General features: G+C 35.6%; 1 protein-coding gene across 1 annotated transcript; it reads left to right on the forward strand.

The window, feature by feature from the left end:
* Positions 1-28885: 28885 nt before the first annotated feature.
* LOC150098323 (medium-chain specific acyl-CoA dehydrogenase, mitochondrial-like) lies at positions 28886-208226 on the forward strand. The gene is made up of 14 exons (XM_090405826.1): positions 28886-29028; positions 51703-51805; positions 65401-65498; positions 65587-65656; positions 73349-73449; positions 84041-84121; positions 95908-96038; positions 107729-107837; positions 123332-123403; positions 132378-132446; positions 162838-162933; positions 205382-205558; positions 207504-207575; positions 207866-208226. Exons 1-14 carry the CDS (start codon positions 29011-29013, stop codon positions 207938-207940), a joined length of 1272 nt encoding a protein of 423 aa, XP_090261952.1. The 5' UTR covers positions 28886-29010; the 3' UTR covers positions 207941-208226.
* The last annotated feature ends 602 nt before the right edge of the window (positions 208227-208828 follow it).

Genomic DNA, 208828 nt, shown 5'->3' on the forward strand with positions numbered 1-208828 from the left:
GCCCTTGATATCAAGAGGTGTCACGAATAATAATAATAATAATAATAATAATAATAATAATAATAATAATAATAATAATACACCGTGTATCACAGTATCCGCGTGTTTTATACCGTGTATTATAGTCCTTGCGAACAGGCCTAAAATAATGCCATTTTAAGCCTTATTTATACTCGCAGAAACATTTCCAGGATTCGAGACTTTCCGTGATGAAATCGCGAATGTTTCCGAAAGGCCAATACGATTGAACGGTCTGTGCAGTGATGCCAGATCTACGCAATTTTCGAAAGATTTGAAGACGTATTTAAATTTGTATGAATATTTACAAATTTTAATTAATTCCTAGTTTGTTTTTTTTTTGCTAACTTTTATGGGTTTTGTCAGTGTCTCGACACAAGAATTGCAAGTGGGGAGGTTTGGGATGCCACAAAAACTAATATTAAAAAATGGGGCGCACATGAAAGAAGGTTGAGCAACACTGCTATAAGAGCTTTTTTTTTTTTTTTAGTCAAGAGTTTTTTCATCCCACAACCGCCAGAAGAATACATGCTATTTACAAACATTATATACCGCCTCATAGCCTTGAGTGCTTTGGCAGATAATTACAAACAACCAAATAACTAACCAGCTTATTATTACAACTGTTCTAGCAGTTCGAAATTTCCTCAGTCATTTCTACCTACTGTAGTATGAACTGCAGATGTATTGATGGTTAAATCAGTTGATTTAATGGTGAAAAAAATTAGTTGAGGTAGTTCAGTATTAGTATCATCATTCTGTTCCTCCCCCTCCCCCTTCCAAAAATTCTCATTTTAATTTTTAAGATTTCCCAAAGCAATTGTTTTCTCTTGTTCTTGATTGGAAAAGATTCTTCGATTTTGTTCAGCAACATGAAAAATATTCATAAGAAATAAAACGAATTTATAGAACTAAATGTACCGAAGTTTTTTTTTTCTTTTTTCCTGTTGATGTGCTAAGTAATCACCATAGAACTGAACCCAGAGCTGCGTTTTTTGTCTTCCCGAAGTTTCCTGGCCAAACACTTCGATTTATTGAGTAACAACTTTCAAAAGAGTAACAATTTATTCGAATAGATGACTTGTGCCTTCAAATTTATGCACCTTCGAATAATCCCCTCACTGTTTTGGTCTGGGAAACAGGGCGAACAGTGAAAGGTCAACTACTGGAACAAACTCAAGCTCAACAAGTTTGTGATAGACAGAATTAGCTGAAGAATTATTAAAGGGAAAGAAATGGAAAGAACAAGAGAACTACCACGTGGTACTTCTCTATGGTATAAAAGTACCATGTGGATGAATTGCTGTTGCTGAAACAAAGATGACAAAAACAGGTGAAGATTCGTCATCATCATTATCAAATTCCTGATATGTACCCTCCGGGGAGGGGAGTATACAGAAGACGATGCTCGTGCAATATGAAAAGTTTACATCATTATTAATTTCCTATAAACAATTTTTTAAGGAATTAATCTGTTATCTGTCAGGACTCCAATATTGTCCGATGTTATATTTCGGTTCTGTAAGATTCTTCTAAATAACAAATACATAATGTTACATTCAGGTGATACTGATTAGGGAAAAGAGTAACTCTAGTATGCAATCTTATTGAATTGGAAATGATTTCAAGTTGAGTGACGTGGGCTATCTTTTGCAAAATGATAAATTGCAAAATGAGACGCATTTGTTCCTATCGTCCCAAAGACGATTCTACGGGAAGGAGAAGGGTTGAGAAAAAAATTAAGGGGTGAACAGATGGCGTCAATGGCAGAATCATATTAAAAATGAGGATATTAAGAAATATGACATTGTCAGCATTTAAAAATGTGAGCTAACCTAAGGTGGAATTGATTACTTAAACAGAGGGGAGAGGAAGGGTTAGGCAAAACAGATGTTTCATGGTTCAAGATCCAAGTAGACTGATACAATGAAAAGTGTCTTAGAAGACAGCAATATAAGATCTGAGGTTATTGGAGTCCTGAAGAATAATTTGGAAGAAAACTTATTAATAAGTTAATGATAATGTGGAGTTAACGATGGTACCATCATCATATCCTGTACACTCTTTAAGAAGGCATATCAGCAGTTATATAATGATGATGGATAATGGAAAGAAAATCTAGTATCTCATAATAATACATTTATCTGCCCGCCCTTTGTCTCGCTGTGTCAAAGTCTCAAGATAAGAACACAATCAACAGAAATGATTATTCTTGGAGGGACGTCATTGCTCTCTTTATCCTGTTCGATAAACTGCTTGTTTTAGATAACGAACTGAGGTCACTTAAGAACTTTGCGCTAGGATATTTTGAACTTATCACGGATTACCTTGGGTGATTTTTTTTTTTTTTTCAGCAACACCGCCTGCAGTTCTCTTCGGGTATAACAATTCTCAACTGAGCCGCTTTCAAGTAGTAGACAGCTGTAATGATTTTTCTACATCGATTATCTTAGTTATTTATTTTGGCCTTTCCAAGAACTGTATTTACACTTTTCCCGAGGAGGCGGGGCCCGAGGCGGTAGAGTGTTCAGGGGTCCCATCTCTCATTGTTTGGGCCCTTAAATTGACTTTAATTTTTCAGGGCCTCCAGTTAGAGCCTCGTGCGCCTATGCATAATTACGGCCCTGTCTTTATCATTAAAATTAGTCGTATCTAATTATATACATCCAGATCAAAGAAAACTGAATAATAATAATAATAATAATAATAATAATAATAATAATAATAATAATAATAATAATATTATTATTATTATTATTATTATTATTATTATTATTATTATTATTATTATTATTATTATTATTATTATTATTATTCTAATAGTGTAAAAACTTCTACATCCCAGATATGATAAACAAATTACCTATCGAATACAGAAACTGTACAAACTACAATTGCCTGAAAAGAGCTGTAAGGACATACTACGAACAAGAAACACGCACCCAAAATACCATACAAATTTAATGAAACACAATATATTCGTTCAGGCTTCCAGTTCAGCTACGTATCAATACATTCCAAGTTATTGTGTGTGTGTGGGGGGGGGGGGTGTCTGCGCGCGCGCAAATTTCTCAATCATAGATTTCGTTGCTTCCCAACACAGCAAAAAAAAACAATAAATAATAACCAACTGGTGTCTGTCATCCTCAGATAAGCTTACATATAAGCTTCGAGGATGAAAGCAAAGAAATTAGTTCTCATTCAAGATGTATCACATGTAAACCAATGTATGTAATATATGTATTATATGTAAACAAATGTATGTAATGTAAATATCATATGTAAACAAATATAAGTGATATATCATATGTAATCAAATGTATGTGTATGTAATAACTGTAACAAAATTATTCAATATAGAGTGATTATATCCATTGATATTGTATATATAGAGTGTAAAATTGCAAAGAAACATCTGTAATAATCATCATTATGAATATTATAATAATATACGTTGTAAACAGTTGAATCACTGAACTTGGTTCATTTGTTGTTGTATTCAGATGAGCAGCACTTGGAAGATTTGCGAACTCAGTTTGATCTTGGCGAATCGAGATCAAACTGAGTAGTTTTCAATCTGTCGAAGCAATCGCCCGTGATTAACTGCATGCATTTTCTACCTGGTTTACTTGTTTTGCGGAAAGAAAAACCTGAGTTTCAAGAGGAACTCTTCCATCCCCGTAATGAGAGAGGCTAATTCACTTTCAGATGATAAGCCCTTCTAACGGTTCTTGGAAAAGCAGGATTCTGAAGTTCTCTTCAGCATTCATTTTCTTTAACTGAAGCTGTAGGATTTCTTTTCGTTCCTCGGTGGAATCTCGAGAGTTTGTAATGGGGATGCTTTCCAATTGAAGCTGTGAGTGCGTTCTACAAAAATTCCAAAACCGCTTCAATGCTGATGCCAAGATTTCTTGCAAAAAGAGCGAGGAATCGTGGTCACCAACTATTAGGCAAAACTAAAATAACTTTGTACTAACATGTTTTTCTTGAAACAATTTTTTTTTTTCGTCATGAGGAACAGAACATGCATTGTTAAAAATCTGGACCCAATTTCATCATGTTTCTCTTTAGGTTATTATAAGGTCATCTGGAATATTCTGTGTGTGAATCTTATCTATTCCATCTGATTTTCTGTTTTTAAGAGTTTGTTCGACATCTTTTTCGGTTATCTCAAAAGTTACGTTATTCTCTTTATAAACATCGTCATCTTGGATTATATTATCTTTATTCTTTTCTGTATATAGATTTTGAAAATAATATTTCCATTTATCCAATCCAATATCTGTTATTTTTATATTTTCGTTTTATTCTTTCTTTTCGGTTGGTATTATTCTCCAGCATGTTTTCTCAGTTAATTATAACATAATCAATTACAGATTCATTTAATTTCATTAATTATTTCTTCATTAAATATTTGCATTATACCATTAATGCATTAATTTGCATTACATGAATCGCTAATTCATGCATTTAAATCTTCAATTATTATTACATTTTTATCTGTTTTTTTAGTACATTTTGAAGATCATAAAATTCTCTCGGTTCTTTGGTTTCCATTCTTCTGGATTTCATACACTAATAATACTTAATAATCTTTTCCCTTCTTTAGCTTCAAATAATCGCATTATTTTCTTCTGTTATGTCTTAATGTATCGTCATTTAACTCTTTTAGATGCTCTTTCATGTTTCTCTACTCCGTTAAACTTTAATATGTAATTACCAATTTGCTTTATTCCTTCGCCCTTCTGCACAAATGTTTGGATTTTCAGGTTCCTCAATTACTTCATCTTTGCTTGTTGGGGAACGGACATTCCAGGTGCCAGTTTTTAGTATTTCCTCTTCGGTTTCAATTTTATTTTTCTAATTCTAATCAGTTTCGATATAACCGTCAGTCTTTTTTTTTTTCCAGCAATTCGATTTAACGTTCTCTGGCGAGCTCGAACTCAATGAGAGAACGCCTCCTGTGTTGTTGGCCGGCTTTATTAATGTAGCCAGTACCGTTGACAGGGTGTAGCATAGAGGCTGCCTGCCTCACGGCGCGGCTTAATAAGGAAACTCGTTCAGCCATATTGCGGTAGGCGCAGTCGCTACGCTAACAATTCCTGGTAGCGTAGCACGTGCGGAATGAAGTTCTTCCAAGCTTAAACTGATTAAAAATTATTTGCGAATAGCAATGACCCAAGAAAGATTGGTTGGTCGAGCAACTATATCGATACAGGCGGACGTGGCTTATAATTTAAATTTAGTAGAGCTTCTAAACAGTTTCACTGTGCAATATCCCCGTAGAGCAAACATTTAATAATATTATGTAATCGTTTTGCATTAATGTTTCTCTTGTAATAAAAACAAAATTGCAATTGGAGGTTTTCTTATATTTTTGTCTTATAATCCATCAGGGATGATATTTACTTGTATCAGGGCGCGATCTAATCTGGCAACGATTAGATCGCGCCCTGATGTAAACAATTTGATACACCGATGTATCAAGGCTACATTCAGGGTAGGATAGTCCTTCTGAAAGTACACTTCTGTTTTATGCTTCGTCTACATTATCAGTTCATCTCCACAATACGCTGTGCTAGAGGTAGGATTAGTGGAAGACCATTAGCCATTAACATTACTGACAGGATGGGTGAAGTACTAGTGCTTTTCATGTTCCCCTTCATCTGTAATGAGAGTTGTTTGGGAATGGGAGATTTGTGAGCAATTAAGCTCGCCCTCTGAGGGCAGTTGTGTTAGCTATGATCAGTTGAGAGAAGAATAGCCTTCAATGTCTTTTGTGTTTGTAGTAATCAGTCTCATTGTAATTGACAGCTTGTACGATTAGCGGGTTTGAATGTGAACTTGACTTCACGAAGAATTTTTCTGCATGATTACGAAGAAAGGAGGAGATGTATGGAATGCCTGTTTCTCAGTGAATCTGTGAATTTCTGATGAACCACGGTGCATCCAGGATCATCCTAAGGCCTTTGTTTTGGATTCTCTGAAATTTCGAAATGTTTGATCATGAAGTGTGACTCCATGCTGGTGAGGCGTAGGTTATGACTGGGCGTATTACCATCCGGTAAAGAAGCAATTTATTATGTAGGTTCAATTTGCTCTTTCGGTTGATCAGTGGGTAGAGCTGTGCTAGTACTTTGGAAGATTTGGAGCCAATGAGATTGATGTGCTTGTTAAAAAGGAGTTTCTTATCCATTAATACCCCAAGATATTTGGTCTCTGATTGCCATGGGATCTTATGACCAGAGATCAGGATGTCTTACTTATTGCAGACCTTTCTTCTTGAAAACAGCATGGCTGAGCTTTTGAGGGGGATTCACTTGCATCCTCCAGTTGGTGAACCAGTTTGCTAGCTCATTGATACTTCCTTGGAGTCTGGAGATTGCTAGGCGAGGGCTGAGCGATCTAGCTAGAATAGCGGTGTCGTCGGCATAAAGAGCCGTAGTAGTTGTTCTTGAATTGAGAGGAATATCTGCTATGTAAGTTGTGAAAAGTATTGGAGCTAGAAGAGAACCCTGAGGTACTCCCGCCAGAATTTTGCGCCTTGAAGACACAATTCCGTTGAGTTTTACTTGTATGTACCTTTCATTAATATATGAATATATGAGTTTCACTAGTTTAATTGGGATATTGTTTTCAATTAATTTGAAGATAAGGCCTTGATGCCAGACCTTATTAAAGGCCTTGGCAACATCTAAAAATACAGCCGCAGTGTGAAGGCGCCAATTAAAACCATGAGTGATATGTTCTGTTAGTTGGTGAATTTGTTGTACTGTGTTGTGGGCTTTGCGAAACCCAAACTGCTCATTTGGAATTATTTTCTGTTTGTCCACTGCTGATTGTAGTCTTGATAGGATGACCTCTTCTATTACTTTGCCAAGACAGGAAATAAGACTGATGGGCCTGTAGCTTTGGGGAGGTTGTGGGTTATTACCAGGCTTTTTCAGAGGTATAATGTCCGCGATTTTCCAATCTGTGGGAAAGTACTGGAATCTTAAAATGGAATTGGTAATATTAACTAGATGAATTATGGCTTTCTGTGTGAGTAGCTTTATTATTCTATGTAATGCCGTCAGGGCAGGGAGCCTTTTTATTCTTCAGATGGGAAATAATATTTATTATTTCTGTTGGAGATGTGGGGGTGATGGTTTCTGAATCACCCTTAGGCTGTTTTAGTGCATTCTGAATCATTTTTGGCTGTTTTATTTCTAACTTTACGATGAACTTTGTAAATGAGATTGATATTTTAGTTTATGTAAGATGGGCTGCATTGATTTTCCAGATTGTCAATTAGGGCTTCTACTTTTTCTTCATCTGAGTGTGCAATTCCAAGATTGGTTTTCAAATGGGGAAGTGGTTGTCTTTTGGTACGAAGAGATTTTACAAACTTCCACATGGAGGTATCTTCTGGGTTGATTTCCCTGAGTTTGGATTCCCATTTGGAATTCCTGTGCATCTGGAGGGCCTTCGAACCTGTCTGTTCAGGTTGTTTAAGGTTGTTTTGTCCTGCGGGGCTCTGGAGTTGTGATATCACTTTCTGGCTTTATTTATGGCCCTAATCAGGTCCATAATCTCTGCTGGGATTCAATTGTGAGAGTGGAAGACGGTGGTTTGAGTGACTAATGCTATTGCTTTGCTTAGTTAAATTGCTTACAGCTACGTCTATTTCTTCTTTTTTACAAATTACAGGGGGGATGGACCGATGTGGACTAGGAGAACCTTAGAGAGCTTGCCTTATGGTAAGAAAGAATGATGGGGAGAGAGCTGATCTTGAAGTCCTAACCTGAGCAGCATGGGATTATGATCTGAGTTAAGCTCTTCTAATGTCTCTAGCTGGTATTGATATTTGATGTTTCTGAGAATAACTATGTCTAATACATCAGAACTTCCTGATGGGCTGTAGTGGGTGGGTGGGCTCAGTGGGTCCAGCTACTATTGATGAGTTGAGTAACGTGTAGTTAAATAAGGTATGGCCTTTGGAGTTGATTGATGAACTGAACTAGGCCATATGTTTGGAGTTCAGGTCTCCTGCTATAATTATGGAATCCGTGGTGCCGAGGATGGAGTCTAAGTCTGCTGTCAATAGTGGAATGCTGGGAGGATTGTACGCTGCATAGATTTTGAGTTTGCCTGCGTGATTAGTGTGCACCTCCACACCTGTCACCTCAAGGTTTAGAGTTTGGGAGTTGGTCAGCGAGTTGTGGCTCAAATAATTTTTAATAAAAATAGCTGTGCCACCTCTACTAGAGTTGTCTGTCTGTCCTACATAAAATATAACTTCTTAGTTTTGGGTTGTTTAATGGTCTGAGGTGGGATTCACTGATCAAGATTATGTCTGGATTGTGTCTTTTTGCGAACTCTTGGAGCTCGAGAATTTTATTTGTTAAGCCATTGGCATTCCATTCCATGCTGTTATCATGAGGGAATTCGGTTTAAACTTTTTAAACATTACATAGAGCTGTTAATGTGGATTGGGTTTCTAGATAGAATCTCTTTCTGGAAGATGATGAGGTGCATGCTTTGCTGAATTCTTGCAGCATTGTTGCAAGTGACGAGGTTAAAACTGATGTGAGATTAGAGCTTGTTCGCTCTTGCGATGAAGGAGTCTGGGTTCTTACCGCTTCTGCATATGATTTGGAGATGGATGAAGGTCGAGTGCCTTCCTGTGTTGCCGAATGTGAGGTATTATGATCTGGAGGGCGACCTGTTTCGTTGTTTGTGTCATTGCTTGAAGGAGCGTGGTTCGTTCTTGTTGATCCACGGTTTTTTGGATGGAAAAGGCATCCCTTGTAATTAGAGGGATGTGGTCCTCTACAATTGGCAAAGCAGGCAGGTGTGGATCTGGGCTTGGTGCAGGAGTTAGTTTAGTGACTCTCACCGCATTTTAGGCATCTGTAGGCAGCTCCACAGATGTTTTTGGGCATGCCTGAACCTCTGGCATCTGTGGCACTTCCCTGCCGATGCCTTCTTCCTTAGAGGTTCGGTTGTAATTTTAAGCTTACAAATGTCGGTAACTTCATAGATTATTTTTTGTGTATTAGAGATTTCGACCAACACCAGCGGCATTGGTGTTTTATCTGACTTTAACATCCTACTGACTTTGATTGGGATCAATCCATGATTGATGAGGTCAGCTGTGATCTCATCAGTTGTGATGCCCTCAGTCACTCCTCTTAGAACCACTTTTAAGTTTTTCTCGCTTCCTAGCGCAAAGGTGTGGAAGGGCAATTTAGAGTTGTTCAACATTTTCGTCATCATGCGATAATCTGTGACAGTGGTAGAATGAATATTTACACCCTCTTCAGTATTTCTTGCCCAGGAGAAATTGATATTTTGCTCCCCTAGGGATCTTGAGACTGAGGTCCATTTATCTTTATCTCGAAGGATAACTGGAGGGACCTTTTCTTTTTTATCTTGGGTGACCTGATTTTGGTGAGTTGTTACATAATCTTCCATTCCATCTTCCGATGGAATGGAAGATTATGTAACAACTTCCGATGTTCTGCGTCTTTTATTAGATTGTTCGTCCTGTGAACAATCGAACTGTCGGGGAGTCTTTGTAGGTAGAACAGGTGTATTGTCCTCTTCTGTTCAAATCATCATCTTTAGTGTCATTTACTTGAGTGAAGAGATTCAAGCAACCAGGATAATCCGTTTCAAATTTCTTTAGGATGAATTTGAGAATGTCAAGTGACATATCTTTGTTTAAGTGTTGAATGGCGTCCTTGATATCTTTTACATTATCCATCCTTGTGTACAGTGATGGAAGATTCCGATGTCTTATTCCTGACGATCTAGGAGGGTGGTCTATTGACAAATCCCTTAGACTCACGCAAGAGCCTACCAGCTAAGAAATGTGTAATCACAAAAATAGACAAAAGGAAGAAAGCTTACCTCTAAATATGTCATACGGAAGTTCCAACAATATCACACTAATCAAAAGAAAACGCGAGCAGCTAATTCGTTATCATCAATCTATGCCATCACTCAACAAATTTTTTACCTCAATTCACTCGAATTCCAATCGTAATCTTAAAAATACCAGTGGAAGAGCAGCCTTAATGTTAATACTTTTATAATTCTCACAGTCCACACTGGTATTTATTTGACTATCCTCGGATTAGCTTGATTGTCAATTTCTTATAAATTAATTTTGAGAGATCGCACAAAGGTTGTAATTCTGTAAAAATTTCTTCCGTAAAAATCATTCTTTCTTTCATACTATTATACAGCTAGATATAATCACTTTCTATATATCTGACAGTCATTGATCTCTGAGTTGTTTCGTCCTATATACGGCACACACTTTGTTTATTACCAATTATACATAAGTCTGCATTAGATCGTTTTGTCAGTTTTCTCACTTAGAATGATCCGATTTTACAATTAATAATTTCGAAAAAGAATGTATCAAAAGTGGTTATATATAACATTGGAAAATTGACAATTGATCAATTTTCAATACATAATATCACAAAATAGAATTCGATTTGTGCATCCAGTGAGTTAATATAACTATATATATTAAGTCACTGGACACACACCACACTATGGGATAATCGATAAAGAAAATATATGACACTTATTCCGTATGTCTTAGCCTCCACAACTTCGGTTTCGGCGAAATCCTTTGGTTAAATAATAAATAAATAAATAAGTCCAGAAATTCTGAGGGAGAGTTTACCGGTCCCATTCAGCTGTGGTTAGTTTTCCTTTCGGAAGTTCGGCATTTACATTTCTCAAACCTGCAAGAAGAACACATGCAGTTAACTGGTAATTACTTCGTCGTAAGTTACAACGCCCCATCCACTGATATTCTACTTTTTTGATAAAGAAGAAGAACATAAAAAAGAAGAAATCGGGTAATTTCTGGAAAACAATATAATAAGATGAACAACTTTGCCAAGAGAAATCTTTCAAAAAGTTCGGGAAGAGTTAGTGAATTTCATCCAGGAAATCTCCTTCAGTTTTAGAATATATTTCACCTGTTGAAAACGAAACACACACCCTACTACTGCACCAAAATCTGGTTACCAACCTTGAAGCAATTCGAATGACTGTTTGATCATGCATCGCATTAAATATTTCTAACATAATTATTGAACAATAATGTTTTTATAGAATTTACATCTTCGAAACATTGTAAACGTATAGCACAACCAATCCTCGACTTTCGACGATCCCGTCATAAGTCGGAAATCACGGTGTGTGTGTGTTAAATGGTCTTTTTCTTTTCCACACAACTGATAGAATCACTTTTCCCTTGATGACATTTCCACAAAGAAATAACCACCAAAAAAAAGTAACAAATGAAATCGAAAACAATATAAGATAACCAAATTACTGAGATAAAGCGCCAATAGGCTTCACTTCGGCGAGGAAAATTTATTCAAATTAAGTGGATATTGAATCCAACATTATTTCTTAGACGAATAGGAAAGTCAAAGATAGAAAATCTAAGAGTTTCATTCCGCATATAGAAAACTATAAAAGTTCGGCGAGTCCAAGCGTAGTGACCTTCGCTCATAATGTACAACAACATACATCTCCTAGGAGTTGTGTTTTACATTATGAGAAAATACTAAAGAGAGTGATCAGAGCTTACTCTACCTTTACTACGAGTTGCCCCAGCATGTACCAGGTGTTGGCTTACGCTTGGACTCGCCGAACTTTTATAGTTTTCTATATAATCGGCATGAAACTCTTAGATTTTCTATCTTTCAATTCCTTATTCAGCTAAGAAATAATGTTGGATTCAATATCCACTTAATTTGAACAAGATAACCAAGTTTGCCACAAGCAAGGAAAAATCGTCTGCTGCTGCTGCCCGACTTGACCTTGAGGTGCGGATGCCACAAATCGTGACATATCCACTCTATGCTTCCACAGAGTGGGTATGTCATGTATTTTCGTAGATAGGGGGTGTTTGGATGAAAATCTGTTCCGAGACATATTAGAAACCAAAAATTAAGGGAAAGTCTATATTTGGTTGGTCTTATTATTATTATTATTATACAAACACCTCCTGAAGTCAATACTCATCGAGCGAAGCATCAGTAAGATGCATTCTAAAAGAGAATAATGTTTATCATACCTCATTTTAAATTGGTTCAATATCATTTGGCAATAAATTCCACCCACCAACCACTCTCCATGTGAGCGATTGCCATGTGGCACTCTCTTACCCACCACTCCTTTTTACAACTTCCATGAATGACCTATTGTCTCTATCCCCTTCCCTCCTTCAACCCTTTGAAGAAAATCCCTTTATTTTATCCTTATACATATGAAATGAAAATGACCCTCTATAGAAAAAAAAAAAAAACATACCCCCCCCCTCTCCAAAGAACATGATACCGCAATGACCAAAGCAACATTCTTCTCCCCACAGACCACAAACATGCTGCACAGCTACAAGCCAAAATACAGTAAAGTTTCATTGTAGTATTATTTTTATTATTTGTAAGACGAGATGGAAGACTAATTATACACTAGTACTGTTGGATGGGTTAATATTTTTTATATTACTTTATATTACCCTCCACCAGAGACCAAATATGGATTTATTTCAAGCAAGCCTTACGCCTCCAATAATCTGGGAGTGGCCACACACTCAGACTGTTGGCTGGAGAGTGTGTAGCTAACCAGTCGGTCAGCCAAGAGGGCATTATTTTAATATCAAGATTTCCTCATTCAAATCAGTAAAAAAAATAATAAGAAAGAAAGAAAAATAAGATATATAGACACACAATTTTTATTTATAATTATATTTAAATATATTTCATTTAAATTATTTTTATTAATTTAATTTAAATTATTTTATTATTAAAACATTTAACTGATATTTATATTTATTACAATACGAAAACTGGTTCCACAACTGTGCTCAATAACAAGTTCGCATATTTTCGTGTTTCCTAGATACTCATTTGAAATTCATCGCACCGTGCATAATATGTCATTTATTGTTATTGGCAATGCCACCTTGTGGAAATATAAAAAAGCAATAAAAGATAAAATCAGACAACTTTTCAACGTTAGAAATAACGACAAATATCAGCGTCCAATTTTCTTTTATTGCTGTTTTAAGTAATGAACTGTGGGCTACTTTCAAAATAGCTATTTATATAAAGGAAAATAAGTCCGACTGGATATAAAATTTTATTTGCAACTTTCAATGCATGCAGGAAAGGGTCATAAATCAATGAGGCCATGAAAGAGTTGTGAGGTGTGCTCTTTCCTCGGAGTCGTGCTTCAAAATGCTGTGAAAGTAAAGTGATATAAAAGGTACACTGCAACGGTATATTATATCATCATCATCATCATCATAAACACCTTTCTTCTATAACCAATTCAATTCTACGAATAACAGAAGTTATTCGTAGAATTGAATTGGAATGTTCTAGATAAAAAAAATCAAGGAACAACTTGCAATTTTGATGATTCGCGGCAATTGTTTTTATGGCAATCTTCTAAGCAGAAGTCACGAATTAGGACGTTAATTAAAGACAGGATATTTTTATATTTTTGAAAATAATAAAATAGAATACAAACGTTAATTATAAGTTTTCCTCATGCTTTTATTAAGAACATCTTCATAAGTTTATTCTTGTGCTAATGTTGCAATAATTACACCTCAAGTATGTAGTCTATACTGCGCCTGTATTATTGCTCTCTGAATTATTATTGGCCATTTTGTGAATCTCATGAAGCCAGTAAACCTGGCAAAGAAGTCACTTTATTCTCAATATACATATTTAAAATAACACTTGCTAAGCTAGCGAATGGTCTGCATTCTGACAACATAGGAACGACAGTAGCCTTTCCTTACACGGGATAGTGCTAAAAGTCTTCGCACGATCCTGTTACACATTATTACACATAAATCACAGTCTTAGCTACTTAATCCTCCAACTACACGCGACGACGCTATCATAATAGAACAACGCTGTCAGCAACCATCAACAGTAATTTTCGTCTGTACATTTTCAGTGAGGCCTGTGTAGCTCAGTGGAAGTGGTTCTTGGTCGCTCGAAGTTTGACTTAAGTTCAAGTCTAGTTGCTGAATAGAGGAACTTTTTCTAATCCTTTCTTCGACCGGTTCCTGAGTTGATCGATCTCTGGAACGGGCAAGCGGGTTTTTTCATCCCGTAAACTCAAGAAAATCAACCTTAGTACCCACATTATTTCAGACAGTAACATATCTTGTTAGGGTTAGGTACCAAGAAATGGCGGCACTTGTTTGCCAGCCTCTTCATCGGTGGCTGCTATAATTAGTGATAGACATAAGTAAGCTATCTCTGGTTGGCTACCGGTGGAGATTGAACTGTCCACTCAGTCTCCGAAAGCTAGACAGGGTATAAAGGCCTCACCTACTCCCTATTAGGGAATAAGAGGCGTTAGCTGATTTATTTATTTATTTTTTATTTTTATTTGCATTTTGAGTGTTTTATCTGTGATTTGCTTGTAGTCGGGATGTAAAATACATGTTCCTGAAAAACAAAACAAAGAAAATAAAAAAAAGAAAGAACAGAAAAAAAAACAAAACAATACAACTTCCATATGAAATCGGCGAGTTCACCTTTAATTGAAACAACCATAAAAAGATTTCTCTCCTCACGACCAGAACAAAACTGGAGTCTTTTCCAATGTCTCATTTCTTCCAACTGTGTTATGGAGATACTAAATTCAACACAAAATGCTGAGTACAGATTTTGTTTTGTTTACACAATTATACATAAAAATGACGAGAAACCAAATTATGCTAGTAATGGAAGTGGTCAATATTGATCTCTCTCTCTCTCTCTCTCTCTCTCTCTCTCTCTCTCTCTCTCTCTCTCTCTCTCTCTCTCTCTCCTGAAACCCTTTTTTTATAGATTGAGCTTCCTATAAGTGAAAGACTGAAGAATGGCTATTCACTGTCTTCAAAAAGTTACTTAGAGTTATTGAGCTCTGCATACTGCGTCCTTTAGGATATACACTGCTTGGAAAGAAGTAAACGGACTCCTCCCATGGGCAGGGTGTATAGTGCCATGTAACTAGTCACGTGTTTGTAGCCAGTATAAATTGGAGCAATATAGTGATCCCAAGTCAGTGCAACTGTGTCCGAGTGAAATGGCTGCGAGAAGGGAACTAACGGACTTTGAAAGGAGCATGGTGATAGCATGCCATATGGCAGGCCTATCTGTTCTGAAAACTGGGTCATCACAGGTCAGCAATCAGTGATAACATACTGAGATGGAAGCGCAGGGAGTCAACTGCAACAGCCAACACCTTGAATGTGGAGTTCTGGGCATCGACTGGAACACGAATGTGCAAAAAATAAAAAAAAGGAATCATAACCGAGGCTTACAACATGGGTTTTCATGGTAGTACCACAGTATGCAAGTCCCAAATTACCTGACCCAACAGCGCCATCTTCAGTGATTCAAAGACGTGCACAGTGGGACGTGGAAAGCTGTGTTATGGAGAGATGAATCACACTTCATCCTCTGCCGAGTAGATGGACGGTTGTGGGTGTGGCGAATGCATGGTGAACGTCTTTTATCAGAGTGCATAACCTCAACTTTGAAATTTGGAGATAGCAGTGTGATGACACAGTCCTGTTTTTTCTGGTTTGGCCTCGGACCTCTCTTTCTGGTGCCACGAACATTGAACTCCGAGAGGAATCTGAACATTCTGCACAACACAATGCTTCCTACTTTGTTTCGGTTCTACGGTACTAGCCATTGTCTCTTTTAGCAAGACAATGCACTGTTTCATAAGGCACGAACGTCACCACGCTTGGCTGTCCTTCATAGAACCCTGATCTCAACCCCATTGAACAGCTATGGGATTAAGCGGTGAGCAGGGTGAGGTTAAAGGACATCCACCCCCACAACGGTACACTTGTGGAAAATATGCCCCGTGAAACTACTGCAGTAGGATCTGCTTTCACAGTGAAAAGAGACCCTACATCTTATTAAGGTGAGCGAGGTGGCTATTTGTTCCTCACACTATGGTGTCCGTTGATTTCTTTCCAACAGTGTATAAGGTGTTGAGCAATTTTTTTCACTCATCCTTTATAATCAGTTTTTGGCTTATCTGAAGATGTTTGAATGTAATAATAAAAATAAGATTAAAGATTTCTCCCCACCGGTTTAAAGTTTGGGAATTTTTTATTGTCAGACTAAGGATAATACAACCGACGTTATGCATATTCAGATTTGACGATTCCATAGTATGCTATTAGCAAAATACCTTATATAACGTTGAGCTGACGAAGTAGAGTCATAAAACAAGAAATTTTATCTTAGTACCTTACTAAAATAAATCGTTTAGGGCTAATAAATTACTTGATGAGTAGGAATAGGGATGGTACCAGTATTTTACGTCTGCTAACGTAAGATGTTCACAACTGGCATAGTAGAATGCGAGAGTTTTTTGGAAATGAATAATCCAGCTTTCTCTGAATGAGATCGACATACTTAGCCTCCACTCAAAAATTCCTTGTATTCTTTGTGTGTGGCCTCACGTGCGGAAGAAGGAATATTATTATGCTCTATTTCCTATCATATATTTATAATATTTCTTCTAAGATAATCTGTAATTCTGTTTTTGAGAGTTGATGGGATCAAAGGCCAAGAATTTTTACCCATTGATATCCATTCGAATTGTGTTTTGCAATTTGCATAAGACTATTGCAAAACATAATTCATCCGTCTTGTGCATTCTTCTTTATGCAAAATTATTCCAACAATAAGGATTCAAAATATGATTTCTTTTTTCAATGATTTTTAATCAGGCTATTCACAGAGACACCCAGGAGAAAAAAATGAATATATATATATATATATATATGAGAGGAACAAACTTTTGAACTTTAACGATACGCAAGCCGTTAATGTGCACATTACCTAGGTAAAATGCGGAAAACTCTTGATTCCGCACGTTAACGGAGCAAATCGGTTAATCTGCAGATTAGCTATGTAATGTGCACATTAACGGTTTTCGCACTTTAGCGATAACATATACATAAATGACATCCAAAACATAAATGACATCCATACAAAGTCAAATGTATCAATATGCAGATGATGAAGCACTACTAGGTCCACACAGATATTAGACTGTTCTCGCCAAATCACAACATGACATAAACAAAATAAGCACTCACTTTTATCACAATTCAATTAGAGTAAACACACTAAAACGCAAATGCTAATCATAAAGAGCCCAAGAATCATACATTGTACACTGTAAAAGATATATAGTCCGAAAACCATTGCATTACGCATGAAAGCTGCCATTTTTTAGAAATCATATGCAAAATACCTTGGTTTATACATAGACAATTTTATTTTATATGTTTAGGCCACCTTAAATGGCCTAAACATATAAAATACTTTCATAACAAACCACGCACTATCGCTGCAAAACTCTTTTGAGTAAACGACATAATATGATGCCAACGTAAAAAAAAAAACCTCATATATCAAGTAATTTGTGAAACAATATTAAGGAATGGTATAACAGCCTGTAAAATGTTCCATACCAGGATAAAAGATAGAAACATTCAAGTTGCTAAAACGGTTTTATAGAATAAAGGTAGGAGAAGTTTTTCAGTATATGGCAGATGGTGATAGAACAAGAGGTCATCATTGGAAGTTGAGAAAAATTTCAGTTAGCAAGCATGTGAGATCTAGATTTTTTTATACAAGGGTGGTGATTACATCGAATGGATTACCAGAGGAGGTTGTCAGTTCTTCTTTTGTGAATCCGTTTAATGAGAGGTACAATAGGCAGTGAATAATGGTTGGTTTCTCATAGTGAAATTTTAGTTACATTGTGTTAGGTATCATAGGCATACTGTGAAGGATGTTTTTGGGTGTCCCAATGAGACCCTGGACTCCATGGAGATACCTGTTAACAGTAATAATATTAATACATCCTCGTAAACACAGCAGACAGTCACCCCAAATTTAGGAAAATTTTACCGAAGAATCGTTTTAACGCTGCTTTTCAGACCCAATACACACACGACAATAACCGAAACCATAATGACAAAACACAAAATCCTGAGCATAAAGATTCTAAGGCACTACATTTCAACAAAAGCTAGCCGTAATGACAGATAAACGTATCGCATAAACGTGTCGCATGATACTCACAGAGAATGTGCATGCGTGCAGACAAGGGAACGGGATGGCTGGGAGATAAGGAAAACAGCTGGATTTGAAGAGGGTTCCTCTGGGATGAGTAAGGAGAAAAAGAAATGACTCCAGGATGGGTATGGAGAAGTCACACCTAATAAGTGATATCACAGAAACTTGTTATAGATCGAGGAATTAGCTGGTATGTTTATATACGAATGATAGAAGTATCAGAAACAAAGGAAATGAAATGGTTGCATTGATTGAGTTCATTGACCTCATTTAACCATGTCTTACATGGATGGATGAGGATGATATCCTGACAGGAAGAGAGGTGGAAGGGTTTAATCTTTTCCGTTAAGATTGAAAGCATAAAAAGGAAAGATGCTAGAAAAAGAGTTATGTCCATACAAAGTGGAGATGCAAGGGGGGAATATTGGTAGTGTTTTGAGGCAGTATAGTAGTGATAAATAGAATGAAATACTTACTGGGATGTTACTATAGATCTGTAATGCGACTCAGAAATGTATTAGCAAATTAGTCAAGGAAACAGAAAAAGGTTGATCATTATGGGCGAATTTAATTACGGCAATATAGATTAGGATGAAGAGATAACAACCAGATCTAAATAATATGAATTTCTCGAGTTTTTGAGAGAAAACTACCTCAGGCAGTATGTAAAGAGGACATGCAAGGTTTGGGATCTGCGATTTGGTCATCTCATCAGAGGATATTATTATAAATGTGGTTTCAAAATTGGTGAGCGTGACCATGAAGTGGTTACCTGGTGGTTCTCAGTCATGTGAGGACTTCCATGAGGAAAGAGTACATGCGGAACTACAATGGTTGTGATTATGAGAAGTTCAGAAGACAGCTTGCAGCTGCATCATGGAATGAGGAGTTAGGTGGAAAGGAGATCAGTGCTGTTTGGTGATATTCAAAAACTATCTAGTAGAAGAAATGTCTAAATATATTTCAAGATAACATAAGATGAGTGGCAAGAATAAGAAGTTCCATGAAGAGAACAAAAAACAGGCAGGGAACGTGAATTATGTTAGTAAGAGTAGCAAAAATGCAGAATGAGCAGCAGTTAGCTAAGGAAGCCAAAATAAGTCCTAGGGAGTTTTTTCAATATTTGGGGATAATTGTGAACAAGCAGTGAAAGTCTTGGGGACATATGCAAAAGTTGGTAAAATAGCTGAACGAATTACTTGGATGTTGAATAACACGCTAACAAGTAAAGATAAGGAAGTTATTATCCCTCTTTATAAGGCTATGGTTCGCCTATATCTTGACTACCGCGCACAGATTTGGTCACCTGGGTTTCTCGTGAACAAGGAAGTAGTCCAAAGGACTCAGAGACGAGTGACCAAGATGGTGACATGTCTGTGAAATACTCCCTACGATGATAGGATGAAGATTTGTGGGTTACAAAGTTCAGTTGACAAGCGGAAAAGAAAGGCCATGATAGAACTTTTAAGATGTTAAAGGATTTTATAAAATCCATGTAAGCGATTATTATTATTTATTATTATTTTTATTAGTAGTAGTATTGTCATAAATTTTCAATATATGGCAAATGGTCAGAGAACAAGGGGCCATCCGTGGAAGTTGTGTAAGAGTGTGGTAAGTAGGGGTATGTGGATCAAGTGAGTGAGTGGAATGGATTGCCAGAATTCGTTGTGAGTGAATCCATTCTCTGACGGTGAATGGATTCAAGAAGAAGTACGATAGTGTGTATGATGGTTGATTTGCGCCTCCCATGTTGTGTCTCCGAATTCCACGGAGATGCCGTAAATAATAATAATACAATATGTAGCTAGGAAAAAAAAACGATTAAGGTATGATGACACTGAGTGGAGAAAACGGTATAAGAACAACTGCTGCGGAGGATATACTTGAGAAAATTAATAAGCAGCTCATAAAGGTCATTCATCTTTGTAAATGTGATGATGGAGAGTTTGAGAGCAGTGGATGATGAGAGAACGACTGTGCAAGTAAGCATGAAGTATATGGAAAATTGAGCAAACATGATGTTAATAAGTCTGTGGAAATTGATATATCACCACGTATTTTTAAGTATGTGTTGTGGAGTTCACATCTGCTTTAACATGTTTGTTTAATATGAGTCTTGCATTGGATCAAGTTCCAAAGGAGGGAATTGCGAGATTTTACTACTTCATAAGAGTATGTCCGAACACAATCATCAAATTATAAGCCTATCGTGTGTCATGTGTTGTGGTTTAAAGTGGTAGAGAGGCTGGTATGAACAAGGATTCAGAATTGGATTGACGATATTGGAGTGGTACTAACTTTGATGAACAGCACACATTTGCTAAAGGTAGGTCATGGTTTAGTAATCTACTTATTACAATACAATGACATCTTCATTGGGCAAGGGAGATGGATACACATTAACATACTTAGATTTTCCAAAGGCTTTTGATAGACTGTTGCATAATAATTTGCTAGTCAAACTAGAGAGAGTGGTGTTGAATATTAGACTAGTGCATTGTACTAGAGATTGGCTGTTTGATAGGTATCAGCAAGTTGTGTATGTGGGAGCAGTATTCTGAAAAAAGAGAGTAACTAGTGGTGTGCCTCAGGGTATGCTTTAGCACAATTGCTGTTTAACCTGTATGTTAATGATATTGTGGAAAATTTGAATGGGGATATTCAGTTGTTTGCAGATGATGCAAAGTTTGGACGAACTAAGAGGAGTAGAGCAGATGTTGTGGTCTTAAAGAAGACTTGAACAGATTGAGTGAATGAGCAGGGGAGTGGGCATGCCAGTTCAATGTTGCAAAATGTAAGGTTTTTACATTTGGAAAACAAAGATGAGATGTAGAATTTACTCTTGGTGGGGAATATTGTTGGAAGTGGAGGAAATAATAGATCCTGGTGGATAAGATCTAAAATTAAGAGTACACATTGTCAAAATTGTAAGGACAACATAACGAATTCTGGCTATGATGCAGAGGACACTGACTAGTAGAAGGAGATTCTGGTTGCATTGTATAAGGCCTTGATAGCGCACGTATGGATCCCTGTGCACAAATTTTTCCACCTGGTTTTCAAAAGGATGAAGAGATGTTAAAAGGGTTTAGAAGCAGTTGACTAAGGCAGATTCTGATCTCTCTAACGTTGAATATGAAGAAAGATTGAGAAGACGCAATTTACAGTTTAGTGGATTGGAGGAAGAGGGGTGATATGATAGAGATGTACAAGTTGGTAGGGGTTGCTATAGGTTTAATGTTGAACAGGTGTTTCATAAAATGGTGGGTGATCGAGGAAGAAGAAGAGATTATCCCTGGAAGCTGTATAAGAAGTATGTGAGCAAGGGAGTGAGAAGAAAGTTTTTGTGTATTGAGTTATGAATAATTGGAATGATCTCTGTGTATGACAAAGGATCTCCTAGATGAGTCTTTTACTCCATGGGGTATTGGATAATAATAAGATAACATGACCTAATACAACGCTCTTCACTACCAGGTACAAAAACAATTTGCATGGAGTGGGAGATAATGATGAGCATCTTATACCCACACTAATCAACAAATTGCCGTATAATCTAAAACATCTAAACAGTCACAGAACATTAAAACACAAACTTTGGACATTGTGCCAGCACCCTTAGTACTACAAAAGTTGCCATAAGCATCACATTAAACACAGCAACCACAGAAACAAACAGACAACAATGACAACAACAACAACAAAAGGTAGTTAACCCCGCTGTCTTCAAAAAAGCTCTCTGGCTTCAAAGGAAGTGCGATTAATCTGTGTCATCATCATTTTACTTCATCACCCCTAAAACGTAGTCTGTACTCTCATTAACTGCACTATTACACAGTTTTAAAGCGTTACCCCTTGTTTTCCCTATTCTCCCCATGTATTGAAATTTTTTTATCCTTTTAGTAACTTATACTTTCTATCATATTACCTATCCTCTTCCTCTCAGCTATGCTCTTCAACCCACAGACCCTCAATCTATCCTCATAGGAAACATTCCACAGACCTGTCACCAGCATGCTACTCATCTCTGAATCCTCTCTACTACCTCTCGATTTTCAAGAAACGCAGGTGACCAAATCTAGTAGTCAACATGTGCCTGAAACGTAGCCTAACGAAGAGGGATAATAACCTCCCTATCTTTACTTGTCAACGTGTTCTTCAGCCTCCAAGTAATCCTCTGAGCTATTTTGCCAACTCTTGCAATATATCTCTGAATTTGAAATGTCTATCCACCCACTATCAGCCACAGATCCCTAGCCTGATAAATTTCCTGTAAACTAGTGATGTACCATCAATATGATACAAAGGGTGTAATCTTTTCATCCCGAAGTGCATACCTTGCATTTTAAAATATTGAATTGACAACCATTGTCTTTGCCCACAAAAAGCCAATTTATTTAAATCATCTTGCAATCAAAAAAAAAAAAATCAGCTAACGCCTTTTATTCCCTTATAGGGAGCAGGCGAGGCTTTATGCCCTATCTAGCTTTTGGAGACTGAGTGGGCATTTCAATCTCCACTGGTAGCCAATCAGATCAGAGATAGCTGGCCCATGTCTATCACTAATTATAGCAGCCACCGATGAAGAGGCTGGCAAACAAGTGCTGCCATCTCTTGGTGCCTAACCCTAACAGGATATGTTACTGTCTGAAATAATGTGGATACTACTATCGATTTTCTTGAGTTTATGGGACTAAAAACCAGAGTTTCTGGGAGAAAAAACCCGCTTGGCAGTGCCAGAGATCGACTAACTCGGGAACCGGTCGAAGATAAGCTTAGAAAAAGTTCCTCCAGTCGGCGACTAGACTTGAACCTAGGTCTATCTTCGAGCAGCCAAGCGGAAAGGACACAAGCACCACTTCCAATGAGCTACACCAGCATCTTGTAAGATATGCATATCATCATTAACAACTGTTGCTCTCCCTAGTTTTTCATAATCGGTAAACAACTGAATGTCTCCCTTCAAATGTTCTGCTATATCATTAATATACAAATTAAAGAGTAGTGAGTGGTCCCAGTACAGAGCCCTGGAACACGCCACTAGTTATCCTTATTCTTCTTGATTCCACGCTATCATACCTCTTCCCAAACTGATTTCTGTGTATCAGCTGCTAGACTCATATTCATTCCCATTTGCTCCAACTTATGTAACAGTTTTCTATGTGGCATTCTGTCAAATGTCTTTGCAAAGTCCAGCAGTATCATGGTGTACCCATTTCCTGTATCAAATTCTGCTGTCACCTTATTATAATATGTGAATAAATTACTGAGGCAGGAAAGAGCTTTTGCAGTACCATGCTGCCTGTATAAAGTGTCATATTCCTATCCATCCATTCCTTAATTTTACTTTTAATCAACTTTTCCAATACTTTAACCACTACTCGAGAGATACTAATTGGTTAGTAATTTGCCACATTTAGAGTCATATTTATGTAATGAAACTATCTTACCCTCTTTCCCTTTCCTTGGAACCTAGCCAGAGCTGAGACTTAGATTAAACAACGTCGTCAGAGGTACTACCAGTTCACTTGAAGATTCTCGTCACACACGAGAAGACATATCGTCCAGGCTCGCTGCTGTATTCACATTTTTCAATATACTAAGTACCTCCAGTTCATCAACCTCAATGCCTTACATCAGTCTCTGTCACTTCAGTAACTGCAAAGTCACCACCTGGAGGATATACCCTTGTAAAGTTATCGCTTAGTAACGGAACTCTTTCTTACTACCATCAGAATTGAGTAAAGCTATCTTTCCGTAATCATTCTTTCTCGTACTCGCTACTTAGCGAAGAAAAACGTTTGGATTTAATTTGACCTGCTTAGCTAATTTTCTCTCGAAATCTGATTTAGACTTCCTTTCCATACGGGTTACACTTCTTGTTTGTGCTTTATACTGGTCATGGGCATGCTGATCATCTTATTGTTTATATTCCTTCCCCAATACTTTCTTTTATCAGCTTTCACTTTATATTGCTAGTCATCCACTTATTCTCTTCTCGGTTTACCCTCTTGATCCTGGGTAGGCACTCTGACACTTCCTCGCTCAAACAATCCTTGACCACTTCCCATGCACTAATGACATTCATTACATGTAATTTCTTATGCCATGGCAGTGCTCCAAGTTCGCCAGCTTTGTAATTACACATAAACTCATTCTTGATTGAAGTTTCCACATATCGAGCAAACTCCCAAGACAAGACTGCATGGTCACTTTCACCGATTGGAGATAGAGTTGCTACTGCAGTTATAGATTGATCTTCTGATGCTATTACCAGACCTAACACTCTCAAACTATATAAATTCCATTTCCATTTCGCCATGTTCCCCTTCCTCCTTCCAATCTATATCACCATATTTGAAGTCTCCCATGATAATTAGCACTCATTGTGCTCATTTGATTATGCATGTCGTTCACATTTTCTCCTTGACCCCCTTATCTATAGCAGCCAGCAACAATATATTTTGTCCTATATCTCATACCAGGAGCCTCAAATGAACAATTACCATCGGATCTACAATCTTCTTTACCTTACATGGCATTACCTTCCCATTCAGATTCGCAACTTGGGAAACTGCGCACTCAGCCCTTCATAATCATTCCTGCTCCCATACTTATGTATCCTAGGGGTGGCCAGACATGCTTGATTGTTTCCCCCTTTTATCTCTAGTTTCTCTGGTTTTGCACTTCCAAACTCTCCCTGAACAACACTTTCTCCAAACACTATTTAAGTGCAGTCCATCAGGCTTGTACAGGTCCTTACGTCCATCAAATTTACTCCACACAAACTGCATACCATTCCTCGTGCACAATCTTCTCAGTGACAATCATCGCCCTCCTTAATTTTATCCTATCATACCAAGGCAGCAGATTCACAATATTTACTTTGTTATGTTTCATTTTTACCCCTTCTAACAACTCTTTCATATCTTCTCTCATTGCATATTTCTCTCCTTTCAAATCATTTGTGCCTGCCAAAACAATTCGTTCACTTTTTTCTTCTGCAAACTTAAAGCTTCATTAACATCCTTTATCTTTGCACCTGGAAAACATACTTTCATCACTTTCTCATTAATTATACCTCTTATCATCGAATATCCATACAATACTTTCTTTTCTCCCAGTTTCTCGCATTTTTGTGTTTTTCCCATGTTTTGTCATGCGAAGGAGTAGAGCACAATTTCTTTCCGGGCCAGCATCTAATCATCTGCATTATTACTTTCAAACACTCCCTTCAAACGACGATTCGTATTTTGTACACTAGCATTCACTGTTTTCGCTGCATTCTCCAGTACACTTTGACAATCCTGCCTTATATCTATATCAGTCACTTCATTAGAGCTTCTGTAGCTAAGTCAGTATAGGCGAAGCCCTATGGTTGGAAAGACCTGGGTTCGAATCCCGCCACCTGACGTGAGGAACCTTTATCTGGGTCTCTTTAGAAGGTGAGTTAGCTGGTCTCATACGGAGGTAGAGGGTTTTTTAACCCGGAAACTCGGGTTTTTTCGTTCCTCAGAACAGGCAAACCGGCCTGTGAACACATATGGATTTACAGTAAAAAAAATACATACTTATAATCCCTCATTGGAGGACTCAACCAGTCTTAAGGGACGGATGAGGAAAATTGGGAGAATCCTACACGACAACAACAGTCACTTCATTCTTTCGCTCACGATAAGACTAGCATTTCTTATACTCGCTTACCATACATTGATATCAGTCAACATCGAATGTCTTGGTAGCCATTTTTCTCGTACGCATCAGTGCCATGACGAAAAACGTTTATTAGAACTCATTTATTGTAGAATTTTCGCCTAAGTATCATAAGGATTAAACAGGTGTTGGACATGGCGGCTGCCATGGGCCCGAGCTATGTGAAAAAATTAAAAGATCTACAAGAACGATATAGACATTACGCATTTTGATGATGAATTTGAACAGTTTCTACTATTTTTAAAGAAAATGAAGACAAATTCAATACCGCCACACAATATGCAAGAGAAATGTCAACTTTTTCAAATGTAGAAATGCTTTTAAGAGCCCCGTAAACTTTACCACCAGGGATCCCCAGCCGGCTTAATTCGCTCCTGAGTACACGACTATAGAACAACAATCAAATGATGATAGAGAACACTCAAGACAATTTTTTTACTAAAGCATAAAGCTGAAAAGTTCAAATTTTACATCAGTAAGATATTAAAGTGGAAGGTATTATAGATTCACCCATATTTTAATCCGAATTATACAAAGAAATTTAAAATTTTCGAAATTTAGCTGAAAGCTAATGAGAATACAACCTCTGGAATCAGAGCTGCCTTGGTATGCATTACTTAAAAAACATGAGATCTTCTAAACCCAGAAGCAAGTGTTCGCCTTTTATCAGTGCTTAAATTAGATGTCATCGGCTTGACATTTTTTTTTCGAACGGTTAGTTGCCATCAGAGACCGGACAGAAGCCTAAAAACAGGAAAAACATTCTGTTCAATACATTAGCAATTCTATATCAGGAAGTTATTCTTATTGTTGACGGGTATCTCCATGGAGTCAAAGGACTCATCATGGGAAGCCAACAGCATAGTTTACAGTATACTTATAATGGCATTCTATCATACTCCCAATCAGTTATTGAGAAGCTAACCAATATTCACACAGTGCCTATCAAAACCTCTCCTTAAACTGATTCACTGATAGCCGGCAAAGGTTGGTCGGTTGGTAGAGCCTCTGCTACTAATGGCTCAGTTAAGTAAGTTTGAGCGCGGTTAGTAGTTGGAAGGGGTACAATCGTTCGATGCTGTTGGCACACACTCTCCCTCGATGAGTCTTTGGACTCCCTGGAGGTGTCAAATAATAATAATAATAATAATAATAATAATAATAATGAAGAACTAACAACAAACAACGCTATATATATAAATAACAACATAAGTAAACTCTCCAAGGTGCCTAAATTCTAAAGCAATTTCTTCTGTAATAATAATAATAATCAGTATCGCACTCAGGATTTAATCTCCGGGGGGCCCGAGTTGAGTAGATGATTTGAGAATGCACACTACTCATCGCCATACGACCTATGACTGAGCATCTGCAATGATCGCTAATTCATCCCTGGAGGTGTCTAATAATAATAATAATAATAATAATAATAATAATGATGATGATGATGATAATAACAATAATAATAATAATAATAATAATAAAAGCCAGTGATATCTTCTCTCGAAAGTTAAACAATAGGCAGCAGCAGAATACACCAAAAGAGTTAGAAATATTCTAAAACAAAACTAAATGGATTAAACAAATTACAGTAATGAATTCTTGAGATATACCAGTATTCGATACACAGCTGGCATAATAGATTGGACAAAAGAAGACCTGGGCAAATTGGACTGCAAAACTAGAAAATTAATGACTATGCATTAGGCATTACATCGAAAGTGATGTTGACCGGTTGAACCTACCAATGAGAATAGGTGGATGGGATCTGCTGCAAGTGAGACAGACTGTGGAAGAAGAAGAAATTAGTTTAAAAAGTTACATCGACAATAGCTAGGAGCAAAGGCTTAAAACAATTACACAAGAGGAGACCTTCTAAAAGCAACAGGAAACAAATCCGATTACAAAAATGAATAGCAAAATAACCCAAATAAACCTTTGCACAGCTAATTTCCTCAAAATACCGAGGAAAAAATTGACGTGAACGAGACCTGGCAATGGCTACAATATGGATATATTAAAAAAAGAAACAGAAAGATTTATTCTAGCAGCTCAAAAACAGGCATTACAAACTAATGCAATCAAGGCAAAAATTTTGAACATCAATAATAACAGCAAATGCAGATTATGTGATCAGAAAGATGAGAGGGTAGAACATAACCAGTGCCTGCAGCAAAATAGCTCAAACTTATTATAAATACCGCCATGATCTAGAGGTCAAAATAATTCATTGTCATGTATGCAAAAAAAAATATAACTCTCCTACTTCTGATAACTGGTGGCAGCATAAAATAGAGACAGTACTGGAAAACGAAACAGCAAAACTTCTCTGGGACTTTAGAATACAAACTGATTGGCATTTTGAACACAATAGATCGCTGACATCCGATTAGCGAACATTGACAGGTTTGGATTATTAATATCGCTATAATAAATTTAGTTTAACGCTCCATCCAATAATAATAATAATAATAATAATAATAATAATAATAATAAGTAGTAGTAGTAGTATAGAAATAGAAGACATAACACAACATAAATAAAAAAAATAATTTTAATTAGGAAAAGATTTTTGGACAATTTTCTAGTGTTTTCCTTTCCTTATTCTTTGGGGAAAGGCCCCCTTGGCCCTTCCCCCCTCTGGGTGCGCCACTGATAATGATGCAATATTATTGTAATAATAGTATTATTATAATGTAATAATAGTTTAATTGTATATTTTTTGAATACTCTGTATATATGAAGATAATAATAAACTTTGTCATTCCTCAATTAATAATAACAATAATAATAAAATATTATTTTCACGGTACAAGCGTAAGCAAAAATCGATTCCTGTGATTAAATATAAATGGATATAAAATCCTACTATCTTAAAATATTTAATAAAGAATAATTTTAAAGGCCTCTAAAACTGCATAAGTAAAACCTCTTTTTACGAAAAGATATGTCGCAGTCGTTTTACGATATATCAGTTTACATAAAGACTTACCTGATAATGAAAGCAAAAGGTCTGGTATATGAACGGTGGAGGATAAGGGGGTGGAGTATTCAAAGTACAGAATTAGTTGCGCCCTCTAGATTAGAAGTGTCTCTTCTAGTGTAACAGTCGTAGTGTAGCTAAGAAGTTGAGATGTCCGTGTTGCAAAGAGTAAGTTTTGTTAATTTTATATACGATGTACACATGTGCTTGCGCAATGTGTAAGCATGAGACCTCCGAGGTTAAATATGTCGCATATATTCAGGATATTAATTAATTCATTTCCAAGGAATATGAGATTAAACACTCCTCTTATTTACCCCAGAAGTGGCTGAGCTTTCAACGCTTATTTTGGAATCAAAAGTTGCAATTTATATCTAGGCACAGTTTGCCAAACATTAAAAATTGTATGCATTCATCGCATGAAGTGGAGAATTGTTATTGTTACGTGACACCACCAAGGATTCATCGCGGGAGGCACTCGACATAACTTTCCTCTTAAGTCTCCAGCTGCTAATATCAACACACAGCGCCATCTATTGCCCTACCACTACCACGAATTGTATTAAATTGTGTGTGTTCTCATTGCCGATTTACTTGTATGCGTAATGAAAAACCTTGAAGTTACTTGAGACAAAACTCTGCCTCCATCGTATGAGATTGGCCAACTCACCATCAGTTGAAAAAAGCCCATATAAGGATTCCTCTCGTCACTACATGAATCGAACTTGGGTTGTTTTCAATGGATGCAATGTTCTACCAGTTGTAATAGGGAGGTATAATAATAATAATGTGCTACTGATGTAGTATTATTATTACATGCCATAGACCAGCCTTAGTGTTTTAGAAAGTTATGAAAAAAATGAACAGAAATGTTGAGATATTTTTGAGAAGGAATGAAGTCACTAATGAAATAGACCAAGGTAATGTCTATTATGCGATTTATTTGTATTTTAGGAAAACCTTTTGATGGCGTACTTCAGAGCTATCATCATCATCGACTTTCTGATATGTACCATCAGGAGGTGTACAGGCTACTATGACAGTACTACGAGATTGTTTACATTAATTCTATTATTAATAGTTTTCCTCCATATGTCAATACTACAATATTGTCATATCTAACATTTTGGTCTTCTAGGGCACTTCTGATTAAATCAATCCACCAGAGGAAGTCCAATAGATCTTGGCCTTCCTCATCTTTTTCCTGCCATCTTAGTATCAATCACCAGTTCTATTAACCTTTCTATCCCAATCTGTTTACATGATCATACTTTAGATTAGTCTTGCTCACACATTTCTGAATGACAACAATGTCAAGTTCCTTTGTAATATCTTCATTTTTAATGATTCTGCCATTGATGCCATCTATTCACTCTCCAATTTTTTTTCTCAGAACTCTGGTATTATCTTTGGTCTCTACTTCTTGATTAAGTGTTTTATTTCTATCCCAACTCTCAAATCAATAATGTAAAACTGGTTTGAATGCTTTCTTGTGTACTGCTAGTTTAGTGTTTTGGTTAATTTCCTCTCTTATTCCATATAAATTTATTCAACTGTTTCCCCACCATACTAGCCTTGCTTATTATGTTGTCTATTAACATATTTTATTATTATTATTATTATTATTATTCAGGCCTCCATGGAGTCAAAAGACTCATCGTGGGAGGTCCTTCCAAAGAACATAAAGTCTGTCAAGACTCATCGAGGGGAGGTTCCCCATAAGAAACACAAAGTCTATCATACCACTCCTTAAACTCATTGACCGTTCTTGCCCTCACCACTCTATCAGGCAATGCATTCCATGGCTCAACCACCCTCCATGCAAAGAAACCACTCCTCACCCTCTTGCTCACAGTTTCCTTTTGTAACTTCCAGGGATGGCCTCTTGTCATCACTCCTTCCACTTCAGGAAGGAGTGATGACACTGGGAAGTTCTTCCCGAAGAACTCCCCAGTGTCAACAGTTTAAAAGTCTCAATCATATCACCTCTCCTTCTTCTATTCGTCAAACTCTGCAGTCCACATTCCCTCAGCCAATTCTCATAACTATCCTTGTACAGTCTGGAGACCATCTTTGTCATCCGTCTTTGTATCTTTTCCACAGTTAATTTATCCCCTTCAAATCCTGGGGACCAAATCTGAGAACAATAATCCAAGTGTGGTCTGATCAGAGACTTATACAATGGAATGATAACCCTCTTATCTCTGCAGGTCAGTGTCCTTCTCATAATTGCAGCAATCCTCTGTGTTACCTTCACCACCTTTGCAATATGTCCCCAAAACTTCAGGTTTCTATCAATCATCAACTCCAGATCTCTTGTCTCCCCAACTTCCTCCAGTATAACTCCTCCCATAGAGTATGCAGCATCCCATCGATGTTTCCCAAACCTCAAGACCTTACATTTTGCTGCATTAAACCGACCCCCATTCATTTGCCCATCTATCTAGCTTATTCAAATCCTCTTGCAGGGCTACCACATCTGCACTATTACTAATAATCCTTCCCAGCTTTGCATCATCCGCAAACAACTGAATATTCCCTTGCAATCCACTGGCAATGTCATTGATATAAAGGTTAAACAATATAGGTCCTAGTACTGAGCCCTGTGTGACCCTACTTGTAACCCTCTGCTTCCTTGAAACTGCTCCACCATACACAACTCTCTGATACCTATCAGACAGCCAATCCTGAATCCAGTTGACCAATCTGACATCCAGACCCATGTGTTGCAACTTAAATATCAGCTTATCATGTGGCACCCTGTCAAATGCCTTTGCTAAGTCTAAGAAAATTGCAGTATATGCCTTTCCCTCATCTAATGTTCTTGTAACTTTATTATAAAAGGCTAGCATATTGCTAAAACAAGTACACCCTTTCACAAATCCATGTTGACTCTCACAGATAACATTACCCTCATCTGCCCAGTGCTGTATACGGTCCATCACTACTTTCTCCAAGATCTTAACAACTACTGATGACACACAAGACTGGTCTATAATTAGACACTTCCAGTCTGTTACCACCCTTATGCAATGGCACTATCTTACCTTCCTTCCATTCCCTGGGCACCTTTGCTGAAGCCAGACTTTCATTGAAAAGCCAGGTTAAAGGCACTGTCATTTCCCTAGCACATTCTCTTAAAACTCGTGGTGAAATACCATCCAGTCCCAAAGCTTTATTGACATCCAGAGTTCTCAGTATCTGAAACACACTCTCCTCCTGTACTTCTAAACCTTGAACCTGCCCAATCCCTCTAGCATTAAAATTAACTCCTCCAGGATGAAATACTCCAATAAAGTGGTCATTGAACACTTCCACTATGTCCTCTGCATCAGTCACTCTATTCCCATTTTTTTTGTCACTCTATTATCAATAGTCACTCTATTCCCATTTATTTAATTTGTTATCTTTACTGAAAATATACTTAAATAGCTGAAATTAAATTAAACTTAAAAAATCCAAGTATAAGCTATTACCCCATAATGCAAAGTACACATCCTTTTGGACTTGTATAATGTTATGAGTTATTTGGGAGCAAGACCAAGGAACACCAACCATGAATTAATGCAGAAGCTGTATATTTCCCATATACAAGTAGTAAAAAAAGGTGTATCACCTTAATATTAAAATACTTTGGATTTTGATAGATAAGGATAGAAAAAAATAGCCAAAATAAAATGCTTGTTCTGTATGTCCTACATTGAAAATGCAGTTGAAGTTGTCTGTGTGTTCCTGTCTATTTTCATAATGGTCTTTCTGTTGCTGATTTTCATGCTCAATTTAGTATAGTTGTTATTCAATTTACATGTAGAATCATGGACTTGCACCAGAAATGTTTAGAAGTACATCATCTACAAAAAAAGCAACAGCTAAGTTTCACATCTCCTAAGGTTTTACATCTCCTATTTTAATATTGGGTTTAATGTCCCTATAATGTGATCTGTATAGATGAATAAGACCAGCGATAGTGTGCACACCTTAGTATCTTACACCTGATTTTACATCAAACAACCATCCTGTATTTTCGTCAATTCTAACTACAGATGTATAATAACTTAAATAACTTATAGCGCCTCCGTAGCACAATTGGAAGAACAACATTACATTGCAACCTTCGATTGGAAAAGACCTAAGTTTGATTCTTGTCGTGATGAGAAGAATCCTTATATGAATTTTTTTTTCAATTGAAGGTGAGTTAGCTCATCTCATACGGAGGTAGCAGGGTTTGGTGTTTCCTCTGGAAACTCAGGTTTTTCATCCTGCATACAAACAAATTGGCCCTTCAGAACATATGCGATTTACAGACAAAATATACTGGTGGTGGTGGTGGGCAGTAGTTGTCGTTAATGTAGATGGTGATGGTAGCAGAGGTTCGGAGTAGTAGTGGAGAGAGAGTTGTAGAGTAGGTTGCTTCCCTCGATGTCTTCTGACTCCTTGGAGGTGTCATGAAATAATAGATAATAATAAATAAATATAGACTATGTATCTATTTACTCTTTTAACTGTGGCATTTTGAACAGCTCTTGTTCAAAATGCTCTAGTTACAGTTAGCCTTTACTCTTGGTACCTTGTCATGCCCTTTCCTGATCCACTAGAATACATTTCCTTTTTTATATTCCCATGCTTTCTCAACTGTATGTTGTAAAGTGAAAATCTGATCTTGACAACCACTATTTGGCCATAACCCAGCTTCTTTAAGTTTCTCTTCCACAATTTTTCTCAGCCTCTTCTCAAGTATGTTTACATAAATCTTACCCAGAACACTTAGTACAGAAATTCCTCTATAATTCTCATATCCAGTTTTATTCCCCTTTTCATAGATGAGGAATTATGATAAATTTGCTCCATTCATCTGGAATTCAGCTTTCTGAATACGCTCTCTGAATTATGCAGTGTAGCCACTGCAGAACTTTTATACCTCTATATTTCAGCATTCTGGTAAAATATCATTTACGCCAGCTGTCTTTCCTCATGTCAGACTTTTGTGCTACTGTTTTCATTCTTTTGAATATTTTCTGCTACTGTTCTGTCCTGTTTCATTTAAGTCTTTACAAGTAATTACACCAGATGTCTAGAATATTCTTCTCTACAGTTTTAATGTCGCTTTTTCATCTTTGATTAATTTTACAGTTAATTTTGAAAGAACAATTAATTTTGACTAATTGTTCTTTCCTCCATTTTTGAGATTTTTTTTTTCAATAGCCTCCAGAACATTTTGCTACCTTCCTAATATTTATCTTGTATATTCTTACTACAGTCTTCTCATGACTTTTGTTTAGCTACTTTTATATATAGCTTAGCTCTTACATTTTTCTCTGTATTCTTTTAGGACATGTGCCAACTTATTTTCTTAGAACTTTTGGTATGCTTTCTTCTTTTCCAGCACTACTGCTTTAACATCCTATGTCCACTATGCTGTGCTTAGTTTACTGCCTTGTAGACAACTTCATCACATACCTCCCCAGCTGAATCAATCATTGTTTTCTTTAGAGTTTGTCCCCAAGGCTTCAGGACTTGGTTTTTCTTTTCGACCTGTTTCATTTTTTCTTGAATAATATTTGTATAGTTGAGTGTACAGTTTACCTGTTAAACCTGTTCAACTTTACTTCTTTTTATAACTTCCTTTCAGTGTGATATTAATTTTTTCCTACTTAAAACTGAGTGATGATGACTTCTAGTTTCAAATCCTCTGTAAGCTCTTACCTCTTGAATCAACATGAAGATATCACTATCAACAATAAATAGTCAATGAAGATTTTCTTATTTCTTCTCTTCTTTCCATGTGAACTGGTACACATCTTTATGTTGGAACATGGTGTTGGTAATGACTAGCCCAAAGCCTAAGCAGAAATCCAACAGGCACATTTTATTATTGTAACATCCATGCAGTTGGCAGACTCATCATGCAAGGTTCATTCAACTGATAACATATTTATACCAAATTGTAAGATCCTCAATACTCCTTGCATTAACAACACATTTTGGTAATGCATTCCATTCACTAACAATTCGACATGTAAAAAAAAAATCTACTCTTCATACCTATCTTTCTCGCATTCTTACATAACTTCCAGAGATGATTTCTGGTTTTTTCCCTCTCGCCTTCTACTTTTTATAATCTCATCTGGATTAATCTGATAAAATCCTCTCACTAACTTAAATGTCTCTATCATATCACCCCTCTTTTCCTCCAATCCACATTTCTTCAACCTCTCTCTCTCTCTCCGTAGCCAGCATTCCAAAGTCCTGATATTTTCTTAGTCATTCATCTCTGGACCCTCAAAAATGTTTCCACATCACAATAAAAACTATGTGACCAGATCTGAGCACAGCAATCCAAATTATACAGCTGCACAACCACTTCCTTATCCTTGCATGTTAGACTACTACTTATCATAGCAGCACTACGATGTTCAGCCTTTGCAACACTAGCAATATGACCTCTAAGCTTCAGTCTACTATCAACCATCACTCGCTAATCTCGAATCTCATTCACTTTTTGCAGTACAACACTATCAATATATGCTACACAGCCTTATATTTCTGCACTCCAAAATGCAACATCTTGTACTTATTAATATTAAAACTACAACCCCACTCCTTTGTCCAAGTCAAAAGTCTATTTAAATCTTCCTAAAGGGAATTAACATCAGTAGTGCTACTTATAATTCTCCCCAACTTTGCATCATCAGCAAACAATTGAAGATTCCCACTCAGTCCACATAATATATCGTTTACAAATAAGTTAAACAGCAGGGGCCCTGGGGTTTACTACTGGTTACCCTCCTTTTTTTTGAGACACCTTTGGCCTGGTTGGCCAAGTGGTTAGCATATCTGCTCTCCAGCCAAAAGGCTGTGAGTTCGAATCCTGACGTAGGCATGGATGTTTGTGATTGTCTGTGAAAATACTAGTGGTGGTGGTGGTTAGCAGTAGTTGGCATAGATGATGGTGGAGACAGAGAGTTGTAGAGTAGGTGCCCTCCCTCGATGAGTTTTTGGACCCCTTGGAGGTGTTATGTAATAATAATAATAAATAAAAATACACCTGCTGGTATCATTCAGAGAGCCAGTCTGATCCTTCAGCCAATATACTATCTATTCTGGTAATTAGTTTACGGAATTAACAACGCATATAAAGTATATTAATTAAAGGTAACTTTAATGAATAACTTCTGTATTTCGGCAACGTCATGTTGCCATCTTCAGGAACATAAAGATATGGTATGTGCACGCAGGCACTAACAAAAGCAAATGAGGAAGAAAGCAGGAAACTAATATTGTTCCTAGAGTCTTAATGGTGCCCTCTGGTAGGCTAATTTGGTTGTCTTGGCAGTTGGGCTGAAGTTCTCATAAAGTAAGTCTCTCAAATTTGGGGTAGTTTCATGCACCCAAATTTGTTGAGGTTAGGAACGTTTTTTAGAGCTGCTGATTGAATAAACTTTCGTATTTAAACTTGTTGCGGTGTATTATTTTTGTTTTCTTCCAACGAATTCTATGGTGGGTATCTAAGGTATGGTCTGCTAGCCCAGAGCGGCTGTACTGGTGAAACCGGATGTAGTCTTTGTGTTCTGAAATCCTGATATTTGCTGTTCTGCCTGTTTGGCCAAAGTAGGACAATTTGCAGCTGCAAGGGACCTGGTATACACCAGGTAGGTCTAGGGAAAGTGGTTGGTCTTTGGTGGAGTGGACAAGGGATGCCAACTTTTATATGGTCTGTAACAAGAAGTAAGGTCATATTTTTTGAGGATATTGGTTATTTTTTCCGAGGTGCCCTGGATGTAGGGGATGGTGATAGATTTGGTGTAATCTTTATTGTGGAGGGGTGGAGTGGGTTATGGTTTACTGATTTTAGTATTTTTTGGATTTTTCTGGGGTTATAGCCATTGGCTAAGAAAGTGTTGAGGATGTGGTTAAGTTCAGTAGTTAGGGCCTTGTCATCTGAGCAGATTAATTTTGCCCTGTTATATAGTGTTTTTATAACCCCGTATTGTTGTGAGGGGTGGGTTTTCTGTAAACAGAAAAAACAAAGATCCATCAAGCTGGCGAGTGATTAAAGTGTCTAGGTAGGGGAGGGTGTTGTTTTCCTCTTTTTCTAAGGTGAACTGGACTCTGGTGTGTTGGTTGTTTAAGTGTGTTAGGAAGGAGTGGAGTGTGTCTGAGCCATGTGGCCAAATAGCGAACACATCATCACGTAGCGAAGCCAAATAGTGGGTTTTTGTGGGGCGGAGTTTAAGGCTTTCTCTTCAAATGTCTCCATAAAGAAATTGGCCAAGGGTGGGGAAAGTGGTGAACCCATGGCTGTCCACTCTATCTGTTTGTAGAACTTTCCTTGGCAAACGAAATAGCCTGAGTTCATTGTGAACTGAAATAGGGCTGAGATATCGGGAGGAAACCTGGCTTGGATGAGCTCTATGGTTTCTTTGAGTGGGACATTAGTGAATAGGGAGGAGACGTCAAAACTGACCATTATGTCAGTGTGTTGGAGTGAGAGGTTTTCTATACTGGCTTTAAAGTGGGCTGAGTTTTTTATGTGTGATGGTGTGTTGCCAGTATAGTGTGTGAGCGTTTTGGCTAAATGTTTAGCCAGTTTATATGTGGGGGAATCAATGCCATCTACTATGGGACGTAATGGCACATTTTGTTTATGTATTTTTGGGAGTCCATGTAATCGGGGGGGGGGGGGGGGGGTCTAGAGTTATAAGGTTTTAGTAGAAAGAAACCCTAGAGCTCATCCAAGCCAAGTTTCCTCCCGATATCTCAGCCCTATTTCAGTTCACAATGAACTCAGGCTATTTCGTTTGGCAAGGAAAGTTCTACAAACAGAGGGGACAGCCATGAGTTCACCACTTTCCCCACCCTTGGCCAATTTCTTTATGGAGGCCTTTGAAGAGAAAGCCTTAAACTCCGCCCCACAAAAACCCACTATTTGGCTTCATTACGTGGATGATGTGTTCGCTATTTGGCCACATGGCTCAGACACACTCCACTCCTTCCTAACACACTTAAACAACCAACACTCCCAGAGTCTAGTTCACCTTAGAAAAAGAGGAAAACAACACCCTCCCCTTCCTAGACACTTTAATCACTCGCCAGCTTGATGGATCCTTGTTTTTTTTCTGTTTACAGAAAACCTACCCATACTGGCAGATATATTCACCAACAATCCCACCACCCTCTCGCAACAATATGGGGTTATAAAAACATTATATAACAGGTAAAATTAATCTCAGATGATAAGGCTCTAACTACTGAACTAAACCACATCCTCAACACTTTCTTAGCCAATGGTTATAACCCCAGCAAAATCCAAAAAATACTAAAACCAGTAAACCACAACCCACCCCCCTCCACAATAAAGATTACACCAAATCTATCACCATCCCCTACATCCAGGGCACCTCTGAAAAAATAACCAATATCCTCAAAAAATATGACCTTACTTCTTGTTACAGACCATATAAAAAGTTGGCATCCCTTATCCGCTCTACCAAAGACCAACCACTTCCCCTAGACCTACCTGGTGTATACCAGGTCCCTTGCAGCTGCAAATTGTCCTGCTTTGGCCAAACAGGCAGAACAGCAAATATCAGGATTTCAGAACACAAAGACTACATCCGGTTTCACCAGTATAGCTGCTCTGGGCTGGCAGACCATGCCTTAGATACCCACCATAGAATTCGTTGGAAGAAAACAAAAATAATACACCACAGCAAGTTTAAATACGAAAGATTATTCAAGGAATCATCAGCCGCTCTAAAAAACGTTCCTAACCTCAACAAATTTGGGCATGAAACTACCCCAAATTTTGGAGACTTACATTATGAGAACTTCAGCCCAACTGCCAAGACAACCAAATTAGCCCACCAGATGTCACCATTAGGACTCTAGGAACAATATTAGTTTCTTGCTTTCTTCCTCATTTGCTTTTGTTAGTGCCTGTGTGCACATACCATATCTTTAAGTTCCTGAAGATGGCAATGTGACGTTGCCGAATATAGAAGTTATTCATTAAAGTTACCTTTAATTAATATACTTTATATGCATTGTTAATTCCGTAACCTAATTACCAGTTATGTATGACCAACATATAAGCCTTGCTACTAGAATTACTATCTATTCCCATTCTGTGCAATATTATTAGCTTTGCCCTTTTCTTCAAATTTTCCTGAAACAATTATATGCCTTTCAGGATCATTTCCTACTTTGCTGAAAAAAACACTTTTTTTTTTTTTTTTTGAAATATTGTGCTATATTTAAAACAGTTGGGTTTTTGATTCTGGTGATGTAGATATGGATGCATAATAATTTTTGATTTCATGATTGTATCATTCTTTATCCATAAAAACAGTAGAAGTACAAGGTAATCATTATAATGAGCAATTCCATCCCACTAAATCAAGCAGTATCAAAGTGGTATTGCATATAATTATAGACTTCCGTTAATTTTTACAACTGAAAATCTTCAGGGAGTGAAGGACTCATTGATGGGACCATATGAGGTAAGTTCCAAAACTTTCCGGTGTGACATATAAAATTCACGCCAATTTTAAAATGCTGCACATGACATAGAGTACCATCTATTAGAGCTTAGTGACCAGTTTCAACTCTCTTCCTGCATCATTCAGTTGGAGACACTCATTTAACTAACACGAGGCATGCTTAGCGAGTATAATGTTAAAAAAAAAAGCTTCTCCTTCATATTTCACCATGAAGGAATGGGCTAATCATTTTTGACCAGGAAGAGAGAGAGCATCGAAGATGATCCTCATGATGGTCGGCATGTGGAAATGATAACTGAGGAAAATGACTCTCTTGTTGAGGAGAAACTGCTCAATCACAGATGGCTGAAGCTCAAAGAAATCTGAGTAAGGTTGGGGCTTTCTATAACAACCATCTTTTGCATCATGGAGTGGTGCAAACCAGGTGAAGCACTGGTGAGAAAAGCTAAGGTAACTCCTTTCAGTCCACCAAAAAGATTCTGCAACAATCTTTGGGATTGCTGGGGAATTTTCTTGATTGACTTCAAAGAAAGGAATAATACCACCATAAATGCAGAATATTATGCTTCACTCCTGCGCAAACTGCATGACACTGAAGGAGAAGAGACGAGGAATGCTGAGTCATGTGTTCACCTGTGCTCCAGTCCATACTGCTATTGTTGCAAAGGCTGCAGTGAAAGTCTCTGGCTTCCAGGAGATTGAACACCCTCTCTACAGCCCAGATCTAGCACCCATGACTACCACCACTTCTCGAAATTGAAGAAGGAAGAACATTTGCAGACGACAGTGAGGTGAAAGATGCAGTTTTAGGCCATTTTGCAGACAATGCAAAATGGCCTAAAACTAGTACAGACTATTTTTTTCAAGGGCATAGAAATGTTAATTCAAAGATGTGAAAAGTGTGTAAAAAGTAAAGGGAGATTATGTTGAAAAGTAACACAGTTTTCTTTCTATTACCTCTAAAAGTCAGTCAGACTGGAAACTTATAGAAACATCCTTGTATATCACCTGCACCAGCTGTCATACCCTCTGTTAAACTCATTTACACTAAATGAACTCGCCACTTCAAACTGTTCCATTCAGTGCTCTCTGAGAGAAAAATTTAGCTCTCACCCCTTTCTTAACCACACACAAAATTTAGGGAAACGAACACATCTGCATCTTACAGGGGGCTACCATCTGCATTCAGTAAAGTTATTCTTCCACATTCATTCTCTCTTTCCCTTGTAGCATAACAATAAATATCTTTTGGGCAGCATTTTTCCTACACATATTACTTTTTATACTCCACCTTGGCTTTCTGTATAATATTCATACATGATATTCATACAATATCTTTTTATGAAATAAAAAGATATTGTATGGTTGCATATCAGTTTTACTCCCATCCTGTTTATGGTTTGAATTCTTGGAGGACGTTCAGATTCTACATCATTTTAAGCATCTTTTCTAACCTTCTCATACTCCTGATATCCTTCCCATTCATTGACTGATACCATGGGAGTGAACATAGTATTCTCATGAATTTGTCATAATTTCTAGCTATGTACTTCAGTAAACCTCTCTTATTTAGAACTTCCATTTAGTTTGCAACTTCCCAGGTCAGCATGGCATGATCACTGTTACGAACTGGTGGCAAGATAGTCATTCGTAACTGAGACCCCTTCTAATGTTGCGATCACATCTAGCATTCTTTGACTTTGAGTTCTTTCTTTCACATGCTGCTTAAAAAAAATTATCTCACAACAGCTCAGTAAATTGTCCTTTGTTTTATGACTTTTCTCTGCTGTGCAATCAGTGTTAAGTCACCTATAATATTCTCACTTCTACATGGGACTTTGTTACTATCGTTACTACCTTAACCAGACTCAAATCATCTCAGATATCATTAGTAATATTCTACTCCCTTCTCTTTCCTCTGTCCTGTCTTTCCTGAAAATGCTATACCTTTTATACTTGATATACTTGATCCTAGTTACTATGTCTGACTCTGATAGCCAGGTTTCGCTACTGCCAACAATCTTAGGCATTGTTGCTCCTGGTATTTGTGTATAGGCCATGTAGACATTACCACTTGACTTTTTCTCATACTTGCATCTACAGTTGCCCAATTTGCTACTACAGTAGCAAATTGGGCAACTTTCTCCTTTCCCTCTCCAGTTAAGTCCATACTTGAAGTCAATGCCCAAGCAAAGCATACATTTCCACACTTTCACGAGATGCATAACCATACTCAGTGATATTCATATCATTATCTTATTTGCATACTACAGCTGAACTTAGACATTCTCACCATTTCTCCCATGATCTTCTTTTCCTGACTGCATTAAATCTCACTCCAGTAAAGAATTTCTCTAGGCTTCAGGTGGAAAATTCATTCAAGTGCAGGCCATCTCTCCTACAGAAGTCTTTTCAACTATCAGGCTCACTCCACTGATTTCTTATGGGCTGTCTGTACATTGAACAGTTTGCTACTGTAGTCCTCACTAACGGGGTACTGTTGCACTCAGTTAATGAGGAAAAAGTGAGAAGCTGAAAATTGTTGGTTTATTACTAAGAGGTAATAAACCAACAATTTTCAGCTTCTCACTTTTTTCAATAGTCCTTTTATACCCCCCCCCTCTCTTGTATTGTATTTGTCACTACATAAAACATTAGTTCCAACATGCACTACCATCCTTTCTTTTCCATTTCATTAATTTAAATGCTGTTTTCAGAAGGGGAGGGGGAAGGCAGCATGCAAACTTTATAGAAATAAGTTCCATTTCCATGTTCACATTTCTCTAGAATGTTGCTATGATTCATGGCAAAGTTGCTGGGATGAAAAAAACTATACAAAACTACAATGCAAATAATTTGCATTTTACTCACTAATTTACAAGTTGATGTTTTTGCCATCCCAATCTAGCATTATTAGAGGTGCTTTAACAATACATTCAACAAAGATGGAATGAAATGACCTCAAGAAAATAAGGACAGTTGTTCATGGAGGACAACAGTGATAATCTTCATGGTGTGAATGCAATTGTGAGTGGCAATCTGATTTAAACTAAGATTTATAAAGTAGTCTAACAGATAAGCTTAGGTGTTGATGGTTATTCATGACTTATTTTTCACGGTATTAACAACACCACAAACACTTTTTTTCAACAAAGATGTTTTATTAACGCTTATATTTCACTGATTTTCAACTCAGCATCATCGGAGCACAACACAAGTAAAAGCGACAGTGAGTGAGTGATCTAAAGTCCTATTTTGGCGCCCTCTAATGGGAAAAAAAAACAAAAAAAAAACAGCAGTTATCCAGGAGTTTTTCTTAGGATAACCATCTCCCAAATTTTTGGCAAATTAATGCAACCATATTTGTTAAGGTTGGGAGAATTCTTCAAAGTCATTGCTGACTCAAAAAATAATCTTTCAGATCTATAACGACTCCTAAATAGCACATTCGTTTTTCTCCATCTAATCCTGTGTGAAGGAGTATCCAAAGCGTGGTCTGCCAGTCCCGACTTGCCATAGTAATAGTAGCGAATGTATCTTTCATGTTCTTCCAGGCGGATGTTCACTGATCTTCCTGTTTGCCCATAATAGGCCAAGTCACAGTCACATGGAACTTCATACACTCCTGGGTGTGCTAAAGGGTGAAGTTTATCCTTAGGCGAGTGGATCAGAGTTGCCAGCTTGACATGAGGTTTGAAGGTGGCGCGAAGGCCATATTTCAACAATACTTTGGCTATCTTTTCCGATGTACCTCTGATATAGGGAATAGAAATGGTCGTGTTGTATTCTTGTGTATTAGGGGAGGGCAGAGTAATGGGCCTATGTAGTATTTTATCTATTTTGTAGGGATTGTAGCCGTTGGCTAAGAATGTATGGCGCAGGTACTGGAGTTCGGTGGCCAGAGCTGTATCGTTAGAACAAATGGCTCTGGCTCTGTGTGTCAGTGTTTTTAAAATGCCGTACTGTTGGACTGGATGATGATGTGATTGTTTATGTAGGTATCTTCCTGTGTGTGTAGGCTTTCTGTAAATAGAAAAAGATAGTGATCCATCTGAAAGGCGGGTGACTAATGTGTCAAGAAATGGTAAAATATAAGCGTTAATAAAACATCTTTGTTGAAAAAAAGTGTTTGTGGTGTTGTTAATACCGTGAAAAATAAGTCATGAATAACCATCAACACCTAAGCTTATCTGTTAGATTGATGATTCTGCACGGAGAAGATATTGTTTACAAAGCACGACGGTTCGGTAAGTTTAAACTGAAATTGTCCAGAAAATTGAACCGGTTAGCCTTCCTTAAACGATGCCACGACAATGATATTATTCCATCTTTTCTGAAATTCAAAGAAAAGTTGCAATTGGCAAAGGCACATCGTATTTATCGACGGGCGAGTTTAGCGCTTCTTTGAGAACAAATCGCCGCTACTCGCATAGAGCTTAGTAAGCTAAACAGCTCTATCACAGCTCTACAACAAGAACTAATAAACGTATTAAATCCTGAAATATGGACGGTCCTACAGCACATCTCCAAAGTTGCAGCAAAAAAAGAATTCACAAAAGTAAAAAGCAAACACCTAAAGAAATTTGAACTCCTACGACAGCGCCAACATACGAGGTCCCGACCGCAACTTCGACGAGACCACGTGGTCGTAAACCTATCATCGGAAACACTCACTGAAGAAGCCAAGAACGTTCTCAGTTTATGACATAACTTTGCTGTCATGCCTAAACAAATTCCTAAATTAGAAATTATGATGAAAGTAGAACGGGGTATCCACGATCTTCCGCCAGCAATGGCCAATAACATGCGACTAGATATAGCAAGTATTATAAACAAGGCTAAGCCTCCAAAAAGCAATATACCACGTAAGCAAATAACTGCCCTAAAAAAGTTATATAATAATAAAAATATTATTATTACAAAAGCCGATAAAGGAAATGCAACAGTCATCATGAATAAAGAAGAGTATAACAGAAAAATGCAAGATCTCATATGTGACAGTTCCACATATCAAATTATACATCGAGAACATACGATGTCGCAAAAGAAAAAAGTCCGAAAATTACTGAAAAAAGTGACATCATGGCCCAAAGAAATCATCAGGAAAATAAAACCAATTCATGTTAAAACACCCCGTATTTATGGATTACCAAAAATCCACAAAACTAATATTCCCCTATGCCCCATAGTTGATAGCATTAGATAGTCCCACATATAAACTGGCCCGACATTTAGCTAAGTCGCTTGCCCCTCTTACTGGCAACTCCTCTACTTTTGTAAAAAATTCAATCCATTTCAAAACACTGGTTAAAAATCTAATCCTAAAAGATTCAGACATAATGGTTAGTTTCGATGTCACCTCCTTATTTACTAATGTACCACTTATAGACACTCTTGATTTAATCAAGTCTAAATTTCCCCCAGATATTTTTGAATTTTTTCAATTTACCATGAATGCAGGTTACTTTACATGGGGGGGGGGAATTCTACAAACAGATTAATGGTACTGCTATGGGTTCCCCCTCTCTCCCCCGTTAGCAAATTTTTACATGGAACATTTTGAAAACAAATTACTTACCACAGCTACATACAAGCCACAAGTGTGATTGCGCTATGTAGATGATGTGTTTGCCATCTGGCCCCATGGACAAGACACTTTGGATGCTTTTGTCACCTACCTAAACAGCCAACACCCCAAAATTCACTTCACAGTAGCAAAAGAATCAAATAACTGTTTACCATTTCTTGACACATTAGTCACCCACCTTTCAGATGGATCACTATCTTTTTCTATTTACAGAAAGCCTACGCACACAGGAAGATACCTACATAAACAATCGCATCATCATCCAGTCCAACAGTACGGCATTTTAAAAACACTGACACACAGAGCCAGAGCCATTTGTTCTAATGATACAGCTCTGGCCACTGAACTCCAGTACCTGCGCCATACATTCTTAGCTGCTACAATCCCTACAAAATAGATAAAATGCTACATAGGTCCGTTACTCTGCCCTCCCCTAATACACAAGAATACAACACGACCATTTCTATTCCCTATATCAGAGGTACATCGGAAAAGATAGCCAAAGTATTATTGAAACATGGCCTTCGCACCACCTTCAAACCTCATGTCAAGCTGGCAACTCTGATCCGCTCGCCTAAGGATAAACTTCACCCTTTAGCACACCCAGGAGTGTATGAAGTTCCATGTGACTGTGACTTGGCCTATTATGGGCAAACAGGAAGATCAGTGAACATCCGCCTGGAAGAACATGAAAGATACATTCCCTACTATTACTATGGCAAGTCGGGACTGGCAGACCACGCTTTGGACACTCCTTCACACAGGATTAGATGGAGGAAAACGAATGTGCTATTTCGGAGTCGTTATAGATCTGAAAGATTATTTTTTGAGTCAGCAATGACTTTGAAGAATTCACCCAACCTTAACAAATATGGTTGCATTAATTTGCCAAAAATTTGGGAGACAGTTATCCTAAGAAAAACTCCTGGATAACTGCTGGTTTTTTTTCGTTAGAGGACGCCCGAAATAGGACTTTAGATCTTTTGTCTTTTGCAATTATATTGTTTCACTCACTCACTGTCGCGTTTACTTGTGTGTTGTGCTCTGATGATGCTGAGTTGAATATCAGCAAAATATAAGCGTTAATAAAACATCTTTGTTGAAAAAAAGTGTTTGTGGCGTTGTTAATACCGTGAAAAATAAGTCATGAATTTATAAAGTAGCTTGGCAGATGAAATGATCTTCCTCTAAGACAGGTTGTACTAGACATCTGCTTTTTGGTTTGTACTAGATGTTATTATTATTTTTTTTTTTTTTTGTGACTAAGGTGGTCCTTCATGTCTGTCTGAAGATCTGTTCCACATTGACAGGGAATGCCATAAGACATCTAGGAAAGGAGTGAGGATCCTAGTGATCCTTGGCTGTTCTCGGGAAATCAGAAATAAACTGTGTATGTTTTAGGAAGGAGCCCAGTTTATTCATTATATTTTGATATGTGCCATATGTATGGTTTGGTTGGGGACTGGTAGAGTGTTCTTTTTAAGGAGTTTCAGGAGGATTTTTCTGTTGTATCCATTTTATGTAAAGTATGCTGACCACATAGTTATCACTATAGACAGCCAAGAAAAATTATAACATATCCTGGCCCAAGCTGCATCAAACAAGTATCAAATATGATATGAAAATCAATTTTAGTAAAACAAAACTAATGGTAATAGGAAGAAAAAGAGAAGTAATCTAAATGAAAATAGTAAACAATAATATAGAACAAGTAACAAAATTCAATTAACTAGGCTGAATGATCACTGACGATCTCGATTATTTTGAAACCATAAAACATTAGAATCAATAATGAATGGATAACAATGGGCAGACTACAAAAAATATGGAACAATAAAAGACTAAACAAAGAACTCAAAATAAAGACATATAAAACAATAATTCCCACAGTACTCTATGGCACAGAATGCTGGATCTTAAGAAAGAAAGAAATGGATAAACTTAATGCTTTTGAAATGAAATGCCTAAGAAAAATCATTAGAACAAGCTAGACAGAAAGAAAAAGAAATGAAAAAGAGAAGAACTTAACTTTAAAGAAACAATAATTACAGCACTAAAAAAGAGCCAACTAAGCTGGTTTGGACATGTTTCAAGAATGAACCCATAAGAGCTACCAAACATATTATTAAATGGTAGAATTGAAGGACAACCCAGCAGAGGAAGACCAAGAAAGAAATGGATTGACAACATTAAAGAAAGCACTCACTTAAACAACATAATAGAACTGTATAAAAAAAAAACAGCAGACAGAAAGAAATTGCAAAAATTTGTCTTTGAGGAACTCAACCTACCATGAGCTGATGAGAAGAAGATTCATTTTAGTTGAATGATTTAAGTAGAGCATGTTTTTCCAGGTGCAGTGCCTGGAAAAACATTTGTCTGAAGAAGTTTCCACCTTCTTCAGACAAACCAAGGATTGCTAGGATGCTCTTCTCAGGTGTCTATAGTATCCCTATCGATGTGGAACTTTGTTTTTTCTAACAGACAGGATGGACTATCTTGGTGAGAAAATGGAACATAAAAATACATCCAGTATGGATAACTAAAAAGCAGACTAGCACAACATTACTTGCCTGACAACTATTTCGTCAATTGATAGAAAGCCAAGCTACTTCACTAATCTGAGTTTAAATCAGACACTGTTCTTCGAAGTGGCACAGCTTATCCAGAACCTAGTTAACTGCAGCAAAACTGGTGCAATTTGCATAAATTCTAGTGAACCGCCTGCTTTTCCTGTCAACATTAATTACAGAATGCTACTGTTACCATTCATGCAATTGTCCTTGTTCTGAAGGTTATTTCCTTGCCTCTCTTCACTGATTGTGTATTTTTCAAGTAGTACCTCCAATAATGCTAGCTTGATCTGGCAAAACATTGGCCTGTAAATAATTAATTTTAGTCAGCAAATTTCACATAGTTTTTTTTTGTTCCAGAAACTTCAATATATCTATAGAACTAAATTTGCAATTGTTTTCTAATTACATACCTAGATATTATCAATTAATCCATTTCACTTGCTATGATTTTATATACAAATGATTAATACAAAAGTTAAACTGAGGGATATAATTTCCATTTTTCTCTCTTACATTTACTAACAATATAATTTAAAAAAAAATGCATCCCCCCCACACATGTACGTGCAACCCATAGTTACTGCTACTTTATAAAATAATCGTGTACTTTGATTTCATTTACCAATGAAAATTCTGAATCCTGTAATATGACACCACAAATTCATTATCAAATAGTCATATGCAACAGGTATTTGAAATATAGACTTGCCATAAGTTTCATGATTTCTTATTTCTGCCTTTCCAGGTGATTTCCAAAAAAAAAAAAAAAATAATAAATTAAAGGATTAGCAAGGCTATTTATTCTTAGAAATAAACTTTGAAAACTATAAAGTTTAAAGATACCAAGTTATTTTAAACATAAACCTGGTTTTTTACTCCATTTCCCAAGTAAGCAAAACAGGCAAGTCAGTCAAGTTTGTGCCTGCAAGTGTTGCAAGTCTAGCTGACCCTACACTACATGCAGGGTCAGCTAGACTTGCAACACTTGCAGGCGCAAACTTGACTGACTTGTCTGTTTGCTTACTTGGGAAATCGAGTAAAAAACCAGATTTATATTTAAAATAACTTGGTATCTTTAACATATATTATACCCAAGGTAAAAATACTTTCTACAACTATAAAGTTTCTTTTCTTGCATAAAAAAAATAAAGGCTATCTTTGAAAATTCTCTAAATAAATTTTCCTTTTCAGTTATTTTTGAAATAGGTCAGTTATTATGATGCAGTACTGTACTTGAAGCTACAAAAAAACTACAGTCAGTCTTTGAGTTATGACAGGATTCCATTCTGGTGATCCTCTTGCAAGTCAAAAAGTTAAGTCTTAAATCACTGTGTACCACAAGGATGTTAACAATTTGCCCGAATGATAAAATGCGTAGATCTATTTTGTTATATAGACAGTTGAACTTGGTTATAATGAGCACCTGGAGAATAACAAATTTTCCTCTTTATAACCATTACTCACTATAACATTGAGTTTAATCTACCTCCTATTACTCTTTAATTCTCAATAACTCGATAACAAAGATTTAAAAAAACACGTATTAGAGAAAATAATATAATTACATACCTACATTTTATTATTATTAATAAAAGATACCAAGAAATTATATACTTGGTTTAATCATTTATCCAAGTGTAAGCAAACAAGTTTGCACCTGAACTATTTTCAGGTGCAAAAAAAAAAAATATTTCTAATTTAGAACATGATTTATATAAAATAAGACCCAATGTATATAAGATTTTGAAACACCTAAATGCAGATACCAAGGAAAACATAAAATTAAACACTGAATTAAAATTAGAAGAATTTCTAAATTACTACACAGAACTGTGGACAGACAAATATTTTAAAAAAGACAACTGGCAAACAATTAATGAAAATGAAAAGGAAATAACTGAAGAAGAATTAGAAATCAGCCTGAAAGAAACAAGAAACGGAAAATCACCTGGAGAAGATAAGCTAGGTTCAAAACTATATAAATATGCAGGAACAAGATTCAAAAAAAGACTCTTATTATTTTTAAATAAAATTTACTTAACTGGTATCCCCCCAATAGAATGGAAAAAAGCAATTGTGATTCCTATCTTTAAGAAAGGTAATAGAGATGACCCTAAAAACTATAGAGGTATCAGTATACTAAATTCCTGTTACAAAATATATAGCAGAATCTTAAATAACAAACTAATGAAATATTCCGAAAACTTTATTCTAGAGGTACAGAATGGATTTAGAAAAGGACGATCATGTATAGACCCAGCCTTTTGCCTAAAATTAAAAGAAGAGAATATAATTTGGAAACACATATTGCATTTATTGACTTTGAAAAAGCATTTGACAAAGTTAAAAGAAACATATTATTTAACATATTAAAAGAAAGAAAGACAAATACCAAATAATATCCTAAAAGCTATCACAAGTATATATGAAAATAATCAAATACAAATAAGATTAAATCATGAGCTATCATATACAAGAGAGATAAACCAAGGGGTCCAACAGGGATGTCCCCTCTCAGCAACTCTTTTTAATATCTACTTAAATGAAATAATAAAATGGAGTAAAAATTTACACCAAGGAATTAAACTTTCTTCTACAGTTAACTTAAACACTCTCCTCTTTGCCGACGACCACATAATAATTAAAAATTCTGAAGATAGCTTACAGAAAGCTATTTTAAATCTAAATGAGATAACCAAAGATTATGGTATGATAATATCAACAGAAAAATCAAAAACTATGGCCTTTAAAGGACAAGATCCAGCAAGAACTAAAATAGTAATAGATAACAAGATCTTAGAACAGGTGAATTCATTTAACTACCTAGGATGTATGATCGCATATGAAAATGAAAAAGATCTAAACGTAAAAATTGCGAAATATTTAAAAATAACAGGTGTAATTAACTCTATATTTAAACCAAACCTAGTTCAAAAACAAACCAGGCTAAAAGTATACAATACATTAGCCTTACTGGTCTTAATGTATGGAAGCGAAATCTGGACAATAAAACAAAAAGACAAACAAAGATTAACAACAGCAGAAATGAAGTTTATGAGAAAAACTGCAAAGTATACCCTATTTGATCACAAAAGAAACGAAGATATTATGAAAGAATTAAACCAAGAACCAGTAATAGAAAAAATTAAAAAATATAAACATAAATGGATGGAACACGTTCAAAGAATGAAAACAGAAAGATTACCAAAACAAGCCTTAAAGTACAAGCCATTAGGAAAAAGAAAACCAGGACGTCCTCTTAAACGATTCAACGATGACTTCTAAGGCCAGAACAGGCCATGCTAGGCCTAAATCCTTGATACATATGATGATGACTATTTTCAGGACTGGGGCAACTCGTATAAAAAAAGCTAATGACTTTGCATCACTTGCCTTAGTATTCCATAATGCAAAACACATCTCCTTGCAGACATGTATAATGCTATGCATTATGGGAAGGGTCACTACCTAGACTGGTTTCGACCTTTATTGTGGTCGCATCAGTGGGAGCTGGACCCAGACAGGTTTTGACCCACTGATGAGACCTCAATAAAGGTCAAAACCAATCTGGGTAGTGACCCTTCCCATAATGCATAGCATTATACATGTCCACAAGGAGATGTGCTTTGCATTATGGGATAATAAGCAAGTGATGTGAAGTCATTAGCTTTTTTATGAGTTGCCCAAGTCCTGAAAATAGTTCAGGTGCAAACTTGTTTGCTTACACTTGGATAAAGGATTAAACTAAATATATAATTTCTTGGTATCTTTTATTTATAGTATAATCAAGTGGAAAAACTTCCAACATATTATTATTATTATTATTATTATTATTGTCACCACCTCCATGGGGTCAGTGAACTCCTCAAAGGAAGGTCCACTAACAATCTGGAAACCACATACTACCATTCATTTGCACAATACCTGTCATATTTTGCTTTGAACTCATTTACTGTTGTAGCTTAATTTACTGGTATGACCTCTCTATTTGTTTATTCTTGTTAAATTATGCTTATTATTAATTGCAATTTATTTGTTCATGATTTTAAAAACATACACAAGTATTTCTTAGCTGTTCAAATGACAAATTTTAATAAATAAGTGATATGATATGAACAAGTTATCTTTATAACTTATAAATTGGGATTTTAATCTTCTAACTTTTGGACACTATTTATAGGTAATTTATGCTTCTCGTGGTAGCATTCAAAGTGGCACAAGATTATTGTCAAGTATTCCTGAGCCACAAGTATCAGGAAGTGGTGGTAGTGGAGTTTGCTTTGGTAAGTTTTATAGCTTTATCAGTTTCATCACTTCCCAGAATAAAGCTGATTCAGTTAAGCTTTGTAAATAATAGTTCAGTTCTGTAAACTGTTTATGAAACTTGACTTCTTTCCCTTCAGTTGGTGATAAAATACGGTGAGACTTGGTTCTAATGGGCACCAGAGGACTAACAAAAGTTTCTCGTTATAACCGTTACTCACTGTATCGGTGATGCTATTTTCTTTATTCTCAATAACTTGATAAAAAATAAAAGAATTATTATTAGAGAGAAGAAAAAATATAATTACATACTTAGATATTATTTGTTTTGAATATGCTTATATATAAGCTATATTACACTTTATTACAACATTACAACAAAATTTATTTGACCATCATTTTAAAGTCATACACTTAATATTAAAAAGTTTCTTCATAATTAGAAACAATACTAATTAATAATAAACACAATTGCAATTATTTTTTAGATAGATCCAGCTGACCATTGTTATATACAAAATCCCCCTAACACCTTTTCTTCCCTTATAGAGAGTAGGTGAGGCCTGTTTTAGCCCTATCTAACTTTTGAAGATTGAGTGGGCAGTTCAGTCTCCACTGGTAGCCAATCAGATAGCCAGCCCAAGACACTCACTAATTATAAATGCCAACCAATGAAGAGACTGGCAAACAAGTACTATCATCTCATGGTCCCTAACAGAATATGCCATTGTCTGAAATAGTGTATGTTCTACGGTCGATTTATACAAAATCATCGCATACATTGCAAATTGAGAATCCAGCACTTCTTTGTGTAGTGAACCATCGAAGCAATGCTTCATTACATTTGTAAGCTCACACTTTCTAATTTTTTTTTTTTTTTCAGTTATGTTGTTTTGCAGTGCTGATATGTAACCATCTTTATTCTTTTGCACTGTCGATACCGTTGAAGAGTATAAAGAAAACTTTTTACACACCTTTTGCACAGCATCCTAATCCGTGAATAATTTAAACTTTTTGTGAAATGAGAGACACTCTCTTTTAACAGACATTTCTGATGAAACAGTTCGTTTTTAACTGATTTTACAGTTGGCAGTGTTTTGGTGAAATAAGGAAGGCTGGAGGCTAGACCACTGGAGAGGCAGACTGGGATGGCTCCCAGGACAACATTAGGTTATAATCTGGTTCATAATCCAAAGCAGGTGGACATAAAAGCTAAGTGACTCATTTTTGTTAATTCCATGAATTGGATATTCGAAGAACTACCAAGAATAAGCAGTTAAGAACGGTTTCATAGTTAAAATTTGTACGGTATATCTGAGTAGTACGCTTGATATAAAAGTTAGCAATTGTATGGGAATATGCTTAAGTTAAAATCATTATGGCCTTTTGCTTATTACAACTGTGATCTCATTATATCTGTGCTTGTTATAACGAAGTTCGACTGTATTTAAATTTTAATCATTTCTTAAATATCCTGATGGTTGTTGTAAAACTCAAATTTCAGCTAGTGAAGCCAGAATTATTAAATATTTATACACATTACCTAGTCATTATTTAACTGCATCTAATCATTAATGGAAAAAAAAATCCACATGATCACATTCTGCTAGCAGATTACTTAGATTCTATATTGTTTCGAACCCCTCTAGACTCTTATCATTGTCCTTGCAGTCACAGAGTCAACTAAACAATAAACATAACATTTGCTGTGTAGTTGACAAGACTGGGTAACTTTTATAAAGTCTCTAAAAAAAACTGAAGACGAGTTAGCTGGTCCAGTATTGGAGGTGATAGCATTTCCCTTCTAGAGACTTGGGTTTTTCAGCTTGCAAAGCAGTCCACAGAACACATGCAGTTTAAGAAACATAATATGCTGACTCATGCCTCAGTTGCTTCAGCAATAATTCCAACCAACCAATCGATCTGTCTTTTTCATTCCAAAAAACAAGCATTCTTGCTTGAGAACATTTTTTTAAATTTATTTTTATGCTGAGCCCATACACGAGAGGTTGGTTGATCAACCTATAGTATATTAGTACCATATATGGATGATGGTTTGGAAAAGGAGAAACTTGTTTATGTTTGATTTAAAAGCCTGTATGTTGTATTCCTTGGGAAATACATCAACAGGAGGACTGTTTCATAATACAGTAGTAGCAGGAATGAAAGAAGAGGAGAAGAAACTTATTCTGTTTGTTTCAAGGTGCACTGGGAAGGGATGTTGAGCAGCAGCTGAACGTGTTTAGTACTAAGTTGTGGAATTATTGATGTTATTTCAGATGAGTATTTCCCATGGAAATATTTATAGAATATATATATTGCAGAAACCAAACATCTGTGTGAAAGTGGGTGGAGTGAGTTGTTAAAAGATGGGCCATTAATAAGTATAATTGCTCTCCTCTGTATTGAGTCAAGCATTTTGAGGGAACTTTTAGGGGCCCCCACCCCATATGTGAGAGCAAGTATTCAATAGCTGGGTGGATTTGTGATTTGTATAATGTTAACAGCTGTTCAGGGGTGAAGTAACATCTCGAGCAAAAGAGAAATCCTAGTTTTTTGGAAGCTGATGATGCAATGGTTGTGATGTGTTTATGCCAAGAGAGGTTTGATATCAGGGTAATTCTAAGAAGATAAATCTCAAATTGTCTGGAAATTTGGGTATTATCAAAAAGAATAATGGAAAAAAAATTGTTTTTTTATGAGAAATATGACAGAACAGGGTTTTATTAGCATTAAAATTGATGAGGTTATCTGAATCCCATTGGAGGATGGCTCGGAGATCAGAATTTAATGTTCTGTAGGTTGAGGTGATTTGTGTAGAGTAAAGTTTATCAAATGAAAGGGAGGAGTGCAATGTGCTGTCATCCTGCAAAACTGTGTATTGGGTTGGAGGTCAACTAAAGTCGGTCATTGATATATAAAAGGAAGAGGGTTGGTTAGAGGACTGAACATTGTGGAACCCCAGCATTAGTTGAATGATGAGGGAATAAAGATCCACCATCACATACACAATGTGTGTCTAGACAGAAAGCTGGCAATCCAACTACAGAAGTCCTGAGACAGAACATGTACAGTTGATGAAATAATGTGCTGTTCTTGTAGCCTTAGTTGCTTCAGTCATTCTAACTGACCAAGCTAAAAGTAGAACCTAATATTTTATTGTATTTCTAAGCATTGTAGATCATCTAATTCTCACTCTCATCCTATATTTCATCTTATTATAAGCACTTTGAAAATAGTATTTATACAGATGACTAAAATGCTCTTTTGATAACTTATGTAAAAAATTGTGAAGGACAACTCTTGAAACGATAAATTATTTACTATTTCTCTGACTAAATATTTTATTATTATTATTATAAGACATCTCCTTAAGGTGCTTAAGGGTCAAAGCTGTGTAACTGAGAGGAGACCTCCACATAGCCTTTTAAGGAATGTGGAGAACCGACCAGGGCTTCTGACCTAATGTCCAATCCTCACCTTCTCGTGGTGCACCCTGTTAGGTATCTACGTGGATACTGAACGAACGAGGATGGGCTGGCAATTTGGGATTTAGCCGACCAAATTGTATTCTTATTGGCTTAAACCACAATATTAAATGATAGTACAACATGATAGAATTTCATGCCGGCTGGGGTGTCGCCTGATTAAACATGACCCACGTTGTTTTTGCCAGGGAACCAGGGCGAACAGCGAAAAGTCAGCTACTGGAACAAATCCTAAAATACACCCCAACTCAATATCGCCAGAATTGAAGATCAGTACTATCAACATAAGAAGCCTGAATGGCAAAGAAATGAAACTAGCTGAGGAATTAGATAAGTACCAGATTGACATAAAAGGGGTGAGTGAAGCAAAAAGACAAAAACTGGTGAGATCTTTCTGAGCAATAAATACAAAATGTTATATTCAGGCAATGACAATCAAGGAAAAGAAGGAGTAGCCATAGTATTCAACACAAAATACGAGGCTAACCTTCTTGAATGGCAGTCAGTCTCAAGTAGAGTAATGTGAGCAAATATGAGAATGGGGAACTGGACAATGAGACTTATTTGTGCCTATGGTCCACACAGAAGGTTCTACTAAGGTAGAAGTGGAGGAATTTTTTGAGGCTTTAGAAAAAACAACTGATACAATGAAAAAGGAAAAGTTGGTCCTTGTTGGGGATCTAAATAGCAGAGTAGGAAATGATTGTGAGACATGCAAAAATATTTTGAGAAAATTTGGATAAAAGAGCAAAGCTAATAATAATGGCAAATACTTGCTGGATTTCTGCTCAGGACATGGACTGGTTATTACTAACACCATGTTCCAACATAAAAATGTGCACAAATTCACATGGAGAGAAAAGGCAAGGAATAAGAAAAGTCTCATTGACTATATTATTGTTGATAGTGATTTTTTCTCTCTTGTGCAGGACACTAGAGTATACAGAGGATTTGAAAGCAGGATAAAATTGAATTTCATACTGACATGTTTTTTAAGAAAGTTTTTTAAAATGAATAAAAGTTGAGCAGCTCTCAGATGTGAACTGTAGACTAAAATACACAAAGATTATTGAAGAAAAAATGAAAGAGTTTGAGAACAGGAATCAAACCTTGGAGATTCAGTGGCAAACTCTGAAGAAAACATTGATTGATTCTGCAAGAGAGGCATGTGGTGAGGTTCTCTGCAAGGATAGAAAAATCAGAACTCCCTGGTGAACACAGGAAGTTTCAGAGGCAATGAAGGAAATGAAGAAAGCATATAAAAAGTTCCTGGCAAATAAATCAGCTTGTGCTCTTAGAGAATACAGAGACAAATGCAAGAATGCTAAACGCTGTGTAAAACTAGCTAAACAAAAGTCATGGGAGGACTTCGGCAAGAATATAGAAAATAAATATGAAGAAGGTGGCAAAATATTCTGGAGGTTGTTGAAGAAGCTTAGGAATGGAGGAAAGAGAGCTGTAAAAGGAGTTAGAGATGATAAAGGTGACATGAAAACTGGAGAAAAAGATATCCTTGAAGTATGGAGTAATTACTTCGAAAAATTGCTAAATGAAATTAGCAGTGAAGACAGCACAGTGATAAAAAATCACTGACCAGGCATTGAATGAGGAAAACATATCCATGCTTGAAGTAGAAAAAGCCATCAAAAGTCCGAAATGTGGAAAGGCAGCTGGAGGAGATATTAGTGGCTACACTGCATAGTTCAGAGCGCCTAGACAGAAGGACTAATACGAGATGATTGGAGTAGAGCTCTCATAGTACCCATATATAAAACGGGAAATAAAACTGATTGTGAGAATTACAGAGGTATTTCTCTACTGAGTGTTCCTGGTAAGATTTATGCAAGTATACTTGAGAAACTGTTGAGAAGGATTGTGGAAGAGAAGCTTGGTGAGGAACAAGCTGGATTTAGGCCAAATAGAGGGTGTCAGGATCAGGTATTCACTTTACGACAAATAGTTGAAAAGTCATGGGAATATAACAAAGATCTGTATTTACGTTTTGTAGATCTGGAAAAAGCATATATGACAAGATGCCAAGAGAGAAGCTATTCAATACACTACAGTAATATGGTGTCAATGGGGCATTATATCAAGCAATACTTAGTCTTTATTTGAGTTGCAAGTCAGCAGTTAGAATGGAAGGAAGTACAGTGAGATGGTTTAATGTTAAATCTGGCATCAGACAACGATGTACATTATCACCTCTGTTATTCATTATCTATATGGATTACGTTATGAAGGAAAATGGTATTAAACATGATATCAAAATTGGAGAAGTTAATGTCAGCTCCTTGCTTTATGCGGATGATGTTATACTTCTAAATAAATCCGCTACAAGTCTGTAAGATTCCCTTACTAAATTGAATAACTGTTGTGATAGATAGGATAGTTCAGCAGTAACAAGACAAAGATAATGAAAATAGGCAATAGCATTGAAAATATCAGCTGCATTGTGAATGGAGAACCTATAGAACAAGTAAAACATTTCAGCTACTTCGGCACGATTTTTAGTGAAGTTGGTAAATTAAATATGGAAATAGACAACAGAATCAACAAAACTGGTATGTTAGGAAGTCAACTGAATAAATTTATATGGAATAAGAGAGAAATTAGTCAAAACACTAAATTAGCTGTATACAAGACAGTGTTCAAACCAATTTTAACTTATGGATCTGAGAGCTGGGTCAGAAGTAAAACACTTGACCAAAGACTAGAGACCGCAGATATGAGAGTCCTGAGAAAGATTAGAGGTGTGAACAGATGGCATGAATTGCAATATCATATTAAAAATGAGGATATTAGGAAAGAACGACATTGTCAGCATCCAGGAATGCATTAGCTGAGCTACTCTCAGGTAGTATGGTCACTTAAACAGAATGGGTGAGGAAAGATTAGCCAAACAAGTGTTCTTTGCCAGGTTGGCAGGAAAAAGACCCAGAGGAAGACCAAGATATAGGTGGGTTGATACGGTAAAACATGCCTTAGAAGATAGATATATAAATGCAAGATCTGACAATGTTGTAGCTTTGACAGGTAACAGATTGATTTGGCAGAAAATTGTAGGTAAGAAGTTAGTAATGATGTAAATTTTTCATGTAGTACTTTCGTATCCTGTACACCCCTTGAGGATAAATGTCAGGAATTTGATGATGTTAAGACATCTCCAAATAGTCAGGGACTCATTGAGGGAGGCCACATCACTCACAAGTCATACATTCTCATTTATTCATTCATGCTATCTGCACTCAGCCTACAAAGGCAAACTGTTTCAAATCGTGCACCTCTCTATGAAAATGAAAAAAATCTAGCTCTTGCTCCTTTCCTTTTAATCTGGAAATGTTCATGTCAGTATTTTCTTCATTTTGGTCACCAATATAAAGGTTCTTGTCTTATAATATTATCATCATCCATTGTCAATCCACTGCTGGTTTGAATCCTTTCCAAGATTATTCCAAAATGTCTGTCAATGGCTTTCTTTCCTTGTGTTCACTCCTACAAATCTGATAGTATCATCAATCCACTGCGATTTGGATGGGCATCATAGTCGTTTTTCCTCTCATGGAATCCAATCCAGTACTGGTAAGAACTTTAACTAGAAAAATGGACTTCTTTTGTCCATTGCTGATCTTGTCTTTGAGCATTATGTCCAGCCCATTGCCACTTTAGATGTTTCACTCGTCCTATGATGTCAGAGATGGTTGGATTTCTTATCTACGTATTCCTTTTGTGATCCAGTTTTACTTGTGATACCAAGAATACTTCTTTCCATACTAAATTGTGTTCTTAATTTTTTGAATTTCCTTTGCATCTGGTGTCCATGTTTCACAGCCATATGTCAATATAGGAAGAACACATTGGCTAAAATCTTTTTTCTTTTTTAGGCATAATGTTAATTAGCTTTTGAATATTAACTGTAATTTTCTAAATGCTTTTCCACCCAAGAATCATGATTCTTTTAATTTTGTCCATTTTGTTCCATTGGTATCCATTGTCCTAAGTTTGTTTAATGATCTACTTGTTCAATTTCATCATTATTGATTTTTCTTATTTCTGGTTGGACATAGCTATTGAAAATGACTTGAGTCTTCTTTAGATTTATCTTTAGGCCAGCTATTTAACTAGTAATTTGGAGTTCATGGATATAAGTCTGAAATTCATGACAGTTGAAGTAAAGATGAGTGTCGTCTGCAAAGCTTAAATATCTTCCATTTATTTTCAGACCTTTTTCTTCCCAATCAACAGTTTGAATATTTCTTCTAGGCATGCTGTGAATAGTTTTGGGGATATTTTCACCTTGTCTTTATACCTCTTTGTATTTCCACAGTAAAGATGTTTCCATTGAAATGAATTGCTGCTGTTTATGGTTCCATCTTAAAGTTCAACTGCAACCCTCTATTTATTGCCGTTCATCAGTTGTTTGGCTTTTTTTGAGACAACTCAATAATCAAAGACAACTATGGTTGTCTTTGATTATTTATTGTAGGAATTTTCAATTGAATTTTCTTGTTTCTTCCATAATATGTTTTCTGATTATTTTGCACAATTCGGTGTATTCAGTTTTATTCTGTGGGCTATCTGCTTGTTTCATTTCTCTTCGTTTCTTCATAAGCTTTGTTTCTTCAGAAAGTTTGTCTTGTGTCTCTTTTGTGGTACCAGTTTCAAGTGAATATTGCAAAAGGTTTTGGGTAATAATCAGCATGGCTAACTTTGCTGGGTTCCTGGAGAAGTTTTTTTCAGAGGGGGCCCGAATAGTGTCATTCGTTGGATTATCTCTTCAGGTTAGTTCCAGATAGAGGCCAGCAACCACCACGTAACTGTGCCATTTTTGCATCTTAGTACCAATGAGTTGAAAGTTTGCACATTCCGAGCCAAGATTAGGATGTGCCAAACACTTTGGTGATTTATCCAAGTTTCACGGGCTTTGGCTTACAGTCCATCGATCAACTATGAGAAGTCCCCAGACAAGCTCAACATGATCATCTGAAATGGTGGGTCATCCTACACAACGATTTTATCATTCAGGTGATCTCGTCCCCACACGAAATGCACTGACCCATTTCCTGACAGTTCGGTATGGTAGGGCACTTTGCCACAGACTTTCCTAATGCCACGATAACAGTTGCTCACAGATTTACCTCGTGCAACCTGAGCCATGATCATTGTTCTAATTTTGTGAACATACCCTAGTGTGTTGCACATGAGATGTTGCCTTAACCACTTCTCCACACAACTACTTGCATAGTCCGGCTTCGATCAGTCTGCATTCACTATAGTCCGGTTTTAAATCCTAAAAAATTAGTACACAAAATTATTTTTTTTATACATAAATGTTCGCTTTTCCCTTTATACATCAAGTCTCTTTTTGTGCGGTTTTAAAGTTATACGATATCATATTTCAATTTTTTCGGGGGTTCCCTGCTGTATATGTATCTACTTAGACTCGGCGAGAATGTAAACACGGCATTATGTTCAACGTCTTAATATGTAAGCTATGTATAGTATGAGTAAGCAGTGTACGTTTGTAAACTTTAATGTTAAATTTGTAATAATTAAATTTTAATCCCATTTAAAAAACTATATAATGAGTGCAAAAAGAAAACTTGAAAGTGATTCTGTCACCAAAAAACGTAAATGGCTCACTTTAGAACAAAAGCTCGATATAATCAAGCTTCATGAAGAAGGTGCATCCTTCACTACAATAGGCCGTGAAAAAGGAAGGGACGAGACATCAGTTCGAAAACTTATCAAAAAAAAAAAAGATCAATACAAATCGGAAGGTATGGCTATGGCTTCTTATTTATCAAAGATAGTGACTAAAACCAGAAGCACTCGAATGGTAAATATGGTGCAGCTATTATCCATATGGATCAAAGACCTTAACTCAAAAGCGAGTTCCGCTTAGTCAAATGGAAATTCAAGCCAAGGCATTAAGTCTTTACAATGACTTGAGGACTATTGATGATATAGAAAACGAATGTGAGGGAACTGGTGAAAATTTTACAGTAAGTCGTGGGTGGTTTTTTTGTTTTAAGCAACGAACTGGTATTCACAATGTTCGTATTGTTGGCGAATCTGCCAGTGCAGATAAAGAGGCTGCTTTAAGATATTTCCAAAGGAATTGACTGGAAAAAGTTGCCATCACGCACTTTTATAGCAGCCAATGAAAAGTCATGCCCTGGATATAAAATTTCAAAAGACCGTCTCACACTGTTATTAGATGAAAATGCAGCAAGGAATTTCAAATTAAAACCGATGCTTGTGTACTGTGCAGAAAATCCTAGAGCGCTTAAAAATGCATCAAAAAATAATCTCCCAGTGTTGTGGCATTCAAATTAGAAAGCATGAGTCACAAGAGTTTTATTTGAAGATTCGTTCACCAACTATTTTTGCCTTACAACAGAACATTATTGCAGAGAAAAAGGATCAGATTTTAAGATTTTATTGATCTGAGATAATGCCCCCGGTGATTCAACTGGTCTTTGTGATTTAAATGAAAATAACTAAAAAATAAATGTACAAATAACTTTTCTTCCACCAAATACAACGTCGGTGATCCAACCAATGGATCACGGTGTCATTGCGACATTTAAGGCCTATTATTTGCGCTGCACTTTTTTGCAAGCCATAAAAGCTATAACAGGAGAAAATGTGCCTACTTTAAGGAATTTTGGAAGAGCTGCAACATGAGAAACGTTATCGAAAATATAGGTGAAGCATGGCATGAATTAACGGCAAGCAATATGAGAGTAGTATGGAAACATATCATACCACATTGTGCAAATGATTTCATTGGTTTTGAAACTCATTTTGCTGAAGTCACTGATAACATAGTGGAAATTGGACAGCAACTTGGTTTCAAGGAGTTAGATTCCGTCAACATTATTGAGTGCATTGAATCAAACACTAATGAACTGGATAATGAAACACTTATTAACATGGATGAACAACAAGTTTATGAAGAGCCGGAGGACAACTTAGACAACGATGACTGTGTTGAAGTGAGTGCACGAGAATTAACAGCTGAACAACTATCAAAAAATTATTGGACTGGTTGAAACCTTGTCAGAGCATATTATGGAAGTTGATCCCAATATTGAACGTAGCCTTACAATTTGCTGATTGATAAACAATGCAATTTGTTGCTACAAAAAAATGTATGAAGAGAAAAAAACCAAAGAAGAAAAATGTGCAGACATCGATATTGCAATTTTTAGAGAATAAACAATGAATTACGAAAAACATAGTTTTTGTTTAATTATTTTTGATAAAGACATTTGAATTTATTAATCTCGTTTTATTTATTGAAAATCAGGAGGAATATTTTTTTTTTGGAACCAGTTATCATTTTTTGTATGTATTTAGTTCCTCGATTAGTCCAGTTTCAAACAGTCCGGGATATCAGTTATATATACAGCAATACCTCGCACAGTCCAGACTATGCGAGGTATTGCTGTATATATAACTAGACCTTGAAACTTTAGTAAACTGTAGGATTCTGAGCAGTGAAGCACAGCTAACTGAACTAACTGAAGAGATAAAGCTACTAAAATGGGACTTCTTGGACTGTGTGAAGTCAGACGTTAATGGTGAAGAAATTCTTCAATTAAAAAACAGAAATATACTATATTATAGAGGCCAAGATAAGGATAAGAAAGAATCAGTGGAGTTGGATTCATGATTAACAAAATCAAATCGCATTATTGCTGTCCAAATCTCAAAGATACACTCTCAAGCTCATCCAAGTCTATGCAACAACAATAAGTCATATTGATAAAGAAATTGAATACTGATATCATAATGTATAATAACTTTACAACAAAGAAAAAATGTCATTTCAAAATTGTAATGGGAGACTTTAATGCCAGAATTAGCATATAACAATCAGATGAAAACTCAATGGGAAATTTTGGATACCAATTGATGATAGAGGAGCAAAACTAACACAATTTGAACGTATACATTATGAATTCTTTTTTCAAGAAAAAAACACATAGGAAGTGAACATGGAAAAGTCCATGGAAAAACTAGTGGAATTTGAATCTTACTGCATATCATTGTACAGTAAGATTCAAATAAATTATCAAAAAAAAAGAAAAGAAAAGTTTTTCTTTCTTTTTAACTTTAAAACATTAAAAACAATATTCCAACATGAACCAAACAATATTTAAAAATATTATTACAGATGACAATGCTGATTCATTCAAAACCAACATTCAAGGTGTAATTCTTCATCATGCTGTGCCTCAAGGGCAAACTGTTACTAGAATACTATCAACAATTTCTGGAGCACCATTTGCTTCTAGCTTTAAGGATAAAGTGACCAAAATTTTCACTGCTTTTCCACTGTGCTTTTTGCATGACAATGCATGATGTCTTGTTGCAATTAGTGATAGAGATGTTGGACAGGTGGAAATGGGAAGTATTGGAACATCCGCTATATTCACTGGATACGAGTCCTTGCAACTTCAACTTGTTTTCCAAAATGAAAGAACCCATCAGAGGGCTGTGGTTTTGTGATGTGCAAGAGGTTCTTTTAGCAGTAGGTTGCACTATCACTAGCATGCAACACTGCTGTGATATCCACTAGCTCCCACAAATTTGGAAACAGATGCAGAATATGGCAGTAGATTGCATTGAAATTGAAGGGATATAATTGTATAGACTATAAATTACTTTATATTTTGTGCATATTGCCACTACTTTATTTACAACCTGTGTGTGTGTGTGTGTGTGTGTGTGTGTGTGTGTGTGTGTGTGTGTGTGTGTGTGTGTGTGTGTGTGTGTGTGTGTAGTATTTAAAAGTTGCAGGTTAGTGGTTAAAATTGAAGGATGTTTAGGATGTTGGTTGGATACTAAGTGAGGTATACTACACTGCTGTTTATAATGTGGACAACACTGGACTAGATCATTAAGCAAAGTGAATAAAAATGATGACCAAATAGGGTTTATTAAACTTAATTCTTTCTTCCTGTACAAGTAATGTTATTCTCTTTTGTAAATTGCTATAAGTTTGAGAATCATTAACCAAATGAAATAACTTTTGTAACAAATTAGATAAGAAATTGTCTTAAAAGTGCAGTTGTTTTCCACATCACTTACATTCTTGTTGAAGAACCTAAGTAAAACATTTCAGCTATTGAGGCATTATTTTTAAGACAACTCAAATTAGATAGAGAAATAGATGACAGTCTAAAGCAATACTTGGATGGCAGGAAGCTAGTTAACTATATGAAACAATATAATTCAGATAGAACACCATATTAGCAGTAATATTTCTAAACCAGTTTTGACATCCCAAATCTGAGAATTAAGTATGAAATAAAACAGTTGCTCAAAAAACTTAGGCCATGAATGTGAGTCCCATGCAAAATTATTACACCTCTGTAGTGTAGTCAATAATGATAGCTCCCTTTTAGTTAGAAAGGCCTGGATTCAAATCCTTTTTGAACTCTGTTTTTTATATTAATCACACACATTAAAGATTGGTTGCAGAACCTGTAGCACATTCATGTTATGTGTAGGGAAGAGTTAAGGGAAAAAGGAACCTAATTGATATTTTTCTTGAATCGCTGGAGGGTGCTGAACACTTTTGGATTGCTATTCTTGAAAATAAAGGCATTTGGAATGGAAAAAGAAGGGTTTATATGGAGAGAGTGATGTTGTTTAACTGACTGAGTTTTATGGAAATCCTAAATACAAATACAGGCTTTTTTCTTTAGTTCATTGAGGAAAGCACTAAATGTTTGAGATATGCACTTATTAGGATTTCACTTGACAGAATAAAACTTTCAAATATGAATTAGTATAGCATTTTGGAGGGTTTCTGAACCAGCATTGGAAACAGCTTTCAGATCAGTGGAACTTGTAAAAGGCAAATATGCAGACTCTTATGTGGAGTCGGTCCTTTAAGTAGCATAATTGCAAGGCAACTCATGCCAAGGATTTTATTCTTGTGAGCTTTTGACTTTTAATTTTAAAAGACAGACATAGTTTGCACATGCGTCTATAAGATGCATTACATGTTTATTATCCTTTCTTTAGTTTTTGAAAATATTTCAATTTCAGGAATATTATGTACTGATAGGTTTTTATGGCTTACATTATATATCACATTTCTCCAATAGAACTTACACCTGAACAAAAGGAATATCAGCAATTAGTAAGAAAGTTTACTCGAGAAGAAATAATACCAAAAGCTGCAGAATACGATAAAACTGGAGAGGTAAGTTCTCTAACTTATTCTTTAGATGTGAAAATTAGTGGTATTTACATTATCTGTATTTCATGTTATTTAATATTTTATTTTGCAGTATCCATGGGATATTATCAAAAAAGCATGGAGCCTTGGAATAATGAATGTTGGTATCCCTCAGAAATATGGTAATTATTCTGTTTCATATTTACACATGATCACCAGTCAATGTTATAATAAATTTTTATACTTGATTTTTGAATTTCCATTTCTAAATTCTTACTCAAACCTCAACTTCATTTCAGATTTGTACATTTTTTTAAAAATTATTTAAAAGATTCTTTCATTTATAATAGTTGCAGCTAAAATTTTGGATAAACATAATACAGTGTAATATAATCTGAATGTACAAGATTATGACATTCAATCATTTACTATGATTGCATAATCATTCCTAATTCTTTTCCCATAAGTAAAAAGGAATTACATAACTGTTTTGTTTGTTTGTTTTGCATGCATCAAAATATGAGCACATGAAAGTAACTGCTCTTCTATACTATGATTTTTACATGAATGCACTGACTGTTGTTCCAAAAAAATACACTATCTAGAAAATATATATTACTTTCAGGATAGCAATATTCCAGAGTTCCATCACTAGGACAATTCAGTTACTACTTGTTGGAATTCCTTTAGTCTTAGTTTAACCCAGTGGGACTTTCAAGCTGGGAAGAGATTTCCGAAAAGTGGTATATCTCAAATTGTACTTAAAAGTTGTATTCCATAACTAATATTGGACCTAATCACCTCTGTGCTCTTTATATCCAGTATTATATTTTCATGTCCCACAGCAAGGAAATAAGCCTGGCAAAATAAAAATAAATAATAATAATTATAATAAAGAAAGGTGTTGATTCATCTTCACCTAACTCTTCTCTAAAATATTGGAAAAAAGTCATTAACTTGCCTATGAGGCCATCAGTTGAGATTCTGTCTACTCGGGAAGCATAGTATATCTCCTTGCCTAGATCATCCATCTCTGGACCTATTCAATAGAAAGTTTGGAGAAGCCTGTGCTGTTGCAGTTTATTTCTGGGGCATTTGATTTTGATAAGCATCATTGCTCAACAAATTGCTATTCTATGTTTTTTCCTTCTCCAGTTGTAATTGGGTAGGCAATTTTCTCTCTTTACTGTTTATGGTGGATGGCTTGCTCTCTTCATATTTCTATACTAATACAGAAGCGACCAAAAGATCTGTTCTATTGCCTATCCTTTTTCTCCTTTATAGAAATGACCTTCTTTCACTGACCTCAAACTCTATCCATAGCTTTGCAGATGATTTCTCCATTCCTCCTACTGATTAGATAAACTTTGTAGGGCCCAAACATTACAAGCTTCAAGATTTGCTATAGCCAGTGTTTCAAATACTGATTTCTGTGTTTGTTAATGGGATTATGACACCTCGTCACCTACAGTGCTCCAGAATAGTATTTTTTTCTTGAAAATAGATCTCAGCACATCTCACTTTCTTCTTCTCTCTTCCATCTATGTAAATGATGATGAAGCCAAATGAACTCTTTCCACTTCTGTCTGTCTCTGGGGGAGTCCGAACAATTCTGTCCAGTTTGGCGTTGCTTGTTGTGATTTGTTTTTCAGGTCCTCTTTTATTTTGTCTATCCATGTAATTCTGGGCCAACCTTTGGGTCTTTTACCTAATCAGCAGGAATCACGTTATCGTTTATAATGCCATGAATTGTGTGCAGTTGCTCAAAAAAGAGGTGGAGTAGTTTTAAAAGTGCCATCTGCATACTATGTTGTTGTTTGCGACAATAACTGTAAATTTCATTTAGTAGAACATGTCAGCAATCTGTTGCAGCCATCGTTTCTGTCATGCAAAAGGAACTCTTCATTTCGATAAGTGATTTTTATATATAGGCAGAATAATTAAATTACTTAACGAATTTGGATTTGGTGGTACCTATCCTGCTTGATTTCGGGTTCTTCAAATAGACTTCTTTACAGAGGCATTGCTTGGCATTTGGCCGATGATGGCAGGAGATATTTTTGTGTATTCTTTTCTTCCATGATAATTCGATGAGTCCCATTGTTAGTTGTACAGGCTCGATCTTTAATCTCATTAAGTAGCTTTGCTGCTTCAACCCATGCCATGTTACCAGCATGATTATGTTAGTTAATTCGTTTGATAATGTCGTCGCCAGCTGTATGAATACATGCATGGCAATGCATTTTTTGAAACTGATCACATTTCCAAAAACTATTTTCTTCATTTTCTTTGTCTTTTATAAATATATGACCATTATCACTCAATTTACAATTCATCTTCTCGCTTAAAATAAATACCAGAGGCAACACGTGCAATAATTGTAATTAATTTATAAATTGATTCTTAAACTTCGAACTTTTAAACACCAAAAGAAAAAATGTCGGGGATCGGACTTCTTTGAAATTTGTGTGTAGAGGCTTAGTGCTGTGAGGACATCATGTTGTGGCTTAATGGATTGTATACAGCACTCAGAAAGGATTAAAAACAGAATTTAATTCTTCCTATATTTCTTCTCAGTCAATGAGACATCTTCAGGGATTACAAAAAAAACTAATCTAACATAAAAACAAATAAAAACATTACTAAGACCAACTACGTTTGTGACATTAAAGTCTTATCTAGGTGGAGCGCCCTCTAAGAGCATTTGTAGGTCGCCTGGAATGCAAAGTGGGACCTCTGGTGATAAGCGTTTCCCAAATCTTAGGAAGCTTAATGCAACCATATTTGTTAAGATTTGGTTGATTCCTGAGAGCTGCTGCTGATTCTAAGAATAGTCTTTCTCCAAACTATGCTACAAAGTCCTTGCTACAAACTATCAAAACAGCTGTCCAACTCTCTGACCCTCTCTCCCTCACTGGACTTTCCACATCCTATATAAAAAACTCTACCCATTTCAAAACCCTCATAGAAAATTTAACCTTAAATAACACAGACATATTGGTAAGCTTTGACATCTCCTCACTGTTTACCAATATTACCTTAATTGGTACCTTAACACTCTTAAAAAACGTTTTTCCCTCTGACATCTTAGATCTCTTTTCCTTTACCATCTATTCTGGTTATTTTTCTTGGAAGAACAAAATCTATAAGCAGATAGAAGGAATTGCCATGGGCTCCCCCCTCTCAAAAACGAGCCATAGACTCAGCCCCTCTCAAACCTTCTATCTAGCTAAGATATGTTCTCTATTTGGCCTCATGGTCCAGACACATTAGATGCCTTCTATGAAACAAACTATGAAACAAATACATAGTATAAAATTATAAAAAAACTATGCCCCTCCTAGGGGGGGGCATAATTTTTTATAATTTTATACTATGTATTTGTTTCATAGTTTGTTTTCTTAACTTATGTAATTTACCTGAATTAAATAAAAATATTTTTTTGTTGGATATGTCATTGTTTACATAATCTTAAAAAAAAAACGATTTCGGAAACTAACCCTACTTTTTTCTATATGATCTGAGTCTCGCATAACGTGGTTTATATAACGCGGAATTTTTGTGGAACCTAGCATCTGCGTTATACGAGGGTTACCTGTATTTCATTCTGCCCAATATTAGAATACCCTTTTCACATTTGGGTTGGTGCACCAAATATCTCTAAAAATTTGATACTGTCCAAAAGAGGACAGTTAATCAGTGATTCCTATCTCAAACAGACTCGCTCTAACTGTTGCAGCCTCCAGCTAATTAACATACGAAATAGATTCCATCTATCTTGACTTCTGCCTACATGAACAGTTCTACTGTGTTACAGGTTATGTAATCCCTTTTGTATAGAATTTATAAGAAAGTTTCTGAATGATCATTTTTGTAATGGAACTGTTTATTTTATTAATACTCATGCTGAACTATGTTTTGCACCTGTTGCTCATCTGGCAGTAGCTTGTTTTGTGTCCCTTTAGCTTTGCATGTCGGTAGGTGGGCACATTTTTCACATATGACGCACCAATTTCAAGCTTTTTCATTAAAATTTTGTATAAAGCTGATATTTCTGAACTTGTATACCTACTCTTTAAGAAATTTAAAAATGTAATTATATAATATCTCTTAATTACGAATTAAGTGAATTATACAACTGGAAGAAGTCTTTTCCTTCTTACATAACATTGGTTTCTTTAGAAAGCGTCCATAACTATTTGTCATGCACCTGACAGATAGCAGACTGTTAGTACAAGACTATTTGTCACTCCCCCCCCCCCCCCCACTAATGAATAAGCAGTGAGCAACACAATTTGTCATGAATGTGTTAATTGCTCTGTGGATTGCATATAATAGAATAATGTGAAAAAGAGTGTAAATAATTTAATTTTCTTAAACTTCTTGAGACTGTGGAATCCTACATAAAAATATTTCTTTCGTGGAATCCTTATGAAAATTTTCATAAAAACGTGTTGGAAAGAAATTGATATCTGTTACCTACAGAATACACTATCTAATCAAAAATATCCAGATACCCTTTCGAAGTAGTGGATATTGCTATATACATTGCAGCCATGATTCATACAGGTATAAAGAAAGCACACAGTCTGGTAATCTTCATACACAAACATTAATAATAAAATGGGCTGTACTCTTCAGCTCAGTGACTTTTGACATGGCACTATCATTGTATGCCACCTTTGCAACTCAGTTCAGCAAATTTCTTCCTTGCTATAGCTGCTCCCGATCAACTGCAAGTAATGTTATTGTAAAGTGGAAATGCCTAGGAGTAAACAGCACAATTGTGACTTGGTAGGTCACATAAAATTACAGAGTGGGACTGCAAGGTGCTGAACCACAGCTGTTTGTTGGGAGCTGAAGAAATAAGTTTCTATGTCTGTATAGCTGCACACAAACCTAACACCAGCAAGATCAGTGTCAAGAGCCAGGTGGAGTGGTGTAAAGCTTGATGCCATTTGTCTCAGGAGCAGTGGAAATGCATTCTCTGGGGTGAGATCATGCTTCACCATCTGGCAGTCTGATGGATGAGTTTGGGTTTGACAGATGCTGCCAGGAGAATGCTACCTGCCTGAATGTGTTGTACTAACTGTGAAAGATGGTGGAGGAGGCATCATGGTAAGGGGCTGTTTTTTCATGGTTCAGACTGAGTCTTATAGTTCCAGTGATGGGGATCTTAATGCTGTGGCATATGACATTCTAGACAATTGTATCAATACATAAGTGTCCCATCCACAAAGTGAGGTGTGTGCAAGAATAGTTTGAGGTGAGTATTGAAGAACCTGAGTGGCTGGCTGAGCCCTGATCTCAACCTCATAGTGTGAGAATGATTGGAATGGCCAATTGTGAGCCATGCTGAATCACCTGACATCAGCGACTAGACTCACTAATGCTGTTCTGGAAAGGAATTGCCACAGCAATATAGCCATAGCAAAATCTAGTGGAAAATTTTCCCAGAAGATTGAAAGCTGTTTATAGCTTTCAAACGTGCTGTACCAACTCTATCACTGCCTTTCATGTTAGAGTGAGAGTTAGGATGATCAGGTGTTCAGATATTTTCAGATAGTGTATTTGAATCAAGAAAACATAGATAATATTACAAATAATAAAGTAACAACTATTTTAGACATAAGTCTGCTTAATAAAAAAAAGCGAATAGAAAGTGTGCCCCAAGCAATAGTGCCATCATTGCCTTAATTGAGAAGTTCCAACATACCAGGAGTGTATTGCCACAATGCAAAAGGCATTTGGGAAGACCACAAACTGTTAACACAAATGAGAATTGTGGGCATGTGCTGGAGCAAGTGTTAGTCTTTGAAATGCAGTCAACACTGAACAGCAGTAGAACTTGAAATACAATGCTGTCACTACAGATAATCCTTAAGGAGCTGGGTACCTTTTTGTATGTCATTCAGGTGGGTCAGTGTTTCACAGCAATGGATTATGATACATGGTGGGAATACTGTGTACGTGTGCTGGTCAATGTCTGTGAAGATCCGTCTTTCCTCTATAATGTTTGGTTCTCAACAAAGCACATTTCCATCTAAGTGGTCACGTAAATAGACAAGCTTATGGGTTTCTTGGTTTCTTGAGACCTGAATTCGTCCAAGGGAAACCTCTTTACAGGGAGAAGGTCACTTCCAGCCATAGCATAATTGGGCCCTACTTCATTGAAGATGGTGGTGTAACCGTGACCTTGAATAACAAAGGCTATATCGAGAATGTGTTGGTTCCATTCACCCAGGATTTGCATAGGGTGTATCGTGCAAAAAAAAATTCCATTTTGTGCACAGGTATTCCAACAGGATGGAGCAACCTGTCGCCCATTATGTGGTTTTAGAGCCTATTTATCAGACCATTTTCCTGGGAGGCTTATTTCGAGGTTCACGGAATTCCCATGCCCCCTCACATTCTCCTGATCTCACATTGCTAGATGCCTTAGTTTGGGATATGTTGAAGAAATGTGTATTCCACCATGACTTGCCTTTAAACCTCGATGAACTAAGGGATAAAATTATGATATGTCCAACAGATGTCCCAATCCTTGTTTTCCAAGATGACAGAGAACCTTCGCATGCATTATGAAACTATCTTAAAAGACAAGACGAGCATTTCTAGTATGTAATCTACCGTCGTCAATATTTTGACCAAGATTTCACTGAGTGAAATATATATTTCAAGTGTGAACTGTATATTGCATCCCAATATAAAATTCACTATTAAACTAGACCAGCACAAAAAAAGTTACCTTTCCTTGATATCCTTGTCAAAGTAAATGAAGAGGGGAAAAATGGTTATCCTTTTCTGTATGCAGAAACCTACCACAACAGGAAGATTTTTAAATGCCACTTCACACCACCATCCATTGCAAAAGACAGGCATAATTAACACTTTACGAGACAGGGCATACAATATATCAAACACGTCAATTAAAAGGAATGAAGGACTGCACTACCTGAAACAGAACCTAACACTTAATGGTTTTGAACCCAAGACGATCAGAAAAATTCTTAATACATCTCTTGCAGAAGGGATAAAATTACATATCATGGTGGTGTACCTCAGAGATCGATCCTTGGTCCATTGTTATTCACTCTTTACATTAATGACATTTGGGAAGGATTTGACTGGTATTTGCTGATAATACAGAGATAGGCAAGGTAATCAGGAATGCAATTAACATGCAATACTTATTGTGTGATTTGAATAGGCTGGAAGTGTGGACATGTGAAAATGGCTGTCGATTCAATGTTAGTAAATATTAATTTTTGCACTTTGCATTGAGATATTTAATGGTGTACTATATTGGCAGAATTATGCTAGAAGAAACTGATCTACGTTAGTGATCTTGGAATTTTAGTAGATAGGAAATTGAAGTTCAAGGGCCTGATAGCAAATACCATTCTGAGAATAATTGTAGTGCTGAAACAAACATTGAAATGTAAGGATAAGGAAGTCATGGAAGATGATAGAGAAAGAGGGGTGATGTATATTGATCCGCAAACTTCTGAAAGGATCTTACAAGACACCAGTAGACGGAATTTTCAATTTATGGAGGGTAGGAGAGAAGCGTAAATATATATGTAAATTTGTTATTTTTTGGCAAATTTCATGGAAAGATGTTTTTGATCTGCAGTACTTAACAAATAGTGTTACGAGACAGGATAAAAATGTATGATTGAAATTTCTTCCAGATTTGTTTCATTTTCAGTATGTCAAAAAATAAACAAATCATGCCATTCAGTTTTGTAAAAGGAGTTGGCAGGAGTAAGTATTATGTAAATAGCTTAAATTTAATCCCTCCTCACACACACATACATCCAGGATCTGACTTAATGAAGTGAAAACTAATCAGTTTTTCATTTATATTTTAGGTGGTGCTCAATTGAAAATACTTGATAGTGGTATTATTACAGAAGAATTGGCTTATGGATGTACAGGAATTGCAACTGCTATCGAAACAAATGGGTTGGCTGTGAGTTCTGTTATTACCTATTAAGTATTTACTAAATGATAATATAGTATATAATATATATGAAACCCCTTGACTCTTATAACTTGATAATACCATACCTGAGCTCAACAGAATGACAACACTCCCCCTCCCCCAACCACACCTCCACTGTAGCATTATCTTTCTTTGAATTTTAAACAGATATAAAGTACCGTTATTATAATATATTAAGATACATAAGTAAGAAATTTTATTAAAGTTCATGATCTTGTAGATAAATGAATTTCATCCACTGGTGTTAGACAACTGTCTTAATTATTAGATGCTTGAATTTAAAAAGTATCTTTGCTTTCTAGAGCAGGATTCCTAAATTATCTCTTAGTCCGCCTATAGGACTAAATGTCTTATAGGTTTATAATTTTGTGAGTGGAGTTAGCATATAAAAAGTAATTTTTAGTACAAATCAGCCATATCTGAGATTCAAAATCATTTCCGTTCACTATTCTATAGCATCACAATACATAACTAGCATTAATCAAAATATAAATATATAGTTGGCTATAGGAAATAGTTATAACAAACTTGCTCACTCTCTATAATGAGCTATCAGCCTAATTGCAAATTCAGCCAAGTATATTTCCCATATCCAAGAAACCTGACTCGACTATTTTATGGCTATGTCATCATCATCAATTTCTTGATATGTAACCCCAAGGGATGTTCAGGTTGCTATGACAGCACTACATGATTACGTTTACATTATTATTCATCTCCTGTCAACAATTTTCCTCTAAATTGAGCTACTTGTGAGCACTCCAATATTGTCATCGTGAGCGTAAACATTTTCACCGTAAGACATTTTTTTCCATAAAAAAATTAAACTAACAATCTGGTGACCTTATCATCTAACTAGCTAGAGGAAGGTAATTTCTTTAAAATTAAACTTTCTAACTGACAGTCTGCTTGTGTGATTCCTTTGATAAATATTTCTATGCACTAACTCCATTATGTAAAATATTCGGTGTCACTCTTCTCAACCCCCCTGGAAATCTAAAGTTTATCAAGCAATGTCAAACTTAAAATCATCAGCTACTAGTTCGCAAATCTCTGCTCTGTCTTTAATTGCTATTCCATCAAATTTAGGTAACAACACTTCATCTCTGATGTTGTCTTTAGCAAATTTTTTTCATAATATTAGTTGGAGGCAAAAGAAAGGCCAAGCACCCCAATCCCAACTGAAAAAAGTGGATATATAATTCCAGATGAGTATAAATTTCTAGAAAATGGTGAGCAGTTTTTATTACACGATAGTGATGAAGAGAGAATTTTAGTGTTTGGTACACAAGCTGGATTAGATGATCTTGAAAATAATAAGGATTGGAAATGCGATGGTACTTTTAAATGCAGCCCAAATATATATATTATCAGTTATTCAGGTTACATATAATAATAAGTATTAGCATTCCATGTCTTTTTGCTTTCATCATCACAAACCATGGGCTCACTGCCTGGTGTCTGATGCCTCCTTCACTATTTTCTTCCACCTATCTTTGTCCAGGGCATAGTGTCACAGTTTCTGTACACCCATTCCATACTAGTCCTTTGTCATCTATCCATTCTCTCTATGGTCTACCTCTTCTGTTTACACCATCCATAATACCTAACATAAATGTCTTTATCTTCTGGACCTCACTCATTCTACAGATGTGTTCAAATAATTGCAGCTTTGTTTTATAATTTTCTGCATTAGATTCTCTTTTGGTTGTATCTTCCAACAGAGCTCTTCATTTGTGATTTTCTGTACCCATCCTATTCTTAGAATCTTCCTCTAACAAGTTTCTTTCAAATGCCAAAATTCTTTTTCTTGATTCCTTATTTATTACCCATGTTTCAGATCCATGCAGTTCACTGCTAAAGATGCATGTTTCCAGTACTCTTAGTTTTGTTTGCAGGCTGATCACTTTACTTTTCCAGATGTTATCCATGGCCTTCAGAATTGTTCTTCCCTTTGCAATCCTGATCTTTATTTCTTTTTTTTTGCAGTCCAAATCATATGTCATTTTATTTCCCAAATATGTGAATTGTTTTACATTTCCTATATCCATTCCATCCACTTGTATCTTTTGTTTCATGTTCTTCTCACCAAATACCACTGTATTAACAAGTCCAGATCTCTTCCCTTCCTCATTTAACAGCTTCAGTGTTTTTTATAGTTCTCTTTTGTCTTCTTCTTCAATAATAACAATGTCATCTGCAAATCTCAGATTGTTAATTCTCATCCCATGCACTGATATTCCTTTTGCATCTTCCTTCATTTTATCCATTGCTCTTTCCAAATGTGTGAAGAAAATGCTTGGTGATATTAGGTCTCCCTGTCTAGTACCTCTACTTGTTCTAAACCATTTCTCCAAATTATCACCTATTCTAACTGTTGCAACTGCATTCTGATAAACATCTTTTAATATAGCTATTAGTTTTCTACCAATTCCATAGGATTCTAACAATGCTGTCAAATGCTTTCTGAAAATCAACAAAGCGAGTATTAAACACATTGTCAAAATCTGTTGAATTGTAGTTCTATCTTTTCTAAATCCTGCTTGCTTGTCTGCAAGGTATGCTTCCAATTGTGTTCTCAATCTTTCTGTCAATAGTCATCATCACTTTATCAATGTGACTTGCCAAGCAATTGTTCTATAATTATTACATTCTAGCTTATTTCCTTTCTTGTATAATGTCACTAATATCGATTTCATCCACTGCTCCTCTGGCATTTTCCCTTCTTTCCATAACATATTGCATAGTTGGTGCATTTCTGTAACCATACTTTCACAACCATATTTAATCATTTCTCCAGTAATGTTATCGTTACCAGGACTCTTGTTGTGTTTTAGCCATGTTTTAGAAGAATAAGCTGGATTCAGGCCAAATAGAGGCTGACAGGATCAGATCTTCAATTTACGACAAATAGTCGAGAAAGCATGGGATATAACAAAGATCTGTATTTAAGTTTCGTCGATCTGGAAAAGGCATATGACAAGGTACCAAGAGAGAAGCTATTCAATACACTACAGTTATATGGTGTCAATGGGGCATTATATCAAACAATACTTATGTATTTGAGTTGTAAGTCACCAGTTAGAATTGAAGGAAGTACAAGGAGATGGTTTAATGTTAAATCTGGTGCGAGACAAGGATGTACATTATCCCCTCTGTTATTCATTATCTATATGGATCACATTATGAAAGAAAGTGGTATTAAACATGACAGCTCTTTGCTTTATGGGGACGGTGTTATACTTCTAAATAAATCCACTACAAGCCTGGAAGATTCTCTGTCTAAATTGAATAACTGTTGTAATAGATATGGTATGAAGGTCAGCAATAAAAAGACAGACAATGAAAAGAGGCAGAATCATTGAAAATGTCAACTGTGTTGTGAATGGAGAACCTGTGGAACAAGTAAAACATTTCAGCTACTTAGGCACAATTTTTAGTGAAGATGGTAAATTAAATAAGCTGGTATGGTAGGAAGTCAATTGAATAAATTCATATGGAATAAGAGAGAAATTAGTCGGAACACTAAATTAGCTGTATACAAGACAGTGTTCAAACCAGTTTTAACTTATGGATCTGTGAGCTGGGTCAGCAGTAAAAAAACTTGACCAAAGACTAGAGACTGCAGATATGAGAGTCCTGAGAAAGATTAGAGGCGTGAACAGATGGCATCAATGGCAATATCATATTAAAAACGAGGATATTAGGAAAGAACTTGACATTGTCGGCATCCAGGAATGCGTTAGCAGAGCTAATCTCGGGTGGTATGGTCACTTAAACAGAATTGGTGAGGAAAGATTAGCAAAACAAGTGTTCTCTGCCAGGTTGGCAGGAAAATGACCCAGAGGAAGACCAAGATATAGGTGGATTGATACGGTACAGTGTGCCTTAGACGATAGAAATATAAGATCTGATAATGATAATATTGGGGTCTTGACAAGTAATAGACTGATTTGGAGGAAAATTATAGTATAGGAAATATAGGAAAATAATAGGAAGTAAGTAATGGTGTAAATTTTTCATGTAGTACTATCATATCCTGTACACCCCTTGAGGGTACATGTCAGGAATTTGATGATGATCATCATCATTTTGTACACCTCCCTACTTTTATGCTCTCCATAGTACTGTTCTATATTATTGCATTGGATTTCTAACCATTTCATCCTATCCATTCTGACTGCTCTTTTCACCTCATTACACTTTCTTTCATATTGCTCCTCTATATGTTCTGATGTATCCCTTCTTATCTTCAACATTCTTTTCTCCTGTACTAACTTCAGTGTTTCTTGTCTAATCCATTTCATCTTGATCTTCTCTTCTTCTGGTAGTGCTTCTTCAACTGCATCTTCTATTGCCTTCATTACTCCTTTCACTCTTAGATTCGAATTTTTTTCTTTGTCCACACTTTTAAGTTTCTCCTCTAACACTGTTCTGTACCTTCTTCCTATTACTGCTTCACTTGCTATATCTCTTCATTTCTGATGATGGGGTTTATATGTTCTTGTTAATTTCACTTTGATGTTTGCAATCACTAAACTATGATCCAAGTCTATATCTGCTCCTTGAAAAGTTTGACATGGCTGTAGTGATATTATCCATCTTCTTTTAATCATAATTATATCAATCATGTTCTTGGTTTTCCCATCATTTGATTGCCATGTCCATTTTCTACACTCCTTTTGCTGGCTGATCATCTCATGGTTCACAGGAAATTCTAACATTTTTTCACTGATTTATTTCTTATCTTGTACATCCCCTTGAGGGTACATGACAGGAATTTGATGATTTCTTTCTTTCTCCGAAACCATATTTTTTCATGCCTGTTTCCCAACCATCGTTATCTATTCCGACTGGCATTCCAGTCTTGTTCAGTAATTAGTATATTTTACTTTGGTAATATCTGTACTATTGATATGTTAAATGGTTTTGCTTGAAATCTTGCTGCTATGATTTGTTCATTGATTGGTTTGTAGCCTAGTAGTGCCTCTCTAGCTCTTTTGTTAAGAAATAAACCAACTCCTGCTTCATGCTCCTGCTTTGTCATGTCCTGACCATATGACTTCACATCCATTTATCTCTCCTGATGATGTCCATCGCATCTCTGCCAGTCCTAGTTTATCACACCGATATCTCTTCATTTCCTCGCAAAGTAATTCTAATTTTCCTGACATCCAAAGTGTCTTTACATTCCATGTTCCTACTGATAATAGTTCTATTAGTTTCAGTTTCTGTTTCCTTACAGTATGCCACGTTATTTATTTATTATTTGAAAAAACCTGTTTTTTTTTCAAATAATTCCCCCACATTGCTTTACCCCCACTTTTCCCAAACCCCCTTCCTTTAACAGTAGATGAATGCATATTGCCAGGAAAGGAGATAGCCAACAACATCCAAAAAGGTATGTCAAAATTTTCCTCCTATATTACTCTTCATATATTTGTTTTATAACACATCAGTAATGCCCTAAGATTGGCGTAAAAAGCCAATGACATTGTAAAAAAGGGGCACTCCTAAACGAAAGTAGGCTATATGGCCATAAAAACAATAGTCTCAGTGAAGGTTTCCTCCTAGTTATCTAGCTTTGATTCTTATGCAGTCTGAGTTGAGATTTAGAAGATATATTGCAAAACTTGGCAAACTAGCTCAAAGGATCACTTGAATCTTTAACACATTGTTACCTCTCTGTAAAGCGGTGATGCATCCACATCCGGAGGAAAAGCAGGAAAAATAATGCAACTTGCTAAAGGGATTTTATAGAGTAGATGCTGAAATACATCCTATGACATTACATCCATAGAACTTTATTCCATCTGCCTTCGTCCTCTGGAGCAGCCTTCCTCATAATGTTTCCCAACAATTTCAGCCTAGTTATTTAAAACAAACAAACAAACAAGCTATAACAACAAAAAAAAAGTTAGATTTCTTCTATCTCAATTTTAATTTGTCCTCTACCTGCACTAATGGTCTATAAGTTCTTATACCTTGTGTGTGTGTGGTAAATATACATATTAAAAAAAAAAAAACTGTATATAAGTTCATGAATTCTAGCAATGTTTTCATATTAAAATTCAATCATATTAAAAATTTTCCTTTTTAATATGATTGACATTCTCATCTCTACACTATCCTAATTTTTCTGGAAACTTTAATATCTGTGGTATAGACCATTGGTATATGAATACCGATCGTCTACAATATTTTTGTTTTATGTAAATTAGTGTAAATTTGCATTTTCTGTTTCAAATTATTAATTTCATTGTATTTATGTTTTAGAAAAAAACAACTGCATTGTCTAAATATAATACAGTTGCCCATTATAAATACATCATGTTTACATATAGCACCAAATTTTAATGTCTAGTAGAAGACTCACTTAAGTTAGTGTATGCAAAATAAGGATTATTATTTATTGTTTATATATGTTTAAAATACACGAGTTAAAAATACTTATTAGCTCACTGAAAGTGTGCAGTTTTAATGGTTTCACACAAAGCACTGTGAAGATAACATGTAATGGCAGGTTTTGGAGAAGAGTGAAGGAATAATAGTGGGCAATTCAGCAGAGCACTGTCCATAAAAGTATCTGTACAAGAAGCATAAGGCTAAAACTGAACATCTGTGAGCAAGGATAGAAGTGGTTTTTGTGAGAGAGAGGATCATTAATTAGCCCCTCTTCTGGATAGAATAAAGCAATTTTAGAGAGGATTTTGGTGTACCACTCCATATATGGGAGCAATATTCCATGACTGGGCAAATTTGGGCTTTGTATAAAGTTAGCAGCTGTGAAGGTGTGAAGTAGTATCTTGTGCGAAAAAGTACACTAAGTTTTTTGCAGCTGCAGAAGCTACAGTTGAAATATGGCTGTGCCAGGAAAGATCAGAGGTGCAGGTCATTCCAAGAAGAGAAATCTGATCATGTTTGGATATCACAGTATTACTGAAGGTAAGGGAGATGGATGTAATCTTTTTCTTGTGAGAGATCAGCATTGAAGTTTACAAGGTTATCCTTGTCCTACTGGGAAATAGCTAGGAGATCTGGGTTCAGGTCCGTGGTTATGGTAGATCTTGAGAAATCTAATGAGCACCGCAAGGTTTGTTGAATGAAAAGGATGAATGGAGTGTACTGTCATCAGCATAGCTAGCTATAGAATTTGAAGTCTGTCATTTATATACAGGAGGAAGAGAGAGGATGAAAGAACATTGCCCTGGGATACTGATCGCTCACAGAGTAAGCCATCCACCATGACACGTAGTGAGCAACCTATGAGAAAGTTGGCAATCCAGTTGCAAAGTGGGGAAGGCATTCCATAGGATGGCAGTTTGATGAGTAGGTTCCTGTGCCAAACCTGATCAAATGCTTTTGAAATGTCAAGGGCAGCCAAGTGAGTTTCTCCAAATTTCTCTGTGGCCTGAGTCCATAAGTGGATGGTGAAAGCAAGAAGATCAGCTGTAGATTGTGAGTGGTTGAATCCGTACTGTTGGTCAATGATTAATTGATATGTCTCTAGATGGTTCAAGAGTTAGTTGTTGATGACCTTCTCCATAATTTTTGAGAGAACAGAAGTGAGAGCAATTGGATGGTAGCTTGTTGGTTGACTTTTATCACCATTCTTTAGGATGGGCTGGATATGGACCTTTTCCATGTTGTCAGGTAGATGCCAGTTAAATAGGATAGGATAGATAGAAGTGGCTATGGAGAATAGGTGTTAGTTCTGAGGCACAATTTTTTAACACAATACATGGGATATCATCAAGACCAGATGCCTTGTTTATGTTCAGGTTATTAAGGTTTCTTCAGATTTCTTTTTGTTGGAAGACTGTGAGAGACTTCAAGGGAGGTGTCCTTGATAGTGTAGAAGGAACTTTGCCCAGGTCATCAGTGCAGGAATTAGAAGAGAAGAGTGATTCTAGTATGTTGGCCTTATCTTTTGGTGAGGTGACTACTGTACCATCAGGATGCGAGAGTGATGGAAACCTGGGTGGGCAGAAGTTGCAGCCAATGGCCTTGGCAAGAAACCAGAAGGAGCGACTGCCATTTGGACAAGAGGAGTTTGCAGCATTTGGCCCTTTCAAAGTCTGACCTGAACTTAGTGATGATTCTTTTGCAACTGTTGCAAGCTGCAATGTAGGCAGAGAGGGCAGCTGGAGTTTTGGTCTTGAGACCATTTGTGGTAAGCAGAGTTTTTTCTTTTACAGAAATGATCTTCTGTGAAGATCATTTCTGTCTGAGCAGGTGTTTTGATCAGAAGAACAGAAGCAGTAGGTAGACCATGGGAAGGAGGAATAGAAGCCACTGGTTGAAAGTGGAAAGAGACTTGTATGAGGTTGTGAATGGAGTTTTCTGTTGTGGTCTGAGGAGAACCAACAATACCAGTATATGCCATGCTTGCTGAGGCATTAGCATTATCTTTTTAAGTTTAGCCCATTCTAAGTAGTGTCCAGTTTTGTAAAACTTTCCAAATTAACACAATAACACAAGAAAAAGAGTGAATAATATATTTAACATGTTTGCTGCCACGCTACTTCGGCATAGTCTGTTCCTGTATGCCGAGCAATTTCACTTCTTCAAGGTCAGTACAGTAATCTCGTTGCCGGCGGTAAGTGTCATACGAATATACTCGTAGTTGGCTTGTGCAGAGCATATACCATCTATGAGAATACACAGTTTTGATGCTAGCTCCACAAGCCAAGCATTTTCACTTCTTCAAGGTCAGTACAGTAATCTCGTTGCTGGCGGTAAGCGTCATACGAGTATACTCGTAGCTGGCTTGTGTAGCTGGTTTATCAACTACGAGTATACTCATAGTTGGCAGCGAACATGTTAATAACCATAACTTTAACCTGAAAATTTCAGGTCAATATCTGGCATCAGGTAATTGAATACAAAGTACACAAACAACTGATTATTTAAAACGGTACAAACCGTGTGATGCTACACATAGAACAATCCAAAGAAATAACTGAGGATACATCATATTATTATTTAAAAAAAGAAATGATGTGATGTGATTAGAATAACTCTTCCATATCTTCAATAATGAGAGGCAGTCATTCTGATGCAGGTTTGGTCAGTGGAGTAAGGCTTCATTGCTTTCTTTTAATAAACATTGATACCATCCATAACAAGGATTTTGTGATCTGTATCAATTCTATGCTGTGCAAGACCAGATTTCTTAGATTTTCTATTAACAACGTAAGACTAGTGTTTTTGCATTCTTTTCTCCACGGAAAGCCATGAAGCCTTACTAACTGTGACAGTCACTGACCTTATGAGATTCTAGGAAGAGCAGTAGGGGTTCGTTCATCTCTAGAAGATGGGAACCATGTTGATAGTTTATTGGAAAGGAAGAAATGCAGCTACTTGATTATACTTTTTATGGATTCTAGAGATTGGTTTCGAGATGCCAGAAATGTATCGGATGGGAACTCTTTGTACTGTTTCATTGTTGTTTGAGTGTTGTTTGAGCTCGGATTATAGGACTCAAAAATATGTTGTAAGGGCTATGAAAAGCCATTAAGATGCATATACTGTTTAATCTCCAGAAGTTTCTGCTTTAGTTGTTGGGGTTTAGAGCATATAATGTGAGCATGATGTACTAGTTTTAATAATTCTAATCTTCTGAGAAAGATGGTGTGCAGGCTGCTGTTAAATACAGCATCCAGTAAAGGCAGGTTTTCAATAAACTGAAGTAATTCACATGGTGAGAGTGGTATAATAAGATGTCTAGGAAGGCTAGTTTGTTTTCTTTTTCTATTTCCATTGTAAAATTAATTTGTGGATATTGATTGGTTGTTTGCTAGAAAGCCAGACACTCTATCTTTGTTGTTGGGCCAGATCGCAAAGATATCATCAATGTAAATATGTCCAAAACAATGGCCAATGGTTTTATACTGCATTTAATTTTCTAGTTGACTGTTGGTGGGATTGTTATCAAGTTCCTGGTAAGTGGATCTGTCACATAGTAAGCGAGAGCTCTTCCTGTTATTAAATATATTCACTTTTTTCCTTGTGTTAGGTTAATTTGTGAAACCTTCTGGTACAAGTATTGCTGAAATAATAGTTTTGTGAAACTGTTTTAAAGCTTGAAAATGACAATACTCAATTTTTATCAATTACTTACACACTCTCATGAGAACGATAAGCTATGAGTTTTGTAGCCTATTGTATGTAGAGTTAATATATATAAAAAAAAAACATTGATTTGTAATGATTGCATTCATGCTTATTGGAATGGGAAAAGCTATCCTGTATTTAAGGTAGTGTAGAATTTATAATAAGAAAATATTTTTTTTAAACTCTAATTCATAATAGAAGTAGTATTTGTAATTATATAAAATTTCACTTGATCTTGAACAAATACCTTTCAAGATCTCGTGATATATTAGAAAACGAAGATTCCTTCTCCTTATGTAATTGGTTTCTTCTAGTTTAAGAACATTAATTTTATCATTTGTATTTAATTATTAAATACAAAAGATTTTCATTTATATTTAAGTCCTTAAATTAACTTTCTGTTATTGTTTATACCTAACTTGCTGATCACATACCTTTCTAGCAAGCTCCAGTTATATTAGCAGGAAATGAAGAGCAAAAGAAGAAATATTTGGGTAGGATGACAGAAGAACCACTGATGTGTGTAAGCTAAATTTATAAATTTATTTATTTGAATGATCACTTTAAAATTAATACAGTATACTGCTGTTAGTTTGGATTCATAATAAAATCAGATTAGGAATTACCTGCGTGAATATGCCAAAGATTCAGAGATGGATGGACACAGTATGACCTACCATTAATCCAATATTGACAAATAACATCCGATTGTATATTTGATTTAATCCTTTATCCAAGTGTAAGCAAACAAAGTTTGCGCCTGAAGTATTTTCAGAACTGGGGCAACTCGTGGCAAAGGTGGTATAACTTCTCATCACTAACCTTAGTATCCCATAATGCAAAGCACATCTCCTTGCAGACATGTATAATACTATGCATTAAGGGAAGGGTCACTACCCAGACCGGTTTTGACCTTTATTGAGGTCTCATCAGTGGAAGCCAGAGGTGGTGATGTTAAAGTGAAAGTAATGGATAAGTTATATTTCCATATACGAGTTGCCAAAAGGTGTCGCACCTTATTATTAAAATTCTCTGGATTAGAGATATCCATCAAATAACATCCTTGATTTTCCACATACATTAAATCCAAAACCTTCATCCCATTGAAGTTTTTTTAGCACCACTAAACTTATTCTGACTGTAGCGAGTGCTAACTTTGCATTTAATTAATGCCTTTATGCAGTGAGTTTGCCTGTAAATTGCATGCGTTCTCTGCAGTGGGAATACTGAAATATGTAGGGTCCTGTAAGGTTAGGAATAATGTGCTGATTATGTACTTCTTGAGCTGAACTAATTTCTTATGTATTGATTAAGTTCTTTGCCTCATGTAAACACATATATTTGAAAGGATGAAAAATTTTAATGTTTTTTTTTACTGGCCTCAGTACATCAAGAAAATGCATTTATATCATGCATATCAATTGTTTTAATGTCAAAGACATAATCAGAAGTATTCATTGATCTGAAAGAAAAAATTTGGTTTATTACCTTACAGTAGTCAGTCAATGCTTGTGAATCAGTATTTGAGTTGTTAGAGGAAAGGAATCCAGGTAATGCAGGTTTGATATCTATGGATCATGTATGTGGTTAATAATACATGTTAATAATTATTATTATTTATTATTATTACATGACACCTCCAGGGAGACCAAAGACTCATCGAGGGAGGGCACCTGCACTATAACTTTGTCTCCACCAACTATACCAACGCCATTTACCGCCCATCACCACCACTAGTATTTTCACAAACATCCATGCCCATGGCGGATTCGAACCCACAGCCTTTTGGCTAGAGAGCAGATACGTTAACCACTCGGCCAACCAGGCCAGTGATCCCTTTCCTCTAACAACTCAAATACTAATGCACAAGCATTGACTGATTACTGTAAGGTAATAAACCAAATTTTTTGTTTCAGATCTATGAATACTTCTGATTATACATTTCAGAGGAAATTCTTTAACTGGAAAATTGAGAGGTAATGATTTCCAAGGGCAAGAAATTTTTCTATTACCCATCTCAACAACTGTTTCATCAGGCTCTTTTATTTTTGCAGATTCTTCCTGAAGTTTTTTTAGTACATCTGCAACTTCACTTAACAATTTTCTTGCTGTAAATAAGTTTAGATCAATGGACTGAAAAACATTCAATACTGACTGATCTGTCTTAACTGTTTTGAATTAAATAAAGCCGTTAGTGAGATGTCTGACAGTGGAATATTCTTACAGAAATAGAATGCAGTGGGTTTAATTTATTTAGGGAGGACACCTAAGAACTGTGGAAGAAGTACTACTAATATGATTGAATTAAATGCAATCAGAGTGGAAACCAGTAGTGGTTCTCTGAGTAATAGAGGAACTTTATTTGAGACCATTTGGTGTGTAATAGATGTTAACAGGACAGAATACATAGTGAGTGCTGTTACAGACCAGTAACATATGAAGACTAAAGTCTGTTACAATGACTATTATTATGATTTTAACTATGGGGCTATAGATTGGAGGGAGGATAAAGACTAGGGGAAATGAATTTCTAGAATTACTCCAAGATAACTACCTTAAGTAGCATGTGTTGGGACTCATTGTACAAGAATCCTGGATGTAGCACTAGTGTCTGAGAATCTGTCTATAAATAATTGAGTTTTAATTGGGAAGTGACATGGTAGTATGCAAGTGGTTTGACTAAGAAGTATCATTGTGGAACTATAAGGTAGGTAATTATAATAATCTGAGAAGGCAGCTCCTTGGCATTAGAAATTGCATGGGAGGTAAATGGGTGACTAATACATTAAAGCAAGAACTGCATAAAATGATGTTGAAAATCTATCATGAGAAGAGTGATGAGAAGATGAGCATCATAAAGAACATGCAAAGATTGCCATAGTGAGGAAAGCAAAATTATATGAAAAGCTTTTATAACCGTGTTTCATACTGCAAACAAAGAAGAAGAAACAAAGTTCAAAAGACATATTTCGGTGATTACACCACATTCTTTTATTATTCAGTTCTATAAAACACTGAAATAATAGTTCCCGACAAGTTTCGTAAATCGTAGGATTTACATCTTCAGGGGGTAAATAGTATAACTTAAAGTTTAAACAAGAGAATTAATAAATACAAATCATAATCGTCTTGCTATTCATAAAACTCAAATAACAGAATGCAGATATAAAACGTTATTGACATTGAACAATACCGGACAATGTCACGTATTCTTGTTCTCGTTCATACAGTCCGAGCTCAGATTGAGGGTAGATTTTTTATTAGAGCTGACCACACTTGTTGGAGAATTAAACCTTGATTTTTATTGCATTGGGTTGGGTTTTTTAGCATATTAGCAGCTTCTTTAAATTTTCTTATATAACATCGTTGTTTTTTGCCAGAGTACATAATGTCCAGTGGAAGTGGTATGGAAAGCAAGACCCGTTTTCTGTTCTCTTTTGTATTGTACGTCTTTTTGGTGTTCAGCCATGCGTATTTCTCCAGATCTTCCTGTCTGTCCTACATAGCAAATCCCGCAAGAGCAATGGATTTTGTAGACTCCTAGTTTTTTAAGAGGATGATGAGGTGGTTTTGGTGGATGTAGGAATCTTGAGATTTTCTCCATAGGAAGGAAGGCTACTTTTATGTTGTGTTTGTTCATTAATTTGGCTAGCTTATCTGTAACATTTTTGATATAAGGAAGCGAGATTGCATTTTTGTAATCCTGTTTTATTGTGTTGTTAGCCAGAGGCATTTTAATGATTCTCTTGATGGTTTTTGTTTCATATCCATTCTGTTGGAGGATTTGTGTTAAGTATTTTAGTTCTTCATTACATCTTTCTTGTGTGCTGGAGATATTGTATGCTCTGTCTCAAAGAGTTTTAATTAAGCTTATTTTTTGTGAAGGATGGTGGTGTGAGGTTGCATTTAGAAATCTTCCAGTGTTTGTAGGCTTCCTATATACTGAGAAGGAGAGTTTACTTTCTTCATTAACTTCTAATAGAACATCCAGAAAAGGAAGTTTATTTTTTTCTTGTTCTAAAGTTAATTTTATGGTGTTGTGCAAATTGTTGAGATAATCTTTGAAATTGATTTCTTATTATTTATTAATTCTCTTGTTTAAACTTTAAGTTATACTATTTACCCCCTGAAGATGTAAATCCTACGATTTACGAAACTTGTCGGGAACTATTATTTCAGTGTTTTATAGAACTGAATAATAAAAATATGTGGTGTAATCACCAAAATATGTCTTTTAAACCAATTAGCCACAGAAGTTTACGCCTGCAATAACTAGTTTATCAAACTTGCTAATATTTCACTGGTTTTCCACCTGCATCATTCAGAGCACAAAACAGGGTGCTTTCTGGGAGCCGGATAACAGTGAATTTAATATGGTGTTAGAATGACTGGCTTCCAGATCTTTGGCAGATTAATCTGTCATACTTTTTGAAGTTAGATGAGTACTTCAGAGCTGATGCTGATTTTAAAATTAGTTCCTCAGACTTATGGTGACTTCTTTGTAGCTCCGTTTTCTCCTATTTAATCCTGTGTGAAGAAATATCCAGAGTATGGTTTGTCAGCCTTGACTTGCTATATAGATCATCTTGGATGTAGTTCTTGTGTTCTTCAAGGTGGATGTTAATGGATCTCTACTGCTCTGTCTAAAGTAGGCTAAGCTACAAGCACAGGGAATTTTATACAAAATAGCTAGAACCTTATATGTGAAACCTCCTCAGAGATATTGGGTACCAAAAATTTACACCTCTAATACCTCTCACCCTTCATCCATTAGTTGACAGCATAGACAACCTCCAACCTACAAAATTGTTAGTTAGCTTATTCACTTTCTCCTCTCATGGGGAAACTCTCCCTCCTATATTAAAAATTCTGTTTACTTTAAACCATAATAGAAACTCTTAGCCTAGAAGATTCAGACATAAAGATCAGTTTTGACATTATATTGTTCACAAGTGTACCTTTAACAGAGGCTCTTAATCTCATTAAGCCAAATCTCCTGTCTGACATTTATGAATTACTTAGATTCACCATTTATTCAAGTTATTTTTACATGGAAGGTAAAATATACAAACAGCTATACCGGACTGCTATGGGACCTCCCTCTTTCCCCCACATTAGCCAGTTTCTCTGTGGAATCTCTGGAAAACCATGCATTCAGCACAGCTACATGTAAACCAGCAGTGTGGCTACATTGTGTAGATGTTTTTACTGTTTAGTCTCATGGCCTAGACACATTATATTTGAGGAGCTATTTTCTCTTCGTTAGACATACTAGTGACATCTTCCAAGTAGTTCGTTAACCTTCTTTTATAGAAAATTCATACACATATGACGATACTTAAATAAATTAACACCACCTCTCATACCAACAATATAGTATCCACATAACACTTATTACAGAGCCAGGGCTATTTGTTCAAATGACACAACCCTAGAAACTTAACTTGCCTCCATAGTTCAATTGGAAGAACGACGGTACGTTGCGTCCTTCAATTGGAAAAGGCCCAAGTTCGATTCTCTTCATGACAGGAGGAATCTTTATATGGACTTTTTCAATCGAAGGTGAGTTAGCCGATCTCATATGGAGGTACCAGGGTTTTTTTCTCCCAGAAACTCAGGTTTTTCATTCCACATATAGACAAATCGGCCTTTCAGAACACATGCAATTTACAGACAAAAAATACTAGCTGTGGTGGTGGTGGTGGGCAGTAGATGGCGGCGATGTTGTTGATTGGTAGTAGAGGTTCAGTGTAGTGGTGGAGATGGAGAGGTACAAGGTGTCCTCCCACGATGAGTCTTCGGACTCTTTGGAGGTGTCACGAATAATAATACTTTCATGGTGCTTTTTTTTTATTTTTTTTTTAGTCAATGGCAACAACCCTCCCTCCACCATAAAATAAATACCTCATGCCACCATCATATCTCCTACAGCGAACATAAAAGATTACAATAAAACTATTCCCATTCCTTACATTCAAGATATATCTGAAAGGTAGCTAAAGCTATCTACGAATATAATTTTTATACCACTTTCAAACAAAACATTCAGCTAGCTGCTTTCATCCATTCTAAGGATCAGCTTCATCCTTTTGCACCTCCTGGAGTGTATAAACTTCTCTGTGCCTTCACCTTTGCCTACTTTGGACAGACTGATAGAAATCTGCTAACATCCACCTCAAAGAACACGAGAACTATACTCAAGATCATATGTATGGCAAGTTAGGACTGGAAGATCGTGCTCTGGATGGTGCTCTTCACTCAGGATTAAATGAAATCAGTTGGCTATGCTACACAAAAGTAGCTCCAGGTCTAAAAGACTATTTAGAATTGCCATCATCTGTGAAGCACTCCTAACTTCAAGTATGAATGTATAATTTAGCAAAGATGGGAGAAAATCATTTAAGACCACAATCAAGTTTGCTGTTATCTGATACCCTCTAGGATGCTTTACTAGAACATTAGTTCCTTTTCAGTTATAATTTGAATTATTTCTATAACAGTCTTGAGTCCTGTGTGTCAATATTAATAATATTTTTCTTCTGGTGTTTATACTGTAAAGCACTTATGAAAACTAAAGGAAATCAGAATTTCCTTTAGTTTTCAGCAAATTATGCAGCAAGTAAAAGGAAAAATGACCTGGAAGAATAGCCTTAGTGAATGCAGATGTTTGAAATGTCAGCTACTTAAAAATAGCTGAGTTGTTAGTAAAAGATATATTCCAGGCAGACCCATTAGTTCACTATATGCTGGAGAAGTGGTGGATAAAAGAATAGAGGTGGATGAGTTAGAAATATTAAAGGTGTGACAAGAGCTTGACTCAATTACATCTGGGCTGGACTGGATATTGATATAGATGCTGAAGGAATGTGTAACCACTCATTAGTTGTTCTACTTGAATGTCTATATACTCAAAATTCCTAATGAGTGATAGGAGAGGAAGATAATTCAACTATACAAGGGCGGAGCTAAGATCAAAACAGCAAATTTATAGACCAGTTTAGTATCTCTGGTGTGGTCATGAAGATATTGGAAAGACTGTTAGCATTCTCATATAGATGGGTAGACAACACTAGAATTATCCTCTATAGAGAACAGCATTTTTTTGTTAAAGGTAGATCTTGCTTTAACAATCTGCTGATGTTTTAAAATCTTGACAACTGAGTTTGACAAGGAGAATGGATATACCTAATATATTTGGATTTTGCCAAAGCATTTGATAAGATTCCAGATTGCAAACTTGGATTTATGGGTTTGTGAAATGAACTTGTGATATGGATTGGAGAATGGCTTGCCAACAGGCATCAGTATTGTGGTGTTGGAGTCTGTGAGAAGGGTGACCAGAGGTATACCCACAGGGTTCTGTACTTAGGCTATTGTTCTTTAATATATGTATTAATGTTATTGGGAATATTGGGAAGAGGTTTGGGTGTGGTATCCAGTTATTTGCTGATGATGCCAAGTTAGGGAGAATGATAAGGAATGTAGCAGATACCAATCCCTGTAGACTAATTTGAACAGGTTATTTTCACTATATTATTTAAGAAAATTACAACTTACTAGGATATACTTTAAATTAAATTTTAATATATTTCTATATTTCGGCAACGTCACGTTGCCATTTTCAAGAACTTAATTACAAGACACGTGCATGCAGGCACAACAAAACAATAAGTGAGGAAGAAGTATGAGGCTATTATTTCTCCTAAAGTCCTGATGGTGCCCTCTAGCGGGAAATGTTGGTATTCTTGGGCGATGGAGCTGAAGGTCTTCTGATGTAAATTTCCCAAATTTGAGGAAGTCTCGTGCAGCCAAATTTGTTGAGGTTAGGATCGTTTCTTAGGGCTGAAGCTGATTCTATGAAAAGCCTTTCATATCTGTATTTGCTATGGTGTATTATCCTGGCTTTCTTCCACCGTATTCTATGGCAGGTATCCAGTGCATGGTCAGCAAGACCAGAGTGGCTGTATTGGTGAAACCGGATGTAGTCCTTGTGTTCTGAAATTCTGATATTTGCTGTCCTGCCTGTTTGGCCAAAGTAGGACAGCTTACACCTGCAGGGGACCTGGTATACACCAGGTAGGTCTAGGGGGGGAGGTTGGTCTTTAGTTGAGCGGATAAGGGATGCCAATTTTTTATATGGTTTGTAACAAGAAGTTATGTTTTTTTAGGATTTTTGCGATTTTTTCCGAGGTGCCTCGGATATAGAGTATGGTGATGGATTTAGAGTAATCCTTGTTGTGATGGGGAGGGGGGGGGTTTACTGGTTTCAATATTTTTTGGATTTTTTGGGGGGTAGCCATTGGCTGAGAAAGTGTTGAGAATGTGGTTTAGTTCTGTGGTTAGGGCATTGTCATTCGAGCAGATAAGTTTAACCCTGTTGTGTAGTGTCTTAATGACTCCATATTGTTGTGAGGGGGGGGGGGAATTGTTGGTGAATGTATCTGCCTGTATGGGTGGGTTTTCTATATACTGAGAAAACCAAGGTTCCATCAGGCTGGTGGGTGACTAGTGTGTCTAAGAAAGGAATGCAGTTGTTTTTTTCCTCTTCCAGGGTGAATTTGATTCTTGGGTGTTGGTTGTTTAAGTGTGTTAAGAAGGAGAGGAGTGCATCGGAGCCATGTGGCCAAATAGCAAATACATCTTCTACATAGCGAAGCCAAATGGTTGGTTTTTGTGGGGCAGAGTTTAAGGCTTTATCTTCAAAAGTCTCCATATAAAAGTTGGCCAAGGGTGGGGAGAGTGGAGAACCCATGGCTGTCCCCTCTATTTGTTTGTAGAATTTTCCTTGCCAAACAAAATAGCCTGAGTTCATTGTGAACTGAAATAGGGCTGTGATATCGGGAGGAAATTTAGCTTGGATTAGCTCTAAGGATTCTTTGAGTGGGACATTTGTGAATAAGGAGGAGACATCAAAACTGACCATTATGTCAGTGTGTTTTAGTGTAAGGTTTTCTATGCTGGCTTTGAAGTGGGCTGAGTTTTTTTATGTATGAAGGTGTGTTGCCAGTATAGTGTGAGAGAGCTTTGGCCAAATGTTTAGCTAGTTTGTATGTGGGGGAATCAATGCCATCCACTATGGGACATAATGGCACATTTTCCTTGTGAATTTTTGGGAGTCCATAAATACGGGGGGTATGGAGTTATATGGTTTTAATTTGTTGGTGATTTCCACAGGCCAAGAAATTAGGCCTGTGGAAATCACCAACAAAAAAACTCCACAGGCTCCTTCTTAAGGAGCCTGTGGAGTTTTCTGATTTGTGAGTTGGTGGGATTGTACTCGATAGGGAGGTAAGTGGCCCGATCTAACAATAGAGATTTCAGCTTACCTGTGTAATCTTTTTGGTTCAGCAATACTGTGGCATTCCCTTTGTCAGCTTTGATGATTATTATTTTCTTGTTTTTCTTTAATTCTAGTAGAGATTTAATTTCTTTACTGGGCATGTTGGTTTTAGGTGGTTTAGCTTTGGTCAGAACACAAGCTACATCCAGTCTAATATCGTTGGCGATATTAGACTGGATGTAGATTATCCTCAGCAAGTATTCTTTTGGGCACAATGGCGAAGTTGTGGCCACGTGGGAGGGAGTTGACTGCTTCAGCTTTCACACTAAGTGACGACAGGTTAACTACCGTTTCGGTAGGAAGTTGCGGTTTCGAGATCGCGTCCTTTTTTAATTTTTCAAACTTTTTGAAAAATTCTTCCTCACTTATTGTTTTGTTATGCCTACGTGCACGTGTCTTGTACTTAAGTTCTTGAAAATGGCAACGTGACGTTGCCGAAATATAGAAATATATTAAAATTTAATTTAATGTATATCCTAGTACGTTGTAATTTCCTTAAATAATATAGTGAAAATGCATAACCAACGTCTAAGCCTTTCCATGAGAATTGAACAGGTTAGTTCTAAAGGTAAATGACAGTCATATCAGTATTGCCAAATGTAAGGTTATTGTGCATTTTGGACAGAGGACATTTACAGTGCCATCATCATCAAATTCCTGCCATGTACCCTCAAGGGGTGTACAGAATATGATAGTACTACATGAAAAATTTACATCATTACTAACTTCCTATCTACAATTTTCCTCCAAATCAGTCTATTACTTGTCAAGACTCCAACATTATCAGATCTTATATTTCTATCTTCTAAGGCACTTTTTATTGTATCAATCCACCTATATCTTGATCTTCCTCTGGGTCTTTTTCCTCTGAAGCTGGCAGAGAACACTTGTTTTGCTAATCTTTCCTCACCCATTCTGTTTAAGTGACCATACCACCTGAGATTAGCTCTGCTAACCCATTCCTGGATGCTGACAATGTCAAGATTTTTTCCTAATATCCTCATTTTTAATATTGCCATTGATGCCATCTGTTCATGCCTATGATCTTTCTGAGGACTCTCATATCAGCGGTCTCTAATCTTTGGTCAAGTGTTTTACTTCTGACCCAGCTGTCAGATCCATAAGTTAAAATTGGTTTGAACACTGTCTTGTATACAGCTAATTTAGTTTTTTGACTAATTTCTCTCTTATTCTATATAAATTTATTAAGTTGACTTCCTACCATACCAACTTTGTTGATTCCATTGTCTATTTCCATATTTAATTTACCATCTTCCCTAAAAATCGTGCCTAAGTATCTGAAATGTTTTACTTGTTCTATAGGTTCTCCATTCACAATGCAGTTGATATTTTCAATGCGTCTGCCTATTTTCATTGTCTTTGTCTTATTATTGCTGACCTTCATACCATACCTATTACAACATGTGCATGGATGTTTGTGATTGTGTGTGGAAGTACTAGTGGTGGTGGTGGTGGTCGGTGGTAGATGGCATTGGTGTAATCGCTGTCAGTTGGTGGATTGTGAGTGGTGGAAGCAGAGTTGTAGAGTAGATACCCTCCCTTGATGAGTCTTTGGACTCCCTGGAGGTGACACATAATAATAAACAGTTATTCAATTTAGTCAGAGAATCTTTCAGACTTCTAGTGGATTTATTTAGAAGTATAACATTGTTTGCATAAAGCAAAGAGCTGAGATTAACATCTCAAATTTTGAAATCAGGTTTAATACCATTTGCAGGCAGTGTATTAATGAGAATTTGTTGGAGGTAGCCATTCAGTTTTAGGGGTTACATTTTTAAGGTGCTTATCATATCTGATAGGAATCCTGTTAAAAAGAACAACTTGTAGGAATAAGGCAGTTAATATCCCGCTTTGATAAGACGTGGATTACGCTGTACAGATATGGTCACCTGGGTTCTAAGGAGATAGGGAAACAATCAGAAAAATTCAGCGTAACCAAGATGGTAACTGGCCTGTGGAATTGAATATGAGGACAATTGAAGGAATTTTTGTATTCAGTGTTCAAGTAATAGATGGAGCAGGAAGATATTACTAGAAACATAAGTTAGTAACAGGACAACAACACAAGTGAGATTTTGCAGCTTATGGATATTGGAGGTAGAACTTAGTAATTCCTGGATGCTGGCTAGTGCTGATAGGAAGAAGCATGTGTGGTTTAGATTCTTTATGTATGGAAGGGCTATCAGTAGATGTGAATGCTTCTTTAGTAAATATGTTCAAGGAGAGATGTGATGCATATTTGTCTTTAAATGGGTCCTTGGACTCCTTTGAAACATTAATAAGAATGTTAATGATTTAAGTAGCCCCGTGGAAATGATGTTTGCATCCATAATGCTAGTCTGCCCGAAAAAAAACTTCTAAGTTTGATCAAAGACTGGAGACCATAGAAATGAGAATTCTGAGAAAGATTAGGGGGATGAACAGATAGCATCAATGACAATGTCTCATTAAAAATGAGGATATTAGGAAAGAATTTGACATTGTTAGCAGAACTAATGTCAGGTAGTATGGTCACTTAAATAGAATAGGAGAGGAAGATTAGCAAAACAAGTGTTCTTTGCCAAAATGAAGATTTAGGTGCATTGATACATTCAGATGCCTTAGAAGGCAGAAATATCACCCTTTGTGGTACATATCAAGAATTTCATTCTGATGATGACAAAAATTATGCTGGTGAAAGTCTATTACTGTATACTGCTGTCAATATTGATAGTAATCAACTGAACAAATATAATAATGAAATGACACATATCTGTATGTTGTTTATCACTGTAGAATTTTCTGATAGCATTATCATTTATTTTATAATTTACTATTTAATGGTAATTTTCCTCAAAATCTACTTCGTATGCAGTTTTAGTGCAAGATGTGATCTTTTTTCAGTTTTTGCAGTTCATGAAATTTTACTTTATGGAGAATTCATGTTAAAAGCTTGATTATTTACATAGGCTTACTGTGTAACAGAGCCTAGTGCAGGTTCAGATGTGGCCGGTATCCAGACCAAGGCAGAAAAAAAAGGTAATAAATGGATCCTAAATGGCCAGAAAATGTGGATAACTAATGGAGGGAAGGCCAACTGGTAAGCAATTGATCAGTTCAGAATTTTAGTAATATTTATTTGGAAATGTAGCTTTTGTCCTTAGGGCTTGAATTATTATTATTTATTTATTTTTTATCACAAAAGGTGTATTAGTATTATCAGTTTCTTACAGTAGTGTGTTCATGGGGATTTGGTTATTTGGTCATTAGTTGGTTTTGGTTATGGTTATTTGTTTTATATGTTTGCTATATTGAGAATCAGCTGTGATTCAAAGCAAATGTCTTTAGAATTAAGACCATATTTGAATAAGAATTTTGTGAGTCATGCCAAAAACACCGAATTGAAATTAGAAGAATTTCTAAATTACTACACAGAATTGTTAAAACTAAGTATATGGTTTAACAACAACGGATTTAATACCGACAAAACAAGATATATGTACTTTACATTAACAGACAAATTAGATCACAGTATAACTATAAAATGGCATGAAAGGAATTGTAGTGATACTCTAAATTGTAAATGTAACTTAATCAAAAAAAAAACAAAAACCGTCAAGTATTTGGGCCTCCATATTGATAGCAATTTGAAGTGGAACCACACCACTTTCTTAACAAATAAGTTTAGTTTCATAATTAACAGAATATATTATGTTAAAAAATTTGTAAATGCATCATTCTTAAGATGTTTATACTATTCCTGGGTAAATTCTTCACTGCAATATAGCATTACCTATTGGGGAGGAGACTATTATAACAATCTGCCCATTAATAAGAATATAAAACAGAATAATTAGAGCCATAACTACTACCAACTTTGCAAATTCAACTAATGATCTGTATATCGTTCATAATATTCTACCACTTCAGAAACTATATCTCTATGGTTGTCTGTTATATGTAAAAAGAAACACTGAAAGTTTCTTGCTATATAATGTAGACTATGGATTGTGCTGCAGTCAACACACTGGAAGTACCTAAGGCTAACAAATAAATTTTTCATAAATCTTTCAAGTACATTGCGACGAGCAGCTATAATAAACTTCCGAATGAAATTAAATCTATAACCTCAGAATATGTATTCAGAAAAAGATTGAGAAACTACCTTATGGGATTAAAGAATTTTGACAATTATTTTAAACGTATAGTATAAGAGATCATTATAACTCATATATCATAACCAATTAAGTTATTGATTTGCAAATTGGGTCATTCAATTAGGAATTAAAATATCAACATGTACATTATTATAACTGGTAAGGGAGCCCTCTTAGATGCGGTCCCCAGACTCTCAGTGTCTGTTTTAAGCTAATTACTTTTCTAGTAACCAGTATGGCTACAGCCCTTGGTTACACATATTTGCATTAACTAACTTGCATTACTCTAAACCAATTACTTATCATAACTTTGAAACCATTTGAAAAGAAGAATTAAAAATCAGCCTGAAAGAAACAAGAAACGGAAAATCACCCGGAGAAGATAAGCTAGGTTCAGAACTATATAAATAAGCAGGAACAAGATTCAAAGACTCTTATTATTTTTAAATAAAATTTATTCAACTGGTATTGTTACACCCTGATGCCTTAAGAATGTAGAATTCCCAGCTATCATGGTGTAACATGAAGAGAAAATAAAATTAAACCCCTGTATAAAAGCTAATAGATGAATTATTTAAAAGAAAGAAAAATATTCTTGCATCCAAGTAAAATAAATATATGTCAAAAAAAAGTGTAGTGTTTGTTAAACTAAATAATAAAAGAAGGAATGTATTACAGTTGTGATATAAAAAAAAAAAATTTTAGCTAAGTAAGACAGAAAAGGATTAGTCATAAGAAATTGTATGTGAGAGGCTAGAGATTAAAATATTAAGTAAATTCATAGAAAAATTTTGGAAGGGGGATTAAATTAGAGGCTAGCAAAAGAAAAACAACAGACTATTGCTCAGGGTCAATTCCCGGATTTAGACATCGTCACAGGCTCACCGACCAAAGGATGTTTGGCAGAAAAACGCCAAGAGTTTGGACAAATTAGTGAGATTATAATATAGTATTGAGCAGGCAAGGGGCACTCTTGTTTTAGTAATCTGATTGCCTTTTATAAAAAAAAAAAAGAAAGTAACAAGAATAGTTGATAAGTGAAAGGAATCTATTGTTATTTGTTTTTATTTTTTGAATTTTCCAAAGGCATTTGACAAACAACGTACCATATAAGCTGATTTTAAGTTGCATATGAGTTTATAGACAACCCTGGCTTCTGACTAATTGAATTAGAAGCCAGGATTGTCTATAAGGGAGAAGTATAAAGGAAGCAGAAGGTTGTAAGTGGGATTCCACATGGCTCAGTACTGGGACTTTTGCTGTTTAACCTTTATGTCAATGATTGTCAGAGGATTGTGGGGGGGGGGCATCAAGTTGTTTGCAGCTTATGCAAAGTTGGGAGGCTTATTAGTAATATGCTGGTGTATTATGTGGAAGATTTGAAGTAGCTAGACAGATAGACAAGTGAATAGGGTTGCCAGTTTAATTCAACATAATATGTATGGTCTTGAAATTTGGGATCCACTAATCGGAAGGTTGCATACTTCTTTAGTGGAACCATAATAGAGGAACTGATGGAGGCAAATGATCTTGGGACAGTGATTGATAGAAATTTGAAGTTTAGAGGATATATCACAAGGGTCCTGTGCTGAGATAGAAGATCAGACCACATTGGGACTATTGGGTTCAGATCTGGTCACTAGGATTTAAAGGCAATATATAATCAACTTTGGAGAGAGTGCAGAGGCTAATAACAAAGTGATATCAGGACTGTACAGTGTTAGTTGTGAGTATAGATGGAGGAAAGATTTATGGAAGCAGACTTGAAAGAAAAAACAGCTAAACAAAATCAAAAGTGAACTTGATGAAAAACCAGCTGAGTTTAGGCCAAATAAAAGTTAAGACTAGATTCTTATTCTGAAAGAAATAACCAAGAAATCATTTCTTATTTCACGATTTCTAACATTTTTTCTTGAAAAAGGCATATGATAAAGTGCAGAGATAAACTGAATGTTGAGAGAAATGGAACATCTTATACAGAATGATATGTTGCTTAGGTTGCAAATCAGTACATCAACTTGAGGATGTACAGAGAAGGATGATTGGATAATATTGCAACCAGTTTTTTTTAAAAGAAAATTCAATTAAAGTTCTATTGAAGTTGATATTTTTCTCTAACATAGTCAAAGCTTTTATTATTGTTGAACACTTGAAAGAACAAATTAAATTTGTCACTGCTTGAGCAGAAAGGTCAAGGATCCTTTTTATGTAGTAAATTATATTTTAGCCCATATTAATGAGACATGAACCATTTGCATATAATTGGCATGTTAAAGAGGGAAAAACAATAGGCATGAATTCTAATGGTTAAGTAATAGGCAAATATTCAATCTAACAGATAAGCTTAGGTGTTGATGGTTATTCGTGACTTATTTTTCACGGTATTAACAACACCACAAACACTTTTATCAATAAAGATGTTTTATTAACGCTTATATTTCGCTGATTTTCAACTCAGCATCATCAGAGCACAACACACATGTAAACGCGACAGTGAGTGAGTGAAACAATATAATTGCAAACGACAAAAGATCTAAAGTCCTATTTTTGGCGCCCTCTAACGAAAAAAAAAAAAAAAACGCAGTTATCCAGGAGTTTTTCTTAGGATAACCGTCTCCCAAATTTTTGGCAAATTAATGCAACCATGTTTGTTAAGGTTGGGAGAATTCTTCAAAGCCATTGCTGACTCAAAAAATAATCTTTCAGATCTATAACAACTCCTAAATAGCACATTCGTTTTCCTCCATCTAATCCTGTGTGAAGGAGTGTCCAAAGCGTGGTCTGCCAGTCCCGACTTACCATAGTAATAGTAGCGAATGTATCTTTCATGTTCTTCCAGGCGGATGTTCACTAATCTTCCTGTTTGCCCATAATAGGCCAAGTCACAGTCACATGGAACTTCATACACTCCTGGGTGTGCTAAAGGGTGAAGTTTATCCTTAGGCGAGCGGATCAGAGTTGCCAGCTTGACATGAGGTTTGAAAGTGGTGCGAAGGCTATGTTTCAACAATGCTTTGGCTATCTTTTCCGATGTACCTCTGATATAGGGAATAGAAATGGTCATGTTGTATTCTTGTGTATTAGGGGAGGACAGAGTAATGGGCCTATGTAGCATTTTATCTATTTTGTAGGGATTGTAGCCATTGGCTAAGAACGTATGGCGCAGGTACTGGTGTTCAGTGGTCAGAGCTGTATCGTTAGAACAAATGGCTCTGGCTCTGTAAGTGTTTTTAAAATGCTGTACTGTTGGACTGGATGATGATGTGATTGTTTATGTAGGTATCTTCCTGTGTTGGCTTTCTGTAAATAGAAAAAGATAGTGATCCATCTGAAAGGCAGGTGACTAATGTGTCAAGAAATGGTAAACAGTTATTTGATTCTTTTTCTACTGTGAAGTGAATTTTGGGGTGTTGGCTGTTTAGGTAGGTGACAAAAGCATCCAAAGTGTCTTGTCCATGGGGCCAGATGGTAAACACATCATCTACATAGCGCAACCACACTTGTGGCTTGTATGTAGCTGTGGTAAGTACTTTGTTTTCAAAGTGTTCCATGTAAAAATTTGCTAACGGGGGAGAGAGGGGGAACCCATAGCAGTACCATTAATCTGTTTGTAGAATTCCCCCCCCCCCCATGTAAAGTAACCTGCATTCATGGTAAATTGAAATAAATCAAAAAATGGGAGAAATTTAGACTTGATTAAATCAAGAGAGTCTATAAGTGGTACATTGGTAAATAAGGAGGTGACATCGAAACTAACCATTATGTCTGAATCTTTTAGGATTAGATTTTTAACCAGTGTTTTGAAATGGATTGAATTTTTTACAAACGTAGAGGAGTTGCCAGTAAGAGGGGCAAGCGACTTAGCTAAATGCTGGGCCAGTTTATATGTGGGACTATCTATGCTATCAACTATGGGGCGTAGGGGAATATTAGTTTTGTGGATTTTTGGTAATCCATAAATACGGGGTGTTTTAACATGAATTGGTTTTATTTTCCTGATGATTTCTTTGGGCCATGATGTCACTTTTTTCTTTTGCGACATCATAGGGTCTCAATGTATAATTTGATATGTGGAACTGTCACATATGAGATCTTGCATTTTTCTGTTATACTCTTCTTTCATGATAACTGTTGCATTTCCTTTATCGGCTTTTGTAATAATAATATTTTTATTATTATATAACTTTTTTAGGGCAGTTATTTGCTTACGTGGCATATTGCTTTTTGGAAGCTTAGCCTTGTTTATAATATTTGCTATATCTAGTCACACGTTATTGGCCATTGCTGGCAGAAGATTGTGGATACCCCGTTCTACTTTCATCATAATTTCTAGTTTAGGAATTTGTTTGGGCGTGACGGCAAAGTTATGTCCTAAACTGAGAGCGTTCTTGGCTTCTTCAGTGAGTGTTTCCGACGATAGGTTTACGACATGTAAGATCAATTGGCGAATAAGACTGGTAGGTATGCGGAAGAAGGTATCAAATTCTTCACATGTACCCTCAAGGAGTGTACTGGACGTGATAGTACAGGCAGTCCCCAAGTTACGAAAGAGATGCATTCATGAGAATATCATCCCATTGCTCCAACTAGTTGTCTTTGTAAGATCTTGAAAAAAATGGTAAACATAAGGCTTCTGTGGTACTTAGAAAGCAACAAGCTTCTTTCCTAAACACAATGTGGCTTTCGTAGACACCAGTCAACCTTGGACCATTTGGTCCATTTAGAAACACGGAAAGAGCCTATGATGAAGCTTGGAGGTATGGCATATTAAAGGATCTGTTTAATCTTGGTCTGAGGGGTGCCTTCTTGTTTTTATTAAGAACTTTCTCTCCAGCTGTGTGTTCCAAGTCTGGATGGGTAACACGTTGTCTCGACCATATCAAGAAGTGGGGGGAATCCTCAAAGCTTTGTCTTAAGTGTGACCTCTTTGCTATTAAAGTGAGCTCAATTACTTACAGCTTCCTCACTCAGTAGGCAGTTGTCTTTATGTCAGTGATTTCACAATATATTGAAACTCCTGCAATATGCAGGTCATGCATTGAAAGATAACTTCAACAAGCAATCGATCATATCTCTTCATGGCTCTTTGTCATGGATTCAGCTTATCTGCTGAAAAAAAACATATTTTTGTACACTTCTGTTGGAAATGCACTCTCCACTCTGATCCTGATTTAAGAATGGGACAAGTTAGTATCACTGTAGTTCTCAAGGCCAAGTTTCTGATTCATCTTTGATAGAAAGCTCCCTTTCTTTACACATTCATCATCTTTGGGATAAGTGCAAAAAAGCAGTGACCATCCTCCACACTCTGTCCTCCACCGAATGGAGGGCTGTTTGATGTTTCTTGCTCTGCATTTATCGTGCATGCACTTGTATGCTTAAAGCTTGATTATGGGTCCCTAGTTTACAGTTCTGCCAGGGAGAGCATGCTCCAGTGGTTGGACCCAGTCATTCATCAAGGTATCCAATTAGCCTACTGGTGCATTTAGCATATCACCCATTCAAAGCCTTTATATTGAATCAAATGAATCCCCTCTATTACTTAGACAAAACTATGTCTCTTAATTATGCCCTAAAAATGGTCCCTCCCATGGACTAGTCTTTTCTCTACATTGGGAGGTCCTGTATCACGCATGCCAGACTGTGATCCATCCTTTTGGTATGTGCATTAAAGAGGCTGTGGCTATTGGCATGAGTGCTGTCATCATTACATGCATTAACCCCCCTCCCCCAAAAAAAAAACCGGCCATGACGTCTATAGACGTCCAGCTATATCTGGATACGATTCTGTAACGCCTATTGAATAAGATTGATAAGAAGTGCAATTTGGTCTCACTATTTCATCCACATCGGCTGGTAGGGAAGTTAAACCAAACTTTTCACTTTGCCAGCTACAGAAGTCTCTTACACCTTTATCTGTCTGCCTTCAATTGTTCAATACACACAGAACAGCTTACTCTGATTTCTTGCCCATCTATACTGATGGTTCAAGATCAGTGATCTTTGTTCTCTAACATTACAGTCTCTAACCAGATTCACCTGATTGCAGTAACTATACAGCAGAATTGCATGCCATTCACTTGCACTTGTGCATATCAAGTATCCCTTAATTTCAATGTGGCCAACACAATGTCCAGTTGTGTTGCATTCTCAGCCACATTGAAATTAAGGGAAATGACATTGCAGGTGCAGCAGTTGCTAGATCAGCTCATACTTCCTTGACCTACTGTTTGACAGTCCCTTATACTGACTACACACCAATTATAAAATCAAAGTTAATTGCACAGTGGTAGTATTCACAACAGGAAGCACTGATGAACAAATTACCTGAGATTAAGCTTGACATTAAGCACTGGCAATTTAGTCAACATTTTAATAGAAAAGAGGAAGTTGTTCTTGCTAGGCTCTGCATAGGTCACAGTCATCTCGCATATTCTTATTTGCTGAGGGCTGATGACTCACCTATGTATGGAAAATGCAATACCTGTCTTACCATTAGTCATTCTGGTGGAATTCGAGTGCTTCACACAAGAGAGAAATTGCATTTTAACTTATCTGGCTGAGCCCTATCAGATCATCCTCAAAGTAATGTCATTTTATGCTGTACTTGTTCAAACATGTCTCAGCTTGTCTAAACATACATTTTTAAAGCTTTATAAGTACTGCTAAGCTGAGGCAGCCCCATTCTAAGGAATTCCACCTTACAAGAGCATCATACATAAGTTATTGTTGAAATAACCCTTTATTACTATGGAGCTCTCTGAAGAGCACATCAATGCTTAATGAGTGCAAAAAAGGCAACAGTGCTGCTAACACTGTAAAAAAAAAAAAAAAAATGCGCAAGAAGTGTATGCCGGTAATGTTTTGAATGTGCGAAAGTGCCAGCATTGGTTCCAAAAATTTCGACAAGGGGACTTTAGCTTGAAAGACTCTCTTTGCTCTGGGTGGGTGCCCTGTCTCTCTTGATAATGATATGTTGGAAGCTGCTATTGCCAATACAACTGTTGAAGATTTAGCAAAAGATCTTAATTCATCATCAGCAACCATCCATTGTCATTTGCAAGAACTTGGAATAGTGTCTAAGCTCTGCAAGTGGGTTCCTCCTGAACCGACGAATATTCAAAGAGAATGCATCAACATCTGTATTATTCTTCATTCTCTAGAGGTTAAATCTCTGTTTTTGAGTTGTGTAGTTACCAGTGATGAGAAGTGCCAAAGGCAGTGGATTCATTCAGGGGAACAGCCTCAGTCAAAACAAGACCTTCATCTTCAGAAGATTTTGTTAAGCATTTGGTGGTATATAGCTAGTATTATACACTTCGAACTCTTGCCACAAAACCAAACAATCACAGATGAGGTATACTATGAACAACTCGATTGATTGAATGTAAAACTGAAAGAAAAGAGGTGTTCTCTGGTCAGTCAAAAGGGTGTTGTTTTTTACCATAACAAATGCCCTTATAGTGCAAAAATCACCTGTACCAAGATGGAGGAACTCAGCTGGGAAAAGTTTCCACATCCTGTGTATTCTTCTGATCTTGCAATTTCAGATTACCACTTATTTCAAAGTTTGCAACATTTCATTAATATAAAACAATATGATACATTGTGTTATGTTCCATCAAGTCGTTTTCCACTCCTGGTAATTTTATGAACATACATTCTCCATTCAGATCTGTCCCTGGCCATATCTTTCAGAATTTCCAAGCGCATTCCATTTGCTTTTTTAACTCCATCCATCCACCCATCTAATTCTTGGTCTTTCTCTTCTCCTGCTTCCATCAACTTTAGCAAGCACCATCATCTTCTCCAGACTGTCATTTGCTTGTATAATAAGACAATTTTTGCTTGATGATCATAGCTTTGAGGGAGCAATCTGGCTTTATTCTGTCTTTCATTGATTTATTGGTTTGCTTTCCAGTCCATGGTATTCTTAGTAAGCGTCTCCAAAACCATAATTCAATTGCATCTATCTTCTTTCACTCTTCCCGAGGGTCCAACTTCCACATCCATACAGTACCACAGGGAATACTATTGCTTTCACAATTCTGATTTTTCTTGTGAGACTAATATCTTTATCTTTAAAGATCTTGCCGAGTAATAATCTTCTAACTTGTTCAGTACAGTAACCATCTTTATCAATTCGGAATCCTAGGAGCACAAAATTGTTAACTGCTTCCATTTTCTCCCCATCTACTTCAAAATCATTAAGTTCACATGTTTCCATAATTTTTGTCTTTTTGAGGTTAAGCTTAAGACTATATTTAGCACTTTCTTCTTTAACTTTCATAATAAGTTCCTCCAAATCTTCTTTGCATCCTGCTAGCAAGGTGGTATCATCAGACCGAGAAGTGGTGATACCAAGGCAGAAGCAATGGAGAGGTCATATTTACCTATATGAGTGATGAGCTCTTGGTCCATCTTTACCGTGAGTTGCCTCAGTCTTGAAGATACTTCAGCAGCAAACTTTGTTTCCTTACACTTGGATAAAGGATTAAACAAAATTTATTATAGTCTAACCAAGTGGAAAAAAACTTCCAACATCTTTCTCTAAATCCAGAGTAATTTAATAATAAGCTGGTACACCTTTTGGTAACTCGTGTAGGTAAATATGATTTCTCCATTGCTTCTGCCTTAGTATCAAGACTTCTGGGTCTGGCTTCCACTGACGACACCTCAATAAAGATTGAAACCGATCTGGGTAGTGGCCCTTCCCTTAATGCATAGCATTATACATGTTCTCAAGGAGATGTGCTTTGCATCATGGGAGATACTGAGACTGGGGTGATGAGAGCTTGGTCCTCCTTTACCATGAGTTGCCTCAGTCCTGAAGATCAGCCGCAAACTTTGTTTTCTTACACTTGGATAAAGGATTAAACTAAATTTGTTATAGTCTAACCAAGTGGGAAAAAACTTCCAGTACTAATATTGTATTCAGCTGGTATGTTTCCAAGATCATATCTGATTGACATTTGTGTTGTTTTCAGTTTCTGTAATTTCACATGTATTGTAACCACTAGTAACTCGTGGTCTGTTCCACAGTCTGCACCTAGAAAAGTCTTGACAGACTGAATTGCACTTCTCCATCTTCTTTGTCCAAGTATATAGTCTATTTGATTTCTGTATTGTCCATCAGGTGATATCCATGTGTACAATCTTCTTTTGTGCTGTTTAAAGCAGGTGTTAACAAAGAATTCTCTGCACAAAACTCAACTAGTCTCTTCCCTGCAGTGTTACGAATACCTAAACCAAAATGACCTGTTTTCCTTGTTCCTCAGTTTCTTCCACTTTTGCATTCCAATCTCTGATAAGTAGCCATAAATCTCACTTTGGTGTTGCATCAATCACTTCTTGTAACTTGCCATAAAATTCTTCAGTGTCTTCTTCTGGTGCCTCTGTAGTGGGTACATAAACCTGAATGATAGTCATATTCATTGGATGTCCACTCGCTCTGAGAGAAATGATTGTCACTCACTAGATTATAACCTAATACATACCTAGCCATCTTTTTCCTGAGTAAGAAAGATACTCCATTTTTACGACTTGTCTCATGTCTTGAGTAAACACCATATAGTCCCTTGACCGAAAATGGCCCATTCCTGTCCATCTAAGTTCACTTATTCCAAATATATCCAGCTTCTTGTACTCCATTTCCATCTTTATTATTTCCAGCTTACCTTGGTTCATACTTCTAACATTCCAAGTGCCAATGTTGTGGTTTCTTGTGAAACAGGGAGCCTTACTTTTCCAACCAGCAACATCCGTGACCAAGCTTCCTTCCGAGTTTAACCTGGACGCATAAAAAAAAAAAAAAAAAATAGTTCTACTTGTGGAAGAGGTCTGTTCTTCCCCAGTTGCATGTTTGGATACCTTCAGGCCTGGGGGGGGTCTTACCATCCAGCACCATATCATACTTTCTCATTTTTGCCATGTTCCTAGAATGATACATTAGAAGCACTGAAATTGCCTAGGCGACTTCTTTGTCTCCAAACCTTCTGAATTCTAAAGAAATGGTATTACGAAGCTTCCACAATGTTAGAAGAGCATTATTGATTCAATTGGAGAATATATACTAGATTAAATTAGCAAGTGATTTATCTTTTATATCCTTTCAAAACTCAATGCTAAAAACATTACTTTTGGGATGACCTGATATATACTCAGCCAAATGTTATCAGACAGATTGCACATTTTTAGATTTTTAAAAGCCATTAATTTATTCAAAGACATTTGATTATGGATTTGTATTTATGTAGATGCCACGTTGTATATACTAAACTTTTTATATACATTTTATTTAATCATTTACATTTTAATAATTTGTACATGTATTTTGTATTATTCACTAATTTTTCTACTTGTAACTATTTACTTACCAAGACCCCATGTCCTGGCACAGCGTGTCCTTGTGCCATAAAATCCCAAATCAATCAATCAATAAATAAATCCCTGAAAGTCCATGTTCCAGAACTGCAGATGCAACAGAAATTCTGGTTTTATCTACATGAATTAATTGGGACAAAAATGTTTGTAAGAGTTCGTTGTAATTCCTTTTAATAGTTGAATTTTCTTGGATAATTTTAAATGTAGCTAAAAAATTTTAAGTATTAAAGATTCATTTTCTTACTTTCAGGTATTTTGTCTTAGCACGATCAATTTCTGATCCAGGTATGCCAGCCAGCAAAGCTTTTACAGGTTTCATTGTGGATGCTGACTCAGCAGGGGTGTCTCTTGGAAGAAAGGTAAATGTTTGATTCATGAAGCCTAATCCTCTTATGTGAAGTCTTAAATTCATAAGCATATTGACACTATTCATCTGCCTATCACTTGACTGGATGGATTTATTTTTATTATTTTATTTTGGTAGTTTAGTGACATTTTTGGTTCCATAATGATAGATTGCCAAAAGAAAGACTTATAGATTAATTTCTATACAATATATTTACAGGAACTTTTTCTAGACTTTTTTTTTTTCTTTTTCTCAGCCATTTCTAGAGTTCTAGAATTACTGTCGTTGGTGTAGGCAAGTTTTTTTTTTCTTCTTTTCTTCACAGCAGTTTATCCCTGTATCTACAGAAAAAAATGGGCTGTAGAATTCATACTGTTTCAGATACTAATTTCAGTTGTGGTTTAGGAATGCAAGATGGCAGCAGTTGTCTGCTGCACTGTTATCCTGAAGTCTTTAAAGTCATTAGCATCCATGGACTCAACTATCAGTTTTGATTGGCTACTTGTATATTATTTCCAAAAATTGGTGCTAAAAGAGTTTAGGCAACTTTGAGGAATAAAGGTCTTAGGAGAATTTTTTATTCAGTATTTATTTTTTAAGACATATTTCACCATATTCAAGTATTGTAGTACCGTTTGCTATACAAAAAATACTTATCTGGTGATCAGATTAATCCTTTGTTTATTAACCATCATTGCACATTATAGTTTTCTGTATGGATATCTAGTATCCTCACAAAATCAGTGATTTTAGTGTGAGGAATGTTAAAACATGATCTTATTAATGGAAGGCGAGGTCACAGTTGGCAACATTGGCGGTGGAAGAGAAGATAAGTTTTCGCTTCCATTATAGTTGAATATAGCATTATATTTATATGTATGTTTATATTTAGCATAGATATATATATATATATCTATCTATCTATGATACAGTGTTCATATATATTTTTAGCGATTAGTTTAGTAGTTACTTGGTAGTAAGGAATGATGTCGGATGCAGCTGCAATCACAAATGGCATGTCACAAAGTCCTCCACCATTTCAGAACTCTATTATACATAACATAATAAAGGACATATGGGAATGATAGAAGAGGAGAGAATGGGAACAGTAGAAGAGAGGGAATGAGAGAGAGGTATGGGAATGATAGAAGAGGAGAGAATGGGAACAGTAGAAGAGAGGGGATGAGAGAGAGTTAGGTATGGGAATGATAGAAGAGGAGAGAATGGAATAAGTGGAAGAGAGGAAATGAGAGAGAGAGGTATGGGAATGATAGAAGAGGAGAGAATGGAATAAGTGGAAGAGAGGAAATGAGAGAGAGAGGTATGGGAATGATAGAAGAGGAGAGAATGGAATAAGTGGAAGAGAGGAAATGAGAGAGAGAGGTATGGGAATGATAGAAGAGGAGAGAATGGGAACAGTGGAAGAGGGAATGAGAGAGAGGTATGGGAATGATAGAAGAGGAGAGAATGGGATAAGTGGAAGAGAGAGGGAATGAGAGAGAGGAATGGGAATGATAGAAGAGGAGAGAATGGAAACAGTAGGAGAGTGGGAATGAGAAGAATATGAGGGAGCACAGGAACTATGGATAGAGTGTTGTCAGGAAGGCAGGTAAGTAGGGGAACACAGAGAGAAAGTGTTACAGGAGAGAGAGGGATGCATGGGAGGAATCAAGGAATAGGGTAAGAGGTGTCATGTATGGGGGACTCAGTGATCCATGGCATGCAACATAGGATGCGTTAGGAGTATTTGCCTGGAGGAACGACAAAGTGTAGCTATGGCAATTAAGAGGGATGAAAGGGTGGATGAGATGATAGTGATGGTAGGAACAAATGACTTGAGACGTAATGTAAATTGGGCAGCGAGAGATATGAGATTCTTGCTTGAGGTTGTATGAAAGAAGACACAGAGGAAAGATAGTGTGCATGTTGCCTAGGTAGGATAGTGACAAGCTGAGCAGAAGAGCAGTAATATTGAAGAACATAATAGCTAGAATGTGTCAGAAGAGAAGATTGGAATATGTGGATGGTTGGAGGGTATTTGAGAACAGGAATTGTATGCGAGAGACCGCTTGCATTTGAATGAGGAAAGACGTAGGCATCTCGAGAGATTGCTGTTCTGAACAAGTCAGTGTGTCGATGCAGGGAAACTAGAATGCCCAAGGTGGATGGTAGCAGGGGTGGCCTCTTGTGGGAATGGGTACTTGAGAGGAGGAGGACAACATCAGGTAACGCTGAGTCCAGTGGATTCTAGAGGAGATAATGCTGGGTATAGAAACAGTGGCATTTTTAGGCTTTATACTGTTAAATATTTTGTTTATATGTGATTTGTACTTAATTCTTTTGTTACTTGATTATGTCCTTTCTTATTCAAAACCTTATTCATTTAAAATCCTACAAGCTGCTCTATAGTTATGTCGTTGCTTTCTCTATATTTTACTGCTTTATATCTTTCTATCGCTATTTTCTTCTTCAGATATCGGGCCTAATATGTTTACATCTATTTATGTCTAGGACTGTTTCCTCTTCGGATACTGGCAAATTTTAGTTATGCTGCGCCAGCCAGTATCCTATAGTAGAAAAGGTTCCTACTCAGGGAGACAATACTAGACTCTTAGCCGTTCTCACACAATACTTTACTTTAATGCTGCTGTATAGATTCAGACTATTGCAGTCGTGACCTAAATCTATAATTATATACACTTTCTAATTCCTTCCCGCCAAAATAGGTTCTATTTTTATAAGTGGTAGTTTGGAATCGTAATCAGGCATGACTCAGGTTTATGTAAATATGACATTTATTGGAATATCTAAACAGAATACAAAATTCATACACTCAATTATGGCTCAATACTAAATGAAACTCGAGTTAAGAGGTTAACATATTCTAAATTAATTGAAGGTCATAAAGCATGCAAAACACAATAACTGCATATTGAGATAAATAGCAAATGATATGAGTTAAACTAAAATTCCTTTCTGTAATGCTATTCATGAGATAATATAAACAAACATTCTAATGTTACTCAGTTAAAATCCACAATTCTGATCTCATTAAGTTAATCCTATCACATACAATTACTAAAGATCTTTCCCAAACAATTCTTCTTACTCTCTCAAAAGAGGTTAACTTTCTAATTGGAGACTGTCCGCAGAGTTCTTGAGAATACTGTTCTTAATTTCACATTCGCCAACAATCTCTCTTCTAATGAATTTTATGCACAAAATAGAGTAATTTTACCTTACCAAACTTTTTTCGCGTCTTTCAGCACCATGTGTATGTCTGGTTACTTCTTGTGTATTGGCTGTCCATACAGCAATGTAGGGGTTACGCTATCTTCATTATTTCTGCCGAAAACGGACTTAAATCTTTGCGTTTCAGGAACAGCTCAATGGGACTTCTCAGCAACAGCTTGATTCTGCTAGGACTGGAAATTTTTTTCCTTCAGCTCTGCGTAGAATCCTTCTCCAATTTCAAGAAAGCCTGCTGTCCGACATCTTATCTTAGCACAGACGCTTCATCCCCCCCCCCCCTTTACGCAAACTTCCACTAACTTCTGAGCTACCAAACAGGAAAACGATATGACAAGAGACATTTCCGATATGGCGCTCGTCCTCTTATATTCCTCCTTAGAGCGCCCTCTTTTTCCTCAGTCCCCTTTGCACACGACCCATATCTTTTCACCCCTTGCTTTTTCCCGATGCTGTTATGCTCTTGTATTCCCAGAATTCGCATCAATATACGTTACGCTGTACAAATGTAGTTTTATACCTTCCAAGAATTATTATTTAGTAACTATTTGATGACTCACAGTTAATTTTACACAGCTTAAGTGAGGCTTAAATTAAGTCAGATTATCCCTCTTATAAAACATACTCTAATAAAATCTTAATATGAACACAATAGATTAAATATATCATACATGAAATAAGGAATGCAAATTTTATACATAAAGTGAAGAAGTTTCACTTTTAATTTTAGCTGATGTGCAGGTATTTCTCATTTTTTGTAAGTTTAATATGTTGGATTCTGAATGAATGATTTCTTTGCAAGATTCCTTCATTCAGGATCTAACAATACTAATGCCAGGAGTATCCGGAATAAAGGAGAGGAATTGGTGGCACTGATAGCATCAGCCGCCAAAGATTATTGGGATCACTGAGACGTGGTCGACAGAAGAGGATATAATAACAGGAATAGAAGTAGCAGGATAATTTTTTCGGCAGGATAAGAAGGGAAAGCATGGTGGTGGAGTACTGTGTATGATAAGTGATGACTTGTGTCCTCTGAGAGTGGAGGCTTTGAAAGGCAGTGACTAATGATTTTTAACGCATATGGTGTAAGGTAGAGATGGGCATGATGGGATATTTAGTGAGGTGTTGATACAAGCCAAGGAGCACAGAGGGTGGGGACCAGGAGATGTTGAGTCAGTTGAGCTTGGCAAGTGCAAGAATGATTGTTATGGGAAATTTTAACTACAGCAGTATAAATTGGGGAGAGGAAGATGCATGTAGCAATAAGGGAATGGAATTTCCTGAATTCTTGAGGAACAAATATCTTCGGCAACATGTAATAGAGGGAACAAGAAGTTCAAGAGTTTTGGATTTGGTCATAGCATCAGAAGACTTGATATAATAAAGATATGAAACTGAGATGACAAATCTCCCACCAGTTGGAGAGAGTGACCATGTGGTTTTGACTTGGAAGATGAATAGACATGCAAGAGTATCAAAGAGACAGGATCAAAACAGGTGATTTTAATAGTCTTAGACATCAACCTGGGGAGGTTTCATGGAGGGAGTCATGATTTGGATTCATAACTCCCTTTCAAGACAGTTAAAACATTATAAATTATGGAATGAAAGAATAATAGAAGCTAGAATAAAAATAGATAGAGGCTATTTAACAATAATTGGTTTATATGCCCCAGAAGAAAGAAGAGAACAGGATAATATTGATTTTTATAATCAGCTACAAAACATGTATAATAAAATAAATAAAAAATGATTACATAATTTTAGCAGGAGACTTAAATGCAAGAATTGGAAACACGAAAATTAATAATAATATAGGAATACATGGAGAACATACTCTAAACAGGAATGGTTAAAAATTGGTTGACTTTACAGTTTATAATAACCTAAAAATAATGAATTCCTTCTATAAACAAGATAAAATAATCAATATTAGATTATTTTATCAAAATTTTCACTAGATGTTAGAGTTCACAGAGGATATGAAATAAGCAGTGATCACTTACTTGTTAAAATAAAATTAAGATTGCCACCTAAATGAACAGAAAGAAAATTTGAAACATTTGTTTATAAAACTAGACTATTGAATGACACAAATGTACAATGGCTATATGAACAAAGAATTAACCAATATCTAGATAAAATAAAACAAAATGAAGAATAGAAATAGAATGGCTTAATATAAAAATGACACTAAATGCAGCAGCAAATGAAAGCTTAGGAAAGACCAAAAAATTCAATAAAAGGAAAAAACTGATGGTCTGGGATGATACAATCAAAGAAATAATCGAAAAGAAAAAAGAAGCCTATCGCAAACGGTTAAGCAGTAAAAGATTAGAAGATGAAATAGAATATAAAAGAATAAGAGCCATAGCTAAAAGAGAAGTCAGAAAAAGACATAGAGAATCATGGAATAAATTTGTTTCTAATTTAGAACATGATTTATATAAAATAAGACCCAACGTATATAAGATTTTGAAACACTTCAATGCAGATACCAAATAAAACGTAAAATTAAACACCGAATTGAAATTAGAAGAATTTCTAAATTACTACATAGAATTGTGGACAGACAAATCTTTTAAAAAAGACGACAAACAATTAATGAAAAGGAAATAACTAAAGAAGAATTAGAAATCAGCCTGAGAGAAACAAGAAACGGAAAATCACCTGGAGAAGATAAGCTAGGTTCAGAACTATATAAATACGCAGGAACAAGATTCAAAGAAAGACTCGTATCATTTTTAAATAAAATTTATTCGACTGGTCCCCCACCCCCAATAGAAAGCAATTGTGATTCCTATCTTTAAAAAAGGTCATAGAGATGACCCTAAAAACTATAGAGGTATCAGTATACTAAATTTCTGTTACAAAATATATAGCAGAATCTTAAATAGCAAACTAATGAAATATTCCGAAAACTTTATTTTAGAAGTACAGAATGGATTTAGAAAAGGACGATCATGTATAGATCCGGCCTTTTGCCTGAAATTAATAACACAGAAAAGAAGAGAATACAACTTAGAAACACATATTGCATTTATTGACTTTGAAAAAGCATTTGACAAAGTTAAAAGAAAGACAAATAACAAATAATATCCTAAAAGCTATCACAAGTATATATGAAAATAATCATATACAAATAAGATTAAATCACGAGCTATCATATACGAGAGAGAGATAAACCAAGAGGTCCGACAGGGATGTACCCTCTCAGCAACTCTTTTTAATATTTACTTAAATGAAAGGGGTGCTTAAGGGTCAAAGCTGTATAACTGAGAGGAGACCTCCACATAGCCTTTAAAGGAATGCGGAGAACCAACCAGGGCTTCTGACCTAATGTCCAATCCTCACCTTCTCGTGGTGCACCCTGTTGGGTATCTACTTTGTTACTGAACGAACAAGGATGGGCTGGCAATTTGGGATTTAGCCGACTAAATTGTATTCTTATTGGTTAAACCAAAATAAAAAAATGATGGTACAACATGACAAAATTTCATGCCGGCTGGGGCGTCGCCCGGTTAAACAAGGTTCCCTGTTGTTTTCGCCAGGGAACCAGGGCGAACAGCAAAAAGTCTGCTACTGGAACAAATCTGAAAACAAACCCCAACTCAACATCACCAGAGTTAAAGATCGGTACTATCAACGTAAGAAGCCTGAATGGCAAAGAAATGGAGCTAGCTGGGGAATTAGATAAGTACCAGATCGACATAATAGGGGTGACTGAAACAAAAAAGACCAAAACTGGTGAGATCTTTCTGAGCAATAAATACAAAATGTTATATTCAGGCAATGACAATCAAGGAAAAGAAGGAGTAGCCATAGTATTCAACACAAAATACGAGGCTAATCTTCTTGAATGGCAGTCAGTCTCAAGTAGAGTAATGTGGACAAATATGAGAATGGGGAACTGGACAATGAGACTTATTTGTGCCTATCATCCCCCAGAAGGTTCTACTAAGATAGAAGTGGAGGAATTTTTTGAGGCTTTAGAAAAAGCAACTGATACAACGAAAAAGGAAAAGTTGGTCCTTGTTGGGGATCTAAATAGCAGAGTAGGAAATGATTGTGAGACATACAAAAATATTTTGGGAAAATTTGGAGAAAAGAGCAAAGCTAATAATAATGGCAAATATCTGTTGGATTTCTGCTCAGGACATGGACTGGTTATTACTAACACCATGTTCCAACATAAAAATGTGCACAAATTCACATGGAGAGAAGAGGCAAGGAATAAGATAAGTCTCATTGACTATGTTATTGTTGATAGTGATGTTTTCTTCCTGGTGCAGGACAACAGAGTGTATAGAGGATTTGAAATTAGAAGTGATCACTATTTAGTCTTGAGCAGGATAAAATTGAATTTCATATTGAAAAGAATAACGTGTAAGAAAGTTTTAAAGCGAATAAAAGTTGAGCAGCTCTCAGATATGAACTGTAGACTAAAATACACAAAGATTGTTGAAGAAAAAATGAAAGAGTTTGAGAACAGGAATCAAACCTTGGAGATTCAGTGGCTACCTCTGAAGAAAAGATTGATTGATTCTGCCAGAGAGGCATGTGGTGAGGTTGTCTGCAAGGATAAAAAAAATCAAAACTCCCTGGTGAACACAAGAAGTTAAAGAGGCAGTGAAGGAAAAGAAAGAAGCATATCAAAAGTTCCTGTCAAATAAGTCAGTTTGTGCTCTTAGAGAATATAGAGACAAATGCAAGAATGCTAAACACTGTGTAAAACTAGCTAAACAAAAGTCATGGGAGGACTTTGATAAGAATATAGAAAATAAATATCGAGAAGGTGGCAAAATATTCTGGAGGTTGTTGAAGAAGCTTAGGAATGGAGGAAAGAGTGCTGTAAAAGGAGTTAGAGATGATAAAGGTGACATGAAAACTGGAGAAAAAGATATCCTTGAAGTATGGAGTAATTACTTTGAAAAACTGCTAAATGAAACAAGCTGTGATGACAGCACGGTGGTAAAAAAACACTGACCAGGCATGCAGGCAGGAATACATATCCATACTTGAAGTAGAAAAAGCCATGAAAGGCTTGGAATGTGGAAAGGCAGCTGGAGTAGATGATATTCAACCAGAAATGCTGAAGTATGGTGGTATAAGAGTCTTACAGTGGTGCACTGCATAGTTCAGAAAGCCTGGACAGAGGGACGAATTCCCGATGATTGGAGTAGAGCTATCATAGTACCCATATATAAAAAGGGAATTAAAACTGTATGTGAGAATTACAGAGGTATTTCCCTACTGAATGTTCCTGGCAAGATCTATGCGAATATACTTGAGAAACGGTTGAGAAGAATTGTGGAAAAAAAGCTTGGTGAAGAACAAGCTGGATTCAGGCCAAACGGAGGCTCTCAGGTTCAGATCTTCACTTTACGACAGATAGTGGAGAAATCATAGGAATATAACAAAGAACTGTATTTAAGTTTTGTCGATTTGGAAAAGGCATATGACAAGGTGCCAAGAGAGAAGCTATTCAATATGCTGCAGTTATATGGTGTCAATGGGGCATTATATCAAGCAATACTTAGTCTTCATTTGAGTTGTAAGTCAGCAGTTAGAATTGAAAGAAGTACAGAAGATGGTTTAATGTTAAATCTGGTGTTAGACAAGGATGTACATTATCCCCTCTGTTAATCATTATCTATATGGATAACATTATGAAGGAAAGTGGTATTAAACATGATATCAAAATTGGAGATATTAATGTCAGCTCTTTGCTTTATGCGGACAATGTTATACTTCTAAATAAATCTGCTACAAGTCTGCAAGATTCTCTGACTAAATCGAATAGCTGTTGTAATAGATATGGTATAAAGGTCAGCAATAAAAAGACAAAGACAATGAAAATAGGCAGAATCATTGAAAATGTCAACTGTGTTGTGAATGGAGAACCTGTGTAACAAGTAAAACATTTCAGCTACTTAGGCACAATTTTAATGAAGATGGTAAATTAAATATAGAAATAGACAACAGAATCAGCAAAGCTGGTATAGTGGGAAGTCAGTTGAATAAATTCATATGGAATAAGAGAGAAATTAGTCAGAACACTAAATTAGTTGTATACAAGACAGTGTTCAAACCAGTTTTAACTTATGGATCTGAGAGCTGGGTGAGAAGTAAAACACTTGACCAAAGACTAGAGACCGCAGATATGAGAGTTCTGAGAAAGATTATAGGCGTGAACAGATGGCATCAATGGCAATATCCTATTAAAAACGAGGATATTAGGAAAGAACTTGACATTGTCAGCATCCAGGAATGCATTAGCAGAGCTAATCTCAGGTGGTATGGTCACCTAAACAGAATGGGCGAGGAAAGATTAGCAAAACAAGTGTTCTCTGCCAGGTTGGCAGCAAAATGACCCAGAGGAAGGCCGAGATATAGGTGGACTGATACGGTACAAAGTGCCTTAGATAATAGAAATATAAGATCTGATAATGTTGGAGTCTTGACAAGTAACAGACTGATTTGGAGGAAAATTGTAAATAGGAAGTTAGTAATGATATATTTTTTCATTTAGTACTATCATATCCTGTACACCCGTTGTGGGTACATGGCAGGAATTTGATGATGATGACTTAAATGAAATAAAAATTTACATCAAGGAATTAAACTTTCTCCTACAGTGAACTTAAACACTCTCATTTTTGCAGACGACCAAATAATTTCAAATTCTGAAGATAACTTACATAAAGCTATTTTAGATCTAAATGAGATAGCCAAAGATTATGGTATGATAATATCACAGAAAAATCAAAAACTATGGCCTTTAAAGGACAAGATCCAGCAAGAACTAAAATAGTAATAGATAACAAGATCATAGAACAGGTGTAATTAACTCTGTATTTAAACCAAACCTAGTTCAAAAGCAAACTAGACTAAAAGTATGCAATACATTAGCCCTACAAGTCTTAATGTATGGAAGCGAAATCTGGACAATAAAACAAAAAAGACAGAGATTAATAACAGCTTAAATGAAGTTTATGAGAAAAACTGCAAAGTATACCCTATTTGATTACAAAAGAAATGAAGAAATTATGAAAGAATTAAACCAAGAACCAGTAATAGAAAAAATTAAAAAATATAAACATAAATGGATGGAACACGTTCAAAGAATGAAAAGAGAAAGATTACCAAAACAAGCCTTAAAGTACAAGCCATTAGGAAAAAGAAAACTAGGATGTCCTCTTAAAAGATTCAACGATGACTTCTAAGGCCAGAACAGGCCATGAAATATTTTTTGTTATTTGTGGTATCTTTGTGGAGGATCTTGTGAATGGTTTTTATACTGTATCCATTTTTTATAGAGGTATGTTTGATAGTCTCATATTCATGGTTAGGAGCTTGTTCATTTGAACAAATAGTTTGAGCTATCCCAATCAGGAATGATGAACACAAACGACACATAAAATGCCTCCATTTTGGAAAAACTGGCCTTTCTGACCACACAAACATACCTCAGAATCGATTGGAAAGGTATATCAAGTCTCTACACCGCACCAAAACCTGGTTCGAGCAGAAATTCAAGGAAGCATGTGAAATTCTCAAACATGATGCAAATCTGAATAAAAATGATGGTCTAACAATTCCAAGAATGTGGAGGACCCATCTGCAACCTTCATAGCAACCACAAAGAAAAATCTCAATACAAGAAGACTTGAAGTGTTTTTTTTTTTTCTCTGAACATTCAATAGCAACCTGTACTGTACAAATCCAGAAGATTATCGTAATATAACAATATGAACTGTATAATTCCAAAAGAATCTTAGTACGTGAGGACTTTAGCAGAGTTTATTGTAGTTTTTATTGATGATTTTTTTTTAATCACTAGAGGGCAGGCTAAGAAAAAGATTAGTTAACAATGTCGATTTAATTTACCTGTATAGAGTGCAACAGCATGTAGCTTGGTTCTTATACACACGTATCCTTCTGATGATGACCTCAATACAGGGGTCGAAACGTCAAGTTATTATTTTATTAATAATCAGTAAAATAATCTTTTCAATACGTGTGTTTTGTGTCCCTAAATTCATAAATAAGAAATAGATATTTCTTTTACATGCTGATACAGTATTTATGTTAAAATGATTGTCTTAATTTATAATAATGAATTTCACTTTTATTATTGAAAAATTATAAATTATTTAGTAGTTTTCTTGGAAACAAAGAAGGATTTGAATTTTTTTTTTAAAAAAAAGTGCATATGTATTATTCAACTTTTTTAATTAGGGGATTTACCTGCCTATTTAACCTACAGTTATTTCAAATAATTCATTTTCAAAACTGTTCACCAGACAATTGTTACAAATGTAAATCACTTGGGAAACATGCTCCTACATTTCGCTGCAAAATAGTAGGAAAAGTATAGCTACTTCAAAAATGCCACATATCTAAACTAGCAGGAAATGTATTTTTCAAATGTACAGTGATTTCTTCTTTGTACTATAAGAAAGTACTAAATAAGAAGAATAAGAAAAATTGTCATTCTTTTTCATTGAGGTTTAGAACGAAATGTTATTTGTAATGTTTTTTTTTGAAAAGAAAGTGCACATGATTATATTCTAGCTATTTTTTGACAACTGAACATTGAAAAGTATAAGAATGACATTAATTCAACTGTACTGAGTTGCAACCTTTATGACCTCTTGACTTGAAGAGTGAACTGTTTTACTTGCAATTTCCACTGTTGGAGATTCCAAGGAAGTTTGGTTGTTTCCAAGAGTTATATTCACATGAGTTACTTAAAATATTGTGGAAATTCTTTTCAAGGTAATTTAGAAAGCTTATGTTAAAAAATGATTTTAAAATATTTTGAAAAAAAAAAAAGGTGTTAAGCAATATTTATTATTATTATCTCAGTCCTCCAGGGAGTCAAGGACTCATCGAGGGAGGCTGTAAAATACACAACCCAGCTATCATACTTTCCCTTAAATTCATTTACACTAGATGCACTCACTATCCCTAAGGACAAATTATTCCACTCACTGCTCTCTGGGAGCAAAACCTTGCTCTTACCCCTTAACAGCCTTAACTTCCATGGATACCCCCCCCGTGTTCTCTCTCCCCACCTTCCATATAATGAAAAATTTCATCATTTGAAATGCTATAACACCCATTCAAAAGTTTATAGACCTCTATCATATCATCCCTCTTTCTCCTGTTAACCAGAGTCTGCAATCCACATACTCACAATCTGTCCTTATAAATCCCATAATCTGGTTATAATCTTTGTAACTTTTCTTTGCACCCTTTCCACAGCTTCTTTATCCCTTGGAACCCAGGAGACCAAATTTGCTCACAGTAATGCTGGTGTGGTCTTATCAAAGCCTTATAAAGAGGCAAATCACTTCCTTATCCTTGCATGTCAAGGTTCACTTCAGCATAGCAATTATCCTCTGAGTTGTATTTGCAACTTTTGCTATGTGACCTTTGAACTTAAATTATTATCCACCAATACACCAAGATCCCTTGCCTCTTCAGTTTTTTGTAGCATAACCCTGCTAATATAATATGCTGCTGGAACTTTAATCATGCCAAAGTGCATAACTTTACACTTACTAATATTAAACTGATAGCCATTTTCGTTTGCCCAGATTTCCAGTCTATTCAAATTATTTTGTAATTGCTGAATATCAGTAGCACCCCTGATTGCCCTGCCTAACTTTGCATCATCAGCAAACAATTGCAAATCTGATGTATACCCTGCTTGATGTCATTAATGTATGGATTGAGCAATAATGGCCTAAGGACTGAACCCTGAGGTATACCACTGGTTACCTTAAATCTGGCAGATTCACACCCACTGTATACCACTTTTTGATATCTGTCTGTCAACTATATATCAGGGGGTATATATATACCCCCTAATCTAAGTCAATTATATTCCAATCCCATATTCTCCAGTTTGTGCAACAGCCTATTGTGTGGTATCCTATGAAATGCATTAGAAAAATCCAACATTATTATAGTGTATCCATTCCCTTTATCCAACTCGGCCATAGCATTGTTATAAGATATGAGCAAATTGCTAAAACATGACCTTCCTTTAGTAAACTCGTGCTGTTCCCTGCATAGTATAGAATGCTTGTCTGACCATTTCTGTATGTGAGTTCTTATCAACTTCTCAAGTTATACAAATGTGTGAAAGGCCTAGCCAATTCAGCTGAACATTCCTTTAGCAAACGGGCTGATATTCCATCTGTCCCTACTGACAAATTCTTATCCAGGTTATGCAAGAACTGTTACATATGCCTGGTTTATATATCTTAGCAAAGTGAGCACTCGTTTATGACTTAACAATCTCCTTAGCTTCCGACAGTCATGTACCATCTGCATTCAATAAAGTTATTCAATGAAATATATCGAAAAAAATATGGTTTGAACATTATTTTTTTTTTCTTGCACTTTTCTGATATATGGAAATATGCATATCATGTTATACTTAGATTTAGATGCTCTTGTTTGTGAAAAAACTTTCTACTTTTCTGAAGAAGAAATTATGTTAAATCATATTACATTCTTATTTTGAGGCTAATTTTTCAAACGTCACAAATTTATATTCGTTAGCATGTCAAATTAATTTGCAGTTGAAAAACGAAACACATTATTTTCGTTGTTTGTTATTTATAGAGTGTGTATTTCACTAATAATAATTCAGTTCCTTAACCATTGTAAAATATATGGTAAAATTATGAGACATATATCTTATGTAGAATTTATTTAACTTTTTTGTTCATTTTGAAGTATTCCAATCACAATTCCCCCCCCCCCCCCTCACACACTCCCCAAGAAATGAAATAATTATGCTCTTATCTATATCCATACTATTTCTTTGCTATTTGATTATTCCAACCACTGCTTTCTTTTCTCTCCTGGTCTTCCAGTATTCAGTTGTTTAGGAAATTGAAATAAACTAAAACTGTCTTATTTACAAATAAATTGCCTGTTATTGTCTATACTTAAAGTCTTAGGTCATGAAAGTTAGATATGAAGGTTAATGTTATTCTCTGTCCTTAAGAAAAAAGGAAGGAAGAAAGCTAAACATCATGAAATAATGTTTGGTATTTCTGTGTATACAGAATATTTGTTCCCTTTGAGTATGCCATAACAACATTATTTTTTACTTTGCTATTTTGTAGTAAAAAATTTTATTAGTGCTACTTTAAAAATTTCTTCTGTGGCACACACTACTATAAAAATTTAAAAGACAAAGTTTCACTATCAGCAAACCGTATTCCTATTTACTAAAAAACAGTCTTATAATAAGCAAATATCCAAAACCAGTTGCATTAGATGGGATTGTGTTAAACAGAATGTTTTTTTTTTAAATAAAACTGATAAAAGCTAGTATTTAATGCAAAACAAAATTTGAATATTGTGAGAGAACATGAGCATCTTCTGTTGAGGATTGCTTTGTAGTATTTTTTTCTAAATTGCATATTCTAATTATAAATGGTTTTCATTCATTTTCCATTAGAAATGAAATTTGATAATAACAGTAATAGTTAATATTACTTGACTCTTACTTAGTCAATGATAATAATAGAATATTGTAACTATTGTTATTATAGAATACATTTTACATTATGTGACAACACAATGTTTTCTCATATAAATTGATATGTACACTTTATCCCACTTTTAGTAAAATAGTAATTATAATTCTGTTGTGCAGAAATTTGAAATTCACTTTTAATGCATGCACTTATACATATTTTGAATAATAAATTATAGCAAAAGTATTGCTACTTTAAAATTGCTGCATAATATCTAAACTAGTAGAAAATATATACAAGAAAATTTACTTCATAATCATTTATTTCAAGTAAGTAATTTTGGGAGACCACGGAAGTGAACCACAAAGAACTGCAGATTATGTTATATAGATTATTCATTTTATGATATGATTAAAGATTTTTATATAGTTCTCCAGAAGCAAAATTGTAAAAGTACAGACTGTCACAAAACCTGTGAAGTATTCTTCCAACTATAATTAGGAATAAAAAATAAAAAAAATTGCAATGCTTAATTCTGGAACATATGGAGCTTTATTTATTTATTTTTTTTTTTAAATTTGGATTTTCATTAAATTATAAAATAATTGTTTGACAAAAATTATCTTGAATTAAGTTGTATTCTGGTCTATAAAAGCCACTACTTGGTCTGCTTCAGGTCATTACCTAATGCATAAGTAGACAAGAATATATTTCTATGAAAGGAATAAATATTATATTTCTGTTGCAGGAATGGAATATGGGACAGCGGGCTTCTGATACTCGAGGAGTTATATTTGAAGATGTTGAAGTACCTGAGGAGGTAAGAAACATTACTTTGATTCTTTTTTCACTTATTTCAGGAACCAGTTAGACTTGTGGTAATATACATAAGGCATAACCAAGTCTTTTTGCTGCACAGAAAGATGGATGCTTGTATGATGTGGGTGGCAACTATATTATGCAAATACTTTTACAGTGATACCACTTTTGCTGGAGTAGAGAGAAAACTTGATCACTTATATAAAAGAGCAGAGCATGATGGTAATGAAGTGGTCCCTGTATAACTAATCAGTAAAAAATGTTTAAATAACAATTAAAATTTATTTTAGAGAAAATATTGACAGAAAAAAAACAAAAAAACTGGATGATCCTCATATTTGTAGAAACGTTCCAGTTTATTTAAAAGGAATTGGTTAGATTACTTTCTTTATTTAGTACTGAACTTAAGATCCAAAATAATATCAAGATAAAACATGCATTATGAAATTACAAGAATATAATACAATCAAACAAAATGAAAGGACACCTAAGCTTAGCATACACATGACAAGCCTGCAGTTAATAATTACAGTGTGCCTGGCCTTTCTGAATCAAATTATCAGATTGTGGAAGGTGAAAATTAGTTCAACATCACCAGAGTTAAAGATTGGTACTATCAACATAAGAAGCCTGAATGGCCAAGAAATGGAGCTAGCTAAGGAATTAGATAAGTACCAGATCGACATAATAGGGGTGACTGAAACAAAAAAAAGACCAAAACTGGTGAGATCTTTCTAAGCAATAAATACAAAATGTTATATTCAGGCAATGACAATCAAGGAAAAGAAGGAGTAGCCATAGTATTCAACACAAAATACGAGGCTAATCTTCTTGAATGGAAGTCAGTCTCAAGTAGAGTAATGTGGGCAAATATGAGAATGGGGAAACTGGACAATGAGACTTATTTGTGCCTATGGTCCCACAGAAGGTTCTACTAAGGTAGAAGTGGAGGAATTTTTTGAGGCTTTAGAAAAAGCAACTGACACAATGAAAAAGGAAAAGTTGGTCTTTATTGTGGATCTAAATAGCAGAGTAGGAAATGATTGTGAGACATACAAAAATATTTTGGGAAAATTTGGAGAAAAGAGCAAAGCTAATAATAATGGCAAATATCTGTTGGATTTCTGCTCAGGACATGGACTGGTTATTACTAACACCATGTTCCAACATAAAAATGTACACAAATTCACATGGAGAGAAGAGGCAAGGAATAAGAAAAGTCTCATTGACTATGCTGTTGTTGATAGTGATGTTTTCACCCTGGTTCAGGACACCAGAATGTACAGAGGGATTTGAAATTGGAAGTGATCACTATTTACTCTTGAGCAGGATAAAATTGAATTTCATATTGAAAAGAACATGTAACATGTAAGAAAGTTTTAAAGCGAATAAAAGTTGAGCAGCTCTCAGATGTGAACTGTAGACTAAAATACACAAAGATTTATGAAGAAAAAATGAAAGAGTTTGAGAACAGGAATCAAATCTTGGAGAGTCAGTGGCAAGCCTTGAAGAAACCCCTGATTGATTCAGCTAGAGAGGCATGTGGTGAAGTTGCCTGCAAGGATAGAAAAATTAGAATTCCATGATGGACACAAGAAGTTAAAGAGGCAGCAAAGGAAACTTGCCAGAAAGCTGACTTATTTGCCAGGAACTTTTGAACATATCAAAAGTTCCTGGCAAATAAGTCAGCTTGTGCTCTTAGTGAATACAGAGACAAATGCAAGAATGCTAAACACTGTGTAAAACTAGCTAAACAAAAGTCATGGGAGGACTTTGGCAAGAATATAGAAAATAAATATCAAGAAGGTGGCAAAATATTCTGGAGGTTGTTGAAGAAGCTTAGGAATGGAGGAAAAAGTGTTGATAAAGGTGACATGAAAACAGGAGAAAAAGATATCCTTGAAGTATGGAGTAATTACTTTGAAAAACTGCTAAATGAAACAAGCAATGATGACAGCACAGTGGTAAAAAACACTGACCAGGCATGCAGTCACGAATACATATCCATACTTGAAGCAGAAAAAGTTATGAAAGGCTTGGAATGTGGAAAGGCAGCAGGAGTAGATGATATTCGACCAGAAATGCTGAAGTATGATGGTATAAAAGTCTTACAGTGGCTGCACTGTATAGTTCAGAAAGCCTGGACAGAGGGTTGAATTCCTGATGATTGGAGTAGAGCTCATAGTACCCATATATAAAAAGGGAAATAACACTGAATGTGAGAATTACAGAGGTATTTCCCTGCTGAGTGTTTCTGGCAAGATCTATGCAAGTATACTTGAGAAACGGTTAAGAAGAATTGTGGAAGGAAAGCTTGAAATTGTGTAAGAGAGCAGATATGAGAGTCCTGAGAAAGATTATTATAAAAACAGATGGCATCAATGGCAATATCATATTAAAAACGAGGATATTAGGAAAGAACTTGAGATTGTCAGCATCCAGGAATGCGTTAGCAGAGCTAATCTCAGGTGGTACGGTCACTTAAATAGAATGGGTGAAGAAAGATTAGCAAAACAAGTGTTCTCTGCCATGTTGGCAGCAAAACGACCCAGAGGAAGACCAAGATATAAGTGGATTGATACGGTACAAAATGCCTTGGACTATAGAAATATAAGATCTGATAATGTTGGAGTCTTGACAAGTAACAGACAGATTTGGAGGAAAATTGTAGATAGGAAGTTAGTAATGATGTAATTTTTTTTCATATAGTACTATCATATCCTGTACACCCCTTGAGTGTACATGGCAGGAATTTGATGATAACAGTATCAACAAAGCTGGTATGGTAGGAAGTCAACTGAATAAATTTATATAGAATAAGAGAGAAATTAGCTGTATACAAGACAGTTTTCAAACCAATTTTAACTAATGGATCTGAGAGTTGGGTAGAAGTAAACACTTGACCAAAGACTAGAGATGGCAGATATGAGAGTCCTGAGAAAGATTAGGGGCATGAAAGATGGCATCAGTGCAATAGCATATTAAAAAGGAGGATATTAGGAAAGAACTTGACATTGTTATCATCCAGGAATGTGTTAGCAGAGCTAATCTCAGGTGATATGATCACTTAAACAGAATGGGAAAAGAAAGATTAGCAAAACAAGTGTTCTCTGTGAGGTTAGCAGGGAAAAAAAAAACAGAGGAAGACCAAGATATAGGTGGATCGATACAGTAAAAAGTGCCTTAGAAGACAGAAATATAAGACCTGAGTTGAATTCTGAATATATAGAGATTTAAGTAATTATTATTGCTTCAGAATCCAACATGATCTTCCATCACAAAGGCTAGACTTGTAAATATTATTTAATGCAAACAACTTATTTTACAATTTAATATTCATATAACTACCTTTAATTTTATCTGATATTTAATTAATTAATCAAAGATATATGTATTAATAATGAAAAGACTCTATTAAATATTAAGCTATTTTATTTATTACTATATTAATATTATAAGCACTTGTATTTGATAATTTAACTGCAAATTAATTGAAATGTAAATATTCTCTATTTATTCCTATTTGTGGAAGTTTAACGTTATGCAATAGCTCAATTTTATTATGTTTTATTTTGTTGGAAACGTATGTAAGTGAGCGAGCGCGAGTTTGGAACAGTGCGTGAGGAGAATGTTGAAAGTTTATTGAAAGGAGTTTTAGTTAAAGAGATTACGAGAACAATTTAGGCGGGAAGAACGGATATATAAGCGAGGAACACTGAAAATATTAAGAGAGAAGGTGAGAGAGAAGGAGATAGATAGGAAACACAGAGAGAGAGAATTGGCATTCGGTTGAAATCGGAGTATTCAGCATTCGGGGAATCAGAGTGCGATATTAGAGAGTCGGCAAGTCACTCAAACAGCTAATTTAAGTCTACTAGTCTAGAAGCAGTTAACTAATAAGTTGTAGAATAACAATTATAGCTACGGAAAACAGCTGAGAGACTATTAAATAGACTAGCGATACTTGAGTTGAGATTTAATTTCAGCGCCGACCTTTCAAGGACATACGGAACCTTGAAGCAAAGCACGAAGTTACTAGAGAATAGTAGAGGCTGTAAAGTTGAAGTTTACTGTTAGCTGTGTTTAGAATTATAGTGCCTAAAGAATTATTTGAATGCAGGAGGAATGAACAACTGTGCATATAAAACCTCAAGATAAGGAATTAATGTATATTGCCTTAATTCATGAGTGATCAGTAGTACTTCATGCAAGAACATTTGTTTATGTGTATTGTGACTGATGATTAATTCAGTTATTGATTAGAAGATTTATTTTAATGAGTGCTGAATACTGTTTAAAATGTTTACGGTTATAAAAAGTGTTTGTGTGTAAGTTGATGAAGAAAGAAGATTATCGGTAAGATTATTCCAACCATTAATATTCCTGTAGAGAGAAGTGTGTGAGTTTCATCCTAGAATTTCCCTATACTAACAGTAACTTTTGCGGAGAATTAGCTGAAGTGTAAAATTAAAGATGTTTGTTTGTGAAGAGGTGTTACTGCAATTTTTATTGTATTTTGGAACTTAAGGAACTGTGAGAAGACTGTATTATAGAGATAACAGATTTACCTTTGTCTGAGTCTGTATGATTGAACTTATCAGAGAAGATAAAATGTTTGTGATATCTTAATTACTGATTTGAACTTAAGTGTAAAATTTGTGATTCTAAAATTAAATGTTTGTTTTTGTTAATCAAGGTTGTGTTTTGCCTGAATCTCTTTTACTGCACCGTTTATAAAATATTCGAACTAAAGCGGGTAAATTAAGTAAGTTAAATATACTCGGCCAGTATATATAGTAACAACATATAAAGGAAGGGTAGTTGAGAGTTGGTTTATCTTCAATTCTTGAACTAATTCAGATATAAAGTGGCGCAGTCTTTAAATATAAATTTTCTTTATATTTGAATTAGAATCAACTTACAACTTATCAATTAGCTAAGAACATTGTAATAGTAATCATGTCGGATCCAAAGTATAGATTGAGAAGAAGTAGGATCCAACACCTGATAATATTGGAGTCTTGACATTTAACAGACTGATTTGGAGGAAAATTGTAGATAGGAAGTTAGTAATGATGTAAATTTTTCATATAGTACTATCGTATCCTGTACACCCCTTGAGGCTATATATCAGGAATTTGATGATGATTATGATGAAAATTAGTTATGAGCTTGTTGCAAGGCATACCAAGATGACTGGATATTAAGTATGATTTGGTTGATTTGAAAGTAATGTTAATCATCATGCAGATGAGATGATGGGTTCTGCATGATCATCACATATTGGTTGATTTTTATAGCTAGAAATTCTGAGCCACATAATCTGTCTGGATTTTGAAAATCAAGAAAATCATTTCCATTATGCTTTACTCTTTCATGCAAGTATTGCATTAAAAACTTGTAACTACATGAAAGTGCTCAGAAATTCAAATTATTCTTAATCACTGCCTTGGCTAATGCTATGATTTTTGTTGTTATTATCTATGTGCACAAATTACAATAATGATGATTTATACACTAGAAAATGAATATAAAAAAAAAATAATCCTCAGAGGATCTAATAGATTTTGTGTACACTACCTACAAAAGGTGCAAATCTATTTCATACAATTGATCTAAAAATAGAGACATAAGTGGAAGAATTCATTACTTAGTTATAATGAATGTATTGCATACAGTATCACAGGTGAGCTAAGAGTTAGATAATCTGGAATTTTATATATGTGTGTATATATTTATTGATTCTGTATACAAGAAGCTGATGGACCTATAAGCACATCATAACTGTGTCTGGGGTGCAGGTAAGGAGTCAGAAATTTGACTTTTTATTTTTATTTTTGAGTTTCGGGTTGTAGCTGTTTGAAAATACTTCTTGTAGTTAACTGTTTTCCAGAGCACAGAAGTAAATGGAATGAAACATTAAGAAGAAAAGCAAGCTGTTTGCAGTTGCACAGTTAAGGGGGTGCTAGGCAGCTGCTGCTCTTGTATTAACAGGTGAAACAGAAAGTGGAGGAATGATGGATGCCAGTTCAGTGAAGCAACGACCATTGAAGTACTTGTAGAATAGACATAGAGCTGAAACACTGGGAGATAGAAATTAAAGGAGGTCTGTAAGAGAGGGATGGATCATCTATGAGCTAAATTGCTCTCCTCTGGATGGCATCAAGAATTTTTAGAGGAGTTTTAAGTGCTCCAACCCAAGCATGTGAGCATAGTATTCTGAGCATGGATGGTTTTGGGATTTGTATATTAAGAGTTGGTTGGGTGTAAAATAGCATCTTAAACATCTTTGTGCCAAGAGAGGCTGAAAGTGAATGTTAGTCCAAACAGAAAAAATCTGGTCTTGTCTGGTGATAAGGGAATGTGAGCTGAGATTTCTTTTTGCAAGAGAAGAGGCAAGACTATGGTTTGCTGGATATTCATTTCATTCCCACTATTTCTTCTTTGAACCATAGGGATGCATTCAGATCTTGCAGTATTTAAGCATCATTTCAAAGCTTCCATTTCACTGTTAATATTTTTCTCCTTCAGTAACTGATACTATAGGACCAAAGATAGTATTGTCTGAGGTTGTCATATTTTCCAACTTTATAGTATGTGATCTCTCCTAGTTTGAATATTCATATACAATACTTAGCTACTTCCGAGGTCAGTACAACATGATCACAGTTACCAACTGGTGGTATAATAGTCACATCCTTAACTGAGTCTCGTTCTGATGCTATGATTTAATCTAACACTCTGGCTTTGAAGTGCTTATTTCACAAGCTGCTCGAGAAAGCTGTATTGCAGCTGGTAATAAATTCCCTTTCATTCTTCACATGAATTTTCTCTGCTAACCAATCAACATTTGTATAATTTAAGTTACCCATTATGATTACTTGTTTGTTAAGAAATATTATTACTCTTTCATAAATATCTTTTCTAATTGTACTCAAATCATCTGATATAATTAGTAGTACCTGTATCTTTGTCCTTTCTAAAAATACTATATCCTTTGCACTCAATTCCAATTACTACATCTGACTTAAATAGCAAGATTTCACTAATGCACAATGGTTGGCCACAATATATTCACCAAAGCAACAAACCCAAATCCTTTGTTCCTAAATTCTCTCAGCATTTGTGTATAGACATAAGTTACTTTTTGCCATTTTCTTATACTTACATCCTCAATGTGCTTATCTGGATGGGCAAGTTTCTCCTTTAGGTCTCATTCAAGAAATACTTTCTCCAGGCTCCTGATGTCAGATCCCTTCAAGTTCAAACCACTTTTATTATTATTATTATTATTTCATGACACCTCGGAGTCCAAAGATTCATCAAGGGAGGGCACCTACTCTACAACTATACAATTCTTTTCTACCATCAAACTCACTCTACACACACATGTTGATAATGAAACCATTCATAATGATATCTCTTATAAGCTTGTCCATAAAGTTAACCTTGCATTAACAGGCTTAGGTGTTGGAAATTATTTATCATGCTTAAATGATATTACATAACACCAAAATAAAGTTAATTTGCTAATATTTTACTGGCCATTTTAACCAGTATCCTCAGAGTGTTACTAGTCACAGTACACAACAATGATTGCAGGAGATAATAATTATAACAAACAAAAAACCTGAAGTCATAACACTTAACATCCAGTAACATATAAATAGGTATTTTTCAACAGTTGTTTGAGTGGATTTTAAGGAGACTGCCTTCCAAATTTTAGGTGAATTAATGCAGCCGTTCTTGTTGAGGTTTGAGATCATTGCTGATGCTGATTTTAAAAATAGACTGACAGTAACTTCTGTATAGCACATTTTGTCTGTGTAGCCAAGTTATTGTCATGAGGCACATACACTCTGGGATCTAATAGTGGAGTTTGTCTAGGTGAGCAGATCAGATAAGTGTTGTTTGAATGTGGTATTGGGCTTATTTAGATGGAACTTTAGCTATCTGTTCAGATGTACCATGAATATATGGGATAGGAATAGTAATGCTTTGGTCTTGTGTGTTGGGGAGAATTTAGTATTTTACCTGTTTTATGAGTCATAGCCATTTGTCTTAAAGTTTGCCAAAGGAGTTCTATGGCAAGATCCACATCATTAGAACGAATAACCCTGGCTTTGAATTAATATTTTGAGAATCCCCTATTATCAAACTGGGCGAAGATATAGCTGTGTGTGTGTGTGTGTGTGTGTGTGTGTGTGTGTGTGTGTGTGTGTGTGTGTGTGAGTGAGAGAGAGAGAAAGAGAGAGAGAGATAGTTTTCTATAAATAGTTTGATGAGCATTGGCAGGCAGTCATTTGATTCTTTTTCCAATGTAAAATGTATTTTAGGGTTTTGACTGTTTAGATGTTGACATGTTTTGAGATTATTATAATCCATATGTGTGTATATATACGATTATGATTACTGGTTAGTTTTTAAAGTAACCTTTAATTCCTTATGAGGGTATCTTCAACCATATCAGACTTAACTTTTTGAAGATTGAGAGTAGTCGATCTCCAACCTTACTGTCACTGACTGGTCCTAGGCTATCAAGGATTTCATAGGCATCAGGGGAGGTAGTATGACAGATGACTGCCAGCAGCATGTGATTTCTGCTGAAGTATCTATATTGCTTCAAAATAATCATATAGTATCCTGGCTTTATCTACCATCATTTGGATAATTAGGATATCCATGCTTAAAAGTTCTTTAGAGTTACATTGCAGTTATGGCAAATATTTCATACACCTTTTCTGATTTTCATGGGTTGTGTTCGCTACTTGGCATACTTTTTATGACTCCCATCAAGAGGTTGGTAAACCTAGAGTATGTCATACCACAGGTAGACTAAGATTTATTTTTATCTGTATATTTATAAAAAAAATTTTAACATAATCTAGGAGAACATATCTAAATAAGATACTCTGTAATTGAAAGTGTTATAATTATTTTTGACATATTCCTTAATTTTTTTCTCTCTGGAACAGAATGTGTTAGCAACACCTGGTGTAGGATTCAAGATAGCAATGGGTGCCTTCGATAAGACCCGAGCTTCAGTATGTATGGAAATTTCTGATTTTTATATTCATATCATAATTGCCTGATCTTAAACAAATACAACTGCATTCAAGAATCAAATATAGTCTCATTGTGTTTTTAATTCAGATATAAAGTAATGGCCAAACACTGCAAAAAAAAAATAGAAACTTCATATGCAAGTTTTCCTACCATCATGTCATCAAATACTAGTTTGCTAACCTTTTGTCTCCCATTTTGTTTAAGTGATCACCTTAGATTAGCATTGTTCACATATTCTTGAATGTTAATAATGTCAAATTAATTCCTAATACTTTCATTTTTAATGATTCTTTCTGCCATTGATACCATCTGTTTTCCTTTCCTTTCCGTCAACTTATCTGATTCTCCAGTCTTTGATCAAGTGTTTTATTTCTAGCCCAGCTCTTCAATCCATAAGTTAAAATTGGCTTGAACACTGTTTTCTGCCACTTTAATGTTTTGGCTCTCTCTCTCTTCTCTTATTCTGCTATAAATTCAATTGACTCTCTACCATACTAACTTTGCTAATTCTGTTGTCTCTTTCTATATTTAATTTGCCATCTTCACTAAAAATTGTCTGAATAGCTGAAATGTCTTTAGCATAGTATTAGAAATGTTTAGTATTATTACGTGGGTATCTTCATGGAGTTTAGAAGAGACTGCTCGCAAGAAACTCACTTAATAATGCCTATCATATTGTCTTTAAACCCATTTATTGTTGAATATTCACAACTACTTCTGGCAATCCATTTTTTTCATTTACCACTCTTCAAGCAAAAAAAAAAAAAAAAAAAATATATATATATATATATATATATATATATATAAAATGTCCACACCCTTACTAACCACTCTTGCACAACTTCCAAGGTTTACCCCCTAATCTCTATTTATCATGTGTTAAAAAATTTCTTTCATGTCAGTCAAGGTTTCTGACATGTCCCCTATTTCCAACCTATCGATTAAACTTCGTAACCCACTTACCTTCAATCCATCCTCACAGGGTACATTCCACAGACCTGTCACCAACTCAGTCAGTTGCCTAGATCCTTTCCACTACTTCCTGATTCCAGAGATCTTGAAGACCTGTGCTGGATTTATTCAGTAGTATAACATCTGTATAAAGAGCTGAGATTAACATCTCCAATTTTGATATCAGGCATAATGCTGTTTTCTGTCATGTGATCCATGTAGATGATAAGCATGGAGATAGAATACCTTTTTCTTGCATTTTACATCAAACTGCCTTTCTGCACTCCCTTCAATTCTAACTCCTGGCTTAGACTTAAATATAGTTTACATATTGCTCTGTGTATAATGTTCCATTTGTGCGATATAATTGTAGCATTTCAAACAAGTTTTCATTTTCTCTTGGCACCTTGTTGTATGCGTTTTCCAGATCCACAAAACTTAAGTACTGGTCCTTGTGATATTTATTATAAAGTGAAAATCTGATCCTGCAGCCTATTCTGCCTGACTCCTACTTGTTCAAGTTTCTTTTTTTCTTCCTTAGCCTCTACTCGAGCATGCTTGCATAAATATTACCTGGAACACTCATGTTCTTCTATAATTCTCACATTCAGTTTTGTCTTATATATATATATATATATATATATACGAGCCTGTGTAGCTCAGTGGATGTGGCGTTTGCACACCACCGCGCTAGGCCGCACGAAGGAAGTCTTGGTTTCGAGTCTAGTCGGCAACTAGAGGAAATTTTTCTAAGCTTTTTTCGACTGGTTCCCGAGTTAGTCGATCTCTGGCACGGGCAAGCAGGTTTTTCCTCCCGGAAACTCGGGTTTTTCGTCCTGTAAACTCAAGAAAATCGACCGTAGAACCCACATTATTTCAGACATTAAAAAATATATTGTGTTAGGGTTAGAGACCACGAGATGGCGGCACATTTGAACCGTCTCTCTTCACTGCGTACCGCTTAATTACTGATAGCCTTGGGCCATCTGTCTCTGATTGGGTACCAGTGGAGATTGAACTGCCCACTCAGTCTCCAAAAGTTAGATAGGGCTAAATGGCCTCGCCTACTCCTGTATATACGGGAATAAAAAGGCGTTAGCTGATTTTTTTTTTTATATACAGGGTGTTCGGGATAAATTTGACATATTTATAATTAATTATATTTTTCCGTAAGTTACATGTATTAACACACACTTCTCTTCATTTAAAAGTTTGGACCCTTCTTCATTCACATACAAGATGTCAGAAAGGATGGATAGCTGGAACCCACCTGAATCATGGAAGAGAATAACTTGTATCATGATGATTCGTGCCCGCCATCAAAATAAGGATATTACGACTGCTGCCCAATGCTCCCTGAATACAGTAAAAACAATCAGGCATGAACTAGAGACTTGCAATGGTGACTACGAGGATGTAGCAAGAAGAAAGATCCCTAGCAGACGATCTGATTGCGTTCGTACAGCAGAATTCCTCGCAAATCTGCAGGAACAGGTGTTGAAGAACCCTGGCATTGGAATTCGGGCTTTGTTCGTGGAGTTGCTAACTGTAGTCAAGCCCTGGATAACAAGGGTAGGCAATGGTAGGCCGTATGTATGGCAGCAGGATTCGGCCCCTTGCCACACCTCTGGGAAAAGTCAAAAATGGTTGTCTGAAAATTTCTACGACTTCACCAGTCCAAATGTTTGGCCTCCAAACTCCCCAGACCTTAACCCCATGGATTATTTTGTATGGGGCGCAGTTGAAAAAGACACCAATCGCACTTCCAGTAATACAAAAGCCCAGTTAATGGATAAAATTAAAACAGTTTTTGCGGCCCTTCCCAGGGAGACTGTAGCATCAGCTTGTTCGAGGTTCCGAAGCAGAATTGAAGCTGTGATCGATGCTAATGGTGGTTATTTTGAGTAAATCTTGTTGATAGTATTGTAATTAACTCTGCCTGTAATGTTTTTTTGTCAATTCATTAAATTTAATAGATACAAAGAAGATTTTCTTTTTCCTTACGAAACTGTCAAATTTATCCCGAACACCCTGTATATATACGGTAAAACCCCGTTTTTACGTTCCCGCAATTTGTCATTTTCTGTTGGTCCTGTTTTAAGACCTATTCTCACGATGTATTGTTTTCCCGCCATTAACAACTTGACGTGGACATTATTTCCTGTGATTTGCGTTTTTTTTCTCAGTGGCAATACCGATTTTCGAATCGATTTCAGCGGAAATCTGTGCATTTCTGTTCTCAGGTGCGTTGCTTTCGGCTATAGTTTCATTTCCGCCGTCACGGTGATTTGCGTGTATGCAGCAGTACTGTAGTGATGAGCGATACCATGATTTTTCAATCACAGTATGAATTAATATTGCAGAATTTCTGCAACTTAATTTAGCGTGTGAAAGTTGCTTTGCGGTGGTAGATTATCGATGTTAGTAACATGGAGAAAAAAGACAGAAAATGTATTTCGGTAGAAGAAAAGATGGCAATTTTGCGACGTGTAAATTGGCATGCTGGAACACGTGTGCATTTAGCATAAGATCTTGGACTCTCCGTGTCCGCTTTGAACATGATAGTAAAAAACAAGTCAGGCATTGAACCCAATGCAAAGCAATCTGGCGCTAAGTCAGAAAAAAAAAAAAAAAAAATGAAAAGCTACTCCAGCTGTCTTTCCACATTTCAAGCCTTTGATGGCTTTTTCTGCTTCAAGTATGGATATGTATTCCTGCCTGCATGCCTGGTCAGTGTTTTTAATCACTGTGCTGTCATCACTGCTTGTTTCATTTAGCAGTTTTTCAAAGTAATTACTCCATACTTCAAGGATATCTTTTTCTCCAGTTTTCATGTCACCTTTGTCATCTCTAATTCTTTTTACAGCACTCTTTCCTCCATTCCTAAGCTTCTTCAACAACCTCCAGAACATTTTGCCACCTTCTTGATATTTATTTTCTATATTCTTGCCAAAGTCCTCCCATGACTTTTGTTTAGCTAGTTTTATACAGTGTTTAGCATTCTTGCATTTGTCTCTATATTCTCTAAGAGCACAAGCTGACTTATTTGATAGGAACTTTTGATTTGCTTTCTTCTTTTCCTTCACTGCCTCTTTAACTTCCTGTGTCCACCAGGGAGTTCTGATTTTTTTATCCTTGCAGACAACCTCACCACATGCCTCTCTGGCAGAATCAATCAATGTTTTCTTCAGAGTTTGCCACTGAATCTCCAAGGTTTGATTCCTGTTCTCAAACTCTTTCATTTTTTCTTCAATAATCTTTGTGTATTTTAGTCTATAGTTCACATCTGAGAGCTGCTCAACTTTTATTCGCTTTAAAACTTTTTTACATGTTATTCTTTTCAATATGAAATTCAATTTTATCCTGCTCAAGACTAAATAGTGATCACTTCCAATTTCAAATCCTCTGTACACTCTGTTGTCCTGCACCAGGGAGAAAACATCACTATCAACAATAACATAGTCAATGAGACTTTTCTTATTCCTAGCCTCTTCTATCCATGTGAATTTTTGCACATTTTTATGTTGGAACATGGTGTTAGTAATAACCAGTCCATGTCCTGAGCAGAAATCCAACAGATATTTGCCATTATTATTAGCTTTGCTCTTTTCTCCAAATTTTCCCAAAATATTTTTGTATGTCTCACAATCATTTCCTACTTTGCTATTTAGATCCCAAACAAGGACCAACTTTTCCTTTTTCATTGTGTCAGTTGCTTTTTCTAAAGCCTCAAAAAATTCCTCCACTTCTATCTTAGTAGAACCTTCTGGGGGATGATAGGCACAAATAAGTCTCATTGTCCAGTTCCCCATTCTCATATTTGTCCACATTACTCTACTTGAGACTGACTGCCATTCAAGAAGATTAGCCTCGTATTTTGTGTTGAATACTATGGCTACTCCTTCTTTTCCTTGATTGTCATTGCCTGAATATAACATTTTGTATTTATTGCTCAGAAAGATCTCACCAGTTTTTGTCTTTTTTGTTTCAGTCACCCCTATTATGTCGATCTGGTACTTATCTAATTCCTCAGCTAGCTCCATTTCTTTGCCATTCAGGCTTCTTACGTTGATAGTACTGATCTTTAACTCTGGTGATGTTGAGTTGGGGTTTGTTTTCAGATTTGTTCCAGTAGCTGACTTTTCGCTGTTCGTCCTGGTTCCCTGGCAAAAACAACGGGGGCCTTGTTTAACCAGGCGACGCCCCATCCGGCATAGAATTTTGTCATGTTGTACCATCATTTTTTATTTTGGTTTAACCAATAAGAATACAATTTGGTTGGCTAAATCCCAAATTGCCAGCCCATCCTCGTTCGTTCAGTATCCGAGTAGATACCCAACAGGGTGCACCACGAGAAGGTGAGGATTGGACATAAGGTCAGAAGCCCTGGTCGGTTCTCCGCATTCCTTTAAAGGCTATGTGGAGGTCTCCTCTCCGTTATACAGCTTTGACCCTTCAGCACCCCACAAAAAAGTTTCACAAAATAATACAAAAAAAAAGTTTTTTTTATTTCTATGTAAAAAAAGTCACTGATTTTCTTTTGCTTCTTGGAAGCTAAACTTTTTTCATATGCTTCTTCTCAGAGCTGCATTAGTAGTAAAATTTTGGAAAGGCGTATCATTCTGCTTAGCCTATTCTATATGCATATTAAAACTATGGACTGCTTCTTCGTGTTTTACTTTTTTTTTTCTTCAAATTCTTTTTCGTCATCAATGTCTGCTAATTCATTCTGTAGCGTTATATTTATAATTTCAGCATCTGATTTGATTTCAAATTCACTTTCAATTCTACCTGTAATCCATTCCGTAACATCTGTTTGTGAAATTTCAACATTTGGATTTATAATTCAAACCAAATTATGCACGTTTTGAATTTCTGCTTTTTGTGTATCACCGTAGTTATCTTCGTAAATTCTAGAAGGCCACAGTTTTTTCATGACGCTCGACAGCAGTGATTCTTGCCGACAATACAGTACATACTGTACAGTATAAAAAAGTAAACGTGAACACACAATAAATCAAAGTAGGCCTACAGTGTAACCATACAATCAATGGTATGAAAAAAATACTGTACTGTAATAATAATAAAATAAATAATAATAGTTAAAATAATAATTATTGAATAAAAATAATAGTACACAAAACAATAATACATAATAAATAAAACTTTTTTTTTTTCCTTTCAAACCGCAGTTTGGATTACTGGAGGGTTCGGACTAAAGAGGTTCGGATTAGCGAGATACTACTGTACTAAATGAAAAATTTATATAACCACTAACTTCCTATCGACAATTTTCCTCCAAATCAATCTGTTACCTGTAAAGACTATGACAGACTTATTCCAGACATCTGGAATATTACGGTCTGGCCTATTGAATTTTGCAATTATATAATGGAAAGTTTTATAGAATAAAAATTTTTAACTTACAAATTTAGAAACTATTATACAATGCATTATCGACAATTAAGCCAAGTAGTACGGAATGTGAAACAATATTTTCAGTGGCAGTTTGTCAATAAAATAGGATGCTGATTGATTGGAGCTTAAATGCTCTATCTTTTTAAAAACTTATTTTGCAATGAAAAATTGAATTAAAATCTTTTTGTACTTCTCATTCAGAATTTTAATTTTTCACATATTTTTTGTTAAATGTAATTAATAATAAATAAACTTTTCTTTTGTTACTTTTTGTTTGCATTGTGTTTTAAATTTTTTTACATTGTATAAATTAATTGAAAATAAAATTTAGCTTTGCCTTACTTCATGTAATATACATCTATTATATTATCTAAAGACTGGTCCCTGCCCGTTCGTTCTTCTGTTCTTGTTCCTTCTCTCCAATGCTATTAGAGTATTCGGGGGGCAGCTAGTGGGGAATCTTTCTTATCTTAATTTTTTTCATCTCTTGCAGTGTGAGTCTGCCTTCTCTCCCACCATGCTCAGCTGAAGCTAGAAGGCAATTGCAGCAGAGTGGAAAACTGGCTGCATTAAGATTTCCAAAACCCTCCCTATGGATAGAGTGCTAGAATAATGCTACCAAGTTCAGAGCAGCCAATGTGACTGTTTTTAGATCACAGTAAATAGTTGTGAAATATGCTATGTGGTCAGCTCAAAAAATAATCCATCTCCTGACCTTGAATATAAGGACTCTTAAACCAAGAAAGACCAAACTAATGGAGGAAGAAATAGAGAGGATCGAGTGAAATATAATAGGTATTGGCAAAACACGCTGGCCAAGAGAAGGTGTAGTGAATCTTAAGAATTGAAGATTATTTTACTCAGGAAGAAAAGATAACATCCACAGAGAGGGAGTCACAATATCACTTGCAAAATTCTATCTTAACCATAGAAACCACATGGTCCAAGAATGATAACAATTAGATTATAAGGAAAATAATTTTTTTTTTTTTTTCAAAATTATCCAAATTTATGTTCCAGATCAGTCGCATAAAGATGAAGAATTATTACATACTTTCTATCAGAAACTATAGGACTTTATTGAGAGAAAAAAAACAAAGGACATCCTAATAGTGATGGGAAACATCAATGCTGAAGTCAGAAGCTTTACACAAATCATGAAAGATGTGATCAACAAATTTGAAGTGGATGAGAGAAATAGGAGGCAAAAGACTCCTGGAATTCTGTAAAGATGAGTATTAATCTCAAACACCATATTTTTCCATAGACCATATGGTGTAATTAAAAATTGTATTGATTAGTATTCTCAAAAATAACTGGAAATCCTCAATCCAGAACTTAAGAACACTAAAGAAACCAGCTTTTAACTCAGACCATGAATTACTAGCTGCAAAAATTAATTTAAAAATAGCAAACCAAAGACCCCTAAGCAATACCGTTAACATAACAAAACTGAAAGATATAGCTATATGAAACAACTGCAGAAACAGAGTTAAAGAAAATAATCTTCATCAGTGTAGAAAACACACAGAAACAGAGCAGAGTAGTTATGGTAAATGCTGCAAGAATACACTTGGTACAATAATTAAAGCAAATAATGAGTAGATAACCATAGAAATTTTGGAAACCTTAAAAGAAGAAACAAGAGCTGCAAAAAATATTATGAACAGAGAAAATACAGAAGAAAACAAGCAACATCATAAAAGACTGAAAAACAAAATGCATAGAATATGCAGATCTTCCAGAACTGCTTGATTCGAAGAAAAGCAAAAATATGTGAAGCCATTAAAAAGAATGATAGCAAGACTGTTTATAAAATTATAAAAGAATTAACAAAAACTCTCCAAAACAGACCAGTAAAAATGAGGACAAAAATAATATTGAAACTAGAACAATTCAAGAGACAAAAAAATTTGGAAGGAATACTACCAGATACTTTTCAAGAAGGAAGAAGACTGGAAAAACACAAATGAAGAGACAGAAAAAGAAAACACACCATCTTTTAATAAAAGAAATTTTGAATGCAATAAACCAAATGAATTTGTCTAAATCAGGGGTTTCAAACTGAAACACAGCAAAGGGCCAGTCATTTAGATGTATATCAGACGTGGGCCGTATTCAATTATTCTGTGAACCAAAACATAAACTAAAAAAAGAAAGGCTCTAACGAAGCCCTGTTGTTGCTTTACGACTTACATAAACAGTTACACCACCATTTAAATTTATAACTATTTTTAAATTTTAAAAATATAACGAGTTAGAAAATGTAAGTTCAATTACATTTTATTCATCTTTGTAAGAAAATTATTTAAATACATAATTTTGACTTACAAAAATAGATTTTTATCTATGAGTTCTTTTTTTAATTTGATTTTGATCCTGAAACCTGACATCTTTTCTTCTGCACTAACTTGTCAATATCTGCTTTTTTGTTTCGTGTTGCAATATGATATATTGCATTTAATCTAGAATCTTGTATCCGTAAGCAGAACTTTGACTTATTAAATTTCATAATTGAAAATAATTTCTCACGTACATACCAAAGATTGACAACATTTTTGCTCAAATTTTATATTTGAGATATTTACTGCCGAGGTATTTATAAAAATTTGGTAATCCAACTTCATTATATATTTATTTTTTAGTTCAGTATTGCACTGGAGTTCAATTACTTCCATTTGTAATTTTTTGCCAACATTTTCAATATTAATTAAAAAAAAGTGAACTGAATAATAATTCATTTTCAAACCGGTTGAAATCAGAAAATCTTTTTTCAAATTCAGTTTTCAATTCTTCAATTTAAGGAATGTACTTTTCAGCATCATTATTATTTCGAGAAATTCATTTAAGTGTAGGAAAGTGGGCTAAATTATTCTTTGCCAACTGGGTTTTATGAATCATACATATGACATATCAACTGTTCCTGTCTTTGCAGAGCAGTATTCAAAGTGTTTAAGTGGTTTGTTATGTCAACTAAAAAGGCCAAGTCTTTGCACCAATCTTCATCGGTGAGCTGAGGAATAAATTTTCCTTTGGATGAAGTAAACATGTCAATTTCTTTTAAGAATTCAAAAAATCTTTTTAAAATGATGCAACGACTAAGTCACCTAACCATATAATATAGCAAACTGCTGTATTGTGAATCTAATTCATCCAACAAAGCATTGAATTGTCGATGATTCAAGGCTTGAGAGCGTATCCAGTTTACTGTTTTAATTACTACACACTTGACGTGTCTTTAGTTTTTTAGCATAAAGTGACTCCTGGTGTATTATGCTTTAAGTTTGTCCTTGCACAACATTTCCTTTTTCTTTTGAAGTTTTGTAACAAGTCCGATGTTAATATCAGCCATAGCAGGAGCCCCATCTGTAGTCAGTCTACATGAACATTTTCAAGATTTTTCTCAATACACAAATATAAGTCATTTCCTGTTGTTGTTCCTGACATAGATATTAAAGACATTATTAATGTCTTTACATTCGTCAACTGCAATTGAAAATGCTACAAAACTATTTTTTCACACAATATATCTTGGAAGTTCTCTGCTATATCTTCAACACGCTCTGCAACTGTATTTCCTGATTGGCTTATACTTTGAAATGCTTACTTTTTTCTAGACATCTTATTTCGACTGCACTTAAAATATAATTTTTAATAAACGCTCTATCAATAAAAGGTTTAGAAGCCAAGAAATTATTTCACTTATGATGTAACCACATTTAACAGCAGCGTCACTTGTTATGATCACATTCGAAAATATCCTCTGTTGAAACTTCAGTTCATTTTTTAAATCTTTAAGTTTTCATCACTCATCTTTTCTGTATATTTATCACAGTTCTTATGGTTTGTTTCATAATGCCGTTTTAGGTTATATTCTTTCACCATGGCGACACTTTGTCTACATATCAAACATGATGGAATATTTTTTACTTCCACGAAGAAATATGCCGTCTCCCATTTTTCTTGAAAAGTTCTGCCTTCTTGATCTATTTTTCTTTTTTTAACTTTAAATTCAGACATTGTTATGGGCAAAAAAAATAAGTTCTTGAGGTAACTTTTTATTAACACACTATCATATTACAATGGTAACCTGTAACTTATTGACGTTGTATCACGTGGCTTAAAATGGCTGCATGACAAGTAACTTCCATTCAGTGTTAGCAGATTTGATGATAGAAACATGGTACAAAGAATTGTAGTAATAAGTTTTACTTTTGTTTAAAGCTGTCGTAAAACATTTAGAAGTTTCAATGTTTTCTGTTTTAATCTCTGTAAGATGTTAGAAATATTGATTTTTAGAAAAGAAATCATTAAGGTCATGGGCTGGATAAGAAGCCTTTGCGGGCTGTATCTAGCCCTTGGGCTGCCAGTTTGTGACCCCCTGGTTGTGATAAATTTCTTCCTGCTTAACTGTGAAAATATGGTGGCATAGCAGCAATCAATTTCTTTCTTGAACTTTTTAACAAAATACTATATACTGGTGAAATCCCAGATTACTGGATGACAAGCATCTTCTTCTGCAGCTTGTCCCACTTAAGTAGGGTTGCTGTTTGTAGTGAGTCTCCTCCACATCCTCCTGTCTTGGGCTGTAACCACATCCAAGTTCTTCATCCACAAGTCCTCCTCCACCATCTCCCTTCATCTCTTCTTTGGCCACCCACTCTTACTCCTCCCCTGCACATTCATCTGCATGACCTTTCTTCCCACATACTCATCCTTCCTCCTCATTACATGACCAAACCATCTCAACCTTGCCTCCTGTGTCTTTGCTCCTAAGTTCGTAACTTTCACAGTCATTCCCCTTACATAGTCATTTCTCAGACGATCCTTTCTGGTCACACCGCACATCCACCTAAGCATTCTCATCTCCGCTACCTCCATCCTGGTGATATTTTTCCTCAGGGCTAGAGTTTCCATAGCATACATCATAGCTGGTCGCACTACTGTCCTGTAGATTTTGCCTTTTAGATTGATCAGCACCCTCTTATTGCATAGCACTCCAGCCATCTCTCTCTAATTCCTGCATCCCACTTCCTTCTCAGCCTCTCCATCCTCTTTCACTGTTGAACCTAAATATCTAAAGTCACTGACCTTCCTGATGACATTTCCTTCCAGATCTGTTTCCTGACTACCATTCACTTTGCAGCCAGGAGACAGATCTGTCTTACTTCTGCTCAGTCTCATATCTCTCTTCCAGTACTTTCCAACTTTCCAGTTTAGCTGCCACTTCTTCTCTTGATTCTGCACACAGCACGATGTCAAATCGTGCTGTGTCAACATCATCAAATCTCTGATGCTAGATTCAAAAGCTTTATTATGAACTACTATAAAGATACCAAAGTAACCGTCAAATGTAATAAAATAAAAAAAAAACAGATTCAAATCTTTAAAGGTACCTGTGGCATGACTATAATTGGTAAATTATAGTCATGGAATTCCACAGATTGTTATATGCATCTTGTATTCCTGCTTCTTTGATTTTCTTGTTTCTACGCACTGGTGATGTACTGTTTTTTTCAAGTACAAAATATCTGTACTTTCATTTCATTAAAGTTAATTACTGTGGTTATCATGTAATTTGTGTTTTATAGACAGATTCAAAGTAGAAAAAGGAGTTATCTGGGGTTGTCCATTCTCATCGCATTTATTTACTATCTCAAAGAAATATGTAAAACAGCAGCTGAAGAACCAGGTCCACAAATAAATGGCACGAATATCAACCACATTAAATATGCAGATGATGTTATTCTTGCTGAATCTAGAGTATAACTGGAAAAGACAATAAAAATAGAACTTACGGGAATACACTCACTGGCATTTAGAAGACATAAACGCTCCAAGTGTCTCTATATTCGCCTTTTATTGGTCCATGTTGATAAGGTTTCACTGGCCTGATAGCTGTTTCGAATTGGTTGGTTCTCCTCAGAGACCAGGCAGAAACCCTAAGAGAACAAAAACTCTTGTTCAGTACTAAGGACCTTGAAATGTCAGAGAGGTGTATTTTTCATAAGCGAACTCTCGGTCAAACCTTTCATAGTTTCTACATTCAACTTTGAAATAATGTTGGATTTAATATCCACTTTACTTATGTTACAATTTAGATAGTTTAGACACCTCCAAGAAATGTCCTCTCAGAGATTACCAAACATTAGTGTTTGGTAATGGTTTGGTAAACATGAGTGTGAATAGTGAGTGAGTCTCACTATTCACAATCATAGTGGTGGTGATGTATTGCCTCTGTCAGTGTGTCCCTGACTCCCTGGAGGTTTCATATAATAATAATAAATAATACTGGAATTATAAAGTTTATATCAAGGAACCTTTGGTGAGTGGGATTAAAATATAGAAAAAAAATTCTGGAAGGAAATTAATTTTTTGATTTTGAAATGTTATATAATTGAAATACAAATTCTGAACATAAAAAGAAAGTGAAATGCTTGAGGAATTTGGCATTATAGAAAAGCTTAAGTTTTGATATGCTGAAAATAAAATTCAACTCATATTTGAATAATCATGGTTTCCTTAACTATAAATAAAATTGTAGATTTAATTTGCAAAGAATGAGGTAGAAGTGAAATGGGTGTGTAATCTTATTAATAAATTCTGAAGGAAAAAATGATGTAAAAGGAATTCCTGTTGCATAAGGATTATGCCACTTACCAGAATGATAAGTTGCAGGCCAGAAGATTGAAAGTATTGTACAGAAAGATAATTGTGAGTATGAAAGCAGACTAACTCTGCAAACCAAAGACAATCCAAAAATAATTATTTTATGTTGCAAGTGAATAACTACTGAACATGGTGTGTGAATGCAGGTTCATTACAGATTATTCAACTAATGAATGCTCACTCAATTGCTTAAAGCTGTTAACCTGGTATATGTTACATAGAGCTCAATGCTACCTCTTTATTGGAAGAAACTCAGGTTATGAGGAGGAAGGACTTGAGCTGTTGCATAAACTCAATAAGGATTTGGTAATAGAGGCTAATGAGATATCATTACAGATGCTGAATGAGTATTCAGCTGAACTGGCTGTGCCTTTGACCTGGCTGAATAATTGACTTAGCACAGGGAAGATTCCATTAGAGTGGAAAGAATGTGTGATAATCCCATTGTACAAAGGTGCAAAGACTGAAGCATATCAACCTATCAGTATCTCTGGAGTGGTGGTGAATGTTTTGGAAAAGTTGGTAAGAGCTTGAATACAGAAATGAGTTGACAGAGAATATCTATTTTGGAGTGAACAGCATAGGTTTCCTAGGAGAAGGTTGTGATTGAGTAATATGCTTGCACTTTATAATGTTAGTTGAATTAGACTAGGGGGAATGGATATAACATGATGCTTTTGGACATTGCTAAGGCTTCTGATAGGTTGTTACATGAATCAGAGGATATTATTATTAGACACCTGCAGGGAGTCCAAAGACTCATCAAAGGAGGTATACCTTTGGACACCTGCAGGGAGTCCAAAGACTCATCAAAGGAGGTATACCTGCTTTACAACTCTGTCTGTACCATTCCATCCACCAACTAACTGCAACTACACCAATGCCATCTACTACTGACCACCACCACTAATATTTCCAAAGACAATCACAAACATCCATGCCCACGGTGGGATTCGAACCCGCAGCCTTTTGGCTGGAGAGCGGATACGCTAACCACTCGGCCAGCCAGGCTGGCATATTAATATATTGCAACTCAATATCAATGGTACTCAGAGAAAAATAGATGAACTTAAATACATACTTTACAAAAACAATATCCATATTGCTTATCTATAAGAAACAAACTAAACAAAAATCTGAACTTCAGCATCAAAGGATACAGAATTCTTAGGAAAGATAGAGAGAGAAGAACTGGTGGAGGGCTTGCTATCCTTTTGAAGACCCCCCCCCCCAGAAATTAAATTCAAAGAAACTATTCTAAATCGATATTTAAATAATAACAGTTCAACAGAAGCTTAAGCTGTTGAAATACACCTACCAAATCATTCTATTTCAATAACAAACGTCTACCACCCTGATAATACAAATATTGACACAGTTATCATTGAAAAGCTAAGCAAAGCTCCAACTGATATAACCATCATACTTGGTGATCTAAATGCAAAAAGCCCAATGTGGGGCTCCCCCGATATATGCCATAAAGGTCAACATTGGAAGACCTCTTTACAGATTTGGAACTCGCAACAATTAACAGCAGACAGAGTACTCATCTCTCTAAAACTATGGGAACTGAATCTGCTATCGACACCACAGCTATTAATTATAGCATTGCTTCAAGGCAGAATGGAAAATTTTTGAAAACTCCATCAGTGACCACACACCAATAATACCAACAGTAAACTTCAAGATTGATCAAGAACAGCAAATCAAGAGGACATGGAACTTTAGAAAAGCTCACTGGACAAGGTTTACTCAAATCTTGGAGAACCTTTGTCAAGATGAACCTATCTCTGGAAACCTTGATAGAAAATTACAAATCCTTATTTCACACATCAGTAAAGTTGCCAAAGCAACAATACCAAGAGGCAAATGGAAAAATACTTGGATACCATACTGGAAAGATCACAATATCGATTCAATAATTACACAAAGAGACAATATCAATGAACAATTTAGAATTAATAAAACTGATGAATCTAGGAAGAAATTAATGGATATAACACACAGAATAGAGCAGGAAATTTGGAAGGCAAGCAAGAGAAATGGACAGAGCTTTGCAGTAACCTGGATCCAAGAAAAGACAGCCAACACTGGAACATTATTAGAATCCAAGACAACTGCAAAGAAGAGAACCAACAGAAAACAAACTTCATCATAAATGCTGGGAAAAAGCTATTATAGATCAAGAAATAGCAAACACACTGGCACAGAACTATTCAAACCACTCCAAACTTCAGTATAACAGAGAAAACAAGACCCTCAATAAACTGACAAGATACTAAAACAAGCAAGAACATACCAATCTAACGACATCTTCTCTGAAGCATTTACACTAAGTGAACTAAATTCATCAATCGAGAAAACTGCACCCAATGAATCTCCTGGTAATGATCTTATCTTTGGTCATATGGTCAAACACCTTGACAAAAATACCAAAGAACAACTTCTGGGCATTCTTAATATCTTGGCAAACAGGCAACGACCAAAAGAATGGAAATCAGTTACTGTACTCATCCTAAAACCTGACAAAAATGCTGCAGAATGTCAAAATTATAGACCTATCACATTAACTACCATACTCTGTAAAATTACTGGAAGAATCATACAATCCAGACTCATGCATTGGCTCACAAAAAAAAAAGAAAATTAACTACAACCAAACTGCCTATAGAGCCTATCATTTGACGACAATCAATTATTCTACTTCTGCCAAACAATAATAGACACATTTCAGGAAAAACCAACCAAAAAAAAAAAGACAAGACAACTGCTGTATTCCTTGATATGACTGCTGCTTTTGATTGTTTTTGGATCAAAAAATTAATACAAATAGTATATGATATCGGAATTAGAGGAAATGTTTTAATCTGGATCGCTGATTTCATGAGAGGACGAAAGATCAAGGTTAGAATCAATGCAGCAATATCTATAGAGTGAAGAACTTGGGCTTGTGTTCTACAGGGCTCAGTACTCAGTCCCTTACTATTCCTTTTATACGTCAATAACATTCATCCCTACTTACAGACGACACAAAAGTAGCCTGCTACGCAGACAATATAGCCATCTGGCACACTAGCGATAAAATTAAAGAATCGGAAGAGATTCTAAACAAATCCATGAGAAAATTAGAAAAATGGTCAGATGAACTTAAACTCAAAATCAACCCAAATAAAACAAACCTAAGCACTTTTAGTAGAGACAGGAAAAATTGACATTCCTACAATCTCAAAGTCATGATCGACAACAGACTAATTGAACAAGTCACAAATCCAAAATACCTAGGTATTACGCTTGATCAGGAATTTCGTTTTGCACAACACATCTCTGAGACTTCCAACAGGGTTCTCAAAAAACTAAATACAGGGTGTCCCAAAATTCATGCAAGAAGTAATTTTGATAGAAAACAGGTTTTTAATTAAAAATTGTATTTTCTTATTGATTCATAAAGTATACCGTATAGGGTTATGCATGGAATAGCATATCGGCTAAATGGCCTCCAAGACTTTGCTGGCACATTCACACTCTTTTGTCGAAATTTTCCATGACCGTTTTGCATAAATGTGGCTGAATTTCGTTGATACAGCGCTCAATTTCCTCCTTCAAGGAGTGGGTGGTCGTGGGCTTGTTGGCATAAACCTTAGACTTCAAAAAACCCCAAAGAAAAAAGTCCAACGCCATTAAGTCACATGATCTGGGCGGCCAATTCTGATCACCAAAACGGGAAATTACACGACCAGGAAATGACTCGTGCAGTAATTGAATTGTTTCTCGGGCTGTATGGCATGTGGCACCGTCTTGTTGAAACCACATGTCGTCCACATTCATATCTTGCAATTTAGGCACAAAAAACTGGATTATTATGTCGCAATGGCGAGCACCATTAACTGTTATTGCCTTACCAGCCGCATTTTCGAAGAAGAATGGACCGATGATGCCTCCAGCCCAAAATCCGCACCAAACAGCGACACGTTGTGGATGCATTTGTTTCTCAACAATCACTCGTGGATTTTCTGAACCCCAAATGCGACAATTTTGTCAATTAACGAAGCTATCAAGATGAAAATGAGCCTCATCGCTAAAGATGATTTTGTTCGAAAAATAAGCATCCACTTGTTGTTGTTCCATAATCCATTCAACATACTCTCTTCGCTGTGTGTGGTCAGTAGGCTTCAGTTCTTGAGTCAATTGAACTTTGTAAGCATAAAGATGCAAATCTTTCATGAGAATACGCTGTAGAGAGCTTCTCGAAATGCCCAATTCAAGACCACGGTGCCGAATTGATGTTCTTGGACTCTCAGCAAAACTCTCACAAACTGCTTCGATGTTTTCTGTTGAACGACTTGTTGAAGGACGGCCAGAGTGTATAAGATCACTAATTGATCCAGTTTTCTTGAATTTTTTTAATTGATCTTTTCACAGTTGATGAAGTTAAATCACTATTCCGACCATATTTTCTACGAAAATTGCGAACTGTAGCTGCCAAACCTTCATTATTTTAGAAATATTGTTCAACAATGAAAATGCATTGTTCTTTCGTGTAGCATTCCATTTTTAATAACCCTGATCTGTCAGCTGTAACGCTGTCTTTTTTTTCTCGTTGGCAACGCTTTACCACACAAATGGCGCTAAATTTAAATCTTGCGTGAATTTTGGGGTACCCAAAATTCACAGCAAAAGCGTCCAAGATTATCATTGGTACAGTCTCATCAACAACAACAGAGCCCAACAGGAATGTGCGCTTTGACCTGATGGAGGACAGATGGAAATTTGCCACCATAAAATTCATTAATAATATCAGAAGCTACCAAAGCAATCATATCTCCCTAAAAACTTATGAACATTGGAATCCAAAATACAGACTTTACAGATCATCAACTTTACAATATGATGACCCTGTCAGGAAGAAAATAAGTCATGATCATCTAAATGCTCACATAAGCAAAGAACCTCTATTTTCCAGTCCTTTACTTTCAAATACCTTCATAATACCAAGCTCTCACAAGGCATCCATAAACTCTTAAACCAACTAAAGTGTTTGGGAAAAAGTTGCATTTTACAATGGATTCCTGCTCATATAGACATTGATTGCAATGAAGCAGTTGATCAATTAGCAAAAGAGGCCAGAGAACTTATCTAAGAAACTGACATGATAACTGTTGCTGATGCTAACAGACTAGCAAAAATCTAAACTAATTCCACTAAAATCAGGGATACAACAAGAACAGAACATTTTAGAGGAATGAAGAGCAATACGGATGATACAAGAACATATAGAAACTGCTATAACTGCCCTAATGCTGAACTGACACCCACTCACATTATTACCTGTCCAGCCTTGCAAGCAAAAACCCTAATCCTCAACAACAGCTCTATGCAAACAAAACAATCGACATAGCCAAAGCAGTTTCAAGGAGCACATGGAAATATCTAAGCCTCTTCAAAGGACAAGACGACGACAATAGCAAATGCAGATAGATATGGAACTGGATTATGAACAATTTCTTAACTTGGATAAGAGGATGGTTGATTGATGTATCAAAAGGTGTCATATGGGAGATGAGTATCTGCAAAATTTAAGGTGACCAGTGGTTTACATCAGAGATCTGTCTCTGGTCTGTTATTTAGCTATACAACTTGGGATAATTGAAGCGCAAAAATGAACATTGACATTTATCCCTTCCTGAACTATTGTGCACAGATCTGGTTTCCAAGTGTTGTGTCGACTCTCTTATGTTTTGGGCCCTCTTTTATCTCTTATATGTATATATCACTCTATTCTATCTTTCTCTCAATAATTTCTATTTATTGTTTTCTTATTGGAGTGCTTAAGGGTCAAAGCTGTATAACTGAGAGGAGACCTCCAAATAGCCTTTAAAGGAATGCGGAAAACCGACCCGGGCTTCTGACCTAATGTCCAATCCTCACCTTCTCATGGTGCACCCTGTTGGGTATCTACTTGGATACTGAACGAACGAGGTTGGGCTGCCAATTTGGGATTTAGCCGACCAAATTGTATTCTTATTGGTTAAACCAAAATAAAAATTGATGGTACATCATGACAAAATTTCATGCCGGCTGGGGCGTCACCCGGTTAAACAAGGCCCCCCCGTTGTTTTCGCCAGAGAACCAGGGCAAACAGCGGAAAGTCAGCTACTGGAACAAATTTGAAAACAAACCCCAACTCAACATCACCAGAGTTAAAGATCGGTACTATCAACGTAAGAAGCCTGAATGGCAAAGAAATGGAGCTAGCTGAGGAATTAGATAAGTACCAGATCGACATAATAGGGGTGACTGAAACAAAAAAGACCAAAACTTGTGAGATCTTTCTGAGCAATAAATACAAAATGTTATATTCAGGCAATGACAATCAAGGAAAAGAAGGAGTAGCCATAGTATTCAACACAAAATACGAGGCTAATCTTCTTGAATGGCAGTCAGTCTCAAGTAGAGTAATGTGGGCAAATATGAGAATGGGGAACTGGACAATGAGACTTATTTGTGCCTATGGTCCCACAGAAGGGTCTACTAAGGCAGAAGTGGAGGAATTTTTTGATGCTTTAGAAAAAGCAACTGATACAATGAAGAAGGAAAAGTTGGTCCTTGTTGGGGATCTAAATAGCAGAGTAGGAAATGATTGTGAGACATACAAAAATATTTTGGGAAAATTTGGAGAAAAGAGCAAAGCTAATAATAATGGCAAATATCTGCTGGATTTCTGCTCAGGACATGGACTGGTTATTACTAACACCATGTTCCAACATAAAAATGTGCACAAATTCACATGGAGAGAAGAGGCAAGGAATAAGATAAGTCTCATTGACCATGTTATTGTTGATAGTGATGTTTTCTCCCTGGTGCAGGACAACAGAGTGTATAGAGGATTTGAAATTAGAAGTGATCACTATTTAGTCTTGAGCAGGATAAAATTGAATTTCATATTGAAAAGAATAACATGTAAGAAAGTTTTAAAGCGAATAAAAGTTGAGCAGCTCTCAGATGTGAACTGTAGACTAAAATACACAAAGATTATTGAAGAAAAAATGAAAGAGTTTGAGAACAGGAATCAAACCTTGGAGATTCAATGGCTACCTCTGAAGAAAACATTGATTGATTCTGCCAGAGAGGCATGTGGTGAGGTTGTCTGCAAGGATAAAAAAAATCGGAACTCCCTGGTGGACACAGGAAGTTAAAGAGGCAGTGAAGGAAAAGAAGAAAGCATATCAAAAGTTCCTATCAAATAAGTCAGCTTGTGCTCTTAGAGAATACAGAGAGAAATGCAGGAATGCTAAACACTGTAAAACTAGCTAAACAAAAGTCATGGGAGGACTTTGGCAAGAATATAGAAAATAAATATCAAGAAAGTGGCAAAATATTCTGGAGGTTGTTGAAGAAGCTTAGGAATGGAGGAAAAAGTGCTGTAAAAGGAGTTAGAGATGATAAAGGTGACATGAAAACAGGAGAGAAAGATATCCTTAAAGTATGGTGTAACTACTTTGAAAAACTGCTAAATGAAACAAGCAGTGATAGCATAGTGGTAAAAAACACTGACCAGGCATGCAGTCAGGAATACATATCCATACTTGAAGTAGAAAAAGCCATCAAAGGTTTGAAATGTGGAAAGGCAGCAGGAGTAGATGATATTCGACCAGAAATGCTCAAGTATGGTAATATAAGAGTTACAGTGGCTGCACTGCATAGTTCAGAAAGCCTGGACAGAGGGATGAATTCCCGATGATTGGAGTAGAGCTATCATAGTACCCATATATAAAACCGGAAATAAAACCGAATGTGAGAATTACAGAGGTATTTCCCTACTGAGTGTTCCTGGCAAGATCTACGCAAGTATACTTGAGAAACGATTGAGAAGAATTGTGGAAGAAAAGCTGGGTGAAGAACAAGCTGGATTTAGGCCAAATAGAGGCTGTCAGGATCAGATCTTCACTTTACGACAAATAGTCGAGAAAGCATGGGAATATAACAAAGATCTGTATTTAAGTTTTGTCGATTTGGAAAAGGCATATGACAAGATGCCAAGAGAAAAGCTATTCAATACGCTGCAGTTATATGGTGTCAATGGGGCATTATATCGAGCAATACTTAGTCTTTATTTGAGTTGTAAGTCAGCAGTTAGAATTGAAGGAAGTACTGGAAGATGGTTTAATGTTAAATCTGGTGTGAGACAAGGATGTACATTATCCCCTCTGTTATTCATTATCTATATGGATCACATTATGAAGGAAAGTGGTATTAAGCATTATATCAAAATTGGAGATGTTAATGTCAGCTCTTTTCTTTATGCGGATGATGTTATACTTCTAAATAAATCCGATACAAGTCTGCAAGATTTTTTGACTAAATTGAATAGCTGTTGTAATAGATATGGTATGAAGGTTAGCAATAAAAAGACAAAGACAATGAAAATAGGCAGAATCATTGAAAATGTGAACTGTGTTGCGAATGGAGAACCTGTGTAACAAGTAAAACATTTCAGCTACTTAGGCGGCACAATTTTTAGTGAAGATGGTAAATTGAATATAGAAATAGACAATGGAATCAATAAAGCTGGTATGGTAAGGAAGTCAATTGAATAAATTCATATGGAATAAGAGAGAAATTAGTCGGAACACTAAATTAGCTGTATACAAGACGGTGTTCAAACCAGTTTTAACTTATGGGTCTGAGAGCTGGGTCAGAAGTAAAACATTTGACCAAAGACTAGAGACCGCAGATATGAGAGTCCTGAGAAAGATTATGGGTGTGAAGAGATGTCATCAATGGCAATATCATATTAAAAATGAGGATATTAGGAAACAACTTGACATTGTCAGCATCCGAGAATGCGTTAGCAGATCTAATCTCTGGTGGTACGATCACTTAAACAGAATGGGAGAGGAAAAATTAGCAAAACAAGCGTTCTCTGCTAGGTTGGCAGCAGAATGACCCAGAGGAAGACCAAGATATAGGTGGATTGATATGGTACAAAGTGCATTAGACAATAGAAATATAAGATCTGATAATGTTGGAGTCTTGACAAGTAACAGACTGATTTGGATGAAAATGTAGATAGGAAGTTAGTAATGTAATTTTTTCTATGTAGTACTATCATATCCTGTACACCCCTTGAGGGTATGTGGCAGGAATTTGATGATGATGATGTTTTCTTATTTCTTGTTTAATACCATTTACTTCAAACTTCTATCTCACTTAACTTAACTCAGGCCGAATCCCTGACAAGAGTAAAGCTGCTGGTTTGTGAGACAAAGAAAATGCAAATGGCAGAAGCCTATTTCTTTGTTTCAGCACTGGTTCTAACTCCTTATTCAAATTCAGGGAAATTTATTTATTTTCGCTGTGCCACCCTGAATCCTAGATTATACTAAACTTGTATGACCAAGGAGTTAGAATACAGTCAGCATTCACTCTTATCAACTATATTTTTCCAACTTGCAGTCATTACCCGATATTATCTATTCTCCTGCCTTTTTAGGTTCGTTAAATTTTATGAGCAAGTGCAGTAGTTTCTAAGTTCAGGCAATACAACATTTATATCTAAACAAAACATTTTAATTCCAAGAAAATTACATATAATGCACGTTATAACACTGAGTCAATCAAACAATCAAAGCTAGGTAGAGATTAGCACTCATATATATACAATTACTTTATCCTTTCTATAAATCTCAATCTGAGAAACATATTTAATAACATTTAATGCACTTTGTCTCTTTGTGCTACTCTAGTTAATCAATTTCATTCTCAATATGAATTAAGTTTATTCTCAATTTTCTCAGACAATCCTATTCAATATATATATAACAAATTCAATTAAGGACTTTAGTAAATCTCTCTCTCAAGGTTATTAATTCATGAAACAACTTTCTGTATCTCTTTCAATTTTAGCAGTAATTTCTAGATTCTATCTGCCACATAAACTTTACCTACAATGTTCTGTTTCATTCTCAATCTATCAATCCTAAGAGTCTCTCGTAGCACATTACAATAAAATCTTCCTAATCATTTCCACTAGATAGAAGATATAAAATTTTGCACCTTACCAATTGCTGGTATTTTACTTTGGTCACTTCCTTATCTCGTCGGATATCTGCCTTCTACGACTACTCTACTTCACGCATTCTCAGGATGTTCACTATGGATTCCCTCTGTACTTCATAGTTGGATATTTCTGTAGTCTTCCACAAATATAGTCTGCTGGGCTAGTTTCCGACTGGCAGGCTTCCTGGTCATTCTTCCGATATTTCCTTGAACAAAGGAAAACCACGTGGAGGCTCCACACCAGCTGGACCTATGAGGGCACAGGAACACAGCAGCAGAAAAATGTCTAAAAGCCTTGTCTCCAGCGTTACATGCACTTTTAAGTGTTGCGCCACTCCTTTCTCTTTCGTCATCGACATCTACGTTATCTTTCTTCACGGCACTTAGCGCCACATGCGGAATCCTCTTGTAACTTACGGAGTGTAGCGGTGGAAGGGTGGGGGGAAGCACCGTGTTTACTAACGGATGTGCCTGTACACAGTATTACGTGTTCTGAAGTCGGCTATTTTGCATTTTTCAATATCATTTCTCTCCCAGCAATTGTCAGGTACTTACATAGTATTTGAGACTCAGTAGCCCTACATAATAAAATTTCACAATACAATATAAGATAAAAGACATAAAACTAAATTAAGATTGCTATACAAGTGCTTATTCATTTCTGAAAAATCATTATTTGTTCCAATAGAGTGAGAACTATCTTAAGTCCGAGTGAAACGTAATTTTCTTTAATATTTTGTTTCACTCCGACTTAACACAAAGTGATGTAGATACAGTGGAATATAGATATGAGGATAGATCAAGAATTTATGGACTGCAGACACTACAACAGCAGAGGGGGGAATAATATGTTCCATACACTGACTCTTTCTGAAGTTTGTATATATCATATTATTATGGAGGATGAGAGGGCATCCATGAAGCCTGATAATGAATGTGGTCAAGAAAGAGGTGAGAGCTAATTTTTATCTTGTACTGCAGTGTGCAATTGGAATGGCTTGCCTTTAGGTGGTGAGTGCAGCTGGTGTTGAATATAAGAAAAAGCACGACAGCTAGTCTGCTCTTATGCTGTTTAAACAATGGGGTATGAACAAAACTATTTTTTGCCTACTTAATGTGAACATTTACTTGGTTAAGACACAATTTTTAATCCATTTTCACTATAACAAACTTGTATGATATTGAAATCTAGCATTTCAGTAAAAAAATTAAAAAATAATAACGACAGTCTAAATTATGTGAGACTGTCATTATTTTTATTATTTTATTTTATTTTTTACTGAAAATGCTAGATAAGTATTTATCTAGCAGAGATAAATAGAAACTAAGTAGACAGTGTATAAGTGTTCATGTTACTAACTGATGTGATGCATTTACCTATAGTGTAGTAGTTACTGTTTAAGTACTTGTGTTTTTGTGTATTTCTTCTTCATTAAAGAAAAAAATGAATTTTCTATAATTATGCTATAAATTTATTAATATCATTATGTAGTCTGGTAGATAGGTTTATATGCTAGTTACTCATAACTATTATTTTTCAGGAAATAATAATGTATGCTAAAATATTAATTATAAAAACTTTAATACTTTCCTATACTTTTGCAACATTACATTGCCATCATAAGGATCACAAAAAACAGTGATATATGCACTAACACTGGGCAAATGAGGCTGGAGAAGGGCATCCAAGCTCGGGCCTAGAATCCTAAACAGTGCCCTCCTAGTGTGAGCAAATTGGGTATTCTTGGCCGTTAAACCTTTCCAAAACCTCAACAAATTTGGCTGCATGAAACTTCTCCAAATTTGGGAAGCATTCATCCTAAGATCTTTAGCCCAGCAGCCAGACTACCCAGTACCTACTAAGGGTGCTGTTTAGGACTCTATGCCCAAGTTTGGTTGCCTTCCTTCATCCTCATTTGCCCAGTGTCAGTGCCTGCATACACATCATCAGGGATCACAAAAAATAACGTAATGTTGCCGAAAAATATAGAAAAGTATTAAAGTTTTTGTAATTAATATTTTAGTATATATTATTTCCTGAAAAATAATAGTTGTAAACAAATATGGAACATTTTCATATTGCCCAGACTTGCATATTTTACTTGGAAAAAAATTATTATATTAAGTGTTGTTATAGCTTGTCATGTTACCTACATTTTGGATCATGTGATAGTTATCTTATAATTCGTAATTAATCCATAAACTATTTATAATAGTGCCAACTGAGTTAGATGAAGGGAATAGCTATATGATGATACCATGGGATTTTGCACATGGAACTGTTACACAAACTGCAACAAATGGAGATTGATAGGAAACTGGTGATATGGATAAAAGAGTGGCTGATTGACAGATACCATACAGTAGTATATGCAGGAACAGAATCCAGGAGAAATCAGGTGACTAGTGGTATGCCACAGGGCTCTCTGCTTGGACCACTGCTGTTTAATTTGTACATAAATGATATTGGAAATAATTTGAAGAGAGATGAAGTAAATAAACCAGTGAACAACACCTGTTTCCCAATGAAAATGGTCTAAATATGTATAATGGAAGTTTTTCCTTAAAGTTTTACTGTTGTAACTTTGTGGATCTTCAGAAAATAGTCATTTTTACTATTCATAATGAATGTTTATTTTTCTTGATCATCTAACTAGTTAATTATTTGGACAATAGATCACGTATTAACTAATAAATATTTATTAAACCTACTAGTTTCACCAAACTTTAGCTGTTTGGTGAAACTAGTAGGTTAGAAACTAAAATCGATGCACCCTTTAGCTCCAAGGCTCTATGGTGTTCCAAAAGTACACAAAGATGGTATTCCTTTATGCCCTGTTGTGGATGGAATCAACTCACCTACCTACTTATTGTCCAAACATCTCACCAAACTCCTACAACAACATATCCATAACTCAGAGAGTTACATCAGAAACTCGCAACATTTTTTGGGAAAAATTAAAAAAACATTACCATATCAGAAAATGATCTTCTAGCTAGTCTAGATTTCACCTCTGTTTTTACAAACATTCCCGTGGTAGAGGTCATCAGCATCCTAGGTACCTTGTTCCCACAAGATATAACCTCACTCTACGATCATTGCCTAAATTCAAACTATTTTTCTTGGAAAAACACGATTTACTAACAACTAACAAGCTTGGCAATGGGTAGTCCACTTTCACCTTCTTGTGCTGACCTATTTATGGAACACCTCGAAAATAAAATCCTATCTCAAATAATTCCTAAACCAACAATTTGGTGGAGATATGTGCATGAAATCTTCATTGTATATAACCACAACAAGGATAACCTACTTGACTTCCTCAATAAGATCAACTCCTTTCATCATTCTATTAAATTTACTCTGGAACTTGAAAGAGACAAACAACTGCTGTTCTTAGACATCTTAATTAAGAAGTAAATTAATGGCCATATAAACCTATCAGTTTACAGGAAACGTACGAATACAGGTCGCTATCTACATTTCAGCTCCTCTCACCATATTTCTCACAAACTCAGCGTAGTACACATGTTAAAGAAAAGAGCTGTCTGCATCACAACAGATAACGAGGGCCTTCAAGACGAGTTAACATTGATATCTAATAATCTGTACTTGAACAGCTACTGACGAAGACTCGTCAACAAAATCCTTTTCTCTGAACCACCACAAAGAGAGTGAGAGGATACTCAATATATCAAAACTATCGCAATACCGTATGTGAGTGGCATCTTCAACAAGCTCGCTAGTCTCCTGAAACCACACAAAATAAGAGTGACATTCAAACCTATAGAAACAATTCGTAAGCTACTAAGATCTCCAAAAGATTACCATCCTTCCTATAAATATGCGGGAGTTTACAATATTCCATGCTGATGTGGTTCAAGTTACATTGGGCAGACATCAAGAAGCCTCGAAATTAGACAGAAGGAGCACATTGGTTACATCAAAAACAACAGACAAGACATATCAGGCCTGTCATCTCATTTTTCTATAACTAATCATGTCATTGAGTGGGATAAAAGCTGTTCACCTTACATAGAAGAAGACGACTACCACTCCCGAATGTTTAAAGAAGCAGCTACAGTCGCTCGCTCTGTTGATAACCTTAACAGGAACCAGGGTTTAATACTCCCAGAGATATGAAACACCCTAATTAGATCTCTTAAAACACAGGAAATGAACTTTAATGAAACTATAGAATGTTCCTTAGCAACAACTATTTAATCATGTACATGCAATATGTGTATCACTCACGTTCAATGCTGTTTTAGTTTGTAACTATAATCGTTAGATTTTTACAGTTATTCATATTTGTTAATGTTTTTTTAACCTAAGTGCTTGTTCCCTGAAGATGCCAACAGCTAAAGTTTGGTGAAACTAGTAGGTTTAATAAATATTTATTAGTTAACACTTGTTCTGTTGTCCAAATAATTGATCAAGTTGTGAATATAGTAAAAATTAATCATGTTTACTATATTCTTTTTGTTTGTACTGCTGGTGAGAAAGCTATTATTGAACATCATTATTCTGGTGTTATAAATTCAGCTAATGTCAGTGCTTGATAATAAGTTGTTTGTCACATTCTTAGTGGGTTTGGAAAAAGAATGTGTGAGAAGATTTGTATTTGGAATAGTCATTACAAAGTCAAAACATTTTTTTAGAAAAAAAAAAAATTCTAAATGGGTTTGTATCCTTCCTAGAACACAAAGAACCTTTATAGCAGTGTTTCGACTGAAGGTGAGTTAGCTGGTCTCACATGGAGTTGGCAGAGTATTTCATCCTACTAATCAGCCAAAAGAAGAACACTTATCTACAGGTATAATTTGCTGACTTCATAGCCTGCTTTGGCTGTAAATCCAAAGGGTATACAACACTTTTCTCTATTTCTATAAAAATGCAAGCTGCATTTTCTTAGCAACAACTTAAGTTAAGACCATTCGAAATACAGTGCTATCTCGCTAATCCGAACTAATAAAAACCATGCTCGTTCGGATTAGCGAATTTCCCCCAAGAGAGAACATTAACTAGCGTTTAAAAAAAATAATCAGATTCTAATGGTACATCAATTTAATTCTGTAAAGAAATTAACTGATAGAAAAAAGCTACTGTACTGTAATGTAAAACAACAAAAAAAAAAAAACGGTACACAAGTTTACTTTAGTAAAAAATTTAATTTATATGCACCTGTATTGTTGAAGATTCTGATTTAATAAAATTGCATAGTTCAGTATGTAACTTAATTTGCATAAAAAAATATCACTTTCTTGTATGCAACACAAAAAAAAAAGTTTCACAAAATAACACACACAAAAAAAAGTTTTTTATTTCTTTATAAAAAAAAAGTCACTGATTTTTTTTTGCTTCTTGGAAGCTAAACTTTTTTGGAATGCTTCTTCTAGGAGCTGCATTAACAACAAAATTTTGTGGAATTTTATGGCATATCATTCTGCTTAGCTCATTCTATACACATATTAAAACTGTAAGCTGTCTCTTCATGTTTTACTTTTTTTCTTTGAGTTCTTCATGGTCATCATCGTCTTCTAATTCATTCTGTAGTGTCATATTTATAATTTCAGCATCTGATTTGATATCGAATTCACTTTCGGTTCTACATGTAATCCATTCCGTAACATCTGTTTGTGAAATATCAACAGCTGGATTTATATTTTTAATCAAATTATGCACGTTCTGAATTTCCTCTTTTTGTGTATATTTGTGATTCATGCCGACAATGCAGTACGTACTGTACAGTATAAAAATGCAAACATGAACACACAATAAATCAAAATAGGCCTCCAGTATAACCGTGCAATTGACAGTATGAAAAAAATACTGTACTGTAATAATAATATAATAAATAATAATAGTTAAAATAATAAATAAAAATAATAGTACACAAAATAATAATACGTAATAAATAAAACTTCTTTTCTTTCAAACCGCAGTTCGGATTACTGGAGGGTTCGGAATAAGAGGTTTGGATTAGCGAGATACCACTGTAGTAAAATTATATGGTGAAAGTGATGCATTATACAGAGCAATACATAGTGTGTACTTCAGTTTTAAGTCAAGAGTTAGAATATGAGGAGATATGGGAAGATAGTTTATATGTAAAATCAGATGTAGAACAAAGGAGCATACCATCTTTATTCTTATCGATATGGATCACATGATATGAAAATTTGAAATATTCAACTGATCTTTACTTTATGCAGATATCATACTTCTAAATTAATCCAGTACAAGCCTTCAGGAATCAGGAAAAATATCCTCTACATTCTCGGTGACAAACCTGTAAAAACAGCTTAACTATTTTAGGTATTTAGGAAACAATTTTTAGTAAAGATGAGACAAATTAAATTTAGAAATAGCTAATGGAATAAGCATAGATGATGTAGTGGGGTACCATATGAGTAAATTAGCTATAGCATCAAACTAGCAGTATAAAAGACAGTGGTCAAACCAGTTTAACTTATAGATCTGAGAGTTGTTTTTGAAATATTATTTGAAAGACTGGACCACAAATGAGATCCCGAGAAAAACTCAATGAGTGAACAGCTGGTATCAATGGCAGAATTGTGAAAAATAAAAACTGGAACTGGACATTAATTCTGTTCTCTCATTCTTGAGTGTTGATAATCTAAGACATGGTTTATTTAAACAGAATTGAAGGATTAGCAAAACAGGTGTCTAATGTCAGGATGTAGGAAAAACCAAAGGTAGGTTTCTAGTAACCTGAAAAACCAAAATGTATGATCGAACAATATTGGAGTCCTGTCATATTATTATTATTTTGGGCGACTCTAGGGATATAATAGATTAATTTGGAAGAAAAATTATTAAGTTAGTGATAAGTACTGTCATAGCATTCTGTATATCGCCTGAGGATATATATATATATATTAGGAATTGAATTATAATAAAAATCTGTCAGTTACATCATTTTAAAGGATTTCAGCCTGTTACTGGCATCTTGCACTCAGTTTAACACTGGTTCTTACCTTGTTTCAAGCTAGTTTGAAACTGGTAAGAACCAGTGTTGAACACTGAGAATGGATTGAGTGATTTCTTTTGAAAGATGATGTAAGTTAGCAGTAGCAATGTAATTTTTACTGTACCATTATGTTTTCTTATACAATATGTGTGTAATAGATAATTGATATTTGTGTAATGAGATGAAATTCAAAAAACCTGATGTCTGTTTTTTCATATGCTCTATAATCTCTCAATACATATTATTATGTATTTAATAAATGGAATGACCCATTTTATAGGTTGCAGCAGCAGCAGTTGGGTTAGCACAGAGAGCATTGGATGAAGCTACTAAATATTCACTTGAACGAAAAACATTTGGTAAACATCTTGCTGAGGTAAGTATTTATACACTTGTATGAATTGACACTTAGCATTCTATTATCTATTTTTAGTTATCATATACAGTGTTAACCAAAATCAGGGTTTTGGATTAATCAGAATGAATTTGTTTTTAGGATTTAAAATTTTTTTTAAATTTTAAGTTGAATTATTCTAAATGTGATTTCACTTTTTATTATTTCCCTAACAAAAACTGTATAGAATACATATACACTTTATTTTTAAGAATTATGGAAACAACTAGTGTGTTTTAATGAAACTTCACTTTAATATAAACCAAAATATAATCACCCAATGTTTCAACCTTCATATAGGTCATCATCTGGAGTACACACACACACACACAAATAAAAAAGCTACATCACAGTCTACATAGTATAACTGGTCAGACTGGCAGTTAATGTTGGAACGTCCTCCTTGTTCTATATGGTTCGCCATCTTGTTGTAATGTTGTTCTTAATAATATCAATTAATTGCTGGTTGATTACTAATGAAAATGTAGGAAAATTTATATTTATACTGCGCCACCCTATATTTAGATTAGTCTCTGTAAAATAGTAGAATCAATCTTCAATTAACTTAGCAGTCTCCTTATTCATACTGGCCGAATTTAATATTTTTCACTTAGGGCTCCCGCAAGGTTCGAACTTTTTATGAACGGTGCAATGAAAAAGAATTGGGCACACACAATATTGAAATCAATAAAACAAAACATTTAATACAAGGTTATATGACAAATAGATAAATTTAACTCCGAAAATAAGATAATACAATTAACTTAGTTTTTCAGGTCAAAACATTCATATTAAATTAGACTTCAAATCTTCAGATACAAAATTCACAGTTCTCTCAATAACAAAGATTGTTCACGCTGATCAATACTACAGAATTTCTTGCTAAATAAATTTGGTGGTATCATTCAGTTACACTCTATATTTAACACTTAGCAAGCACTTATAACATTATTAATCGCGGCAGTTATTGCTTCAAGGGGAGTTATTTTCAACTTCTAACCTCGGCTAAATTCAGTGAAACGCCACAGTAAATGTTAGGATATTTGAGACGGAACTATCACTTAAACCTTTACTCTGAAATAAAATAAAATAGGACTGTTCTTACCGGGGTTAATTCTTAGCACATCAGATTCAATGTGAGCATATTGCAAACTTAAATTCACTTATTACTCCGATGGAACACTATTTAAAAGAATTCTTCAAGGAGATAACTGAATTATTATTTATCATGCTACACAATTCTTGACGGGCTTACTATAGGGCAGAATAATTATTCCATGTTTACTACTGTATAACAAGTTGAGCTTTGTACAATCCTTCTTTAAAGCGATATAGGAATACGTAGTAATTCTATAACTTAGTGGATTTATTCTGAATCTTCTATTAATCTTCCGGTCTTTTAGTTATTCTATTACGGCACTAAATTCCTCTTACTGCCACTGCTGACTTTACTCTCAGCTATCTATTAGTTTTCTCCTCGTCTCCGTACACTTCTGAATGCTACTCCCTTGAATTCCCTGCCCTTCAGTCTACTTGTTTACTTTTACCTCTCGCCTATCTGCCTTCCTTCTTCTCACTCTCTAACTTGTTCCTTCGTCCAACTCATTAATTTCTCTTCTCCCAATTATCGAAGCTCACGCTCTATGCTCGCGCGTTCTATTTTATTTCTATCTCCATGGCAACGATCAAAACAGAACATAAGCATTAGCGTTACATAAGGTTATACCTTTACACTGAGTAATGTAAAATAAAAATAAAAAATATTATAGTTACTTAATTTCTCTTTCATTTCATTTACAAATAATAATAATAAAATATATGTTACAGTTTATTTAAGGCACATAACAGTTACATACATAGAATTCCTCATAATATTATTGAAGGAATAAAGTAATAAGATAAATGTTATTTACTACAGAGTTCTTTCAATAGTATAATATACATTAAATTTATATAATTAAATAATAGCTGATAAAACTCAAGGATAATACATGAATAATAAATCTTAAGCAAGAGACTAACAAATAATATTTAAACAAGTCTTGCTTAGTATATGATAGATTATGTTAAAGTTAAATGTGAATGAAGAATAAAAACATACAAAACAATTTCATTCACAGTTTAACATTAACACTACCAGTCTGATCCCTGGTGGAAAAAATACTTACTACATCAAAACTAGTCCTGTTATTTGTTAGAAATCACTAAGAGATAAATTAAGCTAGAGATTAGTCACAGATAAATTTGAACAAAAACAGTATTGATGAGCTAATAAGAGTTGAAATTATTGCTTAGAGTTTTACGGTAAGTGAGGTTCTCTGAATGCAAAGAATTGATTAAGAATGTGCTGTTTTAAGGATACATGTGACATAAGACTGAATGATAAATGCATGTAAACACAAGAAAGATATTTAATTAACCAAATATTTCGGTCTGGAAATAGCAGACCATCCTCAGTGGTATTACAAGAATGGTTATAAAAAATACAAGCTAGAATATTAACAATAGATCGTTTAAAATAGAACACGGAACGTGATGTTGTATCACTAAGTATGAAACGGAATATTTTGAAGTAGAGACATGAAAAAAAAAATTAATGTGTAATCTTGATTAGACTTTCCCAGATTTTTGATATAGATATACAGTCATTACGATTCAGGTTGGGACAATGGAGCAAAGCCTCCACGCTTTCCTCGAACAAACATTCAAACCTATAATGGGATCTATGTAAGAGGCAAGTCCTGGTCCAAAGGATGTTGTGGTCAGTTTCAATCCTGTGCTGAGCCAATCCAGACTTTTCAGGTTTGTTGTGAAGAATGGAGGATTGATGTTCTTGGATTCTTTTTTCAAGAGAACGTCCAGTCTGTCCAAAATAGGATAGATCACAGTTGCACGGAATTTGATAAACTCCAGGAAGAGATAAAGTTAAGCGTTTGTCTTTGGGAGAAAGAAAATGAGAAGACAATTTGTTAATAGGTGAATAAGTAGCTGTTAAATCATATTTCTTTAAAATTCTTGTGATAGGTTCAGAAATACCGGAGATATAAGGAATAGGCACTCGGCGTATTGAAACTTTGTTGTTTTGTGGAGGATTATAAGAATTGAGAAGATGTTGAGTACTTTTTTCAGAAAAGCCATTGAGTTTCGTGTGTTGTTGGATAGTAGAAAGTTCTTTCTGTAAATAATCAAAAGTAGAACAATTAGTTTTGGCTCTTCTGATGAGGCATTTTATAATTCCTGTTTTTTGACATGGATGATGGGCTGATTCTTTAAGAATATAACGACTTGTGAACGTTGGTTTCCTGTATACTGTAGATGTAAGAATACTTGAAGGTGACTGGATGAGGAGAACGTCTAAAAAAGATAACTGGTTGTTTTCTTCTATTTCCATAGTAAACTTTATACGATGATGCAAGGAATTGATACTGTTTAAAAAAGAAGGTAAAGAGTTTTTGCTATGTGGCCAAATAGTAAAGATGTCATCTATATATCTTACCCAAAAGGATGGTTGAGGGAAAATAGATGAGAAGAGGACTTTTTCTAAATGTTCTAAACAAAAGTTGGCTAAAGCAGGAGAAAGAGGACTTCCCATGGCCGTTCCTTCTACTTGGCTGTAAAATTTATTTTGACGTACGAAATATCCAGAATGTATTACGAAATTGAAAAGTTTTATAATGTCTTCAGGAAAGATGTCAGCAAGTAATTTTAAAGTTTCCTTGAGAGGAACATTGGTATATAAAGATTCTATATCAAAGCTAACCATAAGATCTGTAGGTTGTAATGAGACAGTTTTTAATTTTTCTAAGAAATGTGAAGAGTTCTTTAAAAAAAGAATTAGTTGCCAATGTAAGATTTCAATAATTTAGCTAAATATTTGGCTATACGGTAAGTAGGAGAATCAGTACAATCTCCTATTGGACGAAGAGGATAGTCAATCTTATGAATCTTTGGAAGACCATAAAATCTAGGAGGTCTTGCAAAATGAGTTTTAAGTCTTTCAATTGTGTCTTTATCTAAACTGATGACTTCATCTAAGAGAGAATTTAATTTCTTTAGTTGTCTGTTGGTTGGATTATAATCAATTTCTTGATATGTGGAGTGATCTCGAAGTAAAAGAGAAAGTTTTCTTCTGTAATTTGCTGAGTCCATAACTACAGTTGCTTTTCCCTTGTCAGCTTTGGTGATTATATTTTCTCAAGGACTGTAAAGATTTCATTTCAGAAGGAGATATGTTGGAAGGAGGAAGTTTGGCCTTAAGTAGAGAAGAAGCATCTTCTAGGCGAAGAGCATTAGCTTTATCACTGGTTAGATTATTCAGATTTCGTTCAATGTTAACTAGGAAATTTAGATATGGTATCTTATTAGGAACAATAGAAAAATCATGTCCTTTTAATAGGATGAGGGTTTCGTTTTCAGTTAAAGGCCGTCCGAATATATTGACAATCCAATTATCTGGAGTTATGAAGGACTTGGATTGTCTAGATGAAAGAGCTTCATATTTACGGTTTAGATGTTGACTTAGTTTATTATAAGCACGTTGAGTAGAACGTTTAGCCACATTTAGAACAATGTGAGAAATTTCCACAAATTTGGATCCAAATTTGTGGAAATATAGGTGCGAAGATCAGAAATAAGATGACTGTGAATAGCTAGGTCACATTTAGCAGCTTTAAGTTGGTTACGGATTAGAGATAAACTGATGTTCCAGTAAATATTATGAGCTCCAGGAGATTTTATTGTTTCTTTAATCTTAGCGAAATTGGGAATAATCTTGTTGTCGTGGCATTTTTTTAAGAAATTGATCATTGCTCCTAACCTACCTTGTATAACTGAAAGTTTTCCTAATTTACCAGTTATTTCAGTAGCATTTTCCCCGTGAAGGATAAGAATTTGCTGTTTTAAGGATACTTGTGACATAAGACTGAATGATAAATGCACGTAAACACAAGGAAGATATATAATTAACCAAATATTTCGGTCTGGAAATAGCAGACCATCCTCAGTGGTATTACAAGAACAGTTATGAAAAATACAAGCTAGAATATTAACAATAGATCATTTAAAATAGAACACGTCGCGTGATGTTATATCACTAAGTATAAAATGGAATATTTTGAAGTAGAGACATGAAAAAAAAAAAAAAATTAATGTGTAATCTTGATTAGACTTTCCCAGATTTTTGATATAGATATTGTTCAAGGAAAGCGTGGAGGCTTTGCTCCATCATCCCAACCTGAATCATAATTACTGTATATCTATATCAAAAATCTGGGAAAGTCTAATCAAGATTATACATTAATTTTTTTTTTTTTCATGTCTCTACTTCAAAATATTCCGTTTCATACTTAGTGATATAACATCACACAACGTGTTCTATTTTAAACGATCTATTGTTAATATTCTAGCTTGTATTTTTTTTATAACTGTTCTTGTAATACCACTGAGGATGGTCTGTTATACTGAAATATTTGGTTAATTAAATATCTTTCTTGTGTTTACATGCATTTATCATTCATTGATTGAGAATGAAAAGTTGATTATTTTGGCATGCACAAAATGACATCAATGGTGGAAAATATGATATAAAAAAAGATATGAAAGAGTTATTGGAAGAAGTAAAAAAGAAAGAGCAGAGATTGTGAGTGCTGCCACAGTGGAATAGAGGCAAGTTGAGGAAAAGATACATGATTGCAATTGCGAATTAATTGGTGCATGGTTTGTGCAGAATGAATAGCATGCGTGTACTTTCATCAGTTTCATTTTCTCGCTTTTTATCAGTGTTCATCATCAATTTCCTGATATGTATCTTCAAGCAGTGTACAGGCTACTTTTACAGTACTGCATTATTAATAATTTGCTATCCATAATTTTCATCCAAATTAATCTACTTTTCAGCACTCCAATATTGTTGTTTCTGACATTTCGTTCTTAGGCATTTCTGACTGAATCAATCCACTTAGACCTTGGTCTTCTTCTGGGTCTTTTTTCCTGCCATCTTGACATCAAATACCTCTTTTGCTAACTTTTCCTCTCCCATTCCATTTAAGTGACAGTACCACCTTAGATTAACCCTCTCACAAATTCTTGAATGCATATAATGTTAAGTTTATCTTCATGTTGGTGTTGAATGCTATTGCTACTCCTTCCTATCCTTGATCATCATTGCCTGAAAATAACATCCTATACTTATTATTTAGTAAGATCTAGCCTGTTTTCAGTAATGCCAATTATGTCCACATGGTACTTTTCTAATTATTCTGTAAGTTTAATTTCCTTTCCATTAATACTCCTTATGTTGATGATTCCTATCTTCAGTTCTTCTGATGCTGTGTTTATTCTTCTTCTTCTACATGTTGAGTTGGAGCTTGTTCCAGTAGCCGACTTTTCGCTGTTCACCCTGGTTCCCTGACCAAAATGCCAGAGGCCTTGTTTAACCCCCCAACCGGCCACGACGTCTATAGACGTCCAGATAAATATGGATACGAAGCTCTAAAACCCATTGAATAACATGGATAAGAAGTGCAATTTGGTGTCACTATTTCATCCACATTGACCGGTAGGGAGGTTAACAGGGTGATGCCCCAGCTAGCATGAAATCTCATTATGTTGTACTATCACATGCATTTGTGGTTTAAGCCAATAGACAGTACAGTTTGGTTCGCTAAGTCCCAAATTGCAAGCTCATCCTCATTCGTTCAGTACCCAGTAGATACCTACCAGTGGATGCACCACATGAAAGTGAGGATTGGACATTATCTCAGAAGCCCCAGTCGGTTCTCCGCATTCCTGAAAGGCAATGTGGAGGTCTCTTCCTAGTTATTTGCCCTTTATTCTTAAGTGACAAATACTACTGATATTTGACCCTTAAATAAGTTTGTCAGTTCCTGATTATAACAGTCTCACATAATTCAGTTTACATTCTTAATTTTTCTTTACCCCCTTTTCTATCCACTGCTAGATATAGGCCCCCTCCCACTAACTTTCGAGTTCTATTTTTAGCCAATATTCATCATGTGAAACCTTTGTGGTATCATCCTTGTTTTTTATGTTACTTTAATTTTGTCCATCCACCTTTTGTCTGGTAATCTAATATGGCCAGCCCATTACCATTTACATACTTTACATCACAGTATTTTCTACTTCAGTTATCTCATCTCTTTTTGTTATGTGAAGCATTATGCTCTAAAAGGCTCCTTGGGCCACATGCAAATTAATATACATGCAACCTATCTTGATTTTTAGTTGTTGACCATGTCTCACTTCAATGGGTAAACACTGGAATAATGCACATATTAAATATCTCTCTTTTTAAGCATACAGGCAAATCTCCTGACCAATAATCTTTTATACAGCCAAAATGCTTTGTTTCCTTGCGATTATTTTACTTATTTCTTTATCCTGTTTTTTAAAAGTAATTGACTAAGCTAAATATAGTCCTGCACAATTTCAGTAGTATTATCTGCTAATTTTAGTTTGATTTGATCTGAATTTGTCATCAGTTTTGTTTTAGTTATATTAATATTTAAACCTGTTTTTTTTTTTTTTCCCTGCTTTCTCTGTTAGTCACTTTGTGCTTGATCTTTATTTTTTTTACTAAAAGAACAATTGAGAGTATAACCCTTTTTTTTTAACATTGTGTATGTGGAAGATAAATTCCTGCTCTCTGAACTTTTTTCTTTATGAGCACATGCTAGGAATGAATCTGTTTTCCTCATTTTGAAGTTTGTCCACATAACTCTACTTGAAACTGCCTTCCAATCAAGAAGTTTATCTCCATGTTTGGTGTTGAATGCTATTGCTACTCCTTCCTTTTCTTGATCATCATTGCCTGAAAATAACATCCTATACTTATTTAGTAAGATCTTGCCTGTTCTTTGTTTCAGTAATGCCAATTATTTCCACATGGTACTTTTCCAGTTCTTCTAAAAGTTTGATTTCTTTTCAATTAATACTCCTTATGTTGATGGTTACGAAGAAAAGGAATGTCACAAAAGAAATGGCATGCTTATGTGGAGTCCTTCACAGGAATGAGCTCAAATTATTGCAGAAATGTTAGGAAATTGGTAAAGGCTAAGTATAACAGTAATACTTAACAAGACCATGAGAAATTCTTCTTTCTGTGATGCAAAAATTAATGCAATTAGTAAGGTTCTCAGGATGCAAAGAATTGATTGAGAGTGAAAACTTGTTTTGTTTTTGGAATGTGCAAAACGACTTAGAACAAGTGATAAAGAAAGAGTAGAGATGTGAGTTCTGTCACAGTGGCATTGAGGCAAGTTAAGGAAAAGATACATGATTTCAAATGAGTCAGTGCATGGTTTGTGCCAAATCAATTATCTTACACATTTTACTACTTTTTATCAACTTTCTTCCTATGAAACAAATTTAATGTAGAGAAAGACTTAAAGACTGATGGATTATGCTTAAATGGATTTGAACTTAGGTGTCTTAAGAAAGCACTCTTCACCAAGAGTGTGGATAAACAAAATCAGGAAATTAGAACTATTAGGGACAATGCACGTTATTATTATCATCCCAAGTTCCCAAGGAGTCAGACTCATTGCAAGAGGTCCCTTTGTCATACAGATAGCTCATCATACCATTCCTTAAATACATTCAGATTTTCTGTGGACACCACACTCTCAAGCAATGCTTTCCAATCATTCACAACTCTCCATGCAAAATAAAACCCTGCTTCTCAATCCCTTGCTTACACCCTCCTTATACAGCTTCCAAATCCTCATCTCCCACCATTTTATGAAAAACTTCTTTAACGCTAATCCTATAACAACTCCTAAGCAACTTCTACATCTCTATCATATTGCCTCCTCTTCCTCCTATCCACCAGATTCTGTAAATTGTGTCTTCTCAACCTTTCTTCATACTGAACATTTCAGAGATCAGAAACCAACTCAGTCAGTCGTTTCTAGATCCTTTCCAATATTTATTCATCCTTTTGAAAACCAGATGATGAAATCTGCATAGTAATCCATATGCGGCCTAATCAAGGCTTTATACAATGGAACCAGAATCTCCATACTTCTACAAATCAGTGTCGTCACATCATTACCAGAATTAATTGCATTTTCCTCACAATTTTTTGGAGTGTGTCCTCTCAATTTTAGATCCTTATTTACCATCATTCCAAGATCTCTATTTCCTTCACCTCCAACAATATATCTCCACCATGCATAGATTCTACATCCTATCTTTGTTTTCCAAATTTTAAAACCTCACATTTTGCAATATTGAACTGGCATTCCCATTCCTCTGTCCACTTATTCAGTCTATTCAAGTCTTCTTGTAAGGCCATAACATCTGCTGTACTCCTCATAATTCATCCTAACTTTGTACCATATACAAACAACTGAATATCAATATTCAAATCTTCCCCAATGTTATTAACATGCATATTAAACAGCAACGACCCTAAAACAGACCTCTGAGACACACCACTAGTGACTTTCCTCTTCTAGGACATTATTCCTCTATACACAACTTGCCACTAGTCAATCAAATGCACTAGTCTAATATCCAACTTCATCAGCTCTAGTTTGACTCAACTTATATGATCTAAAGTCTTGGCAAAATCTAAGTATACTACCATGTATCCATCTCCCTCATCCAATGCAGCTGTCAACTTGTCGTAATAATAAGTAATTACCAAATTAGTAATTTAGTAATCTACTAAATTACTAATTATTGTAGTAATAATAAGTAGATTACTAAAACATGAGTTCCTTTAACAAATTCATGCTGTTCATCAAAAACGATACCACTGTTCTCAACTCAGTTTTGGATCTTGGTTCTCACTAGCTTCTCAAACACTAACCACATCTAACACACATATTGGCCTGTAATCTGATGCTTGAGTTCCTGTTTACTCCCTTATGAAGTGCTATAATCTTGCCTTTCTTACATTCCTTTCGAACTTGACCCATCGTAAAACTCATTAAAAATATATATATTCCAAGATAATGTTATTTTTGACCACTGAATATTATATAATGAAACATATAAAACTGGGTTTAATTGGTGTGAGATTTTTTTACAGAGTTATAGCCTTCTAATTTCGCAGACTTGGCTGTTGGCTTCATCTGGGCATATCAAAACCAACAAAACAGCTTAAAACAGAACAGAAACAAGCTAAAGTATCAGGTTAAAACAAAACTGAATGCTAAATTTTATAAAAATTCAAATGAAACATTACACCAAACGCATGAAATGTGTATGTTAGCTGTCATTGTTATACAGGTGCATTCTATAATTGGCTGCAAAGTTGAACTCCGATGTGTTGAATGATCTTACGAGAGTTTTCCATATGTCACCAAAGATCATCCCTTGATTTCTGTTAAGGCTGCCTCTTGAATGGATCACTACTACAGCTTCTTTGATGTTGCAAGTACAAAAGTCCTCTAAGTACGGCATAGTACTTTTATCCCATTCAGTGTTGTGATTGGTATTAGAAAAATGGAGAGCTAAACCGGACTTCTCTTCTCTGTTGTCGTTAATGTCCCCAATGTGTTCTTTTTTTCTTATCTCTAAACTTCTAGAAGTTTGTCCTATATAATTTAAACTGCAAGAGCAAGGAATGTTGTAAACTCCAGGATGTTTATAGAAAGCAGTCTTGTCCTTTGGTGATCGTAACAAATTGTGAACTGTCTTTATTGGTTTGACGATCACTCAGATCTCGTGAGGTCTTAGCAGTTTTGCAGCTTTCTGTGAAACTGTGCCAGCAAAAGGAATAGAAATAGAAGACGTGCAGTGAGTTTGCTGTTGGGAGGGGTTGGAGAAAAGAATCTTTTTCATTAATTTTTTTGGATAAAAATTGTTTGTTAGAGTTTTGAAGATGAGATCTAATTCGTCTGTAAAACTTTGTCATCTCTTATGATACAAACTGCCCTGTTTCTCAGCATATGTATGTACTCAACTTTTGTGAAATATGGTGTGATGAAGAAAAGTAGATATTATGTGCAGTGTGGAGAAGGCACTTCGTTCTTTACCTGAACCGGTTGCTAATGATTTGAGATTGAAGACCGCAGTCATCCTCTCATCTTCACGACTATCGAACAAGAACAAAATCCAGAAAAAAAGAGCACTATCCAGTTTTAAAGAAAAATGAAGGAACAATTATCCTCAAGGTGGACAAAAGGAAACTCTACTGTTGTCGTGACGTGTTCTCTCGACGTTCGAATCCGCCATCTTGCTAAAAGTCACTTTCATTAAATAAGGAAAACTAATTGCAAATTAATCACTGATCTAAGGGTAGAGAAATTTCTATTATACTGCGCCACTCTATCCTTAGATAAGTCTATATAAATTAGTAGGATTAATTCAAAATTAGTTAGCAGTCTTTTCACTCATTCAGGCCGATGGTATTTATTTTCTTTCCTTCTGGGATTCCCGCTAGATCCGAATTTTTGTGAACGGTGCAGTAAAAAGAAATTCAGGCAAACACAATATTTAAATTAACAAACAAAACATTTAATATATGGTTATATAACAATTACATAAATTCCACTTCTAAATATGACAAACCAGTCAAGTTAGCATATCAAGTCAAGTCATTCATATTAATCCAATCTTCCAAACTTTCACATACAAATTCACAGTTTCAGAATCACAAAGTTCCTATACCCAACTTATTACAATAGAAATTCTTAATTAATCAGTTTCCTTGTATCTCTCAACTACACTCTACGATTGACTAATAACAGGCACTAACCACGGCAGATATCATTTCAATGTCTATATTTTCAACTCTCAGCCTCGATGGTATGCTACAGTTAATGTTAGAAACAGCGCAACGGAACTAATACTTAAATCTTCATACGCTGAAATAAACTAATATGACTGTCCTTACCAGAAATAATCTTCAGTACTTCCAATATTTTGTGAGCACACTTTCAAATTGTATTTATCACACTTGCGAGATAACAAATAACTAAAACATTACTAATCGTGCTTCAAAAACTCCAGATAACAACTATAAGGTACATTAATTATTCTTATTTTTCATTCATCAACTAGTTTAACTCCGTACAATTCCTTTTTTCGTAGTATAGAAATAAGTCGTAATTGTAGACTGACTGGATTTATTCAGAATTCTTCGTTGAATGTCCAGTTCTCTAATTATCCGATTACGGCAATAATTTCCTTTTATTACTACGGCTGATTTTGCTTTCAGCCAACTATAAGATTCACTTATAAAAAAAAATATCTACTCAACTCCTATCCTTAGGAATCTTTTAATTACTTCTACTTCTTTAGTTTACTTCCTTGCTACCTTATAGTTTCAAAGTTCCGTTCCGACTCCTCTTTACTACTACGTATCTATTTTCTCTTCTCCTCTACAAACGCTCCCTTCACATGCGCTCGTTTATTTCCACGCGTCTCTATGACAACCGATAGACGTAAACATTCTCGCGAATGTTACATTAGGTTATATAACTACATTCAGTTATTACATAACGTTAACTTTCATGAAAAGAATAAATAGAATATTTGCATTCCAATAAATGCGTAGTTAAATTACAAATATAAGTTCTTACAATATTGATAAAATAATAAATAAAACAGCTTAATAATATTTAATACAGAATCTATTTACCATTAAAACATTTCTTTGATTAAGCAATTAAATATTTGACATAATTAAGGTAGTTATATGATATCAATTACAATTTATGTTATTTATATCAAATAATATTTACAAATATAGTTCTTGTGACGGAAAGTCATGTTGGATTCTGAATCAAACAACATTTATTCTATTTTCTACATAATTAGAATCCAACAAAGGCTTACTCTTCCTTTGAAAAATTTTTCCTTAAAGAAAAATTTTTCACTCTAAACCTTTAGGTGGTGGAATCAGATTTCTACTACTCCTTTTTTTTTTTTTTTTTGTCTTAGGTTATACCTTGTTTGGATGAAACTCCGTCCTGTGTTTTCTACAACGCATGTACTATCTTCTACAACTTCTCGGTCTTTACTTAGATTCTTACTGTCATTACATTTGACTGTAGTATATCTTCTACTTTGGTGATTGATTCTTCTGGTTTTCCTTCTGTAATTATTTAAGTCCTTATAATTCTCTCCTCTTCTCATATTCTTAGTTCTGATATGCAAAGCTGATACCTCAGTAAAATTAATCTCAGCTGGTAATTGATTCTCAGTACAAATTTCTTGCTCAGAATCAGATACTTGAAGTTTTGATGTCAAGTCAGTGTCAAGTTGAATAATAGGCTGATCAAGTATAGTAGAGCTTAAATCAGTATTTTTCACAGCTTGTTTGTCTATAGATGATTGCATCTTATCAGGTTGTTCTTCTTGATTAGGCATACAAAATCTTCTTGTTAGTTGCCTTGTTCCTGTGCACTCAGAGTTATTGTTTCTTTTAACACGTATTCTTCTATTCAATATGGATATTTGACCTGTGGAAAAGTCACAAGAGAAGTGATGCTTCTCCATAAAATTTGTTCCTAATATTATGTGAGCATTTAAGCTAGGAGAGAAAGGGACTATCAATAGATCTTGATATACACAGAGGTTGATGTCAGGTATATAAATTTGTGCACAAACTTTTTCATATGCTGTAGATCTCGAATTAGAAAGAGTGGAAATTCTTACAGGTCTCCTTAAATTGGTGACATCCTTCCATAATCTATCTCTTAACTTTAGGAAATAATGCTTACTGATGATTGAGGCATTACAACCTGTGTCAAATAGAATGTTACAATTATGACCTTTGACACATCCTGTAACCTTCATCATTAACTCTCTTGATCTAGGGAAATTTTGAGCTTTATTATATGTTCTATGAGAAATATGTCCAAAATTAGAGTTTCTTCTGCTGTTAGAGTAGTTTCTTTTATTAAAGTAGCAATTCCTAGCGATGTGACCAATCTTGTTGCAATTAAAACATTTGGGAGGATCTCCATCATCTCTGAGAAATTTTCTCCTTGTCTGAGCTTGAGGATCACTGGGAATTTGCTGTCGAACATTCTCCAGGGCTTCCACTACTCTATCCAATTTAGCCAATATTGGTTTATTTTGCTTCTCAACCTCCAGTTTGACAACTTTACTAATATGTTCTGCTGTGGGATTGAAATTTTCTTGAAATCCTACAGTCATTTCTGTCAATTTTTTTATTACTTCATCTAATTTATTCTTCATTGGCTGTTGCAATTTTTCTACTTCCTGGTGAACAATGTCTTTTACTTCCTTAAATAATTTCTTGTTGGTTTGTTCTTTTGTGTCGGACATACAGTTTTGATCAATAGGATTCTCTCTAATGATTTTCCTTTCATCTTCTTTCTTTCTGTTCTCTTTTGAGGATTTATTTACTCCTATGGAACAATCAGTTGTTTCTACCATGTTTACAAGGTCAATATTAGATGAAAGGCAAAGGTCTCCAATCATCTGTTCCTTTTCCTTGACAACTATAAGACATTCCTCTAGTGAGGTTATCTTCTTCTTATAGGCTGTCTCCCTCAGTTCTTGTCTGACACCTTGTCTAAATTGTTGATAAACTGCCCAATCCAAATGAGGTTCGTCTTCATTGGATACATTTAATCACAAAACGAACTCTATGGCAATATTGATCTAAAGGTTTATCGCAAACCGACCAACACTGGCCATTGCCTGCATTTTTCTTCATCACACCATATTTCACAAAAGTTGAGTACTATACATATGCTGAAAAACAGGGCAGTTTGTATCATAAGAGATGACGAAGTTTTACAGACGAATTAGATCTCATCTTCAAAACTTTAACAATGGTTATCTGAAAAAATTGATGAAAAGGATTCTTTTCTCCAACCCCTCCCAACAGCAAACTCATTACAGGTCTTCTATTTCCATTCCTTTTGCTGGCACAGTTTCACAGAAAATTGCAAAACTGCTAAGACCTCACGAGATCCGAGTGGCCTTCAAACCAATAAAGACAGTTTGCAAATTGTTATATCACCAAAGGACATGATTGCTTTCTATAAACATCCTGGAATTTACAACATTCCTTGCTCTTATGGTTTAAATAATTATTATTATTATTATTTGACACCTCCAGGGAGTCCAAAGACTTGTCGAGGGAGGGCACGTACTCCACAACTCTCTCTCCACCATTGACTGCACTACACCAATGCCATCTACTGCCGACCGCCGCCACCACCACCACCACCACTAGTATTTTCACAAACATCCATGCCCACAGCAGGATTTGAACCCGCAGCCTTGTGGCTGGAGAGCAGATATGCTAACCACTCTGCCAGCCAGGCTGGCAGACAAACTTCTAGAAGTTTAGAGATAAGAAAAAAAATAACACATCGGAGACGTCAACAACAACAGAGAAGACAATTCCAGTTTAGCTCTCTATTTTTCTAATACCAATCACAACATTGAATGGGATAAAAGTACTATGCCATACTTAGAAGAAGACTTCCGTACCTGCAACATCAAAGAAGCTGCAGTAGTGATCCGTTCAAGATGCAACCTTAACAGAAACCAAGGTATAATCCTTGGTGACATATAGGAAAACTCTTATAAGATCACTCAACACATCAGATTTCAACTTTGCAGCCAATTATAGAATGCACGTTTATAACAGTGACTGATAACATACACGCTTCATGCATTTGGTGTAACATTTCATTTGAATTTTTATAATATTTAGCATTTGGCTTTTGTTTTAACCTGATACTTTAGCTTGTTTCCGTTCTGTTTTAAGCTGTTTTGTTGGTTTTGATATGCCCAGATGAAGCCATCAGTCAAGTCGGCGAAACTAGTAAAAAAAATCTCCGACCAATTACACCCATCATGTGGGAAGGCTTATGTGTTCATCGCACATGTTGATTGGATTTTAATGGTATAGATGCAAACACAGATTGATAAGAAAATAACTATTTATTAACTTAAATGGTAATGTTTCGCTGGTATTATATCCAGTATCTTCAGAGCATACAAACAAAGTTTGTTATAGCAGCGAGACAACTGCAATCCGTTGTAACAGTGAGACTAGTATGAGTAATTGTAGTGTGCAACATAAAGACTAACGTCCTAATTAGGTACCATCTAAGTTAGAAAAAAAAAAAAAAAAAGATACTAATTTGGTCTTTGGATGACTGTCTCCCAAATCTTTGGCAGATTTATACAGCCATACTTGTTGAGGTTTGGAGTATGTTTCAGGGCTTCTGTTGATTCCAGGAACAACCTCTCTGACTTGTATGAGCTTCTGTGCAATACTTTTGTTTCTTTCCAATTGATCTTCTGTGCAGGGATATCCAAAGCATGGTCTGCCTTGCCATAACGAAAGTGCCGGATATATTTTTTGTGTTCACCGAGGCAGATGTTCACAGTTCTTCCTGTCTGTCATCAAGCCTGCTATGGACAAACAGGAAGAACTGTGAACATCTGCCTTGGTGAACACAAAAAATATATCCGGCACTTTCACTATGGCAAGTCAGGTCTGGCAGACCATGCTGTGGATACCCCTGCACACAAGATCAATTGGAAAGAAACAAAAGTACTGCACAGAAGTCCTGAAACATACTCCAAACCCAAATCAAGTATGGTTGTATAAATCTGCCAAAGGTTTGGGAGACAGTCATCCTAAGACCAAATTAGTATTTTTTTTTTTTTTTTTTAACTTATTGGCACCTAATTAGGACTTTAGTCTTTATGTTGCACGCTACAATTACTCCTACTAGTCCCACTGTTACACCAGATTGCAGTTGTCTCGCTGCTGTAACAAACTTTGTTTGTATGCTCTGAAGATGCTGGATATAATACCAGCGAAATATTAGTGTTTAAGTTAATAAAGTTATTTTCTTATCAATCTTTTCGCATCTATACCATTAAAATCCAATCAACAATTAAACCCAGTTTTATGTTTCATTGTATATATATTCCAAGACAGATGTTAACTGCCTGGCACATTCCTTCAAAATGTGTTTATATATCAAGTCCCACAGCCTTATTAACATAAATAGTTCGAGCGAAATTCAAGGAAGCATGTGAAATGCTCAAACATGATCCGAATCTGAATGAAAATGATGGTCTAACCATTCCAAGAATGTGAAGGACCCATCTGCAACCTTCATAGCAACCACGAAGAAAAATCTCAATACAAGAAGACTTAGTGAAGTGTTTTTTTTTTTTTTTTCTCCTGAACATTCAATAGCAACCTGTACAAATCCAGAAGATAATCGTAGTATAACAATATAAACTGTATAATTCCAGAAGAATCCTAGTACGTGAGGACTTCAGCAGAGTTTATTGTAGTTTTGTTGGTAATTTTTTTTTTATCACTAGAGGGCAGGCTAAGAAAAAAGATTAGTAAACAACATAGATGTAATTTACCTGGGGTGCTTAAGGGTCAGAGCTGTATAACTGAGAGGAGACCTCCACAGAGCCTTTGAAGGAATGCAGAGAACCGACCAGGGCTTCTGACCTAATGTCCAATCCTCGCCTTCTCGTGGTGCATCCTGTTGGGTATTATTATTATTATTATTATTGTTCCGGGAAACTCCAAGGAGTCGACAGACTCATCGAGGGAGGCCCTAACATCATGTCAAGAACAACTATTCAACATTCACACAGTATCTATCATACCTTGCCTTGAACTCATTCATGGTCGTAGCACCCACAACAGACTCTGGAAGCTTATTCCACTCATTTACCACTCTCCAAGTAAAGAACCTAGCTCTAACACCCTTGTCAACCACACTCTTGCCCAGCTTCCATGCATGGCCCCTAGTCCTCCCACCACCAGTCATATTTTCAAAAATATCTTCTGGATCAATCTTATAAAAACCCTTCAGTAATTTGAATGTCTCAATCATATCACCCCTCCTTCGCCTATTGTCCAATTTCTGCAACCCACAAATCTTCAATCTATTCTCATAAGGTTTATTCCACAGACCTGCTATCATCTTGGTCACTCGTCTCTGGACCCTCTCCACTTCCTCCCCATCACGAAGAAACCCTGGTGCCCATAGCTGGGCACAGAAGTCCAGATGGGGTCTTATCAAGGCTCGATACAGAGGAACAACAACTTGTTTGTCTCTGCATGTTAAAGTATTTTTCAGAAGCCAAGTGATTTGGTGAGCTGTTTTAGTTACTTTTGCAATGTGTCCCCTAAACTTCAACTCCCTATCCACCAACACTCCCAAATCCCTGGCCTCATCAATCTCCTGGAGTATGGTTCCACCAATGCGATAAACTGCTGCTATTCTTTTCACCCCAAAGTGCATAACCTTACACTTTGCCACATTAAATTGACACCCATTTTTCCTAGCCCAGTCCTCCAAACTATCCAAATCATCCTGTAAAATTTTAACATCCTGTGCACTCACAATTGCTCTACCCAACTTTGCATCATCAGCAAACAAGTGAACACTTCCTCTCAGATCCTTTCCAATATCATTGATGAACAAATTGAAAAGCAGTGGTCCAAGAACAGAGCCCTGTGGCACTCCACTAGTCAGAAGACGTCTTTTAGACTCCACTCCTGAATAAACCACTCTTTGATATCTCTCCTTCAACCACCCTCCTATCCATCTCACCAACCCTATATCTATACCCATCTGCTCCAGTTTACTGATTAGGGTTCCATGTGGTATCCTATCAAAGGCCTTGGCAAGGTCCAGTAGTATCACTGTAAACCCATTACCCGTATCCAGTTCAGCCATCACTGTGTTATAAAACGTGAGCAAGTTACTGAGGCATGATCTACCCTTCACAAAACCATGTTGTCCCCCATACAATATCCCATTTTCATCTATCCACTCCTTTTTTTTTTTTTTTCACTAATTTCTCTAAGACCTTGACAATGATTCCTGATATGCTAATCGGTCGGTAATTTACAACAGCAGTCTTGGAACCACCTTTATGCAGTGGAACTATTTTCCCCTCTTTCCACCCGCTCGGGACTAACCCAGACCCGAGACTCAAATTAAACAAAATGGTCAAGGGTACTGACAATTCTTTAGCTGCTTCTTGTACAACACGAGCTGGTATACCATCCAATCCCACAGATGTATTGACATTGAGGTTATGCAATAGACAACTCACCTCCACTTCATTAACCACAATTCCCATATAATCTACTGGTTTATTCGTTTCTGCAATGTCACCACCTGGATGATATACTTTTGCAAAGTGCTCACTCAGTAACTCAACTATCTCAACTGATTCAGTTATCTCCCTACCATCGGCATTCTTTAAAAACAAACTGCCATGTACATTTTTTCTTTTACTTGCAACATATCGAAAAAACTGTTTAGGATTCTCTTTAGCCTGCATGGCCAATGTTCTTTCGTAATCCTTTTTTGCTTTTCTTACCACACTCATCACCCTTCTGGCCTGCGCTTTATACCGTTCATGTGCCTGCCGGTCACCCTTCTCCTTAAATTCCCTCCATAGTTGTTTCTTTTTTTGCAGCTCAAGCTTAATGGTGTTATTCATCCATTTAACCCCTACTTGATTTATTATTCGGACTCTAGGTATACAGTCAGCCATTGCTTCATGCAAGCACTTCTTAACTACCTCCCATGCACTATCAACTTCTAGTCCTTGCAGTTGTACATGCCATGGCACTGAACCAATCAAACTCCTAAGCTTGTCATACTTTCCAGCCCGATAATTCCACATGTACCCTGTCTTAATTGAAAATTCTACACATTTAGCCACCTCCCAAGTCAAGACCCTATGATCACTCTCACCGATTGGTGGCAATGTGGTCATATTTGTTACAGCCAAATCCTCAGATGTAATTACTAGGTCAAGCACTCTCTGACCCCTAGTATTTTTCATTACATGCTGTCGCAGATAGTTATCCCTTAATAACCGCATAAAATCCAGTTCCTTCCTCCCGTGTGTCCTCTCCTCACTCCAATCAATGCGACCATAGTTGAAATCTCCCATAATAATCACCCTCCTTCCACCCATTTCTTCTATTTACTTGTGCATACTGTCACCACCATCTTTTCCATCACCTGGTCTATAGCAGCACCCAGTTGTATATTTAGTTCTGCTAGCCACAATCTCACACCAAATAGCCTCAAATGTGCTCTTTTCTCTATCCTGCAATTCAACTTCTATTCTCCTTGGCTGGAGCTCATCAGCTATCATCAACAATACTCCTCCCCCCATTTTATTCTCTCTGTCATTCCTGAACACATTATACCCATCACATTCAATCCCACATTATATCATCTACAGTCAGCCATGTTTCACTAATACCTATAACCTGTGGTCTGGAAGTGCCAACCATGGCCAAAAACTCTTCCTTCTTGTTCCTAATACTCCTAGTATTAGTGTACATGAATTTAAGACCCCCATTAGCCCCAACCCTACCTTGATGCCTTATATTAACTATCCCACTCAGATTTGTTGTCCTTATTTGCTCTGGCATATTATATTCATTCTTACATTCAACTGCCTCCATAAGGACTGTATATCTACTCCCCCCCCCCCTTAACAAATCTAGTTTCCCTGAATTTGCACATCCACTACATTCAGCAACACCTTCTCAAGTCTTCTTACACCGTAACCATTCAAATGCAAGCCATCCATCTTATATAGATCCTTTCGCCCATCAAACTCACTCCACACATCCACAAATTCCACACCACTCGTCATACATAACCCACGCATAAAGTCATTCGCAATTATGGCCCTCCTTTTAAACATTTCACTGTCATACTATGGCAAAAGACTAATCATTCTAACTCTCTCACTCTTTTCTTTTGCTACCTCAAACAATTCATTCGGGTCTTCTATCATTTCCATTTTATCTCCTTTCAAATCATTCGTACCTGCCACAACAATCATTTCTTTCACCCTTTCCTTTTGCTCTCTAATAGACTCAGTTACGTCCTTTATGGCTGCACCAGGTTGGTACGATTTTCTCAAATCCTCTACTAACACACCTCGTACTAACGAGTCTCCATACAGCACTCTATCCTTCATTTTGTTCATGTTCACATTCATACGTCTATTTTTCCTGTCATACCTTTTATTATTGGTTGGTTCATTCAGTCTACTTTTGTTCATACACTCTAGCTGCTGTTTTGCTCTTTCTATCGCACTATTCAACAACACGATCTCACTCAATGCATCTATCTCATCTGTTTTATTCTCTGAGAAACCATTTATACTATCATTCACACTTTCTACATTCACACTCTCACAATTTTCATGTACAACCTTGCCGTTTCTTGTCATATCCCTATTTCTTTCATTCTGAAGGTTGACAAAAATATCGCACTCACTATCCAAAATACACTTCAATTCCTCATTCTCCCTACATTTTCTACACACATTCAATCCTTTATTATCATCTAACCACACTCCGACCGCACTCCGCAAAGCGTACATTTCACAGCTAGTACACTGACTCATTTCTTTTATGCTACCGTTCTTTGATAACGATGGCGAACCATCATTACTGGCCGCCATTTTCCTTCGCACATGTGCCATACTTATTTGCAATCTGTTTTGTCAAATTATACGTTATAACACACCAAAAACAGACGCACTAAAATACGCAAATCAAACAAAACAAAACTACACAATATTAAGTAATTTGTATCGATAACTGAAAATGATACTTATCTTATCTGGAGCTTGCACGAACACTACAACACTTGCACGTATCTACTTTGATACTGAACGAATGAGGATGGGCTGGCAATTTGGCATTTAGCCGACCAAATTGTATTCTTATTGGTTAAACCAAAATAAAAAATTATGGTACAACATGACAAAATTTCATGCCGTCTGGGGCGTCGCCCGGTTAAACAAGGCCCCCGTTGTTTTCGCCAGGGAATCAGGGCGAACAGCGAAAAGTCGCTACTGGAACAAATCTGAAAACAAACCCCAACTCAACATCACCAAAATTAAAGATCGGTACTATCAATGTAAGAAGCCTGAATGGCAAAGAAATGGAGCTAGCTGAGGAATTAGATAAGTACCTGATCGACATAATAGGGGTGACTGAAACAAAAAAGACCAAAACTGGTGAGATCTTTCTGAGCAATAAATACAAAATGTTATATTCAGGCCATAACAATCAAGGAAAAGAAGGAGTAGCCATAGTATTCAACACAAAATACGAGGCTAATCTTCTTGCATGGCAGTCAGTCTCAAGTAGAGTAATGTTGGCAAATATGAGAATGGGGAACTTGACAATGAGGCTTATTTGTACCTATGGTCCCACAGAAGGTTCTACTAGGGTAGAAGTGAAGGAATTTTTTGACGCTTTAGAAAAAGCAACTGACACAATGAAAAAGGAAAAGTTGGTCCTTGTTGGGGATCTAAATAGCAGAGTAGGAAATGATTGTGAGACATACAAAAATATTTTGGGAAAATTTGGAGAAAAGAGCAAAAGCTAATAATAATGGCAAATATCTGTTGGATTTCTGCTCAGGACATGGACTGGTTATTACTAACACCATGTTCCAACATAAAACTGTGCACAAATTCACATGGAGAGAAGAGGCTAGGAATAAGAAAAGTCTCATTGACTATGTTATTGTTGATAGTGATGTTTTCTCCCTGGTGCAGGACACCATAGTGTACAGAGGATTTGAAATTGGAAGTGATCACTATTTAGTCTTGAGCAGGATAAAATTGAATTTCATATTGAAAAGAATAACTTGTAAGAAAGTTTTAAAGTGAATAAAAGTTGAGCAGCTCTCAGATGTGAACTATAGACTAAAATACACAAAGATTATTGAAAAGAAAATGAAAGATTTTGAGAACAGGAATCAAACCTTAGAGATTCAGTGGCAAACTCTGAAGAAAACATTGATTGATTCTGCCAGAGAGGCATGTGGTGAGGTTGTGTGCAAGGATAAAAAAAATCAGAACTCCCTGGCAGACACAGGAAGTTAAAGAGGCAGTGAAGGAAAAGAAGAAAGCCTATCAAAAGTTCCTGGCAAATAAGTCAGCTTTTACTCTTAGAGAATACAGAGACAAATGTAAGAAAGCTAAACAGTGTGTAAAACTAGCTAAACAAAAGTCATGGGAGGACTTTGGCAAGAATATAGAAAATAAATATCAAGAAGGTGGCAAAATATTCTGGAGGTTGTTGCAGTAGCTTAGGAATGGAGGAAAGAGTGCTGTAAAAGGAGTTAGAGATGATAAAGGTTACATGAAAATAGGAGAAAAAGATATCCTTGAAGTATGGAGTAATTACTGCTAAATTACTGGTAATTACTGCTACATGAAACAAGCAGTGATGACAGCACAGTGATAAAAAACACTGACCAGGCATGCAGTCAGGAATACATATCCATACTTGAAGTAGAAAAAGCCATCAAAGGCTTGAAATGTGGAAAGGCAGCAGGAGTAGATGATATTCAACCAGAAATGCTGAAGTATGGTGGTATAAAAGTCTTACAGTGGCTCCACTGCATAGTTCAGAAAGCCTGGACAGAGGGACGAATTCCTAATGATTGGAGTAGAGCTCTCATAGTACCCATATATAAAAAGGGAAATAAAACTGAATGTGAGAATTACAGAGGTATTTCCCTACTGAGTGTTCCTGGCAAGATCTATGCAAGTATACTTGAGAAACTGTTGAGAAGAATTGTGGAAGAAAAGCTGGGTGAAGAACAAGCTGGATTCAGGCCAAATAGATGCTGTCAGGATCAGATCTTCACTTTATGACAAATAGTCAAGAAAGCATGGGAATATAACAAAGATCTGTATTTAAGTTTTGTCGATTTGGAAAAGGCATATGATCAGGTGCCAAGAGAGAGAAGCTATTCAATATGCTGCAGTTATATGGTGTCAATGGGGCATTATATCAAGCAATACTTAGTGTTTATTTGAGTTGTAAGTCAGCAGTTAGAATTGAAGGAAGTACAGGAAGATGGTTTCATGTTAAATCTGGTGTCAGACAAGGATGTAAATTATCCCCTCTGTTATTCATTATGTATATGGATCAAATTATGAAGGAAAGTGGTATTAAACCTGACATTAAAATTGGAGATGTTAATGTCAGCTCTTTGCGTTATGCAGATGATGTTATACTTCTAAATAAATCCGCTACAAGTCTGCAAGATTCTCCGACTAAATTGAATAGCTGTTGTAATAGATATGGTATGTAGGTCAGCAATAAAAAGACAAAGACAATGAAAATAGGCAGAATCATTGAAAATGTCAACTGTGTTGTGAATGGAGAACCTGTGGAACAAGTAAAACATTTCAGCTACTTAGGCACGATTTTTAGTGAAGATGGTAAATTAAATATAGAAATAGACAACAGAATCAGCAAAGCTGGTATGGTGGGAAGTCAGTTGAATAAATTCATATGGAATAAGAGAGAAATTAGTCGGAACACTAAATTAGCTGTATACAAGACAGTGTTCAAACCAGTTTTAACTTATGGATCTGAGAACCAAGCTACATGCTGTTGCACTCTATACAGGTAAATTTCATCATCATCATCAAATTCCTGTCATGTACCCTCAAGGGGTGTACAGGATATGACAGTACTACATGAAAAAATTACATCATTACTAACTTCCTATCTACAATTTTCCTCCAAATCAGTCTGTTACTCGTCAAGACTCCAACATTATCAGATCTTATATTTCTATCGTCTAAGGCACTTTGTACCGTATCAATCCACCTATATCTTGGTCTTCCTCTGGGTCGTTTTCCTGCCAACCAGGCAGAGAACACTTGTTTTGCTAATCTTTCCTCTCCCATTCTATTTAAGTGACTATACCACCTGAGATGAGCTCTGCTAACGCATTCCTGGATGCTGACAATGTCAAGTTCTTTCCAAATATCCTCATTTTTAATATGATATTGCCATTGATGCCATCTGTTCACGCCTCTAATCTTTCTCAGGACTCTGATATCTGCTGTCTCTAGTCTTTGGTCAAATGTTTTACTTCTGACCCAGCTCTCAGATCCATAAGTTAAAACTGGTTTGAACACTGTCTTGTATACAGCTAATTTAGTGTTCCTTCCTATGTATCCTTCTGATGATGACCTCAATACAGGTGTTGAAACGTCAAGTTATTATTTTATTATTAATCAGTAAAATAATCTTTTCAACACGTGTCTTTTGTGTCCTTAAATTCATAAATATGAATGCTGATCACCGTGTAACTTTAAAAGAAAGAGTTATTAACATAAATTTGCTCAATTCTCCATATACCTCTTGTTCACTCAGTCTCTCCTCCTCATCATCCACTGCTCTTAAACTCATATTCATAAGGATGAAAGACTTATTAACTGTTTTACATATCTATATTCTCTGCAGTAGTTATCCTTATTTTGGTTTTCGGCTACATAAGCTTATTGCTGCGCATACTGCACATTGCTACCTTAACCAAGTCACCCTCCTTGTCTGTTCTTTATACTCCTCATAGAATTGATTATTACCATTCATCTTATGTTGCCTCTATAGTGCGTTCTTCCTCTGCATTGCACACTTAATCTCTTCATTTGTCCATTTCAAACCTACTTTATTTAACATTCTTACCTTTGGAATACATTTAGACATTGCTTATAATAGATATTTCTTGAATAGCATATAAGCAGCATTGATCTCCTTTCCACCAACTCCTCATTCCATGTTACAGCTGTCTCTTTAGCTTCTTATAATCATCATCCTTGTAGTTCCACATATACGTTTTCCTCTCATGGTTGGCAATCACTTCATGGTTACTTTTCCAACTGGACGGAGATTTGATACCTCATTTATGATCAAATCCATGACCCTCAATACTTGCATGCCCTCTGTTACATACTGTCTGAGGTAGTTGTCCCTCATAAACTCATGAAATTCATTTTCTTTACTTTTGATTGCTATCTTGTCATCCTAGTTTATATTGCCATAATTTAAATCTCCTAATAATACTTACCCTTTTCCTATTTGTTTGGTTAATTTGCTTATACATCTCATGGTCACTACCGTCCACATCATTGCCAGCATATAGCAACATCTTAGTATTTCATTCTCTTCACCTCTGTCTCACATAGGCATACAGTTACCCCATCAGGAAAGTGTGAGGAGGACCAAAAAAATGTAGAAGCTAGTCTTATGCAATGAAATTAAATGTGGGAACAGTCAATGCACTGTGTAAACATGGTTGTGGAATTAAGGAGATATTACAGTATGTAACACACGCACCTATATACCTTAATGCTGAAGCATCACAAATAAAATGAAACTTTGAGCATTGGTTGATGCAACCTTGTCAAAAGGTATAGACAGGGCTTAACAAACACTCGTCTACTCATCTGTGATGAACAAGAATTTTCAGTTGGTGAGAAATCAGAAAAGCTGATTAAATTTCATCATTAATTTTATTTATATAATGCTGATTCTACCTTATGTTTTAGGTTAGTTTTTATCTTACTTTTTGCAGGATATTGTGACATGCTAGCCATTACAAATGCCTGTTTTTGTTGATTATTACTGATTTTATTGAAATGGAATATGACCAATAAGAGGATAGAATATCCATACATTTATTTTATCTCTAGAAAGCACTTGCCATTCCACAAAGTAGCCAGCCCATTGCAACAATGCAACCTAAAACATATTCACAACAGGCAGCAGTGATTGGCTTATTTTGTAACCACTGATTGAATATGCAGAACAATTAATAGTGGATATGAAAACTTGGAAAGTGGAGAAAAAAGTATTGCAGATTTTTTTTTCCTAAATGTTTCACTTGCTCTTTCATTTGTTGCTTCATGAGAAACTGAACTGAGAAAACACATCTTCTCTCAGTTACCTGTTTATTTCTTATGGTCATACATCACTGATAAAATGAGCTTTAGTGGGATGTGGATGGTTGATTAAGGGTTACTAAGGGTGTGGATTTATGTGGTGTAGAGCTTCGCAAACTTTTTTTTTCATAATGCAGAAACTCATCATCATCAAATTCCTCATATGTACCATCAAGGGGTGTACAGGATATAATGATAGTACTACATGAAGAACTTACATCAATACTAACTTCCAGTCAACAATTTTCCTCCAAATCAATCTGTTAGTTGTCAATACTATAACATTATTAGATCTTATATTTGTGTCTTCTAAGGCACTTTTTACTGTATCAATCACCTATATCTTGGCCTTCCTCTGGGTCTTTATCCTGCGAACCTGGCAGAGAACATTTATTTTGCTAATCTTTCCTCTCCCATTCTGTTTAAATGACCATAGATGAGATTTAAATGAGATTAGCTCTGATAATGCATTCCTGGATTAGGAAAGAACTATGTCAAGTTCTTATTTAAGATCCTCGTTTTTAATATGATATTGCCATTGATGTCATCTGTTCATGCCCCTGATCTTTCTCAGGACTCTCATATCTGTGGTTGGCCAATGTTTTATTTCTAATCCAGCTGTCAGATCCATAAGTTAAAATTGGTTTGAACACTGTCTTCTAATTTAATGTGTTGACTAATTTCTCTCTCATTCCATATAAATTTCTTATTATTAAGAGAGACCTCCGAGGAATCAGGGACTCATCGAGGGAGGCCACATACTACATGCATCAGCTATAATACTTATCCTAGAATTCATTCACACTGCTTGCACTCACAACATCTAATGTCAATCCATTCCAATCACACACACCACCCTGTGAGACAAAAATCTAGCACTCACACCCTTCTTAGCAGTATTCATTCTTAGCTTCCAAGGATGTCCTCTTGTCCTTTCTTCAACCTCCATAAATTGAAGAATTCCATCAATTGAAATCCTGTATGATCCTTTCAGAAGTTTGTGTCTCTCAATCATATTACCCCTCATTCTCCTGTTTGCTAGTGTCTGCAGTCTATAATCTGTCTTCATAATCAGTATTCCACAATCCTGATATCATTTTTAACACTCTCCTTTGCACCCTACAGTATATCAGAATCGCAACGGAAGCCAGAAGGCCAGACCTGTGCACAATAGTCCATCTGAGGTCTTACCAGGGCCTTGTAAAGAGGCAAAATGACATCCTTATCTTTACATGTGAATGTTTGTTTCTGTATTGCAATTATCTTTTGAGTTGTAATTGCAATCTTTGCTGCCTGGTCCCTGAACTTCAACTTCCTATCTACTAACACTTCAAGATCCCTAGCCTCATCAGTTTCTTCTAGCATAATCCCACCAGTATGATACAACATTGGATATCTAAACATGCCCAAGAGAATGACTTTACATTTACTGACATCCATTTTCCCATGCCCACAGTTCCAACCTATTCAATGCAAGTACTGCATATCAGCAGCATTCTTGATTACCCTACCTATCTTTGCATCATCATCATCGAATAGCTGTATGTTGCTTGTCAAATCCTTCCCAGTATCATTAATGTATAGATTGAATAATGGTGGACCAAGCGCTGATTGAATAACAGTCGATCCACTCACTGATTAAAGTAACAAGTGGTACACCACTTGTTACTTTAAACCTTGCAGACTCACATCACCCTTATACCACTTTTTGATATCTGTCAGTCAGCTATCATCTTATTCATACTTATATTCTATAACCCAAACCCATATTGTCCAATTTATGCAATAGTCTACCATGCTGTATTCTGTCCAAAGCCTTAGTAAAATCCCAAAGTATCATGGTGTATCCATTCCTCTTGTCTAGTTCAATGGTAACATTGTTATAGAATGTGAGCAAGTTGCTAAAACCTGATCTTCCCTTACAAAGGCCATGTTGCTCTAATTGCAAAGTAGAGACTCACTGTCAACCCATTTCTGAATGTGTGCTCTAACCAATTTTTCCAAAATCTTCACCATCATCCCGAGATACTAATTGGTTAATAGTTGGATACATTGGTCTTTGCACCACCCTTGTGCAATGGGATTACCATACATTCTTTCCATTCCTGAGGAATCTTTCCTGTTCTGAGACTCATATTAAACAGCCTGGTCAAAGGAATAGCCAGTTCAGCTGCACACGTGCTAATATCCCAGCTGTCCCTATTGCTGAATTCTTATTCAGATTGTGCAACATCTCTAATATGTCATCCTCATATACCTGAGTTTCTTCATCCAGTGAAGAGGTAACAGTAAGCTCAATTTTTTATTTGACTTCCTACCATACTAGCTTTGTTGATTCTGTTGTCTATTTTCATATTTAATTTACCATCTTCACTAAAAATTGTGCCTAAGTAGCTGAAATGTTTTACTTGTTCTATTGGTTCTCCATTGATGATGCAGTTGATATTTTCAATGTTTTCATTGTCTTTGTCTTGTTATATGATTTTCATACCAAATTTATTATAACAGTTATTCAATTTAGTCAGGGAATCTTTTAGACTTGTACTGGATTTATTTATTAAAAGTATGAGATCATCTGCATAAAGTAAAGAGCTGATATTAACATCTCCAATTTTGATATCAGGTTTAATGCTGCTTTCCTTCATAATGTGATCCATATAGATAATAAATAACAGAGGGAATAATGTACATCCTTGTCTGACACCAGATTTAACATGAAACCATCTTCCTGTACTTCCTTCAATTCTAACTGCTGCTGACTTACAACTCAAATAAAGACTAAGTATTGCTTGATATAATACCTCATTGACACCATATAACTGTAGCATTTTGAACAGCTTTTCTCTTGGCACCTTGTCATATGCCTTTTCCAGATCTACAAAACTTAAATACAGATCTTTGTTATATTCCAATGATTTATCAACTGTTTGTTGTAAAGTGAAAATCTGATCCTGACATCCTCTATTTGGCCTGAATCCTGCTTGTTCTTCACCAAGCTTGCCTTTCACAATTCTCAATCGTTTCTCAAGTATAATTGCATTAATCTTACCAGGAACACTTAGTAAGGAAATACCTCTATAATTTTCACATTCAATTTTATTTCCCTTTTTGTATATGGGTACTATTAGAGCTCTACTCTAATCTGGAATTTGGCCCTCTTCCATGCCTTCTGAATTATGCAGTACAGCAACTGCAAGACTTTTAAACCTCGATACTTGACCATTTCTGGTCAAATATCATCTATTCCTGCTGCCTTTCCACATTTCAGGTTTTTGATGGTTTTTTCTACTTCAATTATGGTTATGTATTCCTCATTGCATGGCTGTTGAGTGTTTTTTTACCACTGTGCTGTATCACTGCTTGTTTCATTTAGCAATTTTTTGAAGTAATTACTCCATACATCAAGGATATCTTTTTCTCCAGTTTTCATGTCACCTTTATCTCTATTTATATCTTTTTATCTCTAATTCCTTTTACAGCACTCCAGAATATTTTGCTGCCTTCTTGATATCTATTTTCTATGTTCTTACCAAAGTCTTCGCATGAATTTTGTTTACCTAGTTTTACACAGTGTTTAGCTTTCTTACATTTTTCTCTATATTCTCTAAGAGCACAAGCTGGATTATTTGCCAGGAACTTTTGATATGCTTTCTTCTTTTGTTTTGCTGCCTCTTTAACTTCCTGTGTCCACCATGGAGTTCTGATTTTTCTATCCTTGCAGAACAATCTTACCACATGACTCTCTGGTAGAATCAACTAATTTTTTCTTCAGGGCTTGCCACTGAATCTCCAAGGTTTGGTTACTGCTCTCAAACCCTTTCATTTTTTCTTGAATAATGTTTGTGTATTTTAGTGTACAGTTCACATATGAGATCTGCTCAACTTTTATTTACTTTAAAACTTTGTTACATGTTCTTCTTTTCAATATGAAATTCAATTTTATCCTTCTGAAGACTAAATGGTGATCACTTCCAATTTCAAATCCTCTATACACTCTAGTATCCTACACCAGTGAGAAAACATCACTATCAACAATAACATAGTCAATGAGACTTTTCTTATTCCTTGCCTTTTCTCTCCATGTGTATTTATACACATTTTTATTTGAACATTATGTTAGTAATAACCATTCCATGTCCTGAGCAGAAATCCAACAGGTATTTGCCATTATTATTAGCTTTGCTCTTTTCTCCAAATTTTCCCAAAATATTTCTGTGTCTGACAATCATTTTCTACTTCTTCTTCTGCAGCTTCTCCCTCTTCAGTGGGGGTCACTGTTGATAATGAGTCTCCTCCACACCTTCCTGTCTTGGGCTGTCACCACATCCAAGTTCTTCATCCTCAAGTCCTCTTCTACCAGCTCCCCCTCCATCTCTTCTTTGGCCGCCCACGCTTCCGCCCTCCTTGCACATCCTTCTGCATGACTTTTCTTCCCACATATTCGTCCTCCCTCCTCATCACATGACCAAACCATCTCAACCTTGCCTCCTGTATTTTCGCTCCTAAGTTTGTAACTTTCACTGTTCCCCTGACATAGTCATTTCTCAGACGATCCTTTTTGGTCACACCACACATCCTGCTGATGTTATTTTTCCTCAGGGCCACAGTTTCTATAGCATATGTCATAGCTGGACACACTACTGTCCTATAGATTTTGCCTTTCAGATTGATCGGCACCCTCTTATCGCATAACACTCCAGCCATCTCCCTCCAGTTCCTCCAACCCACTTGTATCCTGCATCCCACTTCCTTCTCAGCTCCTCCATCTTCTTCCACTGTTGAACCTAAAGTCTCTCACCTTCCTGATGACATTTCTTTCCAGCTCCAGATCTGTCTCCTGTCCACTGCCCACTGTGCAACACATATACTCTGTCTTACTTCTGCTCAGTCTCATACCTCTCTCTTCCAGTACTTTTCTCCATCTTTCTGGTTTAGTTCCTGCTTCTTTTGAATCTGCACACAGCAAGATGTCATCTGCATACAACATTGTCCAAGGCGCATCTTTTCTCACCTCCTCTGTTACCACCTCCATCACAATATTAAACAGAAACGAACTTAATGCTGACCCTTGATGCAAGCCAACTGTTACTCGAAAACTTTCTGTCTGTCCCAGACAGGTCTGAACACTTGTCTTCACATTTCTGTACATTTCCCGCACCAACCTGACATATTTCTCCGGAACCTTCTTCACCCTCAGACACCTCCAGACTTCTTGCCTTGGCACTCTATCGTATGCTTTCTCCAGATCAATAAATGCCCTTTGTTTCTCTCAATACTTTTCCATCATCTGCAGTAACCCAAAGATAGCATCTGTTGTTGATCTACCAGGCATGAAGCCAAATTGTTCCTTTGCAATCTCCACCTTCTTTCTCAATCTACCATCAAGAACCCTTTCTAGGATTTTCATTGTGTGGGAAATCAACTTTATTCCTCTGTAATTTTTACAGTCTTGTGCATCCCCTTTACCTTTGTAGATGGGGACAAGATTACTCTCCCTCCATTCCTTGGCTATATTTTCCTGTTGGCAAACTTTCATGAACAGGTCCCACAGCAGGTCAATTGTCTCTTCCCCCAGTGCCTTCCATGCCTCCACTAGAATCCTGTCAGGGCCCACCGATTTTCCATATTGATGGTTTTGCACCATCCCACTGATGGTGGGATGGTGCAAAACATCTACTGATGTTTTTGCACCATCCCACTCCGAAGGCTGCCCATATTCTCTGTGATTCCTTGCATTTTCTTCATTCAAAAGCCCTTCAAAGTATATTTCCATCTGTTTCTTATGTCCACATCCCTCCATAATACTCTTCCTTCAGCGTCTTTGATCTGCCTCACATGTAGGATGTCCTTTGCTGCTTTATTTCTAAATTTCGCTAGTTGGTAAATTTTTCTCTGTCCTTCCTTTGTTTCTAATTGATCATACAGATCTTGATATGCCAATGCCTTCACTTGTGCCACAACTCTCTTAGCTTCTTGCTTTCTCTCTCTGTACATCTCTGTCCTCTTCCACTCTTGACTCATCCCACTTCTGCTTTGCCCTCCTCTTAGCTGTCACTGCCACTTGTACATTATTATTCCACCACCAACCCTCCTTCTGCTCTCTAATCTTTCCAGATGTCTCACCAAGCATCTCAATTGCACAGCTCAGGATTACTTTTGAATTATGTTTCCACCAATCTTGTACACTTTCCAGTCCATCCAAAATCCTTCTAACACCCTCTCCCTAAAACGATTCCTCACACTTTCCTCTTTTAAGCGAAACTACTTAATTGTCTTCATCCCATGGCATCCAGAGATTCTTATCTTCGTTGTTTCAAGGATACTTGCGACATAAGACTGAATGATATAATCACGTAATCACAAGAAAGATATTTATTTAACCAAATATTTCGGTCTGGAAATAGCAGACCATCGTCAGTGGTATTACAAGAACAGTTTAAAAAATACAAGCTAGAATACTAACAATAGATCATTAAAATTAGAAAACGGTGCGTGATGTTATATCACTAAGTATGAAATGGAATATTTTGAAGTAGAGACATGATTGAATTTGCTATTAAAAAAAAAAAAAAAAAAAAAAAAAATTAATGAGTAATCTTGATTAGACTTTCCCAGATTTTTGATGTAGATATACAGTCATTACGATTCAGGTTGGGATGATAGAGCAAGGCCTCCACGCTTTCCTTGAACAAACGTTCGAACCTATAACGGGATCTATGTAAGAGGCGAGTCCTGGACCAAAGGATGCTGTGATCAGTTTCAATCCCGTGTTGAGCCAATCCAGACTTTTCAGGTCTGTTGTGAAGAATGGATTATTGATGTTCTTGGATTCTTTTTTCAAGAGAACGTCCAGTTTGTCCAAAATAAGAGAGATCACAGTTGCACGGAATTTGATAAACTCCAGGAAGAGAGAAAGTTGAGCGTTTGTCTTTAGGAGAAGGAAAATGAGAAGACAATTTGTTAATAGGTGAATACGTAGTTGTTAAATCATATTTCTTTAAAATTCTTGCGATAGGTTCTGAAATACTGGAGATATAAGGAATAGGCACTCGGCGTATTGAAACTTTGTTGTTTTGTGGAGGATTATAAGAATTGAGAAGACGTTGAGTACTTTTTTCAGAAAAGCCATTGAGTTTCATGTGTCGTTGGATAGTAGAAAGTTCTTTCTGTAGATAATCAAAAGTAGAACAATTAGTTTTGGCTCTTCTGATGAGGCATTTTATAATTCCTGTTTTTTGACATGGATGATGGGCTGATTCTTTAAGAATATAATGACCTGTGAATGTTGGTTTCCTGTATACTGTAGTTGTAAGAATATTTGAAGGTGATCGGATGAGGAGAACGTCTAAAAAAGATAACTGGTTGTTTTCTTCTAATTCCATAGTAAACTTTATGCGATGATGCAAGAAAGCATTTTTGCTGTGAGGCCAAGTAGTAAATATGTCATCTATATATCTTACCCAAAAAGATGGTTGAGAGAAAATAGATGCGAAGAGGACTTTTTCTAAATGTTCTAAACAAACGTTGGCTAAAGCAGGAGAAAGAGGACTTCCCATGGCCGTTCTTTCTACTTGGCTGTAAAATTTATTTTGACATACGAAATATCCAGAATGTATTACGAAATCGAATAGTTTTATAATATCTTTAGGAAAGATGTCAGCAAGTAATTTTAAAGTTTCCTTGAGAGGTACATTGGTATATAAAGATTCTATATCAAAACTAACCATAAGATCTGTAGGTTGTAATGAGACATTTTTTAATTTTTCTAAGAAACTGAGGAATTTTTTAAAAAAGAATTAGAGTTGCCAATGTAAGATTTCAATAATTTAGCTAGATATTTGGCTATACGGTAAGTAGGAGAATCAATACAATCTACTATTGGACGAAGAGGATAGTCAATCTTATGGATTTTTGGAAGGCCATAAAATCTAGGAGGTCTTGCAAAATGAGTTTTAAGTCTTTCAGTTGTGTCTTTATCCAAACTGATGACTTCATCAAGGAGAGAATTTAATTTCTTTAGTTGTTGGTTGGATTATAATCAATTTCTTGATATGTGGAGCGATCTCGAAAATGTTATCAAATGTTCTTCCCTCTTGTAGAAAAACGAATTCACAATTGCCAGATCAAATGCTACTGCAAAGTCCACAACCCCTTCTCCTTCCTGGTTCATCATTCCCACTCCATGGCTACTATGCACCCTTCCACAGTCTCTATTCTGTCTCCCTATGTGTCCGTTCAAGTCTTCTCTGACAATCACCATCTCATTTTCTTCCAGTTCCCTCATTTCTTCATCTAACACGTTCCAGAACTCATCTTTCTCCTCTGCTGTACAACCACCTTGCGTGGCATATACACATAATACGACCACCCGCGCTTCTCCAAGACCCAATTTCATTCACATGATCCTGTCGTTCCTTCTACCCACTTCCAGTACTTCGCCCTTCATTCTGCCACACACCACAATTCCTACACCATTTCTTCCCTCGTTATTCGCTCCAGAGTAGAACAATTTATATCCATCTCCCAGTTCCTTTGCCTTTCCCCCCTTCCACCTTGTCTCCTGCACACATAAAATGTCCAACTTCCTCGTCATGTCTGCCACCTCTCTTCCCCTTCCAGTCATGCTTCCAACATTCAGTGTTCCCACTCGCAACATCCTCTCCACCTGCTGGGCTCTCTTCTTTAACCGCACCCACCCTTGGTGCGGTAGCCCTCGTGCACTTCTCGCAGCTGTAGGGCGATGTGGCTGCGCATCGCTTAAGGGGTACGCCCTAGCCCTTATATCATTTTCTCTTTGACTCATATCATAGTTTGAGCTGGCATTGAAGTTTTACGACCAGATGCCCTTCCTGACATCAACCCTCACCATTTATCCGGGCTTGGGACCGGCACCTATTGAGGCTTGCTTGCCTTCTTCAGTGGCTGCATAAGACGAAATGACTTAGCAAGATAAGAAAGACTCACCCCTAGCCCTCGAATACTCTAATAGCATCAGAGGGAAGGAGCAAGGAGAGGAGAAAGAAGCAAAGAAAGAAGAGGAGGGACCAATCTACAGAATAATATAACTGATGTATATTACATGAAGTAAGGCATGGTCCAGCATCTGGTACCTCGGGTTTGCCATGCCCGTACTCAATAAAGTGAGCCCTTAAGGTACAATCATTTCCTACTCTGCTATTTAAATCCCCAACAAGGACCAACTTTCTTTCTTTTTTCATTGTGGCAGTTGCTTTCTCTAATGCTTCAAAAAACTCCTCCACTTCTACTTTAGTAGAACCTTGTGTGGGACCATAGGCACATCTAGTCTCATTGTCCAGTTCCCCATTCTGATATTTGCCCATATATCTCTACTTGATATTGCCTGGCAAAAGCAACGAGATGATGTCTCAGCCGGCATGAAATTCGTACCATCATTGTACCACGTTGTACAATGATGGTATGATCATTGTACAACGTGAAATTGTATCATCATTTTATTTGTGGTTTAAGTCAATAAGAATACAATTTGATTTGCTGAATCCCCAATTGCCAGTTCATCCTTGTTCGTTCAGTATCCAGGTAGATTACCTAACAGGATGTACCACGAGAAGGTGAGGATAGGACATTAGGTCAGATGCCCTGGTCTCTGCATTCCTTTAAAGGCTATGTGGAAGTCTCCTCTCAGTTATACTGCTTTGATCGTTAAGCACCCCAATTGCAGAATCTACGTTAAAATTGTTTCTTTTCATGGAAAACCTATAAAAATTTTCATAAAAAATATTATCGAAAATGACATTGAATGGGTATGTGCAAACTATATTAATTTAAATATATATATATTTAGAAGAAACACACATATAAACCACAGTGAAAATTATTTAATTGTAAATATTTCATCCTAAGTATCTTAGGACATCATCAGTACAGTATTTAAACAAAATTATGAATAACATACAGTTAGGGCGCATGATTACAACTGTATGTTATTCTTAATTTTGTTTAAATTAGATGATAGAAATATAAGATCTGATAATGTTGGAGTCTTACAAGTAACAGACTGATTTGGAGGAAAATTGTAGATAGGAAGTTAGTAATGATGTAAATTTTCTAATAGTAAAAACTCTAATAGTTTATTCATTAGAGATGAATTATGCACATTAATTAATGATGGGTCATTAATAGTTATTAACAGTCAAACATAGTTTATGTGCATAGTGAACTAAGTTTCTAATAACACCATGTTATTAACAGGAACAATGATGAGGAGTAGTGTTAATATACAATTATCAATATCAGTTGGCTTTTTTTTCTATACTGAGAGCTTTAGGCTGCTATTAGGTTGATGTAAAATAAGAACATCCAGAAATGGGAGGCAATTATTATCTTCTACTTCGAGTGTAAATGTAATTCTTGGGTGTACTGAATTAATTTTCCCAAGAAATTCATGAAGTTCAGACAAGGAGTTCCATATAGCAAAAACATCATTAACATATTTATACAAATAGATGGTCTAAGAGAAAAAACATTGACAGCATGCTGTTCAAAATGTTACTTAAGTGTTAATCCATTATTATATACCAATTTTATCATTATGTGCACTTATTACATTTCGATATTTAGATCTGTGTATGTTTTACAGAGAGAACATTTTTAAACAAACATCTATTTTTAGAAAAGAATTAGTGAAAAATGGCTGAATGTGTAAAAAGAATAATCTTTTTAACCACTGTTCCTCAAATTAAAAAAAAAATATTAAAAAAGTAAATTAAATGTTTAACCATTTAGCTCTCTTTTTGAATAATAGTGGTCAAGAGTTATTAGACTTCTGTACTTTCAATAACTTTGAAATAACCAATACTTTTTTTTTCAAAAAAAAAAAAATTTATATATATATATACGAATGAATATATTTGGAATAACAGAGGAACAAGATCTATAATTGATTATATCATTACTAATCAGAAACTAGCTTCACATGTGAGATTTTAAATGTTTACAAAGAAAGTGAAATTTTTTCGAATCATTATTATCATAAAACAACAGAATCAGCAAAGCTGGTATGGTGGGAAGTCAATTGAATAAATTCATATAGAAATAAGAGAGAAATTAGTTAGAACACTAAATTAGCTGTATACAAGGACAGTGTTCAAACCAGTTTTAACTTATGGATCTGAGATCTGGGTCAGAAGTAAAACACTTGACCAAAGACTAGAGACTGCAGATATGAGAGTCCTGAGAAAGATTAGAGGCATGAACAGATGGCATCAATGGCAATATCATATTAAAAACGAGGATATTTGGAAAGAACTTGACATTGTCAGCATCCAGGAATGCATTAGCAGAACTAATCTCAGGTGGTATGGTCACTTAAACAGAATGGGCAAAGAAAGATTAGCAAAAGAAGTGTTCTCTGCCAGGTTGGCAGCAAAACGACCCAGAGGGAAGACCAAGATATAGGTGGATTGATATGGTACAAAGTGCCTTAGACGATAGAAATATAAGAACTGATAATGTTGGAGTCTTGACAAGTAACAGACTGATTTGGAAGAAAATTGTAGATAGGAAGTTAGTAATGATATAATTTTTTTCATTTAGTGCTATCATATCCTGTACACCCCCTGAGGGTACATGGCAGGAATTTGATGATGATGAGTTTCTAAAATAGAAATACTAGCAAAACAGATAAAGGTAGTAAATAACAAAAAAACAAGAAATGGAATAAGTATACAAAGTATATCTATTACAAGAAGAAAATATTAGAATGCTATATCACAAATAACAAATTACCTGAAAGAAGGCAAAATCAATGAAGATAGAGAAGAATGAAAATTTTAATAAAGATAATTCATAAAGCAGCCTCTTGAAGTACTTGAAAGAAAATGTTAAAAAGAATAACATTAAAAATTTGGACCACAGATATAGAACATGTGTGTGTGGGGGGGAATAAGAAATGGCATAAAAATCCCTCCTTTAAAAACATGGAAACAGAAGAAATATACAAAAACAAAAGAAATAAAGCTAAAATCATAGTATAGATCAAGATTCTCGGGACAGATTTATTAATAAAATAGAAGACAAGACATAGTCTACAAAATATTAAGGAAATTAAACAGTGAAGAAAGAGATACAACACAAATCAACATGTCAGAGAAACAATGAATAGAACATTATAAAAATTTATGGTATGACCCAAATTTAATAACAGAAAATAATGACGAATAAGATAAAACCAATTAGATTAGAAGAACTAAAAGAAGCAATAAAGGTATTTAAAAAAAAAAAGAAAAGAGAATTAACTGAATTAGATGCCATAAATACTGAGTTTGGGAAATACGGAGAATAATAATTACATTACAGTCTTAAAATTAATAAGTAACTGTTGGAGGAAATGTGAGGTTCCATCGGATTGATCAAAAGCTAAGGATATATCTATGTATATATATTTAAGAAAGGAAAAAGAGATGATCGAGGAATAAGTTTATGAAATACAGGTTACAATATTTACTGTAAAATTCTGAATAAAAGAATGAAATATTGTACCCAGTCTACTTTCAGAAGAACAAAATGGTTTCAGACATGAAAGATCATGTATAGACAATATTTAAGATACAAGCTATACAAAATTTGGACCACAAATATAGAAAAAAAAAAGAAAAGGAAATGGCATACAAATCACTCTTTCAAAAACATGCAAAGGAAATAGAAGAAATATACAAAAATAAAATTATATTAAAGAAATTATATTCTTTCTTTATCATCTTTCAAATATAATAAGATCATAATGGTCACCAAAGCTGACAAAGTGTGTGCAGTTGTGATTCACCCTTTGTCAGCTTAATAATTACTTTAGGAGTGTGATCTTCTACTTCAGAATCACACTACCTATAGATGTATTTCCAGAGATTCTACTCAATCACATATCAACAAACTTGATAATCTTCTAGATGAAGTTCATTCTTGGGATGAAGAAACCATCAGAAAGTTAAGTGTTTATCATGCAGAGCTTCCCCAACTTTGATCTTCCCAAGTTACATAAAGAAAATGTTCCATTTAAGTCTTATTGTAAATTGTATTGGTTGTCCTACCTATAAACTTTCAAAATATTTGTCAAATCTTCTCTCTCTCTCTCTTCATTTACCTTCTTTTTCATTAAAAATTCAGAAGATTTCAAGAATAAAATAATAGGATTTTAAATATCTTTACAATCCACAGATCTTTTGATCAGTTTCAACATAATTTCACTCTTCACAAACCCTCCTGCTAACTGATAAAATTACTATGCAATGATTTCCTCCGTATATTGTAAAATTATTTAAATTTGTCATAAATTCTGATTACTTTAATTGTCAAAACAAATTTTAAACAGATAGAAGGAACTGCAAAATGGGGTCTCCTGTTTCTCTTGCTCTACCAAAATTATTTTATGGAATGCTTTGAATATATTAAATGCCTCTGTAGCGCAATTGGAAGAACGGAACATTGCACCCTTCGATTGGAAAATACCTGCATTTGATTCTCATCACAAGAGGAATCTTTATGGGCTTTTTCAATTGAAGGTGAATTAGCTGTTCTCCTATGGAGGTAGCAGGCTTCATTTTTTCATCAAACTTGGGAGTTTTTTTTTATCCCACATACAGACAAATTGGACATGAGAACACACAATTTACAGACAAGAAATGGGGGTGGGTGTTAGATGCCATTAATAGTAGTAGTGCCATTGAAGAATTAAGTAGTAAGGGAGATGATGGGATGTACCTGGTAGAGTGCCCTCCCATGATGAGTTGTTGGACTCCTTGGAAGTGCAACATAATAATAATATTCTCATTGTTTTTTCTTTTAGGCCATCTATTTGGTACAGATATGATGTTTTTGCTGTATGGAACTTTTGCCTTGTCTGAACTTCATGAATTTCTTGGGAAAATTAGTTCAGTATACCCAAGAATTAAATTTACACTTGAAGTGGAAGATAATTGTCTTCCCTTTCTGGATGTTCTTATTTTGTCATCCTACAGTTCTCAGTATACAGAAAACCAACTTGTACTATAATTATATTAACACTGCTTCTCGTCGTTACCCCAGTCAAAAATAAAACCTTAGTTCACTGTTCACATAAGCTATGTTCAACTGACTTTTAAATAATGAACTGTCATTTATCAGCACTACTTTCATCTCTAATGGTTATAATACAAAGATAATTGATTTATTTTATTAATGGGTGGTAGATTAGGTGTAATCCTCAAGAAGTATTCCAGAATTTTAATACCATATGTTAGAAGACTATCAGAGAAAATTGCAAGACTACTTCACCTGATTGATCTACATGTTTTGTTCCATCCAGTTTGCAACAAACTAAAGTTCTTCCTAGCCTGTTGGAAAATATCCTGGAGTATACAAGATCCTTTGTTCATGTTATCTAGAAGAACATAGAGTATATTTTATCTGAATCCAGTGTGGGCATGAGTATTTGTAAAGGCCTGCTCTGAACAAGCTTGTATAGCTCCTTGAGTTTATAAGGCTTTTCTTTAAACTTTAAAAAAAAATTCTTAATCTCATATTTACAGAACCAAACCTCAAGAAAAATTATTGCCTGAAGCTTCCTCGATTTTTGAAAATTGTCCTAAGTAATTCTCATTTCTCTGTTTCTTAATATCATAATTATTTAAATTTATTTCTCTGAATTGTAGCAATTTGTGGATAGTTATCTACCTGCAGGTGATAGCATATATTGTTATGTGCTCATGATTTTAAACGTTGCTCTTATGTTTATTTTATTATGTCTCTTTTCAGCTGCATTGACAATGTTGGAAGTTTTACTTGGATAAAGGATTAAACTAAATTCATTATTATCTAACCAAGTGGGAAAAAACTTCCGACATCTTTCTCTAAATCCAGAGTAATTTAATAAGGGTGGTACACCTTTTGGCAACTTGTATAGGTAAATATGACTTCTCCATTGCTTCTGCCATAGTATCACCACTTCTGGGTCTAGCTCCCACTGACGAGGCCTCAATAAAGGTCGAAACTGGTCTGGGTAGTGGCCCTTCCCTTAATGCATAGCATTATACATGTCTGCAAGGAGATGTGCCTTGCACCATGGGAGATACCGAGACAAGGAGTGACGAGAGCTTGGTCCACCTTTACGAGTTGCCTCAGTAAAGTGAAGTATCCTGAAGGTACTTCAGGCACAAACTTTGTTTGCTTACACTTGGATGAAGGATTAAACTAAATTTATTATTATGCATTGACAATGGCTAGGAAATCTAGCCAAAAATTCTACAAATAATATTTTCCTGACTTAAGTGTTAATCCATTACTGTATAATAATTTTATCATTGTGTTGACCACTTATGCTTCAATATTTAGATCTACTCAAGACATGGGCATTTAAATTGCATTTAGGAAAATATTTCACATCTTGTAACAGCTTGAATGCAATTGTTTGCTACAGTGTTTTTATGTGACATGTGAGTCTTTGACTCCATGAGGTCTTGGGGTAATGATAATAATAATATTCTATTTGTTTTTTTAATCTCCAAAAATTAATTAAAATCTGTAGAAGTAGATTACTTTTATGGATTCCAGTTAATTTTTTTTATTTCAATATTCAACACTTCTTTTAGTTTAGTATTATGAAGTATGCATTCCAAAATTTACTCCTAAAAAAGTAAAATACTTGAATATACATTATTTACAGCATCAAGCTGTTCAGTTCATGCTGGCAGATATGGCGATAGGTATTGAATCATCTCGTTTAGCATGGATGCGAGCTGCCTGGGAAATTGACCAGGGACGAAGGAATACCTACTATGCCTCTATAGCCAAAGCCTTAGCCTCTGATGTCGCTAATAAATGTGCTACTGATGCTGTGCAGGTAAGTAATATGTTGGTTTGTTATTTAGAGTAGGGTAATATTATGCTACCCATTTCACTGTTTGTATTGGAAATGTGTGTATACTGCATACAGACCATGTCCAGCAATTAATGACCATGTATTCTTCTTCTTCTGCTGCTTCTCCCACTTAAATTGGGTCACTGTTGATGATGAGTCTCCTCCACATCCTCCTGTCTTGGGCTGTCACCACATCCAAGTTCTTCATCCTCAAGTCCTCTTCTACCAGCTCCCCTCCATCACTTCTTTGGCTGCCCACGCTTCCTCCTTCCTTGCACATCCATCTGCATGACCCTTCTTCCCACGTATTCGTCCTCCCTCCTCATCACATGACCAAACCATCTCAACCTTGCCTCCTGTATCTTCGCTCCTAAGTTCGTAACTTTCACTGTTCCCCTCACATAGTCATTTCTCAGACGATCCTTTCTGGTCACACCGCACATCCACCTAAGCATTCTCATCTCTGCTACTTCCATCCTGCTGATGTTATTTTTCCTGAGGGCCACAGTTTCTATAGCATATAGACCATGCTAAATTAATGACCATGTGTTATTGCTGTTATTAAGTGTTCTGTAATTAAAGCATGTAGTACATTCCATAAAATGAGAATTAGCTTCTCTCCATATCAGACAATTTAATATATTCACTCCCTGTACTTCATAACTTGGGTTTCATTTCTACAAAATGGATGAAGCTGATCTTGCCAAAAGGTATTACCCACCTCATAAGCTTCATGGTGATTAACTTTTATACTGATGTAGCTGCATGTTAAATATCCAATGGAGAATGATCTAACAGGATTCTTCAGTAATATTCAGACTTTAAAAAAATTTATTCATGTGAAAATGTGACTATTTCATATGCTATGTGAAAGATTGACTACATTTAGAGCATAAGCATATGCAGTTTTCTTATATTGTAACCTTGAGTAGAAATTTATAAGGTAATAGATATCTATTGAGTGGATACTTCTTAATTTACTTATTATAAATAATATGATCAATTTACTTCATACAGTATACATCCTAAAAATGAATGAATACAGACATTTATATTAAGTTTTAGGATCCACATTATTTCACGTAGAATCCACATTATTTTATTCCCCGAATTTTATTTTAGAACCCGCATTATTTCAGACAGTAACATATCCTGTTAGGATTAGGTACCAAGAGATCACAGCACTTGTTTGCTGGTCTCTTCACCATTGGCTGGCTGTAATTAGTGATAGACATGGGCTAGCTATCTCTGACTACTGGTGGAGATTGAACTACCACTCAGTCTCCAAAAGCTAGATAGAATTTAAAAGGCCTCGCCTATATAGGGAATAAAAAGGCATTAGCTTAGTAGTAGTAGTATATTGAGCTTTTATCTGGCAGACAAAGTATGTAATTGTAAAAGTAGAAGGACATTGCTATGGTTTTATTAATGAAAAGAGGCTATTTTTTCTCTTCACAGAAGAGGGTAGTTCACCTTATATATATATATATATATATATATATTTGCTACTGAAAAGTTGGATTGTAATTGATTGGATGACTGTGTGTGAGATTTTTTTTCTACTATTAGTTTGTGTAAGAAGACTGAGACAGGAAAGCTGTCAGAGTCTAAATTGGCAGAGAAGTACATCACTGGTTACTTGAGTTTGAAATTTCCAAATAGGAATACCCTCACATACTACTGCTGTAGCATGCACATTGAACTTGTAAACTAATTACAAGTTATGTTAATTAGTTTTTATTAATCTTGTATTAAAAAAAAAATGAGAATTCAAAGTGGGTTATATAGTTATATCAACAATCGTTACTTTTGAAGTTTCTGGCATTTACAATTAAAACACTGTTTTGAATTTCATTTCTAAAAACAGTATATACTGAATTATTTTTAACATTAATATGAGGATAAAACTTAGAATTATTTGTTGCAGATCTTTGGTGGAGCAGGTTTTAATTCTGAATATCCAGTAGAGAAGTTGATGAGGGATGCCAAGATTTATCAGGTAATTTTTCCTATTTGACCATTCCTATAAAATGATTTAGCTCTTCTAATATAACATTTATTTGATAGTATTCAAATTAAGGATTAAGCTCACTCTAAAGAATAATTTTTAGCTAGAATAAGACTTTCTGCTCCAATTAAAAAATAATTGTTGAATATATTTAAGGATTGAAGTTCACTTTCTGACTTCATATTAATTGAATTTTTTCATATTAAAAAGTGTATAATTTTTAAAAGAATTGTTTGATGTGGTTTATTTACAAGTTATTTTTATTTTATTTTATTTTTCAGATTTATGAAGGGACCTCTCAGATTCAGCGTGTAATAATTTCTCGGGAACATCTCTCAAAGGCAAAACAAATGTAGAAAGTATTTTAAATGTTTTATATATATATATATATTTGAGGTTATGCATTGTGTATTTTAAATTTTACATACACAGTATGCATAATTCTCAAACTTGAACATGCAATACTAACCTACTGAACATTTCGTTCTATGGTTATGAGGTAACATGCCTCATAATCGCAACATAATTGGGATTACTGATGCCTTAGAAGATGTCTTTGCTGATGCACTCAATCATGTAAAATTCTATTTTTTTAAATATTTCTACTTGTACATGTGTATAATAAATGACATTTGATTACTATGAGTCTTTCAGCCATCCCGTTAATTTTTTTTTTTCTTTCTTTTGCTTATTCTTTAATAATATGCTCAGCATATCTAGAAAAGGTTTTGAATATTCATTCCTTGGAGCCACTTTTGTAGCATAGTTGTTCCCTACCTGTTTGGTTGGCAAAATTATTATTGAGAGAGAGACCTGCAGGGAGAGTGAGGCCACATACTACATGCACCAGCTATCATACTTATACCTGAATTCATTCACACTGCTTGCACTCAAAATATCCAATGGCAATCCATTTCAGTCACACACCACTCTGAGGTGCGTGACTGGAATGGAAAGAAAGGAAATTCACTATAACAAACTATTCTTGTGGTGCCACATAGGTTTGTTATGGTGAGAATGAACTGCATTTGGGAAAGGAGAGGAAGAATATAAGCTATGAGTGTGAGCATTTACATGCAAGCTTCATTTAGAGTGACGAATCTTGTGTTGAGTATGTATTGGGACTGCACACAGAGTAATCGCATTGAAGAGAAATCCTCAGTAGTGATTATCTGGGTTCAATCGAATCTCAATATGGGAAACTTGTAGGGGACATAGTGTTTGCTATAGTAAATTTCTTTCAG

This window comes from Typopeltis vanoorti, chromosome 15 (assembly GCF_054136105.1).
Source record: "Typopeltis vanoorti isolate ZY-2024b chromosome 15, IOZ_Tvanoo_1.0, whole genome shotgun sequence".
NCBI classification, from domain to species: Eukaryota; Metazoa; Arthropoda; class Arachnida; order Uropygi; family Thelyphonidae; genus Typopeltis; species Typopeltis vanoorti.

Bases quoted from the DNA above. Each gene is read 5' to 3' on its own strand.
- LOC150098323 (XM_090405826.1), top strand. The intron at 123,404-132,377 runs GTAAGAAACATT...TCTCTGGAACAG, and splicing joins ATGTTGAAGTACCTGAGGAG to AATGTGTTAGCAACACCTGG. The intron at 205,559-207,503 runs GTAAGTAATATG...TATTTGTTGCAG, and splicing joins GTGCTACTGATGCTGTGCAG to ATCTTTGGTGGAGCAGGTTT.